At 36.0% G+C, this 262,500-nt stretch overlaps 11 protein-coding genes across 25 annotated transcripts in view; 3 read left to right on the plus strand and 8 right to left on the minus strand.

Annotated features, from left to right (window-relative positions):
* The window catches only part of LOC127874916 (two pore calcium channel protein 1-like), a 74,162-nt gene extending 45,194 nt beyond the window's left edge, over positions 1–28,968 (minus strand). The window contains exons 1-19 of one of the 2 annotated variants that reach the window (XM_052419602.1): positions 28,364–28,966; positions 27,455–27,537; positions 26,860–26,980; positions 26,399–26,527; positions 25,728–25,850; positions 24,371–24,489; positions 24,122–24,226; positions 23,639–23,765; positions 23,088–23,289; positions 22,330–22,474; positions 21,790–21,954; positions 21,554–21,618; positions 21,129–21,210; positions 20,747–20,816; positions 20,174–20,393; positions 19,616–19,706; positions 19,155–19,271; positions 17,584–17,792; positions 15,752–17,276 (exon numbers count right to left, since the gene is read on the minus strand). In XM_052419602.1, coding sequence (XP_052275562.1) covers positions 17,152–17,276; positions 17,584–17,792; positions 19,155–19,271; positions 19,616–19,706; positions 20,174–20,393; positions 20,747–20,816; positions 21,129–21,210; positions 21,554–21,618; positions 21,790–21,954; positions 22,330–22,474; positions 23,088–23,289; positions 23,639–23,765; positions 24,122–24,226; positions 24,371–24,489; positions 25,728–25,850; positions 26,399–26,527; positions 26,860–26,980; positions 27,455–27,537; positions 28,364–28,738 — 2,673 coding nt within the window. In that variant the 5' untranslated portion in view covers positions 28,739–28,966 and the 3' untranslated portion in view covers positions 15,752–17,151. Of the gene's footprint in view, positions 1–15,751; positions 17,277–17,583; positions 17,793–19,154; positions 19,272–19,615; positions 19,707–20,173; positions 20,394–20,746; positions 20,817–21,128; positions 21,211–21,553; positions 21,619–21,789; positions 21,955–22,329; positions 22,475–23,087; positions 23,290–23,638; positions 23,766–24,121; positions 24,227–24,370; positions 24,490–25,727; positions 25,851–26,398; positions 26,528–26,859; positions 26,981–27,454; positions 27,538–28,363 lie in introns of those variants that run through there. The other variant, XM_052419603.1, reaches the window with a different exon arrangement.
* A 3,291-nt stretch (positions 28,969–32,259) lies between these two features.
* Positions 32,260–185,281, plus strand: LOC127874917 (ral GTPase-activating protein subunit alpha-1-like). Of its 13 annotated transcripts, none has more exons than XR_008047174.1 (49): positions 32,260–32,471; positions 45,475–45,585; positions 46,140–46,189; positions 47,759–47,860; positions 48,599–48,758; positions 49,609–49,635; positions 59,206–59,253; positions 59,716–59,837; positions 60,274–60,412; positions 64,649–64,787; positions 68,352–68,640; positions 69,077–69,148; positions 77,246–77,380; positions 80,227–80,457; positions 82,190–82,263; positions 82,658–82,769; positions 83,750–83,872; positions 84,492–84,618; positions 85,751–85,876; positions 88,140–88,316; positions 88,835–88,942; positions 115,319–115,489; positions 118,034–118,210; positions 123,151–123,329; positions 124,284–124,382; positions 124,670–124,825; positions 125,467–125,598; positions 127,395–127,517; positions 129,456–129,514; positions 132,482–132,593; positions 133,632–133,742; positions 137,166–137,345; positions 138,176–138,436; positions 139,607–139,756; positions 140,602–140,655; positions 147,648–147,798; positions 148,168–148,328; positions 151,299–151,480; positions 152,843–152,860; positions 155,874–155,981; positions 157,238–157,309; positions 160,468–160,591; positions 161,463–161,618; positions 162,308–162,466; positions 163,160–163,287; positions 164,258–164,373; positions 165,293–165,436; positions 179,855–183,764; positions 184,095–185,281. XR_008047174.1 is itself a non-coding variant. In XM_052419611.1 (49 exons), exons 1-48 carry the CDS (start codon positions 32,345–32,347, stop codon positions 175,473–175,475), a joined length of 6,135 nt encoding a protein of 2,044 aa, XP_052275571.1. In that variant the 5' UTR covers positions 32,260–32,344; the 3' UTR covers positions 175,476–175,502; positions 179,855–179,998. The 13 variants fall into 13 exon arrangements, 11 of the variants coding, with proteins under 11 accessions (XP_052275571.1, XP_052275567.1, XP_052275573.1 ...); XR_008047173.1 differs by having other exon boundaries at positions 179,855–183,619; positions 183,785–185,281; XM_052419611.1 differs by lacking the exon at positions 184,095–185,281 and adding an exon at positions 175,423–175,502 and having other exon boundaries at positions 179,855–179,998.
* Positions 185,282–186,461: 1,180 nt separating this feature from the next.
* LOC127872355 (cytochrome P450 2U1-like) lies at positions 186,462–188,768 on the minus strand. Its single transcript, XM_052415686.1, has 2 exons — positions 187,690–188,768; positions 186,462–187,608 (listed from the first exon to the last, which is right to left on the minus strand). Exons 1-2 carry the CDS (start codon positions 188,562–188,564, stop codon positions 187,080–187,082), a joined length of 1,404 nt encoding a protein of 467 aa, XP_052271646.1. The 5' UTR covers positions 188,565–188,768; the 3' UTR covers positions 186,462–187,079.
* Positions 188,769–192,848: 4,080 nt separating this feature from the next.
* Positions 192,849–194,859, minus strand: LOC127874918 (cytochrome P450 2F3-like). The gene has a single exon (XM_052419615.1). The coding sequence runs from the start codon at positions 194,639–194,641 to the stop codon at positions 193,163–193,165; it is 1,479 nt and encodes a 492-aa protein (XP_052275575.1). The 5' UTR covers positions 194,642–194,859; the 3' UTR covers positions 192,849–193,162.
* Positions 194,860–196,377: 1,518 nt separating this feature from the next.
* LOC127874919 (dehydrogenase/reductase SDR family member 1-like) lies at positions 196,378–197,877 on the plus strand. Its single transcript, XM_052419616.1, has one exon. The coding sequence runs from the start codon at positions 196,554–196,556 to the stop codon at positions 197,574–197,576; it is 1,023 nt and encodes a 340-aa protein (XP_052275576.1). The 5' UTR covers positions 196,378–196,553; the 3' UTR covers positions 197,577–197,877.
* Positions 197,878–201,151: 3,274 nt separating this feature from the next.
* Positions 201,152–213,738, minus strand: LOC127872356 (alpha-mannosidase 2-like). Its single transcript, XM_052415688.1, has 3 exons — positions 212,329–213,738; positions 201,958–202,083; positions 201,152–201,199 (listed from the first exon to the last, which is right to left on the minus strand). Exons 1-3 carry the CDS (start codon positions 213,736–213,738, stop codon positions 201,152–201,154), a joined length of 1,584 nt encoding a protein of 527 aa, XP_052271648.1.
* Positions 213,739–215,256: 1,518 nt separating this feature from the next.
* Positions 215,257–217,335, minus strand: LOC127875149 (alpha-mannosidase 2x-like). The gene is made up of 2 exons (XM_052419987.1): positions 217,255–217,335; positions 215,257–216,678 (listed from the first exon to the last, which is right to left on the minus strand). Exon 2 carries the CDS (start codon positions 216,629–216,631, stop codon positions 215,612–215,614), a length of 1,020 nt encoding a protein of 339 aa, XP_052275947.1. The 5' UTR covers positions 216,632–216,678; positions 217,255–217,335; the 3' UTR covers positions 215,257–215,611.
* An 11,272-nt stretch (positions 217,336–228,607) lies between these two features.
* Positions 228,608–230,136, plus strand: LOC127874921 (dehydrogenase/reductase SDR family member 1-like). The gene has a single exon (XM_052419617.1). It carries the CDS (start codon positions 228,765–228,767, stop codon positions 229,743–229,745), a length of 981 nt encoding a protein of 326 aa, XP_052275577.1. The 5' UTR covers positions 228,608–228,764; the 3' UTR covers positions 229,746–230,136.
* A 4,748-nt stretch (positions 230,137–234,884) lies between these two features.
* Positions 234,885–240,280, minus strand: LOC127874922 (uncharacterized). Its single transcript, XM_052419618.1, has 2 exons — positions 239,428–240,280; positions 234,885–236,990 (listed from the first exon to the last, which is right to left on the minus strand). Exons 1-2 carry the CDS (start codon positions 240,053–240,055, stop codon positions 236,650–236,652), a joined length of 969 nt encoding a protein of 322 aa, XP_052275578.1. The 5' UTR covers positions 240,056–240,280; the 3' UTR covers positions 234,885–236,649.
* A 4,144-nt stretch (positions 240,281–244,424) lies between these two features.
* LOC127874924 (uncharacterized) lies at positions 244,425–248,497 on the minus strand. Its single transcript, XM_052419620.1, has 2 exons — positions 245,910–248,497; positions 244,425–245,545 (listed from the first exon to the last, which is right to left on the minus strand). Exons 1-2 carry the CDS (start codon positions 247,096–247,098, stop codon positions 245,229–245,231), a joined length of 1,506 nt encoding a protein of 501 aa, XP_052275580.1. The 5' UTR covers positions 247,099–248,497; the 3' UTR covers positions 244,425–245,228.
* A 5,807-nt stretch (positions 248,498–254,304) lies between these two features.
* On the minus strand, positions 254,305–257,267 carry LOC127874346 (uncharacterized). Of its 2 annotated transcripts, XM_052418599.1 has the most exons (3): positions 257,099–257,267; positions 256,472–256,660; positions 254,305–255,224 (listed from the first exon to the last, which is right to left on the minus strand). In XM_052418599.1, the coding sequence occupies exons 1-3, from the start codon at positions 257,163–257,165 to the stop codon at positions 254,902–254,904; spliced, it is 579 nt and encodes a 192-aa protein (XP_052274559.1). In that variant the 5' UTR covers positions 257,166–257,267; the 3' UTR covers positions 254,305–254,901. The 2 variants fall into 2 exon arrangements, with proteins under 2 accessions (XP_052274559.1, XP_052274558.1); XM_052418598.1 differs by having other exon boundaries at positions 256,472–257,267.
* Positions 257,268–262,500: the final 5,233 nt, after the last annotated feature.

Raw genomic sequence — 262,500 nt, forward strand, 5'->3', positions numbered from 1 at the left:
TGTGTCGCTTGCACTTACAATTAAAAGATCTAATTTGCACGTAACACGTCTTTTCCGGAATGGAACTTCATATTTTAGTATTGTGTGCGCTTGTTAAAAATTCATCGTGTAAGAGACTTACGTTTCTGCATAGAAGATTAAGGTCACTATAAGGGATCAAGTGTAGGATTTTTCGGACTGAAAAATGAAGTGTCACAAGTTTTCACCAATATGTAGCGTCATTTTGTGTGTGAGGCATGTGTCCATCGCTCAAGGTCAATGCAATTCTTAAAGCCAACGCTCATACTTCAGCTGTTAAGCATAAATCATATTTACATATGTGAATTATCAGGTAACATTATTCATATGTTGCTAAATATACAAGAATGAAGCTGATAAGAATTGTTCGATGGAACATTAATACCAATCATCTGATAATTTATTTGAATGTGACAAAAGGATGAAGTGACATGCACAAGTTTGTTTATAGATTTGAATATGAAGAATTTATATTATTTAGAAGACTGAATGGAGCTAAGAAGCCTTACAAGTGTAAGTGGCGTGTATAGAGTTCAACCTGCAGGGACGAATCAGGACATTGAAGTGTACTGTGACATCGCAACGGACGGAGGGGGTTGGACGGTATGAATTAGAGAAAATATTTTACCTGAACGCGTTTAATCAACACCTGACAGTCTGGGTCCGGTTTAATGAGAGCGACCATGGTCGGGTGACTATGGTTGTACCAGCGAATAATCGTCGTGCGACGATAGCCGTGTTTAATGGAGAGCGACGGTCGTCAATCGACCGCGTGTTGTTCGACATATTGTCGAGCGACCGCAGTCTACCCCTCACACCACGACTGCTCGTCGCTTGACGCTTTGTCGGCATTCAAAACCCGTGCAAAATGAACGCGGATAGTTTCGAGTTTGATCATGGTGGCCTCCATGCGACTTGTTCATCGAATACGAAGACATTTTCGAAGAGAGCGAGTTTTTAGAGATAGGTTGAATCCATTAGACATGTACAATGATGATGAACTTTTCCGTCGATTTCGCTTACCAAGGAGAGAGCTATTGGGGCTCATAGACACCTTTGCTGTAGATCTAGAATACGTTTCCGAAATTTATACAATATTGTATCATCAATATGCGTATTTTCCATTCAATACACGGATGTCTCGAGCAAGGGAAAGTAATACATATACAGTAGTTTAGAAGAAATGCACTTAATTGATTTACCTTAATAACAATGGGATAAATATGTTTTATGATGCTAAACGTCGCGTCATTTATTTTTCTCCCGGCTTATAAAGAGTAGTATTAATACAAGAGAGGAGTGCAAACTGTACACTGAAAGTTAAAGGTTAGTCCCACAGGAAGGCAATGCGTAAATAATACCGGGTTTATGTGCACCAATATCATTCAATAAACTGCGCATTAAGGGCAACTTTCTTTGGAACTTATCTTGGCCTATAATTCGCAAATTGTACACGTACGTTGAGATGAATTCAGTTGAAGGCACTGATTTTACATTCAACGTGTCCCGTTGACGCATTACTCTACATATGGTCCGTGCTCTGTAAAAAGGGGGTTTAATCAATGTGCGTAAAGTAGCGTCCACTATTAGCCTGTGTAGTCCGCACAGGCTAATCAGGGACGACACTGTGTGCCTAAAATAGACCTTTGTTAAGGAGGCACTTTTTTTAAACGAACAATATCATAAAATCGGAAAATATCGTCCCTATTTAGCCTGTGCGGACTGCATAGGCTAATCTGGGACGACAGTTTACGCACATGCATTTAACCCACTTTTCACAGAGTACGACTCATATATATGCTGAACTATATGGAATGACAACATACATGTATATTGATAGCATTCTTTTAAAATTGTAAAAATACAAAATGTTATAAAATACGGCAATACTTATACCATACGCACAAATGATTTATACATGCAGTAAAGTGTAAAGTAAAATGGTGTCGATACTTAGTTACATGTTCACAACTTTAATGTTACTCCACCAATAGCTTCATCACTTCGTGTTTATATATAAGAAACAGTACCAATTTAATTGTGTAATAACAATATTGAATGAGTCATATAACCTACATCAATATTAAATAATGAATAATGGCTTTTAGAAGAAAGAATTTGTGGTTACAACGAATAAAGGGAAAAACAGAAACAAATATCAACAAATAAAGGATAGGTATTTTCCCTCATGAATCATTACGTCATTTTTGTAGGTTAAGAAATAAAATGATATATTGATAAAGACATCAATAATAAAATGAAATCACAAAAATAATGCTACAAAACACTCAGATTACTAGATCAGTTTCGAGCCATCAATAACCAGACTAATATCTTAAATACAGACAAGATAAGTGTAAGTAAACTTTTTTGTAATACTGACAGATGCTTCAAATATTTATTTGATTAATCTCCTAGTACCGACAATACGAATTCATGACGTTTTTTTTTCAGATCAGATGTGAAATATATCCTGTATAAAAATACCGTTTACTTTAGACAAAACAGCATGGTATCAATAAAGCAAATCTCAGATATGTTGACAGTATTATAAAATATGCAGGAACGAACTCCCCGAAATACAATTTTCTCGGCACCATGTACCTAGATTTATTGAGAAGAGTCCCATACATATTATTCGAGTACGTGTATCAAGTTGAAGTGAAATTTACAATGGAATATGAATAATTAACAAAACGATCATTGCAGATAAAGTGTCATAAGTTCAATCCTATAAAAGTGAAATATCAACCTTATTTAGATAGATTCTCATTGATATGAATTTTGCAGACGATAATGCAATGTATCAAACCTTTAAGTGCAATAATTATTGGGCAGATTTAGAAGCCAGATATAAAAGAACATTTTAACAAAAATGTCTCAGAGGTATGTCCATAATTATTAGTGAATTCCAGAGCTGATTGCAAACCCGTTATTTGGTTTTAAAGACTTTCGTAGACATTCAGACTCCACAATGCAGTTTTTGCACGCGTTTTCCTCGATCTACGAGCATTATTCATTCGATCCTTCCTTCCGTCCGATTTGTCGAGCGCACCAATTCATATTGGTATATGGTGAATATTCATATAAATGTACGGTCTTTAGTACCAACATCTTGAAACTGCGTTGGCAAGTATGTTTGAGGTTCTGCAATTTTGACACGCGAAAGGACATTGTCCAGAGACGCGTGAACCATAGTAGTAGATTTTATTTCATTGCGTCAGATTTTGTATTTGAACTTTGAACACTTAATGAATATTATTACAAACACACCTTTGACGAAGAATCCGCAAGCGAATTCTGTTTAAACAAATAATATCATATTATTTTAACAAATTTAAGATTTACTTTTCATGATACGAGTTTTCGCACAATAAATAAAAAAATGTTGATGGCGGAAGTGATAATTTTCTAAAAATAGCGACTACAACGACCGCAGTGGACTGACCAAACAGTCATGCGACCACAGTCGCGGCAAATTTCTCCGTGAACGCGACAATTTGTCAGTTGGCGGCCGACAACCGTCGGTCGACCGCACAGTCGCGCGACTACCGTCGTGTTTTGTAGTTTTTTATTAAACCGGACCCTGACAGTCTGGGTCCGGTTTAATGAGAGCGACCATGGTCGGGTGACTATGTTTGTACCAGCGAATAATCGTCGAGCGACGATAACCGGGTTTAATGGAGAACGACGATCGTCAGTCGACCGCGCGTTGTTCGACATACTGTCGAGCGACCGCAGTCCACCCCTCACACCACTACTGGGTCAGGTTTAATGAAACACTACAAAACCCGACTGTAGTCTGTTGACTGTGTGGTCGACCGACGCTCGTCGGCCGCCAACTGACCACTCGCCGCGTTCAAGGAGCAAGTTGCCGCGACTGTGGTCGCACGACGTTGTAGTCAGTCGACTGCGGTCGTGGAAGTCGCTATTTTTAGGAAAATTACCACTTCCGCCATCAACATCCGACGGCGTAATAACACGCAAAAAAATGGAAGACGAAGACAGCAATATTTTGAGTCAGTGCCATTTGTGGTTCATAAAAGAGATATATATCCTTGTAGAGCTTGTTATCGAGACCAAGAACCTGCTGGAGGAAAAGCACGGGCCATTGATGACCGAGGAAAATTAGCGGAAAAAGAGGCAGGAGACTGTGGCAGCCATAAACGCGTGTTGATGGCATTGAGGACAGCAGACACATGTAAAAAAGCTACGGGAAATAAAGAGGAATGCATTAGACTGACCACTGATTGCCTTCAAGGTACCAGCAGGAAAACTCCCAGACAGTCTGAGACGGTGTCAATAACGCATTGACACCTGCAGGAAACTCCCATACAGTCTGCGACGGTGCCAGACAGTCTTCCAGACAGGCGGGGCACATACAGGAGACTCCCAGACAGTCTGCGACGGTGCCTAGACAGTTTCTCAGACCGGCTTGGCACCTGCAAGAGACTCCTAGAAAGTCTGCGACGGTGCCAAGACTATCTGGGCTCCTGCAGGAGACCCCGACACAGTCTTCGACGGTGCTAGGACCGTCTGGGCAGCTGCATGAGACGCCCAGACGGTGCCAGAAATCTCCAAGACCATCAAGGCACCTTCGGTAGTATCCCTGACAGTCTGCGACGGTGCGAAGACTTTCTGGGCACCAGAAGGATACTTAAAGATGGTTTGCGACGGTGCCAAAACCGTCTCGGCACCTGCAGGAGACTTTCAGACAGTCTTTGGTGGTGCCAGACAGTCTCTCAGACAGGTGGGGAGCTTAAAGCAGACCCCAAGACAGTCTTCGACGTTGCCAGACACAGTCTCTTAGACCGGGGGTGGGGGCACCTGCAGGAGACATCCAGACAGTTTGCGACGGTGTCAAGACAATCATAACACAAACAGGAGACTTCCAGGCTGTCTGCGATGGTGCCAGACAGTCTCCCATACATTTTGCGACGTGCCAAGACCGTCTGGGCAACGTCTGGAGACTCCCAGACAGTCTGTAACAGTGCCCGACAGTCTCTCACTCCGTCGAAGACTGTTTGGGAATCTCCTGCAGGCTCGGACGGTCTTTGCACCGTCGACGACTGTCTAAGAGTCTCCTGTAGGTGCCTGGACGGTCTGAGAGACTGTCTGACACCGTCTGGAAGTCACCTGCAGGTGCCCGGGCGGTCTTGGCACCGTCGCAGACTGTCTGAGATTGTGCTTGTGCCCCGACGGTCTTCTATATTGTCTGGCATCGTGTGCGAGTCTTCTGCCGGCGCCCAGATGGTCTTTCCAACGTCATAGACTGTCTGGGAGTCTCCTTCCGGTGACCCGACGGTCTGGATGACCGTCTGACACCGTCTGTGAGTCTCCTGCAGGTACCAAGACGGTCTTGGCATCTTTGCCGACTTCTTAGAGTCTCTTGCAGATACCCCGGAGGTCTGGGAGACTGTCTGGCACAGTCTGTGATTCTTTTGCAGGTGCCCAGATGGTCTTGGCCCCATCGTAGACTGTCTGGAAGTGTCCTGCAGATGCGCCGCCGGTCTTGGAGACTGGCACCGTCGCACACTGTCTGGAAGTCTCCTGCAGGTGCCTCACCGGTCCTTAAGACTCTCTGTCACCGTCGCAGACTGTCTGGTTGTCTTCTGCAAGTGCGATGGTCTTGGCAGCGTCGCAGTCTGTCTTGAAATCTCCTGCAGGTGCCCAGTTGGTCAGGGAGACCTTCTGAAACCGTCGAAAACTGTCTGGGATTGTCCTACAGGTGCCCAGACGATCTAAGTAACGTCGCAAATCGTCTGGTAGTGTTCTGGCACGTGTTTTGGGTGCCGACAAAGCGTCACGCGACGAGCAGTCGTGGTGTGAGGGGTGGACTGCGGTCGCTCGACAGTATGTCGAACAACGCGCGGTCGACTGACGATCTTCGCTCTCTATTAAACCCGGTTATCGTCGCACGACGATTATTCGCTGGTACAACCATTGTCGCCCGACCATGGTCGCTCTCATTAAACCGGACCCTGGGGCCGGTTTAATGAAAAACTACAACACCCGACGCGTTCAAGGAGCAAGTTGCCGTGACTGTGGTCGCACGACGGTGTGGTCAGTCATTTTGCACGTGTTTTGATTGCCGACAAAGCGTCAAGCGACGAGCGTCAAGCGACGAGCAGTCGTGGTGTGAGGGTGGACTGCGGTCGCTCGACAGTACGTGGAACAACGCGCGGTCGACTGACGATCGTCGCTCTCCATATAACCCGTTTATCGTTGCACGACGATTATTCGCTGGTACAACCATATTTACTCGACCATGGTCGCTCTCATTAAACCGGGCCCAGCTCGTCGCTGGACGCCTTGTCGGCACCCAAAATCCGTTCAAAATGAAGTTTTTACGTATTAATATCATAGGCAAACGCTTACCAACTGTGATCATAACGATGGTAGCTTATTCTGATATAAGGCGCACCAAACGGGTATTTCATTAAGACTGTGAAACTTTCAAGTGCGAGTTTCATCATGGCCCGAGCTATTTAGCAGGCTAGAGTCTCATTCGTAATCGGAATTAATCAGACAGATCGCTCGAACAACTAAAAACAGCCATGCATCACCAGCTACCGAATCAAGAAAGAGCTCTCAATCTGTCAATCCTCGCAGTGTCCGGGCCGTGTGAGGTTCCCCGTGTTGAGTCAAATTAAGCCACAGGTCATTCCTGGTGGTGCCCTTCCGTCAATTCCTTTAAGTTTCAGCTTTGCAACCATACTCCCCCCGGAAACCAGAAACTTCGGTTTCCCGGGGTCTTCCCGCGGGGTCATTTAAGCAACTACCGCGGATCGACAGTTGGCATCGTTTACGATCAGAACTACGACGATATCTGATCGTCTCCAAACCTCTGACTTTCGTTCTTGATTAATGAAAACATGCTTGGCAAATGCTTTCGCCGTCGTTCGTCTTGCGACGGTCCAATAATTGTACCTCTAGCGCCGCAATACGGATGCCCCCGTCAGTCCCTTTAAATCATTACCTCGCGCTACGAGAGCCAACATACAGAACCGATTTCCTATTCCATTATTCCATGAACAATTATACAGGCGACCAGGGCCTGCTCTAAGCACTCTCATTTCTTCAAAGTTAAACGTGCCGGCCGCCCATGACACTCGGTCAAGAGCACCAGGGGACGGTGACGCCGACCGGGAGGCCAGGGCGAGCGTTTACCGCCGCAAGACGGACCGCATGTCTGTGCCCGAGATCAAACTACGAGCATTTAAACTGCAGCAACTTTAATATTAGAGCTGGAATTACCGCGGCTGCTGGCACCAGACTTGACATCCAATCGATCCTCGCTCAAGGATCTAAAGTGTGCCGATTCCAATTGCGGGAATACGCGCGTCCAATTGCGAGAATACGCGCGGCCTGCCAGCCGACCTCTGACCGACCAGCTCACCACCCGTCTCGGGGAGCTGCTGCGCTGTGCGAGAGGCGGAATATTCACCGCAACCGCTGCGAGCGAGCCCCCACCCCCCCGTACTACATTCGACTGGTCGCCTCCCGGCTTCGGTTGAAAGACCGCGCCGAGCTGGCAGGACACGTCAAGGCTCTCCGTATCGAGGGCACGGAAGCCGCGTCAGACTGCGAGCGTCTCGGGACCGACTACTAGTTCGTCGACTAGTCCCCGTACGCGCCGCCGTGGGCAGGCCTGTGGTTTTCTTCCGCTGGCCGGTTGTGAATGCGGCCGGGACCACTGCGAGCCGCTTCAGAGGCCGTGATTCTTGCCTTTTCCAAGGGGTTCGCTCGGGCTAGTGGCCCCGCCGGGTTGGGGGTCCTACCAGGCCTGGCTCGCGCTTCCGTGCGAGCGCCCGATGTCCCTTCTTGTAAAAACCGGCCCGCGACGTTCGGTAACTGCCTACTGGGAGATCACTGCTAGTTGTAGGCACGTCGCGAGAGAAAACATTTCTTTCATTTTTTGTCACCCATATATATAGGAATGTTTTCGTTTCAACGGTACCGTCCCAAAGGGTATTGTACCTTGCCAGCGGTTCCGTAGCCCCTCTTGGGACACGAAATCGCATTCACCGGACGATTCTCGGCCGAAAGCAGGCCGAAAATGAATCCACCAGCTCGATCGATTTGGTCCGTCGTTCGCGCTCTCTGAGCCCAGGGAGCCCGTGGTTCAGGGGTATTTATGGTGAGTTGGGATTACTAACCCTAATACGGCTAAACGACACGGTTATTGTCTTAACAAGAGCATTGCAAAACGGGTGCCAACGCTCGGCTGTGGGCGCAGTTTTGAAAAAATGAAAGCTTGTCAGAATTATTTTTAGAGGTCGCAGTGACCTTTACCTTTGATCTAGTGACACCAAAATGGGTGTGGCGTGTAAAAATCATCAAGGTACATCTACATATGAAGTTTAAAAGTTGTAGGTGGAAGCATTTTGACTTTAGAGCAAAATGTCATGGTTTTAACACGACGCGGACGGCGGACGACGAGCTGGCTATGACAATACCTCGGGTTTTCTCCGAAAACAGCCGAGCTTAAAATAGAGACTACCACGACCGCAGTCGACTGACCACACCGTCGTGCGACCACAGTCGCGGAAACTTGCTCCTTCAATGCGACGAGTGGTCAGTTGGCGGATGACAAGCGTCGGTCGACCACACAGTCGCGCGACTACAGTCGGTTTTTGTAGTTTTTCATTAAACCGGACCCTGATTCGATCGGATTCGGCCGAGCGCGTATCGTAATACGACTGAACTGGTTAATGACCACAACCGCTGCTTCAATGTACTATGATATGTGCTCAGCGATACGGTCTAGGTAATTGCCGTCTTTATTGCGATCATAAGAGCTTGGAATACTCTGGAAGTTTAGGATCGATGTCTAATTCGTGTGTGCATGCAAATATTTGATAAGCTATATTCATTTGATATACAAACAAGTAAAGCTGATGAACAAAATAAAAATTCATCAAATTTTAACATTAACTTGAACATAAAAATACATCTAGCTAATTCAGCAAATGTATATATGATGAAAGAAAAATATTGATTTAAATATCATAATCATATTTTGATTACTTACAGATAAATTCTGAGAATGCATCAATATTCTTGTTTTGATTTCAAATCGCATACCTAGAACTGACGTTTATGATTATGTTTACACAATGTCTGAATCTATCATATCATCGTCAGGCAAAATTCGTTTTGCTTTCAATTTTAGTAATGCCGTATCAAACCTCGGATTATTGTGGTTGTCAGAACGTATCTTAGACAATCTTCAAGTAATAGTAGTAATAGAAGTAGTAGTGCATGAAGTGGTAGTAGTTTTTCGATTTAAATAAATTTTATACTTTTTTAAACTAAATATATATTCATGATAAACGTAATTATCTATTAACATGTGATTCGACGTCGTGTGAATGGGTCTGTAGATTTCTACCAAAACTTCTCCACATATGAGAATGGCTTCGGCCACGTTCACGGAGAACACTGGCTTGGTAAAATGTTATATAACCCACTGCCTTCCTTGAATCGATACTATTTATTAAGTGTTTTAAGGTGTTTCGGCTTTGATTATTTAGAAATAATACTAGCGTGCTATAGTGTGTTGTCAAGTCAACCAAGGAATATAGTTAACATGCGAAGGATTTATATCAACTCACACGCATTTGATACTATTTATATACACTCTCGGCTATGTGTTATCTGAAAATACGTTTTTGGCCGTATTGTGTTTTTCTATTCTAACAAAACTTTAAGTTTAATATTAAATCTAATGATGCTTTTTAGAAAAATAACTGAAGTATGATATTCTGATTCGTAAATATGAGTTGAAGGTTATTGGCATAACAAATCAACAATAAAGAAACAAATGGGTAAGACATTGTCAGTTGCAAATATTGTCAATATAGGTTTAAATAGGTCAAAATAACATAGGGTTCGTACTCAACTCATGGTAGAACAAATAATTTTATTACACGGAGCATACAAAGAACAGGACAAAAATACTTACATCATCCTGTTAATTCAAAATGTGTTTTGCATCATGAAATAGACAGAGGACAAGTTTCTGAAAAAATGATGGGGCGTGTTCTCAATCGTTCGTATTGTTGTGATTTAATGTAGTAACAAAAACACTATAGTATAATAACACAAAACAAATATAAAATAAATACAAAACTTTCGTGACACAGGATTCTTACCCGGTGCATTGCGGTACAAGCGAGGGCTGTACCTATACATCACTACGTCCGTTAACTTACTGTATCGCTTACTAGGAGCGCTCTCTTGTTTATTTATTTACAGAATATTTGTAGTTGTATTCACATTATCCCGAAACGCTCACGCTGACGGATATGTCCAATGTAATGCAAGTTCATTAAAGAATAAAACGTTTACATTTTTCGTAACATTTCGTGCAATGTTTTGCCCAGTGTCATCGGCATGGGGAGCGGACAACGACAACGAGCGAGTCATGGTATTGTAATGCGCATGGGGGTTTAGAGGGTTAGGGTAAGGGTTAGGGCTAGGGATAGGGGGCGGGTTTGGGTTAGGGTTAGCCTTAACCCATACCTTAACCCTTACCCAACCCCTAACTCTAACCTAACCATTACCCAGGGTTATCTCCCCTATACCATGCCTCGCTCGTTTTTATTGTCCTCTTCCCCATCGGGCATATCGTCGCTGTTTTTCGAAAACCGCATAAGTCAAATTTGGCGCAAAATGTTATTTGTTTTTATAAGAATGGCGGGTTCACGGGTCATTTTCTGCAAAAATACTGGATTTCATATCCAATTGGAAGGCATAGTTATGAGCACGTGAGAAAATCCTGAACACTCATTGGTGCACTAATTGTTTCTGCAAAACTGCGTAAGTCAATTTTTCCAACTTTTCAAAAAACATTTTTTAAATATTTTTTTAAGTTTTAAAATATATTAATTTAGATAGTCTTAATTAAAATGGGCATATTTTTTATTTATAAAAATATAAAAGCCTGTAGTTGTCATTTTAATTCTAAAAATTGACTTACGCAGTTTTCTCTTTAATATTTGGTTCCTTTTTTAGACTATCTAAATTATTATATTTTAAAAATGTTTTTTTTGCCTATTGAAAAGTTGTAAAAATTGACTTACGCGGTTTTCGAAGAACAGCGACGATATGTTGTCTGTCGATAAATTATACTCCTCAACGTTTCGCGAAACGCGTAAAGTCCCAGTATTAAAGATGCTGTAACACATTGCACATTTATTTTATCAATGAACCGGTTGCAACAACAACGCAGAAGACACATAGTCAGGCTTGCAGTCGAAAGATTTATCGAAGATCAACAAAACGTCATGAATAACACCCCACCTCGTGTTTAAAAAAAACTATTGCGCCATTTTGTTTGTATTTTCTTATGGTAATTTTGATTGCTCTTAAATCAGTCAGGCCTAAGAGAACTGCGTTTGCTTACATTTTATTTCAATTACAAATTGAAAAAACGTTAAACCATCTAAGGGACTTGTGCAAACATTGGTAATATGATAATTTCAAAATGCAGTCAAAAGTTAAGGTTTTGTTATATTCGGAAAAAAACTAAATCACATAATTTAATAAGAAATATGAAACACAAATCGCTTTGTTAAAGTACAATCATCAACTGAAATCGGCACAAGAAACGTTTGTTACGCCGCTCAATGAGCAATCCACCTATGGGTCGTTTACTTACATAGCCTTAAGAATACGCGTTTTACTTTAGAAAAACAGTGGTAGCGTTAAAAAAATTAGATAACTTTTTATAATTATTGTGTTTACAACATTTAAAAAAAAAACGAACATATATACATGATCTGTTTAGTGTAGGTTTGCATTCCCTGTAATGATCTAAATTTTGTATTTGCGTCCAATTGTCCTGTTGCATAATAAACTCAAGATGGTATAACCATTCAAAGTTAGCTGCGCCGAAAAAAATTAAATAGCTGTATGTTAAATATACTAAGTTATTGTCGTAACATTGAGTTAATTTTGTTTGGTGTATTTTATTTGTATTCTACTATATCGATGTAAAATTTGAGTTTTAATACTAAAAGGTTACTTTCTCAACAAAATTAGGTATATGTAAATATGTTTGTGTACTAGTAGCCACTTCCATATGTAATGCTTCATGATTTATACAACATGCATAATTAATCTATGTTAATCTGCATCAATATCTAATATTCGCCTATAACCTTTTCCGGAAACTATTTATCGTAGTTTGTGCATAAATTTTAAAAGCGAGTATAAACACTACGGTCGAAATGGTGAACTATACATGATCTGATATAGCGTCCTCTTATAATCACATACATAGTATAATTAAACCCTTAAAATAAATCAGAATACGTTCTACACTTCGCAATAGGTAAGACATATGCAAGCGATACATTTCGCAGGTTTAAAGTACATCTATGCCATGACCTCCCATGTGCAGACCGAACTACGGATCAACCTTATGGCGGCAGACGGATCCACGGCGTATGAAGTGTTTCCAAACTTCCGACTTTCTGCGGCACTTGACTACAGGCTGCATGTGGACCGGGGACGTGGTACTGCGGGTAAGTAATCTGGTAACAGAATGTGTATTTCGTTTGGTGCATATAGCGGATTCACTGGACAATGAATAAATTGGTAATATCGCAGGTAATATTTGCGTAAAAACACACTCGCAATAATCTCTTGAGGTGTAAGTTTAGCTTAATTTGCTGTCAATATTTATTTCTATAAGACAGGTAATGTAGGCAAACACAAGCTTGCACATTCAATTAGCGGTCGTCGGTATTTACCGGAAATTTTGATACAATACGATTCTATATTGTAATCGAAAGTGCCAAACAGTGGCACAACAAAGTTCGTGTTTGTACTATATTCAGAGAACGGCTATAGATGATGGTAATTGTTTACATATTGCGTTTAGTTTGTGCAATGTTGTGTAATGTGTTTAAGTCCTACTGCATGCGTATATATAAATATCATATATGTTTCAATCTTTCATAAAGATGTTCCAACTACTTTTTTGAGCGCCATGTGAATATAGTTATTTCGGAAATATAAACCATCGATATTTAGCTTTAATCTGATTACAGCCTCACCAAATCGTTCATGCGTGAAAAGTAACCAATGTATGTGTACATAATCCTATATAAATGGACATGCTTATAACGAAATGTGACATAATTACATCAATGGCGTCACACAATGTCTACATTCATCAGACGATTATAATGATTGATAAATCAGGTTATTTTTGTTGAGTCGGCTTGTAACGGGAGGCGGAAAACGACAACGGGCGAGGCATGGTATGGTATTGCGCAAGGGGGGATTAGAGGGTTAGGGTAAGGGTTTGGGTTAGTGTTAGGGGTCGGGTTAGGGTTTGGGTTAGCCTAAACCCAACCCTAACCTGACCCATAACCCTAACCCTTACCCTAACCCTTTTTTAGGGTTATCACCCCTGACCATGCCTCGCCCGTTGTAGTTTTCCGCCTCCCGCTTGTAACGTGTATGTCTTGTGTATTAAGCACAAATGTCAATGCCGCACATTTGGGGTCAGATATCAATTTTGAGCATATTAAAACTTGTCCGAGAGGTAACCTCTTCATTAATCGGACATTTTTTTAAACTCACTCGCCAGATTCATAGTGTTGAGGTGACACTGTGCGTGTAATCATGTATCCAGTTTTCACATGTTAACGTCATATTCATTTTTTTCAAATGACAATAAAGACATCAATCTCGGTATGTTGCAGACAGGTATTAATTCTTAAAACGTATTTATCTGTTTATTGGTAAGATTAATGAAATTAAAGGTGAACGCATAAGCACCGACTCATTCTAATGCGGGAAACGATGATACCGATATTTGAACTATGAAATACAGTTGTGTGTCACGGTACCGAACTTAAGAAGGATTGGTGATTATATGTGTGAGTGGCCCGGTCATCTCACTCGGTAAAGCATTCGCCTTGTAAGCGGGACGCAAAAAGGATTTCATGACCAGCCCCACCCACGTTTTGTGACCTGGCCGGGAATCAAACCTCACATTTATAGTCCATCATCGGGCATAACAGCGTGTTTTTTTCCCAATTGGGAAAAGTACCGGTACCAGCCCAATCGGGAAAATTGTGCACGAAAAACCCAGAAATCAGGAAAATTTACGTCGTTAAATCTCCATATTGCGAAATTGGTGTATTCAATTTTTTGCCTCCAAATACTTTAAAATTGATAACTAAATGTTGTCAAGTTGTAAATATTATATTGACTTGGGGTCAAGCCAAAGTGCTGCATAGGGAAACTAACTAAATGTTGTATTTTATTAAAAAAAAATTAGTTTTCTTCAAAAGGGATTTATTAACAGTAATTTGGTAAGTTGTAGGTTTTTCCTAATTGGGAAAGAGCTTTGTTCCTGTACTTTATAAAGAAGGTAAAAAAATCGCTGCATAAGTTAACGCTTGTCTTTAACTTGGTGAGTAGCTCCTCCTCTATCATTGCAGACAAGGGGTCTTGAAAGACATGCATAGACACTGCTTGCTCATAGGTTGTGGGGGCATCCACCCTCATGTCTGCCCTCTGGGATACAGCATGGAACACATTAAAATTCACACATGCAAAAAAATTAAATGTTTAAATATTTCAATATTTCTTGATATTAAAGCGGCTGTCAACCACGACGACGAAGAAAAGAAAAGTTGTAAAATACCGTATTTTTTACAATTATTAGTTTATGCCTCAATAAACGATTTACCTTTAAAGATTTATTTCATTCCCATTAAATCCATGTCAAAATTGTTTATTTACAGCGTGTTTAACCATGCAAAGCCAATAGTTCCATAAACACCCGCAAATTACATACACTATGCGCGTTGTTTACATTGAGTCTAGCGAGAGTACTCGATAGCAATAGGCATGAGGTCAACAAACTTCGGAAATTTAATTCACTGAACAAATTTATAGAAACTGAAAGATTAATTTAACTTTTTTTATAACTTCTATCTACAATTTTATAAGTTTCTGTTTTATAGGACAAAATTATCTGTTGTACTCTGAGTGCTATAAAGCAATTTTAAAGCATTCCTGATTTGCACAATTAATAGTTTTTACACAAATGCTGAGATGTAGAATTGATCTCCATGTATTAGGTTTGCATTGACCACTTACATGTAGTTGCATAAAACTAGTTATAATAAGATCACACCAACTTAATACTTAGTCATGCGATTGTATTTCTTTCAAATGATTGTAAGCCTGCCATAATGTAGGTAGTAATTTATCAGTTAATTAATTCTAAATTAGATACTTATATTGTACCATATTGCCATTCTTTTGTAAAATCATTATAAAACCTTTCCTATAAGAAATAATAATCGGATAAACGTTCTTCAGGTTTACATTTAAAAATTGACCACATACCACTGTGCTAGTTTCTACAGATCGTGATGAGAATGATTGAAAAGTCTACAAGAAGTGGAATTAAATTGTTAGATTTCCAACATTTGTCATTTGCAGTTTTATTTAAGCTAGAATTTGTTGGGGTTCAGTTGCACACAGATAATGGGTGGTGTCACTTAGTCATATCATATACTCGTACACTATATCAATGCAAACAATGTAAGATACCATTCCGTTCTTTAAATTATTCGCTCAACAAAAATAATGCAATATTATTTTGCTTGTCTTGGAACGAGCGGATAACACATTCCGGTTAAAAAACGATGCTCGACCATAATTGCAATTTGATGTGGAATAATTACACGACAAATAATCAAATAATAGTTTTATTATGTGAACAGTTACATAATAGTTTCAAAACTTTAATATATAATGTCTAACACGTATTATTTACACAGAAAAATGTACGCAGAATGGGAAAAGTAATGCAATCTTCAGATAACCTTCCCGTATAACATTAATCTTGATTCAAGTGAAGCTTCCCGTTCAAAGCCCGAAATGTGTGTTGCCGAAAATGATCCGAAACCTGTAAATACTGGTAGCACTTTATGTCCGTATCGCCCCAGGCATCGGTATTTTTTTCATGACTGTTATAAGATGAGGCCGCATGTATTCTTTTTTGTGCGTGCACATGGAATTTTAATCGGGGCACATGTGTATATCTTCTTCTTTTGCAAGGTAGTGCGTAAACAGAGCATCTATTTTCTTTGGTAAAACTATGTGGTCCAAATTAAAACACTGGTAATTGGCATTTGGTAATTGGCGTTATTGCTAACAATCAGTCAATTTTGAAATAGTTTTGCTCCGGTATGTAAAATGAATTAGCACATAATGGACACAATGAATACGTTGATAGCAACGTGTTCATCTAGTTAACTTAGTAAACATATGTAAAATACAGATAATCATTCTAAAATACTTTCATTTAAAATATAATCCATTTGTTACAGAAAATCTGAACAATTACACATCACATACATAATACAACAGATTGATTAACACTGTATAGAGACAATGCTTTTGTCACTGTTTAAATTGCACATCCCTTTCATACTTTGATATTTAAAATAAAAGTTTAATATGTATCTACAACAAGTTCAACACACATACACACATACAAATGTTCCACTTAAAATAAGCTATTGTAAATAGCAAAAAATCGATAAATGAACACTTAATAATTGTTCAAAATGTATGTACACGTATCAACAACAAGAACTAAACAAAGAGCAAAAGATTGGTATCATTAAACTTAACACACGTCTTTGTGAACGTTGATTTATTAACACTATATATAAAATAATAGTTAAACATGTATGTACCTGTTTTTAAAGCAAGTGTAAAAACAAACAACAAAACAAATGTCTCACTTAACTTAATTCATGCGTTGGTGAAAGTTTATAAGTGAGCATTACATGAAATAAAAGTTCGTTTTGTATGTATTTAAACTAAAACAACAATAAATTATTCAACTCAACCAACACATGGACTTGTTCACATTCAAGAACTACCAGCACATGTCATTTGAGTTTCATATGTGGGCTCTGATGATGGTTGAGCAAAAATGTTAAAAGTGCAAATCCATTAGCATTAACTCTCATATGCTTCGATTCTCTGTTCTTGTATCACTAAATAAATACTTACTGCAAAAATTGCCATCACAACTATATAGATGGGTATGGAAAATGAATGCATGGATTAACGTCACTAGATTTACGCGACCGCTTCTAAAGTCCACTTGCGTTGTCTCAAATTGTAGGAATTTTCATCACCGTCATCTTCTGGATTTATTTCCCCTTCGAACATTTGCTGAAGAAGCACTTCGACCGTTTTACGACCTTCAATAGACAGGTTAATGATGTTAACAAATGTATATTATTACTTCATTATCTTTTCATGATATATGACTCAACTATTACATCTCATATACTTCATACCAGTATTCGTAGTGAGTGAAAATTATGTGAAAACATTTCACATTCATAAACTACATTTCGTTTCTAATGTACATGTACAGCTATTAGGTTTACTAACAAAGTATGTACCCATTTCACCAGCCATACCCCCATCCACGCGCCGCAAATCAGATGTAATAAAACATAAACCGTTTTACAATTTTGAAATATGGACTAATTTTAATCATACTCTTTTTCTTGAGATGAAATCTAACACCCTTCTCGTTGGAAAGGTCCGGTATGCTATCGGTTTCACTACCAGACTCATCGTTCGCCTCGATGTCCGCAGTGCTGTTGCGTCGAGACATTTGCGGACTTTTGTCAACCTGCGCTTCGTTATTTACCAGCTCCAACTTGTCTACTTCCGGTGGGCCTATGTTGGCGCCGGTGTTTGCTTGCCTAAAATATATCGGTGAAAATGTAGACTAATTTTAGCCACTGAACATCAACTGCAGAAACTGAAGGAAAGTCAAAGGTAGGAAAACGCCGTTTCCTGTTCCATTATTAAATCAAAGTTCAATTTAATTCGACAGACATGACTGCATCCGTTTATCATAAATCATGAAGATGCAGTTATCTTACAGCTCACACTAATTGTTCATATTATCATGATAGCATTTTAGTAGAGTTTTTTTTAATATAAAATTAAAGCTAAGTGACACGCAAATCAACACATCGCACATGTGGACAAAGATATCACCATAGGTGTTTAGCGTGTGGCTATGATATTTATTAGTAAAAACATAATTATGAATGATAAATAATCGAATTATAACGAAAAATCTAATTTTCTGAAAAAAAATCACTATCAAATATATATAAAACAAGGTATTGAACTGACCCGAAAAGCTTTGAACAGCCATAACGTCATCAATTGTGCAGCGATTTTCACGAACTCGGTCTTATTCAACGCAGAAAATAATTTTTGTTCTGGAAATGTACATATCTTGCAAGATTGTTACAAATGATGGGTCAACTTTTAAGAAATAAGACGATACTAACCTGGCGTGACCTACTCGTTGGCGATCATACCCGATCTCAGACTGAATTCTTTACGGAGTAAAGGGCATTTTCACTGCAAAGTTTACGGACCTAGGTTCCACAATTCAATAAAACGTACGAAAAAACATTCTTACCGTTCTTGCCGTTATATTATGCATCAAAACTAACTGTCCAGCGCCGTTTGAACATTTGTTGACATACATTTCAACTGCATTCAAGCATTTTAAACACACGAGTGATTTCATTGGTCCAATGCGAAGGTGTATCTTTACTCCTGACGATTTCATTCGTTAATCGGGTCTGATCGACAACGAGTAGGTCACGCGAGTGGTGTATCGTGTTATTTCTTACAATTTAACTCAGCATTTGCTAAAATATAACAATATATGTACATTTCCAGAAATGAAATTCATTTCTGCGTTGAATAAGACCGTGAAAATCGCTGCACAATTGATGCAGTTATGGCTGTTCAAAGCGATGCATTCCGTTTTCGGGTCATTTTGAGTTGAATACTTTGTTATATATATTTGATAGTGAATTTGTTTTATCAGAAAAGTTGAGTTTTCGTTATAATTTGATTATTTATCATTCAAAATGATGTTTTCACTAATTAATATCATAGCCACACGCTAACCACTTGTGGATATCACGGTTACCGAATAAGGAAAGAACATTGACGACTCAATAGACACGAAGACATACACTAAAACGGATTCACACGTAAAGGTCTAAAAGAGAGAAATGTTAAAAATAACGTACTGCCCGATGCCAATGCCGAGTTCTTTTATCTTCGATTCAACGGCAGATTCGAATTTTCCCGATCTTTGCAGATTGTACTCCAATATGAACGCTTCCAGAATGAATGCGACGAAAATGCTATATAAGTATAATAATAAAATATGCATTTAATGTTTTGTGTACGTATATAACAAATACAAAAGTAGTGAAACATTTTAACAATACACTCAAGCCGATTAGCAGATTTAATTCATAGCTTAAATTATTATATGAATATTCAGATTGATGCCGAGCCCCATGGGGTAAATACTTAATACAACTAGTGGGGTTACTATTACTGATTAAGAATTCACATCGACGACGACAAATAGACTGAGCTATTACTCTATTACTGCATACATTCGCATTCATTTAATTATGATTTTGTTCGATACTATTGATTGACTTATTTGTAAAACCCTCGATATTATAGACTTACTTACTTGAGAACAATGATTACGCAGGACATGTGGAACGATAAGAAATACAGCCTTGCCCACTTGTTTGTCACAAATATAAATCCAGAAGAGATAACTAGACACCGTCAAGGAAACTAGGAAATGAATCACTTGAAGTGACGCAAGTCAATTCATGTTTAAAATTAAAAAGCATGTTTGGTTTGTTAGAAAAAAAATATCATTCTGTATTAAACAAAATATATTTTGAAACTCATGCAAGCATTACAGATACACGAATCTCACATCTGCACTGCAAGACTGAAATGAATTGTCTTAATTTGACACCTTAATATAAATCATATAACAACATTAACCTATGACTACAAATTGTTGTTTAAAACAACACAGAAAGTCTAATGAAAATGTCCTGATTTGTAGATTCTTCTTTATTGATTTGTTAACATAAATATTATTGCATTCATCAATCGTAATTGATCTTACCTAATGTGTTCTTATTTTCCATGTGAACACATATTTATGTAATAAATAATACAGGTTGAAGGTTAATCAATGCGGCAGCATCATTATATAGTAAAAGGATACCATGCCACTGATTGACTACGGTCAACTCAAACAAGACAACTATCGAATGGAGAATGTCATTGAAGTTGTTGTTGCAGTAATGGTTGTAATAGAAGGCGGTACCGTTGAGTTTCGGGTTGCCACAGAACATCTGGCTGGGATCAGACTCGTTATAGCCATAGAACTGGACAAGACCGTGGAATATCTCCATGCCGACGATCGCGAACATGTAGTATAGAACCTGCAAAAACACATGTTCTATTTATAGCATTATTTAAATACAATGTACATCTTACTTTGCTTTTTGTGGTAATTTACGAATGAAACATATAATTATAATTAAAGTGTATTATTTTATACATTTGATTGAAATACTAACATTATGATGTGGACTTATCGAGTTGTGTGCTTCAATCTTAAGACACGATCAAGAAATTGCATGAGAAAATAAGAAATAGTATAATTATCCCATCGTATCATTTTATCGACATGTACGTGTGAAAATAGATTCGTCTTTTTGCATGTATAATCATTATAATATGATAACACTTACAAATAGATGCCTCAACAAAACATTTGGACAAAATTACTTACGAAAATAACTCCGCCGTATGTGAGAATTGAAGGTCCTATGTTGTAAATTGTCACAATGATCAATTTGAATCTGAAATTAAAAATAAACAATTATTAAAATAGTTTAACATATTTTAATATTTTTCATCATGATTGGTCTATAAAAAAGAAGCGACACAGAACTATAGACATCTTTAACGGAATTCAAAGATATTCAGCACTAGTATCAAAACCGTATCTTTGGAAATGAACATATGCATTTATGGCAGCAATCGAATAGTAGTTTTTTTTATTCGAATTTTGGAAAAAAGTTGACGCGTTGGTGTTGCGACGTATTTCTTTTCCAATGCTGTATGACATTGTCAGTGAAAAAAGCAGATGAAGCAATATACAAGCTCGTTACCTCTTGATGCTGATTAATATTTTAACCAGCCTCATGACTCGAAGAACCAGCAACAAGTCAAGTGTACTCAACTCCTCGCCAACTAAATGTTAATAAAACAACATATATATATATGCATGAAAAGTCTCTTATTTATCATTACTATCGTAGTTATATACTGTATTTTAAAGTTTAAACAATGTTAAAAAACTAATAAATAAACGCAGAGCATAATATTTAAACACAAATGAAAACGTTTGGTAATTACTAATGATGATGTTAATCAACTTAATCTTAGTTCTGTGTCATTTCATACACAATCCTTTAAATGAAAGATAATTCATAGAAGCAGATGATTTTTTTTTATTTTATTTGTAACATTGTTGAACAAGAAATTAATGTAAAAAAGCCTGTTAAAATTTAGAAACTTGTAAACGTTTAATAACCTTCACCAACCACCGACTCGACACATGTGGCAATCACTGCTCCAAATATCACTAAGAAGTCGAATCTACAAACGTCAAATTTATATTTCTGTATAAATATTATAAACTTATAAATTTACTATTTGTACAGAATGAAACGAAACCGAGTAAAATAAACCATTTCTGTGTATATTGTTTAGTATACAGAATGATCGCAAGGTAATATTACATAAAATTGTATTTGAACATCAACTTACATGTTCCAAAGTCGGCGGAAGAACTCTTTTGGTCCGAACACATACAGTTTTAAAACAATTTCTATCATGAAGATGGCAAGGAAGAACCAATCAGCAACGTCTAAATCAAACCCAATAAACCAGGCGTTTACAAAAATTGCAACGTCGAAGAAAATGCGGAAGAATCTGTGAAAGAAAAATATAGCATCTTACACTTTTTCTAAACAATTCGGTCACACACATTGATCGAAAGAATTCCGTTTATCCGGTAATTTAATGCATTTGTAAAGTATCAGTTTGACAGGTCAGAAAAAGTTGTTAATAAAACATCTATACTGAACTAATAAAATACATAATAATATAAAGCAAAACTGATATCTTTTAACGAAAGATTCACATGCACCGTCATAAAAACTAACATATTTCCTATTGTAATGTCGATAATTTTGCCTGAACTCAATAATAACAGTCGACATGTGTGTCATACATTTGAACTATTGTCAATTTTATTATTATTATTATTATACATTGAATGTAACTTATTTCAAGTAAGTGACATACTTGTGTCGTACACATATTCTGATAAAGCGACTGATTTTCGAGTTGTATATGTCTGGTATCTTCTTTTCAAGAAATGTCTGTCGGTCCATTACCTCCGAAACTGGTACTTGCAAAAGGTTGATCAAGTTCAAGAAGTCAGACTTGCCTACAAAACAACGGCCATTGAACAATAAAAAATTCTCCATATAAACAATTTAACGCTAATATAATGTATTATAACATGACCTACGCTCCAGGAGTGAAATAACGTAATGCTCAATTTTGTTTATTACACGGGTGTTATTACACTAGTTATATAACTCTGAAATGACGTCATTTTTTTGACGAAATGACGTCATTATTCCAGCGAATTTCTTCAGTTAAACTCTTTTACAATGTGAACAAACAATGAAAATAGCATATTAAAATATAAAGAAAATTTGTTGGTCATGTTATAAATAGAATCTTAGATTCGTGGTCATTTTGTATTGAATTTATTAAACTCTTCATCTAAATAAAGATAAAAACTCGGCAAGCCTCGTTTTTATCTTTATTAAGATGACTCGTTTAATAAATTCAATACAAAACGACCACTCATGCAAGATACTATATTTATTAGTGTTTTTTATAACAAAGCGGAATTGAATTTTAACTTATGTACATGAATTTGTTGATGTATACAACGCAAATAATCAGGAATTTTCTCCAAAACATTTCCATTGACTTTTTTATTAAGTTGAGCTGATTCTTTCTACGATTTCTATAATCAACGTGTATACTTATGTAGCCAGTCCCATCCTTGTCTAATATCGTCATTAGTAGATCTATCTGCTGTATGCTTTTTGTGGGCAGCACTTTTGCCATGATTGTTTCCCAAATGTGCCTTGTAATAATGTCCTCGCCATTCCTTTGTATTTTCAGGATACTGAATGCCTGACGTAACTTTCTCCTCTTCCCGAACACAGAATCTCTGATCTCGTTCTAAAAATCATGGTAAGACTTAACTGTTTGGCAAGCTTGTTGCAAGCCAGTTACAATTGATATTTTTCACGTTCACACCTATTCAAGTGTGAAAATAAATTTATTTCATTCGTTTTTAGCAGGTAGAATCTTTGTTTTTCATTTAAATTACATAAAGTGACGGAACTCTCTAATGAACATTAAGTTGGAAATCTTATGCATATGAACATATTGTATTTTGCTTAAATAGCAAGAACGGTATTTAGAATTGCTTGTTAGAACACGATTACCACTTGGAAAATAGATAGTCTGGTGATTCGTACTCCGATTGAAAATACCCACAAAGAAAACTCCGCTAAAGTTCACTAACCTTCATGTTTTCCTTATAATTGTTATAAATGACGGCAAGCACTATGCTCATGAACACGTACAGACAGATGATCAGGTACGCCATGAAGAATAGGGCGAACCAGTTGCTCTCGTCATACGCTGGCATCCTGTATGAAGGATTAAAGTGTATGGTTAGATCATTTGGAAAAGGTATTGTAGCATTTCTTTTTGCTACAGGAGATTAAACAGATGAAAAGCTAAACGTAAGCTAATCATAGAATCACAAGCAAATAGTTAACATTTTATTAAGATTTGCAACGTCTGCAAAGGAGTGAACAATAAAAATAACCCCTTAGATGATAGCATATTTATAATTTGATAACTTCGAGCACATATTCAACAGTTGTTGTTTGTGTCATATATAGTGGAAAAGTACAAAGAACGAAAAGAAATAAGATACTACAGTATTGAAATTATAAACATAAAACATAAGAAGAACTCTAGAAAACCCGCTGAATCTTACATAACATCAGGATTGTTTGCCGTTGTGACCAGCACATAAAGATCCCATACGCTGTCGAAGTAGGTCTTGAAATACGGCTCACCATCAGGGTACTTGAGACTCTTCCTTCAAGGTTAAGGTCGTTATTAAGCTCAAATATAGTGTATGAAATCCAAAAATGCTTATTTGCCAAAGCACTACGCAAGGCCACATATTTGAATGTAAGTGTCATATTCACATACTGATTAATATTAAATATTTTTAACAAACCTTCGCCCAAACAGTTTCAGAGCCAGAAGCGCAAACAGCAGAACTCCCATTAGGAATAATATGAACACATTCATGATCTCGGGAACGGTCCGGCGAATGTTCCGGAAGGCTCGACGGATCTGCGAACAAGAAGAAAGAACTAGAAATATCATAAACACTGCATATGAATTGCGTCTAGTTTCTTTTTGGTGTTCAAGTCTAACCAAGAATTTGAAATTTATTGATCTATGTTAATAGCAATTAAAATGCTGGTAAAAATCCGGAAGAATAAGCGAAATACTATAAATCTTCAAAAATAACAATTCAATTCAATATTTTATTAGAGTCTCATTCGCAATACATATACAATTAAAATACATATAAAAGCACAGTTACATGTATGCGACCAATCATAATATGATTTATAAGAGACTATATAATTACATACTTATATACATTAACAATTATTGACTAACAAATGAATACCACATCGTTAAAACTTACTTCTATTAAAATAAGTTATTGTAGCTAAGACTATATGGTTTTATTAACACTTGTAATTATTGCTCATACATTAAAATACCATTTGTTTTTAGAAACCTAGACTAGTCTATAAACTATTTTACAAATGTACAGCATAAAACTTAAGTATATACAATTCATTTTGAATATAAAATATTCCTTCTTTCTTTGAGAATACTAAAGCAGGACATTTGCCGTAAATTTTAGGAATGCAGGATCGCGTTTTGCAAAGATGCTTGCAGAAAAATGAGCGTGAACCTGTCTTATCACGTAAAGAAAGTATGTGTGGTATCCACCGTTTTAAACTCTCCAAATAAATAGAATGTGTGCGTGTCCCCTTATATTAGCAAGAGCGAGTGTACTAAGAGTCTTCGCGAAAATGTTTTGAATTGAAGAAAACGTAGTGCATGTAATGAACTGTTTTCGTCCACGCGAGTGCACCTCATCACATGATCAGATATGCTGGTGTAGTTTGAAGTTAGAAGTTTTAGAAATGAGTTCTTGTGTGGATTAAACGGTTGAGGAAATGTGTTTTGTTAAATAATATCACTAACTTATTGATCATGTAAATGATATAATGATAGGTAAGACGTTGGTATAAAGATTCGCACCAACGAGTTTGCTTTGACGTTAGTTTGTAGTAAGTAAACGTACATAAATGCTAAAAATAAAGCATAAGTTATATTATACAAAAAAACTGAAACATTTAAACTCGCAGATAAATGTTGCAATTTAGACCAGTAGTATGACATAAATTCTGGATCCCGTACAAGTAACGCTGATATTTTTAGAGAACTAAATGGCATGGGACAACAAAAAATGTCAGCCATGTCAAATGCTTGTTAACGTTACACACCTGCCTGCCGTCAGAGAAGTTTATGATAAGCAGCGCTCTGAGGGGGCGGGACCATCGAACAGGGTTTGTGTCCGGGGCAGCGTTCACCCAGGCGATATAGCATATCATGTCGATAATAGTCAACTGAAAATACAAAGAGTAAGATAAAGATATAGCGAGTATGAAAAGACGCCTGCAAATTTATTTCACATACAAGAAGTTAGATGGAATAAATCGACTATAAATATAATCAATTAATTATTTAATTAATTCCTGTATACAAAATAAAAATTGGACATCGAATCATATACACTTAATTTAGCCTTAATTATTTTTTGTATTAAGCGCACAACTTTCCAACAAATAAAAATGAAAATTGTGTTTTCTCCAAATAATAACACTTAATTCAACCCTTAGATAAAATATTGTCGTTTTCCATATTCAACACGATTAATTATAAAGCCTATTTAAGTCTGTCTGCAATTGTTTTCAATCGTTTGAGTTCCAACTTATTATAGAAAGTAGCATAATGTGCCATAAATAATCAATCAACTGACCATATCACTGCTTATTTCCCTACTGTTTAATGCTTCTTCATCAAAAGCTAATGATGCAACGGACACAGAGGCTGGCGTTTGGGAGTAAAGAAGACATTTCCGGACCGTTTTAATACCGTGTTGTAAGTTACTCACTGCAATGATGGCGATGACCATGAGGTTCTTGGTGTCTCGCCAGAAAATATTTGGTTGACTGAAGTATGACAAGTGGATGACGCGAACAATGAAGAAAGCTATACAGAATGCCTCCATAATCATCGAACCCTGGAATAAATGAGTTGTTACACGAATCCATTGACCTTGAATATTTTCAATACACAACACAATAATCCAGAATTGTTATAATTATGATATTATGCATGCTTCACACGTGTTACCATATACATGGATGTTTTAAACAAGTGCGTTTAGTTCAAATGAAAAATGTATACAACCAAGGGTTATATACTTCACTGTGTATACTGGTTTATAGTCCGAATTATTTATCATCGCTGTCCGACTATTGCGTTCAATTGGTGCAAATAAAATTGTCACTTTTGGAACTTGCTTATAGACCCCATACCTGGCGTAACTTAAAGCAAAGGTTGATGCCTTACCCAATATGGGACAGCCCAATCCGGTCGAGTTGGCTTCTCAAACAGTGCAAGACTCATGTTCAGCAAGATGCAAATATAAAGGGCTAGCCTGAAGTACCACTGGTGGTACAAAATGTAGTACCTGAAAACGTGATTGGGCACTTATGAAACCAGCATATGCAGCGGTTAAAGAACAACGTTTCTTATACAAAATTCGGAATTCGACAGTTTAGTTATTTAAGTCTCTAAAATGATTTCATTATGGTGAGTTGTGTTTGACTGCACCATACATGCTGTTCAAACAAGAAATGAACTTTCTATTATGTACATGTATATAACTATTTTTAAATTAAAACATCATTTTAATAAAATAGTATTGTATAAAGAAAACGCTCTGTCGCCTGCAACTTTCACATTTCTCTTCTATTTGCATTTTCCTCGTTTCTCTTCCTTTTGCATTTTCCTGGATATCAAGTTTTTTTTATTTATGTCTGTTTTTCGAACATAACACGTGTTTTTGATTAGTAAGCAGGTACTTATATATCAAGTACATATATAATACAAAGTACTTGCATATTGTGTTGTTTAGTGATAAAACATGCATAGTCTGTCTGACCTAACATAATTCGGATCCGTCTTGTAAGTGAAATTTCTCCCGCTTTCTGCATCTTCAATAAGTGTTTGGGCCAGAATAAGTTTCTAAAATATATATAAATGCACATATATATAAAAAGCACATCAAAATAAACACCGAAATCGAACGATAACTTAAATGACAAGCAAATTCTGCACGACAAGATTCGCGAAGTTAAATATATCGGTAAGTCTTAATTGAAGAGCTTCTGGTGGCCTTATATGACTTAAAAATTAGTTGAGAATGAAAATTGTTGTATTTTGCTTATTCAATATACAAACATAAATGGGCATTTTTGTACGAACATTTTGGACGAATTAAATAAACGTTTACAATTACTACAAAAGTCTTCGTATTTATACCAAGCAATTACTCAGGTTAATAACACATGGAGTTAAGTACTTCATTTTGTATATGCCTATAAACAATCCGAAAAGATTATGTCATCATTATCTGATAAAATGACTATACATGTGCTTACAGAAACTACAGCTACACGATTTGTTATCAAACACCAACGGTATATTAGGCCAGAAATAACAACATGTAATTAAAATTGTATGAAACACTTTTTAGCAAAATAAAACACATCGAACGCATTTTAAACTTTGCACAGGCTACTCGATATAATTTAAATTGTTTTAATATTTTTATAATACGTGGGTCTTATTTTTTGCAGACGGCTAATAAACCTATTTATCTAAATATTTTTCTGAAAAGATGTCGCATGAGTTATTCCTCGTAGACATATGTTATTTATCTTAGCAGGATCAACGTGCCCGCAAGTAAGTATTTTTTTCTGGAATCACATAATCTAGTTAATAAAATATTAATTTGTAAAATAACACTAACTGTGCTTTACGTATTTTGGCGTTAGCCCTTATTAAATACCTCTTCTGTCAAATGTTTAAGATCTTCATCTCTGCTAGAATGTCTTCGTCTTCTTTCACTAGGTTCACCATTGGATGACTTTGTGGCTGAGGTAGGGGCATTCGACGGTTGTTGTTTCTCTGTTGGAATGCTAAGCGTCACGGTTTCCGGCTTACTAACGTTTTGATTTTCGCGTTTAACTCTTGGTGACACATTCGGTGGTGGTTTTATTAAGTGGGATTTTGCAACCGGTATTTCTGATGTTATCTCTATTGTCTGACTGTCTTGTCCCGTGTCGATCTTTTCTTTTGCAGCTTTATTTGGTATTATTTGATCATCTTCAACACCGTCAATTACAATAACAGGATTGTCTAGATGATTGCCAGATTCCGACATTTTAATATCCAATCCATACACAAAACATGGTTAGCAATCACAAATCCATATTGTTTTTTTAAATGTATTCCTAAAACTGACCACAATCATTGAATACATCAACAACCCAATTAACTCGTGAATAAAATCGCCTTTATCTTGTTAATACTGCACAAGGGGGCGTATCCATCTCACAAAGCGATTGTCTCAAGCGTTTATGAAGTGAACTTGTGAGCTCGTATCAACAACGGCCGCAGTGAATTTTCGAACTGTAATCTTTACCGGATAGACTGCGAACATTTACTTACTGTATATCGGTTGAAGGTGGTTTACTTCGATATTCACTGCGTATGCACTTAAACGCACATTTATTTCTATCAATTCATTTATTTGTTTCAGTACATATGCACGTATTTCGATTAGTATATGAAACATATACGCGATATGAAAACTTTTTACGAAAAAAAGTATAATGATGCTAAATCTTATCATATTAACGCTAATATAAAATGAAAAAGCAAAAGCTTATGATAGAACCTTTTTAGTACATAAGTTAATACTATGGAGGATAACCAGTTATGTTTTTTATGCGGACAAAAGTATTTATACAATTGTGTATTATTCGTAATGTATCGTTTGCAAATTTTTCGAACTAACCGGTTGTAATTGTGCATCCATCAGCGTTTAAACCTTTTTTTCTAGGCACAATGTAAATTGGAATGGCATTTTCGTACATACATCCATATTTACATACAAAAATAAACTCATCTTCACTATCTTATTTCATGTTATTATAACAATTACAGTAATGTTCGTTTCGATAAATCATACAGTTCGAATGCGGAAGAAAATATCGGCGGAAGAAAATAGTTCATAACTAAGAAACATAAGTTCTTTGTTTTTAGGTGGTACATCTAATCATAAAACATAAAACATATATTTAAATGCACGAAATTAATTGGACAAATTAATACTGTAGATTTATACCATTCCTGTTTACATGTTATAATTTCAATTAATCTAAGATAATAATTGAATGCTTCAAACTTGACAGACTGGTCAGAGCACAGATTATTAAATTTAGTGTCTACAAGATTTTATCATAAATCCCAGTTGAAACGGCCGTTGTGGCAATCCTGTTATTAACACTAGTTGATAAATGATCGGATTATTATAATATCATTTTGGTTTACCTTAAACCAATATGTTGACATATCGATGGAAAAAGATGGGTATCTGTCTGATTGTCCATAAAACGCTATTTATTGTTTTAAAGTCGTACAGATCTTTAACAGCACCTTTTCCAATGCTTAAGCTTTTGTATTGCGCTATACATGCATGGTTAAGTATATATTCCGAAAAATCATTAAACAATATCAATGGTATTTTTGGCAAACTGCATAACTATTATTGGTAATAAAAAATGTATTACCTTAACTAAAATAACATAAAAATATATTGGTTTAAAGTAAAATTCTCCTAATAATTAAAACCAGTTCCAATATAATGATCTAGTTAACAACGTTTACGACTTGTATTTGATGACCATCAGATGTCATTTTTCAGGTGGCTATATGGTCCACCTTGTTTGCGAAATACGATTATTAAAAGTCGTCAAATGGAATAAAACAAACCACGAAGCGAACATAGTTAGCCCGAACCAGGAGAATGACAGTTGGACGCTTTACACAAGACCGCCCGTTTCACCCTTTCCTACGGACTCCAAGTTTAACGCTGCTCAAAAAGAGGATATCAATGGTTTTTGCTTCAAAGACCGACCATTGTGTTTTAAGACGGAATGCTGAAGAACGAGGACAAACATTCAGTTCAAACATTTGTTTAAAATCTTTAAAAGTAGTTAGACACGTTTAGTAAACGGAAGCGGACAAATATTTATTTTAAAGACGCGTTCGAAGTCTGCAGATGTACACAAAGATCGACGTCTTAAGCAAAAGACTACGAGAACATTTAAACAACTAATTATTCGTCGCTTTGTATGCTAAATGACCATGATGGACTGCTACCGGTATGCAATTATGGTTATATTACCTTTAGAATCGTAAAGCGTAAATAGCTCATGTGTGTGGGTGAGTGGGTGTGTGTTTTGAAGTTCGTGATGTCCTTCCGCGCCCGATACTGCGCCATGCGAGGATCCCGAGTGTGTCCCATCACTCTAATCACATAATTAACTAACTCACGAAAGTTAAGACGAAGAGCTATTTGTGTTTTAATGAATGACGCCTGAGATTGGAGTAGCCTTGTGTTGTGTGTGGGTGAGTGGCAGCGTACATAAACCTCTGGTGCCAGGTATGGTGACGACTAACCAAACTCACATGCGCCGGAAACAGGGAAACAGGCATTGAATCTGGGTTGCCCATGTGTAAGGCGTGTCTACCAAACATTAGGATAACACGAAACAAGTGTTAATTTCCACGTGTGTATTTTGTGATTAATACTGGGTTAAGTGTAAGTTTGAACTTGCCATCAATTGGCTTAAACGACCATTGTTTCGCGTTGACCATTCCACGACAGTGTCTCCAGTTTTTAACATTATTTTATGTTTATGTTTTTGCTGCAATCATGCATCATATAAGCGAATGGTCACTTGCTTCAAAAATCAACTGGAGGTAACTTTTCAATTCTCTCCCGATGATGTCTCTGAAGTTCAAGTTCCCAACAATATTGTTGAAGTGTGTCCTCCGAACGGGTGTCGTGGCTTATGCGATGTTTGTTGATTCCGAAGATACAATGGATGTCATTTACCACGATTTTTCTCGAACGAATGAGCAAGTACCAATTTGTCTCCTCCGTACCTAGTTTTCAAGAATTGTATCAAAACGAACCATTTTATCACTTTAAAGAAAAAGTCTGTATATGCCAATCGAGTTCGGGTCTTATTAAATGGTATATGGTGTCGAGTTTTTGCTACTATGCTTTTGAGTCTGGCATATATAAGATTGATTTAGGATGCCTGATGTGATGAACAAATATTGGTTTTTTGTTAACCTATAGTCAATTAAGAACACACGAATGTTATACACCGGATATTTTGAATTTCAATATACAGTAAGAAAGAAAACGCATTGCTTTACAACCAATAAAACAAATGAAAACGCGCATGCCTGCATCGCTCGCCCGCCCGTCCGCCCGCCCATCCGTCCGCCCATCCGTCTGTCCGTCCATACGTCCGTCCCACCGTCTGTCAAACTCATTTAAGTTCATCAGCGTTGTGAAGCCAACAGTCAGTGTGTAAGGTAAACTTCATAATAATGCAGGAGTATGAAGCCTGGAAAGATAAAAACGCTCCCGGACTGTTTTTTTTTTATTGTACTTGAGAGGTTTTAACATTTATTCTGAAATTGTTTACTTTAAAAACACTTAAAAAACACAATATGTTATTTTTAGAATTCAGGATAAATGTGATATTTATTAAACATCTGCATTTGCTTTTTTTTTACACTTTTCACAAAAGTACCGGAATATACGGTTGTATGAATGTAGGAGCCGGGTTTTGACTGACGTACGTTATGCGCATGCCCAGGTAAACATCCGCCATGAAGAAAGAACCACTGTCAAATTGCAGACGAGATGTGATGAATTAAAAAGGTTTTATGCACATACGTCCCAATGTCGTCGGCATTGGCGAGGCTGAGAAAGTCTAATAAAGATGGGGACATTAAAAAAGCTGCACAAAAAGTCTCTGATCCAAAGAAAGATACCATTACCAGATTAAGACATCTAAGAACAGTGCTGGGTAAAGTCATAACATTGACTATTTAAATCAGTTCAAAATATAAACTTCATGTATAATGTAACAATGAAGCAATATTAGTGGATGTATTGAGCATAGATTCTTGTTCAAGCTGATAGAAATTCTGATTGTAATGTTTGTTTACATAAACAACTCCAGCAAAGATGCACATTCCCCATCAAACGAGTTATTGAAATACCCAAATATTAATAATCCATACATGCCTGACGTCTCGAGTTTGGCAGGACAGTCCCCTTTTGGGATGTTTGTCGATGTGACACAATTTGTCCCAACATTTGTAAAAAACAACATACGTTCTATAAGATCACACTAAAATATGCTATTCAAGCTCTGTCTTGCTGAAATGGGTACTGGAGGTTTTGGTAAATAACAAGTTTGGTAAATTGTATTTATATAGTAAATGCCTTGGAGGCTTCCGGTAAAATGGATTTTTATAGAGTCAGGGCATACATGCCATAAATTTTAAGGTCCAAAGCGGGACATTCCATTTAAAATTGTCGGGACATTTGACCAAAAAACAGGACACCTACAACGATCTATCATTCCACCTTTACTGTAGTCAGTATAGTACTAACAAAAACTCTTGATACTTTTATTCAAGACATAAAACATCTGATATGAAGCATGAAATCTTAAACATAACAATAACAGTTTTATTAAATAAGACAATAGCAAACAACGAAGATAATATTCATCTTTTTAGAGTACAAAATCTGGAACATTACGACAGCAATACTCATTATATTACTTTCAATGGCAAATATTAACGCAGGGGAGGTTATCCAGTACACTGAAAGTACGGGTTACAGTAAACTAGCTACCGAACAGTTACATCAGCTTAATGCGCGGCCGTACACATTTCCGAGGTAGGTTTTTGGTGGAAGCAAACCGTCTTTGTGTTCATTTTAACTGCCAACAACTTAATTGGAGTAGGGTCAAACTGTCATGCATAGCACCTCGTTGTTTTTATTACAATAACACCCAATTACACTAGACAGGATGGGTATCACTTATTGGACTATTTGTTGCGATTTTGGTATATTTCACATTCGGTTTATCCCGCTATTTTGGAACTAAACATTGAATGTAAAAGACTCATTAATGACGTAGAGTTAATTTTACAAAACAATTGTTTTGTAAACCGTTTCAAACAAAGACACAAAAAAACATTTTCAACATTTATTTCATTATAATACAACTATCGATAGCAATAAGCGACCACTATCTGAAGACCACCATGGTGTGAATGCCTGATAAAATCAATAATTAGCCGATAAATCGCTGATAAGGTGTCATAAACAACACTGGTACACACGAGAAGTAGAATCCGATTGTTAATTGGGGGCAATAAAGGGATTAGCGGTGGTAAGTGTAAGCGAAACGGAGCTTGAAGCGCGTAATTTTATTGGGAACCTATAGACCTTACATCGTTTTTTAACGAATGTCGGGACAAATCTTCTCATATAGGGACACCGGGACAAAGGGCCAAAAAGCGGGACTGTCCCGCCCAGATCGGGACGTCTGGCATGTATGAGTCAGGGATGTAAAATAACGGTCGCCCACTTCGCATTGGCGACTGTATTTAAGCCTCGGGCAAATGGAATCTCCAAAATACTCGCCCGATCGCCGGCAACCTCATAACTAGATCAGCCAGTGCTTTGATTAGGTAACAGGTGCTAATCTGGTTGTCATGTTAATAGACTGTGCGTTCATTTAATAATGATAGAAATGCTGCGCTTTATGCTTGAACTGTAACCAGTCTGCAGTGTACGTGAGGTAATGTTTATCAGGACACCGTTTATATTCCCGCATTATGAGGTCCTCAAAACAAATCGACATTTGTAACTTTTAAGGAGGGAATAATTGCATGTCTGATTGCCCCTGACAAGTAAAAGTTGGGTCCGGGCAAGTTATTTTTTAATCTAATTGTCTGCCCGGGCAAGTGCAAAAAAGAACAAAGAAAAATGAGTGTTTCTGTGGTTAAATAGTACAAAAAATCACTAATGATGTGCCCAATGCACGAATTTACTTGGGGATTGTTGTTTGCGGAAGTCCAAACTAACTACGCATGGTGCGCATGGATTTCCAAACTTATTTTCAGAAACACCGTCAATGGCTTGGGATTCCAAACATCGGCTTTCAAATGCTTCTGTGTTTACAGCGTTTTTTTTCACCTGTTTGGGAACAGGTCCTGTCCCCTAGAAATTGGGAATTTTTGAGTCGCGAAATCCTTCAAATTGGGAATTTTTGCGTCGTGAAATCCATCAAATTGGGAAATATCAAAAATCATACAAATACATCAACTGGAATCTATTTTATGTAGTAAACAATGCTTTTATACACTTATCAATGGCATTCTGGGATAGGGTAGATCATAAGTCTGTATAACAAATACCAGTTTATTAAAAAAAAACAATTGAACTGGTTTTCCAGATATCGGGAATTACCGTCTGACTCCATATGCCCATTAAATGAAGATAATGCATAACAAATCTTACGTCATGTTTCCCGATGTTGCTTGAAATTGAACATGCTTCAACGGTATCTGCTGATAGTTGCATGTTCGAACGTGAACAAACACATTCAAATAATTAAGTCACTGAAGTTGAGTGACTGAACATAGCAGATGTGTTTATATTTATAAGGGTTGGCTGCAGCAACTTTTCACCGCAATTTGTTACAACGTTCACCACAGCGAAACAGGAAGCCTTTGTTCTGGTCGTCTGGATCGAATTTAAGAGCGTTGGCAGTTATCGATTAAAAAGGTTAAGAAACACTATATTTGGCATTTGTATTAAGCGTCAAATTTGGGATTTTCGAATCGATACGAGGCCGTTTTTATATAAACTATTTGGGATAAGACCGTTTTCTAAATTGGGAAGGGTCCGTCGGCGATTTTGGGACCAGGTCCGGTCCCGATTGGGAACAGGGCCGTTTACCGGACCCGTTCAAAGAAGGAAAAAAAAACGCTGGTTTATCTTTTTCATTACTTTTCAGTTACAAATAACATTGTTGGTGTTTTCAGTCACGCAGAAAACTACTAAAATTATATACTATATAAAAATACAATAAATTGTATATATATATATATATATATATATATATATATATATATATATATATATATATATCAATTTCATATTTTGCGACATACAAATGTACATTTTCAACAATATTTTGCTTTACGTCAATTCACATTTTTGTTTAGGTTCAGATGTTGTGTACAGTACTGTTAGCAGACGAGAAATGTCTAGTTTATTTAGCTTTGACTTATAAGTAACTGTAAGTCAAACATTGGCACAAATCTACATTTAGACTTAAATTAGACTTTAATTGATGTAATCATTTTGTTTAATGTGCAAAAATAAAAAAGGTTTTGTGGTGTATCATTTTGATCTTTATTAAAAAATATGAGGTTTACAGTTAATGTGATATTTTATGTTTGGGCAAGTGGCTTTATGTTCAGGGCAAGTAGATTTTCTAAGTACTTACCCGGCAGGGCAGGTTGGTTTTTAGGTTAATGTTGAGCCCTGAATTGTAAGGATAATAAAGATAGTGATACACCAAAATCTGACCAAATAAACAAACGAAAGCTAGAACAAAAGAATTATGAGCAGTCAAAAAGAAAACATCAGGTATACGTTTCAAACTGGATAGTTTTATTGAAAATAAAGTTGACAATTTTGACTTAACGAATTTAATAGTTGGTCATTGTGTTGGATAATATGTAAGACATGAATGATTTAGGACAATGGGTGAATAAAAGGTGAACAACTAGGTTATTTTTGGTCATATTGTTTACTTACAGACAAAATTAGAATAGCTTGTCAAGTAAACAATTGTATTGTTTTTAACACAAATAGTAATTATACATATTTGCTATGAAAAATGCAGGGCGACCACAAAATCAGTAAGGGCGACCTGCTTTTATAAGCTGGTGGCCCTGCAGGGCAAGTTGCTTTTAGCAAAATTTTACACCCCTGAGAGGTATACCTACAATGAGGTTTTAATGACACCTATTATTGGCTTACAATAACATCATGAGGTGCATATGTTTGCAAACTGGGGATTAATTTTGAAAATATTAATTAATGCTATGCCTACTGTAAAGAATTAAAGGGGCATGAATGAGCTGCCACTAAACTTTTTAAAAGGAATACTTTTAGTTGATTGTAGGTACCAAACCAAACAATGTAGATTGAATTTAAAATGTAAAATTATTGAAAGTAAATTTACGATTTAAATAAATCAATCCTTTTTTTAGCTCACCTGAGCGATAGCTCGGGGTGAGCTATTGTGATCACTCAGCGTCCGGCGTCCGTCCGTCTGTCTGTCTGTAAACAATTTGTAAACATCTTCTTCTACTAAACCATTGAGCCAATTTCAACTAAATTTCATGTGGAGCATCCCTAGGTCATGGGACAAAAGAATTGTTTAAAAAAAATTGATCACATAACCAAGATGGCCGCCATGACCATATCTGGTAAAAACCTTAAAAAATCTCCTTGTCAGATACCGCTCATCAGATTTTCAAAAAATTTCACAGGGATGACCTTTGAAGGCTCCCCTGAAAAAGTTGTTCAAAGAAATTTGATTCGTCAAAAAATATAGCCGCAGGAGCTCGTTAAACTTTGCATGTTTATTCGTGTTTGCCTATTTTGTGAAAACTTTCAAAAATCTTCCACATTTTTTGTCCGATCCTTTCCAAATTTGCACAGTGTCTTTATATAAATGAGGACAAGAACCCTACAAAAAATGAGCATTATTGGTCCATGAAGTACAGAATTACCTCCCCTTGAATTGAGAAAATGGTGTTTATGCAATAAAGTCCACATTTTTCATCCAATTCTTTCCAAACTTGTAAGGATTTAGCATGGTTCAAACAAGGGAAACAACTACGGTTTATGCATGTTCTTTTTATTACAGATTTGCCTCCCTTTAATTCATTCAAAATCTCATTTTACAGCAGAGATTCCAAATCTGACCTGTAAATGAGCCCCATATTTACTGCCAGTGCTAGGTTACCTTTTCCCATTTGATCATTCTTAAGTATTGGTCTTGTAATGCTGCTTCTGCTACTGCTACTGCTACTACTACTACTACTACTACTATTACTACTACTACTACTTCTACTACTACCACTACTACAACTACTACTACTACTACTACTACTACTACTACTACTACTACTTCTACTACTACTACTAGTACTACTACTACTAGTACTACTACCACCACCACCACCACCACACCACCACCACCACCACTTCTACTACTCCTGCCACTACTACTACTACTTTTACCACTACTACTACTACCACTACTACTACCACTACTACTACTACTACTACTACTACTACTACTTCTACTACTACTACTACTACTACTACTACTACTACTACTTCTACTACTACTACTACTACTTCTACTACTACTACTACTACTACTACTACTACTACTACTACTACTACTACTACTACTACACCACCACCACCACCACCATTCACAGTGACAAAAAAACGTATTCACACAATGGCTGCTACTACAACTTATAGCCCATATAGGGGGGCATGCATGTTTTACAAACAGCCCTTGTTTCTATGGGATTTTAACCACAACTGTTTATGTTTATCTCCGACACATTTTTTAGGTCACCTGTCATGAAGTGACACAGGTGAGCTTATGTGATCGTGTGATGTCCGGCGTCCGTTGTGCGTGCCTGCGTGTGTCCGTGCGTCCGTCCGTCAACAATTTGTTTGTGTAGACAGTAGAGGTCACAGTTTGCATCCAATCTTGATGAAATTTTGTCAAAATGTTTATCTTGATGAAATCTGGTTTGGGATTGTATTTGGGTCATCTGGGGTCAAAAACAAGGTCACTAGGTCAAATAATACATGTAGAACAACCTTCTGTAGACAATAGAGGTCACAGTTTTCATCTAATCTTTATGAAATTTTGTCAGAATGTTTATCTTGATGAAATCTGGGTTGGGATTTTATTTGGGTCATCTGGGGTCAAAAACTAGGTCACTAGGTCAAATAATAGAAAAACCTTGTGTAGACATTAGAGATACAGTCTTCATCCAACCTTTATGAAATTTGGTCAGAATTCTTTATGAAATCTGGGTGGGATTGTATTTGGATCATATGGGGTAAAAATCTAGGTCAAATAAATAGAAAAACCTTGTGTTGACAATAGAGGTCACAGTTTTCATCCAATATTTATGAACTGTGGTCAGAATGTTTATCTTGATGAAATCTGGATTGGGATTGTATTTGGGTCATCTAGAGTCAGGAACTAGGTCACTAGGTCAAATCATAGAAAAACATTGTGTAGACAATAGAGGTCATAGTTTTCATCTGATCTTAATGAGTCAGGTGAGCTCTTGCAATGGGAGGCCACCCAGGGGTTTTTAGCCTTATATAACAGGGGCCTATTAAAGGCCCCTAATCCTAATTGAAAATTTCTTTAAAATCTTGCAGATTTCCCAAAAAATCCTAACTTACACCAGCTTTTTCATTTCCCAAAGCAGTAATTTTAGCTAGATTTCTTCCCAAATTAGCAATGTCTTCCCAAAATACAAAGGCTAGGGCCTTTTCCCAATGAAGCCAGGAAAACCCCTGCCACCTCTTGTAAGAGCCAAATTTTGAATTTCATAAATTCTGCTACTGTTTTTTATTATCAAAATTGTACATATTACAATACACCATCAGCGCCCGAGCGCAGAATACTGCGCTTGGCCGCTAAAAAAATTGTTGATTGCATCAAATTAAAGGTCAAATTCTGAGTGCCCTTTATATATAACAATGTTTTATTATTTCATTCTGGTTGAGAAAAACTAAAGAAAAAACAATGTATAACATATAATATGTGTTAATAATAAAATTAATTAATAAAGTTAATAAATAAAAAGAAATATAATGATACACTTGATGTTTATAATTTTGTTAAGTGCGCGTGCATCTGAACGTTGAGTTAAGCGAGAGATGCGAATTAAATAACACATAATTAAAAACTGATAAAAATGACTTCTAACATAAGGCCAGCAGACCCGAATGAATATACTTCATTTATTCCAATCAGGTAAATAACAAATACCATAATAAAACAGGGGAAGTCTACACTGTGTATAATAAGCAACCTGCTGTCACAGTGATGATCCCTATCTTATCAGCTCAATACACAGGCACCTGGCTACTGTAATGGAAAAATTGGATGTACGGTCAAAATAACATATACTTACCCAATTATTTTATTTATACCACAAATAAACATTCTTTGATGTCACCACCAGTTAAATTTTTTGTAAACATGGCCTGTTCGTAAAAAATCAGCCAACTGTATTAAAGCATTTTCACGATCTAAACATACATATTTCGATTATTTATAGAAAAATAAACTTGATAACATACCCCAATCTCAATATTTAGCAAATTAATAAGGCATATCAGGACCTAAATATAAACTTGTAATATATAAATTACCTCCCTTGATTTGAATATTAATAGGTTGCAAGCCTGGGTAATTAAAATGAACACTTTGCAAACATCTCCCAATTGATAACATCAACTCCGTACGTTTTAATCGGATAATTTAATTAGTGCCAAGCAACTCAATTAGTGTACACGCTTATCGACTAAAGGTGTGATAATCCCTATTTATACCAATTTACCGAAACCTCTGCGGCATTTACTATATAAATCCAATTTACCGAACTTTTTATTTACCGAAACCTCCATAACAAGCTTAAATTACCATCGCTAATCCCTTTATTGCCCCCTATTAACAAACCATATCTACTAGTCTAGCGATCCAGTGTTGTTTTTGACACTTTATCAGTGATTTATCGGCAAATTACTGATTTTATCGGGCATTCACACCATGGTGTTTTTAGCTCACTGTCACGAGGTGACATGGTGAGCTTATGTGACTGTGTGATGTCCGGTGTGCGTGCGTGTGTGCGTGCGTGCCTGTGTCTGTCAACAATTTGTTTTTGTAGACAGTTGAGGTCACAGTTTTCATCCAATCTTTATGAAATTTGGTCAGAATGTTAATCTTGATAAAATCTATGTTGGGATTGTATTTGGGTCATCCGGGGTAAAAAACTAGGTCACTAGGTCAAAAACTAGGTCACATAATAGGTCAAATAATAGAAAAACCTTGTGTAGACAATAGAGGTCGCAGTTTTCATCCAATCTTTATGAAATTTGGTCAGAATGTTTATCTTGATGAAATCTGGGTTGGGAGGATTGTATTGGGGTCATCTGGGGGTCAAAAACTAGGTCACTAGTTCAAAAACTAGGTCAAATAATAGAAAAACCTTGTGTAGACAGTAGAGGTCACAGTTTTCATCCAATCTTTATGAAATTTGGTCAGAATGTTTATCTTGATGAAATCTGGGTTGGGATTGAATTTGGGTCATCTGGGGTCAAAAACTAGTTCACTAGGTCAAAAACTAGGTCAAATAGTAGAAAAACATTGTGTAGATAGTAGAGGTCACAGTTTTCATCCAATTTTTGAAATTTGGTCCGAATGTTTATCTTGATATAATCTGGGTTGGGATTGTATTTGGGTCTCCTGGGGGTCAAAAACTAGGTCACTAGGTCAAAAACTAGGTCAAATAATAGAAAAACCTTGTGTAGACAATAGAGGTCGCAGTTTTCATCCAATCTTTATGAAATTTGGTCAGAATGTTTATCTTGATGAAATCTGGGTTAGGATTGTATTTGGGTCATCTGAGGTCAAAAACTCGGTCACTCGGTTAAATAATAGAAAAAACTGTCAACAACTTGTGTAGACAGTATAGAGGTCACAGTTTTCATTCAATCTTTATGAAATTTGGTCAGAATGTTTATCTTGATGAAATCTGGGTTGGGATTGTATTTGGGTCATCTGGGGTCAAAAACTAAATCACTAGGTAAAAAACTAGGTCACTAGGTCAAATAATAGAAAAACCTTGTATAGACAATAGAGGTCGCAGTTTTCATCCAATCTTAATGAAATTTGGTCAGAATGTTTATCTTGATGAAATCTGGGTTGGATTGGGATTGTATTTGGGTCATCTGGGGTCAAAAACTAGGTCACAAGGTCAAATAATAGAAAAACCTTGTGTAGACAATAGAGGTAAAAGTTTTCATCCAATCTTTATAAAATTTGACCAGAATGTTTATCTTGATGAAATCTGGGTTGGGATTGTATTTGGGTCACCTGGGGTCAAAAACTAGGTCACTAGGTCAAATTATGGAAAAACTTGTGTAGACAATAGAGGTCACAGTTAACATCTAATCTTATGAAATTTGGTCAGAATGTTTATCTTGATGAAATCTGGGTTAGGATTGTATTTGATTAGTCAGGTGAGCGATTCAGGGCCATCATGGCCCTCTTGTTTATGATAGGGGTCGCTTATTGCTAGCGAAAGATGCATCGTAGTGAATTAAAAGCAAACTGCTTTTGTAATTCATGGCCAAAATCGAGTCCAAAGATACTATTATGTGGTATTCTGTGTATTATACCACCTGAGGCTTAAAAACCTGTCAAAACACCAGTTTTGTATATCAAAAAAATTGAGCGCTAACCGATACATATTATCTAAATATACTTTTGTTTTTGACCATAGTTTGTACATATTGCATCAATCTAAATTTAGAGTAATTGATAATTGGTATAATAAAAACAGTGCGTGCACATCGCTTTGAACGATTATGCATGCCTCTGTCCTAAATTGAACTCAAATAGAGGCATGTCCCAATTTCACGTAATGGATTCATCCGCATATGTCTGTTTACTTGAGGAAAATGGAGAACGTGTGTGTTCATGAAATTCTTACACACATTTATTGTCAATATTTGCCAGAAATAATGAGGACTGACAAGTTTTTCACGCCTTTATTGACATTACACAACAGATTAACAACAATTAGCTGTGGAAGATCGATTAACTCCAAGCAATTAAAATCGGTTAAATGGACGGATAAAGCAATGAAGCTGTGATCGTCGCCATCTTTGTACCGGATTGCCGAATTTCGAATTTTAGATTTCCAGTTTGCGAAGTCCTTTTTTGCCAATTCTCAATAGGCAGAATATTCATTATTTCGGTTATTTAGAATGTATCCTAGTTTTTAGAATGCATATTTCCGAAATAAAATTGGGACTTTCTTCTGTATTATCTGGGACGTCCAAAATGTAAGGCTTGGAAGTCAGGACTTTCAACTTTTGAAAGCTAGTGGAAGTGCTGTCCATCTATAGTTAAATGTGTATTCTAAGAGTTAACAACAAAAACTGCATTTGAATTGACATTGTTTTGACGAAATACTGGCTAAACTTTGCTCCTTGTAGTAATCTGTATCAATTCATGTACAATGGTTTTCATGATATCTTTCCTTCTGATTGGTTACTAATGTTTGTCAATATGCACATGTGCTTGTTCTGGAAAAAGTATCTTAATGGAAAAACGAAACTCTTGCTCATGTTTTTCTTAAAATATTTTTACATTTTATTAAAAATTAGTGGCATATGAAACATTATTTTTATGTCCCCCACTATAGTAGTGGGGGACATATTGTTTTTGCCCTGTCTGTTGGTCTGTTGGTTGGTTGGTTGGTTTGCGCCAACTTTAACATTTGCAATAACTTTTGCAATATTGAAGATAGCAACTTGATATTTGGCATGCATATGTATCTCATGGAGCTGCACATTTTGAGTGGTGAAAAGTCAAGGTCAAGGTCATCCTTCAAGGTCAAAGGTCAAATATATGGGTCAAAATCGCTCATTAAATGTACACTTTAACAGTATTTCAATATTCAAGATAGCAACTTGATATTTGGCATGCATGTGTATCTCATGGAGCTGCACATTTTGAGTGGTGAAAGGTCAAGGTCATCCTTCAAGGTCAGATGTCAAATATATGTGGCCAAAATCGCTCATATTATGAGTACTTTTGCAATATTGAAGATAGCAACTTGATATTTGGCATGCATGTGTATCTCATGAAGCTGCACATTTTGAGTGGTGAAAGGTCAAGGTCAAGGTCGACCTTCAAGGTCAGAGGTCAAATATATGTGGCCCAAATGGCTAATTTTATGAATACTTTTGCAATATTGAAGATAGCAACTTGATATTTGGCATGCATGTGTAGCTCATGGAGCTGCACATTTTTAGTGGTGAAAGGTCAAGGTCAAGGTCATCCTTCGAGGTCAAATATATGGGTCAAAATTGCTCATGTAATGTCATTTCTGCAATATTGAAGCTAGCAATTTTATATTTGAAATGCATGTGTATCTCATGGAGCTGCACATTTTGAGTGGTGAAGGGTCAAGGTCAAGATCATCCTACAAGGTTAAACGTTATATAGGGGGACATTGTGTTTCACAAACGCATCTTGTTTTTTACTATTAATCCATAAAGAAACTTTCATAATTGTGTGTTATGTAATTTTAAAATCAAAGCATCACCCTGGAATAAACATGACCTTCTTTCCAATGAACACTGGAAATTAGGGCTGCAACGAATCCAAAAATTATGTTCGGATCCGAATCCAAATATGGTTTTTTACAGTTTTTCGGATCCGGATTCCTCAGATAAGAGAAAATGAGAATTTTCTGTCTTAATTAAAGATATCAATGTTTTATAAATTAACTACAAAACAATAAACATTGTTTAACAAAAAACATAACAAAGTTCTCGTTTAACATTGTAGCAATGTCAAAATAAAACAAAACCTTAACACTTATTCACTTTATAGTTTGCTCTTTAACATACACTTTTCACTGTTCATACAGTTAGATGTTTGTTTTCACAAAAATTAACATATCAATATTGTCCGGGTCCAGGCAAGCCCTACGAGCACTGACGAGGTCTCCTGCTGTGGCGAAGATTCTCTCACTGAGCACTGAGGTTCCTTGCATCACAAGATAGCATTTAAACTTAGTATATGACGAAAGATGCTTTCAAGACATTACATGATGCAGGAACACAATTTGACAGGTCGTGAAATATGCAAAATTTACCTGAATAACATTCCAGCCACACTGGATCCACTACCGTTGCTTTTAATACAACTCAGAAATAAGGATTGAAAACTTACTTATTGCCATTAGGAATTGAATTAATGTGTAAATCCTCCGTGATTTCAAATTAGTTTTGCTTTTGGGGCTCATAACGGAATGTCCAATGGCATTATTATACAATAAAAGCCGAAGGATCTCGAATGATCTGCTATTTGACTGTCACACGTCAATAAAAATCGACTTTTATACGTATCTTTATATTTTAAACAGAACCAGTATGTTTGAAAAACAAAATACTCGTGAAAACAGAGGTAGATTACATACAACTATGAAAATAAATATTCGGAACCGAAATTTCCAGGGGTGGATCCGTACCCGCGAATCTGAAGTTGGATCCGATATCATCGGATATTTCGGGTACCCGTTGCAGCCCTACCGGAAATCATGAGAACGATCGTCGTCATAGTCATGGATAACCATCAAATAAATTACAACTTGGAAAACACAATATCGTTTCAGCACTTCTTTAGGGTTTTTCGTTAAAGTCACTATACAATGAGCGGGCCGATACTATGAGAATGAGGGTTAAATTTCAAGGAAATATCAACTTTAAAGTGTTTTTTTTATGTGATACCAAATTTTAAACCAAAAGTAGAATATCCCAAGGTTCTGAGTCTGTGCCCTACAAAGATTGTATTGCCCATGCAGATGATGTGACATTGTACTTGCAGCATAGTAATCGTGAGTTCAAGGCGATTGACAAGAGCACTGAGTCTTTGTTGCTTAAATTTGTAAATGTCAACCACTGAGAGAAGTTCCTGGTACAAGCAAACATGGGAAAACTCTGAACAGTTAGTTAAGCTATCAATGCAAGAATGACTACAGTTATTGCAACAAATATATTTATAAAAATAGTTATGTGTTTTCAAAATTTCAGTTTATTCTAATTCTATTTAAGTTTGTTTTTTTGCTTTTTTTCAGAAAACTATGAAACAGCAGAAGCAAAAAAGTTCTTTGAGGATTCATACTCTCACATTTATTACATTTTCTTCGACAATTTTGTCACCATTGAAACAGATTTAAAGCAGCGAGGTAAGTTTTTTGGATACCTGTGTGATTATCTCTCTCAGTATTTTAAATACTTTTACTGCATTTATGTCTGTGTGAGCTTTGAATACTTATATGTTACAAATTATTATGTTTATTGTCCCCTACCGGTTTCACCGGAGGCGACTTATGGTTTGCGCTCTGTCTGTTAGTCTATCTGTCTGTTGCACTTTTCTGGATCCTGCGATAACTTTAAAAGTTCTGAATATTTTTTCATGAAACTTGCAACATGGATAGATGGCAATATGGACATTATGCACGTCATTTCATTTTGTTCCTACGTCAAAAATTGTGGTTGCTATGGCAACCAAAAAAAATATTCTGAAAAGGGTGGAATTTCTGACAATGGTGGAGCCGGTAGGGGACCATATTGCTTGACAATAGCCTTGTTTTATTTGTGGTTAATAAATAAATCGCATTTTAATTAATGTTTGATTGTTGATCAGTGTAAAAAAATGGGTTGTGTATGACGTTGAAAGCAATCTATTGTTATGCACTTCTTGTAATGTCCAGTCACTTTATTTTGTGCTTACTTTCAGCTAACAAAACTCACAGAGAAGAACTCGATCACATTTTACTGATATTTGAAGTAAGGAATATTAGTATATCTTAAGTCTATAAATATTTGTTAGGATGATATATATTGTTCATTTTGTCATATCTTTTTACATAAAAATGTTGTATATTACAATCCATCAAACCACATACTTAATAGCAAAAGTATATAGTGTAATTGTAACTGTTCTTGAAATTGTTCATTCCATTTCTTTTGATTCACAATTCAGTCAATGAAAACTGAACCCAGTCTTATACATCTTTTGAAGAGGTCATACTGGAGTTTCTGTGTTGGTAACTTGGTTTGTAAGCGTTTCTCACATGATATTCAAAAGAAGTGCATGTGTGTCACATTTGTTTCTTTAATAAAATTCAAATGGCCATAAGTTGCTTACTAAAGGATACAAGTTTGTCATTCTACGTTTTCAATTGATACACAATTTACATAAACTTAACAAACTTGAAAGGACTAATAGCCTTTGGTGATTTTTGCATCGAATGTTTGTCCTTCTCAAAAACTCATTAGGACATGCTTTGAAGCATTTTTATTATGCTCCCCCAAAATAATTTTTGGGGGGAGCATATAGTCGCCGCTTCGTCTGTCCGTCCGTGTGTCCGTCCGTCCGTGCACAATTTTTGTCCGGGCTATTTCTCAGCAAGTAATGACCTGCATTCAATGAAACTTTATGGGAAGCTTCACTACCAAGAGGACATGTGCATATTATCAGCAGGTTCTGGTCGGATGATTTTTCACAGAGTTATGGCCCTTTGAAATTTTCCATTAACTGTACATATAGTGCAATTCTTGTCCGGGCTATTTCTCAGCATCTAATGACCGGACTTCAATGAAACTTTATGGGAAGCTTTACTACCAACAGGACATGTGCCTATTATCAGCGGGTTCTAGTCAGATGATTTGTCACATAGTTATGACCCTTTGAAATTTTCCATTAACTGTACATATAGTGCAATTCTTGTCTGGGCTATTTCTCAGCAACTAATGACCGGAATTCAATGAAACTTTATGGGAAGCTTCACTACCAAAAGAAGTTGTGCATATCATCAGCCAGTTCTGGTCGGATGATTTTTCACAGACTTATGGCCCTTTGAAATTTTCCAGTAACTGTACATATAGTGCAATTCTTGTCTGGGATATTTTTCCCCAACTACTGACTGGAATTCAATGAAGCTTTATGGGTAGCTTAACTACCTTGAGGAGATGCGCATGTTATTTGTGGGTTCTGGTTAGATGATTTATTTAGAGAGTTATGCCCCTTTGAAATTTTTAAGTTGCTAAACCATCCATCGTATTATTTTGTCCAAAGTTATGCCCCTCAAGACGTTTCCTTTTATCTGAATATATAGTGCAATATTGTGACAAAAAAGCCTTTGGGGAGCATCACCGGTCTCTGACGGTTTCTTGTATAAGAGGTCAGGGCATAAGTGTAAACCTAAAAAAAACATAAAGTTTCAACTTAAGTCTTACTTTTTTAAATCTCAACATCTGTGTCACTTTTCTTTGTGGGGTGATTGATGGGCCTCAGTGACTGCGAAGGTTTTAATTAAAAAAAAAAATTCTTAATTCTTCTGCATTATATTTCAGAAAATTATAGTGTTTTTACCTGAAGTTATTCAAAGAAGATGGATGTTTCACAGTATTGGCAGGATAATGAAGAAACTATTACATCCAGGCAATGGATTGAGGGTAAAGCAAGGTTTTATTTTTTAAACAATTTGTTACATCTTTTCCATTTGTAAAATAGCTCTAAATAGTTAACTGTTTCAACTTAAATAACTATTAGATCCCAAAATCAATGAAATAAGTCTCCTGAAATGAAAAACAGTCCTGCCTTATAAACATATTAGCCAAGGTTTTGCAAAAGCTGGCTTTATGCATGTTTGTACAGTGTTGTCCCAGACAAAACCGGGCTTTATGCATGTTTGTACAGTGTTGTCCCAGACAAAACTGGGCTTTATGCATGTTTGTACATTGTCATCCCAGACAAAACCGGGCTTTATGCATGTTTGTACAGTGTTGTCCCAGACAAAACCGGGCTTAATGCATGTTTGTACAGTGTCGTTCCAGACAAAACCGGGCTTTATGCATGTTTGTACAGTGTCGTCTTAGACAAAACCGGGCTTTATGCATGTTTGTACAGTGTTGTCCCAGACAAAACCGGGCTTTATGCATGTTTGTACAGTGTCGTCTTAGACAAAACCGGGCGTTATGCATGTTTGTACAGTCTTCACAGGCTAATCTGGGATGACACTTTCTCCCTAAACAGGATTCTTGTTTAGAAAAGACTAACTATAAAAGGAAAAATTCCATGAAAGCAAAAGAGGCGCCACTGATTAGCTTGTGAGGACGACACTTTGCACATGCATTTAGCCCTGTTTTCTCAGAAGAAGGTTTATGTACATGTATACATATTTCCCTTCTCAGTTACGTCGAGATGGTATGCGGCTGTTTCTGATGTGGTATCAGATACTCCAAGAGCATGCAGGCGAGGAATGTCATGAGATATTCCTGCAGCTGATCCCCGGCCTAGGGGATGGGGAGCATCAGAACACGCTGTACGGACGCACCGCATCCACCCCAGATAGTAAGTGACAATTGAATCTCTACCAGGGCTTTCCAGGGATATAAATTGGCAGGAGCCAATAACAAGCAAATTGACCTTAAAATGTGTTCTTGGCCTGTACATTTTTTGTAAAAACTACTATGCTCTCTATACAAGATGTTATAATAGTACAAACATGGACAACTGTGGTAAAAATACTATTTTAAAACCTAGGATTACTTTGCCATTGCCCTATAACCCTGGGATTGCTTTGCAATTGCTTAAGAAGTCACTGGCTACAAATGAATACATTTGGCTAAATAATATCAATTTCTATTTTATTTCGAATTTTTTAGTGTACTATAAAATATTCTAAATAAATTAAACTGTGATTTTGTGAGGGTTATTTGGCAACAAAATATTTAGCCATACCCAGTTTGTGTGTGTTCCAAATACATGACTTGCCACAAGGTATAACGATTGCCAATTATGTTTGATCAAAGCCAGCTGATCATGTGTACACATGTAATGTCTTGACATTACAATACAATTGCACAGAATTTAAATTCTTGGGCTATAGTTAAAATGAACTTAAAGGTATTTAAAGGGTTAAGAGAATGCTGATAGTATTTGAGAAAAAATGCTGTTTGTTTGTTTGTTTGTTCACTTGGCATGGAACTTGTTTGCTTTACATAGAGACTGAATTAAAAACATTAATGACTATATTATGGCAGTTTAATACTGCTGTTGCATTCATGTAAAGGTTTTATCTTAATGAGAAACTTGCCTTAGTTAGTGCTGCCCTCTTAATTGGCCTATTGATAAGCATGTAAGCCTCTTTACTCACTGGACTACATGTTTCATTGAATTGCCTTGTGCTTCTTTCAAACAGTCCGTGAGTCTAATTCAAGCATTACAAGTAAGTTTTGTTTTGACCTGTTTGTAAAGCTGCATGTTGACTTGCTTTTTCCTTTGGATTGTATTCTCAATTCATATGAGTTTATGTACTTTATATATATTAGCATATTCAGTGTTACATGTAAATGTGTATGCAACCATCTCTGCTAACTGTGTGTAACAGTTAACATGTTGTACTACTGCTATTTCCTTATTTGTCAGACTTTTATTCTCAACATCTATAATTACAGTCTTGCTTAGTCAGTTATTTAAATGATGGTATCCTAGCGACCAGAAATGGTAAAAACTTATTCCCTTTTTTATGCCCCCGGTAGGGTGGCATATAGCAGTTGAACTGTCCGTCGGTCAGTGTGTCTGTCCGTCCGTCCAAACAAAAAACTTTAACATTGGCCATAACTTTTTAAATATTGAAGATAGCACCTTGATATTTGGCATGCATGTGTATCTCATGGAGCTGCACATTTTGAGTGGTAAAATTTCAAGGTGAACATCATCCTTCAAGGTCTAGGGTGCAAAAAACAAAGTCAAGGGAAGTAATAAGCTTTAAATGGACATAGTTATCTGACCTGCCCACGTGTACATTTTTGTTAAATAAATCAAAGCGGCGCAGTAGGCGGATATTTGGCATGCATGTGTATCTCATGGAGATGCACATTTTGAGTGGTGAAAGGTCAAAGTCATCCTTCAAGGTCAAATGTCAAATTTATGGTGTCTGTCCGTCCGAAAACTTTAACATTGGCCATAACTTTTTCAATATTGAAGATAGCAACTTGATATTTGGCATGCATGTGTATCTCATGGAGCTGAACATTTTGAGTGGTGAAAGCTGAAGGTCAAGGTCATCCTTCAAGGTCAAATGTCAAATATATGGCGTCTGTCTGTCCAACACTGGATGTCACACTGAAGTTTAGATACGTTTTTCCTAAGCTCTTCATTTTGTTCTCTCTGGACGGAAAATTTCTGTTTGACAAACTTGAGGTCTCTTGTTTTCTTTCGCACCAGTCTCTGGGCATCCCGGAGAAGTTGCAAATTTTTCTGGGCTGTTTCGTCATGCTTGTTTTATGCTTTTTAAAGAATAGTGTCCAACACGTTTTTGTAATGAATAAAATTTTTCACTTTGCTTGTCTGCAAGTTTTGTCAGTTTTTTCAGTTTTCGAGCTTGTTGAGTACACATGTGTTTTGTAACATTCCATGTTTTTGTTGTGTGGGTGTCCGAGTCTGTTTGAGTTGCGACACTATGAGTATGAGGCGTCTCCATAACATTTGTGTCACCAAATGTCTCATTTGTTCTTGCATGAACCTGTCCTGGTGTGGAGCATGTTTCTTCCTGTACCGCTGTCGATTTTTCATCATATTTATATTCTGTTTTCAGTGGGATGCTGGCATCAAACTTGCTTTAAACATTGGTTTTATTGATATCTCGGACGAGTTTGAAAATGGTCGGGATCGGTGAAAAAACATGGCCGCCAGTGGGTGGAGCATTTTTCTCTATATGTATATTGTGAAAACATGTGAACACAGTAGAAGTCACATTTTTGGCAAAATTTTCATGAAATTTGCTCAGAACATTTGTTTCCTTGATATGAGAGTTGAGTTCAAAAATGGTTCCGGTCAGTTGAATAACATTGCTGCTGGGAAAAGGGCAGTTTTCTCATTATGCCCCCCCCCCCCTTTCGAAGAAGAGGGGGTATATTGTTTTGCTCATGTCGGTCCGTCCGTCCACCAGATGGTTTCCGGATGATAACTCAAGAGCGCTTACGCCTAGAATCATGAAACTTCATAGGTACATTGATCATGACTGGCAAATGACCCCTATTGATTTTTAGGTCACTAGGGTAAAGGTCAAGGTCACGATGACCCGAAATAGTAAAATGGTTTCCGGATTATAATTCAAGAATGCTAACGCCTAGGATCATGAAACTTCAAAGGTACATTGATCATGACTCGCAGATGACCCCTATTGATTTTCAGGTCACTAGGTCAAAGGTCAAGGTCACAGTGACAAAAACGTATTCACACAATGGCTGCCACTACAACTGACAACCCATATGGGGTCATGCATGTTTTACAAACAGCCCTTGTTTATGTTTATTCTGATGCTATAATTTTGTGATTTTGTACCTTTTTTAAGCTTTTCTTGAAATGGATAAAAATTACGTCGCTTAAACTTAATAGAAACCATCATTAGTTAGTTCCAGCATGTGCTATAGGCAATACACAAGTCACTTGTCAACTAAGTGTATATCACTTAGTTTATCCCACACCCCTTTATCTGACAGTAAATTAAGCAATTGACAGGATGAAAATAACATCCTATTATGAAAAATGGCAAACAAAAATCTAAATATAAATGTAAACTCACACTTCATGCTGATCTGCCCTTCTCTCTTGCTATGCAATCACTAGAAACACAAACTTCTGCATTAGAAATTTAAGCCATTTATTCTGTTGCCAAGCATCTGTTCTCATCTAACAGTCCTGACGCTCTTGTACAAGGTCTTCAACATGGGCCCGGTGTGCAGACTAAGCTTAGTTTGAATTCCAGAGGTCTGTCTTCACAGCTGTGTTTTTGTAATTCTTCTTGCTCATTGTGTACATCATTGGTTTTTCCTTAAGTAAATCAGCAATGTCGACCACTGTTACTCTGAAAGGAAGAAAGATGTCTTCCTTTCTGGAATCTTTTTATGCCCCCGGATCGAATGATCAGGGGTATATTGTTTTTGGCCTGTCTGTCTGTCTGTCTGTCATTGTTTGTGTCCCAAAACTTTAACCTTGGTCATAACTTTTGCAATATTGATGATAGCAACTTGATATTTGGCATGCATGTGTATCTCATGGAGCTACACATTTTGAGTGGTGAAAGTTCAAGGTCAAGGTCATCCTGTGAGGTCAAACGTAAAAAAAAATCAAAATCAAAGCGGCGCATTAGGGGACATGGTGTTTCTGACAAACACATCTCTTGTTCTTTTTATCGTCAGTTTCTGTGGATGGTGCTGATGCTTGTACATGCTTATCTACTTTTGAAGCTGATGGAGATCTTGATCTGGACATCAAGCTTGTTTCTTCTTGTTTCTGATGTTCTTGATCGGCAGCAAATGGTGCTTGTAACGATTGTTGGGAACTGGAAAGCCCACTTGTATAGTATGTTTCATTGAGACTGGTATTTTAGGGTTTAATTTTGTTTACAAAATACAAGGTTACAACTTGAAAATTCAATTGCAGAATGATGGAATTACTATGTGTGTGTGTGTGTGCAGGTCTGAGTTTATGAGGCTCTTCCTCGCCTGAGGCTGCATTATATGAGGACCTAGAGTGTGGCCCAGCACTTTTACCTAATTAATTTACTTCACTCACAAAATATTGGAAAAAAAATGAATCATACTTGCAATTTCCAGCTATTTTTACTGAAAGATTCTAATATTATAGTGGTCAGGTGCTGTTGGAAGACGCCAGATAATCTGGAGAAGACCCCACTTGTCCAGTATATTGACTAACCTAACCAAACTCACATGCTGTCACAAACGGGTATTGAACCCGGGCTGCCTTGGTGAGAAGCACGTGTATCAATCACAGTGCTAACAGGACTGCTGAATGGATGAAATCACCTGCTTTTATATAATTTATTGTATGTCTGGGGCAAATAGTGTTTGATCTGAATCACTGCAGTTTTATCAGTTTCGTTGTCATGTGGGTCCAGGATGGTCTGTATAGGTGACTTGTTGGTCTGTGTTTATCAGGGGCTATCCACATTTCTGCCTTCTTGATGCGGGTTGGTCTCTGTTGATACCGTGTTGTCACCGGGTTGATGATCTTTGGAAGACTGTAAATGCTAAAAAAACACACAAAAAGTCCACGCCTTGTCCTTGAAATTGATCTGGGGATTATCCGGCACTCCCAAGGCCATCCCTGCTTATATTGGACTGGGGCCTTAGGTTTGCCTGTTGTACGAATGTATATCCCTTTAAGTCCTTGCATGTCTTACTGCATGTCGGCAAAACAGAAATAACTTAAAAACTAAGTTGGTTATGATAATAAAATTTGATATTCTTATATTAAATGATAACAAGGCAATCCATTATCTTTAAGATCTAAACTTTAAAAGGAGTAAAAAGGTTTACACCCCTACCAAGTTACTCCCAGGACGGCTAGATTTTAGCCATCGGCTTATCAGCAGAACTAATTAGTGTTAACTGTTCTGTGGTCATAAAGCACACTGCCATGTCAGGCTGACAACAGCCTGCTTGGTGATAATAAATAACCCAGGTGTTTATCTGGAAAATTCATGCTGATCTTTAAGTTGAGACATTATGGTATTTAATAGGTATAAACCACAGGAGACAACATCTCATTAATTCATTTAATTATATAATTTAAGCCAAGTTCAACACTCCACTTTTAAGCAAATATCATGCTGGATACTCATGTTGATAATTCCTGTAAAGTTGATTGTTTAAAAATTTGTTTTTTAATTTACTGCCCAGTAACATAGTTTATACCTGGTATGTATATTATGTGAACATTTGTTATGTGAATTACAAAGGTGAAGTATTTGGAGTAAAAATTAATGTTTTTTTCCATGAAATTTCCTTGCTAGAAAAGTTTGGGTTACAATCATGACAGAACTAAATATAACTTTGGGTTACAATCATGACAGTACTAAATATACATGTATATAGCAGCTTATCATTCTATAAAAATTATAAATTTCTATTGTAAATTGACAAGAATTCTATAAAATTTATGTGGCATACTACATGTATTTATGCTATTTCAACTTGTTTATATGAACATTAATAGATGCACATTGAAAAAATAAGGAATATTCAATGGTTTACTTCTGAATAATTTGATAATTATGTGTAATGGAAAATATCTGCATTATAATTTTATATAACATAATTATAATTATGCTCTGAGATTATTACATACTGTTCGCATACACTTGGAGACTTTTCTAACGCATCACTTAATCAGATCAATATAGCTCCCTTAAATTTGAACGGCTTGTGTTGAAATTTGGACCAAGAATAATTCAACACATATCTGATTATTCCTGAAAATTTAATTGAAATTGAAAAACAACAAAATATAAAACTGAACAAATTATATACGTCACTTCAAAAGTCAAATTCGCAAACTCGTACAACTTTAAATAAAAACAATGTGAAAAGTAAAACGCATAAACTTACACGTATTAATAACTGACCGACTTGCAACATGCCGATTGAGCCGTTTCGCTCCTGAATATTCATACGAGCCATATTGTTTTTCTTTAATTAATGTTATGTTTTTCATGTGTAAAAACTTACCTAGAATTATGAAATTGAAATTAAATTGGAATAACATGTATATCGCCTTTTACTACACTTGGTGATTTTTCGAACGCAACACTTTTAAATCTTACATATCTCAGTAATGAGTAAATATTATTTTTTTTAATTGCACATGGGATCATTTGACTGCAATATGTGCAAGCTAACGATAAAATCATTCATCCGTGACGATCGGACGCTTTAGCAAGTGGGAAAGGTAGCCTGTAAAATGCAAAGTGCGCGATTGCGCTCCTGAATATTCATACAAGCTATATTGTTTTGTAAATTAATTTTATGTTTTCCTTGTGTAAGAACCCACTTAAATTAATTCAATTGAAATAAAACTAGAATTAAATCGGCGATATGAGACGATTTGTCCCGACATTTGTTAAAAACAATATAAGGTCTAAAAGTTCCCAATAAAATTCGCTTTTCGAGCTCTTTCTGGCTAAAACTTATCATCGCTAATCCCTTTATTGCCCCCAATTAACAACCCACTTCTACTACTCGAGTGCACCAGTGTTGTTTTTGACACCTTATCAGCGATTTATTGGCAACTTATTGATTTAATCAGCATTCACACCATGGTGTTTTTATGATAGGGGTCGCTAATTGCTATCGAAAGATGTATCGTACAGAAATTAACACCACCTGCGTTTGTATTTAATGGCCCAATCAAGTCCAACGATACTTTTATCCTGTGTATTATACAACCTAAGGTTATAAATCCTGTCAAAACACTGATTTTGTACATCAAACAAAATGAATGATGACCAATATACATTGATGTTTCTCACAAATTACCTTTCGTTTTCGACTGATTTTCAGAAAATAGTTTTTACATATTGCATCAATCTAAATTTAGAGTCAATTTACGATTGGTTGAATAAGAACAGTGCCTGATGCACTCACATTTACATATGTTCAAGGGGATATCCCTGTACCAGTCAAATCGAGGCATACGGGGATACCCCTCATTTTAATTTATGGAGTGTGTTTACTTCCGGAAAATGGAGAACGTCTGTGTTCACGAAATTCTGAACACACATTTATCGTCAAGATTGGGCAGAAATTTAGAGTTTTTGTAAGTAATATACTGACTGTTGAGTATAGAGAAAAGGTGGAATAATTGATAGTTTTAAGTGTCCCGCTTTTTGGTAAAATGTCCCGACAATTTTTTATGGAAAGTCCCGATTTGGACCTGAAAAATTCTGGCATGTATGCAGTATCTTCTAGTTAGATATGGCCAATAAATCCCAACATGTTATCACTTCTAACAGTGATCAGCATTTCACACCACTTTGATAATGACCCTTGAACAGTTAAATAGATTAGCCCTATTCTTGTTGAATCTATTGAGAAAGGAGTAACGCAGTAAGACTGTTTAGTGATAGTAAAATAAGAAATTCGTTAAATACTGCAATTCTTAAATGTATACATTAGATACATGTATGATCATGAAACTTGTAGTTTAGATAAACAATGTGAAATTAATTTGCGACATATTTTCATGAATGACAATAGCAAAACATTGAATTTGATAATTATACTTTGCACATGAACAGATAAAGGGCTTATGTAGGAGATGCTCGGTCTTTAATTGAAAGACTCTTGATTTGCTTTCCTTACTTTTTTACAATGGTAATTATATCTTATAGTGTACATTTGTTGGAAATGCTGTGAAGAATGGGTTTTGTGATAAATATCAACCAAATTACTTTTTATTAGCGCTGTGAAGAATGGGTTTTGTGATAAATATCAACCAAATTACTTTTTATTAGCTCACCTGATTGCTCAGTTGAGCTTTTTTGACCGGTCTTCGTCCGTCTTCCGTCCGTCCGTCGTCCACATTTGGTTTGTAAACACTCTAGAGGCCACATTTCATGTAGGATCTTCATGAAACCTGGTCAGAAAATTTGTCCCAATGATATCTCGATCAATTTCCAAACTGGGTCATTCCGGGTCAAAAACTAGGTCACTAGGTCAAAAAAAAGAAAAACCTTGTAAACTCTGAAGAAGTCACATTTCATGCCCAATCTTCATGTAACTTTGTCAAAATGTTTGCCTTAATGATATGTTGGTCGAGTTCAAAAGTGGTTCCGGTCCGTTGAAAAACATGGCCGCCAGTGGGCGGGGCAGTTTTCCTTATTTGGCTATAGAGAAACCTTGTAAACACTAGAAGTCACAATTTTTGCCCAATCATCATGAAAGTGGGTCATAACATTGGTTTTATTGATATCTCGGACTAGTTCGAAAATGGTCCAAATCGGTGAAAAAACCTGGCCGCCAGTGGGCGGGGCATTTTTCTCTATAGGTATATAGTGAAAACATGTGAACACTCTAGAAGTCACATTTTTGACCCAATTTGCATGAAATTTGGTCAGAACATTTGTTTCCTTGATATGAGAGTTGAGTTTGAAAATGGTTCCGGTCAGTTGAATAACATGGCTGCCAGGGGGGGGGGTGCAGTTTTCCTTATTTGGCTATATAGAAACCTTGTAAACACTCTAGAAGTCACAATTTTTGCCCAATCATCATGAAAGTTGGTCAAAACATTGGTTTTATTGATATCTCAGACGAGTTCGAAAATGGTCCAGATCGGTGAAAAAACCTGGCCGCCAGTGGGCGGGGCATTTTTCTCTATATGTATATATAGTGAAACATGTGAACACTCTAGAAGTCACATTTTTGGCCCAATTTTCATGAAATTTGGTCAGAACATTTGTTTCCTTGATATGAAAGTTGAGTTCGAAAAAGGATCAGGTCAGTTGAATAACATGGCTGCCGGGGGGGGGGGGGGCAGTTTTCTTATATTTATATAATAAAAAAAGCTTGTGAACACTCTAGAAATCACATTTTTTGCCCAATCATCATGAAACTTGGTACAAAGATTGGTTTTATATCTATCGCATAATTAATGCCATAATTATTGCCCTTAGATTGTCCAAATTTTCATTATATTATACAAAATCCTTGTAAACACTCTAGAGGTCACAATTTTGTTTCAGATTTTATGATAATATTTATTTTTGTAAGCAAAGTTTGATGTTTGGTAAGTGGGGGTCAACTCAAAATAAAGGTCACCCAGGCTTGGCGAAATTGGAAAAAAACTGCCGGTCATCCGGACAGGCATTTCAGAAAATGTGCCTGTCCGGAGAAAATTTAGCCGGACCGAAAAAAAACAACAACACAACTATGTACATTAAGATAAACCCTTTTTTTCTCAGAAAAATCGGAAAAAAATGCATCGTACCGAAGTATGAGCGTCCTAGAAACTGGTCCATATTCCGTGTTTTGTTGAATTCTCAAATGCGCATAATTAAATTTGTATTCCGAAACACTCTTCCCAATTTAATTTTTACTCGACGTTATCACATTCTTCATATAAACTGCAAATGTACAGTGTGTTTTAATCCTTTCTCTCCAGAAAAGCGCGCGCAAATTATTCCCTACATGTACAACGTCACGTCAAACGCATGGAAAGCGTGCGTGTATTAAATTTCTGTTAAATGTTTCGTGGTAAATTTTAATAGAATGATATCGCGAAGAATGTGTGAGTGTTGTGAAAACACGCTTAGCGGTTTTACTGACCCTGTGTAGACTGCGATGTTTTAACAAAAGGGATTAAAATGTGCGAAAGCAGTTGCCGATTTTGCGAGTTTGAAGTAGGTGTTGTGTAACCAGTTGGATTTGCTAATTGTACGTAACAAACTTATTGCAAACATCAACACAATGAGCGATTTCATTTTCATGATGTAGACTGTAGTAAAGGGTTTGCTCTTCGAATTTTCAACTTTGAAAAAATATGATATGTTTGCATTCATTGCACATTTATTTTGCCGGTCACAAGGACCGACATTCTGGTTAAACCTGCCGGACCAAATGAAAATTTGCCGGTCAGGACCGACGGACCAGCAATTTCGCCAAGCCTGGGTCACCAGGTCAAATCTTACAAAAACAAAAACACTCCATAAGCCAGAGTTTTGGTTCAATAATGATGAAACTTGACCAGGATGTTTGTCTGGACAATATCTAGGTCAAGTTTGAAGTTTGGTAAAGATTGAATGAACCGACTCCTCTCAGGTGAGCGAACTAGGGCCATCTTGGTCCTCTTGTTTACTGAAAAGTTGTTTAAACTAATGTTGAATAAACCTGTGTTACAAACATGTATACAGCAGATATTACTTTTTATTAATGTTGATCCTTAATTTGTGGCCAAATGAAAAAATAATATGTTTTATTACTGATTATTGTTCCAGTCAGAGTTTCACAACAGGAATGTATTCTACGCATTCTGAAAGGTTTTGGTATGAAACAATCTTGTGTTCATCAGTGTTGAATGAGCAATGCTATAAGAGTTACCAGTATAAATTACGAGTATTTTATTAAGAATTGGACATTTTCTCTGTTTGCTATTTTTTTTTGTTCAGCTTTATTGTTTATTGTATTGTGATTTACATTGTTCTGATGCCTGAAATAAAGTACAGAAATATGTAAGCATTTGTGTAGTCTGCTATTAATCCATTTGTTTAATTGAGCTGTGTGATTAGACTTTCAACTTAAAACTGTTAAGCACTGTATCCAAACAACTATTATAGCTTGACATAGATGTATTTGTTAATTTTCAAAGCTGAAGACATACAAAGAGATATCCTTATGTGTAAATGTTGATTGAAGGAATATTGACTTTTACCATGTGTTTTTGCAGACTTCACTTTTTCTAGATTAAGTCATTATTTTTTAAAGATTTTTTAACTCTGTGTTTTCAGGTTATGGTGGTATTATTGCAGCAGGGGAGATAACTCCAATCCTTCCAGTGCCTGGGGAGAAACAGCCTGAGAACATTACCAAGTTCTTCTTTGAAGCATTTCTGCAGTTTATGGTGTCAGAAGTGAGTCAAAATGGGCGTAATGCTTTATTATGAATTAAGCATTGTCTTAAAATATCAAAATTTGTCCCAATAATGAACATATATCATGTTGAGTTACGAGTTGGTCTTCTTTATTGAAACTGAACTGCAATTATTAATAAAACATACGCTGAAGGGATGATTATATATTATTTTACCTGACTTTTTCATTCTTAAATCGCTTATACCCATCCTTGCATAAGTAATATTATTACACCTCTCTTTCGTTTCCCATTTTAAAATCCATTAAACTTAATTTTTGCAAAAGTCTTGCGCTTTATATGTGGAATTTTCTTTAAAATATGCCCAATTTGTTACTTGAGCATTGTGGTCTAGTTGTAATATGCACCATATATGTATCATAAAAGACAAGTTTTGGTCATTTTTTATGTGCTATATTGTATCATTGTTTTCACAGGTGAGCAAAATTGAGTGGAAAAACAAAAGCATGAGGGAGGCCAGTTTCTTATTCCTGTTCAACAAGTTCAAGCAGTCATATCTAATGTGGCTGATGCCAAACTTTGACAAGAACAGAACCATCTATAACCCTGACCTAGGTAACAAAGTATTAAAATTAAGTTGGAACTAGGTAGTAGTTTTTAGCTCTGAGTTCTGAGCACAGCGTGCTTATGGTGAGCTTTTGTGATTGCCTTTTGTCCGTTGTCCGTCATGTGGTATCAGCATTTGCCTTGTTAACTCTAGAGGCCACATTTATTGTCCAATCTTCATGAAATTTAGTCAGAAGGTTGGTCTCAATAATATCTTGGATGAGTTTGAAAATGGGTACATTTGCTTGAAAAACATGGCTGCCAAGGGACGGGGCATTTTTCCTTATATAGCTATATATGGCTATAGTAAAATCTTGTTAACACTCTAGAGGCCACATTTATTGTCTGATCTTCATGAAACTTGGTCAGAAGATTCATCCCAATAATATCTTGGAAGAGTTCGAAAATGATGCCAGTTGGTTTAAAAACATGGCCGCCAGGGGGCGGGGCATTTTTCCTAATATGGCTATAGATAAACCTTCTTAACACTCTAAATGCCACATTTATTTTCCGATCTTCATGAAACTTGCTCAGATGATTTGTTCCAATGATATCTTAGATATGTTCAAAAATGGTAACCTTTGCTTGAAATACATGGCTGCCAAGGGGCGGTGCATTTTTATACGCCCGTTTAAAAAAAAAAGGGACGTATTATAGTTTCACCTTGGCGGCGGGCGGGCGGCGTACACAGCAGTGTCTGCTCTCTAATTCAAATAGTTTTCATCTGTCCTTTACCAAACTTGGTCAGAAGTTTTAACTGGACAATATCTAGGTCAAATTTGTATATGGGTTATGCCGGGTCAAAAACTAGGTCACAGGGTCACTAAGTGCATTTCAAGTATTTAGCATGGTGTCCGCTCTCTAATTGAAGTTGTTTTTATGCAATCTTCACCAAACTTGATCAGAAGTTGTATCTGGACAATATCTAGGTCAAGTTTGAATATGGGTCATGCCGGGTCTAAAACTAGGTCACGGGGTCACTTAGTGCATTTCAAGCATTTAGCATGGTGTCCGCTCTGTAATAGAAGTAGTTTTCATCCGATAATCACCATACTTGGTCAGAAGTTGTATCTAGACAATATCTAGATCAAGTTCGAATATGGGTCATGCAGGGTCAAAAACTAGGTCACAGGGTCTCTAAGTGCATTTCAAGCATTTAACATGGTGTCCGCTCTATAACTGAAGTAGTTTTCATCCAATCTTCACCAAATTTAGTCAGAAGTTGTGTCTAGACAATATCTAGGTTAAGTTCAAATATGGGTCATGGCGGGTCAAAAACTAGATCACGATGTCACTTAGTGCATTTCAAGCATTTAGCATGGTGTCTGCTCTCTAATTGAAGTAGTTTTTGTCTGATCTTCACCAAATTTGGTCAGAAGTTGTGTCTAGATGATATGTAGGTCAAGTTCAAATATGGGTCATGGTAAAGTTATCAACTTGTCCAAAACCTTCAAACAGGCGTATCTTGTGACAGTTTGGCACTCTTGTTCATAATGGCTATAGTAAAATCTTGTTAACACTATAGAGGCCACATTTATTGTCCAATCTTCATGAAACATGGTCAGAAGATTCATCCCAATAATATATTGGACGAGTTTGAAAATGATGCTGGTTGGTTGAAAAACATGGCCGCCAGGGGGCGGGGCATTTTTCCTTATACAGCTATAGTAAAACCTTGTTAACACTCCAGAGCCACATTTATTTTTCCGATCTTCATGAAACTTGGTCAGAAGATTTGTCCCAATGATATCTTGGATGAGTTTGAAAATGGTAACCTTTGTTTGAAAAACATGGCTGCCAAGGGGCGGTGCATATTTCCTTATATTGCTATATATGGCTATAGTAAAATCTTGTTAACACTCTAGAGGCCACATTTATGAAACTTGGTCAAAAGATTCATCCCAATAATATCTTGGACGAGTTAAAAAATGATGCCCTTTTGGTTGAAAAACATGGCCGCCAGGGGGCGGGGCATTTTTCCTTATATGGCTATAGTAAAATCTTGTTAACACTCTAGAGGCCACATTTACCGTCTGATCTTCATGAAACTTGGTCAGAAGATTCATCCTAATAATATCTTAGACAGTATTAAAAATGATGCCGGTTAGTTGAAAAACATGGCTGCCAGGGGGCGGGGCATTTTTCCTTATATGGCTATAGTAAAACCTTGTTAACACTCTAGAGGCTACATTTAGTTTCCGATCTTCATGAAACTTGGTCAGAAGATTTGTCCCAATAGTATCTTGTTATCTCAGGTGAGCGACTTTGGGCCTTTCAGGCCCTCTTGTTTTAAATATTGAAAACAAATTTTGTGGCAAATGAACAAATGACATAATGTGCCTTTAATTACATAAAATAAAAAAAGCAATAATTATTATGCCCTCTTCAAAAAAGAGTGGTATCATGTTTTACTGGATGTCAGTCGGTCTGTTGGTAGACCAGATCGTTTCCTATGAATAACTCGCCAACAAATTTACCCATTGGCTTGATACCTCCCATGTGCATTGGCCTTGGTCAGTAGATGACACCATTGAAATTTAGGTCATTAGGTCAAAGGTTGTGGTCACTGTCACAATAAGTGTAAAAATTGTGTCCAATCAATAATTTGTCAACAAAGCGACCGATTGGCTTGATACTTCCCATGTACATCGGACAGTAGATGACCCCTATTGAAATTGGGGTCACTAGTTCAAAGCCCTGTTTGTGTGGTTATATGTCTACAGGGCCCTCAATCTATTAAATCTGCCGCCGAATTTCAGTGGCAGTCCCCTGCCTGAAAAGTATATTTTTTTCCCCAAAAAACTGTTTTTTTCCCCCTCAGAAAATGAAAAAAACAACAACAAAAATCGCTGATTTATTGTTGAAAATTGACTCCAATATATCACGGTTTGTTATATCGCGTTTTCAAATACGCAAATCGGCTATGGCTCCAACAAATCTGACAAGCATAATCCCCAAATAACATGTTTTAATCTGAGAATTTGCTGAGATAAAATCAGTTTCAAACTAGTATTTTACCCTATTTTTCACCCACTTTAATTTTCTGTTTAATCCCACAGGTATTGGGTGCGTGGCCACGTCACTTTAACACTATCAATATGTCATAAAACACATTTTTTCATTAAACAAAAATAAAAAAAAATCTGATATAATGTATATATATATTTATTTTAATATATCAGATTTGTTTTTTTGGGTTTTTTTGTATGAAAAAAATTGTTTTATGACATATTAATAGTGTTAAAGTGACTTGGCCAAGCGCCCAAGTGTTTTAATCCAACATTCATAATCCAGTTTTGACCAGATTGTTTGCTTTCATTGTACATCACTTTAACACCTGTGTACTGCGATAAACAATAACTTCACTTGCAAAACATCACAGGTCATTCAGAGTGTTACCATTCTCTCTTGAATTTGCTTTGAACGGCCGAAACACACCACACATGAAGGTGTAAACAATTATAACTGTAAATGTCACAAGTCAATACTGACATATCTCAACAATCTTTGCGCATATGATACAGTGTAAACAACTTGTTTTTGGATTACAAATTTTATTATACGCATTTGTAAATACTTACATGGAATAATGTTTCGTTTTAAAACAATGAATAACATGTGGAAATAACTCATATTTCAATAAGGTAGGTAAATAGCGTGTTTTGAGATTGCCAGACTTAGCTAATGCATACAAAGGCATGCATGAATAACCTGACAATTTTAAGCCCGCGACAGATATATCACGGTCATGATCTTTGGACACCTTCAACCGTGATATATTGGAGTTGCAGTGACAAACTTTGCATGCAACTGCACACAGCACTAGCTTGTTTTAAGACCAAAAAGGACATAATGGTGGACTTTTAAATAAGATTACTGTTATATAGATTGAGAAAAGTCCACCTTTCTGTCCTATAGACAGTCACATACATAGAAATATATGTTTATAACAGTTAAACACAGTTGTTGTTTCTTGTTATAAAAATTCCCCCATTTACAAAAAAATCCCCCTCCTAAGGGCTGCGGACCCCTTCCCCCAAAGTAGTGTGAGGGCGCTGGTCTATGACTTCAGAATTCTTGTTATAATGGATTTCCATTTCATTAAGTTGTAAGTACTTTTGTCAATTATTCTTACCAAAAAGTGAATCTGTGTTACAATTGCAGTAAACATAATTTTTTCTATGAATAAACTCAATACTGTGTATGTGTTACGTTTATCAGCATCTAATGTTTGAATCTTTCCAGGATTGCCTGGGTTACGGACGTCTGAACATACTCAGAACACTGATGAACCAGACAATGTGTCTGAATGTAGAGATATCTTCATCCGCTGGCTCACAACCTTCACTATATCATCCAGGAAGCCAGACCCAGATGCTAAATTGTAAGACATTGAAAATGAACTGCAAGGGCAATTACCAATAACATTTTATTTCTGGTAATCATGTTGTTAGATGTATCCTGAAATTTCTAATAAACAGTTCTATGTCTTCATTTTAAAATTAGCAACTTGTTATTGGAACAAAATGCTTTTACTGGAATGCAACTGGTTCATATTCTTAAATATTTAAATGCAAGTAAAACGTATGATAAAATAACATTTAAACACGATTATGCAAACATGTGGTACTTTGTTATGTTGTGAACCTGTTTTTGAGTTTCGAAAAATGACATTAAATTTTTATAACATAATGAAAGCAATTTTATTTCCATACCTCAAAAAAAGTGTTATCAAACAGATTAAATACTGTGAAATCATTTATTTTCACCAGCACGAAATTTCGTAATTTTTATAAAAATGACCTTTTCGTCAGCACTTAAATTCGCCAATTTCTGATTAAAAAAAAATAATTCTTCAGTCAATATCCGATTTGTTTGTCCGAAATATATCGCGGTTGCGAAAAATCGTAGTGGGGAAAGAGGGAGGACACTTGAGAGTCACTTGCAGGAGGTGGGGCCTGTTTGTCACATGTCAATATACTAGTCTTTTGTTATCAGGTGATCAGTAATTACCCCCATTATTATGATTAGCGGATTAGTGGGACCGAATAACGGTTAACGAGTGTTTGAAACCCGGGTTTGAAACAGTGAAGCCAGTTGCCAATTGGTCCTATTCATTTATTATCATGGCCAAACTAATAACAATTTTACCTTTATCGGCGCAAATTAGAGAAGGTGCGAAGATTATTGGTTAAAATTAGTGTTAGCAAACTGTTTGGTCAGTTTTCAATAAAGTATCAAGAGTTTTGCATCGTAAATATTTGATCACTTTAAGTACAATAATTTTCGGATGTGTAAAATTAATAGTGCATTATGGGACAGTGGTTTCATAGGGCAAAGTTCAGATTTAATTGTAACAACCAATGGACGAGTGAGTTTAAATTAGATTGAATGCAATAGGATACAAAGCAATGTTTTATTGCATCATACTCAGTCATTCGAAACACGTGCTTTCCGGGGATTTCCTGGAAATCGCACAAAAATAAAAGTGAATTTTTGAAAACAATTTCCGTACGTTTGGATGGAACTAATTGTCATGATAGCTAATTTCTCTTTACCTGTTACGTTTTCAATTGCTACAAGTAACAATTATTTGAAACATGTATCGTAAAACTTGTAAAAGATTTCAAGGATTAAAAAGATAGATAGCCCATAAAACGAAGCACAAGCTATTATTACACCTGTATTGTAGTTAAACGCAAACAACCAAACAAAACAAAATGTTCTGTATTTATTTGTAATCAATGCGGAGAATGTATACGGTAAGTATATACATCACCATCTTTTAATTTTGTTTATTATCCCCACGCTTTTTGAAAAAAAGGTGGGGATATTGTGGTGATCTCCGCCGTCCGTCCGTCCGTCTGTCCGTCCGTCTGTCCGTCCGTCTGTCCGTCCGTCCTGGCCACTATCTCCTCCTACACTAAAAGCACTAGAACCTTGAAATTTACACACATGGTAGCTATGAGCATATGTGCGACCCTGCACTATTTGGAATTTTGATCTGACCCCTGGGTCAAAAGTTATAGGGGTTGGGGTGGGGCCGCGTCAAAAATTATCACTCATTTTTTTAGGTTATTTTACATTTACTTCTTTATTTCTACACCGATTCACTTCAAATTGATACTGGACCTCACCTATGACAATACGGTCAATCTCAACCATGCATGGCCCCATTCCCAACCCTGGGGCGCCCCGCCCACATAGGCCACACCCACCAAAAATTTCCATTTACTATAATTTTTTCATTTCTACACGGATTCACTTCAAATTGATACTGAACTTTTGTTATGACATTAGGGTCAATCTCAACTATGCATGGCCCCAATCCCAACCCTGGGGCGCCCGCCCACATAGGCCACACCCACCAAAAAATTCCATTTACTATAATTTTTTCATTTCTACACGGATTCACTTCAAATTGATACTGAACTTCTCTTATGACATTAGGGTCAATCTCAACTATGCATGGCCCCATAACCAACCCTGGGGCCCCGCCCACATAGACCACACCCACCCAAAATTGCCTTTACTATAATTTCTTCATTTCTACACCGATTCACTTCAAATTGATATTGAACTTCTCTTATGACAATACAGTCAATCTCAACTATGCATGGCCCCATTACCAACCCTGGGGCGCCCCGCCCACATAGACCACACCCACCCAAAATTGCCTTTTACTATAATTTCTTCATTTCTACACCGATTCACTTCAAATTGATACTGAACCTCTCTTATGACAATACGGTCAATCTCAACTATGCATGGCCCCATTACCAACCCTGGGGCGCCCTGCCCACATATGTCACACCCACCCAAAATTGCCTTTTACTATAACTTCTTCATTTCTACACCAATTCACTTCTAATTGATGATGAACTTCTCTTATGACAATACGGTCAATCTCAGCTATGCATGGCCCCATTACCAACCCTGGGGCACACCTAGGTCAAACATTCGGCGTGGGGATACGCGTCGGCCTCTGCCGCGCCATTTCTAGTTGTCTTTGATCTGGATCTAATCCGGGGTGTGGAGGCTGTATAATCTTCTGCAACAACACTGAAAAACACAATACACACAATGGGTAATAAAGTTGTTAATAATTAGCACTTATCATTACAATTCTTACTTAACGAAGTCGACGCAGTCGATACAGCTGTACTGCTTTCGCGTTTTTAGAGCAATGTCACGTGTCAGTTAAGTACAATGTGTTATCTACACCCTTTTGTGTCAAAACCAGATTTATCTTGATTAGGTAACAGACGGAGTATGTATGCGTGGATTACGTTTGATTTTAGTGCCTCATGCCTTTGGTAATTCAGTCTTAATTTGTTCAATTGTGGGACATAATTGTTCGCTAGGATCTTGAATTCGTCAATCAGTTGACTGACGAAATATACGAAAATTAATGCCTGACGATATATAATGGTTTCACAGTATTCACTAAAACATCAAACTGTTATATTTTCGATTGTACAGTGTCCACCAATGTCCCAAAACCTTTACTGGTTTTCTCCGAACTATCCCTTGCAGAAATTCCAATTAACTTGCTTGTCAACTGCAATATGCAGTTGACCAGTCATTTTTACGGGCATTGAGGGACAGTTTTCTGGATTTTTTTCCCTAGATCTCATGCAATGTTACTGGCATTGACTTCGAGCAATCGCATTTTCATTAAGACTGCACGTAGTAATGCTTGATTGGTCATTGTCAGCTCGGATACTAGTCATAGTATGCGGGATAGTCTAAAATATAGTACAAAGTAACCCAGTTACGGAAAATTTACTAAAAAGTTCCTTGGAGTATGGCCCGTTGCTTTTAAGTGTATTTTCCATACTTGGGGTACATAGTAGTATCCGTTAGAGTACTATTTGTACTTTTAAGTAGTCCATGATATGACAATGACCAATTGAAAGCTATTAAAATTACTCCTTCTCCACTTAAGGGGTGTACATCTGTCCAGCTCAGCCCTGGCTGACGAGGGTGAAGGCGAGGGTAAGGGGACCAGTGAGGGGGCAGACGCAAGGGAGGGGGACGGAGAACCGGCCCCTGGGAGCAACACAAGCACCCTGTCTGGCCTGTCTAACAGCTCTCACCCTCTAATGGAGAGGGACTCCCCAAACAACAGCTTCAGCCAGGATGTTGTTCACAGCCCCTCTGAGTATGAGATTGTACGCCATGTCATGTACTCCACCAGGGCTAACGTTGATATTCTACATGAAATATTCCGACAGGTGAGTCAGGGATGGATTGTGTGACAAATTGAAGGATCACTACCCAAACATGTCTAAAAACTTGAATTTTGCAGAATTTTTTTTTAGTGGACAACTCACCCACCAAAGTTTATTAAAAGGAATTTAAAACGATTAAATAATAATGATTTGTTGATAATTTATTAAAATGGTATCTGTAGAGGCAATAGCTGGTGATTCCTCTCGAATTACTGGAGTATGAATACTTAATTAGTGCCAAGTCAATTACAAATTCAATTTGCATGAAGCGTTTTTGAACATCAAACGCTTTTCTTACAGGCTAAATAGTTTTAGTGACATTAAAATCTTCTTTTTTTAATGAGAACTGATGCCCTTTTTTATTGCATCTATTCATATTAAGTGATTATATTTTGCATTTACAACAGAATTATTGTTATGGCTGTGTTTTATTCTGCAGGCTCTGCTGTTCTCATTCAAGCATGGTATGGCCATACGTCGAGTGATTGCTGTGTACAAGGATTGGTTTCAGGTACGCCTTCACTTTGATAGCCTCTGAACAATCATATATAGATTGGTTCTCCTTTATTCAGCATTGCATGAAATAGAAGTGGGAAGGGACCTGTTCAATAAATAGGAAAATTAAGGGACAGTTGTTTATCTTCCTTTCACAGATAAAAAAAGCATTTTTTTTCATTGCATTTCTATTGTCGTGCTTGTAAAACAGATTTAGTTAGTCTGCCTCTACATATTGTTGAGGGAATTTTTGGAAAATCTCTTCTGTTGTTATTTACTGTTGTACTAAATTATTTATCATGCATTCATCTAATTTATTTGTTTATTGTTTTTATATCTAAATTGATTGAAATATCACTCAATGAACAAATCTCTTTAACCACTTTCACAATATTACCACTAAGAAAAGCATGGCTTCCTTGTATTTGGTTGTTGATAATGAAACTTTTTTCTGATCGGTTACTGGAAGATATAATGCTTAACAAATTATAATCCCCTCACTAAGTGGCAGGCATTAAGGCTTAATGTATTTAAATATAAGCATAACACTTGTGTTTTGAATACCTCTTTGACTACTAGGTTACTATGCGGTCTGACTTTAAGGTTTGACTGACCTTAATGGTTAGATGATGATAAATGAAGTAATTAGGGCTGCAACCATTTTAGGCACACTTATGTCCCTTTATGAGTTGTTTCACTTTGTAATTTACATTAATCTGAAGCTTGTGTTTTCAACTCCTTTTAAGCTCCACTGGCCAAAGGCCAGCGGGGCTTATGTAATGGTCTTGTGTCCGTTGTGTGTGCGTCCGTGCATTTTCTATAAACATCTTCTTCTCCTAAACTACTGGTCCAATTCTGATGAAATTTCTCAGGAATGTTCCTGTGGTGAACCTCTTTCAAATTTGTTCAAATTATGCCCCTGGGGTCAAATTTGACCCTGCCCCGGGGGGTCAAAAAATTGAAAATTTGCTTATATAAGGCCTATTTTGTGCAAACTTTAAAAATCTTCTTGTCCAAAACCATTAGGCCTAGGGCTACCAAATTTAGTATGTAGTGACATGTTATAGTCCTCTACCAAGTTTGTTCAAATTATGCCCCTGTGGTCAAATTTGACCCTGCCCCGGGGTATCAAAAAAATGAAAATTTGCTTATATAAGGCCTATTTTGTGCAAACTTAAAAAATCTTCTTGTCCATAACCATTGGGCCTAGGGCTCCCAAATTTGCTATGTAGTGACATCTTATAGTCCTCTACCAAGTTTGTTAAAATTATGCCCCTGGGGTTAAATTTTACTCTGCCCCGGGGGGTAAAAAAATTGAAAATTTGCTAATATAAGACCTATTTTGTGCAAACTTTAAAAATCTTCTTGTCCATAACCGTATGGTGAAGGGCTACCAAATTTGGTATGTAGTGACATATTATAATCCTCTACCAAGTTTGTTCAAACTATGCCCCTGGGGTCGAATTTGACCCTTCCCCGGGGGGTTAAAAAAAATGAAAATTTGCTTATATAAGGCCTATTTTGTGCAAACTTTAAAAATCTTCTTGTCCATAACCATTAGGCCTAGGGCTACCAAATTTGCTATGTAGTGAAATCTTATAGTCCTCTACCAAGTTTGTTCAAATTATGCCCCTGGGGTCAAATTTGAACCTGCCCCAGGGGGTTAAAAAATTGAAAATTTGCTTATATAAGGCTTATTTTGTGCAAACTTTTAAAATCTTCTTGTCCATAACCATTGGGCCTAGGGCTACCAAATTTGGTATGTAGTGACATCTTATAGTCCTCTACCAAGTTTGTTCAAATTATATCCCAGGGGGTCAAAAAATTCAAAATTTGCTTATATAAGGCCTATTTTTGAAAACTTAAAAAATCTTCTTGTCCATAACCATTGGGCCAAGGGCTACCAAATTTGTCATGCAGAAACATCTTATAGTCCTCTACCAAGTTTGTTCAAATTATGCCCCTGGGGTCAAATTTGACCCTGCCCCGGGGGGTCAAAAAATTGAAAATTTGCTTATAAAAGGCCTATTTTGTGCAAACTTTAAAAATCTTCTCGTCCATAACCATTGGGTCTAGGGCTACCAAATTTGGTATGTAGTGACATCTAATAGTCCTCTACCAAGTCTGTTCAAATTATGCCCCTGGGGTCAAATTTAACCCTGCCCTGGGGGGTCAAAAAATCGAAAATTTGCTTATATAAGGCCTATTTTGTGCAAACTATAAAAATCTTCTTGTCCATAACCATTGGGCCTATTTCTACCAAATTCGGTAGGTAGTGACATCTAATAGTTCTCTACATAGTTTGTTCAAATTATGCCCCTGGGAACAAATTTGACCTTGCCCCAGGGGTCACAAAAATGAACATATGCTTATATAAGGCCTATTTTGTGAAAACTTTCAAAATCTTCTTGTTCTTAATTATAGAGCCTAGGGCTACTAAATTTGGTATGTAGTGATATCTAATAGTCCTCTACCAAATGTGTTCAAATTATTCCCCTGGGCTCAAATTTGACCTGGCCCCGGGGGTCTCAAAACTGAACATATGACGTTTACCAGTGGAGATTACTGCGGCCGTTTGGCTGTGACCAACAACAGCATCAACATCTTGTAAACATGAGATAAAAACTGTCATTTAGTGCCATTTTAGGTCAGATGATGACTGCTTAAAAAGGCATTGAAGTAAGAACATGTGTTATGAATGTTTTTCTGATAAACTGAAAAAAGTCTGGTTTTATTTAAATATGTCGAAAGTGACCATATATCCGGATGAAAATATTTTAGATGACATGTTAAGTTCATGTCTTTTTTGTAGTGTTAAAACCAGTTTAATGATATATTATTGATTTTAAAAACACAACTTCCATGAACACAATTATTTCAACAAAAGTCAATATATGATACTGCACTGTAAACTCAAACTTTGTATCCAAGAGAAGGTGTTGAAATTAATGAAATGCAATGTTCTTAACTATCGTATATGCTGCTTTTTAATAAGTAATGATTCATTGTTCCATTTGTGAATAGTGACTCACGAATTGAGAATATGATTGTCAATTGCTCAACAATCCATATATATTTCTGACCATTTTATAATTTTCTTAATATAAGTTATGAATTGATCTTAGAAGTCAAATGTATTACTTAATTAAATACATTTATAAATATAAAGAAATAATCTTTAGATTATCATAATATTCTCAGGCCTGTTGGTCTTAGGGATGTGTGGGTTGATGAGCAATTTCTGCTTTTATCACAATTATTTCTATCCTACCTGATCATTTCCTTCATATTCCATTTTAATTTAATTGACGTCTGCAACCTCTTTCAAATTGGGAAAGTCCAAAATGTGTAGTTTGGTAAAGGGTTAAGACATTTTGATTCCTATGGGTCTTGTGAATCTGTTTCAAATCAAATGCGTAGATTTAATCTTCAGCATCTAAAAATATGTCAAATAGAAAGAACGACAATATCTTTTGGAGAGATAAATGTACCTATGTTATAAGCAAAGGACCTGTGCACCAATTCCTGGGCTTTTAAGTCTGTTTAGTTTACATGGTAGTAACTTTTTCCATATATAAAAATGCTCACCCTTCCAACTTTAAGCGCCCAGTGGGACGAGGGATAGAAAGAGAAAGTCACATGCTTGCGTACATTTCAACCCATGCGCATTGCACGTTTTTTTTGCAAAGAAAAAACAGTGGAGCGATACAGGGCCATCATGGTCCTCTTGTTACTTACTATGTGGATGGTGCTCAAACGTTCACAATTGAGGAACCTTACTGTGTGGATTATTCAGAAACGCATTTAGGCTGAAATGATTTTTGGCAGAGTTTCAACCCTTTTACTGTTTTTCCAATATGGAATATGTAGTTCCATAGATTTGTGTTTTCAATTCCTCTTTAAGTACTGGGTTTATCTTGCTCATACTTAGGCAGTTGAATGATAGTAATGTTTAAATGATAAAAAAGTAATAAATTTTGACTGCAACTAGTTCTGGCTGAATTACGGCCCTTTGACTTTTGATCTACCTAAGCAATGTTTATACATTAGATGAAGCCATGTTGTAGGCATAATTATGAATCTTTGTCCTTCTGTCCATTGTTTACAATACGAAATGATCATTGTACAGAAAAAGAGGTCTGAAACATGACATATTTATCATATTTAACAGGTAAAATATCAGTTTTATGTATGATTTTTAACTTAAAATACATGTTTTCAATTATATTGTTCGTTCAAAGGGTTCACCATTTAGGTTTGTTTTGGTACTTAAAGAGACATTTACAAGTTAACTATATTTGGTTGCAAAGAATACAAGTTAACTATATTTGGTTGTTAAGAAGCATTTAACATATTGAACATTATTTAAAATATTCCCTTAGAACTTGAGACACTGAGTCTGTGTTTGGCAGATGAGTGTTCGAGTTTTAATGGTTCAAGTTTTAATGTTACATGTTTTTATGGTTTGTTATAGTTTGATGATTGGGTAATGTACGACATACTACATACACTCTAGCAACTTGTTTTGTATGATCCGTGCTGTGTGAACATTCTGTGTATAAAATGCTTCTTTTATAAGCGCTTATGTCCATATTTATGGCTGAGTGGGAAACTTTTGTGTGTTTAGTGGATACAAAACAATTGACTCTTAAAACTTGATATCAACTGGTTAAATATGTTTCTTTTGGTCTATTTGGGGATTGTTTGTCACTGATTACCGGGTATATTGAACTGTGAGGTAACAATATGCAACTCATATTATGTAATTTTGCATGTAATACTGTTGTTGAATTATGATAAAATGAAATCCAGACATTGATTTGAAGATATACAAAATGTATCATTAGAAAAAAAGGTCTACTAAAAACATTTGTGTTTTACCTGACACTGAGAAAAAACCTCAGTCTATTGTTTTTACCTCTGCTTCAATTAATATCTCTTTCTCTTCACTTATTAAATTATGCAAATATTTTACACTAATCAATATTAATATTCAATGTGAATCTCCATGCTCACAATCACTTACATGTAACATCATAGAGATTTGTTTTGTTATACCCCCATTACCATTGGTAATGGGGGCTATATAGGAGCGACTTTGTCGGTCTGTCCCGAAATTTCATCCAATCTTCACCAAACTTGGTCAGAAGTTGTATCTAGATGATGTCTAGGTCAAGTTTGAATATGGGTCATGCCAGGTCAAAAACTAGGTCACAGGGTCACTTAGTGTGTTTTAGACTGAAAGTTTGTCCGGACCATAACTATGTCATTTATGGTAAGATTTTAAAATTATTTGGCAAATTTGTTCACCATCATTGGACAGTGTGTCGCTCGAAAGAATTACGTCAATATCTCCAAGGTCAAGGTCACACTTTAAGTTCAACAGTCATAAATGAGCTTGTCCCGGCCATAACTATGTCATTTATGGTAAGATTTTAAAATTATTTGGCAAATTTGTTCACCATCATTGGACAGTGTGTCGCTCGAAAGAATTACGTCAATATCTCCAAGGTCAAGGTCACACTTTAAGTTCAACAGTCATAAATGAGCTTGTCCCGGCCATAACTATGTCATTCATTGTAAGATTTTAAAATCATTTGGCACATTTGTTCACCACAATTGGACGGAGTGTTGCGCGAAACAATTACGTCCATATCTCCAAGGCCAAGGTTACACTTAAAGTTCAAAGGTCAAAAATGGCCATAAATGAGCTTGTCCGGGCCATAACTATGTCGTTCATTGTGAGAATTTAAAATCATTTGGCACATTTGTTCACCATCATTGGAAGGTGTGTCGCTCAAAAGAATTCCGTCGATATCTCCAAGATCAAGGTCACACTTTGAGTTGAAATTTCAAAAATGGCCATAAATGAGCTTGTCCGGGCCATAACTATGTCGTTCATTGTGAGATTTTAAAATCATTTGCCACATTTGTTCACCATCATTGGACGGTGTGTCACGCGAAAGAATTACGTCGATATCTTCAAGGTCAAGGTCACACTTTTAGTTTAAAGGTCAATAATGGCTTTAAATGATCTTGTCTGGGCCATAACTATGTCATTCATTGTGAGATTTTAAAATGACTCTGTACATTAATTTTGTTCACAGTCATTGGACGGTGTGTCATGTGAAAGAATCAAGAGGTCAAAATGGCTATAAATGATAATGGCATAATAATTCTTAAAAATTGCCATAAATTAGATTCTCTTGTCTTTTGAAGACAGCATGCAAAATAGTCTGTGTCAATGCGGCATGTGGGGGTATACATCACATCTTTGACAAAGCTCTAGTTATTAAATGTTATGAGAGTGATAATTTTCAGTGTTAACAGTTTTTTGGGCAGATATCAGTTTTTATTACAGGGCATTTTAAAAGTGATATGAACACAAACTGCATGGTATTGTAATGGCTGCATGTGTTTAAAAAAAATCAACATAGCTTTCTAATACAATATTAAATTGTTGTCTTTTTATGCCCCCGGATAGAAAGATCGGGGGCATATTGATTTGGCCTGTCTCTCTGTCTGTCTGTCATTCATTGTGTGTGTCCCAAAACTTTAACCTTGGTTAAAGTTTTACAATAACTTTTGCGTTATTGTCCTCTACCGGTTAAACCGGAGGGGACTTATGGTTTGCGCTCTGTAAGTCAGTCTCTCAGTCGGTCTGTCAGTCCATCACACGTTTCTGGATCCTGCGATAACTTTTAAAGTTCTTCATATTTTTTCATGAAACTGGAAAAATGGATAGATGGCAATATGGAGTTTGCAAGTCATTACATTTTGTTCCTATGTCAAGAATTCTGGTTGCTATGGCAACAAATAAAAATATAAAAATTAATGAAAAGGGTGGAGTTTCACCGGTAGTGGTCACTATTGCTTGGCAATCTCTTGTTGGAGATAGCAACTTGATATTTGGCATGCATGTGTATCTCATGGAGCTGCACATTTTGAGTGTTGAAAGGTCAAGGTCATCCTTCAAGGTCAAAGGTCAAATATATGGCTTCAAAGCGGCGCAATAGGGGGCATTGTGTCTCTGACAAACACATCTCTTGTTTATTACAATTATTGAGGTGCACCTTAATGTGTGAATGCAGAGATGTAGGTGATGGTTATGCAATTAAGTTTTGTCTTCATTAAATGTATTGCATTGCTTATGTTATTTTGTAAATTTGTATTTATTTAGGAATTTATTTTCCTTTAAACTGTAAATGATTGTTTCAAGGTGTGTCATTTAATTTAACACAGTTTCACAAATATTCTGTGACTCTGTCTTGAAATCAATGAGTCTCTGTACATATCTATACAGATTTATTGATAAAGCTTAAGACATTTTGTAATGCTTGATTCTCTTGCTATGGGCTGGTGTTTGAGTAGAACCACACACTAAACATGGGTAAATTAAGGCAAAAAATTCTTTGGAATGGGTTCTTGCACATGGTATTTCACAATCTGTATATAATTGTATCAAATGTGGTTATGTCATTCTTTATCTCTTTAATTGGCAGATGTCTGCATGTATAGCTTGCCATTATGGTATGCCTCCAACTCTGGAACAATCACTTATAGCATTAGCCTGACCATAAAGTACACTGATTACCATTTTCAGAGGGTGTGGAAATCCTATGCACTACTTGTTGTCCAACAGTGTTAATTTAACTTTTGAACAAGTGCAAACTTGCTGCCTACTTGTTCATGGACAAGTGCAAGTTTTGGGTGTGAAAATTATGTTAACATTAGAAAATAATTATCATATTATTAAAAACACTCTTTCATTTGAATAAGACCATGTACTCTATACAAGGACATTTGCAATGAACTTGTACATGAAAATGCGACAAGTTACTGTTGTTTGTGAACAAGCTCTCATTTGCAATAAACATGTCCCTGGACAAGTGGAAAAATTACTGCTACTTGCTTTTAACATGAACTTATTGACGGGCATGTGAATTCTTCTTTCCAAATAATACATTTTTAGAAATGGGCTTTTCCATGGAAAAGTGTTCAGTTTGGTTATTTCCACACCCCTGCTGATACCTTATATTTATATACATATATATAAAATCGCTTGATTGCATGAGCCACTGGTGTGCAGCCCTGTTTTGTTTGTTGTGCCCAGTGCGAGCCCGAGTCACTGCCTGTATTTATGTTGGATCCAAGTGAGACGCCTGGCCCCTACCCCCTGGGTCTGCCATCCGACCTGTCTCAGAGCCTCTCTGATATTCTCGAGGAGGAGGGCTCCATTGACTCGGTGGTGAGTTAACGCGTGCTTCTCAGGTAGCTCATAGTGCACACAAAGCCATGAGCCTCATTCTGGGAAAACAGGGCTTAATTCACATGTGTGACATGTTGTCTCAGATTTGCTTGTGCAGTATGCACAGGCTGATCAAGGATAATACTTTCCACCTACACTGGTTTTCCGTTTAGAAGAGACTTCCTTTTAATGAGAAATTCCATAAAAGCAGATCTTATTGGCTAACCGCTCAACGAGGCAGGGTTTTATTGTTGTGCACTTTTCTGTCAAGTGCCGGGTTGATCTTGATGATGCTTCAATGTTCGATCATGCAAATTGGTATACTTGTGAGAATGGGAAGAGGCATGCGCCTATTTTTTTTTAGGTCAATTTATAGGTTTAATGTCAAAGCCCATAAGCTTTTTGTAGGTATAAGGTTCGGCATCTTATATTGAGAACGCTTTGACCTTTGATCTTGCAAAGTGGTTTAGAGGTCACATGTGAGATCACGAGGTCTATATATAGGGTCAATGTTACTTGAGCTTGTATCAAAGAATGCCGGACAAAACCCCTCCCGGATCAAAACCCTCCCGTCAGTTTTATAGGGGCCGGACGAAAACCCTTCCATGAAAAAAACGGGGGAGGACAAAAACCCTCCCATGAAAAAACGGGACCGGACAAAAACCCTCCCGTGAAATCTGAGCCACGAATTCCAAGAATCAACGATTATTTATGAATTTTTAATCCGAAATCGGTCATTTCCAAATGTCATTTCCGACATTTGTATTTTGTTGTTGGTTATCCGAGATATTCATTTTTTTTTGTAATAGTGACTTCACTTCAGTAGGTAACATTACACTATATTTTGACTAATTAAAACATTTCCGAATTGAAATGTTGTTATTTTACACCCATTTGACGTCAATTATATATGTTTGAACTAAGATTTGTATTATTACTTAGTATGATAAGAACTACGATATTCATGATTACTTAGTATGAATAACAAGTAGGTTGTGTATATAAAATATCAAATTGTGCGCCGGCCAGTGCATTAAGAACATAAAAGTCGTGTTTCTATTTTATTCATCATCGCAAAAATAACAGAGGCGGACACAGGCTTCCCAAGACATTTTTTATTTCGTTTTATAACAAGTATCATGAAGTCTAGACAGTATAATGTTACATACATTGACAAATAAGCATAGTTATTTGATTAACAAAAACCAACATTGTAGACACTTGAGAATACAAACAAACACAATTGCATTTATCTTACACAGTTCACATACGCTCCTAAACGTGAATACGAATGCAGTGCCAAACTGCAGCCAAGAAGTCCTGTGCCGTCTTGTTTCCCGACGCTACCTCCTCACATAGGCGTTGCATCTTCTTCTGGTGAAGAAGGGTCCCCTTCTGGACTTGCTTTGCTACCGGCTCCCCGTGTTCGTACCGGTACACCTCTGCTTCGGCCATGGCGTTGTCCTTCTGCAGACATGTGATGACGTTCCACAATGATGGATTTGCGTGGCCGACGAGATGCTCGAACCCGTTGTTCCAACTTTCGCACGCGTTATTAGTGTTAAATTTCTTTTACGGGAGGGTTTTTGTCCGCCTCCGTTTTTTCATGGGAGGGGTTTTGTCCTCCCCCATTTTTTTCATGGGAGGGTTTTTGGCCGCCCATGTTTATTCATGGGAGGGTTTTCGTCCGCCCCCTATGAAACTGACGGGAGGGTTTTTATCCGGGAGGGGTTTTGTCCGTATTCCTGTATCAAATAATGCATTTCTGCATGATATATGTAGAATGCTTTCACTTTCTATCATCTAGATTGGTATGATGTATGCCATATAATAATTTCATTTTGATATAAAGACACCCAGTTAGGTAAAAAATGAATGTTACAGGGGCAACATGGCCATCAACCCAAAAATGTGTATGCATGCGCCTGAAAATATGGTTTCTGAATCCATTTTGCTGTACTGTGTTGAACAATTTGAATTGTCACTTCATCTGTTGCTAAATTCCATCTGTCATTTATGTATAAAATGAATTAATTGTAAGTGATTTTAAAAAGGATTTCATTAATGTTGATTTTGTACAATGGATTGCCAAATGTATTTTGTTTGTTGCATGCACTGTACAATTTAAGCATGATTAATTTAAATTATGGTATGTTAAACCTGTAGAAGTTTAAAGTTGTAATCTTGTTTTGATATGTTCATGTAGTGTTATCAAGCATGCCTTATTTGTGGTGAAAGGAGAACGGTATAAAAAACAAATTGTTTATATGCAACTTAAGCATATGCAGCTCATCATAAAAAAGCAATAGAGCAATCATAAATACTTAACAAAAAATAACAACACATTTTTAATGCAATTTTTTTTAATAAATGATTTTTATGAGAATGTGATATGAAGGTTTTTAAACAAATTTAAGGAAATGTTTAAAATCAGTTATTGATTGAGAAACAAATTGTGCATTTTGATATTATATACAAAATTTCAATTCTGGAAAATAGACGTATTTCATAAAGCTCAGTATTTTTGGCTCTTAAGTTTAAAGGCTTTAATATATAGAAAGTAACTACATGTATCATTTAGGATTCAGATCCCTAATTAATTGGTCATTGGCCTGTAAACAACATTACATGTAATGCAAACATTATTTCATTTTTAATATGATCTGAAAAAGTATTTTTTGAATTTAAATAAGAACTGAAGTCCAATTTTCGAATTGTTTATATTTCACTTTTACAACAATAATTGTGTTCTTTGCCTATATGTTTAGATTTAGAATTAAGAAAGAAAACTTGTTATCATTTTGGAATTATTGATACATGCCTTCCCATGTTTCTGTGTCCATCAGGAGTCTGCACCTATCTACAACCCGCTGCAAGCATCCCGCGACTCTGGTGACCTGAAGTCGTGGCTGCGCAACGCCTCGTACCTGGGTGCTGTTCAGGACCTGGCCGATGGAGGAGACTACTCTCAGTATGATGTGAGGGCTGGCCAGCAGAAACTTATCCAGCTTTGCTTTACCAACATGGCCAATGTCTTCCTGCTGCGGTCTGAGTCAGAGGCGCATCTCAATGAACAGGTGGGTTGGTCAGTAGAAATCTGGACCCTGGCTTGTTAAAATCATACAGCTAAGTTGAAGTATATTTTTAATTTTTGAAGAAGTTTAATTGCTAAGGATAAACCTCAATGAAATTAATTTGTCAGCTATTATGAGCCTCACTCTTGGAAATCTTTGCTTAATTCATGGCGTTAAGTGTCGTCCCATATTAGCCTGTGCAGTTCACAGAGGCTAATATGGGTTGACACTTTCTTCCTAAACTGTTATTTTGCTAACAAGGAATTTCTTTAAACCAAAAATACTATAAAAGCGGAAAGTGTCGTCCCTGATAAGCCTGTCCAGACTGTATAGGCTTATCTGGGATGACTCTTTACTCACATGGGTTAGTCCAGCTGTCCGGACTGTATAGGCTTATCTGGGATGACACTTTACTCACATGGGTTAGTCCAGCTGTCCAGACTGTATAGGCTTATCTGGGATGACACTTTACTCACATGGGTTAGTTCAGCTGTCCAGACTGTATAGGCTTATCTGGGATGACTCTTTACTCACATGGGTTAGTCCAGCTGTGCAGACTGTATAGGCTTATCTGGGATGACACTTTACTCACATGGGTTAGTCCAGCTGTCCAGACTGTATAGGCTTATCTGGGATGACACTTTACTCACATGGGTTAGTCCAGCTGTCCAGACTGTATAGGCTTATCTGGGATGACACTTTACTCACATGGGTTAGTCCAGCTGTCCAGACTGTGTAGGCTTATCTGGGATGACTCTTTACTCACATGGGTTAGTTCAGCTGTCCAGACTGTATAGGCTTATCTGGGATGACTCTTTACTCACATGGGTTAGTCCAGCTGTCCAGACTGTATAGGCTTATCTGGGATGACACTTTACTCACATGGGTTAGTCCAGCTGTCCAGACTGTATAGGCTTATCTGGGATGACACTTTACTCACATGGGTTAGTCCAGCTGTCCAGACTGTATAGGCTTATCTGGGATGACTCTTTACTCACATGGGTTAGTCCAGCTGTCCAGACTGTATAGGCTTATCTGGGATGACACTTTACTCACATGGGTTAGTCCAGTTTTCTCAGAGGGACACTCATTTTCTTTTCAATTGGTGACATTGTTTTTATTTTAGGAGAATATAATGATCACGAAAGTTGATTTGTTGTAAGCATTTCCTTCGTTTGTCAAAAGGAGCCTATATTTAAGAGAAGTAATCATGAACAATAGCTCTTCTATTTTCTTATTTGTTTTAGACATGTACACATTTAAATGGAAGTATAAGTATCCAATCGCTATTTTGGAAAAAAACAATAATGATGTAGAATTGCTGTTGTAGATTTCGTATGAATGGTGTTTTAAAAACATAATGAAAAAAAGAATGTTAGACAGTACTATCTTTGCATTAAAGTTGCGGAAGTTTTTTTAATAAAAATACAAATATATAAGAACAGATAGTCTTGCTTAAGAAAACTGCAGTAATATACAAAAATGTAAATGATTTTGCAGTTATAGATTGAAGTCAAATTTCAGTGGTTGAGTTTTTTTATCTGATTTTTGCTTGGGTTAATAATGAAATTCAATAACTGTAGTCTATTTAATGTTTTTTTAATGGTTTATTGGTTTTTAATGGTAATGACTTTAATTGTGCACACCGAATCCTATTAGTATTAAATAAGAGTTATAAATTGAAGCCCTTTGTGTGTTTTACCATGCTTTTATCACCATTTATTGACACTTCCAGGTCGACATATGTAAGAGGGTTCTCAATATCTACAGGCAGTTGGTGGTTAAGATCCCTATGGAGCAAAAAACATGGTAATATTGTGTTAAAGTAGGATACCCTGTGGCAAAATACTTTGCCTAATATATTTCTGAATCACCACAGGTATTGTGTATGGTTTTATGCAAACTGCTGTTAGACAAACAGAGAGTTTTCTTAAAGTTTCAAAATTGAATAAATATTTAAGATACTAAGCAGCATGTAATGTTTACTCACTCACTGGTCACACATGGCACATGACTAAAGTTTCAAGTGCAAAACATGTAGAAATGTTTATATGATGCTCTACTGGACTATGGCTGATCTACATGACAAGCAAATGTCGATGATGTTTGCTTGGTTTATAAACTTTTTTATTTATGTCCAAACACATTTTGATCATCCCAAGATATTTGATATTGACATGCTCTGGATACGACTGTTATGTAGGGAGCAGATCCTGCGAGTGTTGCTGTGTATCACCACAGGGGTGCAGGGGGAACAGGCCGGGGTCAGTCGTAATCGGGGACTGGGTATGCGCCTAGCACAGCCCATATTTCAGGTAGACACCTTTGTGATACTTGTTTTGAGTTTATTAATTTTACTTTTAACTTTTTTATCTAATGTGTAAAACGCATTGAGCTTATGTGGCTTCATCATATTGCTGCTTTAGAGCATTTTATTGTCTGATTTCAATTGAATTGTTTGGTGTAGAAATTATTTACAGCCTTACCTTTATTTGTGGGGAACTACGTAAACTTGTATTTACACTGCACTGGTCTAGTCTTTGTATCTGTATGTGGTGGGGCTGAGACACCTGGCTCCAGTCTTGCCAAAGTGTGCGATTACCCACCTAGAGTAACATGGCTTTGCCTCAGTGTCACTTGAAGACATGTAGACGCTGGCCGAGGGGTCATACAATTATCTTAAAACATAAACACTTTTGTGAATGTGATATATACAAATAATAAGTTGCTTATCTTAAGAAGAAAAAAGGAACTAAATAGTTGTCGCTTCAATGACCTATATTGGATCCATACTTTATATTTTATTTTTACTGCTCAATACATTCACCAAGTTTTAATGTTGCCTTTCTGTTTTAATGTTGCATTTTGCATGTTTAAACAATGTGGTGTCCCTCTTATAAATGTAACACTTTGTAATTTGGCCTGCATTCTGACCCATTGTTTCCGTCATGATTTCAAAGTTTTATTCTGTGAGCTATAACTGAAAAAGAAAAAGAGCCCTGGCTGTCTGGATACCTCAGTGGTTGGCACACACTCTTCACACCTAGTTCAATGCCGTACTAGGAAGTGCATGAATTTGGTTTGTGGTCACCATACCGGACAGGTGGGATTTCCTCTACAAAGTATGGCTTTCCCCCACATCACAAAACCGCATCAAAATGAAAAATCTTTCAGTTACAACATAACAGCTAGAAATTGCAGCTTTAATAAGTCTAGTAAGGCAATTAGTGGAAGGACCTCATAAACTTCTAAATACACTCACACAAAAGCCCATTGGTCTATTGTGTGGTTGCAGACCCTGATAGTGACCTGGATCAAGTCCAACCTGCAGCAGTACATCAGTGTGGAGCTCTGGGACCAGTTCCTACAGGTCATGTCTTCTCTCACATCATGGCCTGAACTCATTCACGAATGGGCTGTAAGTGCAGTAGTAGATCAGTTATCCACTGTTGATTATGCCCCTTCCCACTTCATTTAACTTAGTGGTGTATATATATGAGTTTGCAAATTCAGATCTGTAGGTTTGCCTGTGGCTCAAAAGACCACATTTAGTAAGTCCATAAGTTTGGTAACACTTTCACCATTCCTCTATATGATAGTGGGACAACTGAATTTGTAGCTTAAGTTTAATAACTTGCAAAATTGCTTAAAGACTTATGTTATTGTCCTGGAATTATCTAAAATTAGTATTTTTACCATGTCTAAGTGAGTTTATATACAGTAATCACCAAATAATATTACAATTTGAGGGGCTAGTATATTTTAGTCAGTTTGGTGATCCAATTGTAAGAGAAATCAGTTAGTGCAGACAAATTTTTGGATGTTTGATTTATTACTTACCAATACATTTCAATCATTAATTGACAATATATGTATCCTGATCCAATCCATCAATCCCATGAAGAATTCCCTGTAATAATATAGAAAAAAAATTGAATCTTTGAATAATGGTTGTTTGAGCTTTTGAATTTAGCACAATAGTCTAAGGGATTCAGAGTTTCATATCCAAATTGCATGTTGCTGTGTAATTCTTGCAGAAAACCATGATGACCCTGACTACTGTATTTGCCAAGCATGTATATAGCCTTGACCTTGGAAACTTGCCCCTAGAACGCCTCACAGAGCAGAAAGAGAAGAAACGACGGCAGGGCAAGCAGTGTTCAGGTGGGAGCAAATGAAAGTCATTGAATATATCATTGAGTCGATTTAACGGTTTGAAATTTGTGGTTTATAATTGCAGTTTATTGTTATAATGCTGAATGTTATCAATTAATGAATCAAGCTATTAAAGATATTTCCATGTTTCATGCATATTAAAGCCAGTATCTAGCACAGACAAATTTATTTGCTTTTAATTTTTGTTTTGAAGATCTGACTTTGTATGCCACTCTTTTTAAAAGGCATATTGCAGTCTTCTGTCAGTCCTTTCCAGATATTAATGGATTTTTAAATAACTTGCCACCCATTTCCACCATCATAAGAAATCATGTCTTTTTTAACACCTGTCGCCATACCTTAACAGTCAAGATTACACTCTGAGGTCAAATGTTAAAACTGGTCATTAAACATCTTCAAACCTTCTGTCTCAGCCATGATTTTGCCATGTATTGATGGATTTTGAAATAACTTTGCACAACTGAAAACCATCATAAGATGACATGTTGTGTGTAATATTGATCTCAATCTCAAAGGTAAAGGTCACACTTAGAGATCTAAAGTAAAATTATGCCATAAAAATGCTTGAAATTCCTTTCAGAGCCATAACTTTGCCATAGAATGATGTGTTAAAAAATAATTTGTTACAAATAAAACCCAGCATAAGGTGACATGTCGTGTGTATCCCTATCTTAAATTTAAAGTCTTGCACTTTGATTTGTAAGATTGTCATGGCATTGAAAAAATAAATTATTGTTTGACATGAGATGGCAGCATTTTGTGTATGAACCCTTACTCTACCTGTCCAAGGTTAAATTTGGCCTAAAAACAAGCATGTCCATAACTTTGTCATTCATCATGCAATTTTAAAACAAATTAACACAAATTAAGTGACTACATGGGTGTCTTGTGTATCACTGATCACAATTATCTTGAAGGTCGATGTTCAAATTTGGCAATGAAAAGCTTGTTTGTGACATAAGCAAAATTTTAAGATGAAAGTGGATTGTGGTGGCATCCCAATCCTATGGATACATGTCATGTTTTATTTAAACATTATAGAACTATCCCAAGTAATAAAGCTTGTACAGCTGTACAAGGAAATATATTTAACATAAAGGTTACATTTTTTATAATACAGAGAACAACAAGTCTAAAGTGGAAACCAGTTTCTCGAAGGTCTGGAGCAAATCTGGGGAAACAGAGCAGCTTGCAAGCGGCCAGGCCTCCACGTTTGAACGGTCGCAAACCAAGTACAAAAGTGATGGTATGTGGAACCAACAGCTGTTTTTGTGTACCGAATTTTACCATGTATAAGGCGTCCCCATGTATAACGCGCATATGATTTTTCAAGCTATAATGGAGAGAAAACAGAATTCAAGACCAAAAACTTGAAAATCTGACTGAAAATGGCTGCCATTTTTATTTTGTCCAATCAATTAATTGGGGTTTTGTCTTTTTTGCGCTGATGTGAACATTGGTAACAGCAATTCACTATAGACACTATAAATTTCCTATATAAGTTTTTTTTGAAATTTGAACATAAGCTTCAGTGATTACAGATGAATTTGACAGCTTAAATACTCGAAATTATCAGTTGTCATCGGATTCATTTCCTGGTAACTGCTTCTTTTAATAGTGTGATTGCTGGCTCCATCTTGGCCCCATAACATAAACATCTCTGTATTCATCTTGAGCCTGTAATTCTGTATATACTTTTACATGCACTGATTGTAAGAGCTGGGGAAGGGACCATTGTCTTCCTATATTAGAGAAAGTAGCATGTGAAAACTGAATAAGGGGATGCCTTTTTATGCCCCCGGTAGGGTGGCATATAGCAGTTGAACTGTCCGTCAGTCAGTCAGTCAGTCAGTATGTCAGTCTGTCCTTCCGTCCGAAAAAAAAACTTTAAAAAATTGGCTATAACTTTTGCAATATTGAAGATAGCAACTTGATATTTGGCATGCATGTGTATCTCATGGAGCTGCACATTTTGAGTGGTAAAATTTGAAGGTCAAGATAATCCTTCATGGTCTAGGGTCGAAAATACAATTCCAATGGAAGTAATAAGCTCTAATGGAGATAATTATCTGACCTGCCAAATTATATATTTTGTTTAAATAAATCAAAGCGGCGCAGTAGGGGGCATTGTGTTTCTGACAAACACATCGTGGTAAAAGGTCAAGGTCAAGGTCATCCTTCAAGGTCTAAGGCTGAAAATACAAATCCAAGGGAAGTAATAAGCTTTAAAGGGAGATAATTATTATATATAATAATATGAAACCATACAACTGAAGCATAATCAAAATGACTTTTTATGGTCAAGCCAAGCACACAATGATACTTTTGGGCATACAAGTATCTTCGGTACTTTAAGGTTACCTGTGAATCTACAGTCACGGTAGTGGCTTATAATTATTTGCTACTTAAAATAGCATTTGTTAGAGACAATTATTTTAAAGGGAATTAATTTATATAATTATTAATCTCAGATTATATATTTCCTTGCTAAGAATTTAAGTTCTTTTCACAGTTACTGTACAGATTTTGTATTTTGTTTATTTATAACTTAAATGATTGATTTGTGAAAGTTTTTTTAAATGATATAACTATCATTTCTTTCCTGTACTAATTTGTGAATGGTTGGTTTCATTAGTTACCTGTGGACTTGTGTATATAGATACATGAGAACTGTGGCTATGATCTCTTTGATATACCACAGGCCTTGGTAGTCAGTGATGTCTGACTTGGTCATTTTTGACTGTCTACAGACCTTCCCACCCCACGCGGTAGGGTGGCATATAGCAGTTGAACTGTCTGTCTGTCTGTCAGTCATCGGTCCGAAAACTTTACCATTGGCCATAACTTTTGCAATATTGAAGAAAGCAACTTGATATTTGGCATGCATGTGTATCTCATGAAGCTGCACATTTTGAGTGGTGAAAGGTCAAGGTCATTCTTCAATGTTAAAGGTCAAAAATCAAAATCCAAGGGAAGTAATAAGCTTTAAATGGAGATGATTTCCATACCTGCCAAATGATAAATAGAAATTTTATTTCAAAGCGGCGCAGTTGGGGGCATTGTGTTTCTGACGAACACATCTCTTGTTATGTGATGTTACTGATATGATAATGACATTTCTAAGGGAAAAAATAAATTTGGCAATTAAATCCATGATTTAAAAAACATTTTATGAGGAGATATAGCCTATATTTCGCTGCTGTTATATAATTAAAATGCTCTGGGAAAATGGTACTTAATGCACATGCGTAAAGTGCCATCCAAAATAAGCCTGTGCAATCCACACATGCTTATCAGGGACAACACTTTTGGCTTTTATTTTATTTTCCCTTTAAAGGAAGTCTCTTATAATAGAAAATCCAGTTAATGCGGAAAGTGCCATCCCTGATAAGCCTGTGCAGACTACACAGGTTAAGCTGGGATGAAACTTTAGGCACAAGTCTTTCCCAAGAGCATGGCTTAGATAAGCTCTGACGTGCCTGTGCTGTTATACACTACCCTGACTGCAGGTGCAGGAGGCAGCAGGTCCCGGCCCGACATCCCGGGCAAGCAGCGCTCCCTCAGTGGGACCCCTTCCCCCTGTCACTCCCGGTCAGCGTCCGCCTCCTCTGACCTCGCAAACCTAGTCCGTAGCAACAGTGAGGGAAACATCACTGACCCGGCACAGCTGGCTGAAAGAATCAAAGGTAGGCTACTCCTTTTTGCTCTGCATTGGTTGTGTTGCATTTTCAGAATTGTTATCTCCCTTTGATCGATTGTTTAATTTGTCATATGGTAGCACAATAATTTTAAAAGCATGACAATGTTTTTTTATGCATTCATCCTTTACTAACTTATTTACTAATTATTGCACAGATAAAGTTAGTGTGTTCAAAATAATTTTAATTGTAATGTATTTAAATAAATGATAGTTTTGAAGAGAATAACAAAGATTCCCATCTTTTTGTATGTTTTTTAAATTTCTAGTTACACATTTTTAATATTTTACAAAGTGGGAACTTCAGACTTAGAAATGTATACTTTTCATTTGTTTTGTATGTAGTATAGTAATAAGTTTTAAGAAATCTCTTGACCTTGCATTTCTATAGATTCTTTATAATACAAGCTTTTAAGAAATAACACTCAAAAAAAGGAAACACAATTACAGTAAATGAAAATAATTAATTTGTGTCACTATGTTATGTGTTATTGCTGTGCTGTACAGGGATAATGTCTCGCAGCACTGTCTCCCCCAGCTGTAAGTCTAATTCCGCACGCAGTCTAGCTACCGCTCTGCTAGCCACCATGGGGCCTGATATAAATAAAACCTCTGGTAGGTGCATCTGCCCGTATGCCCGCTTGCAGCCTTGGTGTTGTCTTGTAGAGGTGTAGTTTGCTTTAACATTTCTGTTGTTAGCCTGAGAACCTAGTTTTGCTGATGAATTTAACTGTCTTCTGTTGTAATTCCTGAGTTTGGGTGAATGCTCATTGGCTTTTTTATGTCCCCCACTATTGTAGTGGAGGACATATTGTTTTTGCCCTGTCTGTTGGTCTGTTGGTTGGTCTGTTGGTTGGTTTGCGCCAACTTTAACATTTGCAATAACTTTTGCAATATTGAAGATAGCAACTTGATATTTGGCATGCATATGTATCTCATGGAGCTGCACATTTTGAAAGGTCAAGGTCATCCTTCAAGGTCAAAGGTCAAATATATGGGTCAAAATCGCTCATTTAATGTACACTTTTGCAATATTTCAATATTCAAGATAACTTGATATTTGGTATGCATGTGTATCTCATGGAGCTGCACATTTTGAGTGGTGAAAGGTCAAGGTCAAGGTCATCCTTCAAGGTCAGAGGTCAAATATATGTGGCCAAAATCGCTCATTTGATGAGTACTTTTGCAATATTGAAGATAGCAACTTGATATTTGGCATGCGTGTGTATCTCATGGAGCTGCACATTTTGAGTGGTGAAAGGTCAAGGTCAAGGTCATCCTTCAAGGTCAAATATATGGGTCAAATTGCTCATGTAATGTCACTTCTGCAATATTGAAGCTAGCAATTTTATATTTGACATGCATGTGTATCTCTCAGAGCTGCACATTTTGAGTGGTTAAGGGTCATGGTCATGGTCATCCTCTAAGGTCAAACGTCATATACGGGGACATAGTGTTTCACAAACACATCTTGTTTCCCAATAATTTCTTTTTAACTGGAAAAGTAATGTTTACAAAAGGATGTCCTTCCCTTTCAAACTATAATCAGTGAGAGATATTTTTTTATTTTAAATTGAGAAATGTATTTTTTCTTCAATAAATATAAACAATATTAATATTATATTACATAAACTTTTTGATTAATATAAATTAAATAAATATTAATATAAATAGATATTTTGTACATAGGATTATTGGATTAACCTTACCATCTAATATACAACCAAGTTTTCTTTTAAGTATTATTTCTCCTTTAGTGTGATGATCAAGTTGTCTTTTAAAAATTTGTTTTCATATATTTAAGCATATGTATGATCTTTGCAATATCTGACCTTGTTCTAAATATTTGTTTAGCATGTTGATAATTGTATTTTACGTCATGATAAAAATTAGCACTTCCAGAAATGGTACCTCTGTTCTGAAGCCTTCCAGTGGTAGAAGTGGCTTTCTAAAACATCTTGAAATTGAATTCCATGGAGGCATTATGTTTTGCTCTTATCTGTCCGTAAGGATGTCCCAAGTTATGTTCTTACAACCCAAAGCTTGTGTTGTGAACTCTTATAATTACTGAGTATATCTCCCTCAGATTTTCAGAGGTGAATAAACAGGCAGAATTTAGATCTCTTTATCTGTTTTTCTTCAAACGAATAAATAGTCCAACATTTTTTTGGTTTCAAAATGTTTGTAAGTATTGCGTGGAGATGGCTCAACATTTTACATACCGGTAAAACAATTTTTCTTAGGAATTTCAACTGGTGCATAAAAGACAGATTTTTATGCTTCTTATGGCAATATGAAAAACATCAAAAATACCTTATTTGATAAGCATGTGTTCTTGTTCAATAATTCTTTACTGCATTTATGTAAACAGTTATGCTTCACGCAACGTAAAATTTTGTCACCGATTCCAGACATAATCAAAGGTCAAATTTATGGCTTCAAAGCGGCGCAATAGGGGGCATTGTGTTTCTGACAAACACATCTCTTGTTTCTTTTTAAATGCATGGCATTGTCATTATATTAAAGTTTAGTGCTTGCAATTTAAGATGAACAAAGTGTAATTGCAGCTTTGACAGATGTTAGTATGTGCTCTTCTGCTGATAAAATATCTTTGTCATGAAATAAAAGTGCAGCTATTAGAAGAAATCTTGTGAAGATGTGTAATTGAAAAATCTGCAGATACTAATAGAGAATTGAGTGTAAAATGATTGTATCTTTTTAAGTTTTGTATTACAAATACCTGGTACCATAATCACATGCTCAGAATGTAATTCATTTGTGGCATCACCTCTTGTGTTTCTCACATATTTCCCATGTCGTGAGTTGTGCTGCTTCTGTAGCCATTGATGTCTTGATTTATGTCAAACCTGTTAATTATTATGATGTAATCTCAGTTACTAACTTTTAATGTGGAAATCAAACTTTTGCAAGATGATATATAAAAAACAACAAAACAGTGTTATACTTTTATTTCAGCTGTTTTTATGCACCCTTTTTGAAGAAAAGGGGGTATATAGTTTTCGCACTGTCCGTCTGTCTGTCTGTAAGTCTGTTACTCTTTTCGCGTCTGCTCTCTAATTCAAATAGTTTTCGTCCGATCTTTATGAAACTTGGTCAGAAGTTGTATCTAGACAATATCTAGGTCAAGTTCGATTATGGGTTATGCCGTGTCAAAAACTAGGTCACGGGGTCGAAAAAACAAATCCTTCAAGGGTTAGGTCAAAAATACAAATCCAAGGGAAGTAATAAGCTTTAATGGGACATAATTATTCAATATTGAACATAGCAACTTGATATTTGGCATGCATGTGTATCTCATGGAGCTGCACATTTTGAGTGGTGAATCTACAGTCACGGTAGTGGCTTTTAATTATTTGCTACTAAAAAAAAGAGATTTGTTAGAGACAATTATTTTCAAGGGAAGTAATTTATATAATTATAAATCTCAGATTGTATATTTCCTTACCAAGAATTTAAGTTCTTTTCACAGTTACTGTACAGATTTTTTATTTTGATTATTATGCCCCCCTTTGAAGAAGAGGGGGTATATTGCTTTGCTCATGTCGGTAGGTCGGTACATCCACCAGGTGTCGGTACGTCCGTCCACCAGGTGGTTTCCGGATGATAACTCAAGAACGCTTGGGCCTAGGATCATGAAACTTCACAGGTACATTGATCATGACTCGCAGATGACCCCTATTGATTTTGAGGTCACTAGGTCAAAGGTCAAGGTCACGGTGACTCGAAATAGTAAATGGTTTTTGAATGATAATTCAAGAATGCATATGCGGCCAACAGGGCACACTCTGAACAATATTACTGAAGCAACTGGTCTGTAATCCTAGATCTATAACTATCAGTCCAATGAAACATCATCCTTTTAGTAAAATACAGTGGATCAGTAAAAATATTATCAGAATATGAGATTTTTTGTATATTTTGTGTATTAAATATTGTGTTAATGTTTAATTGTGTTGATTATTATAAATATAAGCAGAACAGGGGTGGTAATACACTACAGGGGAAACAAATGCAATAAGTTTAAATTTATTGTTACAGATTTGCCTCCCTTGTAATATAATTAAATTTTACCAAATGTAAGGCTAACAGCATTTTTGAATGCATACTACTACTACTACTACTACTACTGCTGCTGCTGCTGCTGCTGCTGCTGCTGCTGCTGCTACTACTACTACTACTACTTCTACTACTACTACTACTACTACTACTACTACTACTACTACTACTACTACTTCTACTGCTACTACTACTACTACTACTACTACTACTACTACTACTACTACTACTACTACTACTACTACTACTACTACTCAGTGCTCACTCTGGCCTTCAGAAAATAATAGCCATATTTTTTTTCCTTAAAAAAATAATAGCCAAAACATATGCGGACTTTTCCGCAAAACGGTACTGAAGGCAAAAAGAAAGAAAAAACCATGAATCTCATTTTATCTATGTTTTATTAAATGTATATCTATTGATTTAAGTTATAATATATATATATACTCAAAAACAAGCATAATATCAGTGTGTCATTTTCTTATAAAATATCATGGCTTTACAATAAAGAATACAATCAATGTTGTGGGTGTGACTTAACAAACCAGATCTCAGCTACAGTTACATACACATAAGAATTAAGGGCAGAGGCCCCAACCCACCCAGAGCACTAATTATACTATTTTTTATAGTTTTTCCAATTGCAATTTTTGGTGAATACTCGAAATATTATAAACCACACCTTCCGTATCACCGCATGTGTATTCGTCATTCTATTTTTGCTGTTATGAACTTCGAAAATAAATCATAATGGACGAAAAAAATACAGTATCCGAAAACGGTAATCCGAAAAATTGTACGCGTTTTGCACATGAAATATGCATTATATAAAATATTAATATGCATAATCTAAAATGTGCATATCGTTCGAGTACTTTATCTCTTAATATGGCGTTTGCCATCGGCCGCAATATTGTAGGCAGAGGCCAATATCAATTGTAAATGATTTATTCCAAAAATAACACTTTCGCAATGCCGATCATGTATACATCAATTAACGTCACAGCGCGTGAGTTAAAATACACCACCTTAGTGTGATTCCAAACACGTGTTTCGTTAAAATTAGCTGACCATGGCATATGCCGGGTTCCTTTGAATTGGGAAAACCAGGTTACCAGGTTAAAAATTGGAATCATTATGTTAAAGCAGACGACAAACAGCGGTAATTACGGGGATAATTAGTTGATGGCGATTAAATAATTATTTCATCAAGCAATGTTCAACGTTATCTAATTGCAGAAAAAACGGCGTGGAAAACAAAACCAGCCAACAATATTAGCGGCGATTTTCAATAATGACGATTAAATAATAATTGGCGAAAAATTAACAAAGATCTAACAGTTACCGATAATTGGTAAAGCACAGGGAGATTAAAGACGTTTTTTCCGAAATATATCACTGCTGTCGGACACTGATTGAGAAAAATGCTCTAGGCCACAATGTCGCAGAAGTTATTGACGCGTGTATGACAATACACAGGGTCGAGTGTGTACACAGGTAATCTCGTTATCGATTTTTCCTGCTTGATGGCCCGATTTGCAGGCGTTTCGCAATCGCCGGAAAACATTTAGTGGCAATTTGTTTTTTTATGTAGGCGGATAAAATAATCGCCATTTTTTCTAGACAATTTTTAGAAATAATAGCCAGTTGGATAAAATAATCGCCTTTGGCGATAATGTCTGGCAGCAGCTTGAGCACTGACTACTACTACTATTACTACTTCTACTACTACTCTACTACTACTACTACTACTACTACTACTACTACTACTACCACTTCTACTACTACTACTACTACTACTACTACTACTACTACTACTACCACTTCTGCTACTACTACTACTATTTTTATGCCCCCCTTCGAAGAAGAGGGGGTATACACTGCAACTCCAATATATCACGGTCCGTTATATCGCGTTGTCCAATATATCGCGAATCGGCTATGGCTCCCAAAAATCTGACGAGCATAATCCTTAAATAAAATGTTTTTATCTGAGAATTTGATGCATTAAAATCCGTTTCAAGCAAGTATTTTTCCCTTTTTTTCACCAAGTTTAATCCAACAGTCATAATCCAGTTTTGACCAGATTGTTTGCTTACATTGTACATCACATTAACACCTGTGTACTGCGATAAACAAAAGACCCATTTGTCAAACATGACAGGTCATTTCGGGTGTTACAATTCTCTATTGAATTTGCTTTGAACTGCCGAAACGCACCAGTGCACACATGAAGGTGTACACAATTATAACAGTAAATGTCACAAGTCAATACTGACCTATCTCAACAATCTGTGTGTGTTAGATACAGTATACAATATAGATCAGTTAGTCACAATGCTCTACTATTAAACCCCATGCTGTGCATGCTTTTCATGAGAAATGAATGACGTTATTTTGTACATGGGTCTAATTTGTGCATGCTTTCTTGAACAATAAAACTCGGCAATGTTTTTCGGATTAAAAATTTAATTATACGCATTTGAAAATACTCACATGGAATAATGTTTTGTGTTATACCAATTAATGACATATGGATATAACACAGACTTGAATAAGGTTGGTAAATAGCGTGTTTTGAGATTGCATAATGATGCTAATGTATACATATACATGCATACATAAACTGACAATTTATATCGCGCGCCGGATATATCACGGTCGCGATCTTTGGACCCCTTCAACCGCGATATATTGGAGTTGCAGTGTATTGCTTTGCACATGTCGGTCGGTCCACCAGGTGGTTTCCGGTTGATAACTCAAGAACGCTTGGGCCTAGGATCATGAAACTTCATAGGTACATTGATCATGACTCGCAGATGACCCCTAATGATGTTGAGGTCACTAGGTCAAAGGTCAAGGTCACAGGTGAAGGTCACAGGTACTGGAAATAGGCATTTTAAGGATTTAGCATGGTTCAAACAAGGGAAACAACTACGGTTTATGCATGTTCTTTTTATTACAGATTTGACTCCCTTTAATTCATTCAAAATCTCATTTTACAGCAGAGATTCCAAATCTGACCTGTAAATGAGCCCCATATTTACTGCCAGTGCTAGGTTACCTTTTCCCATTTGATCATTCTTAAGTATTGGTATTGTAATGCTGCTGTTGCTACTTCTGCTGCTACTACTACTACTACTACTTCTACTACTACTACTACTACTACAACTACTACTACTACTACTTCTACTACTACTACTACTACTACTACTACTACTACTACTACTACTACTACTACTACTTCTACTACTACTACTACTACTACTACTACTACTACTACTACTACTACTACTACTTCTACTACTACTACTACTACTACTACTACTACTACTACTACTACTACTACTACTACTACTACTACTACTACTATTACTGCTACTACTTCTACTACTACTACTACTACTACTACTACTACTACTACTACTACTACTACTACTACTCTACTACTACTACACCAGCACCACCACCTACTACACCACCACCACCACCACCACCACTTATTCTACCATGTCTACTATTACTACTACTACTGCTACTACTACTACTACTACTACTACTACTACTACTAGTACTACTACTACTACTACTACTACTACTACTACTACTACTACTTCTACTACTTCTACTACTACTACTACTACTACTTCTACTTCTACTACTACTACTACTACTACTACTACTACTACTACTACTACACCACCACCAACAACCACCACCACCACCGTTCACAGTGACAAAAAACGTATTCACACAATGGCTGCTACTACAACTTAAAGCCCATATAGGGGGGCATGCATGTTTTACAAACAGCGCTTGTTTATAACTCAAATGATTGATTTGTCAAAGTTTTTTTTTAATGATATAATTATCATTTCTTTCCTGTACTAATTTGTGAATGGTAGGGTTCATTACCTACCTGTGGACTTATGTCCATAGATACATGATGAACTCTGGCTATGATCTTTTTGATAAACCACAGGCCTTGGTTGTCAGTGATGTCTGTCTTGGTCATTTTTGACTGTCTACAGATCCCCTCCCCCCCCCCAGTTGGATTGGACAAAATCAAAGGGAAGTAATAAGTTTTAAAGGGAGATGATTTCTATACCTGCTAAATGATAAATAAAATTTTTATTTCAAAGCGGTGCAGTAGGGGGCATTGTGTTTCTGACAAACATATATCTTGTTATATGTAAAATTTATTAATGTTGTCATTTTGAATCTTAAAAAAAGAAAATCCACTACTTTTAACTAGAGAAGGAAACCTATTTAAAGGTATTAAAGTTAACAGTTGGTTTAATATGGTTGTAAGTCATTCAGTATTTTCTAAATGTCAAGCAAAACGGAAGAAAAACTGAATAATATTATAGCAGTATGGTCATTGATTCTTTAAAACAAGCATTTATCCCTTTATGTACAGACAACATAGTCTAAATTAACTGATTTTGAAGTATGGAAGTTTGCAAAATAAATTAATTTATATATTTTTTTATGTTATTTAATTTTATGGACGATTCTACAATAAATACTAAAATTGGATATCATTTGTAGCTGATTTCGCTTCATTTTGCACTAGCCTCATGTAGCTTTAATGAAATTTAATTACTGTATGTTTATCCATTTATTCTTTTATATAAAGTATATGATTTTTTTATGTTTTTGTGGATGTTTTTTATTAAGTGTATCTATATCTTAATTGAAAATTATAATATTCATGCTATAGATATTGAAAATTTAAGATTTATTATAAGTAAAGCTTAAATTCTCAAAACATATTTAGTTTGTGGTTATAAAGAGTGGATTGCATTAAAAAGTACACTTGTTCTTTCATTTGTCTGTATATCACTTCTGGACTGTTAACTAAACATGACATGTCAAAGTTAAGAATATTGGCAATTACAGCTTTTCTACGTTGTTACTTTGCAATTACTTAACTTTAAATTTTAAGCACCGTGCCACAACTGATAAGCTGAGACAGCGTGTTACCTGCAAGACCTGTGTGTCTAGCACAAAGGTCACATAACATGTAAAATGTCAGTATGATCATGATGCAGTTTTTTAGATCGTTATTTCATCACATCACCCAATTTAAAATAAGTTGCCAGAATGATCAATTTATGATATCAGGCACCTGCGTTCCTAATTCAAAGATTTAGGTCTTTTTTAGAGATCAAACATTATACACAAAAAAAGTAATTTTGTGTAAAAATGTTAGAGTAAGAGCTGTTTCGCTTTCAACCCAACAAATTTTGTTGTAATGATGTCTTAGCTGATTTCTTTATTGGTTATGTAAATATAACAAAAGCTACCCCAAACGCCTGCCTTTAGTTTCATCAGGTCTTAGTGGAGTGACCTAGGGCCTTTAAGGCTCTCTTGTTGTCTTAATGTTTAAATATATTGCAATAAAGCATTACAGTTGAAACAGTGCATAGTGTGGGGCAAAGCGCAAACTAATTCCGTGGTAAATGTGATATGCTTAGTGGAAACAACATATGTCATACTGGCATTCGTAGATGGTAACTTCTTGATGAAGATATGACAAGATTGATTGTGATTTTGGATGTCCTAGGTGGTTACGAATACATTGTAGTTAATGCAATGCCCATGCAAATGTTTTTTACTGTATCGGCACTATCCTTTCATAAACTTTAAGGCTTATAAAGAAACTATTATTTCTGATTGTTATACATGAGTATTTTGCAGAAAACAGAATGATTCCATTTAAACATTATGTGATACCCTTCGATCAACCATACGCATTGTCTAATTTTTGCATTTAACATATGTTAGATAAAATAATCTTGTTGTTCAAAAAAATATAATAAGGGTGTTGGTCATTTTAGATGTCCAAGCCAGTCTACCTTATATGCAAAGTAGTAAATGTAATAGCTTATTAGAGTCATTTTAAGTGTATCTTCTGGTACCTGTCTTACTTATTCATTATCCAATATATGCATTAGAATAATTCAAATGTATTCAAGTGTATAAATAAGATTGATCTCTTCTGATGAATATCTGATAGCCTTATTTCTGTGGAATATCTTGGTAATTAGAAACTGCAGAGCACTGCTGAGTGTTTTAATTAAGAGCTCATCATTTCTCCAGGTAACCCAGGTAAGTCTCCCGTGCTCATTGTTTGCCTGGTTTCATTACAGATTCTAAAAATTCAGAGAATCCTTCTTGCAAATTGAGCATGTTAGCAGATTTTTAAAAATATTTTTCTTGTAAAATCTTTTCAAAGAAAAGAATTTGCCGTTTAATATCAAGATTTTTTTTATACTTATTTTGGGAACAATTCTTACTGATATTTTGAAATATTCATATACTACTCACAAAGGTTTATTTAGTGTGTAACTTAAGAGTCTTAATGAGAAATAACATTTGCTTTATTTAGGTGCTGTGTTTTTTATTATATGGTTACCTCCACAAACATAATTTTTATGGACTTCATAATGACTTGAAAACTATTCATCTTTGAAACCATAATTCGCAGTGCTTTGATATTTAGTATTTATGCCCAGTAGAAATGTTGGTCAAATGGTGTCATATCTGTAATGAAACATTGTTTAGGGGTCCTTAAATAATTTCAGTTCATGGCCCTTGTAGGATGATGATTTGCCATCCCCAATCAATGGTCGACATGAATGATATAATTATCCTTGCATTGCAAAACATTAAAAAATCTTTGTCTCTTAAACACATGTAAATACATCAAATAGTGGTCTTACACATAGTTTTTATCAAAGGATGCCATGCAAAAAAAAGTTGTCACACTTAAAATGAATAAGAAATAACTTCTTTTGTTCTGTCATACTGAAAATCCAATAGGCTGTGTATTTGATATTTAAATCTTGTTTAGAGCTTGCCATTGAAGTTTAAAACTGGCCTATAAACACAGCGGTACATGGTTGATAAAACCTTAATTATATATATAAGCAAAGTACTAAAAAAAAATACACAGGTGAGCGAACTAAGGCCATCTTTGCTGCCTTGTCATTAGTGAGTGCTTAAGACTTGTAGTACAAAATATGTGCATGTTTACGCTGGCTCTCATTTGCTGTCAGGATGAATTCTTTATTTTCTAGGTATCACATGTTGCAGAGTAAAAGTTCTTTTTTTCATGTTCATATTGACAGAAGACAGGAAGCGATACATATTACTTGCGGAGCTGTTCAAAAGCATCTGTAATTGCTTCTAATGAATTTTCATTATCTTACGCAAACAACTGCAGCTTTCTGCAAAAACAATTTCATTTTTGCTGCATCTTGAATATCTTTTATCTTAGAATAATTACATCACTTCTGTTAAAGTAGTTAGGATACAGTGTATGCTTCTGATTGTTATCAATATTGATAAACAACGGTTATTGATAGCTTTCTTTGTGGTGTACTCACATGTAAATGCTAGATTTTTGCATTTTCTGTAGATTGCGGGCCATGGAAAAAAGCTTGTGTCACAATTGATCATTCTCTTGACTTACCTTTGAAGGCTTACAAGTTGAATTGATGTTGTATATTTGATATATTCCTGGAACTCTCGTCAATCTTTATGTCTGTAATAACAAGATTTGCTTAGGTCATTTTTTTCACGATATAATAGAACTTGCATTACAAATGTTGTCAAGATATATCAGATACTGAATGAAAATTGTTAATGTGGTAATAATAGTAATTAATATATTGATATAATTTACCCCCTACCTCTGATTCATGTAGGGCAGCTGTCATTTCGAACTGTACTGGCATTAATGCACTTACAGAGAGGGTAATCACGTGACAGACAAGATGGCGACATCCATGCCGAGGCAGGTATTTTTCGTCGTTTTATACCCTTAATTACTTGTATTATTATTTTGTATTCCGCTCACTTTCCAGCCATATTAGGAAGAAAGTTACTGGCTTTTATTTCACAGTAATATTCGCTCTATATCTCGACTTTACCCGGTGCGAAATTTCTTAGCGGGATGACCTAATTAAGGCTCCAATAAGAAAATTTGCGGGGAGTAAAGTCGAGATATAAAGCGAATTTAAATACGAAATAAACGCTTATCACCTTTTTACTGATATAGCTGGAAAGTGAGCGTCATTTAAAAAATAAACAGAAGTAATAAAGGGTATAAAACGGCGAAAAATAAATGTCTCCGTATGGACGTCGCCATCTTGACTTTCACGTGATTACCCCCTCTGACTTAGTGCTGGTAAACCAGCTAGTCCAGTGAAAATATGAGTTGTTAAACCACTGTTTTATGACTGAAATACTGTTGAAAACAACAAAGAATCAAACTTGGCAAACAAAAAACCTAACAGAGTGATGAAATTTTAAAGGAAAAGTGGTGACATCAGGGCCAATTTATTGAGCTGGTGAAAAATATATACCTGTTTATCCCACTTAATATCCTGTTTTGTGACAATTGATAATGACCTTTTTTTATAGCTTTAGCTTTTTCACATAATATGTTTTGAATGATGTATATGTGTAGAATGTAACAAGAAAGAATCTGTTACTTTATATTCCAGGAATTATACATAGTATTTCCATTCCTTATGGCTAATGCATGCTAGGCATAGTTGTTCACAGTCACAGGCGTACTTGCATCATTAGGTACCTTGCATTATGTCTCTTACTGTCAAATGAAATTTGCACAAAATTAAATGGGCAACTGTTGAAGTGACTGTATTGATTATGATTTGCAGCTGCTTTTGTAAGACAATGTGCTTGGGAATGGCTTATGTTCATGATGTTGAAACTTTTTGAGATCTAAAAGTGTTTTCATGTGTTCATTTATTAATTGAAGCTTAATTCACAGCTGCTGGTATATATGGCTTCACGTGTAACTAACATTATTGTTTTCTGTGTATGCGTCTGTTGTGTCTGAAAAATACTTACTAGATTTTGTTAACTGTTTTTAAAAGTGAGAGGAATTAAACACTGGATTGGTAAATAACCCTTTTCTTTTCATTATGTTGTTTTTTATTTGTATCTGAGATTTTTTCTACATAATTGTTTGCCTCAGTTGCATGTAACAAAAAATATTATTTGTTGTTGTATTGTATAATTTGAAAATATTGTATTTTGTATATGTTTTACATTCAAGTGAACAGCACAGAAGCATCTCTCTCTGGACTTGATAATGAATTATTTAAACATTACAATTGCAACCAATGATAAATAAATATTGTTAAGAAGTGTCACATTTTTTAAGTATCCAAATTACATGAACCATTACAGTTTTACATTGTATAATTATTATAATTCCAAGCTATTTTATAAATGGCATTTTCAATTGGCTCCAAAGTGGAATACTTGATTTGCCATGGATAGCAAAATGACAATATTGTATGGAGACATAGCATGTCTACAGATAATTACACTAGCATGTTTCCTTTGGGGAAGTCATGTTTGTGAAAATAGGGATGTAATTGCCTTTAGATTGATCAGGAACTGTCCGGATTTCATACACTGTTGGAACCCTAAGATGTGGCAGGTTCATTCTCGCTAAAATGTTGAGCAATTATATCTCTTGCTGCTATCTCTCAATGACAAAAAACTGTTTTCTGAAGATGGCAATTGGTATGATTAGGTGACACAAAATTATCTTGTACCATTCTATTCAGTATGGTTTTCTTATTACAGTTATAGGCTGATTTTTTTCAAAACCATGGTTTATGAGATTTATCCCTGGCCCAGAACTTAAGTGTGGATCAGTCATGAAATCCTTTCTACGACCATTGTTTCCATACTGTCCATTACTTGATTAAATACATGTATATGCACTTAGCACTTCTGTACTTTCCATACCTGGACAAGTGTGAGTACATGTAGGTAAACTGACTGTCCTGATATGACTGAAATACCACTGAAAACCACCTGGACAAGTGTGAGTACATGTAGGTAAACTGACTGTCCTGATATGACTGAAATACCACTGAAAACCTAACAAAGAAATTCAATGTTCATAGACATTTTAATACATATGCTTGTAGACATACAGTCATCATGGTGTACAAAACAGGCTTATCTCAGATAGAAGAGATATTGTTTCTATGTTAATGGACTGGTTTGACTTAAGACAACAGCCATGTATTGACTGTGGGGATTTGTAAGGTTTGTTTATTATGGTAACCATTGAAACAGATGTTCATTCACAGTTTTCATCTCATCGGAGTGCTAATGAGGAGCTTTTACCATACTGTGATGTTGATTGTGCATCAGTGTGGGTGTGTGGATGGATGAAAAAACTTATTCTTCAATATCTTCTCTTTATTGAACTGGCCAGATTTAAACAATACTTAATTTGAAGGATCCTTTTTTTGACCCTCTTTCAAAGTTATACACATTTTTCTGGTCCACTACATGTGTAGGTCAGGAGCGTTTTAATAGATTTTAAAACCGGAATCTTTCAAAATATATTCTAAAGAAAAAGGCTGAATTTGATAATAAATGTTTTCCAAACCAATTGTAATTGCCCCTTTGGGCAATATTGACTTAACCTGGGCGTCAATTGTTTTCTTCATATTTATAAAGTGAAAACTTAAAAAATGTTCTTCCCTGACAAAACTGTATTTTGGTCCTTTACAAAGTAAATGAAAATTATGCCTCTGGGGTCAAAATGGCCCCACCCTTGGGATTTTAGCTCACCTGAGCATAATGTGCTCATGGTGAGCTTTTGTGATCGCCTTTATATCAGCAGTTAAATTTATAGTTCACTTTTCATGAAACTTGGTCAGAACATTTGTTCTAATGATACTTTTGGCAGCACATGTATACGCAGCAGCTAGGTTTGTATCACAGGCGAGCGTCTTTGGGCCTTTAAGGCCCTCTTGTTTAATGACACTCATTTGTGTTAAATTTTACATGCAATGAAAGCGTATTTAGTTAAAGGATATTGTCATTGGTGATGTAAGCATATGACGACAAACTGTTACAACTTTTGGATTTAATAATATTATTAAGATAAGAAGTTGTAGAACATGACAACAATTATAGCTTATTCCTATCCAATTGCTATGATCACAGGTGGTTAGCGTGTGGCTATGATATTAATTAGTGAAAACATCATTTTGAATGATAAATAATCAAATTATACCGAAAAATCAACTTTTATGGAAAAAAAAAATCACTATCAAATATAAATATAAAACAAGGTTACCCAACTCAAGATCACCTGAAAACAGGGTGCATCACTTTGAACAGCCATAACTAATCATCAAGTGTGCAGCGATTTCCATGAACGCGGTCTTATTCTTATTCAAAATTTGACCGGGGGGGGGGGCTTCTTGCTTACTTCACATGTTTATAGTGAAAACTTAAAAAATCTTCTCTTGAAACCACAAGTATTGAACAGGTATTTGGCATGTAAAATGGCATGGTTGTTCTCTACCAAGTTGGTTAAAGTAATGACCCTACATGTGTTCAAAATTAACCCAATCAAGTGGTTACTTTTTTCATTGGATTTATATAGTGAAAATTTAAAATCTCAGAAAAAGCAAGGCCAAAAGGTATATGGTATGTAAAATCCTATTGTCCTCTATCAAGTTTGTTCAGATCATGTCTCTGGAATCAAAACTGGACCTTCCATGTGGGTATTTTGTATTCCTGATATGTATAAAATAAATACTTAACAAGTTTGGTATTTAAATTGTCATGTTGGATAATGGTTTTCTTCTAATTTTGTTCAAAACTTGTCCATTTGGGTTAAACTTTGCTCAGCCTTTAGCATTACTTGTTGCCGCTTTATGTATATATTGAAACTTGTTCCTCTCTGTCTTCTACTGGTTATAAGTCGGCTTCTTACAAACTAATTTTTGTCCAGAATAGATTATGTGTATTAATGTTTTTGGAACAATATTGCAGAGAACTGTTTGATGCACAATATATTTATGTTTTTGCCATTGTTAAGTTAAGGTCATATATGTCTCAGGAGAGCCATTTAGGGTTTTAAGGCTCTCTTGTTATGTGTTATCAACGAAATAATGCTTTTTTACATTGATATACATCCTTTGATATTATCATTTAAGCCATTTCATTATTGTAATGGTAGTTATAAAACAATAAAATAAATGTGAAAGTTACAAGTTTATTTCAAGTAGATGTTTTGCATTTCTTGGAATTCTTGCATTTTGTTCAAATCAAATTACTAACATATGGGAAGAATTGTCTTACCGTAAAAAGTTGTGTATAAGGCGCACTTTTTTACCCCAAAATTTCATTTTAAAAACTTGATGCGCGTTATGCACAACTACAGCCATGCCAAGACATTTCATGTACTTACAGAGCATTGAAATCAAATAAATTTGAAGAAGAGAATGAAAAACGAGGAAGCCATTTTTATTTAAATGTTATTGTTTACTTTCCCACAATATTATACCCTACTGTACTAGGGTTACACAATTTATTTGGGGGCACTTGTCGATTTACAATAGTATGTCGGCAAGGTATTTCCCGATATATTTAAGATTATTTTTCTTGCTTTTCAAATGTGTTAATAAAATTGATGCTGTGTTTGTTTACACGTTTTCATACGTCTTGTCAAGATTGAGGATGTGATTATTGAGCAATTTGCGTCACCTGTCAAGTTTTGTGTAGCTGGGCTATTATCAAAACTTGCGAACCGGCAAACGGCTTCACATCTCCATTGTTTGTTTATCGCCGGTAATGTCGTGATGGTGTTGAGAAGTTTGAGTCGTTAAAGTCTCCTGTCAATTTTAGACACTCGAAAAGAACGCATGATATCGGCATTGTAAATAAAACGCGCGGTTGTGAATTAGTCATGCATGAATAACCAGGTGACAATACCAATCAATAATGTCAGTTTCTTAGTTATAACTAATCCATCCGTTATGTGTAAATATGTACGATAAAATCGTGGACAGTTACTTCGGAGACATATGATGAAAACCTTGATGGTATCCTCGTGGAAAGTGTGCATTTCATGCATAATTCATTTAAATCCTAACATTTATTTTTACGCATAATATGATTTAAAAAAACACCAACTAGTTGTATCGTTATCGTCTTAAAAATAATTTATAATTGAAGCAGTAAAAGAATAAGTAAGATCGGCAATGTAAATATTACGATTTTCAGTTAGCCTGCGGTACGGAATTTTTCCCCCCATTTTTTTGCTTCAAAAACTTTTTTCCCGATTTTTTAGCTTTAAAAAGTAGATGCGCGTTATACATAAATGCGCGTTATACACAACGTTTTACGGTAGTTTAAAACTGACTTGAAAAGCACTTAACAACTATTAACTTAAAACTTTAAATGGTGTATTAAAATTAAGACTTAAACTCATATAATTAAGCATGTCTAAGCTAATACAAACATTATTTTCTCATAAAACATTTACCTAGACTTTTACTCTGAAGTTCAAGCGTTACTAAACCAGACAGTATAATGGTTCATCTTTATTACTATATAAATTTAAGATTGGAAAATTTCTTCAAATTAAAGGGGCATTTCTACAATGTATACTAATAATTGCATTGAATTAAATAAGAGTTATTTAGAGATAAATATTTAGGCATTGTTCAATATGATTTTATCAATATAGACTTACTTCAAAATCATACTTGATGTACATACAAAATATCGTATTACAATAACTGTCAGCCTTATACTGTATAAGTGATCCCTTAATATATGTACACTTTGTAATATTTGCACTGGGAATATACGAGATAAATTTCAGTTGCAACCATGATTTATTATGCTGCCGAGCTGTTTGCTTATTGATTGCCTGTTTATATATTACATGTCGTCAACAATTCAGTTTTATGTTCAAACTCAAACCGCGCTGTATATAAAACCCAGCCGTGCAGTCAAACCATCAGCGCCATTAAAGAAATTACATTACCAGATGCCTTATAAATTTAATCAATGTGGAGATTTTAGTCCATGTTCTTAAGGGTGCTCTAATTCACCAGTTTGGTATCCCCTGTTGTAGTTTTATGCCTCCAATACATAGGGAAATGTGGTGTTATTCGATTGTGTCCTATTTTTCCGTTTGGTTTTAGTCTAAGAAATGAGCCTCTGTTAGAGGTATTTTATGGGTTCTCTCATTCATTGGCTATAGACCAATTATGTGGTGGAAGCAGAAATTTGAAATGTTCTTAAATTTTCATTTTTTGGAGAATAATTTTATGTATCAATTTATTTCATGAAAATAAAATCTAAAGTGCCTTACATTTGGCAAAATGTAACTTGGACGTACCTGAAACCCCAGTTTAAACTTCTGCATCTTGATGACATTTTAGTACAAGCCAACGTTATTTCTTTTAGTTTACTGAACTATGGTTTTGTGCATGTATGTGTTTTAATGCCCCGGGTAGGGTGGAATATAGCAGTTGAACTGTCCACCAGTCGGTCGGTCCGTCCGAAAACTTTAACATTGCCCATAACTTTTGCAATATTGAAGATAGCAACTTGATATTTTGCATACATGTGTATCTCATGGAGCTGCATATTTTGAGTGGTGAAAGGTCGAGGTCATCCTTCAAGGTCAAAGGTCAAATATATGGCTTCAAAGCAGCGCAGTAGGGGGCTTTGTGTTTCTGACAAACACATCTCTTGTTTAATATAAGGAATCTTTTCAATCTGGCCAATTGCATTTAAGCGTAATACTTACTGTGTGAGGTGGTTTTCAAATGAAGGTTAAAATCAATAGTCTATTGAGACTCGCGGTTTTAAATTAATGTTTGTGTTGGTTTAAGTTTTTGATGCATCCAAAAATGGAAGTGTTTTCGTTAAAAATTGCATGGAAACTTTAGTTCAAATTGAGAAACTATACAGGTCTGTTCTTTTTATCAAAAAATATTTATGGTAATGATGCTTTTTTCTGTGCTGAAAAGTAACAATCAAATGTTGAGTGCTGCAATATGTGAAATGAAGGAAAACGTTCCACAGTTGATTGGATTCTAAGGCTGTAGGGCGACATAAGACGATATTGTTTTTGAGTCCTGTTAGTATATATATATATATATATATATATATATATATAGTGCTTCTTTTGATGTATGTTTTTAACGTTATACAGTCATAGGTATGAAATGAATTTTGTGTGGAAGAAACATGATTGTTGAACGTTCAAAAGAAGTATGTTCTTTGTGTATACATGCCTGCTCATCAATACAACAGTGATGGTGATATATATTAAAACAAAATACAATTTTGAAATAATATGCCCGTAATGAATTTATTTATAAGCCATATATTTGTTCAGTAAACTTTTGCTTTGCATTTGTTGGATTTTCTATTTCAATAAAGTTGCTAATTTATTATTTGTTAAAGAAGCTCATAATTCTATTTTGTTTTAATTGTTAGCAATGCTTCATAATATGCTAGGTTTTGTGGCATTGAAAGTACTTAATTAAGCCTCTAATTGTGAAGAAGCTAATTTTCTCCCAAAATCATTTCATGCTATTGCTGCCATGTAAATTCCTCAGAGTCACTTTGATTATTTCTAGGTCTAACAGTTCACTTAATCTTATCAGTGGAAAAAAATGAATGTGAATTATTCCTTGACAATTTGGCAGATTTAGAGGATACTTTGAGTTGGACTGCCAGTCAGTTTTAGGTTTCCTGGTAGATTTTATTGATTACAGTGGTGACACAAGTGAGGAAGCAAGCTCTCCTAATGAACTGGTATCTTTTATCAGCCTTAAAAGCATCTAGGACTTTAGTGTATGTTTTTACTCCTTTGTTAGCATAGGTGCTTGCACCTATGCTTAAGGTATATACCACATTTTGAAAATCCACATCGGTCGGTTAACCTTTCTGAAGCCTTACCTGATCAAAAATCAGGCGAAATATCTATTTAATTTAGCATATGGTAATTCTTACAATTTTTTGGGGGGAAACGTTTTTCTAACGTTTTCTTCCAAGAATATTACTGACACCGTTTTTAGTGAATTTTTCTAAGACCGTTTTATGTCAAAAAATCTTCTTATAACCTAGAACAAATTTCGTTCGTAAAACAATTCTGTTCTTGTTGATAGTGACCTCACACCTAATTTAGATCTATAGACGAGTTAACGCGTGACGTCACACGCACCTGCAAAGTTTAGACTCCGCCCACTGGTTGGCAAAAGAGGTGCAATTTATATAAGCGCATATAGAGAAGGTTGACGAAATCTTCGTTTTTAATGATAATCATGCACAATATCGAATATAATTTTACTAATTATGTCTGAATAAAACATTAGCATGCAAGGAAATGCATCTTTGGAACGATTTTATTATTATTTGTTTTTACTGACAACAAACTCGGGAGTGGAACACAATCTAAGAGCTCGGTATGTGGTTAAACAAAAATCTCTCTACTTGGCACTTCATCGCGACCATTTTTAGTTAAAAACTTCTCAGAAATTAAAATTCTTTTAGAATGAATTAAATTTAATGAACGAAAACAAATAAGGATAAAAACAAACAACGAATAGGTCAATTGTATGTACGCGACATAGGGTAACTGATTTGAACCTTTATGTGTCTGGAAAAACTTACCTTCTTACACATTCAATAAATTCTTTTATTTAATGTAATTGTTTTATTTTATTGTTCACACTAATTTTGGCACTCTTTGTTGCAGCATTTGTATCCCGGTGTATAATTGCACCTTTGTTATCACAAACCGATTATCTCGTTATGATCGGATACTGTCTAGACAATTACAAAGAAAACATGGTGTCATAAACCCAGGGACCTACACTTGGACCCTGCATAAACCACATGTTGCAGACGAGTGTCTGGTCAGTAAACATAAGTCACGATACCTCTATGTCATCTCTTGGCATATTGAGCAATCATTTAAGCCACATTTTAAAGCTAAAAATACTGATAAGTTAATTTTTTATGAAATATTTTAACAAAAATGAAGACATTTGTCGGAAATGTATTAACGGGAACGAGTGTATATATTTATTAGCCAGTTAAACTTAATAATACATTGTTTAATAACTATACATTTAAATATTGTGCAATTTTACTGCTATGCAATTAAGGTATTTAACGGGTACCGGCAAAAGTTAACTCCGCTATTATGTGTAAAGATTGTACATTACTGCAGGGTCCGAAACACGATCATGAACATAAGCAGTCACAAAAGGGGCCGTTAGATAAATTAAATATATGCATCTATCATAAAATGCTATATTTTTATCACTCCTTATTACTAATAGAGATTTCAATATACATGCAAAGACAGTTACATTTGGGTAATTAATATGCAGGGTTTTTCCGTTTGTATGGTAAATTGAATTTATATTCATTCAATGTAAACGAAACGTAAATTCATTCAATGTAAAAGAAAATTACCACAATATTTAAAAATAGTACTGTATTCCGCTTTTTTGGGCTTTTTTTATAATTGATTAAATGCACCTCTGACTCTATTGATCGCTGATGAAATAAAACACTATCCACACCACTTAAAATTATAATAAAATTAAAATATGTTTTATTAGTGTTTAAATATAATTTATTCAAGTCTTATTATCAGAAAGAATACGGCTAATTTATTGTTTTGTTTTGTGGAATTGTCAGTATTAAGTCTTCCGATTACGTTTACTCTATGCTAATAACTACTTCGTATTTTTATGAAGAGGAAATTTTATTTGTGAATATACATTTATTTGGTACTAAATATGCTATATTTGCACTTTTTTTATAAAGAGTTTTACTGTTTATTTCGTATTTATTATCAATTTATTGACTAAACAAAAGCCCTTTATACATGTTTTACGTTACTGTAACCAGTGTTTTTGCCAACCAGTCAGTGCGCATGCGCGGAAAATCCCGAATGTAAACAATAACAATTAACTCGTCTATATGGGATCCCAATTTCTATTTCCTTCGTTTACTGTTCTGTGAGAGGTCAAATGTTTACATAACTGAATTAATAAGGCCCTGGTTAAAGTATATGGAACATTTCATCGGTTAATTATAAATAGAAATTAAAACATATTCTCAGCAGGAAGTGGGGCATAAAGCACTTTTATTCTTTGAAAATGTGTAAAAAATGGCGGAGTACGATGAATGTTTTCTGATTTATGACATGGATTCTGACGTGCCTTTCTATGGATTTGATGAAGTAGAGTTTAAAAGTAAGAGATGTGTTAATTGAAGTTAAAATGTTTTACTTTGAGCCAGAAATTTACGTTACGAGTAGAGTTAACGGTTTAAATGTGGCATCGGATTTAATGGATTCGCGTGAATTCTGGACGAGTGCTGTGTCTGTAAAATATTAAATGGAAAGCTGTAAATGTATCAAGTCGGAAAAGAAAACGGATGGTTGCATAATGGTATGCGTGAAATAATGTAATTCTACGTATTTATTTTCATAGTTATGTCATTTTGTAACCATTCACATTCGTCACTATTTGGAATTCCCGTTTCTAAAAATAGAGCATTTTGTTAACAAGGGGGGCGACTCGTGATGTCAGCAATCGTTAAGGCTACAATATACTAAATAATCGAGTCATGAAGGGCTGTACTTTCTAAACAAATCATCATATTTTCCTCGAAGGCATGTTGTACACTTTGTTCTGGTTTTATCGTTTGGAGATATTGATAGGGGAAGCATAGGTGTTCACTACTTAATCCCTGAAATAGGATAAAGTTGGAGATTAAAGTAAAAAATGGCACTGCAAAAGGTTACAATCCACTAGAAAACGGCCGAAAAAGGCGCAAAAACAGTCGATTTTGATTTGAGTCGAATTTGTTTTTGGTTTGAACATGACAAATCTTTTTTATTGCTTAAATCGATTCAGCTAAGAATGCCCGTCAAGAAAAGGTATGGTTATGGGGGTCTCTTTGTGCAAAATGTTGTATTTATTTTCGCTCAAAGTTGTCGCTTTTACATCGAAACATATAAGGAAACTATTTAGTATATTTTGACCTAAACATTTACTTCAGCAGCATCTTCCCTGTATCTTGCAACTATGCTTTCAGCGCCATCGGCGCTCTCGTTTTTGTATTGGTTGGCATTGCCAAGTCAAGTCATTAGCTGAGATTGGAAAGTACAGTGTTTGCATGGTCTGTCTGTGGTGTTGATTTGGTGGGAGAAAGTTGGGAATTGCTGATTGATGTGATACATTCACATGAAAGTGTTGTTTTTTTCACATTAATGATGTATATGCCTTACTTTGTAAAAATGTAATGAATGTGACTGTGCTGATTTTACACATTAAATATAGTTATGTGCATTTACTTTTGAAGACAAAGGCTGTGCTTATTTTGGTTGATAATTTGTATTCTTGTGATTTTATGCTGAATTTGTGTATGTGCAATGACAATTTTCAGGAATAGGTGTTATTATTTTAAGTATTAGTCGTTGTATAGTTTTTCGAAGGACACATTGAACTGTTTGTATGTTGGTGGAAGATTAATTGAATTTATCTGGACAAAATAGGTTAAAAAAGTATTAATAATGCATGGTTAAAGAACAGCATGTGAGTATAAGATATTTTCCATACATAATTTAAATATGGTTTTGATATAAATATTCTTGTAACATTAATTGTTTGTAACACATTGCAGTTCACCAGCTTCTATACGCTGCTTTTTTATAATTAAGATGGCATGTGATTTAAAATGTAGGCTTACATTTTAAGCATGTGCAGGTCTTACTTTGTGGATTTGTTTGGCATTTATTACAAATTCATTTTGTATCTTTATAAAAAAAATAATGTTTTTCTGTACTTCAAAATGATAAGGCCATCCTTAAAAAATTGTTTGTTTGGCATATAGCCCGACCCAGGTAAATTTGGGTGGGTAGGTAGGTAGGGATTTTATTTTATTTTTTGTATTTTTTTCTTCTGAAATTGAACTCCGACATATACCAAACTGAAAGGTAATTATCAAATAAAGCTCCAAGTCTTCTGCCTCATGAAAGGAAATTGGTAAATATATTTCTGCACCGTCTGTATCACCGTATCACCGCATGTGTATTCGTAAGTCTATTTTTTTGTATAAAGAACATCAAAAATATAATATAATCGACAAAAAAAAAAAATATGCAAATACGAGAGTCCGAAAAAATTGTACGCATTTTGCACATGAAAATGTGCATATCCTTTGACTACAGAAAATGAAAACAAGTAACCTAGCAAATACGTAATTAATATACTATTTGGTTGACATATTACTTTCCAATAGCATTGTTTGTGAGTAAAAAACAAGAAAGGAATTATAACATTTTAATTTCAATCAAGAACAGAAAGGTGTAACATCTTCAACATGTAACTTATTATTTAATTATCTTCCTTTAATTCAGATCAATAGACGGTAGAAAGTTGTAAAGTGATCAGCTTAAAATAGTTTATTGAGTGTTACGCTTATTTTCATTTGCTTAATTTTTATACGACTTTTGCCATCGGCCATTATATTGCAGGCAGACGACAATGTCAACAGTGTATTCCATTATCTGCACATGAATTACCCAATATTACCCTATAGCGAACTCAATGTTGATTGGCCAGCTACCATATGCGCTTCAAAACGTTCATGGAAACAAAGAGAAAAAAATAGTTAAAAAAAAAAAAATCCGGATTAAAATGGCGGCTGTTTTCAATGAAATTTAACGAGATTTTAGCATATTCGCAAATTATTTTTTTCTTGAGCCAAATTCGCTATATTTTCGCAAATGGCGAACGACAGCGCGAGCCCTGTAATAGTGAGCATTTATTCCAATAATAACACGTTCGCAATGCTTGTGCTGTCGTTCGCCATTTGAGCCATCTGCGCCATTTGCAAAAATATTGAGAATTTGGCTCAAGAAAAATCTAAATTGCAAAAATTCGAAAATCTTGTAAAATTTCATTGAAAACATCTGCCATTTTAATCCGGACTGGTTTTCTATACTTGTCTCTTTGTTTCAATGAAAGTGTTCGCAATTCGAACAATAAACAAAACCCGGTCTGTACCCGATTAGACATCGCTTGACCTGACTTTATTTTTATTGAAGTGCACATGGTAGCTGGCCAATCAACATTTAGCTTGCTTTCACATGACATGACGTTGTCAAATGAAACTTGAGAAAGGGTGGAGCATTGGATAATATTGGATCATTTATGCGCAGATGTTATATAATTTGAATACACATTTAATATCTTAGTCTGCCTTCAAAATAGTGGCCGGTCGCTAGAGATAAACAAATGAAACAAAAACGTGACAATACCCGTCAATAAATATTTTTAAGCTGACCACTTTTCATCTTTCTTCCGAATATTTACCGATCAGAATTAAAGAGTGATAATTAAATAATTAGTTATATGGCGATGATATTACACATCTCTGCCGATTGCCGAATTAAATTGAACGGTGATAATTAATCAATTTGTTTTTTTCTCCCAAACTATCCTGAACGACAGCAGCGTATTTTAATTAAAGGTATACCAGAAAAAACAGGAGCGGTTTAATTGAATTTAAAGTCTAATTAATCGCATATGCATATGTCAAATAAATAGGTGACTCAAATAAATACTGGTACGCGTTTTGTTCATTGCTATTCTAGATATCCTTGAAAGAGCATTCAATTAAATGACGCAAATAACCGGAAAGGATAAAAAGTGGACAGGCAAAATTTAGCGGAAAGAAATTTCGGCGAGCAAAAAATTTTTTTTTGGGAAAGTGACAAAAAAAATTCAGTTGGGCTGATTTTAGTGGGTGTGTCGGGTTATGCCAAACAAAAGAATTTTTAAGGATGGCCTAATTGGTAGTGTTATTTAAATTTCATCAAGATCTAAATTTGATATTTTACTTAGTCTGACCAAAATGTTTTATCTCAACTCTTTGGTAATGGTGCAGGTAATAATAAAAAAATTAGCGCTATTATCAGCCAAATTTGCAGAAAATGGGAATTTTTTATCACATTTTGTCACATTATAAAAAGGGGATATGAAACCAATAACCCAAAAATGGGCCTGTCAAACTGAAATTGAGACATACCCAATATTTGAATGAGTTGTAATGGAAACGAAATAATTACCAAGCGACCAAATACAATTACTTCCCTTAGCAGTTACTTATCATTTTGAAACTTGAATAAAAGTGAAAGAAAACTAAAGATCCTTGTCAATATCTTATAATAAGTATAGTTATTTTATATAGTTCCATATGTGCATCAAATAAATCCTTTAATTTTTAATGTTAATGAAAAATTTCGATTGTTGAAAACCTCTTCTTGACATGCACATATAAATTTAATGTTGTTTTATAAAACAACTGACATAAAGATGATTCTTTTAGCCTATTGAATTATATATACAGATTTTAATACCTAGTTGTTTCATAACTATTATATAAAGTTGATTATGACTACTTTTGCTTTTACACATATGAAGATAAATTCCCTATCGTTTCATAACTGTTCTTAAGAATGAAGTGTTTTGCCATTACATAGCAAGGGTAAGGTATCAAACTGTTGTATTAGCTTAACATTTCAATAACAGATACACAGTTTCACTCTTAACTCTTGATATAAAAATTCCCATAACGATTACCTACACTTCCCATTACTCCCATAAACTGCCCTGTTATTTCCCCCCCCCCCCCTGCAGCAACATGATGATGGCTGTATTCAACCAGCATCAAACCAGAACAGCCTGGGAGTAACTCACAAGCTGTTCAGGTTTTATGCTATTTGCTGCTCATCTGTATCTTAGGGTTGGAAATGAAGCCTTGAAAATTTGAATCTAGTAAGGGCAATCTTTAAATTCATTTAATTTTCGAAGAGACTTCAAATGCAACAAAGTTTAATGGTTATACGCAACAGCATAAAACCAGAACAGCCTGCAAGTAACTCGCAGTCTGTTCAGGTTGTATACTAGTAATCGCTCATAATCAGTATCTTAGGGTTGGAAATCAAGCCTTTGTTACTCTAATCTAGCAAAGTATCTGAGTGGTAAAAGTATATTGCAGATGCAGCAGAAAATGCAGATGACCAGGAGCTTGCGTCTTTGACCTCCGTGCCCTCTGTGACCTCGCCAGTGGAGACGCCCAGCAGTGAGTCTGCATCATCTGCCCTCCAGGATGCCATGGACCACAGTGGCAGCGTCAGCTCAGAGAGATCAGACACAGACACCGTCAGGCGTATGTATCCATCGGAAACCGGGTTGTCACTATTGACTAGTTTAGAAAAACATTGGTTGATTTAAATTGTTTTTATGCCCCCGGATCGAATGATCAGGGGTATATTGTTTTTGGCCTGTCTGTCTGTCATTCTGGCCCAAAACTTTAACCTTGCATTAAAGTTGTACAATTACTTTTGCAATATTGAAGATAGCAACTTGATATTTGGCATGCATGTGTATCTCTTGAAGCTGCACATTTTGAGTGGTGAAAGGTCAAGGTCATCCTTGAAGGTGAAAAGTAAAAAAATACAATCCAAGGGAAGTAATAAGCATAAAAGGGAGATAATTTCTAAACCTGCCAAATGATATATTGAAATTTTATTTCAAAGTGGAGCAATAGGGGGCATTGTGTTTTTGACAAACACATCTCTTGTTTTTTCTGGGAACTTCATAATTGGGAATGGTTATATTACCATAATCGCCTTTATTTGTTTTTGTTTGCTATATATTTGGATATAGGTACATTTTGCAAAGGGCTTCCATATCAATAGCAATTGTTTGCTATTTGCTTGAACATGGCAGTTAAGAAATCATTTAATGTATATCTTGTTGATTGTTCAATGGTATTGTTTGCTGATAAACACTCTAATATGAAAAAGTTAATTTCCCAGAAGAATATGAAATTGTAATACAAAGCTTGCAAGATATATCAGTCATTTCCTTCAGCATCAAAGTTTACCCATGTGGGTAGACATGAATTTTTCCTGATTCTCTCTCAATCTGAAAGTAGTCTTTGATATTAATTCATGTGTTAATTTATGAATTAATATTTAGCTCGACTTTTCGAAGAAAAATGAGAGCTATACTACTCGCCCCGGCGTCGGCGTTGGTTAAAGATTGGTCAAATAACTTTAACACAATCAAAGATAATTAACTCAAACTTGGTATACTTCTTTATGGCAACAAGACAATTGTGTAGGTCAAGGTGCATAACTCTGTCAGCATTATTTTCAGAGTTATGCCCCTTTTTATACTTAGAAAATTGAAAATTTGGTTAAGTTTTGTGTTTAGGTCCACTTTATTCCTAAAGTATCAAAGCTATTGCTTCAATGCTTGCAACACTTAATAACTATCTTTAGGGGACTGTGCAGGCAAAGTTATGTAACTCTGACTGGCATTTTGAAAGAATTATGGCCCCTTTTATACTAAGAAAATTGAAAATTGGTTGAGTTTTGTGTTTTGGTCCATTTTACTCCTGAAGTATCATAGCTATTGCTTTCAGACCTGGAACACTCGCTAACCATCATAAGGGGACTGTACAGGACAAGTTGCATAACTCTGGTTGGCATTTTGATGGAATTATGGCCCTTTTTTGACTTAGTAACTTCGAATATTTTGTTAACTTTTGTGTTTAGATCCACTTTACTTCTAAAGTATCAAGGCTATTGCTTTCAAACTTTAAATACTTTCTTACTATCATGAGGGTACTGTACCTGGCAAGTTGAATTTGACCTTGACGTTTGAATGACCTTGAATCTCAATGTCCAATAAAAAAAAATTGCTTAAATTGCCATAACTACTTTATTTAGGATCACATTTGATTTATACTTTGACAAAACAACCCTTACCTGACATACCACAGTAGACTCCACCCAAACCATCCCCTACGCCCCATCCCAGAATCCCTCCCCCCCTCCCCCCCCCCAAAAAAATAAATAATTTATTTTTCGTTTTTTAGCTTGACTTTTGGAAGAAAAATGAGAGCTATACTACTTGCCTTGGTTATGCCATAAATTCCTCAGTCGGACGTAATTTTCTTGTCTGAAACAAAACTGCAATCTAAGGACCATTCTCAAGATTACATATTGCCAGGATTTCAACTAGAGCGAGTTGACTGCAAATTATAAAAAAATTATGGTTTGGCTGTTTACAAAAAAGAAGGTATTTCTTCAAATGTATGATGGCTTACATTATACTGTCAAGCACTTGAAAAGTCGAGCGCGCTGTCTTCTGACAGCTCTTGTTATAAAAGGTGGTTGACCAGTGAAAGGGATGTACACAAGTTTGCTGTCTTTTCTTTTGTTATCAGGTCAAGTCTGAGAAAGCAAGGCTAAATGTACATGTACTGTAATTCTTGATAATAGCTATGTGTTTCTATTTTTTTAGAAACAATCCGTGCTATTGCATTATATGAATTGCTTATGTTTAGTTATGTACAGTTAAAACTTTCCTCAGAGAAATTCACAATTTTGATAATGAATGTTTTCTCATGGGATTGACTAATCTATTTTGAAGTATTTTTTCAATGATATCATCACCAACAAAGTTTATTTTAGATGTTTATTAAGAATGTCAAATAAAAAACACTGCATTTTATACACCCAAACAATATGAAACGTATTAAAATAAGCTGGACTTCCTTTCAGGAAGCTAGTGTGAAGAGAGTCTGAACAGATATGCGCTTATTTAAAACTTCAATACATTTATAATGATAGCTACAAGTTGTAATCTAAGATAACCCGACAGTACCCCTCCCTAACTAATTTCAGATGTCATATTTCAGGATCTCGCTCCCCCTCGCCCACATCAGCTCAGTACCGTATCGGGACCCGCACCCCGTCCCCCACCCCTAGCAGCGAGCTGGGTGTAGATCTGCCCTGCACCCACAAGGACAGCCCTACCCCCGATAGGGACAGTCTCCATATAGAGATTGTTACCAGCAGTGTGGACCACAACAGAGGTAAAAATGGAGTTTGAATTGGCTGAGCCACTTTTGGGCCACTCTGTTTTATAAAGCTAAAGCTCAATTTTTATATGGGTCATTTTAAAAAAAAGTATGATTTTCAGGTCAGGAAAAATGACTAAAGTTGTGTGCTTGAATTCGTATTTTAATTAATGAATCTTAAATTCTAACAATTCAAAATCGTAAAACTGTTAAACATTTTACCTGAATAGCCTAGTTTGATTCTGGTAATCCGATAGTAAACATGTAGCTTGCAACAATAAATTGTCACTCCTGTTACCAATTGTTGTTGCAGCAGTCTTTCTAACATACCTGAGTATTACTCTTGTTACATGTACTAAATTGAATGAAAGGTACTGAAATACATTTCAGAATATCATTGTTAATTTTTTTTTAAATGTTTTCCAAATGTTACACTGTAACAGACACTTTTTACAAAAGTTAATGATTTGACAATAAAATGTTTGATATTAACTTTTGTACATTATCTGGATGTATGTTTCCAAATCTTAAAATAGACAAGGACATATATCCTATAAAACTCAACTGCTTGTAACAATTCAAATACATAGCTTTGACTTTTTTTGTAAATGTTGTTCTAGTAACAGGAGGGAAAATTGTTAACAGGAGTGACCGATTTGGTAACAGGAGTGAACGATTTGATAACAGGAGTGAACGATTTGATAACATGTTTGAACAATGTGAAGCTAACTACATGTACGTATTTAACATTTTGTAAAAAATCAACACATATACAGATAAATCAATTATACAATTAACCCTTAATTAACTCTTGTGTGTTTTTTCTTCAAAATATTATGTATGTTACAACTGAAACATTAGATGTAGAAACTAATGCAAACAATCACCTTTCAATTATCAAAGAATCTAGTTTCATTATAATATAGTATACACTGTGAGATAAAATCATTATATTAACTGTTTACATCAACAAAGTCAACGTGGATTGGGCATTCATCTTCCTTCATGTTACTTTTCAAATATTTGTAGTGACCTATCTGGTTGAAAATATTGAAATGGTGCCTTTTATAATAGCTGAACATTTCTTCGTTCTGCAAAGGGCTGCTACAGTGCCTGTTAGTATAGCTACAATTGTTAGTTGTATTTGTTTACTTTCACTCATAATGTGTCTCTCCTCTTTGGATGGTATCCACTCTGACCATTTCAATTTTGAATCTGGGTCTTCTATTTTCATGGGTATTTCTTTTTTGGAACATTTGTCGCACGATCTATACATGCAGCTCGATTTCAGTATTACAAGCGGTATGTTTTACCAAACTTTCAAGGTTACTTGTTCATATTACGGCCCTTTTCTCTAAGACCTCTGCCATCATCTTGACATTCTCACACTTCTTACACAAGCAGGTATCTCGGTCACTATCCTTTGGTTGTTTTACCCAAAAGGGACGCGCTCTTGTAAAGCTGGTCAAGCTTATTTTGATGTTTGTTTCTGACATCTATCTAACGTGTAAATTTTTTAACAAATCCAATAGTAACCTTTTCTGATGTTTGTATTTCTGCTGTGTAACTGTATTTTTGTAACCGCTGACTGTTCTAGACACATCATCTCTGTCATAGAAATCTTGTTACTTTTTCTCAACCTAAGTATCATAGACCCTTTCAATTTTCTATCCTGCTTTTGTTGCGGACCGAACTACTTCATGGCAATGGTTTTTTAGCTACTACTTTTAAAGTTTGCTTCCGCAACATATTTCACTAACTGTTTCTTTTGTGCAGTTTTCTGTCTGTATTTGCGCTTTATTTGGTCAATAAGACAGTTTATTCAACATCAAAGTTTGTTTTACCTCCTTTGATGACCGCGAAAAATTCTGCAGAATTTTTTTTTGTTCTAGATCTTGGTGTAATCTGGTGGCTTCCACTGAGTTTCTTTGATCTTTCTCTCACCCATCTCTTCCTGTACATTTCTACTTTCTTTTGAGCTGTATCCAGCTGCCTTTGCATATGACTCAATTCTACAATCTGCTTGTATTTCAGCTTTGACAATGATTTTCTGCGCTTATAGCCTGTATCTGTGGACGTTGACCCGACATTGTGGTGGTCTGTAGAACTGGCGGGTGTTTGTGAACATTCAGCATTAATTTCTGTTGATCGCTTTCTTGAAAGGTTTTGACGTTGCCTCCATTGCTTTCTTTGTAACCGCTTTCCACGCTCGTTTAAGTCACCTATCAATTTCCTCTTGCCAACAGCTTGATCTACAATATATTTTTCCTTTTCTTTCTGTAAATAAGCCTGGCGCCTTTCTTTATCCTCGTCCCGCCTTTGCCGATATCGTCTTTGCTTTTCTGCTGCTGATAGGGTCATATTTTCTGAAATGAGAAATTGATAGTGTTATTATTTTCATATATCATTACGATCAATAGAGCTGTAAAGGTTAATCAGCAATCAATAGAAGTGTAAAGGTTATATAACGATAAATAGATTTGTAAAGATCATGCAAATATCAGTGTAAAAGTCAAGGAACGATCAAAAGATATGCAAAGGTCAAGCAACGATCAATAGACGTATTAAGGTCATGTTACGATCAATATATGTGTAAATATCATGCAAGGACAGATAGAGGTGTAAAGGTCAATCAACAATCAATAGCAGTGTTAAGGTTATGTAACAATAAATAGATATGTAAAGATCATGCAATGATCAATATAAGTGTAAAAGTCAAGGATTGATCAATAGATATGTAAAGGTCAAGCAACGATCAATAGACGTGTTAAGGTCATGTAATTATCAATAGATATGTAAAGGTCAAACAACGATCAATAGATGTGTAAATATCATGCAACGACAGATAGAGGTTTAAAGGTCAAGCAAGGATTAATAGAAGTATAAAGTTCAAGTAGAGGTGTAAAGATAATGTAAGGATCAATAGAGTTGTAAAGGTCATGTAACGATCAATAGATACGTAAAGGTCATACACTGATCAATAGATATGTAAAAATCATGCAAGGATCAATAGAGGTTTAAAGGTCAGGCAAGGATCAATAGAGGCGTAAAGATCATGTAAAGATCGATTGAGGTGTAAAGATCATGTAAGGATCAATAGAGAATGAGGTGTAAAGGTCACATAAGGACCAATAGAGGTGTAAAGATCATGTAAGGATCAATAGAGTTGTAAAGGTCATGTAACGATCAATAGATACGTAAAGGTCATACACTGATCAATAGATATGTAAAAATCATGCAAGGATCAATAGAGGTTTAAAGGTCAGGCAAGGATCAATAGAGGCGTAAAGATCATGTAAAGATCGATTGAGGTGTAAAGATCATGTAAGGATCAATAGAGAATGAGGTGTAAAGGTCACATAAGGACCAATAGAGGTGTAAAGATCATGTAAGGATCAATAGAGGCAAAAAGATCATGTAAGGGTCAATAGAGGTTTAAAGGTCAAGCAAGGATCAATAGAAGTATAAAGGTCATGTAAGAATCAATGGAGGTGTAAAGATCATGTAAAGATCAATTGTTCATTTTTGAAAATCAACTATATTTTCTTATCTCTAAATGAAATATATAAGTGTGACCACTCATTTTCTTAGTAATATCATTGACCATGCATTCAACACGGTTTCGAACCAAAATTTGATTAAAAGTTGTTTTTGAACATTTTAGCAAGTATCGCAAAGTGTTTGAATAGTGAAGACGTACTTTACACTACAAAATAAGTACATGTTTCATTGTTAGTGTTACCAACTTCATTTTATTCAAAAACACAAGTCTTCACTCTTGTCTATAGATGTCACTCCTGTTACAAAGGTTGTCACTCCGGTTACCTTTAATATGGTAACAGGAGTGAAAGTAACAGGAGTGAAAATAATACAATATATAGTTTCTTAAGTAGATTCTTTGCATCAGCTTCATTTGACATTCATAAAATATAAATTAACAGAAATAAATGCATCATTTGCAGCTGTTTTTTTTTATACAGCTTATTCTTCTTTTCATAATTGCTGGTAACAGGAGTGATTATTTAAATAAAAGTTATAGTGGTACTTATGGTCTATGCAGCTTCTTTTTCAGAAGGTAGTAAACAACCTTCATTTGGCCGCCATTTTTTTTCAAAACAGGAAGTTGACACAATCCCAGAATGCATTGCAAGAGTCAGATTTCTTAGGCCATTTTCCCTTTATAATTTAACCTTTGATTCAAAGAAATGTTGTGTATGCACTTAACCCTTTCCCACTCAGTAGCCAAGTGAAAATGGCTATGTGCAAACAGCATAAAACCTGCGATTAACTCGCAGTCAGTCTGTTCAAGTTTTATGCTGTTTGCCGCTCATCAGTATCTAAGGGTTGGCTATAAAGCCTTTAACACTTGAATACAGGAAGAAGTGTCTTTTATTAAATATAACTTTCTTAGGAACTACAAATGCATTAAAATATGTATCTACACATAAATGGTAAAGGGGTAATCCTGATGAACTTCTTAGATACAGTTAGCCAAAGTCTGAGTTGGTATACCAACAAACCAGATAACAATATGCTTGAAATACTTACATAAAAGAAATACAAGGGAAAGATAATGCATGGCTTATTATTTCCTCTAGTCCATGATGATATTACAATTTATGAGGCATGCAAGCTGAGTTGTTTGAGAGCTGGACTATAAATTTAAGTATTGCGGGTTCGATTCCGAGCCTGGCCTCTTAACATGTTTGTTGACTGGTAATTATATTATTTTGACTGTAAATCTCCCCTACATCTGACTCTAGAAGAGGAGTTGTCAGTTACTAGCATAAGTTTGTGGTGGTCAAAGAGCTTACCTAGGAAAACTTTGACTAAGCTAAGTGACCACTGAGTAATGACTGAATTATTGTTGATTATAAGAAAGAGGAAGAGAAAAATACGAAGAAAGTTCATTATTTAGCATGTATTTAAGTAACCTTGTCTCTGCCCCTATGCAGGTTCCCTTGAGAAGTCTGTGCTGTCGGGGGGCACGTGTCAAGGCTGGCTGCCAGACGTTGCAGTGGTGATGTGGCGCCGCATGCTGGGGGCCCTGGGTGATGTGAACAAGATAGAGGACCCGGCCATACACGCCTCTGTCTTCGAGCATTTGTGTGAGCTACATGAGACTCTCTGTCGAGTGAGTGTTGATGATTTTACAAGTGTAGATTGTATGGATTGTAAATTGTGCCTAAAAATTGTTCTTCATATGGTTTTATAACTGTGTTTCTTAGTAAATTGTTTCACAAAATTGTGCCTGACATATTGGTATTATAGCTGTGCCATAAAGTGATAATCAAGGTTATTTGGGCCCCATGCTGGTATTATGTAGATTAAATATGAATTTAACTTTTCCCCCAAAAGAAGCAAGTGAAAATGGCTTTTGAAAACAGCATAAAACCAGAGTAACTTGCAGTCTGTTCAGGTGTTATGCTGTTTGCTGTACATCAGTATGTAAAGTTTGGAAATGAAGCCTTAAAACCTTGAATCTAGTAAAAAAGGTCTTTAATTAAATTTAACTTTCTAAGGGACTACAGAGGCGTCAAAATGCGTATCTAAGTTGTAAAGGGTTAAACAATCGCTCCTAGTCATTATGCTGATTATAAACCTTGTTTCAGAGTGATTATTTTGGGCTTTAAATGTATCTCATAGTAATTAATGTGTTGTTTAAATTACTGCGGAAAAAAAAGTTTTCTGCATTGATAAGACTGTAGGGAAATCAGTGGGAACCTTTAAACTACAGGAGTGTTGTTTTGCTTGGATTCTTTCCATACATAATAAGTATGTTGATACTGCAACAGTCACATCAGTGTGTACTTTGAAGTGCAGCAACAACAACAAAACCTTTGTCATTCAGGTACTACTTTGACGCATGTGCAGACCCTTAGAAAATCAAATTAAATTTAAGACCTTTCTTACTAGATGAAAGTTTTAAAGCCTTCATTTCCAATACTTCGATACTGATAAACAACAAACAGCATAAATGTTGAACATACTGCGAGTTACTCGCAGGCTGTTTTTCGTTTTATGATGTTTTCATTTATCCATATTCACTTTGCCTCTGAGCGTGAAATGGTATATGGTTGGCTTTCAGATGCGGGACAATCTGGGTGTAACAGTGGATAACCAGTCTACCCCCACCCCACCTGAGTTGATTCCACCTCAGACAATCTTCTCTTCATGGCTGTTTGAGGTAAATATATATTTTATAATTGAATATACAATATGGACACATTAGTGTTGTAAAAGCAGTTCTATTTGTTAAGGTTAATTGTAATATTGTTCAGTGAGTAAATCATGGCCCCTTTGGCTCTGACAACTTCATCTTAAAACATTTGGGACTAATTTAGGAGGAATTATATTTTATTTGAAAATACTCATATACAGAAAATAAAAATTAAGAAGTGTTGCCCAATTATTCTTAAAGCAATTTTTCTCATGATGTGATACATATTTGTTATTTCTGGACCTATGTTCCAGTGCCTTACATTGAGCAACAAGTACAAGAAGGGCAAGCTGCTGGCCTACCAGCTCCTGTGTCAGATGATGATCCGCGCACCCGACATGAGCCTCTCCCAGGACCTGCTTGCACACTTCTACTACATCCTTCACACAGGGCTTAACTCTCAGGACCAGGTAGAGGGCGCCGAGGTTTTAACAATAAGTCACATTCTGGAAAAACTGGGCTTATTTCGTATGGGTAAAGTGTCGTCCCAAATAAGCCTGCGCTGTCCTCATAGGCTTATAAGGAAGAACATTTTCTACCTAAACTGGCATTTCATTCAGAAGAGACTTCTTTAAAACGCAAAGTTACATAAAAGCGAAAGGTGTCGTCCCTTATTGGCCTGTGCAGACTTCGCAGGCTTACCTGGAGTGACACTTAATTGCTCATGCATTAAGCCCAGTTTTCCTAATCGCTCATGCATTAAGCCCAGTTTTCCTAATCGCTCATGCATTAAGCCCAGTTTTCCTAATCGCTCATGCATTAAGCCCAGTTTTCCTAATTGCTCATGCATTAAGTCCAGTTTTCTTAATCGCACATGCATTAAGCCCAGTTTTCTTAATCACTCATGCATTAAGCCCAGTTTTCTTAATCGCTCATGCATTAAGCCCAGTTTTCTTAATCGCTCATGCATTAAGCCCAGTTTTCTTAATCGCTCATGCATTAAGCCCAGTTTTCCAAGAGCAAGGCTTACAATGTTTTACATGGATTTCACTTCTTGTGTGAGAACAGTGAGCCAAATAGAACATTTATCAACATTTGACCTACTTTTCAGGATGTGCGCAACGTGCTTATAAAGTACAGTGGGCCAAAGTTGTTCTACACGCCATTGCCTGGCCATACCATGCTGTTGATAGATGTTGTCACTGCTACAGAATCTGTCATAAACTCACTAGATGTCAAAGAGGTAAAATTTGCATCTGTCAATTTTATTAGCTCCACTGGCCAAAGGCCAGCGTGCTTATGTCATGGTCCTGTGTCCGTCATCCGTGTGTGCGTGCGTGTGTTAACTTTTCCTTTAAACATCTTCTTCTCCTAAACTACTGGTCCGATTTGGATGAAATTTCTCAGGAATGTTCCTGGGGTGAACCTCTTTCAAATTCGTTCAAATTATGCCCCTGGGGTCAATTTGACCCTGCCCCGGGGATCACAAAATTGAAAATTTGCTTATATAAGGCCTATTTTGTGAAAACTTTCAAACATTTTCGTCCATAACCATTGGGCCTAGGGCTATCAAATTTGGTATGTAGAGACATTTAATAGTCCTCTACCAAATTTGTTCAAATTATGCCCCTGGGGTCAAATTTGACCCTGCCCCGGGGGTCACAAAATTGAACATATGCTTATATAGGGTCTATTTTGTGAAAACTTGTAAAATCTTCTTGTTGAAAACCATTCGGACAATGGCTACCAAATTTGGTATGCAGTAACATCTTATAGTCTTCTACCAAGTTTGTTCAAATTATGCCCTTTGGGTCAAATTTGACCCTGACCCACAGGTCACACAATTGAACATTATGTAAGCTTATATCTTGCTTATTTTGTGAAAACTTTTAAAGTATTCTTGTCCTTAACTCTAGGACCTAGGGCTACCACATTTTGTAAGTAGTGAGATATAGTAGTCCTCTACAAAGTTTGCTCAAATTATGCCCCTGGGGTTAAATTTGACCCAGCCCAGGGGGTCACAAAAGTGTACATGTGCTTTAATAGGGCCTATATTTAAGTATGTGCACATGCCGAGAATATTTGTTTCAGCCTTTTTTTCAGCAGTGGAGCGATACAGGGCCATCATGGCCCTCTTGTTTTAAAAACATTGTGAACAAAACACACACACAAATGTATTGATTTAAATATATTAATAAAGTAAATGGAAATAAGAGTAAAAAAAATATTATGTTTTACAATCAATTACCAGTATTCATTATTTATATATCAAAGTATACATGCGTGTACACTGCATACTTAATTTTGATCCTTACTCCCAAACATGTTTGGGAGTGGCTTTCCAATCAATTCTCAAAAATGCATACATGCTTCAAACATACTGTCTTTTTATATTTTACCTACAGCAATCTGCAAGTAATAAATCAATAACAATTCTGGCTTTGTCTATCTGTGTTTGAGTGTTGTAGAGCCTATGTCTTGAGGCTGAGTCTTTATGTGTTTGTGTGTTGTAGAGCCTACATCTAAAGGCTGAGTCTAAATGTGTTTGTGTGCTGTAGAGCCTACATCTAAAGGCTGAGTCTAAATGTGTTAGTGTGTTGTAGAGCCTATGTCTTGAGGCTGAGTCTATATGTGTTTGTGTGCTGTAGAGCCTACGTCTAAAGGCTGAGTCTAAATGTGTTTGTGTGTTGCAGAGCCTACGTTTAAAGGCTGAGTCTAAATGTGTTTGTGTGTTGTAAAGCCTATGTCTAGAGGCTGAATCTATATGTGTTTATGTGTTGTAGAGCCTATGTCTAGAGGCTGAGTCTATATGTGTTTGTGTGTTGTATAGCCTATATATTGAGGCTGAATATATCTGTGTTTGTGTGTTGTAAAGCCTATGTCTAGAGGCTGAATCTATATGTGTTTATGTGTTGTAGAGCCTATGTGTAGAGGCTGAATCTATATGTGTTTATGTGTTGTAGAGCCTACGTCTAGAGGCTGAATCTATATGTGTTTGTGTGTCTTGAGGCTGAGTCTATATGTGTTTTTTCGATGTAGAGCCCACGTCTAGAAGCAGTTTCAATCCTGGGTTCGCTGGTGTGTTTTGCCAACCACTACAAGGACATCCCAGCTCTGCATGCAGACATGGAGAGATCTACAGTCAAGGCTGACCTTGTTATGGTAATTTTAGTAATATTTTATTGATAAGCGTTTAACTTGATAATTCTGACATTTAAGTAACTTTCAGTTCATGAAAACAATAGTATACTGTAAACCAAATGTTTGCATTAATTCCATAAAGTTCAGAAAGAGAAAAACTGTTGTCATTATGAGCTCAAATATTAATCAAATAAAACTCTATAGTTTTAGCCTTTATACTCACACTATCATTCGTTTAATGTTCTTGTTAAGGTTTGCCTGCAACATTTCCATGTGTCTGTTTGTCCTACAGGTATTCATTTGAAACTTTACACATGTCTTGAGGGTCATTATGTAAGGTCACTGACCAAGGCCCATATTTAATTCTAAATGCCAAATCGATTTAAAGAGATTATTTATGGTTGTTATGAATACCAACTGATATAGTTGCTAATACTAATTATATTTACTGGTAACAGAGTCATACGGTTCTTAAGTAGTGTTTCATTTTAAATGCTAATTAGACAACTGATGAGTAGGTAATAATATGAATTATTTAACTCAAATGCTTATTTAGGGTCATATAAATAGGGATTTTCAGTGTTCTTGAAACATTTGTATTTAAAATTTAATATCAGCAATGAAATAAATAAACTTCAAACCTGAAGGCATTTAGAATAAGAGACATGGGTGTCTCTGTTGATATCTCCCTTGAAAATAAATGCCAAGGTAGAACAAATTCTAAATTGGTCATAATATTTAAAATATGTGGTTTTTAGCTCTACTGGCTGAAGGCCTGAAGAGCTTATGTCATGGCATGGTTTCCGTCGTTCGTCTGTGCGTGCTTTAGACTTTTTCTTGTTTACGCGATAAAGTCCACAGTTTTCATCTGATTCTTTTCAAACTTGTTCAGTGTCTTTACATTAATGAGGACTCGAACCCTATTGACATGGGTTACATCAGAGTTAAAAGTCCAGAATTATCTCCCCTTGAATTTGAGAAAATTGTGAAATAAGGCTTGTTTACGCAATTAAGTCCACAGTTTTCATCCAATTATTTCCCAACTTGCACAGTGTCTTTATCTAAATGATGAGTCAAACCCTATTGAAAATGAGCAATATTGGAGTTATAAGTCCAGAATTATCTCTCCTTGAATTTGAGAAAAAAATGAAAATTAAGTTTTTTTTATGTGATAAAGTCCATAATTTTCATCCAATTCTTGGCAAACTTGCACAGTGTCTTTGTATCAATGAGGACTCAAACACTTTTTTGAAAAGAGCAATATCCAGCAATAAGTCCAGATTGACTTCCCCTTGAATATGAGAAAATTTTGAAATCCCGCTTGTTTACGCAAATAATTACACAGTTTTCATCCAATTATTTCCAAATTTGCACAGTATCTTTATATCAATGAGGACTTGAACCCTATTGAATATGAGCAGTATCGGAGAAATACGTAGGTACACAATAATCTCCCCTCGAATTTGAGAAAATTCTCCTTGTTTGCGCGATTAAGTACACAGTTTCCATCTTATTCTTTCCAAACTTGCACAGTGTTTATAGCAGAAGAGCGATTCAGGCCCACATGGGCCTCTTGTGTTTCAGTTTTCCATTATGATCGAGATGGCATTTATTATTTATTTTATCATTAGTATGCCTTCTTTTTAAAACGGCATCATATAGCAGTCATACTGTATATCTGTGCTAAACATCCTGTATCAACAATAGTTTTGCTATAATACCAATCTCCCTACTTCAAAGTTAATGTTCATACTTAGCTGTCAAAGGTCAAATTTGTACCGTAAAAATCTGGTCTAAGCTATAACTATGAATTTATTGGTTGATTTTGAAATATCTGGCCACAAATGTCAACCATCACAGGACAACATCTTTCTTGTAAAGGGTGCATCCTGTTTAGAGGGGTTCCACAGTATACTTAGAACATGACAAAAACCTAACAAATGTACTGCTTTTTTTCAGGAGCGTGTTGTTAACCTGCTGTTGAAAGCTGGAAAACGGGAGCCAGCTGGTCTGGCAAGGTGGGAACCAGTCACTTCCTGTTGGCATCACAGACCATTTGCCATACATAGTTCAGTTATAAGCTACCATTTAGCTTGATTGATGTGTAGATTCATTGAGAGAGTCTATGATGATCTTTATCATAGGGATAACATTAAGAATTTATTTTGTAATCTGAAAATGATCCCATGCCACTGCTCTAGGCATCCAAGTCACAAAAGCCTATTGCAAAAGAAACATACGTTCAGGGTTCGACATTAACTTTTTTTACAGCCAGACCATCGGACCAGCTCCTTTAAAATGTACTAGCCCGAATATGATGTCTACTAGACCATAAATGACATAACAAATAAACACAATTGTGTCGTGTAACTGTTTAATCAATTATTTATCAGTAAATAATTAGTGAACACAAGAAAGTCATTTTGATGCAAAGAGTAAAAAATATAATAAAACTATTTAACAACATAAATTGTTTGTTATAATTTCACTGTTTATCACCAGTTAAATAAATGATGTCTGTACAGCAGGTGACATTTATTCAAGGTCATCAAATTCTGGTCTCCTTGACCGCTGTGCTCCATGCAACCACAGCTCCAAGGCCCTTTTTCCAGCATAATCTGTGTCAGTTTTACCGTCGGATTCTTCTTTATTAACTTATTTGTCGGATGAAAATCCAATCTTGAACAAGGCCATTCTTTAAATAACATTCTCTCGTCTGCTACGCCAAAATGTTTACATTGATGATACCGATTGTCAATAGAAGTCGTAAAAACATGATGTCAAGTTCTAAGACACTTCAGAAAATCATTAATATTCATGACAACTTGACCAATGGAAACAAGCAATTTCTGCGGGAAGCTCTCCTTCGCGTCTAAAAATAGCGATGAATCATGTGAATTCTCCGCGTTTATTTATATACGCTAGTTTTGTTCTGATGTAAATAACGGATACGAGAGTTATTTTACACATTAAGAGAAAAAGGTTTTCGGTTAGGTATAGTTATATGAATCAGTATAGATTTGTTATGTACGACCAGTCGGACAAGCTAGCCCACAGTTTTACTAGCCCGACCACCGATCTTACTAGACAATGTCTGTCGGACGTGCCTTAGTGTAGAACCCTGACGTTGTATAATATTTGGAACTCGTATTCAGCTCACCTGAGCAAAATGTGCTCATTGTGAGCTTTTGTGATCGCCTTTTGTCCGTCCTGCGGCGTCAACATTTGCATTGTTAATACTCTAGAGGCCACATATTTTGTCCAATCTTCATGAAATTGGGTCAGAAGATTTGTGCCAATTATATCTTGGACGAGTTCAAAAATGGTTCCGGTTGGTTGAAAAACATGGCTGCCATGGGGTGGGGCATTTTTCCTTATTTGGCTTTAGTAAAACCTTGATAACACTCTAGAGGCCACATTTATTGTCAGATCAATATAAAACTTTGTCAGAAGATTTGCCCCAATGATATCTTGGATGAGTTCAAAAAGGGTTCCTGTTGGTTGAAAAACATTGCCACCAGGGGGCGGTGTATTTTTATGCCCCCAGAACATAGGTTCTGGGGGCATATTAAAATCGCACCGTCCGTTAGTTAGTCAGTTAGTCAGTCAGTCAGTCAGTTAGTCCGTCCGGATTAGTTTCCGCTCAATAAGTCAAGCAATTGTCATCAGATCTTCACCAAACTTCATGAAAATGTGTAAGGCAATAACACCTAGGTCAAGTTCGATAATAGGCCAAATTGACCCAGACACTCTTGAGTTACGGCCCCTGAATCATCGTAAAATTTGTTTTTTCTTGTTTCCGCTCAATTACTCCAGCAATTGTCATCAGATCTTCACTAAACTTCATGAAAATGTGTAAGGCAATAACATCTAGGTCAAGTTTGATAATCGGCCGAATTCACCCAGACACTGCTGAGTTACAACCCTTGAATCACCATAAAATTGGGTTTTATCTGGTTTCAGCTCAATAACTTGAGCAATTGTCATAGGATGTTTGCCACACTTCATAAAAATGTGTAAGGCAATAACATCTAGGTTAAGATCGATAATCGGCCAAATTCCACCAGACACTCCTGAGTTACGGCCCTTGAATCATCAAAAAATTGTGTTTTTTCTCGTTTCCGCTCAATAACTCGAGCAAATTTCATAGGATCTCTGCCACACTTCATGAAAATGTGTAAGGTCATAAGATCTAGTTCAAGTTTGATAATCAGCTAAATTGACTAGGACACTCCTGAGTTACGGCCCTTGAATCATCGAAAAATTGAGTTTTTTTCCTTATGTTATGAAGTTGTGCATGTTGGATTGTTATTGTCCTATATCAAAACTGAACTTTTTTATGCCCCCGGTAGGGTGGCATATAGCAGTCGCACTGTCCGTCTGTCTGTCCGTCGCACTTTTGGGTTTAGGTTTCGAAAAATGCTCATAACTTCTATGTCGCTTCAGATTTAACCTTCATATTTGGTATGCATGTGTATATGGACAAGGCCTTTCCATACACACACAAATTTTGACCCCTTTGACCTTCAACTTGAACTTAGGGTCCGCGTTTAGGTTTCAAAATCTGCGTTTAGGTTTCGAAAAAGCGTTTTTTGGGGGCATATGTCTACCGATGGAGACAGCTCTTGTTCCTTGGCTATTGTAAAAACTTATTAAAACTCTATAAGTCACATGCATTGTCAATGAAATTTGGTCATTTGTTCTAATGATATCTTTGATAAGTTTGAAAATGGATCTAATCTTCTGAAAAACATGGCTTCCAGGGGGCACGGAATTTATCCTTATATTGCAATAGTAAAACCTTGTTTGCACTCTAAAAGTTACGTTTATATTTCACTCAAGTGAAACTTGGTCAGAATGTTTGTTTTGATGATATTTTGGGCTGCACAGAACTGGTCAGTTCCTTTGTATATCAGGTGAGCGACTTTGGACCATTCAGGCCCTGTTGTCGTGTACTTAACTAATCAAATTCCTTATCAATTCAGATGTATAGCCATCAACAGCCTGGGTATATTTCTGTATGAGGAGATATCGCACGGGACACGAAACCATGTCAAGTTTGCAGAGGCTGTCAATGTGTTGCTGGCAACATTAGGGGTAAGCCACTTATTATGTCCCTAATCCTTAAGAAACTGCATTTTTTAGCTCTGCTGATTTTGGAGAAACCCCGAGGTATTGTCATAGACAGCTTTTCCATGTAGTCCGCCGTCCGCGTCGTGATTAAACCTTAACAATTTGTTAACCTTTTGAACATTGCCTCTAACATCAAAGTGCTTCCACCTACAACTTTGAAACTTCATATGTACATGCACCTTGATGAGTTCTACACGCCACACCAATTTTTGGGTCACTAGGTCAAGGGTCAAGGTCACTTTTACCTCTAAATTTTTTTTATAGAAATAAATTCTGACAAGCATTCATTTTGTCAAAACTGCACCCGCAGCCGAGCATTGGCACCCATTATGCGGTGCTTTTGTTAATTATAGCTCCTGCAACAAGGTAGAGATGTGTACACGGAATTAAATTGTCCATTGGACGTTCAAAGTTGCAAACTTGTCCAAATAAATACTCCTTAATTTCTTACTGTTCAACTTCAGAAGATATTTTGTCATCATTACAAACTGTAGTTCAAGTTTAATTTTGAATTATTCTGGATAAATTATGAAATATTGATTGTTGAAACATTGTAAAGAACAGCTTAACTTTTATCATCTTCAACTCGCTGAAGTCAATTTCTGTATATTTTCCCGATATCTCAGTTTGAAAAAAAATCCCTGACTTTATTCCTTCTTAATTAATATAAATGAATACATTCATACTGAAATCCCATTTAACTTGTAAAGCCAAGAAGTTTGGTGTCCAGACATGTATTTTTACACATGTTTAATCTGGTTATCTTGAAATGTTAATCCCTATGTTAATACCTGTACTCATATTTGTTAAACTAAACAATCATGAAATATTAAATCTGATTATGCATTCCTGGAATCTTTAGAATAAGAAACTTCAATTGCATATAATGTAAATATTAACTTGATTTCACTACTCTTTTACTTTTGTTGCTAATGCATATTTGTTTGTGCCACTATTGAAAATAGTTACTGATCTTTTAATCCTGGTTGGCCTCTTTGTTAGTGTAAGGACCGCCAGGTGGCCAAGACAGCGACAGACATGCTGGCCCTGCTGGCAGACCATGTGGACAAGTTCCTGGAGTTCCATCCAGGCCTGCCCAAGAAAATTGTACAGGTGAGTGTCAGTACAAACATGCACACTGGCCGTTTTCCTACACCAAACTTGCTGTTACTCTGATTATTTGAAGGTTTATTTGTATGTCACTGAGGACTCCTAAAATCTGCGTTCATGCTAGTAAAATTGATCTATCATGTTTATATATTTTTAGCTCACCTGAGCACAACGTGCTCATGGTGAGCTTTTGGGATCGCCTTTTGTCTGTCGTGTGTCGTCAACATTTTGCCTTGTGAACACTCTAGAGGCCACATTTCTTGTCCGATCTTCATGAAACTTGGTCAGAACACATGTCCCAATGATACCTCGACCGAGTTCGAAACTGGGTCATGCTGAGTCAATAACTAGGTTAAAAAAAACAAAAAAACTTGTGAACACTGTAAAAGTCACATTTGATGCCCAATCTTCATGTAACTTTGTCAAAATGTTTTTCTTAATGATATGTTGGTTGAGTTCAAAAATGGTTCCGGTCTGTTGAAAAACATGGCCGCCCCGTGGGGCGGGGCAGTTTTGCTTATATGGCTATAGAGAAACCTTGTGAACACTCTAGAAGTCACAATTTTTTATGTATCCTCATGCAACTTGGTCAAAACTTTGGTTTTATTAATATTTCGGACGAGTTTGAAAATGGTCTAGATTGGTGAAAAAACATGGCAGCCAAGGGGCGGGGCAGTTTTCTCTATTTGTTTATAGTGAAAACATGTGAACACTCTAGAAGTCACATTTTTGGTCTAATCTTCATGACATTTGGTCAGAACATTTGCTTCCTGGATACAACGGTTGAGTTTGAAAATGCTTTGGATCGGTAAAAATACTTCGCCGCCGGGGGGGGGGGGGGGAGTCATTTTCCTTATATTTACATAGTAAAAAAAGCTTGTTAACACTCTAGGTGTCACATTTGTAGTCCAATGTTTATGAAACTTGGTCAGAATGTAAGATATCTCAGCTGAGTTTAAAATGGTTCTGGTCCTTTGAAAAACATGGCCACCAGGGGGCGGGGAAGTTTTCCTTATATGGTTATAGTAAAACCTTGTTAACACTCTAGAAACCACATTTATAGTCCAATCTTCATGGAACTTGGTCCGAAGATTTGTTCTAATGATAGCTCGGCTGAATTTGAATATGGTTCCAGTCCGTTGAAAAACATGGTTGACAGGGGGCGGGGCAGTTTTCCTTATATGGATATAGTAAAACCTTGTAAACGCTCTAGAAGTCTCATTTATAGTCCAATCTTCATGGAACTTGGTCAGAAGATTTGTTCTAATAATAGCTCAGCTGAGTTCGAAAATGGTTACAGTTTGTTGAAAAACATGGCCGCCAGGGATGTTGCAGTTTTCATAATATGACTATATTTAAACCATTTTTAACACTCTCGTTGTAATGAAGATGTTGGTGCACAATGATGATTATGATGATTATGATGATTATGATGATTATGATGATGATGATGATGATGATGATGATGATGATGATGATGATGATGATGATGATGATGATACTGATAATGGATTCAGACACATTAACTACAACCCAAATATTAAATTATAATTATTGTATTACTCAAATAAATTATTGCCACGACTTCAGATTGTTATCTTTATCTGGTGGTAAAACCAATAAAACTACAAGAATTGTTACATATGAATGTTATTTGTCCTTCCATTCCCTTATCCTACTCCCTCTTATACCTGTGCTTGCAGTCTTCCAGTGCAAAAGTGTTGATTGATGACTTTTTAAATAGCCATTTGTGTAACACTCCTTGGAAATTGGCCCCAATTAACTGGGCACTCCTAAGACCTTTGATTGATGTCAGATGAACTATATTCATAAGATTACAATTTGAAAGGTTTTAGACCTACAGTTTTTAGTCAGTCAGTATTTTGTGTGTGCTTATCAAAGATTTGTGATGTTAACAGGTTTTATTGTTGTTTCAATTGGAAATATCATTGCACGGTGAGTCTGAATTGTTCCAGTTGTTTAAAAACACTATAATGTCAAATATGTTAACAATTTGGTAGTAAAAAAACACAATATTATATCACATCTTTTAAGAAGCACAAACAACTATTTGGGTAAAAAGAAAAGTTGTTTTGGCAGTTGTTTTTGCAAAAATTATGTATTTATGCTACAGATTTTTTGTGCATTTAAATTACTAATAGTTGTTTTGATATGGTAATTTTTCCAATGTCTTGTGTGTGTTTACTTCTATATTTGCACACATTTGTAACTATGAGATAGGTCAAGTGATGTTTTGTACCTTAAAAGAAGACCAATTATGAACTTCTAGTACATATTCTCATACTCATTTACTTCTTTATAACCGACTTTGATATATGATAAAATTTAACATATTGTATTTAATTTGGCAAAATCTATATCATAAACACTAAATATATTGATAAAATACAGTTGTTTTCGGTATCTAAAGCTGTTCTTGTAAAACATGTTGTAACTAGTCATCCCCTATAACATCAAAAGATGCTGAGATGCTTATCTCATGATCTCAAAGCTGGACAACAATTTGTGAAAAAAGTACAGCATATTACTTTTATCCAAACCATAGCTTTGTTGCAACAGATCTATTAAAAAAAAAATTAAACACACACACAAAATTACTTATAACGCATATATGTATGTATCTGCCGAAGCAACAAACCCTTTCCTTTCACAAAACAACGTTAACAACCCTTGCTTAACATCAAAGTACTCAGGTGAGTGACCAAGGGCCACCATGGCCTTCTTGTTTTGATAATGCATCATTATGCATTTGAAGTCACCATCTTGCCATCTTATAACAATAATTGTGTGATAGTGTTTAACTCTTTACCTCTCAGTTACACATTTCAACTTGTTTGTAGTCTCATAAAAGGTTTATTTAAAGACCGGCTGTATTGCCAACTCTAATATACTGATAAACAGCAAACAGCATGAAACCTGAAGAGCCTATGAGTTGCATGCAGGCTGTTCTGGTTTTATGCTGGTTGCATATAGCCATTTTCACTGCTTCTAAATATGTTTTTGATAATGCAGATTATCAATTGAAAGTCATTATTTTCTTATATTATTATCTTATAATTTGGTGATAACTTTTTATGAGTGAAGCCTCCTTATAAAACAGGTTTAAATGTATGTGCTTAAGTGTCGTCCTAGATTAGTGTGTAGCCTGTGCAGTCCACACAGGCTTATCAGGGACAGCACTTTCTCTCTTAAGTGGATTTTTGTTTAGAAGAGACTTCCTTTTAACTAAAAATTATACAAAAGCAGAAAGATTCGTCCCAGATTAGCCAGTGCAGACTACAGTCTGCACAGGCTAATCTGGGATAACACTTTGTGCACATGGATTAAGCCCAGTTTTCCCAGAACAAGGCTCATTTAATGCAACCAACTGGAAACTCATACTAATTGTTCTCCATCCACCATAAGGTTCTCAGCAGTACGGTCTGTGTGCTGGTACCTGCAAATGGTCAGATCCAGTCAGAGGAGGAGAGGAGGCTCATGGTTGCCATGGTGATGTGTGTGGGTGACTGGTGCCTCAAGATACCCATGCACTGCCTGCTGGAGACATCGGAGTTTGACAAGGGCTGCCTCAATACTGTGTTCCAGGTACTTGGGGTGGGGGGATGCTTTGTTTGGTAATGTTGTATTTAGCAATTTTATTTTGCAGCCTGGTTTGATAATTGCAGAATTTTTTTCTTGATTTCGGGAAATGTTCATCTCATCTATTTTTAGGAATAATTATAACAATTATCAACAGATAAATTCAGTTTTATTAAATGCAATTTGTAAAAATATTTTGCAAGTTGGGCAAAAGAATGCCCTAATTGGTGAATATCAGTAAAAATTAGATATCTAAATGTACAGCAAGTGTGGAAATCCGCTGTAAGCCATTGAAAATTCAGCGTTATTTAGAAGAAAAAACTACCGATTTTACAAGTGGGAACTTTTTTCTTAGAAACGGGAAAACATATCCATACTTCCTGTTGGGAATTGAATGCTAACATTAATGAAAACTATTAGAAAATAACTGCAAATTTCTTCTGGAACATACCCCCCAAGCAGTATTTAAAGATCATGGTAGAAATGTTATTTTCTAACCCTGCTTTTGCTACAATGTATGTAACATATAGTATTTATATATTTTATTCACTTCCCTATTTCTAGATTTAAGAATAAGGATATGACGAAATGCTCTTTGGCCATGCTGCTAATGTAACGTAGCAAGAATGTTTGTTATTTTCAATATTTTGTAGTATTTCAAAGAAAAGAAGCGCCCTAATATTCCTGCAATTTAGAATGTTCATCCAGTAAGTGAATTATTTTAACATAAAAAATTATAAAAACAAAAACAAAAATATATAATATTCTTGGCTTACTATTAACTTGTAATAGCTAATATTCAGTGTGATTGAAAAATAATAAATGATTTGTTGCAGATGTTGAATGTGGTAGTAAGTGGTCATAGCAACACAACTCTAGAGACTGCCAGCAGGTGTGTGGGTGATCTCTGGAACGACCCTGAATATCAAAACCTGCGCAAGGCCTCACAACCGGGCGGGGTAGGAATGACGCCTTCCAACTCTTCTGGCAGCATAGTGGTCATAGACCGAGGCAAGAAAGGGACTGCATCGCCCTCATCAGCAGAGAATAGTCAGACTACAAACAGCAGTGATCCCGTGGTCCTGGTGGGGAGATTGGTATGTGGCATTGCCATTCAAGGATATGGATAAAGATATGGAATGAGCCTTTATCTGGGAAAACAGGACTTAGTTAGTTTAAACCTATTTATTTAAGCTCGATTGCATAGAAAGCCTAAGGCTTGTTTGAAACGCTATTGAATCCGTTTCCTGGGACTAGAACCAGTACTTGGTGTCTATGGGGGAGAACTAAAGAACGCTCTCACAGTGGGGATCAAACCCTTGACCTCCCGATCGCTTGGCGGACACCATATCCACTAAGCCACGGCTACCTTTTAGGACTTAATGCATGTGCATAGACATAAAAGGGGGAAGTGTTTTTCCTGATTAGTGTGGACTGCACAGGCTAATCTGGTACGACAATTTACACACATGCATTAAGCCCTGTTTTCCCAGAGCTAGGCTCAAATATATTGGATCTTGCATGAAATAGTCAGTAGTCAGTGCAATAAAGATAGGTATGTCTTGATAAAGAGTTATCATGATAATGGGTCACATTATTTATCTTGACTCTGTGACAGCATTGGTTTTCTTGTGCTGTACTATATACTTTGCATAAACTTGTTTTAACAACCTGGTGTTCTTTGTTTTCTCTAGGTTTATTCATGAACAAATGGTTATAGATGAAGCAATATGTTATAGAAACTATTTCGCAAGAGTGCTTTTAAACCTGTAAGCTAATAATGACACTCAGTGGTATGGATAGAACTGGTACATGTTGTATTGCATTAACCCTTTCCCTCTCAGAAGTAAAGCAAAAATATCTATGTGCAACCAGCATAAAACCAGAACTGCCTGCGAGTTACTTGCATTCTGTTCAGTTTTATGATGTTTGCTGCTCATCAGTAACTAAGGGTTAGAAATGTAGCCTTTAAAACTTCACTTTAGTTGGAAAAGTCATACATTTAATTTGATTTTCTTAGGTACTACAAAGTCATGAAAGTGCATATCCTAGTGGTTGAAGGTTAAAGGGACCGAAACTGGGCTTAATGCATGTGCATAATGTGTCATCCAAAATTAGCCTTGTGCAGTTTGGGAAGGCTAATCGGGGACAACACTCCGCTTTTATGGTATTTTTCTGTTAAAGGATGTCCCTTCTTAGCAAAATCCAATTTAGACAGAAAGTGTTGTCCCTCATTAGTCTGTGCAATAAATAATTTTTCCCAATAGATGATGAATCTGCTAGTGAACCACCTGAGCCACTTCCCGATGGGTGTTGGAGCCTCGCGGCTGGTGGGCTCTGTCTCTGAGTACCACGACATGCCGGACTTGAATGTCGATAACCTCAAAGTGGACCTGTTTGCTGCCCCTAATATACAGGTACACTGCATACTACTGAGGTGATTCAGAATGTTTTTTTACTTATTAGCTCAAATGTGTGCATCCAAAGCTCATGGTACATGGAGATTTTTTAGGATACCGTGTATTCCGTTGTAAATCCTTTGACATATTTAAACAAAACTAATCAGGAATGATCCGTGGGTGAACCTTTTTTAAAGCTGCTCAAATCATTGCATAAAATTACGTAGGTCAACAGAGCTCAAAATAGATTTTAAAAGGAAAACCTTAAAAAATCTTCTACGAAACCACAAGTATAATTGGTTAAAAATTAGGGGTTATTCACTGCGTTTATTCAAATCATGCTCCTGGGAACTAAAATGGTCATGCTCCAGGTAACACAGGATTCATATGGACTTTATAGCTTTAAAATAACTTTTAACAAATTTCTGTTGATAGAAAAAGCCCCGATGTGTCATTTATGGCATATAACATCATTTGATGGTCCTCGTGAATTTATATTGGGAACATTTAAATCTTCCAAGATATTCAAATCATGTTACCGTACTTGAATCAGAATTCTCCTCACCCAGTGTAACATGTTACGCCATTATGTCACTTCTCTCACATGGAATTTTACTAAAACCACTATTCACTTAAAAGGAATCAACTCTTATAATTAGTATCAACTATAATTACACTTCAAGGGTTCTTAATTGTAAAAGATTAGCATTTTCATATCTTATTCTAAGGTTCATTACAAAAAAACTTGTTATATTTTATTAAAACTCTCCTACTCATCTGCATGCACTGAAATCAATCTTTAAAATTTAAATTACTGTCATACCTGTTTGCTAGTTTTCATTGCTATCATTGATTTATTTCAGTTTTTCGTGCTTAATCAAAGAACCCTCATATCTTTCGTTGAACTACCTGCTTTGGTAAGTAAAACCTTTTTGTGTAAAAAACCCAATTTACATTTCCTGGTATTTAGTGAAACAATATTTTTTTATACATGGTTAGTAAATAATTGCCATCTGGAATGTGTGAGTAAATTGCTGTATTGTTTTGCACTTGTCAGTTTGTCAGTTGAAGAGATAAAACATTACATTTTTCCCAAAGACAATGAACAGATTATCACGTTGACATTATTTTTCATGCAAATTTGATTATAAGCTATTAGATATATTTATTGCCTGTAGTTGGGAGATGCCATACCTACCTATTTCAAATCACATCTTGTTTGATATTGTTTTACGACTGCATGATAGAACAGCACATTAGTTCAGTTAACTAGTTTAATGACGTTATTTCAATATAATTATTTTGCCTCCCAATAAACATCACTTAAATGAAATCGAATGTACACGTATGAAGTAGAGATGCGTCCCTTCTATATCGGACCGAACGGTGGACCCATAACGATCTTGGGAGAAGATTGGCTGGCCCCGGCACAGCGATGCGATTGGATGTCAGCCACCGGAGTTGAGGAGCCCGCCAGGAGCCGGTGGATATTAACTGGAAATAAAATAACTTGCCGGCAGTATCATAGAACAAACAATTTGTGAGGAGGTTGCCGGGCCCCAGCACCAATATGTGCTTGGATGTACATTGACTGGAAATATAGATTTTTCCGGCAGAATCATATAACCAAAAAACCTTAATCCGTATTTCCGTAAGATATGGTAATAAATCGAATCTGTGCATCGACCGACCAGTCACGATGTTTTTCAGGGTGCAGTGGGTGGGGTTTTTTGCAATCTAAACACCAGCATAGGCAATTTACAAAATGTGGAATGACGTCATATCACGTGGTACGGAAACTGCGTAATTCTATTGTACTAACGATCTCGACCGATGCAATCCGTACATAATCGTATCTATGGAAACAAGTAAACAAAAATCGGTTCCGCGAAAATAAATATTATTAATTTATATTCAGAAATTAATAAGTCTTATTTTACGACTGCACGATAGAACAACACATTAGTTCAGTTTACTAGTTTAATGACATTATTTCAATATAATTATTTTGCCTCTTAATAAACATCACACAAATGAAATCGAATGTACACGTATGAAGTATTCACTAACGATCAATATGCAAGTAAGAGAGTGGGATATAATGGCCGCAGCGTTAAACAGAAACAGCCAAAAATTATGCATACCAGAGGTGGATGAGTACACGTTAAATTACCGATGTGAAGTAACGCCGCTATAGTAGAAACACCGCCTACCCAAAATAAAAATGTTCTTGCTCATCAAGCGACCGGGCCAGGAAAATCAATTCACTTGATTGGGCTAGACCTAGCTCTACCAGTCGCTTGGTACACACCACTTTTTATACCAATGGTCACTTGACCATTAACACAATACCTTTTCACACTTTTTATACCAATGGTCACTTGACCATTAACACAATACCTTTACACACTTTGTATACCAATGGTCACTTGACCATTAACACAATACCTTTAGACACTCTTTACACCAATGGTCACTTGACCATTAACACAATACCTTTAGACACTCTTTACACCAATGGTCACTTGACCATTACTTTTAAATCAGACATTTAATGCCAATAATGGCTTAACCAGCGATTACACACTTTTTAACTCGGACATTGAATACGATTTGACACATACAAGTTTTTCCCCTACAGTATTGCTACTATTTTTTAAGCTTAACCTTTTTTATCTCCGCCAAAAAAAATTCAAGGGGGTTATAGTAATTGGTCCTGTCTGTCCGTCCGTCCGTCCGTCCGTCCGGCTGAAACTTTTTCCAGAGCATAACTCCAAATCTATTCAATGGATTTACTTTAAACTTAGAATATAAACAGATGGCTACTAGGAGAAGTGCAGTGACCAAGAACCACAACTCTATCTACCTTAGTTTTTTAATTATCTCCCCTTTTATATAATTTTAAAGTAAATTTTTGTCTGGAACATAAATCTATATCTATTGAAGGGATTTACTTGAAACTTTAAATATAAACAGATGGCAACTAAGAGAAGTGCAGTGACCAAGAATCCTAACTCTATCTACCTTAGTTTTTGAATTATCTCCCCTTGTATATAATTTAAAGTAATTTTTTGTCAGGAGCATAACTCTTAATCTACTGAAGCGATTTACTTGAAACTTGAAATATAAACAGATGGCAAGTAGGAAAAGTGCAGTGACTAAGAACCATAACTCTATCTACCTTAGTTTTTGAATGATATCCCCTTAATTATAACTTTCAAGGAAATTTTGTCCGGAGCATAACTCTAAATCTACTGAAGGGATTTACTTAAAACTTGAAATATAAACATATGGCAACTAGGAGAAGTGCAGTGACCAAGAACCATAACTCTATCTACCTTAGTTTTTGAATTATCTTCCCTTTTATATGATTTTGAAGTAAATTTTTGTCTGGAGCATAACTCTAAATCTACTGAAGGGATTTACTTGAAACTTGAAATATAAACAGATGGCAACTAGTAGAAGTGCAGTGACCACGAACCACTACTCTATCTACCTTAGTTTTTGAATTTTCTCCCCTTTTATATAATTTAAAGCAATTTTTGTCCGGAGCCTAAGTCTAAATCTACTGAAGGGATTTATTTGAAACTTGAAATATAAACAGATGGCAACTAGGAAAAGTGCAGTGACCAAGAAACACAACTCTATCTACCTTAGTTTTTGAATTATCTCCCCTTTTATATAATTTTAAAGTAAATTTTTGTCCAGAGCATAACTCTAAATCTACTGAAGGGATTTACTTGAAATTGAAATTTAAATAGATGGCAACTAGGAAAAGTGCAGTGACCAAGAACCACAACTCTATCTACCTTAGTTTTTTAATTATCTCCCCTTTTATATAATTTTAAAGTTAATTTTTGTCCGGAGCATAACTCTAAATCTACTGAAGGGATTTACTTGAAACTTGAAATATAAACAGATGGCAACTAGGAGAAGTGCAGTGACCAAGAACCACAACTCTGTCTACCTTAGTTTTTGAATTTTCTCCCCTTTTATATAATTTTAAAGCAATTTTTGTCCGGAGCCTAAGTCTAAATCTACTGAAGGGATTTACTTGAAACTTGAAATATAAACAGATGGCAACTAGGAAAAGTGCAGTGACCAAGAAACACAACTCTATCTACCTTAGTTTTTGAATTATCTCCCCTTTTATATAATTTTAAGGTAAATTTTTGTCCAGAGCATAACTCTAAATCTACTGAAGGGAATTACTTGAAATTGAAATTTAAACAGATGGCAACTAGGAAAAGTGCAGTGACCAAGAACCACAACTCTATCTACCTTAGTTTTTGAATTATCTCTCCTTTTATATAATTTTAAAGTAAATTTTTGTCCGGAGCATAACTCTAAATCTACTGAAGGGATTTACTTGAAACTTGAAATATAAACAGATGGCAACTAGGAGAAGTGCAGTGACCAAGAACCACAACTCTGTCTACCTTAGTTTTTGAATTATCTCCCCTTTTATTGAATTTTAAAGTTAATTTTTGTCTGGAGCATAACTCTTAATCTACTGAAGGGATTTACTTGAAATATAAACAGATGGCAGGTAGGAACAGTGCAGTGACTAAGAACCATAACTCTATCTACCTTAGTTTTTGAATTATCTCCCCTTTTATATAACTTTAAAGTTAATTTTGTCTGGAGCATAACTCTAAATCTACTGAAGGAATTTACTTGAAACTTAAAATATAAACATATGGCAACTATGAGAAGTGCAGTGACCAAGAACCATAACTCTATCTACCTTAGATTTTGAATTATCTCCCCTTTTATATAATTTTAAAGTAAATTTTTGTCCGGAGCATAACTCTTAATCTACTGAAGGGATTTACTTGAAACTTGAAATATAAACAGATGGCAACTAGGAGAAGTGCAGTGACCAAGAACCACAACTCTGTCTACCTTAGTTTTTGAATTATCTCCCCTTTTATTGAATTTTAAAGTTAATTTTTGGCTGGAGCATAACTCTTAATCTACTGAAGGGATTTACTTGAAATATAAACAGATGGCAGGTAGGAACAGTGCAGTGACTAAGAACCATAACTCTATCTACCTTAGTTTTTGAATAATCTCCCCTTTTATATAACTTTAAAGTAAATTTTGTCCGGAGCATAACTCTGAAACTACTAAAGGGATTCACCTGAATATTGAAATATAAACAGATGGCAACTAGGAGAAGTGCAGTGACCAAGAACCATAACTCTATCTACCTTTGTTTTTGAATGATCTCCCTTTTTATATAATTTTAAAGCAATTTTTTGTCCGGAGCATAACTCTTAATCTACTGAAGGGATTTACTTGAAACTTAAACAGATGGCAGGTAGGAAAAGTGCAGTGACTAAGAACCTCAACTTGATCTACCTTAGTTTTTGAATTATCTCCCCTTATATATACTTTTAAAGCAATTTTTTGGCCGGAGCATAACTCTTAATCTACTGAAGGGATTTACTTGAAACTTGAAACTAAAACAGATGGCAAGTAGGAGAAGTGCAGTGACTAAGAACCATAACTCGATCTACCTTAGTGTTTGAATTATATTCCTTTATTTAATTTCAAAGTAAATTTTTGTCTGGAGCATAATGAATTATCTCCCTTTATTTGTTTTTACAAATATTATTCTACTCTCTAAAACAAATGTTGTCATACAAGCAAACACATTTCGGCGGTGATTTTGCACAACTGTGACAAGCTCTTATAATTACTTGGATATATTACGCATGAAGCCCAGAGTCCATTCGAGCCAATGTGTTGAGTAATTGTCGCTCAGGTTAGCTTATAGAGATAAATTTTGTAGAATAAGTACGCATGCCCATCTAACCCTCCGGCAAACAGAATTTTCCGCCACTGTGACAGGAAGGCAAATGCATATAAACAAGACAATAAAACATTGGGTAATATATAACAATCATTCGTAATAGAAAACAATCAAGTATAATCGTAGAATAACATGACAGTACAACCATGATTTGTAGACATCACTTCTATTCTGTATTCTTAAATGGTGTTTTCAAGGCCAGGTTAAAACCAGAGATAAAACTTCATTGGAAAACCAATATAAAATTACTCTGGAAAACTGTACCCGAAAACAACCAATATTAACATGTAACTGTGGACATTGTGGAACTCAAACATAACTGGTCATTTTAACCAATTAAATAATGCGGTTCGAATTTCAAAAAGTAAAAGTGTACTGATAGAAGTCTAGCGTAGGACTGACCAAACAATGAAAACCACGTGCACATTCCGGCCTATGTCCGCCTGAGTGACTTTACTGACGTGAAAATGTATATTATGGACAGAATGCCATAATGAGCGATAGAGAACCGCCTGGAAACAGATATGGCAAGAATGAAATGAGAACACTGAGTGATAAAAAACCTAAAATGAACCCGCTGATGTTACACAGGTAGCGCAGAGTCCATTCCAGCAAATGTGTAAAGTGATTGTCACTAATGTTAGCTTGAAGAGATATAGGTTTTAGAATAAGTAGACCTTTACCCGAAAGCACCTGCTGATGTTACACAAGTAACGCAGAGTCCATTGAAACAAAAATGTGTGAAGTCATTGTCGCTAATGTTAGCTTAAAGAGACAAATGTTGTAGAAGAAGTAGGCATTTACCCGAAAGAAACCAGCTGATGTTACACAAGGAATGCAGAGCCCATTCGAGCAAATGTGTGGAGTCATTGTCGCTAAGGTTAGCTTTAAGAGACAAATGTTGTAGAATAAGAAGGCATTTACCCTTAAGGACTGGCTGATGTAACACAAGTAGCACAGAGTCCATTTGAGCAAATGTGTTAAGTCATTGTCGCTAAGGTTAGCGTTAAGAGATAATGTTATAGAATCAGTAGGCCTGCCCATGCGGCCCTGGCAACCAGAATTCTGCACCGCGACAGGAAAGCAAACACAATTAAAAATACAAACATGACAATAACGTAAGTAGGCATATATGAAATGAAAGATAAGAAAGACAACATATTGAATGTTTGTATACGTTAATCTCAACAAGTAGAAAGAATACTGTGCAAGTATATACACTTAACAGTTCATTGATCAGTTCAAGCAATGAAGAAGTTCCAAGGGCTGTGCCACACTGCCCGTCGAGATGCGTCCCTTCTATACCGGACCGAACAGTGGACCCATAACGGTCTTGGGAGAAGATTGGCTGGCCCCAGCACCGCGATGCAATTGGATGTCAGCCACAGGAGTTGGAGCCCCCCAGGAGCCAATGGATATTAACTGGAAATAAAATAACTTGCCGGCAGTATCATAGAACAAACAATTTGTGAGGAGGTTGCCGGGCCCCAGCGCCAATATGTGCTTGGATGTACATTGACTGGAAATATAGAACTTTCCGGCAGAATCATATAACCAAAATACCTTAATCCGTATTTCCATAAGATATGGTAATAAATCGAATCTGTGCATCCACCCACCAGTCACGATGTTGGTGGTACGGAAACTGCGTAATTCTATTGTACTAACGATCTCGACCGATGAAATCCGTACATAATCGTATCTATAGAAACAAGTAAACAACAATCGGTTCCGTGAAAATAAATATTATTAATTTATATTCAGAAATGAATAAGTCTTATACTTGAAAAGGACTAGTTTTCATGCTGACATGTAAACCAAATTAGCCTCATTCTGTGAAAACTGCATGTGCATAAAGTGTCATCCTAGATGAGCCTGTACAGTTCACACAGGCTAATCAGGGACAACACGTTACATCTCACTGGATTTTCAATACACATAGACCTCCTTTAACTGAAAAATTTCATAAAAGCCAAAAGTGTCATCAACGCAGTCTGCACAGGCAAATGGGATTACACCTAATACACATGCATAAAGCTCAGCTTTACAAGAACAAGGCTCTAATAATCATGATTCTCCCCCACACCATAGCTGGACCTGCCTGGGGGAGGGGTTACTGCAGGCCTTACCACCGCCCACACTGTGTGTAGGGTGGTACTGAGGGACCTGACTGGAAAGTACTGCTGGGAGAGCTCCGTCCTGTACGGTCCACCCTGGTGCCCCAAGGGATCGTACTTTGAAAGTATGTGGACTATATGAATGGTGTTTGTATGTTGTTATTTTGCATTGTTTGTTACCAATGACCCTAGTATTGGGGTAGTAATAAAACAGATGAGAAAGATTTTGCATGAATAACTTTTCATCATCACCTATCTTTTCACTTTCATGCACACATAGATCCACACACATAATATGAAAAGATACATTTTTCATATTTTAATAGAATCAAAGTTATAAAAGGATTTGTTTGTTTGTCGTCTTTTAAATAACCCACTTGATGCTCAAGTATCAGTTTTTGAAAGATATTTCAACAAGTGTATAGTTGTCAAATATTTAAAATAACTATACACCAATTAACCTTTAAAATTTTTACTGTTGTGCTTGGTTACAGATGCAAGAACCCTACACGGCCTCACGGTTGGCATGGATACAGAGCCCCTTGTTGCCCCTGACGACAGTGAAGTAACCATAACAACTACACCTAGACCTAGAGCCCTGTCTGATCTGCCAATGTTTGAGTCCACAGAGGCCTATCATGACAATCTGTTTGATGTAAGATTGTACGGCTAAATATGAGGCGCACTCTGCTAAGACAGGGCTTAATGCATTTACGTAGTGTCAGCACAGGCTAATCAGAGACGATACTCACTTCCTAGGCTGAGGCTGGATTTTCTCTCAGAACTGACTTCATCTAAACAAATAATTCTATAAAACCAAAAAATTGTGTTTATGATTAGTCTGTGCAGACTGTACAGGCTAATCTAGGATTACACTTTACACACGTGAAATAAGCCCTGTTTTCCCAAAGTGAGGCTCATATGATTAATTTGCAAGCTGAAAATCAATCAGGCATTGACCATAAAGGTGTTGTAGTAGCACTTAAGCACCAGGATGGTAATTCTTGTTCAAATTTTAAAGGGGATAGAACTGGCCGAATTTGTAGGGATTACTATTAAACACGTGAATTTGTTGCCTACAGACACAATTTTAATCACATATTGAGACAAAAGTAAATAAAACGTTATAAAATACCTCATATGGTATATTATTGTAACTATACCCCCACAAATGAAGTTTAGGGGGGTATATAGGAGTGAGCTTGTCTGTCTGTCGCTTTGTTGATCCGTATCAAGTGTACGCTCTCTAATTCAAGTTGTTTTCATCCGATCTTCACCAAACTTGGTCAGATGTTGTATCTAGATGATGTCTAGGCCAAGTTCGAACATGGGTCATGCCAGGTCAAAAATTTGGTCACAGGGTCACTTAGTGTGTTTTAAATATTCAGCTTGTTGTCCGCTTTCTAATTATACCCCCATTACTGGTAATGGGTGCTATATAGGAGTCACTTTGTCGGTCTGTCTGTCTGTCGGTCTGTCTGTCCCGAAAATTTCATCCGATCTTCGCCAAACTTGGTCAGAAGTTGTATCTAGATGATGTCTTGGTCAAGTTTGAATATGGGTCATGCCGGGTAAAAGACTAGGTCACAGGGTCACTTTTGTCCGGACCATAACTATGTCATTTATGGTTAGATTTTAAAATGACTTGGTACATTTGTTCACAATCATGGGATGGTGTGTCATGCGAAAGAATTACGTCGATACCTCCAAGGTCAAGGTCACACTTGAAGTTCAAAGGTAAAATGCTTGTCCGGGCCATAACTTTGTCGTTCATTGTGAGATTTTGAAATCATTTGTCACATTTGTTCACCATCGTTGGACATTATGTCGCGTGAAAGAATTACGTCGATATCTCAAAAGTCAAGGTCACACATTGAGTTCAAAGGTCAAAAATGGCCATAAATGAGCTTGTCTGGGCCATAACTATGTCGTTCATTGTGAGATTTTTAAAATCATTTGGCACATTTGTTCACCATCGTTGGACGGTGTGTCGCGTGAAAGAATTACGTTGATATCCCAAAGGTCAAGGTCACACTTTGAATTCAAAGGTCGAGAATGGCCATAAATGAGCTTGTCCGGGCCATAACTATGTTGTTCATTGTGAGATTTAAAAATCATTTGGCACATTTGTTCACCATCATTGGACCGTGTGTCGTGCGAAAGAATTACGTTGATATCTCCAAGGTCAAGGTCACACTTTGAGTTCAAAGGTCAAAAATGGCCATAAATGAGCTTGTCCGGGCCAATACTATGTCGTTCATTGTGAGAATTTAAAATCATTTGGCACATTTGTTCACCATCATTGAACGGTGTGTCCCGCCAAAGAATTACATCGATATCTCCAAGGTCAAGGTCACACTTGGAGTTCAAAGGTCCAAAATGGCCATAAATGAGCTTGTCTGGGCCATAACTATGTCGTTCATCGTGAGATTTTAAAATCATTTGGCACATTTGTTCACCATCGTTGGAGGGTGTGTCGCGCGAAAGAATTACGTAGATATCTCCAAGGTCAAGGTCACACTTTGAGTTCAAAGGTCAAAAATGGCCCTAAATGATTATGCCATAAAAATTATTAAAAATCGCTATAAATAAGCTTCTCTTGTTTTGTGAGGACAGCATGCAAAATAGTCTGTGTCAATGCAGCATGTGGGGGTATATGTCACGTCTGTGACAAAGCTCTAGTGCAAGTAGTTTTCATCTGATCTTCGCCACACTTGGTCAGAAGTTGTATCTAGATGATGTGTAGGTCAAGTTCGAACATGAGCCATGCCGGGTCAAAAACTAGGTCATGGGGTCACTTAGTGCGTTTTAAACATTGAGCATGGTGTCCACTGTTTTTTGTGAAGACAACATGCAGAATATTCTGTGTCAATGCAGCATGTGGGGGTATTCGTCACGTCTGTTACAAAGCTCTAGTTATATCCCATGCTACAAAGAAGAATTTGTGTGTGTGGGGGGGGGAGGGGGGCTATACTTTCAAAAGGTCAACGTAAAACATTCAAGGTTTCATGTTTTCCTCATTATAATATAAAGTGTTCATAGGAAAATATTAATATCCTTAGCTCAAATTGCTGGAGTTATGTCCCTCTCTTCAACTTATAGAGTCCATATAAGCCCTGGTCTGGAAAAACTGGGCTTAATGAGTGTGCATTAATTGCAGTCCACACAGGCAAATCAGGGACAACACTTTCCGCCTAAACTGGATTTTTGTGTAGAAGAGATTTCTTATGAATTAGAATTTCCATTAAAGCCGAAAGTATTTTCCCTATAAGCAAATGGGGACTGCACAGGCTAATCCAGGATGACACCAGATGCACATGCATCATGCCTTGTTTTCCCTGAACAAGGATCATATTACGAGGTATTGAATCATGCGGTATTTGTTTCCACTGTGACAGGCTCTACAATTGGTGATGTCTTTCCTCCTTTCAGTTTATTACCTCCCTTTCAAGGTCAGACTATTTTTTACAAATATTGATTAACTTTGCTGAATCTATGTACAAATGAAGAGATTATTTGAAAATGTTAAGGGTGGGGGATAGGGCATTTTCCTCTACTTAGGTTATTCTTAAATCACACCCCTGTCCATCTCAACACAAACCCAGTATTCCCCATTGTTCACCAGTTGCTGGGCTATGTTGGCCACACGAGCCCTGAGTGTCAGCTCTACCCAGGCATTCCTCTGAACATTGAGAGCCCAATACCAGAGGACCTGAATGAACATGCAGAAACCTTGATGAAGGACATGCTTCTACAGCAGAAGAATGCAGAGACACAGTACTTCAACAAGCACAAGAATGATGCCAAGTGAGTGATCATGATTTGGGTTTGCCACAGATAGCTTTAATTTGTTTATTTTATGCCCGAAGCATCTCTGTAAATATAAAAAAAAAAATTTACTTTGACTGAGTAATACAATTTTGCAGAAATTTTAACAAACACAAACAACAGAAGTTATTTATATTGTTTCTGTGTTCAAAGATTTATTGCTGTTAATGTATTTTTCAAATTCATTGCACATTTAGCAATATGTATACTGGTCAGCGAGTAGTTTTCTGACAAAAATATAGGGTTTTTTCTTTAATAACTTCATTAATAATATGAAAGGTTTTATGAAAAATTTACTGATACATCCTGTGTTTGTCATATACAAGTGAATGCAAACTAAACATTTTATGATGCATGCCTATGTACAAGGGCCGTATTTGGGGTCATTAAAGGGAGGTAATTTTCAACCTAACAGAAGTATTGACCGCTCATATATATGAATTGAGTAATTGGAAGAAATAAGAGTAAAAATGAAATTTTTATTAACATAAATGTTACAATAACATAATGTCGTCTTCTGCATCTGCAAATACAGTTATAATATGTTTTCCGATATCAGTGTAAACAAAGATCTATAAATAATTATGTTTATAAACTTATAGATCTTTGATCTAACAATAATATCCTTTTTACGGAGGAAAATCCAAACAGTGAATTTATAGTTTGAAATGAGATTTGCTTCTAATTCTTTGAAAATGTATGTTTACTAGGTATATTTTGCAAGCAATTCAGATATCTGTAAACATCAAAAAGCGTTGAGTTTAAATGTACGAAAGCAATAATTTCAATACTGTATGGGTGTTGATCACATCAGTGTCCAGTTAAGTAAAAGGCTGTAAGTAAAATAATTTAGAACTGCTCTATTGTAGTAGACAAACAAAAATTTAAAGCACATAGGTTGGGTTTTGTTTAGGGGATATCTTTTGTGCATGCCGTGCTATTAATATCCCCCACACGGATGTCACATTTCGTTGTGACGAAATTTGTAAACAATGCAATAGTTTAACTATAATACTTGCCTTTGAACAAATTGGCTGCTATCAACTTCAAGAAAACAAGGGTCTGTAAGTATGTGACAAAGAAAATTGTGTTTAAGGGTTAGAATACAATAAATAAATAGAATGTCCGGTAAATACTGCTGTCCTACAAATACTCGCTAACCAGTACAGCATGAAAACCTTGAATGAGAATGACAAAGTCCATGCATAGTTGTAGGTTATTTGTTTCCTGTCCAAAAATATATATGTGAGTTTGTAATTCGCAACTGGATTATGCAAATACTACTGCTGCTAAGACATAAAACTGAATGCGTATTTATGTGTGTCTTTATCGCTCTCATAGACGCATGGAGGATGATCAGTAAGTCTCATGTCTTTCTCATATTTCTCTGAATCTAACTCTCATAATAATCAATAATGTGAGGAGTGAGTGTGAAACTGTTATATTATTTAGACTCCAGGTAGAATTGTTTCATACTCAGTCCTAAACTTATCTTAAGTGTCATGTGTGAGTATACAATGGCAATATCTGAGTTGGGGATGAAACTGTATCAGACATAGAATTGTTATGAGATTACCACAGTTTCAACCTCAATTGTCAAAGTGTGTGGCTTAAAATGAGGGTGAAACTAAATATGACATAGAATTTCTATGCAGATTCTTTACCACAGTTTCACCCTCAATTATCAAAGTGTGTGGCAATAAAGTGAGGGTAAAACTGAATATGACATATAATTGTTATGCAGATTCTGTTCCGCAGTTTCACCCTCAATTATCAAAGCAAGTTGAAGCAGAGTTACCTGGGAGTGGTACATATGTACATGTTGGCAATTTGGACTTAGTGTGGAAAGCATGGAAAAACACCAGGGCCTTGTTGGACATTCAGTTTTCACATTTTATACAAGCTTGCTTTCACAAGACTTTCCGAGGTTGTTTTTTTAAACGTATATTTTAGAGAATGGCTTGAATTTTTTTCTGGATCCAATATAACACAATTGATAAATAAGTGGAGGAATAATCAGACATGTTTGTGACTCCGCTTCTGGTGACCATGTTTGAACAAGGCCCTTGGTAAACTCGTATTGTAAGAATCCTTGAATAAACTGTCTTTCTACTGGATTTACAAATCTCTTTGTAATGCTGTGTAAACGGACAACTTATTAAAATCAAGATATTCTGTCATATTTGCATGCAAATTTAATGAAGATATGAAAGAACTATTTATTTGTGTATATATGAATTGTATAATTTCATTAACTTGCATATGTAGCTTTTTCGTGATTTATGGGTAAAAATTAAAAGAGGGTTTATGGATACTGCTGTTGTCAAATTTATTATAGGTTAAAATACATGATTATTTTGATATTCTTTAGTTGTTAAATGAAAACATATTTAGCGTTTATAGAAAACTATTCTAAAATGTTTTGAAACACTCTCTGTCCCAAGGCTTATGGAAAGAACTGTTTCTTTAAATTTATCTCATATCTTTGAATACATCACAATAGCATATACCTGTCCAGTACAATATCTGTCGCAGTGCAAGCAGTATTTCGCACATGATTTGTTTTGGCTTTAATACTTCCTTAGACATTTCAAGTTTTATCTAGTGTAGTTTTTTATATCACAGTGACTTAACAAGTGTTAAACTTGAACTAAAACTTTGAAAAGAAAAAAGACAAGAAAAATGTTGTATATTAAGCAGCTATTTTCATTTTCTCCCTTAACATTTGTATGTTGAATTTAAACCATCAAAAATTTATAAAAAATTACTACTTTCTAATTATACCATTCTGAAAGATATTCAGTTGTATGATAATTAATCATGTTTAAGTCTTGAGCCTATACAGAATTCAGCTAGTCCTGATGATCAAAACAATTGTTATTGTCTGTCCCAAACCTCATTTTTAGCTCACCTGAGCACAACGTTCTCATGGTGAGCTTTTGTGATAGCATTTTGTCTGTTTTCCGTTGCCTGTTGTGTGTTGTAATTCGTCTTGTTAACACTCTAGAGGCAACATTTATCATCCAATCTTAAGAAACTTGTTCAGAATATTTATCCTTATGATATCTTAGAGTTCAAAAAGGTTCCAGTTGGTTAAAAAACATGGCAGCCATGGGGCAAGGCATTTTTCCTAATATGGCTATAGTAAAACCGTGTTAACACTGTAGTCACATGTATTGTCCAATTTTCAAAAAACTGGGTCAGAACATTTGTTGTAATGATATCTTGGATGAGTTTGCAAAATTGTTAAGGTATGTTAACAAGCATGGCCGCTTGGGGGCTGGGCATTTTTCCTTATATGGCTATAGTTAAACCTTATAAACACTCTTATGTCACATTTATAGCCCAATCTTGATGGAACTTTTTCAGAAAATTTGTGTTAATGATAGCTCAGCTGAGTTTCTAAATGATTATGGTACATCAAAAAATATGGTTGCCAGGGACGAGGCTTTTTTCCTTGTATGGCTTTTGTCACATTTGAGTCAACTCTTCATGAAACATGGTCAGAACATTTGTTCTTATAATATGTGGGCTGAGATCAAACATGTTTCCTGTCTGTTGAAAAACATGGCCCCAATTAAGGGGCTGGGCATTTTTCTTTATAGTATATAGTAAAACCTTGGAAACTCTCTTGTTGATATTTTAGCAAAGTTTGAAAATGGTTTCAGAAATATCTCAAAATTTTGTTAAAGCAGTTCAGTTCTAGCTCAGTTGAGCGAAGGTGGGCCTCTGTCCCTCTTCATTCGTTCCTAGTAAAACTGGTGTAATTTAATGCAGTGTAATACTGGCACCCACCAGCATATGTTTGAACTGTCAATATTCAAGTTTTATTAAGTGTAGTATTTGTCATTAGATATCTCTTTTGATATATTTTGTGTTATATGAATGTACAGAAAGAGTATTGCTTGGTTGAATATTCTTTCTATTTACTAATTCATTTCACTGCATTACTTGGAAACGTAGTTGCATTAGTGTTTTCTTTCAGCTTCTTCAAGTGTTTCTTGTACCAGGTGATAAGTGATATTGAATGCAAAATTCAGAATAATTGATGTCAGACTAAACATTTTAAATAAATAAAACTTAAATAATGGTCTTAAAATATATATACATTTCATTCTATTTGAAATCCCTTAATTTCTTTGAAAAAATTGGTCAAACACTAAATATCTAAGCAGTATGTACTAGTTTAAATATCTTATTGTTAAACAACTTGTTAAAATAATAAACTTAATGAATTCTATCACTATTTATAAATTAATTTAAGTTCTCCCTAAGGATCTTAATGTAGATGGCTGGGTTGTTCCCCTTGTGACTGCAAGATTACTTAAGCTGGTGCCCTTCAGTCACCATCCTACTCTTTCTTCCCCTGTAGCATGCTGGCGCGGCCACAGATGCCCTCAGAGAACCAGGAACCAATCTCCCCGTTCCAGATGTGCCGCATGCTCATTGACCAGATGGGTTTCCTGTCTTGGGAGAAAAGGTAAACACTAGCTCATATTTGAAGAGTATTCCTTGTCTAATAGGGTAGGGTAAAAGGGTCTGCTCCTAATTTCTGCAATGGTGACTTTTATGAAATCAAATTGAAAAACAGTCCTGTCTAAGAATGTGTGTAGTTCAAGTATGTAACAAGTGATGAGGTTTGAGGTCACTGGGGTCAACGTCAAGGTCACCAAGGCTAGTAATAGATTTTTCTGTCATGCTTTTGTTACAGTTTCTCATAGCGTATTCAATACTTTACCGATCTCTTTCATATTTGGCATGTAGGTACCTTGTATGAACCTCTACATTTTGATGAGGTTTGAGGTCACTGGAGTCATGGTCAAGGTCACTGAGGCTAATAATAAGTTTTCTGTCAAGCTTTTGTTACTTTACTGATCTCTTTCATATTTGGCATGTAGGTACCTTGCATGGACCTCTACCTTTTGATGAGGTTTGAGGTCACTGGGCTCAAGGTCACAAAGGCTAATAATAGATTTTCCGTCACGCTTTTCTTACAGTTTCTCATAGGGCCTTCAATACTTTACTGATCTCTTACATATTTGCCATGTAGGTACCTTGTATGGACCTCTACCTTTTGATGAGGTTTGAGGTCACTGGGCTCAAGGTCACCAAGGCTATTAATTTATTTTCCGTCACGCTTTTGTAACAGATTCTCATAGGACCTTCAATACTTTACCGATCTCTTTCATATTTGGCATGTAGGTACCTTGCATGGGCCTCTACCTTTTGATGAGGTTTGAGGTCACTGGGGTCAAGGTCACCGAGGCTAATAAAAGATTATTTTTTTTGGTTATTAACACATAGATTGACAAATCGTATCATCGGGGAGCATCCAGTTTCACTGATATTCCTGTTGCTGTTTGCTGCTCAGCAGTATCTTAGGGTTGAAAATGAAGCCTTTAAAACTTGAATCTAGTAAGAAAGGTCTTTAATTAATGATAACTTTCTAAGCAACTACAAACACGTCAAAATACCTATCTAAGTTGAAAAGGGTTAAATATTTATCTCATTCCGTTACTAAGACACTCTTTGTTTCTCGGCGTTAAAAAATGTTGTGATAAAGCAGTATCTAATTGTCTGTTCAGTTAGATTGATTGACATCCGACGAGTAGTCAATTATATCTAAGGGTTCATGGAATGAAAGCAATTATTAAAATGAATGTTAATATGATAATCATGTTCTCCACTAATAATAAGACATAATGAATTGTCTGGTGGTTGATGTTTTGTTTGAAGGTGCCATTTTGATTTGCTGAAGCAGTCGGACAAGCTCCGGAGGGAAATTAAGCACATGGATGCCCAGAGATGGTATGTGTAACTGTAATAACTTGGACCGAAGTTGTGTGTGAAGAATTAAAAAAGTTACATAGAAAGTGCATCTGAAGCAATCATTAATGTTTTAGACCTATAATGACCTTTGTGTTATTTTGCATTATTTTATCAATTTACTGTCTTTTTAATGTTTTCTTAGTATGTATGTGTCAGTAAACACATTTCTGTTTAAATCAGAATAATATAACATTCTCATACACAGGAGGCATGGTTTATAGGTTGAATGTTGGTTTTACTACATGAGGTCTCGGGGTCTGATAAGCAGGCAAAGTTTGCCTTCCAACTTCTTTTTTATGCCCACGAATCAGATGATTGGGGGTATATTGTTTTTGGCCTGTCTGTCTGTCTGTCATTGTATGTGTGTGTCTGTCTGTCCCAAAACTTTAACCTTGGTCATAACTTTCGCAATATTGAAGCTAGCAACTTGATATTTGGCATGCATGTGTATATCATGGAGCTGCACATTTCGAGTGGTGAAAGGTCAAGGTCATCCTTCAAGGTCAAAGGTCATTTTTTAGCTCGGCTGTTTTCGGAGAAAACCTGAGGGTATTGTCATAGCCAGCTCGCTGTCCGGCGTCTGCCATCTGCCGTCCGCGTCATGCTAAAACCTTAACATTGGCTCTAAAATCAACGTGCTTCCACCTACAACTTTCAAACTTCATATGTACCTGCTTCTTGATGAGTTATACATGCCACACCCATTTTTGGGTAATTAGGTCAAAGGTCAAGGTCACTGTGATTTCATATATAAAACTTTAACATCTAAAAAGCTCTAAAACCTTACTCTTCTTTTGACAAGCTTTCATTTATTCAAAACTGCACCCACAGCCAAGCGTTGGCAACCGCTATGAGGTGCAATTGTTTCTTAAATAGCTGCTGTGTAGCTTCAAAGGCAGTAGGGAGCATTGTGTTTCACAAACACAGCTCTTGTTTTTCATGCCCCCGGATCGAAAGATTGGGGTATATTGTTTTTGACCTGTCTGTCATTGTATGTGTCTGTGTGTGTGTGTGTCCCAAAATTTTAACCTTGGTCATAACTTTTGCAATATTGAAGATAGCAACTTGATATTTGGCATGCATGTGTATCTCATGGAGCTGCACATTTTGAGTGGTGAAAGGTCAAGGTCATCCTTCAAGGTCATAGGTAAAAAAAAACAAATCCAAGGGAAGTAATAAGCTTTAAAGGGAGATAATTATCTTTACCTGCCAAATGATAAAAAATAAATCAAAGTGGCGCAGTGGGGTACTTGAACAGATATTGTTTATTACGATATGAGTTAATAATTATCTATCCTTCATTTTCTTATATTTTAACATATGTTTGCACAGATGAAATATTCTTATTGGGGACTTGCTAATGCTGAATATCATAGCCTAAGTGAGCAATATGCCTGAGCAATGTGAACATTTAGGGTCCAAATGCTGTCGTGTACATACAGTACAGCCAAAGCGGCACAAACATAATCCGCGGCTACGCCACGGCCAGATTATTAGTCCGCGGCGGCCGAATCGTGTGTTCACGCGGCGTATCGCCGTGGCACTCGGCATCGATCCGCGCAACGACGCCGAGTCTGTATTAACCACGCGTACTTTCGCGGAGTAAATCCGCCGCATACGTACGCGGCGGATCGAGTGAAAAGATATCCACCTACATGTACATACATGTATGTGTAGCGTAGAATTAATTACGCGCAACTGTTTATGTTACGTTCGATTATCATTATTAAATTTGTAATCCGAAACACACTTCCGAATTTTAATGCTAACGCGTCCTTTGGCAAATTCTAGCGTCAAATAAACAGTGCTAAAATATCCTTTGTTTCATAAAAAGCGCGCGAAAATTATGCAGACATGTAGAACGTCGTTTGGAAAGTTTGGGTGTATTTTGTGTTGTATAAATACATGAACATCACGTCAGGCGTAAATCGCGTGTTCAGTGGAGAAAAAAAAACGCCCCGATTAGACGTTATTTCATCATCTCTATAAATAGTAACAAATGCCAAAATGTATTTGATACTTAAGGAAATATCGAGAATGTTTGTGTATCGTAAATATTAACCAGCATTTGCTTTAAAACTGGAATATACGGGATTATCGGGTAATTATTCGCGATATTAACTGTATAATATGAACAAAATAAAACGTGTTTATATACGCATATTCAAACAATAGTTATAATAAGCTGATAATTAACAAAACTACAAATACGTCGTCACCGTCTTGATTATTGATGTGGCTTCAAACTGCTAATTTTCTCAGCTAAAATATAATAGCGGAATCAACATGCAATTAATTTATAAATCCACCATATGCTGGAGCCTTGACCACTTGTATGTGCGAAAACATAATGACGTGACCTTGTTTATGTGTGAAATACATACGCTACGGGCGGGAAACAAACTTAATAATTGGCCAGACACATTAACCATGCTTACATGTATATGCTAATACAATCCGCGCACAATAAATTTATTATGATTTTAATTATTATTATAATTGTTCTTTCAAAATTTGTTAACTACATGTAACTAATAATTAAAAAAAAAAAAATCATGATCGCATCGACTCGGCATCATGTCGCGGACCGCGGCATGCCTCGGCGGACAGATGCGAAGTTTCGCGGCGAAATGCGACATGCCGCCGCATACTGACGCGGCTTCAACGACTGACGCGGCATCGACTCGTTTCGCCTTGCCGCCGCGGATCGCGAAATACGTTTGTTCCGCTTTGGCTGTACTGTATGATTTACTATGTCTTATTCATCCTTGTTAGCAGTTTATGATAGTTCACAATGAAATGAATGAGATATGTTTCATACATTTATGTAACTTCTGCATCTAAAATTCACAAATGCAACTGTTAAGGCATAGTTGGTCTTTATATTTTCTGTATTCCACGTATTACACATTACTTGTATCATAAATATTAAACGGAATTCATAATTCATTGCATTATGGGTGAAATATAGGAATACACAATTTGTTTCCATAACCTGTACATTTCAAATATTAATCTTCTCTATTTAACAGATCATTTAATAGTGATGCAGAAGAATGATTGAAAGCAAACAACTATTTTAAACAACATCAGGCAGATTTTAACTTTCTCATACTAAATGACTCTTTATTTATTAGTCGTGAAACCCACAAGTTTGCAGTCATCTATGTGGCAGAGGGGCAAGAAGACAAAAACTCTGTGCTTTCAAACGCTGGTGGCAGTTCAAAGTTTGAGCACTTTGTGGCAGGGCTGGGCTGGGAGGTAAGCAAGTTGGTCATCTACGACCTTGACTGTTAATTTTAGCCTGATTGCTTTGACAGCTTTGGGCTTATAGGGAGATTTAAATGAGTATACGGTCCAGGAAGAACCAGTTCTTGGATAGATCTATTCTGATGTCACCATCTGAGTAGGGATGTTCCCTGGGTACTCTTCGGTGCAAAGCTGACAGCACATCCAATATACCATTTTAACATGTTTGCAATGTTTCACACAAAAATGATTGTAATGGTGGATTTTAGTCTGTTACAATTACTGTCTGAAAATGGAAATCAAATTACAAGTAATACACTTTCTTATTGTTCAGTTTACTCATTTGGAATTGGTTTGTATATTCAAGGTTCCTAGTCACGGGACCTACATGTAACTCACATTATCGAACATTGTAATAGTTCAGCAGGTGGTGGTATAATGATGTCACTCTGTTTGGTCCGCCTGTTGGTCCATGCACAAAGTGTGTGGTATGAACTACTTGATCTTTTCTTGATTGAATTTAAACTTTAATTATGGCTTCACCGTGAAGGAAACATGTGCAAGACAATTCATTTTAGGAACCCCTCACATTCTGGAGTTATTAACCCTTTAACATGGCTTACAAAGCAGTTCTCTTTGGGACACAGTAGTTTGTAAAAGTATCCCCACTGAATTTGCTTCATTAAGGTTGCTATAGTGGATGTGGTGTCTTCCTAGCAAATTGGAGTAGACGGAATCAATCCCTGCATTCTTTAGATAGCTTCAAACATGCCAAGTACTGGTTCTAGCAAGGAAACGGACTATAGTGTGTATCATTTAGGCTTTCAATGCAATCTAGCTTAGATAAATAAGCATTAAACTATCCCTACCTTATTTACTACAGGTTGATCTGGAGGTGCACAAGGGGTTCCTGGGGGGCCTGCAGCAGAACAAGACTACAGGGGACACAGCCCCCTACTATGCCACGCCCACCTGCGAGATTGTGTACCACGTCTCTACACGTATACCCGAGGGGAGCGAGGAGTCCAGGCATATCAAGGTGATTTCATATGGACCTCACACATTGTGAATATCTCAGAGTTGTTTAGTAATTTAAATTAAGTCCTCAGTGTTAATTTCACATGTTTTTGTTCGGGTTACATGCAGTTCTTGTTCTCATTGGCGTAATGTATTTAGCTTGTTTACCTAATAATTTATTGCTCTTGTAGCTGAGACTGGAATGTTCGTATGTTTTGACTTGAATGGTTATGAACTTAAGACCTTTCTTACTAGATTCAAGTTTTAAAGGCTTCATTTTCAACCCTTAGAAACTGATGAGCAGCCAACAGCATAAAACCTGAATGAACTGCGAGTCACTCGCAGGCTGTTCTGGTTTTATGCTGTTTGCACATACCGTTTTTCACTTTGATTTTGAGTGGGAGAGGGTTAATTGCACAATCCATCTGTTTCAATAAACATGAGAATACAAAGTCAATAAAATCTTATCATAAGTGCTATTGATTTCACCATTTTGCATTTAATAAACATAAACACAGATTTTCTTTCAAAATCTCATTAAAGTCATTTGATTTTACTTTCCTTGCACATAGAAACACAACGACAATAAAAATGGTAATGTAAAATAATTATAACATCTCTGTATTATATACTATGATCATGATAATATCTCATTGTAAGATCTAGAAAATATGCCTTATACAATATTGAAAACATGACAATCTCTCCCAGATGCGACACCTTGGGAATGACGAGGTGCACATTGTGTGGTCAGAGCACACGAGGGACTACAGGCGGGGCATCATACCCACCGACTTTGGGGATGTTCTCATCATCATCTACCCACTGCCATCAGGCCTCTTCAGGATCCACATTGACAGAAAGCCAGAGGTGAGTCCGTGATTTTTTTCATCATTTTTTTAATTTTTGGACTGGGGCTGGGGCCATTTTGATTGGGAAAAATAGTGTCTTTACTAAAATGGGAAATCTGCATGTTGTTCATTTGGCTTACAAGTTCTACAGAATTGCAAATAAAAAAGTCTTAAACATGAATCCTGCTTAAGTTCAACTCATAGAGTTGAATTATGATATGAATTGAATAATAAAGTCTTGAAAAAAAGGGAAAAATATAATGTTTTTGAGATTGGGAATGTGGCCGAATTTTGTCCCCTAATAAACCAACACAAACACTCTGAGAATGGTAAACAGTCTGTTGGAGAGTTTATTCCTTAAGTGATTGTTCACTGCATCATCATTATATCAAGAACATGTACAGGTAATCAACTTACTGTATATTGCATATTATAAGCTGTATTTGAGCTCTGGTTAAGTGTACTGTGTTACATGTTATGTAACACATCTTAAATGCATTTTCATACTTTTCCTTTTGGGAAGATTTTTTTGCTGACACAAGTTTTGTTTCTGAAGCTTTTTCTTGTATTTAATATTTTATTACCCAAGGAGCATAGAATTATCGTTGTAATGTGTCCATGTGAAAGGTTCATGTTTTAATTGCCAATTGTAATAAATTAAGGCATTCTGTTCTTATGTGATAAAACATACATGAAATGGTTCTACTTGCAGGTGCCACTGTTTGGCCCCTTGTTTAACGGTGCAATAGTAGATCATCGCGTTCTGCCAGGACTGGTGCGTGCTACAGCTGTCAATGCCAGTCGAGTCATTCGCTCACAGAAACCATTCTATCACTCCTTGTATCCTTTACAAAACTACTTCTCAAATCGTTTCTCTACATGATCAATTCTGCCCCATGTATGCCCTGATTTATATGGACTTAAATAGGAAATACCTTTTCAAATTTCTTCTTTGAAACCACAAGTCCATGACCTTTGATACTTAGTATGAAACATTAGATATCTGTCCGGTACAAAGTTTGCGCAAATTATGCCCCTGAGGCCAAAATGGCCATTACCCAGTCATCACATGATTAACATAGATCTATATAATATATCTTTACAAATCTTTTTGTCAGAAACTTCACATGAAATGGATGTCATGAATGATGTGCAAAATGTCAAATAGTCCCATACAAAAATATTCAAATCATATCCTTGTGTCAAAACTGATCGCACACAAGGGTCAAATAGTATACTTTTAAAAATATATATATATATTGGCCCTCTTGAAAGTTTGACAAATGTTGTTTGTGTTGTTTTCATTTCAAGAATTTCAAATATTTCTTTATCTTGCAGGGACCAAAATTTGCACAAAAGTGGCAAGCCTTGTAGTTGTTTCATGTAAAGTGCTTGTATAACATTTAGTTGGTCTTAAGCAATATATATGTGAATTGGTTTTGTTTGGTTTAAGACAGATCTTCATTATGAAAAAAAACTAAAACAACTCCATCCTCAAAAAGTGTTGGACATAATGCATGTTTGTCAAGGGCCCGCCCGGATTATCGTCTGCAGTCTGCACAGGCTAATCAGGGATGACACTTTTCGATTTTATGGTAGTTTTCATTGTAAGTCTATTCTTATCCCAAATCCAGTTTTGGCAGAAAGTGTCGTCCCTGATTAGCCTGTGCAGACTGCACCGGCTAATCTTGGACAACACTTTACACTCATGCATTAAGCCCCATTTTCCCAGATTGTGGCTCATATATGACATTTGGTTTGCTGTTGGTAAGTCTTCTTTGTTGATGCTACTACCTTAACGAAGGTGCAGTTTTGAGGAGAGGGCCCAGTGTCTGGACTCCATCATGAAGAACCATGTGGACAAAACCATCTTTGAGAATTTTGCTGCAGATGTCTTTGCACCCGTTCTACCTCCTAATTCTACAAGTATGTTATCCTTTGTTTTTATACAAAATGCGACAGTGTATAGGAAACAAAGCCAGTGTATTACACTTTTCTGTCAACTCAACAGAAAAAAGCATGAGGTGATAACAATTGTGTAATGTGTGTTATGTTCAATTAATTCAGCAAATTTTACTGTTTCGTTCTGGTACTAAAACGGATATGTTTTGAATAATCCTATTTAAAATGTGACTTATGTGCATACAAATATGAATTCACAGTTAAAACATTTAATCTTCACATGAATGCTGTGCACTCTTTTAAGTTATTTAACATGGAATTTTATGGATTCATGAAATCAGGCTCATTTGTTGGATCTGACATTTATTGATTTCTTTTTGTTACGTCTGATTTAAGATTTTGGATGTGAACATTTTTTTTAACATTTAATTTTGTTGTTATGAACCATAAGTAGTTTATGAATGTTGAATAATATTGTTTACACAGTCAAAAGTTCGAACATGTGCCACTTTAATGGTTAATGGTTGCATTGGCTGTTTATCTCATAAATGCAAGCTTTGCTGATGTGAACAATTCATAATCCTGAGAACTTTCAGCTTCACTGATAATTATTATGCATTCTGAAACCAGATAAGTTGGCATTAAGAAAACACACGAAGTATCATGGAAAAAAGAAATCACATTAGCATGGTTAACAGCAAAATGACATCATTCTGCTGCAGGTATTTGCTTTATTCCACAGGCTGTAAATTGGTCAGCTTATGGGGATGAACCCAGTGTCCATTTCACACCATGATATCCACTATGCCACCGTGACTTTCTTACTCTCAGTTTTACTTCAGCTTATGGGGATGAACCCAGTGACCTTTTCACACCATGGTATCCACTATGCGACCGTGACTTTCTTACTCTCAGTTTTACTTCAGTTTATGCGTACATTCAGTTGTAGAATCTCCGTCTGACTCATCGCTTGCCATGGCCCCTTCACTCTCCCAGAGCGAGATCAGCCAATCAAACGCCACCACCACCAAGTCAAACAGCACCCTGGACTCACAGGTGTCCCCAACTCCCTCACGCCAGAGCAGAGGTATGGCCTTCTAATAATTATGCCACAGAAATATAGTGGTTTAGTCAATTTTTAGTACTTATGGTATAGTTTTTAGCTCGGCTGTTTTCAGAGAAAACCCGAGGTATTCTCATAGCCAGCTAGCGTGTCCGTCGTCGTGTCCTCAGCTTTGTGCGAAAACCTTTACATTTTGTCAAGGTTTTGAACATTTCCTCTAAAATCAAAGTGCTTCAACCTACAACTTTGAAACTTTGTATGTAGCTGCACCTTGACTAGCTCTACATGCCACACCCATTTTTGCGTCACTAGGTCAAAGGTCAAGGTCAATGTGACTTCTTAATATATAAAAAAAAATCTGGCAAGCGTTCATTTATTCAAAACTGCACCCACAGCCGAGCATGGCACCCGTTATGCGGTGCTCTTGTTAAGGTTTACATCTGCTGGAGTAAATGTATTGCCATTGTGTAATTTGCCAGGAATATAGTGAAAAGCTCTATTTATTTATGTATAATTATGTATATTATTTGTTCAAGAGCAAACATCGCGTTTCAAAGATGTTGTTTTCAGGAATAGTTTGGAAAGTCTCAGTTATTATGGTCTTAGATTTAGATGTTATGATGAAAACAACATGCTGAGATATTGCATCTCATCAAGTTGTTTGAAATGTTTTGTAGAGATTCCCTCATGGTAGTATATGATCAGAAACAATATGACAGAAGTTAAGTTTATCTGAGTTTTATAGAAGAGCAAGATATATTGCATGCTGTGTGCAGAGAAGTGAAATGTTGCTTAAGTTTCCTTTATAATGAATGTACCAATAAATAAATAACAAAAAAAAAGAGTATTTACTGTAGTATATTAAATGGTTATGAAATGTAGTCTAGACCTTTTAAAGATACATTTATTTTGTGGGCAGAGCAGAGTTTTGGTGTCTTATATATCTTAAAGAGTTAAGGAGATGCTTTCCACAGGTCATTTAACGATCCCTCGCCGGGGCCCTTGAATTTCGAAATCAGAGTCCCCGGGTCGCTTGAAATTTTCCGATCAGTGTTTTTTTCAGTAAAAGAAAGTCGAGATTGTCAAAAAATCAAGGTTTCTCTATCAGTGTATCAATATTCCCTGTTTTAAAATAGCACTCGGTACCTACCTTCACAAGTAATCGCCATAAACACCACATCGGGTAATGGATAATCCACTGATAAGAGAATAGCATGACGCGCATATCGATTATTCTAGCCACATTACACAGTCATTTAAATGCTGACAAGGATGTATCAGGTAACTTTCCAGTCGTCAAACTGTGATGTTCATCGTCCAATCGGTTACGCGAATGCTTATGAGGGAAGGGGTTAACAGCGACAATTATTTTTTATTGACATTGGGCACGAAGTAAGTGTTTATAGCAGCTTGATTAGCAAGAAGTTGTACCATTTACGTAATATAAAAGCGGTAACTAGTACACTTCAGTACATTAAAGACGGTTTCGGGCATCATAATCACACCTTTTTACTGTAAACAAGTGTTACCTATGACTCATAATTAATACGAGAAATTAATTGCAAGTGGTAAACAATTAATTACTTATAGCGAGTAAGTTGTGCGAATAACTCCCAGTTACAATTATGTGATAACAATTTAGTTATAAATTTATAGTAAGTATACAGTAATAGAGTCGGATTGAAACGGATGTATTGGGGAATTGTTTGAGTCAGGATTTAACTATCTGTGTGGGAAAGTTTTAAAACAATTAATCAATATAAAAAATTATATCATATATATTTTTTAATGACTGACGGATTTCTTGAAGAGTTATAGCGCATCAAATGATGTCTTTTGACGCTGTTTTTCTTTGAGTTATAACGCACCACAGAACGTGAATTGACACGTTAAATTTAAAAAAATCAACGTAGGGAGGGGACACCACTCCCGAACCACCCCTATCAGCCCCGGGGCGCCTGACAAAAGCACTGGAATTTGGCAAAAACTGATGTTATTTTTTTATTTCAAGGTTACTAGAAAGCATATGTCACATTTTCTATCCATAGTCCACAATCAGATGGCAATTAGTGTTGGTCATTGTGCAAGTAGATTTTGTGTTAAGTAGACTTCAGGGATAAGAGGTACTTAAGATAACATCAATATAAGGGTTCTGTGGTTCTGTGTTATTTATCACAAGGCATTATCAAGTTTTTATCATAAAACATCGTTTTTTGACAAAAATACTTTGATAGTTTGTTGGTAATATGTTTGCTATTTTAACTTAGTCTACCGTATTTGTTGGTTTTATAAGAGAACTGACATGTATTATTTTTTAAATGATATTTTATTGATAAACATTTATTTATCTTGCTAAAAGTATTAGCACTTAACACTTGCAATTTGAATATTATTTGCCTTATGTGTTTTTAACCAGGTTTTCCGAAGGAAAAAACTGGTTATTAGATTAGCAAATATCGGGGGCTGGCGGACGGAACAAGCTTGTCGAGCCATAACTTTGTCGTTCATTTTGAGGTTTTAAAATCATTTGGCACATTTGTTCACCATCATTAGACGGTGTGCCTCGCAAAAGAATTACATCAATATCTCTAAGGTCAAGGTCACACTTTGAGTTTAAAGATCAAAAATGGCCATAAATGAACTTGTCGGGGCCATAAATATGTCATTCATTGTGAGATTTTAAAATTATTTGGCACATTTGTTCACCATCATTGGACAGTGTGTCGCGCGAAAGAATTACTTCAATTTATCCAAGGTCAAGGTAGCCACAACTAAAAATTGATTGAAATTGAAACAATGGGGGTAACTATGAACAATCAGTAACAATGCACATTTTGAGTTGTCTCCCTTTATCAGATTTTTTTTTTTCAAATTGAAATCAAGGTCGCCACGAGTAAAAATAGATTGAATTTGACACAATGGGGGTAAAAATGCACATTTTGAATTGTCTCCCTTTATCAGACTTTTTTTTTCAAATTGAAAACCTGGTTTTTGACAATAATATTTTGTCCCTTGTTTACTTCTTGTATTGTTTTGATTGAACAAAAATCAACATATATTAGCTGAGGATGTACTGTGTTATGTGATACTTTGGCCTTTCCATTACTTCTTGTGAACAGCCCAGCTTGGTTGTCTGAGGCAGACAACATCTCTTGGATCTGCAAAAGCACATAGTTTTCTGGTCTGTAAGATTTTATAGGCTAAATGTCAATGTACTTAAACTCCAAAGTAAACAAAAATCAATACGGTATTAAGGTAGCTAAGCTGTTTTAAGCTTAATATAACAAATAAAAGAGCTTAAGATGTTAAATTGGTAAACTGGGAAAACGGCCCTTCATATCCATTGAATTGCACAGATGGCCATGTATGATACATGTTTCATTATGCTACAATGGTTTTGAGTTTAGGGTCAGCAGTTTCAAGTTTACGAGTGCGAGGCCCATGTTTTAGTTTTCATATAGTTGTCATAAACAGATAGCATTCTCAGCTAATTTATGTTGTGGCTTTTATTGATGAGTAGTGAAGTTATTTGTGAGTTTTCATCATTCTATATTAACTTTCATCCTTTTGTAAGTGTTGCTGGAAACATACCATTGTAGTTGAACACTTTATTTTTGTTTGCATACATTTGTTTCATTTAGAAATTACTTGAAATAATTATTGGTAGGTATTTATGTTATCTGTATTATTATTTGTGCTCCATAGTTATGCTTAGGACTTTATAAGCTAAGGAAATGTATGCAGCAAAATAAGTATAATCACATTTAGTTTTGTTCTGAAACAATAAGTGTTTGTCTTGTAAAAGGTTTGATGCATATTTAAAAAAAATTTGAACCATTAAGGGTTATATGAATGCATTTGAAATATCTATGAGCTATGTATTGTTGTAATAATTCTCACTGATCTGGCTGATAATGCAGTTAAGAATGGCTTTTAATAAAGGAGTTGCATTTATTTGTACAATATATATATTTATTCTATATCCAATAAATTTATCCAATCGGCATTCTTCATATGTACCACGTGACCGTCCAATATATTCCGGTATTGGATCCAAAAAGTCTGTATTTTTTCCATATTGGACAGTTGAGTACAAGTGCACTAAGCAATTGTTTTATAACGATAAAAGCCGTTACCGAGAAAAAGTATCCGAATGTACTATAATCGATTCACACAGGCGATATTTTGCTTGTATGTCTCTTTTTAATACTTTCCTATTGAAAATATGAGAGGAAATAAAAAAACGAATCGAGAATGTGATATTTAATTTATTTTTATTGTTAGAAATTAAAAAAAAAATGCAAAAGCAAGTGATATTGTTATTGCTAGAAATTGAAAACAAATATGCAACAGCAAAACAAAAAATCAATTTTATTAACCTCAATGACAACTTTAATCCAATGCTAGGCTTATAACAACTAAGTTACAATGATATGCATTTCCATTTTCCATTTTCTGTTCTTCCATCCATTTATCGAAATGTATTTTAAACCACATTATTTGTTGATAGCGTTTGTACACATGCTCACCATTCTGTCCCAAAGGCCAAAACACAATTTACGAATTCGTAATCCTGTCGAAGCGAGTTGTTTTATTCCTATCGAAGTAAACAATAATGCATGACAAACACACAATCCGAAATACGTTTTGCCTTTTGGATTCGTTCAATGCTATCAAAATGGTATAATTTGCTACTAGATTTATTAAACACTACTACCTCCATATTGTTGTCCTAAAATGCAAAGTCTTGCTTATACTAGTATGTTTCGTCAGAGAAATGACGTCACACGAGATACGTCATAAAGTACGTAATCAATGAATGAAAATAAAAATACGGAAAGCTGGTTTGGTAATGAGGATATAGAATAAAAAGTTTATTAGACGTTTAAACTGTACAATACGTGATATATTTGGACTCGCACACAGCTTGAAGTCATATTGGACTCGCCTAACGGCTCGTCCAATATGACTTCAAACTGTGTGCTCGTCCAAATATATCTCGGTATTGTACAGTGAAACGTCTAATAACCTATAATTATTTATTTGTACAGCTTACTGTTTTAAAGAATGGCAATGTAACTAAACTATGATGCATTGTCTTTTTATTTTTCTAAAGTCAACTATTGCAATTGTAAGGCCCTCATTGTCCAGCAGTGTGCAAACAACGCAATGTTTGCGGGTGACGACTAGAGTCTGAGATTTGACGGTGCATTTCCATAATACCAAGTTACATTTTTATCTCCCGCCATAGGCCGAGGGATATTGTTTTGGCATTGTCCGTGTCCGTCCGTCCTTCCGTCCGTCTGTCCATCCGTCGGTCCGGAGCAATATCTTGGAAGTGCTTTGGCGGATATCATTGTAACTTGGTATGAGTATATATATGGATAATAGGATGATGCACGCCAAATGGCATTGTACACCATCTGATAATAACAGAGTTATGGCTCTTTGTATCTTGAAAAAATGCTTTTTGTGTGTCCAGAGCCATATCTTGGAAGTGCTGTGGTGGATTTCATTGAAACTTGGTATCAGTGTCCAGAAGCATATTAGCGGGGGATATCAATTCAACGAATTTGCTTGTTTACCTAGTGCTTATTATGCTGAATATGTTTTCAAAACTTCAAAAAATGCAATTTGTTCATTAAAAAATATTTTTATTACTTTTAAGCTGCATTTAATCTTTTTTAATGGAAGCAGATTATTAATGACCCTGCACTTCAAAGAAACGAGGGTAACCTGTTTTCACCTGTCAGTCAATACATTGGTTTTGTTCAGCTCTTGATCATTTTCTGCTTTGAAATATCTAGAGAATGCTGTATCCTTAAATTATGCGAACTGTTTGTATATTAACTTAGGTAGAAAGGCATGTGCCTATCAATTGTTGGTCAAGATCACACCCGCTTTTAAAGTATATTGTATCCATACAATACCATGAAAATGCTGTGACCAATGATCATTCAAATATGTATATTGTTAACTTGGGTGTAATATAGGCAAGCATCTATATTATTTTCGCTCATAAGGTCAGCATTATTTTGTTACCTACAATTCAAAGTAAAGCTGTTACATGGAAGGAAAAGAAGCTTTTTTATTTGGCCACCAAGTTCAATATCAAGTAAAAAAGAGCTTGTATCCAAAAATTGGTTTCTGCTTGATAGCTGGAGAACTTTTTGACCTGTGATCATCTAAATTTCTATGGTTGTTACATGGGATGAGAGAATGATTTCTATTGACTTTGAAGTCAAAGGTCAAGGCCAGATGGGCTTGTAATACTTAATCTGTATTCACAGAATATCCTAAGAATGTGTTGACCTAAGATCATGAAAATAAGTTAAGTGATAACTTGTGTGGAAAGTGAGATGCCTTTTAAATTTGAGGTCATCCCGTCAAAGGTCATGGTCACAGGGGCTTGTAACATGAAATTGGTTTCCACCAATGAAATAAATAACTCTTTAACCTTTTATTTGGAAGGATAGAATATGCCTATTGATTTTGAGGAAGAAGGGTAAAAATATCAAGGTAACGTGTGTTTGAAAGATTTTTTGACAAAATATCTAGAGAATTTGTAAGATCATAAAAATGTTCAAAAAAATTCAGAGTCTCAACAAAGGATGACGAGGACTTGACAAAGAAAGACCACTAATGATTTTCAAATCAAGAGATCAAAAGTCAAGGGACACTTTGCTGCAATTTAAGAGGGGGGGGGGGGGGGGTCATGCATGTTTGAAGCATCTAAATGTTTGCCTGAGTGATCAATTTAGAAACTTGTCTCATTTTTAGTGTCAATACACAGCTCTCCACCAGGGGGATTTTTTTGGACGCCAGGATTACGGCGTTTGCAAAGCTTAACTGGGATCGAGATGTCCCATGGGACCCATGATATTGACCCTCCTACGTTTTAGTAAGAGCAGAGCTGCTTTCAATGAGGTGCATGCATTATGGGCATGTTAGAAAGAATAGTCAGAATTGCTGCATCTTTATGATTCAATATAATGTTGTAGGTTCTCTGTTGTTCTGATTTAAGTTTGCTTTTTATTGCCCCTCTTCTCTTCTTCCAAGAAAAGGGGTATATTGTTTTTGGCCTGTCTGTCATTCTGTCCCAAATCTTTAACCTTGGTTAAAGTTTGATAACTTTTGCAATATTGAAGATAGCGCCTTCATATTTGGCATGCATGTGTATCTCAAACAGCTGCACAATTTGAGTTGTGAAAAGTCAAAGTCAAGGTCATCCTTCAAGGTCAAAGGTCAAATATCATTGTGTTTTTCTTTCATAAAACTTTACCCTTCGTTAAAGTTTGGTACGATGCTGTCCGGTAATCTTGCGCATTTAAGGGTCAATTGGTTTAAAAACGTTCTTTTATAAATTGACAGCATAATAACCTTTTAAATCCATAAATTATTAAAAATGTGAAATTCCGTCTTTCATTACTAAAGAAAACCATTTGTCGTCTGCAAGATTCGCAAATGCGAAGTGCGCAAGATTACCGGACGCGCAAGATTACCGGACTTAACTGTAATAACTTTTTGAATATTGAAGAAAGCAACTTGATATTTGGCATGCATGTGTATCTCATGAAGCTGCACATTTTGAGTGGTGAAAGGTCAAGGTCATTCGTCATGGTCAAAAGTAAAAAAATACAATCCAAGGGAAGTAATAAGCTTTAAAAGGGAGATAATTTCTGAACCTGCCAAATGATATATTGAAATTTAATTTCATGGCGGCGCAATAGGGGCCATTGTGTTTCTTGTTTTAACAAGCTTAGGTCTTATTTTTGTAAACATTGTTGTTTAGTTAGTAGAATTAAGCTACAAGGATTGAATTGCGATAATAAGAAAGTACATGTATTGCGACTGTTGTGTCATACCACATGCTTTAGTAATGCTGATATGTTAGAAAGGCGTGTCATGTTTAGGGATTGAACATGATGTCAAGAATGGTCTATGATTTCATTTTTATACGCCCGTATAAAATACGGGACGTATTATGTGAAACCCCTTGGCGGGCGGGCGGGCGGCGGGCGGAAGGCATCACTTTGTCCGGACTCTAATTCAAATTGTATTCATCCGATCTTCACCAAACTTGGTCAGCAGTTGCATCTAGTTGATATCTAGGCCAAGTTCGAATATGGGTCATGCCGGGTCAAAAACTAGGTCATAGGGTCAATAAGTGCATTTTCAAAGGGGCCACTTTGTCCAGACTCTATTTCAAATTGTATTCATCCGATCTTCACCAAACTTGGTCAGCAGTTGCATCTAGTTGATATATAGGCCAAGTTCGAATATGGGTCATGCCGGGTCAAAAACTAGGTCATAGGGTCAATTAGTGCATTTTCAACGGCGCCACTTTGTCCGGACTCTAATTCAAATTGTATTCATCCGATCTTCACCAAACTTGGTCAGTAGTTGCATCTAGTTGATATCTAGGTCAAGTCCGAATATGGGTCATGCTGGGTCAAAAACTAGGTCAAAGGGTCAATTAGTGCATTTTACTTTGTCCGGACTCTAATTCAAATTGTATAAATCTTATCTTCACCAAACTTGGTCAGTAGTTGCATCTAGTTGATATCTAGGCCAAGTTCGAATATGGGTCATGCCAGGTAAAAAACTAGGTCATAGGGTCAATTAGTCCATTTTCAACAGCGCCACTTTGTCCGGACTCTTATTCAAATTGTATTCATCCGATCTTTACCAAACTTGGTCAGTAGTTGCATCTAGTTGATATCTAGGTCAAGTTCGAATATGGGTCATGTCGGGTCAAGAACTAGGTCATAGGGTCAATTAGTGCATTTTCAACGGCGCCACTTTGTCCGGACTCTAATTCAAATTGTATTCATCCGAAACTTTTAAACAACTTTTTATCCTGCGTCAAAGTGGTATGGGGGTATAAGTCACATTCAGTGACAAAGCTCTAGTTCAAGTTGAATTCACCAAACTTGGTCAGAGGTAGTATATAGATTATATATCAGTCAGGTCTGATTGGAGACATGCAACCGATTAACACATGCAATATTTTTATCCAGTTTTATTTTGCGATATTTTCATCGGGTTTATTTTTTTCGCGATTTTTGAAACGAGTTATTTTTAACAACATGTTTATTGGTAAGTTTCATTTTTCCTTCAATCTAATCATGATTTCCACAGGTACATGAGTTTTTCACTGTGCATGGGTACTATAGAAAGGCAACTGTTTATCATTGTCATCAACCTAAAATCAATTTTTATACGCCCGTTTTAAAAAAACGGGACGTATTATAGTTTCACCTTGGCAGCGGGCGGGCAGGTGGGCGGTGTCCACAGCAGTTTCCGCTCTCTAATTCAAATAGTTTTCATCCGATCTTCACCAAATTTGGTCAGAAGTTGTGTCTAGACAATATCTACATGTAGGTCAAGTTCAAATATGGGTCATGCCAGGTTAAAAACTAGGTCACGAGGTCACTTAGTGCATTTCAAGCATTAAGCATGATGTCCGCTTTCTTATTTTAGTAGTTTTCATCAAATCTTCACCAACTTTGGTCAGAAGTGGTGTCTAGATGATTATGAAGGTCAAGTTAAAATATGGGTCATGGTAAAGTTATCAAGTTGTCCAAAGCCTTAAAACGGGCGTATCTTGTGACAGTTTGGCACTCTTGTTGTACTTTGGCTTTTACCTTTCTTAATTGTCATTTAGTGATTATCATGCAATTGTTAAATAACTTGCCACAAATGACCACCATTTGGCTCTCAAACGAGGTATGTGTTTCGTGCTCTGTTGTAACAGGGTCTTGATCATAAGTCTTATTCTTTCACATAAATCAATCACCTCAGTTCATAAAATGATAGGATATGTCATTGAACTCAATAACAGTTGTTTATGAACAATGTACTGATTTGAGGTAAATGATAATTTAATCTGTCTTTCTTCTGTTATCAAAACTTTTCTCAAAACTTTTCTCAGTACATGTGGATATTGGAGCAAAGTTTCAAATTTTAAAACCAAGTATTGCATAATCTTTCACATCTAAATGTTTCAGTGTCTGGCATGAGAAAAGTAGAATCATTCTATAGCTTCTTCTTGCCTAACTGAAATGTATGGAGCATCATTTGCATCCTGGTATAGTTTGATTTAATGCAGTTGATTCATTTTGTTTGTCATTGATGTTTTTCCAAAGTTATTGAACATCAAGTGTAACCTAAGAAATCTAGAATGCATAATTTAAGCTGCCAAAAATTGTGGGGTTTTAACATTCATTCACACTACTTTATGTGATACAAGTTTGTTCTTGTTGTGTTTTTTTTGGGGGGGGGGGGGGTGAAACTAAAAAATCTAATGCATTCCGGTTACACTGACTGCAAGATATTGTGTTCAATGTTTTAAATGTTGATCATTGTGTTAAATTTGTTCTGTATGTTTTCCCCCTTTAGTGTTCACGGACCTGTTTAAGATTGGTTGAATGGTAGGTAGATGGGGGTTTGGGCTGTTTATCGTATTGTAAAGTTGTTGTAATGCTGTTGTTAAACCATATTTTTTAATCCTAGCAACCATAATAATACTGCATTTTTGTGTTATTTATATTTATTGTACATATATGTATTTTTAGCTTGACAAATAAAACAAATTTAGCTTTTGTACTGAAAATGTATTCATAGATTTCTTTTGTCTAGGGATTGCGCATGGGATGGGTGTGATCAAGGTCAAGGTCACTGTTACTAAATATAGCCAAAATGGTTTGTGGCTCAAAATCTTGGGAACAAATTGAGCTATAGAGATGCAGGCATATGTACATGTTACAAAACTTCAATTGCGTTTACAAAAGAGGTACATATGGTCAAGGTCAATTGTCAAGGACATTTTAAAGTCAATAGTTTCTGCTCACAGTCGAAGCTTACGTGTCTCATATAGGTTATTTTTCATATTAGAAAAACACTAAATTTCTTGAAAGCTAAAATAAATTAGAAACTCTTGAGAGAAACAAGAAAAGTAGAGTGGGCTGTCCTTGGACAGTTTTTTTTAATGTATTGAAATTTTACTTCAATTATTAATCTATTAATTTGCAAACCTTTGGCACTCATAAATATTTTATGTTTCAGAAGATAATTAGTTTATTGTCAGCAAATGGCAATACATAATTTATGAGTATGTCTCATTAAAATATAATGCTTAAAATTGTATGGTGCAAAAATGTAACATTTACATTTATTGCAATACAAATTAATAACATATAAATTAAAATAGCTTTGTATGCCCCTTTAATAAATGTCTATTAGTTATTTATTTGCATGTCTAGGGAATTAGACACATATAGAGGAGATTGGTGCATTTTGACTTATTTTCATATGAATTTCCCTCAAGGTTTAAGATATTTTTTTAAGAAATATTGGTGTATTATGGCCATAAATGTGGGTTTTATGTTGAACATAAATTTAATATTCCCCAACAAAGTGGTTGGCATATAAAGCAAAGAACTGTTTATATGTCCCAACTGTAAATCACGACTTTATTTAACCTAACTTGCTTCTAATACAAACCATATTATTTGGTTCCCGATCTTATAGATTATACTGGGGCCAATCCCATGGGGAGAAATTAGTTTCCATTAAGTTATGATTCAGCAAACAAAGTAAAAGAAGGAAACCACAATGCCATGCACATACTAAAAAAGCAGAATTGTATGGATTTAATCAAGATTGTTGTTCCCTTCGATGTTGTAAAAAAACATAATAAAATATTATTAACTACTACTGGCAAAATAAAAATCTCAATCCATTTAAAATGTGCAGCACCCCATAATTTAGTATTAGTTCAATTATAATTGTTGTTCAAAGTATGAAGGTATATAATATCATGTCCTTATTTAAGGTGATTCTATGACATGGTTAGCATGCCACTATTTACCCTAGAGCCATTTGGCTAAGGGTCATTTTTAAGCAATATGTAATTTATTATGTATTTGTAGCTTTATTGTGTAGCTGGTACCGGCATGGAAATTGCATCTTTTGTTATGATTTTTCTGTTCAGTTATGGAATGTTGCATTTTTGATATATAATGCATGATACTTTTGTTTCTTTGGGATTACTTTTAATTCAAAAATACATACAGATAATCTCAAGGATTTAATACATACTCTAATTAAAGATTAGAAATACATCAATATAAAGGCAGTGTGGGTTATTTTGTTCATTAACGCATGAACTAAGTTTGGTTCACAAATGATATAAAAGCACTTTGTTTATTCAAAAGATACAATCACCCACAGTTGGCAATGCTAAAATAAATGATGAAAACATTTTAGTCATTGTTTACAGTCAGTTACCCTGTTTATCTACCTGAAATAATTTTTGTTAACCATAAAACACAATGCATAAAGTAAAAAAAATAGATTTGCCTAGTGTCTTCCAATACAAAACTCCTTTAAAGACTTTTAATAAGGCAATATATATTTGACTACCTGTTGATCATTTTTAGCTCATCTATTTTTTGAAAAAAAAATGATGAGCTATTGTCATCACCTTGGCGTCTGTGTCGGCGTCAGCGTCCGGTTAAGTTTTGTGTTTAGGTCCACTTTTCTCATAAAGTATCAAAGCTATTGCATTCAAACTTGGTACACCTACTGACTATAATGAGGGGACTGGGCAGGCAAAGTTAGATAACTCTGGCATGCATTTTGACAGAATTACGTGCCCTTTTTATACTTAGAAAATTGAAAATTTGGTTAAGTTTTGTGTTTAGGTCCACTTTATTCCCAAAGTATCAAAGCTATTGCTTTCATTCTTGCAACACTTACTAACTATCATAAGGGGACTGTGCAGGCAAAGTTATGTAACTCTGACTGGCATTTTGACAGAATTATGGGTCCTTTATACTTAGAGAATTCTAAGAAAATTGAAAATTTGGTTAAGTTTGTGTTTTGGTCCACTTTTACTCCTAAAGTATCATAGATATTGCTTTCATTCGCAAACTATCATAAGGGGACAGTACAGGACAAGTTGCATAACTCTGGTTGTCATGTTGACGTAATTATGGCCCTTTTTAACCAGGTTTTCCGAAGGAAAAAACTGGTTATTAGATTGGCGAATGCGGGCGGGCTGGCTGGCTGGCGGGCTGGCGGAATAAGCTTGTCCGGGCCATAACTGTGTCGTTCATTGTCAGATTTTAAAATCATTTGGCACATTTGTTCACCATCATTGGACGGTGTGTCGCGCGAAATAATTACGTCGATATCTCCAAGGTCAAGGTCCCACTTTGAGTTCAAAGGTCAAAAATGGCCATAAATGGGCTTGTCCGAGCCATAACTATGTCGTTCATCGTCAGATTTTAAAATCATTTGGCACATTTGTTCACCATCATTGGACGGTGTGTCGCGCGAAATAATTACGTCAATATCTCCAAGGTCAAGGTCACACTTTGAGTTCAAAGGTCAAAAATGGCCATAAATGAGCTTGTCCTGGCCATAACTATGTCATTCATTGTGAGATTTTAAAATCATTTGGCACATTTGTTCACCATCATGGGACGGTGTGTCCCACGAAAGAATCACGTTAATATCTCCAATGTCAAGGTCGCCACGACTAAAAATAGATTTAAAAAAAAAAAAAAATTACAAAGGGGGTTAATTTTTTTTGGTCATTTCAAAAGTTCAGTTTGAGTTTTCTCCCTTTATCAGATTTTTTTTTCACAATGAAAACCTGGTTTTGTGACAATTTTGTCCCTTGTTTGACTTTGTAACTTTGAATATATGGTTAAATTTTGTGTTTAGATCCACTTTACTTCTAAAGTATAAAGGCTATTGCTTTCAAACTTCAAATACTTTCATGCTACCATGAGAATACTGTACCTGGCAAGTTGAATTTTACCTTGACCTTTTTATGACCTTGACTCTCAAGGTCAAATTATTAAATTTTGCTAAAATTGCCATAACTTCTATTTATGATCAGATTTGATTGATACTTTGACAAAACAACTCTTACCTGACATACCACTATAGACTCCACCAAAACCATCCCCCACGCCCCACCCCAGAATCCCCCTCCCCCCCAAAAGAACCACACCCTCACACTATACCCCCCCTCCCCCCCAAAGAACAAAATATTATTTTTTTTAAAAATGGTTAAAAAACACAAATATTCATTTTTATTTATTTATTTTTTTGCATTTCTTTTGCATTTTTAGAAGATAATGTAATAAATGACCTGCCCCCCCCCCCCCCCCACACACACACACTATACACCCCTCTTCACCCCACCCCTCCCTCCTTTGTGATTGAAGTATTGAGATAGGTCCCTTCACCTTTAAAAAGAAAAATAGATGAGCGGTCTGAACCCGCAAGGCGGTGCTCATGTTTTCCTCTTTCAATGCAATTTCATATTTTTCATGTGTTCCCCTTATTAAACCAAGTTTTTCCTTGTTTGCCCTCTCTTTAAGCCAATATCATTCTTTTCATCTCATTCCCACATCTACCTTGCAGGGAGCCTGGCCTTGGACGTTCCTGACAAGGGTTCGCACGGTGAAGGGAACCCATTCATGAGAACAGCACGTCGGTTATCACAGAAGAGACGCAAGAATTCTACTAGTCGGTTGCCGCAGGCCTCAACTCCTCCTTCCAGTCCCAATCTTTCTTGACACATACTATTTGCTAGAGTATTTGAGCCATGCTTTTTGAATAGGGGGTTTAATGCATGCACAGGCAGACTGGACAGGCTAATCTGGGACGACACTTTACGCACATACATTTCTAAGAAGAGACTTTGTTTAAACGAAAAATATCATAAAAGCGTAGTGTTGTCCCTGATTATATACATGTAGCTTGGGCGGACAGCAGTGGCTAATCTGTGATGACACTTTACGCATATGCATTTAACCCCTTTTTCACAGAGCACAGCTCATTTAGTTTTAATTTCTTTAGTTGTTTATTTTGTTGTTGGTCATTTTATTCCAGCTAATTTATATTCATCTGATCAGCAGTTTTAAGAGAAAAATTAGAGCAATTAAGTAAAATGAACAAAACGCAGTGTAAATGCTCTATGGGCAAATATGGATTGAATATACCTTGTTGTACTCTGGACTTTGGAATTTTCAGGTTATATATATAAATTACTCATATACAGTATTAATATTATTTATTGACTATAATACATTGAAGTGTTATTCATAGTGAAAACCGATGTATTCTTAAGTTCTTCTTTATTCAAAATTTAATCCTTAATTGTTAATGAGGATGGTACTTTTTGATGCCTGTGACTGACTAATAAATTAATTTGTAAATAGACAAATTATTATCTAGTTTGTACATACTTAGAATGATATTATACTAGGATGTTGGATTATTCAATATTTTATATTGGCTTCTTGAACTAATATTCATGAAGTTTATTGTGCTTGTTTGAATTTGTTATATGGCTTTCATTGTTTATGAAGTGCTTTGGTAATGTTCTTCAAAACGTTGTACTGATAAGAGATTTTCATTATTTCTGGAACAAATCATTTTGATGTGTCAGTGTTTTCGCTCGTTGAGTTCAGAATGTTTTGTTGCATATCAATCCTATCTAGTTGTGTATACCTTGAGCAGTTGTAAGATTATTAGCAGTATTTTCGTTTGAGGCAATGTTGTGTTTGTCTTAAGGTAGCTCCACTGTAATGATTTCCGGCGATTTCTTTAAAGATCAAAGAGCCTTTTTACCTGTTTACTTATGGATATCTTATTTAAGCAGGTACCAATGTGAAGTTGTTGTGGCTGAATGGTTAAGGCGATAAACTTGAAATCTTTTGTGATCTTCTCACGCAGGTTCGAAACCTGCAGACAACGCATACTTTTTGGGACGTGTTTTATTTACTTTTTAACGTAATTTGATTTAAAATAGCATATAAGTTATGTTTATTGTTAAAAATGTAGCAATTTTATGCACATTCTTCAATTTTTAAAAGGAAAACAACGTTAATTATGGCCATATTGGGTGATTTACTGCTAAAAATACGAATCATGCATGTTGCATTTTTATTTTTATTTCAAAAAGTTAATGGTAAAACTGTCTATTTCTTGGTATTTTTGCTGTATATAGTGTATCTATAAAGACTAAGTTGAAAATATTACTTAAATGATACTATTTTGAATTTTAGGACTCTTTGTTTTTAACCAACCCAATTTCTACTTGGCTGAAACCACTTACATTTCATGGCGCTCTTCCATAGATAACAAGTTATGAAAAATAAATGTCTGTAAAAGAATACTCATTTCATCTTGTTTAGACTTTAGACACCTTTACTGCATCTGTACACACCAATTGCATGCCCATATTTGGAAATCTGGATGAATTATGGAACTTTCATATACCCCAGGGGTGCAAATAAACTGGACAAAAGCCGAGCTTGGGGGTGGTTTTTAAAAAATCAGTATATTCTTTTTAAAGCATGGAAAGCCTACCTAAAAAATTTGCATGTAGTGCAGTAAAATGAAGCTGATTACGAAAATAATACATTAGATTATATTTGGAAAGGTGCTCATTACAGTGGTGCTACCTTAATATTGGAAAGCAAATATCAATAACGTTTTATTCATGCTTTTAAATCTGCTATTTTGAAAACACTGATTTAATGAAACTCGATATATAAAGCCGTCTTTGAAACTAGTTTCTCATTTGTACAAATGTTTATAGCAGATGGAATATTTGACTGGCAAAAATGACTTAGTTTGTTTTGTGTTAAATAGCTTAGATAAATCTTAAAGATGCTTAAACAATCATTTTATACAGGAACACATATAAATAATGTTTTTGTACAACTTACTTTGTTACTATTGTTACTGTTGTTTATCTTGGCAGATGCTTACATCGGCTCTCACATATATGTTAATCATGAGTTTCTAACTAAATACATTTCACCACAAAACTGCATTTGTAAATGCCATTGATCTTCATACTTGTGACACAAAATGAATTTGTGCGATATAATGTTGGCTGTAGATAGCTTTGTAGGATGGTTAGGTGACATGTTTTACTGGACAGTGCAATATTATTTATAGTGGTTCTTTAACTGTGTTTAAACAGTCATAAACCCTTGCATATCTAGTACAATCAGGGCTTGGGATCGATTGAATGCTTGTTGTCCCCAACTGGTGAAACCGGACGGGACTTATGGTTTGCGCTCTGTGTGTCCGTCGGTATGTCAGTCAGTCAGTTTGTCACACTTTTCTGGATCCTGCGATAACTTTAAAAGTTCTTAATATTTTGTCATGAAACTTGAAACATGGATAGATGGCAATATGGAGATTATGCATGTCATTTCATTTTTTTCCTGCGTCAAAAATTCTGGTTGCTATGGCAACAAATATATATATTAAAAAATCTGACAATTGTGGAGTTTCACCGGTAGAGGACCATATTGCTTGACAATAGTCTTGTTTTACTTGTAATAACTATCCCTCACTTTGAAATATCATTTGAATGGAAAAATACTATCGATGAACAACATGATATGCAATTGTGAGCATGCATTTCGGTATATTATATGTATATATAAATCTTGATCATTACACAACATTCTTAATTGAACCAGATACAGGCACAACATTCTTAATTTAATCAGAAACAGGCCAAGTGTGTGAACCATTTACACGGTTTTAAGAATCAAGTATTGTTACTGAAAAATGGGAGCATTTGTTAATAGTTTTAGGCCAAAATGAATGATACTTATTGTCATCAAAATAAGAAATTTAATTGCAAAAGCCCCAAATCTTATATTATAATTTTAGACAAAGAAAATGCTTCATATCTTCTTGTTTACATAAAATGATCCTTAACAACCGCTGTAAGAAAATTAACCACTTGACTGGAAGGCTCGTGCTAATTATGTTACAATTAAACATTGAAACAATACACTGATCTGTTTTTGTTTTGTTGATACAGATAGTATTCTTAACTTAAATCAGCATTTTTGCATGTAGAGAAATAAAATTAATGTTATCATCATTTTCATGTTGAAACAAGTTTTTATGCCCCCTTTCAAAGATAAGGGGGCATATAGTGATCCGACTGTCCGTCTGTCTGTCTGTCTTTTCGTTACGCTTTGCATTAGATAAAAAAATGCTCATAACTTCTATGTGCCTTAAGATATAACCTTTATATTTGGTATGCATGTGTATATGGACAAGGCCTTTCCATACGCACACACATTTTTACCCCTGTGACCTTGACCTTGAACTTAGGGTCTGCGTTTAGGTTTCGAAATCTGCGTTTAGGTTTCGAAAAATGCTCATAACTTCTATGTCTCTTGAGATATAACCTTCATATTTGGTATGCGTGTGTATATGGACAAGGCCTTTCCCTACGTACAAAATTTTCTACCCCTGTGACCTTGACCTTGAACTTAGGGTCCGCGTTTAGGTTTCGAAATCTGCGTTAAGGTTTCGAAAAATGCTCATAACTTCTATGTCCCTTGAGATATAACCTTCATATTTGGTATGCATGTGTATATGGACAAGGCCTTTCCATATGCACAAAAATTTTGACCCCTGTGACCTTGACCTTGAAGTAAGGGGCCGCGTTTAGGTTTCGAAATCTGCGTTTAGGTTTCAAAAAATGCTCATAACTTTTATGTCCCTTGAGATATAATCTTCATATTTGGTATGCATGTGTATATGGACAAGGCCTTTCCATACGCACACAAATTTTGACCCCTGTGACCTTGACCTTGAACTTAGGGTCCGTGTTTAGGTTTCGAAATCTGCGTTTAGGTTTCGAAAAATACTCATAACTTCTATGTCCCTTGAGATATAACCTTCATATATGGTATGCATGTGTATATGGACAAGGCCTTTCCATACGCAAACAAATTTTGACCCCTGTGACCTTGACCTTAGGGTACGCATTTAGGTTTCGAAATCTGCGTTTAGGTTTCGAATTAAAGCTCATAACTTCTATCAAGTGTTTATAGGGGGCATAAGTCATCCTATGGTGACAGCTCTTGTTTTTATCCTAGTGCCATTCTACAGTTTTCTTGATCACATTAAATTGTTAAGTCTACTTTTGCTTCCAGAAGTTCTGAGAATACATTCTAATCATTGTCAAGTGTTGCTATTTAACATTGTATTGTTAATACTGAACTTTAATGATAACATTTACCATTTAATTCTGCAAGGTTTGATATCCTCAGCATTTTCTGCTTGGTTAGCTGTTGGTCAAATTCAACTCTTCTGCATCATTTGTTTGGTGTCACTAATTGATTACGACCATATTTTATTATGAGCAAATCATTTCAAATGGATTTATATAACATATAAGATTTTTTTCAAATCAGATTTTATCCAAACTTGTGTGATATAAAAATATGACCATAAAATCTTTGAATTTGAGCAAAATCAAAATGCATATGAGTAAGACTCCCTTTTTTTACACAACAATAAAATTGCAAATACATATGTGTGCAGTATTGAAAATTATTTGTTATCCAATCCTGACCAAAACAAGACAGGATTTGTATGAAATTAAGACTTAGAATTAAAATTAACATGTTCATTAAGCTGGATGAGCTGGTCGTTGCTTATGCCCAAAACCCTGGACCACCATGGACCTTTTGTTGAGTTGTTTTTCATTCGAATAGTAACATTACAGGTAAACAAAAACTACTAGATAACTAAGACACATGAACATGATTTTCAATATTGTTTTAATTTTAATTGTTATTTAATAGTCAACACTCCTAGAGACAATTGGCTTTTGTGAGGATTAACTGCAACTACATGTAGTCTACAAGTTTGTTTAACTTTTCATATTGTATTCACCCAGTCTGAATGAATTGAACTGAACAATTGTTATTCTATTGAAACTTTTGTTGAGTACATAATATTTAATATATCAGGAACACATGTTAGTGACTTTTCAAATAAATTCTATCAAAAGTACTAGCTTCTTTATTGATATTAATTAAACTTATTTGCTTATGAGACTTTTATTTACTTTTGTTTTACTATTGTTGTCTTAGAAATGCCAGGCTATTTAGGAACAGAGAAGCTTTGAAATTGGCTTAGCCAATTTTTACACGATTTTTCTACATGAGAGCTAGTCAAATAAACAAGGTAATTATTAAGTGATTTTGTTTGATAAGGGCTTAATGTCTGAACACGACACGCAACACAAGAAGATAACCTGTTCCGTAAACTCTGTTTCTATATAGCAGTAACACCAATAAAATAGGATCATTTAAATGTCATTCACTGGCTGTGTTTCATTTTCGATCAAAGATGCCTGTTTAAAATGATAGATATTCTACATATGTTCTCATTTGATCTATCACATTCCATAATTATTTAAACCATTACATAAATTTTTAAGGAAAATTATTGTTATGTTAAATCTATAGTTTTTTCCTGTTAAACAATTTTATATAAGCTTGCTTGTTATCCCCCGCCACAGGCGGAGGGATATAGAATTGGCGTTATACGTCGGTCCGTCTGTCTGTCACAAAACTTTTTAGGGCTCTATCTCATAAACTATATAAAATATCAACATAAAATTTTCAGCTGTATAGATATTGATGAGAAGTGCCATGTACAAGAACCATAACCCTATACCTCTGTAATAAGAGTTATTGCCCTTTGTGGGTTTTTTTCATAAAAAAAATGCATGATGGAACTTTTCAGGGCCAGATACAAACCACATTTGAACATGAAACTTCCTGGGTGTGTAAAAATCAATGGGAAGATGTGCCATGTACAAGAACAATAACTGTTAACTAAGAGTTATTGACCTTCGTTGATTGTGTATGATGTAACTTATCAAGGCTATCTCAGATACGCTACACAATTTTAAAATGAAACTTCATGGGTGTGTAGATATGGATTGCAATTCATAAAAATAATTACACTACACTTAATTTTTACCTTACACTTAATAATTATACTGTATATCAAGGGATGTGCACCGATCCATAAACAAAGTTTTCCAGTATTTGTGTGGGGATATAAATTGAACGAATTGGATTCCTATTGTTTCACTAGGCATTTAGGTTAAAACCATTATCGGAATATGCTGTTCTATTACTGCCATAGTAAATTAATCACAGAGTAAGGGGCGTAACAGCCCTATATGTATCAGTGCTTTATTTCATCCATTTTATGCATAAAACGTATTGATTAAAACCATAAGGAAATTCAAAACAATTTATTGTCGGTAACTATGGACTAGTACACCGGCAAAGAGTTGCATTCGCACATGTGTATAGATAGCTTTTGTCAAAACATCGTAGTCTACACTGCAGTCAGAAGATCTGCTAAGCGTGTTTTGCAACAAATTCTAAATGTTCTCCGCGCTATAAAGTTTGTATACAAAAATCGCAACACCAACGCTTCCCATGCTGATGGCGTGACGTTGTATAAATGTAGCATAATTTTAGCGCTCTTTTATTAGGGCAAATGATCGACAAATAATACAAGAGCACTATTTATTTGAACTTGCATTTGTTAACGTCGGGTTAAGATTGAAATTATTAAACGTGTTTCGGATAAAACATCTTACTGTGCTCATTTGAAAATTCAACAAAATACGGAATACGGACCAACACCATTTTCATTCCATAGACATGCCAAAGACCTATCAATATACAGGTCTTTGGACATGCCAAATGTTGCCGGACTATTCCAATATGGTTCGTATCAAATAACAGCACCTTTGAATTGACTGTGCTTCACTCAAAGTTTAGTTCTAATTCCTCTTCGCAATATCTACATTATAGTCCTCGGGTCTGTACGTTATTCCGAAAACACCATTAAGTGTTGGCCTTTTGCAACCAGCAGGTAATCTGAACTCCACGTTTTGTACAATCCTTGTCACATACAGGAACAGTTCGATGCGTGCGATGGATTCCCCTATACACGACCTTTGACCCATAGAAAACGGGATCACTTGCTCCGATGCTTGCAAAACACGTCCGGATTCATCGAGGAAACGCTCTGGCCTGAATGCGAAAGGATCTGGAAACACTGATGGATCGTGGTGCACGGAGGTTACATTTGCGATGATAGTTGTGCCGTTGGGTATATAGAAACCTCTAAATGACGCGTCCTCCTTCACAAAATGAGGCACGGCCAAAGGCACGTTGCTTCCAATCCGCAAAGTTTCCAGTATCACAGCTTCCACGTATGGAACATCGGAACGGTCACTTATCGCAGGTAACTCTTTACCGATCTTTCGCGTGATCTCGGCGTGTAATTTGGCCTGGACTTCAGGGTAGAGAGCTTAAAGCAGTATCATCCAGTTCAGTGTGGTAGCCGACGTTTCGCTTCCCGCCGCCATGAGGTCGTGATGACATTACCAAATCTCGTCACGTGCCACGGGGCTGTCCTCAGACAGGAAGATATCTAACAAGCAATCCCGGGATCGTTGTAGAGCAACCGCCTCTCTCTGCTTAAAAACTTCATCAAAATACTCGGTCAATAATGCTGATTTTTCCTTTATATATTGAAATCGAAGCAGGTCACCAGGAAGTTTGTCCAACCATGGGAAACAATAATGCCGCAATTGAGTCTTTAGAAAGCGCTGAAACCCTAAGTCAAGTTCGTCAAGATACCACTGAAATCGTTTATCATCGCGTTCGGGTCGTTTACCGTGAAGGATGTTAAACATCACACTGGCAAAGCTAAGTGACATTGTTTTTCTTGGACAAAACGGTTTCTCGATGTGTGTAATATCGTCAATTAGCAAGTCTAGTTCCTCGTGTACAATTTTCTCCAAGACGGCGCCATTCCTGATAAAACATATATCGCGGAAAGCGTTCATAATGTACACACGTTTTGCTTTCCACTCAGGACCATTACCGAATACCAGATCCGTGATTATTGAACGGGCTGTGAAGTCATTCTCGGGTCGAAATGAAAAATAGCGACCTTGCTTTAAGAACGCGTCCTTTATAGCTTCGTATCCGTTCAGTACAACGGTAAGTTCCGAACCAAAATACAGTGCAAATACGTCGCCGTATTTACAGCGAAGATCTCGGAATACTTTGAGTGTGTCCGGTCCCGCTAGCGACCCCAGGTTACCGATGATCGGCCAGCGACCAGGGCCAGGAGGTATGCCAGGATGTCTCCGTGTTGACCAGTAGATCAGTAGAAATGTCACAATGAAAACAAGTACGCTTGTACCGTCCAGTAGCACAAAAAGTGAATTACATATAATTGATAAAGCGAACATTTCAGATGCTATTTTGAATCCAATGAAAAACTCTTTAAGTCGTTATTTAGAACCACATTCATCGACATGAAAAACTTGTGTCAATGTTATCGGTGTTATTCCGCGTCGTTTTCAGTTTCAAGTGTATACCAAATCGATTGCACTGCGAAATAATGTAGAATATGAACTCTCTATCGTTGTATGCTGTTCCACATTATGCACTCGCTGTATGTATACGATGTCTAGTACCGATCAAGATCGGCCACGCATGAAAACTTGCACGCTTGAAAGATTGCGACTGCTTTTATCTTGTTTGAACTGACAAAAGAGGCGCATAAATTTGAGAGCTTGATGGTCGGATGGGTATTTAGTAATGCATTCTTTATTAATTCCAAATGATAGAAAAACGGCATTTTGACTGATTTAATATACAAATTTAAACATACAAATAGTATTTGAATACACGTACGTTTCTCACAAAAGCACAATATGCTTTATGAATAAAAAAATGCACATTTAAACGTAAATTCGAGGACGATCGATAGTGCTCCCGTAATAAGTCAAGAACGAAGTGAAGTTTGCTTTTTATAGGATACCCCTCTACGTCGATGAAACCAAACGTGCAGCATATAAACCGAACGGCAGACCAAGATGGAATCTGCAGTTACGCTGTTGAAGCATATTTGTATTTCTTTCTCGCTTATGACAAGTTTGCTAATACAGTGTTTCTATGTAACGTTTTTTTACTGTTTTATATTGCATAGGTTTCTTGGTAAAGATCAACTCTGTCTTGGAGTGATGTGTTTATTTATTGATAAATCAGAACATTTTAAACATAATTTATAGATAAAAGTCCAAATTAAAATTTGATTTAAAAAACTGATGCAACAAAAGATATCTTATTTAACGTTTTTTTGGGAGTTATAAGTGTATACTTAGTTATTATTAATAACAAAGTGCATTTGCTTAGATAATACTATCATTGATGCTCCATTCGATCCTTTTCGCTTAATTTACTTTTAACAAACGAAAATTAGCCAAAGAAAAAGTCATACATAGATTTGTTCAATACAGATTTGGATGATTTCTGCATGTCGTTACATATTTTTTCTAAAGTGGAATTGTTAGAAAAGGTTAACGACAACAAGAAAGTTGAGCCAACCTTTCTTACCCTTCTCTCTTGTCAATATAGAAAGCCTGAATGCGTTACCGAAATTTGCCAGTTTTCTATACATAACACAAGGACTTCAATTATCAATCGAAAAGTATTGTGCTAAGAATTATATCTAAAAGAAACAAAGAGATTTTTAAAGACACGCCTCATGCAAATATGGGTCGTATGCCATATGCGGCCAGCGTAGCTATAGCCCAGTATGTCATCTTGCAGTCAGGTAAGGAGATACCAATCGACCCAAGACACATTGCGTGATGTTATAGTGGACATCGCAACTCCTGACCAAGCTGCGCAATTGCGCAGAGTGGGCTTGAGCTACGATGTCCGAAGCGCAATAAGACCCATTTTGGCATGACGCAGCTCTGAAAATGTTAATCGACTGTGTCGAAAGAACATTGTGTGTTAATCAAATAATAACATATCAAATAATCCGATGGTGAACAAAAAACCCTCAAAATTAGCAAAGCGAGGACACATAATGATGTTATCTCCCGTGGTATAATTTTACTTACGAACACTACTGTGTGGTTTGAATATACGTGCACTTTAAAAACACTCATTACATGAGGTGGATATGTGACTAACAGGTGTTAAAAAACATAAGAACAATAATTAAATCTCTGTTTTCCATTCGAGTATTAAAAACGTCATTGTTCCAATTTATTTCTAAGTCAGGATAAACGCCGAATATATGTTTTACATATATTTCTTGTCTTAACTAAGTCCCTTATCTAAATAGGTAGGTTGCCGACTCGGTATTGATGCAGGACCGGGATACAATCAGAGAAGACGAAAGAGAGCTTGGAGTTGTTGTAAAACGTTTGAATGCTCGTGCAATGAAGGTTACATGTCGGTGGGTTTTTTCACTTATAGGGGAATGGTGGAGGGGCCCGTCCAAAGAGGAAAAAATGCGTCGTTTTTTAGGAAAATGGGAAAATTAAAAATTCACTTGTTCATATGTAATGATATTTATTATATTAATACACATGTTTGTATGAATATAATAATCACAGCTGAATGTATTTGTCTTTTTTCTGAAAATTAAAATATATATCAATGATTTTTTCAACATTAGTTTCAGACAGTTCAGCCTTCATGCACAGTCTCAGTTTTCTTAGCCATTTTGAGTCTAATTGGGATCTTTTAAATCGATAAAATGGCAAGTTTGAGCATTTTTTATCAATAAAATGGACCAAATTGGAATGATTTTATCAACAAATATTGACACAATATAGATACATCAGACCTTTTCCTGGTCATTTTGGGAGAAAAATGCAATTTATGTGAAAAGTCCATTGATTTGGGAAAAACTATTTAATATAACTCTTTATAATAATTCAAAATAATATAAATTATAGTTATATACTTCGTTAGTTGTTTATGAAATAAATTTGAGACATATTAATCATGATTATGAGACAGTTCTTTCTAAAAAAAAAATAATAATAAAAAAAAATTAACTTCTGGAGGGGATTTTTTTTACAAAATGGGGGAAAAATATACTCTTTTTTAGGGGAATGGGGCCGAATATCAGCCCCGAAATTGCCATAGAAAAAACACTGCATATTGTCGCCACTTCATCGAGCTAGACTTGAGATATTACGATCAGGGCATCAATTAATTGTCATAACATAAATACAAATCTAGAACTTTTTATTACAATCAGATAGGTTGTGTTTAAACAAATGATCGACGTAATGTACTCACTCATACACAAATGCAAATTAACTGTAATAATGCACACATGCACGAATCAATTCCATTGAATTAAGGCCACAACAAATTGATCAGATGTTTGTCGGACAAAACATCGTGAAATACAAATATATTAAACAAATTTGCACACGCATGGTTCATTGTCCATCGCAACCGATCTTAAAGCGATAAAATATACGATTTTGTCAAATATTTATGAATTTATATAAACTGTGTAAAAAACGTATTATATATATATATATATATATATATATATATATATATATATATATATATATATATATATATATATATATATATATATATATATATATATATATATATATATATATATATTTCAATATAAATTAAAATCAAAGTTAAGAAGAACATGTGTCGAAAAATGCGAAATAAGCCAGATATTCAATTCTGAAATTGAAAACGGCTGTACAGCCGAATTCGCCAGCATGTATACCATACATGTACGATGTGCATCTAAACTTCCGAGGGGTGTTCCAGAAGTTCGTGGATTTTCGCTATAACTTTCATTTGGTAACATAAATGGACAAAAAATAGCATGTTAAGAATATTTCGTCCTTTCCAAATAAACTCTCCAAATATCATGGAAATACATAAAACAATAAATATATACACCGACGCACTTGTAATGTTTCTGTTCAACGTCAATGACGTTATGAAGTTAACAACTGTCAAATCTTTTCCACATAATCACTTCCAACGCGAATGCACTTTATGTGTCGGGAAATCCACTTGTCAAAAGTGTCTCGATACCAGTCAGCGTCAAAACACGACACGATTGGCTTTGCTGCAACTGTAAGTTCCTGTTTACTTTCAAAGCGAATACCGCGCAACTGTGATTTAACTTCCGGGAAGACACGGAAGTCCATAGGGGCCAAATCCGGGCTTTAAGGAGGACTTAGGCGCTGTAACGTGAAATTTGCCGTAAATTCTGTTTATCAACGACATTTAAACCAAATTTAAATTCGCGTAACGCTCATACTTATAATAAAATACACGCGTGCGCCGCATGCCGTTACTGAGGTCTCTATGGCAACGCGTTTCAAACGCGCTTTATGGAATTCGTGCTTTTTTAGCTTATATATAAAGTCCGTGATAATTGGTTTGTATAATATGTAAATTTCATTGACTTTTACAAGCAAACTAATAAGTTATTATAGCGAAAATCCACGAACTTCTGAAACACCCCTCGTAGTTTAACGGTTTATAATACAAAGACGAATGCTTCGGTTATTGTAGGAAAATATGTACGTCACTATCGGCTCGGGGCGCTTATTTGTCTTTTCTGCATTTTATGAAATTCGACTTTTATGTATAATTTTTCTTGCCTATTTTGTGTTATTGTAACATATTTTATCAATATATTACAATTAAACACATATAAAAAATCGTATATACCCGCTTTCAATATATTTATTGTTTTGTTCATGATGAGTAAACATACATATATTAAGACGTTCTTTTCAATTATTGGTAGAATTAAGATGTCAGACAAGATTCTTTCTAACACGAAAATGTTATTTACTCTTCAATTGTTCGTTCTGATACAACCTGAACAGTATAAAATATGAATAAACCAATTTAATGGGATAATTTACATTTCATTGGCAAATGAGACATTCTTCCAATATGGTTCATATCTAAATATGGCACTTTTTCATTGAATTGAAATCAACAGTTTATTTTTTGCATACATCTATGTGTAGACCTTCTAATTTCTCTTCTTAATATCAACATCATAGTCCTCAGGTCTGTACGTCAGTCCGAACACACCATTACTTGTTGGCCTTTTGCAACCAGCAGGTAATTTAAACTCCACGTTTTGCACGATCCTTGTAACATACAAGAACAGCTCGATGCGAGCTATGGATTCCCCTATACACGACCTCTGACCCATAGAAAAAGGGATCACTTGCTCCGATGGTTGCAAAACGAGCCCGGATTCGTCAAGGAAACGCTCTGGCCTGAATGCGTATGGATCAGAAAACACCGAGGGATCGTGGTGCACGGAGGATAAAATGGCGATAACAGTTGTGCCTTTGGGTATTAAGAAACCTCTAAATGACACGTCCTCCTTAACAAAATGGGGCACGCCCAAAGGCACGATGCTTCCAATCCGCAAAGTTTCAAGTATCACTGCTTCCACGTAAGGAATTTTGGAACGGTCACTAATCGCGGGTAACTCTTTACCGATCTTTCGCGTGATCTCGGCGTATAATTTTGCCTGGACATCTGGATAAAGAGCTAGAAGGAGAATCATCCAGTTCATGGTGGTAGCCGATGTTTCACTGCCAGCCCCCATGAGGTCATGATGACATTTCCAAATCTCGTCACGTGCCACAGGGGAGTCCTCGGACAAGAAGAAATCTAACAAGCAGTCCCGAGATCCTGGTAGGGAAGCCGCTTCCCTCTCCTTAAATATTTCTTCAAAGAACTCGCTCACTGATACCGATACATCCTTTGCATATTGTAATCGAAGAAGGTCACCCGGAAGTTTGTCCAACCATGGAAAACAATAATGCCGCACTTGACTTCTAAGAAAGACTTCAAACCCTTGGTCAAGCGTGTCCATATACCACTGAAAGCGTTTTTCACCACGTTCGGGACGTTTACCATGGAGAATGTTAAAGATCACACTGGCAAAACTCATCGACATTGTTTTCCTTGGACAAAATGCTTTCGCGTTTTTTGTAATTATTTCAATAAGAAAGTCTAATTCATCGTGTACAATTTGCTCCAAAACGACACCATTTCGAGTGAAGCATAAATCACGGAAAGCGTTCATAATGCAAACACGCTTGGCCTTACACTCCGGACCATTGCCAAATATCAGATTGGAGATCACTGACCGCCTAACGAAGTCATTCTCGGGTCGAAATGAAAATTGGCGACCTTGCTTTAAGAATGCATCTTTAATCGCTTCGTATCCATTCAGTATAACGGTTAGTTCCGAACCAAAATACAGTGCAAATACGTCGCCGTATTTAAGGCGAAGATCGCGGAACACCTTGAGTTTGTCCGGTCCCGCTAGCGACCCCAGGTTACCGATGATCGGCCAGCGACCAGGACCTGGAGGGATGCCAGGATGTCTCCGAGTTGACCAGTAGATCAGTAGAAATGTCACAATGAAAACAAGTACGCCTGTACTGTCCTGCAGCGGAAATATATTTAATATCGATGCGGCAAACATGTCCGATATTGTAAATCCAATCAAAACAACTTTTTTTTTATTTAGAACCACTTTTAAACATCTTGTTTCGTGCTTGCGGCCCAAGAGCGTTGTTATACGTTTTTTTATATCGCACTTAAAGGTAAAGCAATCGTTTATATGCTATCCGCGCTATAGAATTTACACAGCATAGCAATGATTACCTTCTATACCGATGTACTGAATACCGATAACTTCTTCATGTGAAAGGCTATGTGTATAACCTTGAACACAGGCGCGGTACCAACGACAAAGGTTAAGAGAGGGGTGGCAAATCAAAAACACGCAGTCATTTATAAAGTATCGTTTTTAAGTAGCGTTTCTTGATTAATGGTTAGTGTTATCGTACGGTATTGTTTTTGAAAATGTGTACCACACAGAACAAGAATTGTACTAAATATCTTAAACAGCAAAGTTATATACATTCTATGACAATTCACTACACACATGGACTTACAAAATTAATTTAGGTATCACACGATTTGTTTTTTATGAACAATTGGTGTTACGGGAGGCACATATATCAATAAGTGTATTTTTTTTAGAGAATTGATCATTGCAATGTAAATTGTAAATAATGTATTAATCACTTTTGACCAAATTGTACCAAAGCTTACAAGAAGCACATTGTACAGTGTATTCAGATTATAAAAGAGACTCAAAACCTAAAAAATACTTAAACAAATACCTAATTTTTTACTGATAAATGAATGTTTTCAATGATTCATTTCATGTGAACATTACAGTTTAACAAAACATCGTATTTCGATTATTTTTATATTGCATTGCATTATAGGCCGTGGGGCGAAATGACTTGTAAACTCACGTTTTATGAATATAATTATAAGCGATCTGTAATTTTGAAATGGAAATTAATCAAATGTCTCATTTAGGACTGCGAAATGTTAATAAGCACAATCACCTACGGTCAATCAAAAAGTATAGCGTATTTGATAAAACTTGGGGTCCGACAATGGTAATTGGTTTATTCGTTATTTTATTTAACCCGATTCGAGTACAAACGGTTGTAATATTATTTTTCTAGGTTACAGACTAAGTTACATATTAAAAGAGTGGAAAACTACGTAGGCTAAAACGTGTATATGGAAAGTAGCTACTTTATAAATTATTCATTAGATATAATTTTCAAGTGCAATGACTACTCATTTGATTCTTTATTATTCACGATAGTTTTACCAGAGATATTCCCCAAATATAGGTATGTAAGTATAAATTGTCAGTATTTTGTTATATATATGCATGCTGTTTATATATACCATTAGAGTTACTAGCAGCACTGTGGTCGACGCTAGTGATCTTGCTCTTTTGTTCATAAGGACAATGTATTGTGCCACAAATGTATCACATATAAACTAAATAAACGTAAGAAGTATCAAAGAGGTGTATGCAATTCCTGTTCAACATATACGCTGAAATGGGGTTGCGCATTACGTGCACTTATATCGCTACGCCACTGTTTGTTGGAGGACTTTGTGGACGTACTTAATCACACATCTCATACCTTTGTCTACCTTACTTATTTATAACGGTTTCTGGTTGGCGATGTCAAACATGTTCAGTGATACAGGTAAGTATATAAAATCTGAGCATAATCATGATAATAACATATGGAAAAAACAGTAGATCTATATATTAACTTAAAAGTTCGCATCCACCGGTTTTCTATAAATAACAGGCGCACGTTTTCTAAAAATAGCATGCACTGATTTCAATGGTGCGTGCACAAAACCAGGTTGAAATAAACTTGAAATCACACACAAACTATGCATGTTTAAGTTCCTGGTGTGTTGGTAGTAAGGTTATGATTTATGTCGCCTTTTTACGACGAGACTAGTATTAGTGGCATACAACTAGGGAAAGCGTTTGACTGTATATGAAAAGAGGAAAAGGGGATATATATATACACAATTTTAAGTGCACGGATTTTAAAAGTAAAATGGCACCTTTGGCAGGGAAAGTGTGCATTGTGACTGGCGCTACACGCGGCATTGGGAAAGGGATCGCTCTTCAACTCGCAGAGAAGGGGGCCAAGGTGTATATTACCGGAAGAACGTTGGATCCCCCGAAAGCTTCGAAAGTGGGTGGGTCTCTCCGTGACACAGCGCAAGAAATCGAGACTCGGGGAGGCACGTGCATTCCCATCCAGTGTGATCATTCCAAGGACGACGACATCAAGAGACTGTTTGAGACGGTGAAACGCGAAAATGACGGTCAGCTCGACATTCTTGTGAACAATGCCTATTCAGCCGTAGACGCATTATTCGCGTCGATGGGGACAACTTTCTGGGAACAGTCGCCGTCAATGTGGGACGTCGTGAACAATGTTGGGCTTCGGAACCACTACATCTGCTCCGTGTACGCCGCACAAATAATGACTGAACGAAAACAGGGACTTATAGTAAACATATCATCTGTTGGTGGTCTGAGTTACTTATTTAATGTCCCATACGGCGTGGGTAAGGAAGCGTGCGACAGGATGGCCGCCGACTGTGGTTTCGAGCTCCGTAAGCATAACGTTGCGTACGTTAGTCTGTGGCCGGGTTATGTTGCGACAGAGGTGGTACTCAGTAAATTTGATCCAGCAGAGCAATCACCGAGCAAGCGGAGAATGCATGATATGTTTGCGAAAGGAGAAACCACTGAATTCTCAGGTCAGTGCATCGCAGCGTTGGCATCTGAACCGGATATCATGCAAATGTCTGGCAAGATTATGTTGACCTATGACCTGGGCTTGAGGTACGGCCTGAAAGATAAAGAGGGTCATCAGCCTACGGACATGTGCTCGGTGAAGATGGCGTTGCTTAGCAGCGGGCGCACGTGGTTGGCCTCTATGGTACCATCGTTTGTCAGGTTTCCGAAGTGGATGATGGCTTTGGGAGGAAACAAGTTTTATTAGTCTCTCGGAGCTGTAACTTGTACAGGAATACTTATAATAATAGTTGGAGGAATGAAATTCGGTATGAGACATACTCTGGTTCTGCACATACATGTACTTTCAGCGAACTCATTAAAACAACTACGGTAGAGCATGATAGACTTGGATTACTCTCTGTGTGTATTCCTGTATTAAATGATATTATGAACATGTGTATTTTTGTACAAGTATGAATTAGTTTTGCTTTGTTACGCACAAAAGTATTATTTTTCATGATCTGTATTAGTTTCATTGTTTTATAAAAGCGGATTGATTCGTTTCAGTTTTGTGCTTTGTTCTTGTCAACTCCATTCTTCAATAATTTTACCTGAAATCTTTATAAAATGATATTAAAAAAATTATCAATTATAGGATTGACCGCTTTGAAACGCATGTAGTACAATACTTTAAAACAAAACTCTAAAAAGATATATCTTAAAAAATGGCATTTTGATCATAAAAGCTAGATAAATAATTCTTCTTTCTTTCGAAGAGGTTTGGAAGTGTAGGCTGGTTGGGTGGGGAATAAACCAGGAGGGTCATTACCACTAACTTGGACTAAGGGAGGTAATTATGGAGGTGGAGTCTACAATGGTTGTTTCCCAAGGACCAGAGGGAGTGCACGGTAGATGAAGAATAGTATGAAAACAATTGAAGGAAATTACATCAGTGTGATATAAAATTGGTAAAAAGGCCAATTAATACCTCAATGCAGGCAAAAACCCACAAACTGTTCTTATCCAACCAATATTATTTAAATATAGGGGATAACAAGAGAGAAAATAGTACAAAAGTACCTTATCTGCTATATAGAATAGCAATTTAATACAAAATTAAGGGAATTTGCTTTATAAAATAGCAATTTGACACAAAATAGGGAAATTTGCTTTATAAAATAGCAATTTTAACAAGAATTAAGGGAATACAAGGTACAAAATTTGCTATGATGGGAAAATAGCAGTACTAAGAAAATTTACAATAATTCCAAAGAATTGGTATTACCCTGGATAGGGTTAAATAAGGGTTTTGCAAGGTATAAGGCCCTGCACCGTGCACTCCAGTCCGACATGGCTATTTGAGTTTAAAGGAGAAGGGGGGGGGGGGGTCAGAGGGGAAGGGAGGGGGTGCAATGCATCCAACGTACCCAGGTTACTGGACAACCTCGTCCTTTCTTTTAAATAAAGCTGTTATAAATATGAATATATTAAGAAACTGAAAAATGTAAATGGTGGACTAACGTCATACTCTTATAAAAATGTTTTAAAATAAGGAATACCAGGTCAATACCATTTGCCTGATTTAGAAAGGGCAAGGATGAACAATAATCTCGTTAAAAACTAAAACAAAATTGTGTCAATATGACACAAATCCAACACAATTACAATGACTACGCTAGATTTGTGCAAAAATAACACGAATCAAAACAAATCAGTCACATGACTGAATAATAGGGTGGGTGTTGGTTGCTCTCTCTCCCCTAATGACCTAGATCTTGTCAGTTATCTGACAGTCCAGAAGGTATTTGGCGCGGGCAGAGAAGACAGGGCCCCTAGCTGCTCCCTTGGGGTCTAGCACGTTGGAAAGGTTTAAAACTAGTCCATGGGAGTGCAATTCAGCTTCGAAGTGGTCCCTCTGCACCTTATGGTTTTGGCAGTGCAGCAGCATGTGGGGCGCAGTGAGGGGTTCCTACACCTAGGACATGCAGGGTCTACACCGAGGACATACTTTCCCGCGCAACCGGGTAATATGGTGGTTCCCATCCTCAGGCGCGTGATGGCTCTTTCAAGCACAATGCTTGCTGAGTATCTGTCAGGCGGCCTGAGGGTTTTCGCGGGTCTGGTAAAAGTATGTCGACGGAAGCCAAATTGTCGGTCCGGAGATTCCACTGACCCACGACAAATTTCTTTGTCAGGGAGTAGATCTCAGTAGGTGCCAGGGATTCCCCAGCATCTACGGCTCCCCTCAAGAGGCCGTCCTTAGCCCCCATGTCGGCCTGCTCGTTCCCACTGATGTTGACATGTGCTGTGACCTTTAAAGATTTATCTAGGCACTGTTGATGACGTTCCAAAATGCTAGTTAAAATATCAGGCCTAGATCTGCTATTTCTGTTTTTTATAGACTCAAGAGATGACATTGAGTCTGATAAAATAGCAGTTTTAGTAGGTTTATTGACCAATATCCAGCACAAAGAGTATTTAATTGCCAAAAGTTCTGCTGTAAAAATAGAGAGATTGTTGCTGAGCCTGTGCGTTTTGGTAATATTTTTTGAAGGAATTACAAAAGAGTTGGCTACCAAACCAGAGTTAGGGTATTTGGAGCCGTCAGTGTGGATTTTTAGATGCTAAGCATACATATTATCTATAAGGGAGAGAGTTTCTGACTTGATGAGGTGTGGCAAGTCAGTTTTCGTTATTTTATTAGAGAGTGATAGGTCAACATCAATGGGTCCAAGCGTCCAGGGGGGGGGGGGGGGGGGCCTTGGAGGGCCTCAGGCCTGCTACAGGTACCTTGTCGAGGCCGGCATCCTCAACACGGGTCGTAATACTCGCACCAAATGGTAGGGCGACATGCTTACGCTTAAGTATTTTCCCCTTGATGAAGGTGCCAGTCCCGACAAGTTTGTTAACAGGGTTTGAACCATGCGGAGACTTAGCCCTGGCCCAGAAATTTAGGGACTGCTGATTTCGACGCAAGTCTATGGGTAGAATACCGGTCTCCTCTTCAAGCAGTGCACCTGGTGTGCAGCTCAGGGCCCTCAGAGCTATCCTAAGTGCCTTATGTTGAATGGCATCAACCATTTTAAGGGCGTTTGGCTTTGCACATGCATAGATCTGGGCTCCATAATCTCGCTTTGGACGTATAAGAGACTGGTAGAGAGTTAAGAGGCTATTTTTATCTGATCCGAAACCTGTGCCTCTTAACATTCTTATTAAATTTAGGTCCCTTTCGCACCTTTCTGCCAAATATTTGAAGTGGTGAGTAAAAGTTAACTGTTTATCTAGGTACATACCTAGAAATTTCACCACTTTTTCAAAGATAATTTTGGTGCCGCCTAAATTTAAGTCAAAAGAGTGCTGAATTTGGTCGCCAAATAGAACTCCTCCTGTTTTGGTTGGAGAAATTTTGAATCCCCATTCAATTGCCCATTTCCATATGGAGTCTTAGCCTGCTTGAGCCCTCTTTTGCAGGCGTAACATGTTAGACCTCTTTAACCAAGTGCCTGAGTCATCGGCAAACTGGGAGATAACCATTCCTGAGTCTTTTACAGCATCAGGTAGACCGTTTACGATGATGGAGAACAGAGTCGGGGATAATACGGACCATGGGGGTTCCGCAGTCAGTTAGGCTACCTCTGATAACTCCCCATCGATCCTGACCTGGATTTTACGGCCCTCTAGGAAAGCTCTGAGGTAGTGAAAACAGTATCCAGTGATTCCATAGTCAGCTAGCTTTTTTAATATGCCAAAGGTCCATGTTAATTCAAAGGCGGCCTGAAGGTAAAAAAAAATTGCTAATACTGATTGCCCTTGATTTTTTGCAGAAAGAATGTCATGTTGTTATCTAGCTAGCTGATCTAGAGTGGATCGCCCCTTCCCAAAGCCAGACTGGAAGGGGTTTAGTATGTTATATGATTCCAATAAGTGTTCTAATCTATTTTTGACCATTATTTCTAGTAATTTATCTGCGTGTGATGTTAAACTTATTGGACGATATGAGTTTGGATCATTTTTGTCCTTACCAGGTTTAGGAATTGGAATCACTGTGGCCTGCTTCCACTCGGGTGGTACCGTGCCTGTCCTATACACCTGATTGAATACATGTAGGTTAAGCCATATTTTGAGAGTTATGGCTGGCATATTTTTAAACATTAAATATGCTATTTTGTCAGGCCCCGTGGCAGTGTTGCTCCTGGTGTTTATGGCACTAAATACTTCTGTTATAGTAAAAGGTAAATTGAGAGGCATGCTGTTGTCCCCAGGCTCATTTAAACTGTTTTGGTGCTCAGTCTCAAACCGCTTTTGATAGTTCAAAGTTTCAAGAGGAAGGTTTGGGTCACTGGAGACAGATTGGAAATGCTGTACCAAAAATTGAGCATTGTCCCTTGGGGTAGTGGCAAATTCGCCTTTGTATTTAATTAGCGGTACAGGGGTGAATGATTTTCCTTTAATTCTGTGAATTTTTTGCCAAAAATCCCTAGTATTTTTCTTATTTATAATTGCTGAATCCCAGAATTCTTTCCAATTTTGAGTTTTTGCGTCCAAAAAACCTGCTTTGCCTGATTTTCGAGGGACCTATAATTAAGAAGATTATGCTCAGCGGGGTTCTTTTTAAGAGTTTTTAATGCTTTTTTACGGTCCTGTACCGCCTTGGAGCACGCCTCATTCCACCACGGGACCCTAATTCTGGCCTTAACCTTGCCGGAGGAGATGCTACATTCCGCTATGGACAGTATCTTACTAGTTAAGGTGTTACAAAACAGATTAGTGTCCTGAGAGTGAACATCTGCAAGGGAGAGATCTGAGCAGAGGTCCCTAAACTGAGCCCAGTTAGCTTTTTCCAATAAAAACTTTTGCTCTCCTGAGCATTGAACCTCAGTTCCCTGTGCAATATAGTTGAGCAGGGTAACCTGTTGTGGGAGGTGATCAGATCCCATGGTATCATTAACGGTTGCCCATGCAGACGCACTTGCTATCCTGGCATTAACAACTTTTCAATAGGCAAAAAAACATTTTAAAATATAATAATTTAGATAGTCTAAAAAAGGAACCAAACATTAAAGAAAAAACTGCGTAAGTCCATTTTTAGAATTAAAATGACAACTACAGGCTTTTATATTTTCATAAATAAAATGTATGCCCATTTTAATTAAGACTTTCTAAATTATTATCTTTTAAAACTTAAAAAAAATATTTAAAAAATGTTTTTTGAAAAGTTGGAAAAATTGACTTACGCAGTTTTTGCAGAAACAATAAGTGCACCAATGAGTGTTCAGGATTTTCTCCGTGCTCATATCTATGCCTTCCAATTGGATATGAAATCCAGTATTTTCGCAGAAAATGACCCGTGAACACGCCGTTCTTATAAAAACAAATAACATTTTGCGCCAAATTTGACTTACGCGGTTTTCGAAGAACAGCGACGTCTTGCTCTTCCAACCATTCTATTACCGCCCGACCTTCTGCGTCTGAATTGATGGAACCCCAAGCAGGGTGATGTGCATTAAAGTCACCTGTGAATATTACATCATAGGTTCCTTTAATGGTCCTTAATTCCTTAAAGAGGCCGTTCAGAGTTTCAAGATCACATCCTCTTGAATATAAATTGACCAGGATAAGATGCCTCCGTGCTCATATCTATGCCTTCCAATTGGATATGAAATCCAGTATTTTCGCAGAAAATGACCCGTGAACACGCCGTTCTTATAAAAACAAATAACATTTTGCGCCAAATTTGACTTACGCGGTTTTCGAAGAACAGCGACGTCTTGCTCTTCCAACCATTCTATTACCGCCCGACCTTCTGCGTCTGAATTGATGGAACCCCAAGCAGGGTGATGTGCATTTAAGTCACCTGTGAATATTACATCATAGGTTCCTTTAATGGTCCTTAATTCCTTAAAGAGGCCGTTCAGAGTTTCATGATCACATCCTCTTGAATATAAATTGACCAGGATAAGATGCCGGTTCTTGTAAATAACCAATTTAATTGCTAATGCCTCAATAGCAGTGCTACCATCAGATTTAAATTGGTTGTTCACTCCCATGTGTTCATAATTAATAGAGTTTTTAATATATATGGCAAGGCCACCAGCAATATTTTGGTTTAAAATACCAAAAATTTTAAATTCACAGTTGTACCCAAGTATATGTTTTACTGAACTATTGGACAATTTTGTTTCCTGTAAGCATAAAATATGGGTATTAGGATTATTGTCAATAAGGATTCCTATCTCCTATTGAGGAGATTTAATTCCTTATTTATGACCAGCACAGGCCCCTTTAAGTTTCGCGGGGGTCCTGGCAGGTTGGACGGGTTTCTTGTTAACAGAGGAGGGACCGCTGGCCGGAGGGGGGCATCCTGGATCTGCTATTATTGGAGGGTCCCCAGTTCCAGAATGGATTTTATTAGATAGGGATTTGTCGGGGGGGGGGGATGGCCTTTGTTAGAGATTCTCTGCCATTGTTTAACCGAGAATCAATTTATTGTAAATGTAGGAAATAACACGACACCCAGTGGGCCTATTTCGGTCCTTTAATATCTCAGCTATCAGATCCGTCAGCTCGCTGAGATGTATGTTCCTACATGTGTGACCTGTTGCTGGCGGATCCTTAATTTTTATAAATGATTTCCCGGCAAACGAGTTACGTCTGCTGGTGTTAACGGCAGTGGAGCTCATTGGTGATGTCTGGGTGTCGACCATTCTGGGACGGTTAGGGGGGACACTAACTCGGGGCTCCTCCTCTATTTCGCAGACACCAGAGATTGAAAGATTTTCCAATATACTGGAGTGCACCGACACTAGGGAGTCGTGCCCCGTCACATCGAATATCGAGTTGTCCGATAGTGTAGTGCCACTACAAACAGTGTCACTAGCCACAGGAGGTCGTCTCTGTGTAGGTGAATCCCCCTGGATAGGCGATAAAAGGGAGGTGGTGCATATTTCCGGTGTGTGATTGGATACCGGTTCCACAAAAGTAACTTTGGGGGGGGGGGGGGGTCCCTTTTAATGGATTGAGGGGGGTACTCTTACCCACTAACAACTCAACTATAGGACATGTCTTCCCGGTTTGGGGCGAGATACTACCGATAGAGGCATGTTTGGGTGATTACGTGGAACCGGTTGTGGTGGTTGTGTTCCGGGCGCCCGCGCTGTGGCTCACAGTGTCAGGTGCGAGTAGCCTGCTCTCCGCCTCGGACTAGGTGACCCCATAAAAGTTAGCAAAGGTGGCTATAGAAACAGCCTTCTTATAGGAGGGGCACCCCTGGTAGGATGCGGAGTGCTGGCCGCCTCAGTTGGCGCACAAACGAATCTTGTTGGTGCACCTTCTTTGGCAGTTAGAGCCGGCGCAGCGGCGGCAGGAGGTGATATTGTGGCATTAACCCCTACTGGCTATATGACCAAAGCCCTGGCAATTAAAGCAACGGGCATGTGTGGTCGGGCAGGGACGAATGTCGAGGGCTATGCTGGTACCCTTTACAAAGATTTTATTAGGGACTGGAATGGAGGTTAAAAAGAGATCTTAACCAGTCTCGGAAAACCAGGTGGAGCAGAGCGAAAAGGTACAACCCTTTCCAATTTAGTGATGAGAAGATCAGAAGCAGGTATCGCAGGGTTAAAAGAGAGAAATGACTGAAATTCTATCAAATCCTGGCTTTCCGGGATCCCTGCAATGAGACCGTGAACCGTTCTCATGTTTGACGGACCGCGACTTTGCCTAGGAAAAAGGTACCCCTGGAAAGAAGAGTGGCAAGCGCTTGTGCGGACTTGAGCTGCAAGAGAACGCAGCCAGACGCCAAGGGCACCGTCCGCTCAACAAGTCCGGATAGTTCTCCTGTCAAACACGAGGCCAGTTGAAAAATGGTAAAAAGAGACATGATAGGGCCTACACTTCCAACTGACTGGAGGAGGCACTTAAAGGGCATGGTGTTGTGGGACAGGTGGTGTCTATCCAACCCTGAAAGCGCCTCCCCCAGTAAAGGAGTCAGATTTTGACTCTGCCCCTTGGATGGTTTGTTATTAGAGGACATTAGAGACATTGGGGTGGATTGAAGAAAGTTGGTAACAAAAAAGAAATAATACTGATAAAGATGGTAATCAAAGGTAAAGTGTGCAGTGTGTCAACCAATATAGTGTCAATTATCACAGTAATTTTAATAATCCCAGTACAAAGTACAGCATTTAATGTGAGCACCGCACCGGTAAACAACCCAATAAAGTATATATATATATACGTTAATGGAGATAGTTAATTAGGTCATTTGGAAATTTATTTGTTACTGTATAATGAAAGAGCCAAAAAATAATAATTTCCGACTACCAAATGACGTCCGAAATACTGTAAGTTTTAGATAATTACGAAAAAAGAAAAAAGGATCAATGGACGGGCAAGGAACAATAATGTAGCGGTGGCTGGATGGTGTTTAAGTGGAAGGTCTTCTTTTCTTTACATCAGTTTTCAATTTTCTTTATTTCTACGGCGATATTAGCTCTGTTTATAAACAACCCTCTACAAGGTTGCAACCGGAAGCTCTAAATGAATGTCAAGGTCGTCCGCTGTATAATTTTTCTATTTTAAAACGGATTGACCTACTTGTAATTTTTAATAAGAAATTTCGGCCAATCAGCGCCATCATTATATAAGCCTATTAACCAATACAAACGCCGCTTTTTAACAGCGTTAGGCTCAGCCAATATGCAGTTTATAATGAGTATTGCATTTAAACCCCATCTAATTTAATTATAAGTAAAGCTATTTTTTAAATTACTAGATTTTTATAAAAGCACCGCACCAACACTGCAAAGTTTTCTATTTTCATAAATGGTAAAGCCCAGTAAAATCGGGCTGTCCATTTTATGGCCGTTTTCGACCTTTTTATGCAGAGTTTTATGTTAAGCAGTGTGCTCGGGCAATGGTTTATTAACCGAAGTCTCGAGGGTAAACAACCCCATTAGTCAGTCATTTAGACACAACTTTGGTGAAGATCGGATGAAAACGACTTCAATTAGAGAGCGGACACCATGCTAAATCATTGAAATGCACTAAGTGACCCCGTGACCTAGTTTTTGACCCAGCATGACCCATATCCGAACTTGACCTAGATATTGTCTCGATACAACTCCTGACCAAATTTGGTGAAGATCGGATGAAAACTACTTCAATTAGAGTGCGGACACCATGCTAAATGCTTGCAGCGCGTTAAGTGACCTCGTGACCTAGTTTTTGACCCAGCATGACCCAAACTTAAACTTGACCTAGATATCATTTAGACGCAACTTAGGACCAAATTTGGTGAAGATCGGATGAAAACTACTTCAATTAGAGAGCGGACACCATGCTAAATCCTTGAAATGCACTAAGTGACCCCGTGACCTAGTTTTTGACCCGACATGACCCATATTCTAACTTGACCTATATATTGTCTAGATACAACTTCTGACCAAGTTTGGTGAAGATCGGATGAAAACTATTTTAATTAGAGAGCGGACACTGCAGTGGACGCCGCCGCCCGCCCACTCGCCCGCCCGCCCGCCAAGGCTGAAACTTTAATACGTCCCGTTTTTTCAAAACGGGCGTATAAAAATGGAGAGAGGGTTGGAAATTCAATAACACACACTCCGTTGCCATTTATAAAGTGGCCTTTATTTAAATAGCGTTTCCTGATTTTTTTCTAGTAATGTGAAACGGCATCAGTATGGTAAATGTCTACTATGCAGAACAATTATTCTACTTAATGTTGTAACCATGCACACGCTACAGAATTTGAAAAATTACACCACATAGTTAGAGACTTAGTGTTAATTGAGGCATCACTCGCTGTATTTTTCGGCGTAGCTGTTCAACGCCACTTATGACATTACCTGACCTGTGTAAGTGTCCAATAAAATTTCCCGCGGCTAGACACGAATAAATACACTTTATTTATTCCATTGGCTGATTTGAGCATACCACCAGAACATTGGAAACATGACCGCGTCTTTGTAACACTGTTTTACTGCGTGTTCAGCATGAAACAATTTTATCTATAATGAAAAGGCTTGATAGATAGAACAGTTTTACACTTAACTCTTGACATCAATACAGTTTGTGCGTGCACCTTTTATTTTCAGAGGATTGCCAGCGCCAGAGCGTTTGTACTGAACGGCTGTGTTTTCATATTTAGTAATTACTTCCATATTCCTGTCTGTGTACTAGTACATGTATATTTAAGTTCATAAAAGTATCGTTTTCCCTATCCTGATATTCGTTTTGGCCATACCATATTAAATTCTTTTCGAGCATTTAACATGTAAAAGTATAAAGTTTTGAACAAGCCGTCGTTCCAGCAATGGAAGCGTGGCCTCACTTTAATGCATTGCATTCCAACCCGCAAGGTATCATGGTCAGTTCGCGGCCAGTGAAATAATCATTATATAGTATAGACGCTATCACGTGAACTAGGTGAACTGGAATTTTCTTTAGACCAGAAATATGTTAAATGAAGATATTTAGCGATATAATTATGGTATGTCAATAATAGATTCTTCATGTATTTTCAACAATACCATGCTAAATATTATTTTTGTTTAATTTAACAAGAATTATTCCACCATATTGACTAATGTATTACGCATGAGCTCGATGATTCTCGATACTATTAAAGGGGCCTTTTCACAGATTTTGGCATTTTTTAACTTATTCATTAAATGCTTTATATCGATAAATGTAAACATTGGATCGTAACAGCTCCAGTAAAAAATCAAGAATAAAATTTAAAAAAGGAAAAGAACTTTGCCCGGTCCAGGTTTCGAACCAGTGACCCCTGGAGTCCTGCCATAGTCCTGAAGTAAAAACGCCTTAGCCTACTGAGCTATTCCGCCGAGTACATATACTTGACGTATTTTATACCTTATATAAGCAATCTTCGTAGTTTCACAAAATTTAACGACAAAAACAGAACTCTCCAAATTATTCAATCGTTTCGCGTTGCAACGCTTTATAATTTTTATGTTTTAAAATCGTCAAAAGATGCATATTATGGTTATATTAGACCATGGTAAATGTTCAGTATTACTGTTTCCTCACAAATATCATAACTAAAACGAAAATTTGCGAATCTGAAACAACTTTTTTCAATTTTGTCAATTTACCAAAGCGTGAAAAGATCCCTTTAATAATCAAATCAAATAGCAATGCCCGACAAACCACTAAAACAGGTTTGTTCGAATAACGCGCGTATAAATATTTAAAATATGTACGGATACTTCGCGTGTGGCCGGTTTACTCATATGTTTTAATTTCACTTCCATTCTTCTTTTGGTTTTCTATTTTGTATCGATAGGCTTATGACCAGCAATATGTAATAATTTACAATAAGCCGCAATAACTGCACGTAACATCCCGTACTGCGTGTTATGCAGCTAAGAACTGCGCAGAAAAAAAGATCTCATTCATTGAACTGTTTACCTTTCACCAATTACAACCACAATCAACGCCGTATATCTTTTTTTTTTAAAGATATTTCTTGTTTGTTTGTTGTTTTACAATTGGTATAGCGGGAAGCATAACTTTAAAACAGTAAACAGATTGAAAGCTGTTAAGAAGCACACTGTAAAGTGTATTTATCAAGGGTCCATAAACTTTCCAAAGACCTACGCATTTATATTTGACATATATGCATGCATGTTCGCAATTATTCACTTCAAATGGAAACAATAAAGTTGAACGAAAAATCATATTTGGTTTTGTACAAACACAATATGTCTATATGTGACGTCGTTGGCAGAAACCCGTGCAAATGAGGTCGCCGTTTGTATAGTTGACGAGCAGGTATTTTATTATATGTTCTTTTCATTTATTAAACATTTGTTTCAATATGAAACACATACATGTAAACATACACAAAGGTATATACGTGTATACCATTTGAGCCGCGTTCTGAGAAAACTGGGCTTAATGCATGTGCGTAAAGTGTCGTCCCAGATTAGCCTATGCAGTCCGCACATGCTAATCTGGGACGACACTTTCCGCTTTTATGGTATTTTTAGTTTCAAGGAAGTCCCTCCTTACCGAAAATCACGTTGAAGCATAAAGTGTCGTACCTGATAAGCCTGTGCGGACTGCACAGGCTAATCTGGGACGACACTTTACGCATATGCATTAAGCCCAGTTTTCTCAGAACAAGGCTCATTTTCTTGCCGGGAGCAAACGCATATAATATCAAATATTACATATTTTACCTGTTCATTCGACTCAAAATATTGAATCAAATAGTCATGGCTTTGGGCAATATTTTGAAACCTCAATTAAAGTAACGTTGTTTCAGATTAAAATCATGGATTATATTTGCTGAACCGTTATATTAATAACATCTGTCATCATATTTTAAGGCCTTTTGATAGATTTTCGCATGTATTGAAGTTTGTCTTTGCTTTATAGTTATAGATGTAAACATTGGATCTAAAAAGCTCCAGTAAAAAACAAGAATAATATTAAAGAAGAAAAAGTAAACCTCAACTGGTCCCTGATGTAAAAGGCAGTAGCTTAGACCACTAGGCAATCCGCTCTCATTCAATGAGTGCTGAATTTTATACTATATATATAAGCAATGTTCGTGGTATCACAAAATATAACGATAACATCAAAACTCTCCAAATTATTGAATCGTTTCGCGTTGCAACGCTTTATAATTTTCAGGTTTTTAAATCGTTAAAAGATGCATATAATGGAATTTTTAGAGCATGGTAAATGTTCAGTATTACTTTTTCCTCACATATATCATAAGTACACTCGACAATTTGCGATTCTGAAACAATTTGTTTTAATTTTGTCAATTAACCGAAACTTTAAAAGGTCCCTTTAATTATTGTCATGAGTTGCATGCCCCAAGGCATCATTCTTATATATATGATATTTTATTTATCGGACTTTGTCGAGGAAGAAAACAGAGTGGACAAAAAGTATGTCAAGCCACACCTAGATAAAAAGGATAAAAACTTACTAACATGTTTAGTACATAACTTTAATAAATAACGAGCTGGCAACTGGGTTAACCAGGAAAGTGTGAGTGGAAACTGTGAGCTTTCATTTGGGTTAACCAGGAAAGTGTGAGTACAAACTGTGAGCTGGCAACTGGGTTATCCAGGAAAGTGTAGGTTGAAACTATGAGCTGGCAACTGTGATAACCAGGAAAGTGTGAGTTGAAACTGTGCGCTGGCAACTGGGATAACCAGGAAAGTGTGAGTTGAAACTGTGAGCTGGCAACTGGGTTAACCAGGAATGTGTGAGTTGAAACTGTGAGCTGGCAACTGGGTTATCCAGGAAAGTTTGACAGGAAAGTGTGAGTTGAAACTGTGAGCTGGCAACTGGGTTAACCAGGAAAGTGTTATTTGGTTAACCGACAACTTTGATATGACTAAAATAGTTTTATTAACGGCGAGCAATCCATAAAAAGTAAGTAAACATTGATACAATATATATTGTGTTTACGTTAGCATACATTTATGACATTGTGTTTGTTGGAAAACCTTATGAGATTAAAATAATTTTCTGAGGTTATACGGAACGTGACAGGCATACTTTGAAACGCATTTCCGATACATGATTATTTTTTAACAATCCAATTATTGCCTATAATTTCAAATACGACTTAATGAATAAAGGAATACAACATGACTTCATTGCGAGAATAATATACGCTTTAAAGCCAGATCCTTGAGTAGAACTGCATAAATCTGTTTTTTCCCAAGTGTTCTCGAAGAGACTAACTCCAGCCATATTCGTTTGCGAAAGTTTTATTATTATTATTCGTTTGCTTAATTTGAGTTGGAACCACTTCGTGAATTATTTGTTTATACGTGTTCATCTACCACATGCTTAGTTCTATGCACAATGTATAAATATTCGACTCAAGTATACACAATAAAATGTGACAAACATAATACACTTTAAGGATTAAAATTATACAAAATATGGAGTTTGAAATAAATATATCTGAGATTCTAAAATGTAAAAGAAATGTGTTATTCAAATTATAATCGATAATTCTAAATTATAATATATAGAACCGCAATTGATGTTAATTAATCCTTGCTGCGAAAATGGAATGTCTTCATGTCCATCGCACGCATCCACACTTGTTCATGCGATCGTAGCTTCCGCTTTTCCTTCAAATGGGAAAGGAACATTTCCCGGACGTCATAATTCGGACGAGCGTTGAGAGGAGTGAATATAGCGTCCGGTATTATTTGCGCGTCTTTATTCACCGGGCAAAATGATTCTGTCATATTATCATAGCAACCGTATGCACGTCTGAAGACGGTCACGGACAATCCATCATACACGTTATCGTGAGAATACGCAAGATTTTTAACGTTTGCTAAAACAAAGTCACATGACATTTCACGACGCAGAAATGACCTCGCTTTCTTGGCTAAATAACCATTTTCCTGAGATGAGAATACATGAATAGGGTGTTGCAAAAGGTCATTTAAAAATATGCTATTTATAGTGGGTAGTGTCGTTTCCATTAAAACATGTCGTTCAAATATGCTGCTTGGTAAAATTTCCACGAAAATTTTTGTCGAAGTTGGCTTATTGTCTTTCACCGGCTCGGGATGACCCATTTCAGGCCTCATTGCAACTCTGTCCAGCATCAGATCAATTTCTCCGGAAGAACTACTCACTGCTCCGTGCGGCTGCGCGGAATGAATGACTAAACGTGCGTGATCATCTTCCAAAATGGCCATTGAAGACATCGGATAAATATTCCCATCAAAGGGTAAACCTTTTCTAAACTTTCGTCCCATCATTTGTAGCCCTGCAGAATCAACAAAGAATAATTCGCTTTTTATGTCAGTCTTGACCCTTAAGGCCAAATTTCCCACCTTTCCCGTTGCTTTAGAAAGGTCACTTAAAATATCAACTTTAAGAGCTTGACCCGGAGCCGAATGCACTAAGGTCAATGTCATAGTGTATGAAAAGAAACCTCTCGTTACCTCTATGCCACACGTGTATGAATCCCATATGGATTTTACCTTCATGTCATGAGTGGTTACCGGATCATTGTTCCCGTTGGTGATTGAAGCGTACGCACCACCAGAATCCTGGAACCAGCGCCAATCGATCTCCATGCGTGCGCAAAACTGCGTCCCGTGGTAGCACAGTCGCTCTGGCGTCCCAGTTACTAATGAGAATGTCACGTTCATGAGCGAGTTTTCACATGCCATCCGTCGGTTATCTGTGTCGTGCGATATTATATTGTTTCGTTTCGAATACTCTACAACTCCTACTTTCACACCGTTTTCTATTTTGTCTGGTCTCTTGTTGCTTTGCTTTACCTTTAAAATAACTACTCCTACCGGTGGAAAATCCACAACGAAGTTTATTCTGAATGCCCTGCTTTCTATCTGATGAATGTCAAACTTGACATCATTGTTATCGTAGTCAATGATTGTTATATTGGGTACAGGAACCAGCAGACTGACCAGCTCGCGTCTAGACTGCGTCAATGAGTTTACGAGTAGTAGCTGGGTCCCGTCTTGATACATCGGCAATAAAACGTGTCTTGTAGGCTGATTCTCAGTAGGCCTCGCTAACAGCGGAACGAGTTTGGCTTCTTTTGATTTGGAGCTATCACCACTCAGCAGCAGCTGCACAGCGGTAGCAAGCACGCGCTGCGATGACGTAAACGCTGCTGTCAGCAAGAGTTCATAGTCGCGTACCACGTACTCTTTAGACGTTCCTGTAATGGCATCGTGGTGCTGAAAAATGCCGAGATTTTTTCGCGCGAGCATAAGATCCCTCAAAATCTGCTGCCTAACGGCACCATCAACGTGACCGCTGATGGCGATGGCGGCGAAAAGCTCGGCGCTCCGGAGACTCTCAAGAACCTCTCTGCCCAGACGCTTGTCGAACTGGCGCGTGGTGAAGTACCCGGTCCAGTATTCATTGTTTTCCGTGTACGAGTAGAAGTCTCCGGAAACCACCGGGTAGTTAAGGCCATATTTTTCGGTATGCCGATCGACTTCCAGAAAGAAATCTTTCAGCGTACCAAACCGCATCTGTACGTTAAATTCCTTGTGCTCGTTGACGTATTTCATGAATATCTTCAAGTTCCGGTACTGCTTCACCCATTCATGCTCCGTGTCATACTGGAAGTCGCCACCATGCGGGAGCATCATGACGTTGTACTTGTAGTTTGCGTTCTTTAGACGGAACTGTTTCACGATGGACTGTGCCAGTGTATCCAGTTGGATTCGACCAACCCCGGGGAGATCGGGATCAGGAAGATCCGGTTGCTCTCTGAAGTCCAGTTTCCTGCAGATGGGTCTGTCGGGACCGCAGCTGTCGGATATGCTAAACCACTCGTACGTATCAACCTGTGCAATGGGCGAATACAGAATGATAGGATAACAGATGATAAATGGAAGAAATCTAGTGTACATTGATATAGCATGGGACAATAACAGTAATTTAAGTATCCACATGCCATGAAAGAATGTAGCATGAGAGAATAGCAATGAAAATGTGTAGGCATCCTCATTTACAATGGACAAAATTAACAAAGGAGAATAACAATTCGATTTATAAGCCCATAGATCCAAATTTCCGAGCTTTCGTTGATACAAGTGTTCTTTTAATGCCCCTCCACGGTGTATAACCATATCGGTCCCCCTCTCGGATGAAACTCTATATCGGTAGGCCTCTTAGATGCGGTACAGGTCATTCTCGGACAAAAATATGGTTATGTGTGGACGGTCATCCACCAAACAACTATTGATTGTTCAAAAGGGACAAGGGTCATTAAAAGTATTGTACGGAACATTAGAACCATTCTGCTTTGTAGTTATATGTTTATTTTATTTGCTGCGTTAGTGATAACTCATAAATAAGCTACACAGTCGAGAGATGTCCCTCTATTGAATATGAGCTATATTATTTTGAAATGTGATTGTGCCTTTATAATGCGAACATCTGATCGCTTTGATTAAATAAGTCGTATAAAGCAATTGTAGAAGTTTCGACGGGTTCGGAAAACAATTCCAGAGTTAAGGCCCCTTCATTGATTAAAATTGAGAAATATGTCCGTCCCAATATGTTTCTCAGTAAATTTTGTTTTAATGTTAAAAAATGCACTAAATGTATACTCTCATATGGAAATCGTGCGCTTCCAACTTTTGTAGGGATGAACTCTAGAGTTCTGGCCCATTAACCCATTTATGTTTAGTGGAATCTCCCATCCTTCTAAATTGGATCAATTTATTTCCAAAATTAGGGATGTCTAGTATATTTATTTCTATATCTAGAATATTTCTTACATAAATTCTTTTAAGCAAACAGCGCAGACCCAGATGAGACGCCACATCATGTGGCGTCTCATCTTGGTCTACGCTGTTTGCCAAGGCCTTGTATCTAGACCTAGGCATAGATGGGTTAATAAATTGAATGAATCTGAGTAATATTCTCTGTATTACTATTAAGCTGTTGTATGGAATATCATATAATTTAAAATAAATGTGTATTATCGTTCCCCGGTGGTTTTTATTCAAGATTTACTAGAATGACTCAGACATTTCAGAGCTATGGGCCTTTAATTGATACTTTAAAGTGAGTGCGCAAGATTTTGTCAAATATTTATGAATTAATATAAAATGTGTAAAACAAAAAACTAGTATACATTTATTTCAATATAAATTAAAATATGTTTTGTCTCAGATTAGCCTGTGCAGTCCGATTAATCAGGGACGACACTTTCCGCTTTTATGACATTTTTCGTTTAAATGAAGTCTCTTTTTAACAAAAATCCAATTTAGGCGGAAAGTGTCGTCCCTGGTTAGCCTCTGCGGACTGCACAGGCTAATCTGGGACGACACTTTACGCACATGCACAAAGCCCAGTTTTCTCAGAACGCGACTCATATAATAAGAGAAAAGGTAAACAACGATGATTTCACAGGTGTATTGAATAACACAATGCAACAGTATGAAAGATTAAACAATTTACACATATGTCGTTGTGGTTACCAGCAGAAAGCGTCCATCTATGTTTCAACAACTTTTATTTGATGACAATCCAGCAAGTATGTCCAAAACAGCTAAAAGTTGCACAAATATGACGCCAATATCGAAATGTGCAAATCGAAGGACCAAACAAAAACCTGTGTGCAATTTATGTGGGGATTTTTATATGAGTACAAAAGTAATGTTAAAATGAATGGCATATGGATAAAATTGAATTATTTAGATAAAGTAAGATTTTGAAATGCAATTAAACAAGTTTTTTTCTCATTTTTTGTGTTTTTATTTATTTTCAAGCGAATTAATGTGAGTGAAACAAAATACTCGGAGCGCATGCGTGACATGTTATCACGAGAGTCTCGTTCTTAATGTAAACACAATTATAGTAAATAAGTCTCCACCGGTAATAGGTCACCGTACGATACACGTATTTCGCAACGCTTAATTGTTCGAGAGAATATAAAACGAAGATCCAAAGTAAACATACGTGTGCAAAGATGTCATCGAGTCCCTGGCTGTCCCATGCCTGCCGCCAAATGAAGTTCAGCCGATGCTGTGCCCCGAACATCTCCTTGACACCGCGGTTGATTCGCTTTATGAGAACGTGCTTGATTCCAGCGAGCTTGTTGAGATACGGCATGGTGCTTGAGTACCCAAACTGGTCGAAACTCAACGAGGACTCTGGTACGATCTTCAAGTTCTTCTTCACCCAGTAGTGCCCCTCAATCATCTGATCAACAAGCGCAAAGTAATGCGGAGATGCCTCGTCCGGGGCCACCCACATACCTGAAGTAATTTCCAAGCGCCCGCTGTCCACGAGCTCCTTGAAGCGGCGGCGGGTCGCCTCCGTCTGGTTGAGCCACCAGGTGTTCAGGAAGCTACTTTCTACCCAAATAAACGTCATGTCCGGATACTCGTGAAGCATCTTGACAATCAGCGATAGGATGTGCGTCGTCTGGTCGTCGAAGTACTCTCTGTAGGTCTTCAGCCAGCCGGGGTCGTTATGTGAGTGGGGGATCACGATCACCTGAAGTGGTTCCGTGCCAGGGACAGACTTTGTTTTGTCTGCATGAGCCATCGATGGCGACGTGTTGTCAGGCAATTGATATCCGTGAGTCGACGATTGAAACGCGTCCAAAACGCTGTTCATTGTGAAAGTTGCCGTAATTCGCCATGACTTCGCCGAGGAAACGCAGACGCTTGCTTCGAACGAAATCTTCGGTGACGCGGTAGGCGCTTTATACCAGAAACGGAAGAGAACAAATATAACTAGGCCGATGAAAATCCGCTTTAGCAGATATGAATTCTTCTTAATTCGCATCGTTGCGCGTCTTATGTCTGTCTTGTCTGGCTCCAATCGGCTTTGACCTGAAATCATTATGAATTCATAGACCGAATAATCACTGTGTTACCTCATGGTATCACACCGACTCATCAAATCGATATACTACATAAATTATAAAATGTTTAAAACTTGTTAAACAAATGTGTTATTACCTGTAAATTCAAACGTCATGAGAAAAATATTAATTCCATGATTTGCATCGCCATGTTTAAGAATTAAGAACGTTCAAACAGTTAATGTTACATGTAAGTCCGCTGTGATTAAGTTTTATTGAACCAATTATATTAAATGTTAAGGGAATCAAATGTAAAGGAAACGATAATATAAAAAAACATGCTCAAGGCACTGTTTTTCGTTCACTAAAGTGTGAACATTAGGCCAAACATAAAGTTTGGTTTTGTTGTTGTTTGAGGTAATGAACTTCGTTCGAAATTTCAAAATAAACTTTTTGTATTAATAATTTTTCTTGGTGTTACCTTAACACATCTTATAAAAATTGTTTCAGCTTTTAATGTTGATCATACATCAATATCGGGTATTATTGATGTTTTCTACTTATTACGATCATTAAATGCACATCAAATAACGAATTATCTTACCTCGTTAAGTATGATCTTAGATCCGACGGACTTGCTATAAGCTAACTACATGGACGTTATTTCATTTGTACTTGTTATACCTGGTGAGCAAAAATGCATTCATGTGTATCAGATTGAAACCAGAGCGAGCTTTTCTGCGTAAAAAAGCAGAATTTATATATGTGTCAATTGTAAAAATGTGAAAATTGGGCTTAATGCATGTGCGTAAAGTGTCGTCCCAGATAAGCCTTTGCAGTCCGCACAGGCTAATCAGGGACGACACTTTCCGCTTTTATGGTATTTTTAGTTTCAAGGAAGTCCCTCCTTGCCGAAAATCAAGTTTAGGCGGAAAGTGTCGTCCCTGATTAGCCTGTGCGGACTGCACAGGCTAATCTGGGATGACACTTTACGCTTATGCATTAAGCCCAATTTTCTCAGAACAAGACACATATAGATATATAATTTGAGCAGAGTAAGGGGCCCTTATACCAATTATTCAACAACATAACGCGAAAAAGCGTACGTCTGCATTAAATGGTTTATTGTCATTAATGCGAGAGCAGTTCTTGATGCCATTTTGATGCAAATATGATTCCCTACCGCTCCAAACATTAGGTAATAAAACAGAGCAATACCATTCAATTTTGAATAAGAATTACGCTAAGCAATATTTCACTCAATCATTACTAATTGCATATGCGCAAACATAAATTAGCAACCACCCACGAAACCATAAGACAGTGTACTATAAGTTTGGCGCGACGCATGATGCCCCGGTGTTTTATAGCAATGGGTAACTGTGTTGAATTAACTCAGTTTTAATACATTTTAAAAGTACATAGTTTTAATACATTTTAAAAGTACATAGATGAGAATTATCAATTTACTGATGTTTTATTAGTGTACAAATGAAAAACATGTATGGGCATAAAAGTCCCTTATAAGTCTTTTGTAGAATGGTCATATAGAATGCAATGCATCTATTCATTTTTTAAATCTTAAAATACATTTTTAAAATACATTGTATACACTGGGACTATAACAATACAGTAAACTTGCTTGCTAGAACATTTGAATGAAATTGAAGAAAAGTAACTCTTTAGGGCTTACAAATGGTTGGCAATATGTTACTTCCCTTCAATCCTATGTACGGCTAGCAATTATACTCGTAGTCGTATAGACGCATTGTGTCACACCGGTCTTTACTGACCTGTGTGAATGCGCGCTAAGCATTGTGGGAAACGGACTTTTTTCCATCATGGCGTTGGTAAACATAATAAACACGGAAGTGAAAAATGGTAATTAATTATTATCAAAAACAGGCCCCATCAAACCGGGCCAGCTGTAATATATAGTTGGATGCAGTTTGTGCTTCAAAAGGAGCCACTTTTCATGTCAGTCTATTGTTTGTAAGAATCACTAAACACGTAACTTAGACTAACTAAACATGTTGCAAGACTGTATCTTCGAAATAGTTAATAAATCTAAATCATAAATAAATATTTATAATTAAAAACCTGCTGAAATTTGAGAACGTAAACGATTTAAAATAAACGCTGTGAACATTGCAAGGAATCTTACATGTAGGCCTAATGTGTGAGAGGATTAGTCAGGGATAAAATAAAATGGAGTTCGAAGGATCTAACATTTTGAGGAAGACGTCATGGTATCTTGGACATTTGGCACTTTCATATATTTATTTAGTAGATACTGAAAATGCTGAATGTGCTAATTGCAACATCAAAGGCAAGCAGGTGAGATTTTTACAGCTTTTTTTTCTTGACATAATATTGTATGTTTTCCATTTAATTTATATGCCAGTGTTTTTTTTCACCATTTTGGGAATGGTTTCCGGTCACTTCCCCCCCCCCCCAGACGTTTCCTCCCCAAGACGTTTCCCCGCAAAGACAATTCCTCCCCAGACGTTTCCCCCCCATTTTAGTTTTAGTGCAGATGTCCCCCCCCCCCCAATAAATTTATAATTGTTCGGTTGAAGTACAATCTTTGTTTATTATCAAAATTATTATTTTGTTTATGAAGTCTTTAATTAACTTTTAATATCTATGAAGCAGCTTGTATGGTTTTTTGGTTTTAGAATTGTTTTTTGGAGGGTTTAACTGTGTAATGATTGCATGTAAATCATTAGTAAGTGCATGTTGGTGTACTAGTGGAATACATGGAATATCCTCAAAATCTTACTGAGTATCTTATACATGTTGCTCAACACAAATGCAACCAAGAATAATGTGTAATCAAGACCCGTTTTGAATACACAATTAACACCTTATTTCAGTTTGAGTGAACCTGGGCAGGGTTGTGCAAATGCAGTATTTGTTGTTTTTTATCCAATTAAATATGGTCAATTGGTGAAATGAAAATGGTAAAATCAAATTAAAATTAATTTCGACACTGCACATTTCCTTGTAACAGATAAATATGATAAATAAATATTTACTTTGTAACTGTCAACATTTTTTTCATGCATTCATATGTTTATTATCAAATTATTGGATGTCACTGATATTTTATTTTTTACTAATAACTCATTTAGACTAAATAAAACAGAATTGAACTTTCCGTGCACATTATTTCATTATTAATAATATAATTTATTAGCAAATGTAATTATACAGTGCTCCAGCCAGCTTTTCAAAATAGAGGGGAGCTTCCCCAAAAAGGGCAAATTTCACGCGTAATTTTGGGAAATAGGGCATTTGGTTATAAATATACATAGTTATATACTTTGCTTATACTATAATTATACTTATGAATTGTAAACATTAGTGCACTGGATGTTTTCACCAATTGTATGCTGTTCCTCATTTTGTGTAATGAAATTATAATAAATATATTACTATCTACATTGGCGCTAAGGAAAACAACTTCGTAGCCAATTTCATAACCGACTTGGGTTAGCATCCGACTACACGCATTAGAGATATGTAGAATTTTGTAGATATCATATTTCTTTCCGGTGTGTGTGTGGGGGGGGGGGGAGGGATTTTGATGTTTATTATCACCTATCATCATTGAACTGCATGTTAATCTTTCAGGTTCCAGTTTAAGCATCAGTGGCCTTGTAGAAGAAATGAAGAAAACATTTATTTCACTGGGTCAAATAAATGTTGTGACTGTCACCACTTAATTTGTTACTTTGAATAACTGTGAGCCAAAGTTTTTCCACAATAATAATATTAATTAAAACAATAATCTATATTGACAAATTTAAAGTCTGAACAATGTGTTTTGTGTTTCTTATATCAATAAGTTTTTATTAAATAAAAACTTATTGATATAAGAAATACAAAACACAATTACCTGTTTTTATTAAATGAATTTGTGGAATTTAAGGAAAAATTAATAACTAATGAATTAAAAAAAAGGTAAATTTAAAGCAATTTATTAATAATAATTAAAACAGTGATAAACTACATAAAAATGTTTTTGTATGATAATGTACTAATCTCATCTTATGAATGACTATCCCCCTTCAAAGATGTCACCTAATCTCATCAATGATGATTAATGGGCCTGTATATTGCACCATAAGTACCCCTTTATACAATAGCTGTTATCTTGTTATATACACTTACTAATCCAATTAACGCTTGTATATTGCACCATAAGTGCCTGATATATTGTTCAATGGTAGGTGTGTGTTGTTACTTAATATTAGTGAAAACATAACTTTCCTATTATTTGCCTGGTTCTGAAAATATTTTCATCGATGAGTTTCCTTTAATTTTTAAAGAATATTTTTGAGAGGTAACACCTGAGTACTACAAATCAATGTAAAATGTTCATACTAGCTGTATTGGGACATTATAATTTAAATGTTACAAAACAATTTTATTTACTTGTCTCAAAATAAATATCCCAATATGATATTTATTTAGTCAAAATAATTTGTGTTTCAGTTAAAACTTGGATATAGTTATTATTCTTCATTAAAAATCACAACTATTCCACTTTAAATGACCATCAAAGCTGTGTTTTTACTCAATTTTTCAAGGATCTCAATAAATGAAAGAAACAATACAGGTACTTATAAAAACAATTCTAATTAGATCTATTTAATTGGTAAAATTTGTTTGAGGCTTCCCTAAAAACAACCATAATAAATCATTTCACTGATCTATTGATATATCTATTTAATAGGCAGAATGACAAACAGAACTAGTGTGGTTTCTAGGGTCATAAATCTGGTCCCTAAGCCTTAATTGGTAATAATATGCATGCAGTGTTATGTCTCTGAAAGTGACAATGAAGCAAATCTGCCCTTAGGCTATTTCATTTCACTCACTCAAAAGGAGATAACTTGCTATTAATTTAATAGTTACTTCTAACTTGTCTCCTTTCTGTATTAAGAGGGTTTTCATATTTTAAAGTTCAATTGGTCTTCAAAAGAATAAGCAATAAAAGTTCTTGATTTTGCCAACAAATAATGTTTACCAATTGTGGGTCTACTCTACTTTCTTTTAATAATTATTTCTAATTATGTTTTTTTAAATTTTTATATCAATGGAAAATGAAATATTTTTTCACTATTTTGTTTAAAAAGTACTTTAAGAAATCCAGGCAAGAATACATGACAAGTAAGGGTTGTGTCAAGAAGGTGCCATTTAAGGCCCTATTATCAGTTTTGGATGCCCTAACCTGTATAGGTGAGAAGACTGTGAGAAGACTGGGGACGTGGGGCATGAGGAACAACTAATACACAGTTATTGACAGGTTCGTGTTGAATCAAGCACAGAATTTTCTGAGCATTCATGATTCATTAGAATTGAAAAAAAATTCAATCAACCAGAAAAATCCAGTTGACCAACTTTGACTTATTTGCATGAACAGGTATAAAATAGTGGGTATTAATAGCTTAAGACATTATTGGCAACATGTCTGTTTAATTTATATTATCAATATTGTTAATTAAGCATGGAATATTAATCAAAATTGGGGGTAAAGTTCAATCGACCAGTATTGACCAGTAATGACAAATTTGGGAGTATTGACCGGGGCGGTTTTAACCAGTAAAAACCGCCGGTTAAAACCGGGGGCGGTCGATTGGTGCCAACCCTGGGTGTACTAAAGGAATACTAGAGGAATACATGGGATATTCTCAAAATCTTACACATGTTGTTTTTAATATAATTAAATAGGATCAATTGATGAATTAATTCAGTTTATGTAAACTTGGGCTGGGTTGTGGAACTATAGTTATTTGTTGTCATACAATTAAATAGGGTACTATGTAACTGTCAAAAAAACATATGCATTCACACGCATATAATTCAATTATTGGATGTCACTGATAATTTCAATTTTACTAGTAGGTAATTAAGACTAATTAAAACAGAATGGGACTTTCCTCGCAAAGTATTTCATTATTAATAATATAATACTATAATTAGCTAATGTAATCAAAACATATTGATATTTTAATAATTTAACTCAATGATATTAATAATATTAAAATTTTCCCCAAAAAACTAGGGCAGGAAGATAGGAAGGATTTTTTTTGGAAAATCAACAGTGTTGTCAGTGTAAAATATTTGCAAAGCTTCTTCTGAGTTTGAACTTCAGTTTTGCATTTTGTGACCTGCAACATATTCTATGCTACTTTATTTCACTATGGTAAGTCATTAAAGTGTTATTTATTTTTCAACTATATAATGTGCTAATCTCATATAATGAATTACTACCCCATTTAAAAATGACACCTAATCTAAATTCATTAATACAATAGTTATAATTGTTTTATTGTAATTTGTAACATAATATTCCACTAAAAATGACCATCATAGAACATCAATGCCGTGCTTTTACTAAATTTTCAATGATTTCAATTATTTAAAGAAATAAATTTATCAGGCACTTATAAAAAATATATAATAAGGGTGTCAAAATTTAACAAACTGAACAAGTCAATTTGAACTTCTCTTGCAATGCAAATGGAGCCACTTGAAATATCAAATTGTTCCCATACTAGTCGGCAATATAACTATGACATTGTGTCTTTTCAAAACATGCATCAGACACACCTTCTGAAACTTTTTAAGCGGTTTTGAAAACGCTATTTCATTGCAAACTTTCGTCAATAAAGGATACATGTTGTTATACAACCGAAAGTGAAAGTTCTGTTTTTAAAAAAATGAATAAAGAGCGAAATAGTTGAAAACTAACGAAAATTATAATTGATACTAACATAAGACCGTAAGACTGAACAAAATAATACTTAACTTTTAAATCATAACATGAATGTTTACTTATAAAGCAAATTCTTCATTCATCCGCGGACTTCTTTGTGTCGTAGTCATAAATGCCTCCAAATGGAGGTGCGTGATGCGTCTTAGTATAGAGGTGACAATAACGTAGTGACGTCACCATCTATGTATAGAATGCGTATAGACGAGTAAACGCGTGACGTCACGCGCACCTGTTTAGACTCTGCCCACTGGTTGGCAAAAAGAGATGGCATTCATATAAGCGCATAGAGACGGTGAGCATAATCATCGATTTTATTGATAATCATGCACTATATCAAATATAATTTTATAACTTATATCTGAATTATTAGCAAGCTAGGCAATGCATTTTAGGAACGATTATATTGTTGTTATTATTTGCTTTTACTAAAAACGAACTCTGGAGAAGAACACAATGTACGAGCTCGGTATGTGGTTACCACAACGATCTCTCTGCTAAGCACATCATTTTAGATTAAACAATTCTCAGAAATGTAAATTCTTTAAAAATAAATTTAATTTAATGAAAGAACACAATTAAGGATGAAAACAAACAATAAATAGATCGATTTTATGTACGCAACATATAGTTCTGATTTGAAACTTAATATGTCTGTAAAAACTTACAATGTAACACATTAAATAAATTCTCTCGATAAATGTAATGGTTTTTATTTAATTGTTCACACCAATTTTGACACTGTTTGTCTCATCATTTTTAACCCGGTGTTAACTGCATCTTTGTTCATCACAAACCGATTATCTCGTTATGATCGGATACAGTACAGACAGTTACAAAGTAAACATGGTGTCATAAACCCAGGGACATATACTTGGGGTGCCTGCATAAACCACATGTGGCAGATGATTTTACGGTCATTAAACACAATTTATGATACCTCTATGTCTTCTCTTGGCATATTGAGCAGTCATTAAAGCCAAATTTTAAAGCCAAAATACGTAACAGTTGCTTTAATAAAATATGTTAACATATTTAAAAAAATGAAGATATTAGTCCGAAATTGATTAGCAGGATTAAGTGTATATAAATTAGCCAGTTTAATCATAATATACAGTGTTTAATAACTGACGTGTTTCCGGTCGTGAGACGTGGTACCGAAAAATCGTAAGCAAAGAAAAATTATTTTTATTAGCACATTTAATCAACATGAACAGGCAGCAGACAGGTTATTCGAATGGTATAAGCACAGGTTCACGATTTGCACCACTAAATAGCGAAAATTCCCAAGAAGAAATGCATAAATCGAGAAATGACAAGCGTAAACGTCAGGAGTCAGCGGGTGGGGTGTCGACCTCCAGACAGGCGACGTTGACGACCTCATGAGTATCGCACGTCGACTTGCCAGAACCAATTTCAGCCTCCTGAGAGACTATCCAAAAGAAATAAGCGACGCCAGGAAGCAGCTATGGCCCAATTTTAAGGAAGCTAGGTCAAAGCATGGCCCCCGTAACGTCCAGATGCTTTTCCCAGCAGCACTCCGAGTGAACGGACGAATCGCCGAAGATTTATTTCCAGAGTGGTACCCTATCCTCAAAGGGTCAAGAATATCAAACATACATGAGCGCATCCATAACTCGGTAGCGTCCAGTGTAGAAATGCTCCGCCAGTCAGTAAAACATACCGCTCCACAGCCTACACGACCCGCCCAAAAGAATCCTCAAACACATGGTAACAAATCACCCATACAACTCGCAGACGAAAGGTTCAGACAACAGCCAGTAGATCTGACCATTAAAATGCAGAATCCAACCGCTCCGCCGAGACCAAGATCAGCACCAACCTCGCCTCGCGAAAAGGGACCATCCAAACCCAAGCAAACGCTGCCATCACATGTGACTTTAACGGACAATGATGGAAACATGTCTGATGAGGAGGTGATTATGGCGACCCATCAAACGCCCCACCAGTGAACAGTATAAGGCGCTAGGAAAACACCGGGACAGTCAATCCGCGTATTGCAAAAGCCCGTCTTGACAATGTTTTTATCGTCCAGTGTCACTGACAATATATTTGTTAACACAATACAAATTGTTACAAATAACAAACATTCTTATACTATTTGTGAAAACATTTCTGATCGTGCATTTGTTAAAACTAATAATAACAGGAAAGATGATCAATATCAAAATACGTTTAAATGAAACTCTGTAAGTAAATCCAGTTTTCATTCCATTTGTGATAATGCCATCCATTCTCCAATCGCGTTCGATGATTATTTAATCCTCGCACAATGCACCCCCGCCGCCGACACATACATAAACGTTGAGTCACGCCCAAAGAACACTCACAATCCCAGTCAGGTATCCAGTAAGGGACACATTTTAACAGATACACCTTGCTCCTCAATCACCACATATATATGCGATTCATGCTTTGACTATCCATCCTCTTCCAAAACACGCCATTGTCGCCACACTCAACCACAGGTGGTTAGCGTGTGGCTATGATATTAATTAGTGAAAACATCATTTTGAATGATAAATAATCATATTATAACGAAAAATTAACTTTTCTGAAAAAAAAATATTTCACTATCAAATATAAATATATATATATTTGATAGTGAAATATTTTTTTTCAGAAAAGTTAATTTTTCGTTATAATATGATTATTTATCATTCAAAATGATGTTTTCACTAATTAATATCATAGCCACACGCTAACCACCTGTGCACTCAACCGATACAGCCCACACTAGTCGCACAAACGGGTTGGATACTCCAAAAAGCCAAGAATCCTTATGTTAGCGTCGACACAATCCCTAATCTAAAGGATTGCCAGCCAAATGCATTTACTGCCGCCACCTTGCCCGGATCAGATGGCGATGATGTACACCGTGCACTCCCAAATTCCCGCTCCTCGGACAATACCCCCAACGCCTCTCCATGCAATACGTCCGTTCCTGAAAGTATAAGAAAAAACACGACAAGTCCAATATTAAAATCAAACCCGTCAGTAACTATTAAAATTGGAACGCTGAATGTATGTGGACTAAAGAAAAGGTGTATTTACCCAGATTTCTGTGAATATATTAATCAGTTTGACATATTTTGCTGCACAGAATGCAAAATAGACGAGCATGATATAATTAAAATTGATGATTTTGAGTTTTTAGCCCAACCACGAAAAATGAAATTCCATATCAGGGGGTCTGGGTATTTTTGTCAAAGAAATTTTATTCAAATTTGTGGAAATTATGAAAACTGACTCCGATTATATCCTTTGGGCAATCCTTAAAAAGGGTTGCATTTCAATCGAACACGACGTCCTACTTGGAATAGTGTACATTTCACCCGAATCATCAAGATTCTTTAACCTAGATGAATAATAATAATAATAATAATAACAGTTATAATAATACTTATACTAATCCAAAAAAAATATTTCGGAGAAACACAAAATACGTCTGTTTTCACGAGTTAATTTTTTTTGGAGACGAGAAAATAGAACTTGTGTTTTCCCGACTTCTTTTTTGGGAGCGGTGATGTCAACTTAGTGCAACCGTAAACATGTGAAATATCACTCTGGACCCAACCGGCTTTTTATTAGATAAAGTAGCCTTTACGGAGAGTCCGGAGATGGACGAAGTGTTACGATTTGTGATTTATCTCAGTGCAGAATACAATCTGAACGCATCGGACAGTGGGTTACACCACACCGTCATGTCTTGATTTCACATCTTGTAACTACTTGTTATTTCAGATCTCTGCCAAATACACTGACTATTTACTTGTAACTGAATTTAAATGATTTACTTTGACTGTGATATTCAAAATGTGATATATCAATGCATTGTGATCCAAAACCTGTGACAATTGTTTTCCAATTGTTAAATGTTGTAAATAGACTGTATTGTATGATCTGTACTTGTATGACAAATATATATACATATGCATGAATAAATCAATATTTAGAAAAGTGTGACTGACACTGTTTCCAGACATATTACAGTAAAATTACTTCATGTCAGTAATGGCAGTAATGGCAGTCAGGGATGGAAAATATCTTTTTACAATTGTTGCCTGCACTGTCGACCATATTTAGTGTTTTTGTTTCCCATCTAAAGAGTACCGAACCAAAACCATGGGCATGCCTGTGATATGTATCTTAAAGTTTCTTAAAAGATAAATAATATAAATTTTAACAACATCACTGCTAAGTTTTAACATTTCCAATACAGTATGTCTTATTTTGAGAGGCCATTCTGAATTGAGTTAATTTCCAAGGGCAAATTTATGCCTTAATATATTAATATTAAAAAACTGAACATTGTTACACTGTACCTAATTTTAATGGAACTGGATTGTTTAAGGCTTTGAAAAGCTAGTTTCCTGGCCGGGATTATAACAACATCTGGAATTAAAATGCCTAGAATGAAATATAAACAATATCTGCCAGAAGTACTGTATGGTTGCCATCATCAAATGTACAGAAAGAATCGTTTTTCAAATTCAATCAAGCCCCACTCATTCCATTCCATGAAACCTTTCAGATGTCTCAATACTGATAATAGCCCCACTGAGGGCCGTATGGCTATGGTCCATATACAGTTTGTGACTGCCTGGCTGGTCACTATAATGCCATTGGGACCAACGTGGAGTTTACTATTTCTTATATTACACCGAAGAGTTTTCTCTGTACCACTGTACAGTGTTGTACGAATGTTTATGGTATAGAACATAAACATATTGATTAAATCTCAAAGTTTGTCGCCTGCAGCCGAACATGAGCAATGTTGCAATGAATATAATTTAAGAAAGAGTGATTCTTTTAAGTTTGAATAATGTTGTTGTTTTCACTTCAATAAACAACTTATTGGCTTTCTTAACATTTTATTAAAATTTGAATATTTTGCATGCAATAATATCTTATTTTAAACAATAACATTAATAAATATTCTATTATATTACTCCTTAAAGATATTGGTCCTTATATATCTATATTATTTGTTGATTTAGTGCAAATTTATTGGTGTGTAACCCGAACTATATTTTCGGTGTATATCTTCCGCCTAGAGGCGTTAGACATATCCTTCCACCAAATACACCCGAGAGAAGATCGCCGTTATGGCGGAATTGTCCGAGGGTTCCCGATTGTGCAGAATAATCTCTAAAGTAAACACACACCATGCATGTTTAATCTCGCGTTGTGTTTGACTTGAGGTCATATTTGATATCGCCAGTTTGTAAAGAGTGAACTTGCATAGCAGTGTTGGAAAGGGTAAAAGGTGATATATACACACATTTGTGTGAACGGATTCAATAAAAATGGCTCCTTTGGCAGGTAAAGTGTGTATTGTGACCGGCGCTACACGCGGTATTGGGAAAGGGATCGCTCTTCAACTCGCAGAGAAGGGGGCCAAGGTGTATATTACCGGAAGAACGCTGGATCCCCCGAAAGCTTCGAAAGTGGGTGGGTCTCTCCGTGACACAGCGCAAGAAATCGAGGCTCGTGGAGGCACGTGCATTCCCATCCAGTGTGATCATTCCAAGGACGACGACATCAAGAGACTGTTTGAGACGGTGAAGCGCGAAAATGACGGTCAGCTCGACATTCTTGTCAACAACGCCTATTCAGCCGTAAACGCAATATTTACGTCACTGGGGACGCCTTTTTGGGAACAGCCAACGTCAGTTTGGGACGTCGTGAACAACGTTGGGCTTCGTAACCACTACATCTGCTCCGTGTACGCCGCACAAATAATGACTGAACGAAAACAGGGGCTTATAGTAAACATATCATCAGGGGGTGGTTTGAGGTATTTATTTAATGCCGCTTACGGAATAGGCAAGGAAGCGTGCGACAGGATGGCCGCCGATTGTGGTTTCGAACTCCGTAAGCATAACGTTGCGTTCGTTAGTCTCTGGCCGGGTCCTGTTGGAACAGAGGAAGTACTCAGTAAATTCGACAGTGACGGTAACGTCACCAATCCAGCGGACCGTTCAATGAGCAAGCAAAGAATGCGAGAGGTGTTCGAAAAAGGGGAAACCCCCGAATTCGCAGGCCAGTGCATCGCATCGTTGGCATCTGAGCCGGATATCATGAAAATGTCGGGGAAGATTCTGTTAACATATGACCTGGGCGTGAAGTATGGCCTGAAAGATGAAGAAGGCCATCAGCCTATGGACATGTGTTCGGTAAAGACGGCATTGTTAAGCAGCGGGCGTACGTGGTTGGCCTCTATGGTACCCTATTTTGTTAGGTTTCCGAAGTGGGTGGTGGCTTTAAGTGGAAACAAGTTTTATTAGTCACTGGACGCTTTCACTTGTACAGCATGACGTGAGAATTGTTGCGGAGGTTACATTGGATATGAGGCGTTGTCTGCACATACATGTATTCAAATCGAACAAATAAAGGAAAACTACCGAACAGAGTCGTAGACTTCGATTGATCTCTGTGTTAATTCATTGATTAAATGATGTTGTGAAAAATTTACATTTTTGTTAATGTCTAATTAGTTTTACGTTAACCTAGCACCCTTTATTAAGCAGTATTACGAGAGATTGTGAGTATTGTTCACTAACGTTGTAAGCTGTGTTGATGGACATAATGTAGAGTTATGCAAATATAGTTCCAAAATGTTGTTTTCATGATCTATATTAGTTGTATTGTTTAATAAAAATGGTTGAAGTCGTTTCATTCTGCGCGTTGTTCTTTTTGTTTCAAGCAACCATTTCATCGCAGTTACCGGTATTCCATCAAAGACAATAACATTGATGGATGAAGACTTATTGAATACACATTTTCCCGTTCTTAAATAAATGGTTCCCTTATCCTTGACTAATTTTATTAATTACTTATTAATGGCTTTAAATGCCCTGTAAAGCATGTAGCGTTATGCAAATATAGTTCCAAAATGTTGTTTTCGTGATCTATATTACATGTAGTTGTATTGTTTAAAAAAAAATGGTTGAAGTCGTTTCATTCTGCGCGTTGTTCATAATGCACAGGCAGAATTTTTTTGTTCGAACAATGACTTTGACATTGAAAATTGTACTTTTCCAGAATTAGACCAACCAATAACGGTAAATGAGGTATTAAATGCATGTAAACACTTGAAGCGTAATAATGCGTCTGGTGGTGACTGTATTTTAAACGAATACTTTATTGAGTGCATTGATATCTTATCCAGTCATTTGTGTGATGTTTTTAATAGTATTTTAACCTCGGGCTATTTTCCTGAAAAGTGGACAGAGGGTATAATTATACCATTGCATAAAAAAGGCCCCGAGGACGATGTGAATAATTATAGAGGAATAACCCTTGTTAGCTGTTTTTCTAAGCTATTTACAACTATTTTAAACAAACGCATTGAATTATTTTGCAAAAATAATGCTAAAATTTCGGATGCACAATTCGGATTTAGAAAAGGTTGTTCAACCGATGATGCCATATATATTCTTATGTCAGTTGTACAACATTTTTTAAATGTAAATAAGCGTCTGTATGTTGTTTACGTTGATATGCTTAAATGTTTTGACAGCATATATCACAATGCATTATGGCTAAAAATGTACAAATCCGGTATACAAGACAACATATTACGAATAATTAAAGATATGTATGAAAATGTCAAATCATGTGTAAAAGCATGCTCGACATACTCTGAATACTTTAGCTACGCCGTTGGTCTACGGCAAGGGGAGGTAATGTCTCCTATTCTATTTACTGTTGTTTGCAGACGATATGGCGATTTTGGGTAAATCACCCGAAGAAATACAATCTCATTTAGACAACCTTTACCTTTATTGTAACTCATGGGGACTTAATGTTAATACTAGCAAAACAAAAATAATGGTTTTTCGGAAAAGGGGTAGAATTCGCCGAGATGAGACTTGGACATATAATGGGGAAACTATAGAAGTCGTTGGTAATTTTAACTATTTGTGTACTGTTATTAATTATACTGGTAGTTTTATATTAAACCAGGAGCAGTTAGTAGGTAAAGCCCTTAAGGCTATGAATACTTTGCTTTATAAATGCAAACAGAATGATCTAAAACCTAGAATATTGTGTCAATTGTTTGATGCCTTTGTTGGCTCTATTTTAAATTATGCATCAGAGATATGGGGTTTTAATAAATTCAAAGATATTGAACGCATCCATTAAAAATTTTGTAAAAGGTTATTAAATGTTAAAAGCAATACATGTAATGCAACGGTATATGGTGAATTAGGTAGACACCCACAGTATGTAAATAGATATGTTCGTATTGTAAAATATTGGTAAAGCATGCAGGAAAGTACACGTACAGCCAAACTCATATTAAAACCGTGAAATGATATTACTGAAGAAATAATAAAAGCTAGATAAATATGGTTCTTTTCTTTCGAAAATACGTTTAAAACATGAAAATATGCACTTTTCTTAAACAAAAAACCTGTTCATGGAGTAACATTGATCCATGAGGAAGTGCGACCTGCATCATTACACTATGTTGTGTTTCAAATGAAATCTACCACAGTAACTTGTTGACAATGTAGAAAATAAAAGCTTTAAAAAAGATAAACAAGTTGATGTTAATTAATTTTTGTTGGTTTAAAACGATTTTCACGAAAATCAATAAAATCAAAGAGTAATGTCAAATGTCGGGGAGTTTTTTTCTGAACAAATCTCAATCGTATATTATCTACATACATAAACACGAGTACAAACGTACGTAGCTCACACTCTTTTCGGAGACCCTACTTTGATAACGTTAACGTCCGAAGAAGGCCAGTATTTGTTTAAACAAAAATGGAGATACGGGGTTGTCACTCGATTTATCAATCCCCACAAAACTTGAACGCTCCATATATCAAAGATTGGTTCATCCACTGGAAAAGTACCCGTGAATGACGGTGGTGGTCGATCGACATCGGCCCATGTTTTTTTATTGCACGCCTAGGGTTGAAATCTTTATTTAAAATTACAAATGAAATTTGACATTTAATACGTTTTTCAGCAGACCTACAGACATTTTGTTGAGATCTGGCAGTACAATCAAATATTAAGGGTCCGATATTGACAGTTCAACAATATTACCGAAAACTCTTTGAACAGCCGAAACCGATGAGTATGCTCGTATAAGATGCAGAAGCAAAAACTGTGTCGTATGAACACATGTACAAAAACAATAGTGGGGTTTTCGCACAGGTGTACATCCATTTTGCTTTACTGAACAACAAGTAAACCTTTTTTTGTATTATAATTTAACATTTTTGAAGTCAAGGCAGAATCTTTTCATTTGGTTTAGTTAATTTATTTTAAACAATTTAACAAATCATTCGGGAATACTGTCGATGCAGCGCGGAGGCGCAGGCTGGTCTTTAGCTACCCAGGTCGCATATAAAATAAGACCCAGTTTCGCATGACGCGGCTAGAGTCGTTTTTCGATCGGACTGAAAAGTTCAACAATAAAGAGAACATGTCCACTATCGGCCTAACGGGACTTTGTTTTCAATAAGGCACGGGTAATCTTCCTTCAGTCGTATATGTTATTCCTTTTATCGGCGTAGCTGTCTAACCAAGGTTGTCATCAATCTTGACCTTTATCAACAGTCTATGAACTGCACTAGATATTTCCTGCTGTATATCCAAATTCACCGAAGTCATTACTATATTGGTTTCGAATTTTAATACAGAGTCTTCACAACGAAATGCGGAAATATGGGCCATTATTGTGGATAAACTTCACCGCCTGCTGAAGACAAAGGGGTTGCTACTTATATTTAGTGCTCATTCCATCCCCACCCCATTATACTCTTCATCATTTTCTTCATCGTCATCGTTGTCAAACCTTGTAATTAATATTCTATTTCCTACGTTTTCCATTATTTTACTCGTGCGTTGTTATCTCGTGATAAATATTGATATGTTAAGAATACGCTTTGTTTGATGCTGACTCTATTTGAACAAAGTATCAATAGATAAAAAATAATTGAGTCCACTGAAAATCGTAAATTTATAGCGACGTATTAAATCACGATCATATATTTTTATGTTGACGACAATACTGACTATGACGACGAGGACGATGAGGATTATGACGACAATTGACTGGTGACTCAGATATGTTTTTAGGTAACTAAAACGTCGCATGGTGAGATGCCCAGTAACAAATAAATGTGGCAGTTCACCTGGTAAACATGTTATGCCAGAAACTGTATGAAATATCTCATTGTATCTTCATTTAGCCTTATTATATATCGGTGCTCAATTTAGCCTTGCATTCTTTTGCAGGGGATATAACTGTGACTAACAAAGCACTGGGTTTGTCTGCTAGAGTTGTCTATAACACTTCATCCAAGTCAATTCTACGTATAATTGAATGTATATGGCTCCGCGTCGGAAAGGTTCTACTGAAATATTTTCTATTTGCAAAAGCTACTTATACTTATTTGTCTCAAAAGTTATTATTTATGTTTAATCAAAATTAATTTTATTTTCACTTGCACCAGTGGGTTAAATATAGCATGTTTGAAAGCACTTTAAGAACTCGGCTCGTAAAGTAAGTAAACAATATACTTGTTTAAGATTATCAAAGCCAGCTTTTTCGATCGGCTTCTGTGCACCTTGGCATGTTTTTCGTAAGCATTTATATTGCGAACACTTACAAAATGAGACCGCGTTATTGGACAATCTTCTTGAAACTTGATCAGAACATTACATTGTGTCTAAAGAATATCTCTGTTGAGTTTTTTTTTATATCATAGTCACATGGGGCAAACACTTTGTTAGAACGTCGATTTTAATTATATTCGAATCGATTATAAAAGCACGAGAACACTTAAGAAATCAATCTATCCAGCTAAATTATTGTGACATTCACTGAGCAGATAATTGTGTTCTATGGATCTCTCTTCCGGGTCCGAGACTGTCAAGGAACGGGACCTTTTCTCTTATGCGACTTTATTAAAACCTATTGAAAATTGTGTCCAATTATCTCGGATTTTATTCAAATCATTTATTGAATTGATAATAATTCTCTTGAAATAGTGAAGCATATATTGGTCGATTAAATTTTTATATGATATAAAAATATATTCCGTATATTAGAATTGCATTTGATTCTTTCAAAACTGCTAATCAGGAGTCACCTTTAATACTCAATTTTAAAACTTGCGTCCCAATGATGTACTGGCCTAGATAAAATATGTGGCATAAGGATAAACAACTAGATCGTGTATAACAGTTATTACACAAAACACAACGGAGCTGATCAGATCAGTTAAAATGCTTTTTATTTTTAAGTGAGTTGTCAATGGTCTTTAGCCTTCATGTTCACGTATATTTTATGCAAATATTTTAGTTCAACACTTGTATGTATATAAGTCTTTGTATACCTCGATAATTCAAAGCTGAGATTTTACGCTAACATTCTGATTAATAAATAACAAACATCAGTGTCAATGTTGTAGGTGTTATCACTTACACACTCACAAACAAACAAATAAACGAACATACATACTGACGGATGGACGGAAGGACGGACGGACAGATAGCAAGGGGGCCCTCAATAAATAAAGTACGTCACGTTCCAGTAGGGGGGAGGGGTGTAAGAAAGTGTCACAGTTTGTGACATGGGGGGGGGGGGGGGGGGGTCCGGCCAGGTGTGATGTCACACATTAATTTATTTCTAATGTATTATTTGTTTTTAAATATAATTTAAAATCTTTAAAAATAACGTTAAATTATTTTATGAGACATTTGAGTTAGTTTTATTTCCAAATAGCATGAAATAAGTATCTCCTGGATGCGTGGTTAACGATTCCTCTCGCTAGGAGCGCTGTGGTTCACGATTCCTCCCGCTAGGAGCGCTGTGGTTCACGATTCCTCCCGCTAGGAGCACTAGTATGCTGTTGCGAAGCATTGTTTCACATAATTATAGCCTTGCTTTCGTCATTACGGAAGTATTATAATTCCTATGTTGTGCGCTGCATAAATATGTATCATATGTAAAAATATTGCATAATCTAACGGTTATATTAAACTTGATCTAACCTATTGTAAATAAAAAGCAGCAGATAAACTATGTATATTACATTATTGTCAAGTCGAATTTTTGTAATGTTTGTTTTCAAATTCAAACGAGATTGAGGTACTGCATCAATGAATAACTTAAACAACTGTTGACAATTAACTATTCTACTATTCAAGTCATTTTAATATTGTGAATTTAAGTTCTTTTAAGTGGAAATTTTATATTTCGATACAGTTTAAAAATGACATGTGTTTAAGCTTAAATTTTAATTACGTGTTTATAAAAAAAAAATGGTTCGAAAGTGTGACATACTTTAGGGGGTTGGGGTACAAGATATGTGACAGTTAGACATGGGGGAGGGAGGGGGTAAACATGGTAAAAAATAGCGTGACGTACTTTATGGACCGCCCCAAGAGAGACATACGGACAAATACATGAAACAGAAGTCATTGTACAATAACATCACATATACAATAATAACACCATAAATGTAATTTCTGATCTAAATTCTGTATAGGACGTATATTCTAAATACGACAGTTAAACGCTCGATAAATCCGGTAGGGCAATGCTGCATTCATTTACATCTCTGGTTACATAAGCAAACTAGGTATATTCTGTAGTTATATCTAAAGTTTCAACTTTTTAAATATTCGTTTAAAGTATTATATATTGAAGTTATGATTGAACGATATTATCTCTGCAAATTATAATAATGATTCACATATAGTTGTGCTATTGAAAGAACAGTTGATACTGAACGTATCATACCTTATTACACTTTGTTTGAAATAATGTAAATGTCTTCTTTGTATAGAAGTGTCATGACTTCTTCGTACAGATGTTTGAGTAATGCTGAAAAACATGTGTGTACATGTTCATTTCAAATTCCTAAACAATATATTTGGTACTTTTCGAGTGATTGCACGAGTTATTGTGATTTTATTGCTTAACAATTACACGACTTTTGACCGTTAATGAAGATGTCCAAGCAGTTGTTTTGTTATAACATGTCAGCATAACCTCTTAGAAGCAGCCTCTGGTTAAAAATAAAAGGTGGTGTCTATTCGCCGCATTGTCGTTTGGTGACATGTTTCATCACAATATCTTCAGTTTGATACCGGACGAACCGTAAAGCTTTAGTCCCTTCAGCTGGAAACCTTACGGGACCTTTTTGTTTAAAAACCAAATTAGCAACATAGTTTTCCATATTCATTAGGGAGAGTTATTTTGGCACTTGCGGAGTGTATTGTCAGGGATTTTAAAATGTCCTTTGCCGGTGTGTTGTCTGCACTCGACACATTCACCACCCCGTCACCGTAACGACATTTCCGTCCTACCTCAAAGTAGAAGATGCCGTCTCGTTGGCCGAAACGACGTAACCATGGTAACGGGAACACCATGATAGGCGACTTGGTAACTTTATGGAGAACTGTGATGCCCGCTTCGTTGATGACCAGCACTCGATGTCCTACTATTCCGCTTTTATTGGCCACTAGTGTATCCTGGACAGTGACGTCGAAACGATCACCTGAATAAATTGTTGAATAAATAATCAAATAAATAACATAGTAAATGATCATGTTTTGTCACAATTATAACAAACGACATACAAATACGTATTCATAAGTATCTATAATCATTTATTGTGATGAACATGACAAAAATACACACAGGGCGTATGTTTCTTTACTAACTTTCTTGTTATAACACATGTCACCAAAAAGAGACATTATCTAAATAAGATAAATATAACAAATATTAATTGTAAGCAGCATTATCCATAAATAACGAACTTTGCAGACTTCGACACTCTTATATGTTTGCACGCATGCACATAAGTTTGCGGAGTATTGGAATTACATGTATGTACATGTAGTGTAAAAGCGTACAGGGTGCGGCTTAATGAACCGGAAATAAAAACATGACCCGTTTTTACAAATTGCCAAGTGTTCCGGAAATTCAGATTTAGCGACAAAGTACACTCTAAATCAGGTATATAACATTTACTCTTTATTTGGTGTTTTATATAAGCAAAACAGGAACGTTGTACACTAAGCAGCACTGATGTCTGATGTGCATTCACCTTCTATCGATCTTTTTGCTTTACATCGAAGCTATATTTTGTTTTTTATACGATGCAATGCAACTTAAATTGGGCAAATGAAAAGATAAGTAATATTTGTAAGTGCATGCTTGATCGAACAAAACCTAAACCAGTTCACACACTTCTTAACGAATTATTTGTGAAATACGATATCAAGATAAATGTGATTATGGTGTGTGCATAACCAGTAACAAACACGATTTTATTGGATTATGACGGTATGTATTTAAAACACGCCAATTGATTTATTGATTGATTTTTTTCTGGACGTTCTCTTGCAGTGAAAAGAGAGAAAGTAATTTAAGCGGTTCATCTTCTTTCACTCATTTATGTGTATTGGAACGTAGTTTACTAGAAACATAAATGCATATGGTAAACGAAATTTCTTAACAAGATGGACTATATGTTACTTGTACTATTTTCGCGTCTTTGGCACGGAAGAGAGGTCAAAATACTAACATTTTATCCTTATGTATTAATGAAACCATTGCAATTTAAAACAATCTTCCATGTAATTCCCCGTTAAGCATACAAAGAAGGTTTAAAGCTTTAACCTTTTTAATCTTTAAATGACCAACGGTAAATTATATTAAACGTATTTACATCCAAACTATTCAAAAATATTATGCATTTTAATTGTATATGGAATAGACCAAATTGTTCCGTTTAAGAACATACCTAAATGAAGAACTTTTTGCAAATGGCAAGCAAAGTTTGGTGATTTGTTTTAAAAACGAGTAATAAATATAACGTAGATCTTCATTCTTGTGTCAAGGGACTTAGTCGCAGATTGTCAAAACTGTGAATTTTCCAACGTTTTGTTCACAGATTCAGACAATAAATGAACATTGTACATCAAGCAAACAAAACCACCACTTAAATAGACTCATACCGGAAATACTTAGTTTAAGAATGAGTATCATTTGGAAGGCTAAACAAAATTATAACGATTTGATATTTTTAATGCGTATGTGTTTTTTTTTAATAATTTATTTGTACAACACGAGGGTCACGTTTATTAAATGTAAAATTGATTCATCGGTTGGTTAAACAGTTTGGACGACATATGCCATAGCCTTAACATCCCAAGGACACTGGTTCGACCAACCAAAGCGACACATATATTTTCTTGTTTTCTGTCAATAACTCTATTATGCTCACTATATTTGAGCTTCAACTTGCCTCTGTTATAAATCAGCATTTTTTTCCAATGTGATCCGATATGTGAACAAGTCCCTTAAAGGGAATTCGGGCGGAAATATGCTAGTGAATATTGGCAATATAGTTTAGTGCATATTGGACAACATAGTTTACTTAGTATCGCTACGTGTAAATAGCAAACTAACATTAAAAGTTGGCCATTTAACAGTAAGAGAATGTGAAACAACATACAGTTAGAGTTTATAGGTCAATGCACGGGAAGTGAATTTAGATAATAATTTACAGTTAGATCCTTCATACGATTAGTGAACATGGATGACCATACAGAAAATGAATATGGCACAAGATACAGTTACCAGTAAATATAATGGGCGAATACATAGGAAGTGAATATGGGTAAACATACATTATGTGAATGAATACGGGTTTTTAACACACAGTAAATAAATATTGGCCAAAATACAGGAAGCGACACTTACCGGAAGTGAATGTGAGCCGCCACACAGTCATTGTCTCAAACTTAGTTATTTGAACTCGATTGTAAAGATAATCATTGGCTTATAGAGACACACTCAAGCCCGTTTTTTAGAAATAACCAGTACTTAATGGTTTTGGTAACATTCTGAGAACGCTTCAAAAAAAGGGATCTAACCCGGGACCTTTCGGTCGAAACCACAGTAACTCTATATTTAGGACCTACCGGTAATGGTAAATATTGGTTCCATCGTCATCTCATCAACCTGGTCATAATCGTGTAATTTATCGTCGTCCTCGACAATTGCCTCTTTCTTGTCGACCGGTCTCTTGCCCGCTGCGTTTGCCGTGTCGACCGGTCTCTTGCCCGCTGCGTTTGTCTTGTCAACCGGTCTCTTGGCCGCTGCGTTTGTCATGTCAACCGGTCGTTTGCCCATGATACCTGTCTGCCTCGCCTTCCCAGCGGTCGGTCGGATATAACCATCAGCTTCTGGTACATTAACGTATCCTGTTTGTGCCTTATAGTCTGTTGGATTTTGACTAGACAACTGCACGTTCAGCTTAGCGAGTGCTTCGTTATCCGCATAATCATACAGTTTACTTTCAGACTCAGTGTCCGTATTCCGCTTGTCAGGTAAGGCTTTGTTAGCATTCGATGTATTGGCCGCAGTTAATTTCGTTATTTTATGATTAGCTAAAAGCCTGAAATTGTCATGAAGTGACCCGCACGAAGTACACATATGCTGCATGCATTGTTCACAATATAGAATATTTGTTAATGATACTCCATAGCAAATCTCACACTGGTAACTCAGTTTCACGTATTTTCCACCGGGGTTTACGTTAGAACTCATTGTTAGATGATCCCTCTAAGAAAGAAACAAAGAGCTTTGCTGCAACGTTATTTACAAATTGCCTTTATCAAGCAGATGATATAACAGTATTGAGAAATTGTCATACCCCGTGCCTATCTATAGCTTATACCTATCTGCTAATACGTCAAACCGTGTTGTGTTGCACTTCCTTGATCATCTGATAAGCTAAACTGGGGTATAAATCAATATCAGACTTCGCATAATCAATAAATGTAAAATATTTTTTATTAAGTGTCTTTTACTTTACATAATCATAACATATAAATATAGTTTCTTTTACACAATAATAACACGTAAATATAGTTTTTACAGTGTTAAACTAAAACTGTGTTGGCAGGTTAAACCTCATGTGTCTGAGCATAAATCACGAAACTCAGTTGGTTTCGGGTATCACACGTGAGAAACCAGATAATAAGGTAGTGAACATGAATATACGTGTTCTGCAATCAACTAAAATGTAGGAAGCCAAATAGCACAATTTATGGCTGAAACGTAAATTGTTTCAAACTATTAGTTTATCTACACTTAAACAAAACATGTTTGCATTTTAATCACCCCACAGGGCAATATTTGTAAACGTGCTTTATGGTTAAATATGTTTTTAAATTGTTCTAAATCAAACAAATAAAAAAATACGCATGGTAATAGCAGCTAATTATGCGATGATTTCTTTCTATTAAGACAAGTATTTGATTGTTCAAAGGTCCGGTCCATTTTTATGGCATAATTTTAAATAAAACGTCTTTCCCAGTTTATTTTCAGGTGTCAATTTGGTAGAGACACGCAGTATCTAAATGTGATACCTATATTGAAGTAACATTTTAGTTAGGCATTATACACGATTTGTTAACAACCTCTTTAATATATACATTTAGATCTGTATAATGCAGTGTAATGACATATGATCATAGTCATAAATGAGTTAATGTGTTATACGACTTTATTAAAGAGAGCAGTTAATTGTTAATTCACTTGCCAGACTGATTTTTTGTAATTATCCGTTATGTAGATTACTTGCATGTTTTAAGTTGTTTCGCATACACTTATCGTGAATGACATTTTACGGCTTTATTTGTTTACCCCCGATATGGGTACACCGCTTTGTAACTCAAGGAAGTATTGAAGCTAGGTGATAATATTTGTAGGAATAATATCTAGGCCAAGTTCGATAAACAGCCATATATCCTCAATGACTTATTATTTATTGCCTTTGCATTATAAAACATGATCGAATTTATTTGACAGAGGATAACAGGATATTGTAATTCATCGTATTTAAATGTTAAGGGTTGTTCGTTGTCATAATGTTGGTTATAAATAAATAATTATGTGTTCATCAATCATGAGAACTCCATAAGTTTGTATATACTTTTATTGCGTGTTACAGGTTCGAGGGCTACATGTTAAGTGAAGCAAACATACGTTATTACAATCAGTATCAAATATATCAAGGGAAGTAAATACTACATAGTAGATATATAACATCAGCAAATGGATCAAGAGTTAATCATCTTAATATCATGGCATTCGTATAGATGTTTCAATTATGCTGTAAAACATGTTTGTACAGACACACAATACAAACATTACTGTTCGATACCTTTATTGAAGTATTATTTAGTAATAAAATATTCCTTATTGGTTCACAATCTCGTTATTGTATACTTTTATATATGTATTGCAGTGTAATGGCATATGATCATTTCAAAAATGTGTTTATGTGTTATATTACTTAATTGTATAAAGCAGTTTATCGTTTGTTTACAGTATGATTGATAAGGGAAATATTAATTGGTCTGTCCGTCCGTCCGTCCGTCTGTCTGTCTGTCAGTTCGTCCGTCCGGTAGTCAGTCGGTCATTCCGTCAGTCCGTCCGTCTGTCACAAAACTGTGCATGCTCAGAAACTATATACGTTATCAACATGAAACTTCATTGGTTTATAGATAAAACTTTGTGGAAGTGCCACGCACATTTACCATGACCATACACTTTCTTCAATAATAGTTATTGCCCATTGCTTTTGTATGATGTTAACTTTTTTTTCAGGGCTATATCACAGATACCATACAAGACTTCAACATGAAACTTCGTGGGTGTATTGATATTAAAGAGGAGAAGTGCAATTCACAAGAACCATAACCCTACACATTCATAAATAAGAGTTATTGCCCTTTGTTGTTTTTGTATTTGGTAACTTTTCAGGTCTATATATCAGATATGTTACAAGATTTCAATATGAAACTGCTTGGGTATATATATATATATATATATATATATATATATATATATATATATATATATATATATATATATATATATATATATATATATATATATATAAACAAAAACGACAGCGACGACAGTTGACCGCGTACACAACATTAGATGATTTGCAATCAACATTGTTTCTCACGCTGTACTCACGCTTTCTGCAGTCATTAAACCTTTAACACTGCACTTCCGGTTTGTCAGTAGCGACATTCTTAACTTCAAGTATTAAACTGTTTTTAGAATGTGTGTTGTCTTTTTTAAGGACGCTCAATTTCTTTTTCTTTGTTCTTTGTTCTTAAAAGTTCAATTTGTGTTTCAAGTGAAAATTGTTCCAGTTCTTTCTGTAGCTTTTCGAATTGATGTTTAGTAATTGAGGAAGACATCTTATTTGAGTATTCCTCTTTAAGTTGATAACCTCACGCAAAACCCGGTCACAAACAGCAATACCCTCCGACATTAAGTGGAGTGATGTTCTATGCAGGACTTTAGCAACGCGACCATTTTCCTCTTCATTTGTGTGAAGATCCATCTTCCACTTCAATGTAAATCCTTTTGGAACTATCTCACCATTGACGCATTCTTTCAAAAAATGTCTATGACTCTCATACCGGCATATCCATTAGTAGCCTTCAGAAGGGATTGCAACCTGCAAGACATCCTAGTACACAAGAAACACAATAGGATGTTCTTCCGGAAGCCCAACATGAGCGGGCCGTGTGGGGCGCAGAGGTGCGCCATTTGCCCGTACATGATGACGGCGGACTACTTCACAGATCCCAGCGGCAGAAAGTACAGCGTGAGAAACAATGTTGATTGCAAATCATCTAATGTTGTGTACGCGATCAACTGTCGTCGCTGTCGCAAGTACGTGTATGTGGGAGAGACCGGCGGAACTCTGTACCAGCGACATCTGTTGAGTCTGTCGCGTATTCGCACACAGCACAGTGACCCGGTAGCTGAACATTTCTACACAGACGGACACTCCATGGACGATTTTCAAATAATGGGACTTGAAAAACTAAACGGGTCGGCCGAGTATCGCAAGACCATTGAGCAATTATGGAAGGCAAAACTAAGGACATACCGACCATATGGCATCAACGTGCAAGAATAAACAGACATGAAAGGGCGCGAAAACAACGTTGACGCCGGAAATGCACGACGTCATATCCGTACATATTTGAAACCTCTTGAAATAAAAAATGGCCGCTGATGAAGACCGTGAGGTCGAAAGCTTCGGCAAAAAATAGATACAGCGTTTTTGTTTAAATACAACAAGGCTAATAGAGATATATATATATATCGATCAGGATAATTGCAGTGCATAGACACAATTACCATACACTTAACCATCCATAAACAAACTTTATTTTGCGGGGGATATCAATTCAATGAATTTACGTAGTCACGCATACACTAATTGTTTAAGTATCCTTATGGCATTTTACGACTTTATTTGTTTATGCCCGATATGGGTACACTGCTCTGTAACTCAAGAAAGTATTGATACTAGGTGATAATATTTGTAGGCATACTATCTATGCTAAGATTGATAGTAGGCCAGAAAGCTTTAAGGACGTATGATTTATTACCTTTAAATTAAAAACATGCTCGACATTATTTGTTGATATTAGGATAAGTATACATATTGTAAGGGTTCGTAAAACACCACACAACGCAACCAAAAGCTATATCTATTGTGAATAAAGTAGTTTCTTACTTACATATGTGTCACATATGTTTCTCCAAATGTAGTTTAGTTTAAACCTAGTTAATTTACATCGATTACATTGAAAGCCTAAGGCTTATTTAAACACTCCAGAGTACTTTTCCTTTGTAGAAGCAGTACTTGCTGTCTCTTGAGAAAAAATAAAGACTGGGTGTCAAAAACGTGAACTCTCGATCGCTAGGCGGACACCATATCCGCTACGCCATGGCGAACTTGGATCAAAAATTAATCTATGTACATTTTATTTCAAAATTTAATTCAACTAAGAGAACTTTCTTACATTATAATGCTTTCGACAAACATTACAACCTAAACCTAAAATGCGTCAAACAAAAAACAAAGCATCGACACGAAATACAATGGTTTATTTGTTAATAAAGCTTTAACAGTTTCCCATCTGCGCATGCTGTACTACGAGATCAAGCGATACATTTTATGGACACAAAATAAATAACGGAAACCAAGACACTCGCTGTGTATTCAACGAAACAAAACAATAACATTATCAAAACCACCCATGCTGTTCGGCGACTCTTTACATTACTATAACAATATCAGCTACTTCATACTTGAATAGGACCGTTGGTTTCCTAGACAAACGTTAAGTCCGCCGATGCCCACCGTTAATATAGTAACAGCTATCAAGTTACTTGTTATACATGTATATATACAGGAAATGTTATATTTTTGTAAGTTTAATTTTAATCTTTTGGTAAGTTTAATTTATAGGTCATATAAGTATGTTACAGAAAATCAGTTCAGTCGAACATTTAAAACACTAGATACATTCTAGTCAATACATGATTAAATAGTTAAACAATATATTGAACATGTCCATTGCAAAATAACCGTGGAATGGGTTGTCACTTAGTCATAAGAACGACAAAGATTAATTAAAAACAATGCCATTGCAAATTGAATCACGAATTGAACGCGTGCATTCGTCACATCATATCATTTTTTAGATACGTCAGGCTTAGGAAAAGAGTTAAACAATATATTGAACATGTCTATTGCAAAATAACCGTAGAATGGGTTGTCACTTAGTCATAAGAACGACAAAGATTAATTAAAAACAATGCCATTGCAAATTGAATAACGAATTGAACGCGTACATTCGTCACATCGTATAATTTTTTAGATACGTCAGGCTTAGGAAAAGGAACATTTATGTTTGCAATAACCACGAACTAATCCTAATATTTCCTCAATGACGTAGGGATGATTTCGAATTCGAATGATTCCTTTTCCAAATGCGCTTTTCTTTCCCAATTTAACGCTTAAGTTATCACCATGACAACTAACTTTTCGTATCCAAGGTAAAAGGAATGTCGCTATACACAATTTTGTATCTTTGTCCAGTATTCTTATCTGTCCTTCTTCCAGCACCAACATCCGTTCTCCCACTATTTTGCTTTTTGATGCGAGAGGAGTGTTCTCAATTTGGACATGAAAGTGATCACCTGAAACTGAAAAAGTTTTTGCGATGTATTGAAAAATGGTTAATGGATAAAATAGTGTGTTACGTCAAGTATTCAAATGTAAACGAAGGTATGATAATCGGATAGTGTTCAAGGGCTTACTTATAACTTTACCACTGCTCTCTCATATGACGTTAAATAAGTACACGTTTTGTTGCAATGCATTTAATGCGAGCACACATATTTTGTTTTATTATATAAAACAATCACAATAAAAATTACATTCCTCCAAGATTTGCATATCTGAATGTTCCATAATATCACATTCATGAAATGCATTTACTCTTAACTGAAACAATATTTACGGCATGTTTTTTGCATAAATATATTCGTTAGTTTCTTTGTACATTACCCGTTTGTAATTTACGTGGTTCTTCTGGAGTTCGTGCCTCGCCTCTTTTGTTCTGGTGCATACGTCTAGGTGATATTCCAATATCCGTTAGGTCGGGCGGTCGAATTCCCAGAGTGCTTTTCGTGGTGACTGATTCAGTTTTCGCACCATTGGTTACGTTAACATGACCATTTGCATGGTTAAAATGTGTGGTTTCGTTTAATAATGGTTCCGACAACTGTCTGCGACGATTTATTCCTGCATCTGATTTACTTAAACTTGTACTTGGCTTGTCAACATAATCATAGATATTACTTAACTTAGAAGATCCGGTATTTGGAAGTTCAGGCAATTTTCTTATTAACCTACAGATGGGGTGATTTGGATCATTAACATAAGTGTGAAAATTTGTCACATTAACGTCTCCACAACTACCATGTTTCCTTGACAAGTCAAGCAAGTCCCCTCTGACATCAGCACATGCGGAAACAGTGCCATTGACATTTAAAGATTTCATTTGTTCTTCTTTTGCAAGGTCACTTACTTCATTAAAAGAAGAGTAAATATAGACCACATCACTTGTATCCTCATATGAGTCTCTGCATACTTTGGGCGGAGGCATATCCGTTCGACCGCAAGCAGATATATCTGGCGCACTGCTAAAGAAAGGACGCTTTAACGCGTCAAGATTTTTTGGCATGAAACTAAGAGACGGTGATTTTTTTACGTCGTTATAATCGAGAACGCTGTGATGAGTATCGACAAACAAAGGTTTCCAGCAACCATCCGTCCAGTCGGCCTGATTGAAGTTGTCTGGAGCTGCTCGTTCAGTGCTTTTGAGAACAATATTGGCTGTAACGTCGACACATTTGACAACTGTTTTCTCCGACCTGTTCGCAACATCATCATAGCCAGTGTAAATACTCGCTTCTTTGTCCGTGTGAACGACAACAGGCGTACTGTTATCCGAAGTTTTGTGGTTATTCGATGCTAAGATATTTACGTAATCATGCTTAACCGTATCCTCACATCTTACCGCTTGAATGTTAATGTTATGGCCTTTTAAGAGTCTAAAATTATTATGAAGCGGCACGCAATTCTTGCACAGCGGCTGGGAGCATTCCACACAGTAAAAAGTCTCATCACTATATGTGCCACATATATCGCACATATTTAAACTTTCGACTTTTTTAGTCCTGATATCATCCATCAGCCTTAGTTATTCAAGAAACGACGTTGACTACTTAAATTTCATGTATAAATTGTATTAATAGTAGAACCGCTCCTTTTAATGCGAATTGTTTGAACGCACATGAATGTTCGACTGTGCGAAATAACATCGTGTTGCACTTGACCCTATAAAGGGGCAATTTCTAAACTGATACATCCGTCTGACTTAAAAAGATACGAAACTCATGCTATTGAATAAGATTATTCACATCCGATACGTACTTCCGTGTATATTGCACTTTATGTTTTTCGATGTTTCTACTTCACATACTAAGAAAGATGAGACAGAAAATACAATTTAAGTAAAAGATAACACTTAATTTTGGGAAAGGAAAGTAAAAAAAAGTAACGCATTCGTGATGCAAGTTATCCGGACAGTTTATATACCTTTCTTTCTGTCACTGTGCGTAAAGTAATTACGGAATCTATATGATTACAGAATAAATTCGCTTTCCGGAGCCTAACTTGAAATTAAAAGAGTTTTCGCCTTGAGATTTGATAAGCATGAAGTTTTAATTATGAGGATGTGAATTGCATGTAAAATACAACTATTGGTTTCATATTTGAGAGTTATAGCCCTTTGATAATTTTTCATTTTAGTATCCAGATCTCATGACGAGATATGTAGTGCACAAGGACCATATCTGTAGCTTCCATAAATTGAAAATTATTGTCATGTGTTAATCTTTTACATACACATTTTAATGGGGCAAACTATACGAGGTACTTGAACTTCTCAAAACTGAACAGAAAATTTCCTCTAGCGACAAGCGGATCGGGTTGGGTGGGGGTATTGTGGGCAAGACAATGACAATTCTAGTTATAATTGGTATCCAAAGGAGTCCTCTCTCATCGTGTAAAAAGTGATCACACAAGATTTCATGTAAAAATAGTACAACTGGTCATTCATTGTTAACAATACTTTACTGAGGAAAAATCGGAATCGATTATTAATAATTTATTTCCTGTAATGGAACTTTTATATAACTTATGAGCGAATTACACTTTCAAATAATGCTCGTCTTCTTCTTTCTATGAGTATGACTTAAAAGCATGTCTTAATATTTGTATCCAATAGATATTCACATAACAAATGTAACAATTCAGCATGAACCATAATTAAATAATACGATTTTATGCGTACGTGTTTGTTCTAACGTATCCCATAACCTACAAATTAGAATATGTTAACAATTAACGCACTATATGACATTGCTTTGTTTAGCTCTGCGCATTTTTTATACAGCATTGTGCATGGTTTCAATGTCCTTCATACTGAGTAATGAGACAGCTGCGCAGCTGTAAACGATATACAATTATGTTCCTCTTCTACTTTCGATAAATATCACTTAAAGGCATTTTATAGCATTTGTATTTAAAGAAAATGAAAACACAAGGAAGCATAATAATGTACTGAAATGTATGGATTGTAACACAATCACTCTAATCGTACAGATGAATGTATGCCATAAGCAAAGATGTCAGTCTTTTTTCTTAAAGAGATAGAGTACTTTCAGAAGCAATGGTCGTCCTGTCTTACAGTGTATGTACAGCTTTCATGTCTATACGAAACATAAGAGCATGCTCAGTAACTTGATTCAAACAATCGAAAGTATAGTATTTCAAATCTGTATACAATTTATACGCAGACAATGCTAAATAAAAAAGTGATGTAGAACAAGTATATATTACTATTTTGATTTAGCACACAGCGTTAGCTTAAAGCTTGATTATTTAGTACAAAACATAAATGGATAAGCTTCATAACAGTGTAACAGTAAAACAGAAAAAAAGAAAAACAGATTCAAACTAAAATTGTATTGTATTTTTCTGGATTCTTCATTATTTCATTGCTTGCCCATAGGTATTACATAAATGCCAAGTAAACAAATATTTACAAGAAAATGTTGATTTAGCATAACGTTTTGTATTGCGACACTTACACGGTATGCAATTTAACAAATGTAGACTGATCTAAATACATATGACCTGGCACGATTTGTCATTTTATACCGTACTTTGCTGAGTAAGATAGTTGAAAATTAAGGATAAAACATATTATACCATATCTATAAGATCGTTCGATTCGCTATTACGCTATGGCGATATATTATTTATCGCTGTATTTTCATTGATTGTACATTTAACATGAACTCTGTAGCGTCTTTATTTACCGTTTAACAATATTGAGTCATATTGTCATCTGATGCAGAAGTTTTTGTAAAGGAATACAAAAATGCGGACAAAGGCTTTTAAACACATTTTTGCTTTGTGATTATAAAGATTCGTGTACAACAGCTCTGGTGCAAAAGGAGATTGTATAAAGGATAGATCTAACCAACTCATGTTTTAAAGTCAACTTTTAAATTAGAAAATGGCTTCTTTAGGTGAGAAACTCTCGTCAAAATCCGAAAGACGTTTGTATAAGGCAAGTGACAATTTGTGTAAATAAGACAAGATTCACTTTAAACAACACAATACATACAAACAGATAAATGTATGGGAACCGCATCTGAATGCTAAGTGTGGGAGAGATGAATTAGGCTTCACGTGTTCTTTAAGTTTTCTTCGTATAACAGTGTTTGTGAATTAATTCACGTATCTGTATTATTGCTTGTGGGTTGCTCTGTATGAATATTTTTCCTTTTCCAAAAACACGGGCTTTACCAACGTCAAAATATATTTTATTCCCATTATGACCATAGCAGCTAATCCACTCCAACGGAAAGGTCATTCTATACGCTTTAGTGTCTTTATCTAAGAAGATTATCTTGCCTGGTGACACTACCATTACACGTTCTCCGACGAGTTTGTTTTTCGTTGCCAGAGGTGTGGGCAGTACCGAGACGTCAAAAAGACTCTCTGTAAAATGATAACAGAATGATTATGCAACGATAATCTTAATATTACGCTTTTCTGTTTTTGGCATCATTTTGCTGATATTATTTACTTATGAATATCTTATAGTCTTATAGCAATATATATTTTTGCAATTTGATGCACATCATGTTCATTGACTTATTATACAGACAATTATAAAACACAATGGTTGTGTACTAATCCCATTTGTTCATTTACAAATATATTAAGAGGTATATTAATGTTGATACTCGTAAACATTCTAAATGACTGTATCTAGCATTTGTCTTTGATTTGTACTTTTGATTTAAACATGTTGCCGGTCGTTCCTTAAATGTACAATTCGATGAATGCATTAAATAAACGCATTTCATTTTTTTATCAGTATGAATGTTTATTTATCAATAACCTTGTAAAGAAATGCAAGAAATGTCCTTGATGTCTGAATAAATATTTGACAAAGTATCTTATTTTGCACTTCTTCTTGAAGCTTGGTTTATTCGTGAATGTTCGTGAAATGACATCTCTGATTTTTAAAATCGGAATTCGCTTTTCGCATTCTGTAATCACCGCATGATCTTTTATTTCTTAGTTGATCAACCGACTGACCGAAAGCTAACATCTTCCCCCCTGATAATATATGCTTTCTTCTTGATTTTCAGCTCTGTCTGCAGACTCGGAAAGCAATATTAACCCTACGTACGGTGCATCCGGTCTGTCCTTAGCTAGGGCAGAGTACAGTTGGTTGCTATAAGGAACAGAGTCTGGTGTACTAAACCATTTGTTCTATACTATCTGTTCGGTATTTGGGCTCGAAATGCCGTGTCTTGCAGAAAACAGGGCAACTTGATCAATGCGGACGTTTCGTTTCTATTTATAACCACTTCTTTATCTCTCGCACACGATTCAGTTTTTTCGATTATTGTCTGTACGTCACTGGCTTTATTGCTTACTTCATTTTTCATGCAAGTAAACGTTTTCATAGTATGTTCTTTAAGAAGTTGAAACCTATTATGCACATGAACGCAATGTCTGCACATCCATTGGAAACATTTATTGCAGTATAATATGTCATGGCAAAAGATGTCGCAAATATCACACTGTTTGACTGAATTCAAAGTTTTACATTCGTTACTATCCATAGCTGATTATTAGAACACACGATTATTAGATCTTGGATGTAACTATCATCTCATGTTAAAACTGCTATGATCATTGTTTTAAATAGAAAGATGAGGAAACTTTATAACAAAAAAACCTTTTTGTTTTCACTTCCGGAGAAGTGCCCTTTGATCAAACTGTCGAATACAATAACATTTGTTTAACACTTAATTTGGTCCGAAAGGAAATTATTTAACAGAATCACATCTGGCAGACAAATGCTAAATACTCTGTTATTTAGATACACAATCCGTATGTTGTTATAGTTAAACATGAATGTCCGCCTTTTTAAATTGGTAAAGAAGGTAAACGTAATCTATTATTTTGAGGGTTGCAGTAATTAGTGAATTGTATTGTTAAATGGAAACACAAAACAAGTCTGTTTAATATCAACGATATGAAATGGTACTGATGGTCAAAACATATCCTAGTGAAACGTATAATCACACTCGTTACTTACGCGGGTCGGGTTACCTCCCAGTATTTCATTAGCGCCTTCTAGATTTTGTTAATACACAAACCTACGTGATGGAGAGTAAGTTGTTTCATTTTTTGTTGTTCCCTATCCCTTTTTTCAGTAAGGAATAAGGACCAGTTCCTCATTCCTTATAACAGCAGAACATATTTGATACAGGGTTGTCAAGAAAGTAATGCATTCAATTCTTAAGTTAATCAAAACAAAATTACTTGAATACATGTATATGTACTTTTAAAATCAAGTTACAAATTCATGTTTCAGAACTGCATCAGACATATAAATAAAACCCGTACATTAAAGATAGCCATTAATAACGAATATAAAGCTTCGCTATGCTTGAATGATCCGAACTTAACAATACGAAAATATTGCCTCCAAATAAGCAATTGGTGTCCAGTAAGTTTCTTATTCGGAAGCCTGTATTCCGGACGCACATTTTCGGATATTTTATTTTTTAGATGATGTATATGTGATTAAAGCTTGATAACGTTATATGAAATTGTCTGTAACATTTCAACTGTATGTTTATAAATACTTAATATTAATGAAATCATGGTATATGTAAGTTGGAAATTACAAATACGTATTGCAATACATTTTGACCTAGTTTTATTTAATGATTACCAAGTTCCTTCTCGACTTGAATAAGGAATAAGGAACTGGTTCCATATTCCTCATTCATATCGGATACGAAACCGGCATTTTCGTACTAAAAATAATGAAAATGAACCAAATGATCAAAAAAATAAGTGAAAAGCATATAAAATGTATGTTGGCTATCACACACATTAATTGCAGTACATCTCTGCTTAGTTTTATTTAATAATAATCAAGTACCTTATTCGGGTTCAATATGGGAAAAGAGACAGGTTCCTTATTCCTTATTCAAATCGAATAAGGAACTGGCATTCTCTATCTTAAAATAAATTGATATGCACAACATAGACCGATAAATCAATGAAAATCATTCTAAATGTAGGTTGGGTATAAACATATGTTTGTAGTACATATCTACTAAGCTTTATTTAATGATAAACAAGTTTCTTATTCGGTTTGAATATATGTACATTGTTGTTTTTCCTTTTCTAAATCGAATAAGAAACTGCAATTTTCCTAAAACCACAATTAATTAAAATCAACCAAACAGAACAATAGATCAATGAAAATCATTGTTTATGTAAGTTGGGTATCAACAATATTTATTGCAGTACATTGTCTACTTATAATATTTTTAATGTCGTTATAACTCTGTTCCTGTTTTGCGACTTGGTAAGAAAAAAGTTACAAGCTGCAGTAACTTAAGTTAAATAGAACTGGTAACCACCGGGACCAGTTCCATTTTGTCGGTTCTCAAGACCTTTAATCGTGTGCCAATGTTGAAGGTCGCCGGATGTACCGTTAGCATCAAGGACCGAGAAGACGCGTTTTCGAAGATAGAACGTATATTTTAATATAAACACTCAATTGCATATTGTATACGCGTTTACTTTTAATTGAAAAAAATACAGAGGCATCTCGAAGAAACCTTTCAGACTACTAGAGGAACCTAAGCCGCCGCTTTCGGTGCAGTCACGCCTTTATGGTGACGTTATTGACGTCCCATTGACGACAACGCGGTCCGAAATATTGGCATTCGGTTCGAATGAAGAGTGCAACAGTTACGCTACGAACGGCACAGAACTGCTAACCATCGAAACCATCGCTGTTTTGTAGATACTGGTACCAAGGTCAATAATCGTGTGCCGATTTTGTTGGTCGCCCGATGTACCATTGGTCTGCATGAGCGAGCAAACGCGTAGTCGCACTTGAAAAAAATCAATGAATAAAACACACTATTCAGCTAGTATGCGCGTAGGTGTTTGAATTATAAGATAAAAATAAAATATTGAGGCATCTAGATGAAACTTTCCAGTCTAATAGAGGCACCTGGACCGCTTCTTCTGGTGAAGTCTTGCTTTTTTGGTGACGTATTGAAATCACGTTGAATCCATAATCATATCCCTTCGTAACCCATATTCGAACTTGACATATATATTGTCTAGATACAACTTCTGACCAAGTTTGGTGAAGATCAGATTAAAACTATTTGAATTACAAAGCGGACAATGCTGTGGACACCGCCGCCAGCCGCCGCCAGCCGCCGCCCGCCGCCGCCGCCGCCGCCGCCGCCGCCGCCGCCCGCCGCCGCCCGCCGCCGCCCGCCAAGGGTGATCGTATAATACGTCCCGTTTTGAAAACCGGCGCATACAAATGAGTCTACACCAGGTTGCATGAATAGATGGTCAAATATTTTTAACAACATTGAAACAAAGGAATGGCGATATATTTTTGGTATGCCTTTTCATATCACTTGGGATACGAATTTGCAGTGATTTCAGAATTCAAATGACCATGAACCAAGATTAGACATTGTATTTATAAAGCCTCATGTTGACATAAACATCGGCATAAAACATGGTTCACCATAGATGATTTGTGGTCATTTCAAGACGAACATTGTCGACCATGTTTTAACTTGTCAAACATGTTTCGACTGAATTAATTTTACATGGGTATTGGGTACTCTGGAATTCAAAACGTTGGTCATCCGTAAATAATACAATCGAAAACGAATCATAAACTATGTGTAATCGCGTATAAGTTGATTATACATGTATTGTAAAATGAAATAAATAACAAAGCATATGCATATATTACAATGCCGCGTTTTATTTTATAGGATATATCGGTAATCACAGTTTTGACACTTTTCAAGTTATTGTTTGTGCAATTGTTACTTTTCAGAAAATTTCATACATAAATGCATAGTCAATAGTTATCTTCCGTGCACATGCCAGAGTTCATTAAAGGTGTATACATGGGTGTATATTAGACTACATACACAGTTCCATAGCTTAGTTGATTGCATAATACCTTCACAAATAGAAACACATTCTTAAGGTATTTTAGAAGATCGTTACACTGAGACAGGACATGTCCCGTACCTTCCTGAAATTAACATAGTACAATGTACATTGGCGATATCTCAGCACTCGCCCTCACTTTATTCATATTGTTAATGCGGAGCAAGTGTAGATTATTCGCATAAAATGGTCACGGATATCCAATTAAAAGCATAGGTCGGTTTAATACATTTTTCTCTGTAAAGTCAATAATTCCTCATTGTTTAATCCCTTGTTTGTCATAATCATTTATTTCTTATGAATGAACGAGACAACAATCTCAACCATTCTGTATTCACATTCCTTGTTTTCATTCTGTATAAAAGTCTTAAACCAGCACATCTTAATATACTGCACTTAAATAGCGAGGGTTCTGCTGGCAGCAATATGAAAACAACTTTTCATAAATGTGTTCCGCCTGTTGACATTTGATGTAGACTTTACCTTCACCAAATACAAATGTCCGGCCAATCTCAAAGTACAGCACATTAGCACGTTGGATTCCAAATCTTCGAATGCAAGGTCGGGGAATAGTTAGTAAGGTGAGTTCGGTATCATTTTCTTTAAACAAAATCACCTTATTCTCGATCACCAAGATCCGTTCGCCCACTATACCGCTTTTGGCTGCCAATGTTGATTCTTCCACAATCACATTAAAGCGATCAACTGCAAGAGAATTTGCTTATTAATGTAATTTTGTTTAGGCGACTGAGCTAAGAAATTTAATTTGGTGTGTGATAAGAATGTTTTAGTAAAGTGTCTTAACGTGTATTAAAAAGGAAAGCTAAAATTAAACGAATGTGTGACAACGATTTCATATTTTGTATTTTAGATCGGCATACCCACATTTAATGACTGTTTTGAAAATGTGACAGGCATTATATTTGTTATACATATACCAATGTGGTTGATCACTCATTTTGGACCCTGACATGAAATGATTTGTCTCAGACCATGCGTACATAAATACCATGACGGTATATTGCGGTATGTGATTCACGATGTCTTAAACAATTTTGTGAGAACACTATGGCAATAAACATTCTTACAGGTGGTCGCAAAGCCAAGACAAACTTATTCACAAATCCATGTTGCTATCGTAACTGCTTAGAGGTTTTAGTGGTTTAAGATAATAATACAATGTTACTGACAATAAATACAAAAATATATATTTGATAAGTGCTGGCTTAATATATATCGAAAATGCATAATATATTTCTCCCTCTACTTACTTATTCAAGTAACTTAACATATCCAGAATATAATTGTCAAACATATTGCTCTTCAGACTCATTAAAAACAGCTTGTTTAACTTGCAAAATCTTTAAGGTGATCTCTTGTATCACGAAACATATAATTATTTGATCTTCTTTAGCGCAGTTATAAGACTCATTTAATATGAGATAATCGAGAATGTGTTCCTTATTGATTTGACATGAAAAACAGCTTTAACTCTTACAACAGTCGCATTCTTTGATACGTTTATAAATCTATACAATTTGTCTGACAAATTACAGTTTAATAGCATACAAAACAATCTACGCAATGTAAGTGTTAATAAAATACTACATCTTAATCTATTTTGACATTTTATATTCGCTATGTTTATATTAAGCTTTTATACAATGTTATATTTAATTGTATTTCCAAAAGAGTAGAACCAACAGTATTCTGGATGAAAGAAACTACTGAAAATGTAACGTATTTACCAACAACAAGGTTGGGTTTTGAAAGATGGAATATTATAGCCAGACCGATCTTATATGCTAATATGGGTTGATCGAAACGACTACAATTAATTGCCACGATCAATAAGTTCACTATGGAAAGTGCGGAATAATAGTTCACATCAAGCATGCCTGAATCCAATTTACCAAACGTTCTTGTAAAAAACCTGAAGGAAGTTTAGTTACCTTTATTCGGAGCAGTTGAAACTACCTCCATGTCAACTTCTTCGTATACGGTCGATACCACCTCGTCGTAGACAGATACAACTCCCATATCGATCGTGTTTTTGTGTGTAGTAATGGTATGTGTTGGATTCTCTCTGCGGAAAGAGCCTTTGACGATGTCGTTGAAATCATCATGTTCATAAACACCATCTGTTTGAGGACAAGAGACATTGACACACGATGACAGCGCCTTTACTCGCACACCCGCGTCTACTTCGCATTTTCTAACACAGGCTTTTGCTTTAAGATTTAAATCTTTATTTGTATAGGTTTTATCTTTTACGGAAAACGGAATATTTTTACATGATGACAACGTCTGCACTTGCATGCTTGCGCGTACATCAGCGTAGTCATACACACTGCTTTCCGTGAAACTCTTTGCAGAACAATGCTTGGGACTTTTGGTTGTTATTGTATTGTATTCACCAAGATTTGGGTCGCAGAAATTTGACATGCTATGGCTTTTTAATATTTTGAATTTGTTATGAATATGAACACACGTACAACACAAACTTTGTTCGCATTTTTTGCAAAAGATTATGTCAGTTAACGATTTTTTTTCACATATATCGCACTCATAAAACTCACCATCCCTTAAAACTGGTTTAGAATCCATTTTGCTAAAAGTATTCGTCAGGAAACGTTTCGATTTCATTTAAAACATACAATTTTAAATATTTTCCATTTTAACTTAACGATTTAAATTAATGATTCTTCGTTATTTATGACAATTTTAAAAATAAATGCTTCAGAGTACTAGAACAGTAATGGGGATTTATTCACGCTCCCGGAATTGTAGACAATACTACATTCACTGGATGTGGTGTGAAACCGGATAAAGTTTCATCACAGAATATGACACGCATTTGATTGAAGACGGTCCAAAATTCAAAGTTTAGAATTATTTTAAAGAATAATGTTTATACATGTGTAGCATAACATATGCATTTACTGATCCCGTCAAGAAAATTGAATGGCAAAAACCGCCGAGTACTGGTTTTGACTAATAAAAGGGACATATATAAGTGCTCAAAAACGAAAACGTCTTTAGATCTTGATAAAAACAAATAATGGTGTATACTGGCTGATACAAATCGCAATATTTAAAAAGATCATGAAATCTGAGATAATAAAAAATCCTTGTATGATATGGGGCTTATTATTTGACAGGTTTAGTATTTACATTATTAATGTAATTATAACATATATCTGGCTATAAATTCAAACAGAATTGTGTAGTTAAAAAAAGTCTGCAGTCATTCCTAAAAACGAGATCATTACCAACTGTGTTTTTTCTTAATCTTTTGCTAATTGTTTTTATATCAAATTTCGCATTTTTCATATTATAATATTTATGCGAACTGTATTAAAACATTTATGCTTCAGTGAAGTGCATTTAAATAAAATATATGTAATTAACATTGGAGCAGTAACGCATTTTATCGTTTATATAGTCCCTTTACCTAGCCGCGTAAACTTTATGCTGAACGAAATATGTACCTTTAACAAATTCAATTGTTTGCTTGAATAGTTTACATACGTGTAGAGAAATATTTATATAGCGTTTATAACATTGTTAAACTTATCATACAACGTCCGACTACAATTGCTCAGCCTTTAAGAATGTTTAATCTTGTACGAATTATTGCTTGCACTACTACATAGTACATTTTCTGAGTATTGGTCATGGTATCACAATTTTGTTATGTATTGCTCTTTCGCGTCGCCCTGGAGGGCGGCGATTAGTGTGTAATGCATTTTTTTTTCGCTTATGGGAGGAGAAGTTATTTAACGGATCAATGTATATCTTTTTGTTTTAAGAATATCTTGCATTGTGGTGATTTTTTTTGTAAATTAGTGAAAATAAAGACTGCATTTGTGGCTATTACATTTATTACAACATTTAATGCCAATATTGCAAAGTTAATTGTTTTAATTAATAACTGATCCACAACTGATCACAGTGGAAAGATCACAGGGACTGGGCAAATACGCGAAACTTTCTGGTTTTGTATAAAAACAAATAATGTTTTGTATAAAAACAAAACATAATCAAAATATATTTATTTTGTGGTTTTTCTAATTTGCTTATTTAGTGGAGAATCAATGTAGTACGATATTTGACGACCTATCGCGCAAGCAAGTTTATTGGAAGGCGTAGTGGTACGAAAACGTACAATGTATTTGTTTATTAATAGACATGTAATAACGATCGCTATACACAACTTCACCAAATAGCAGTACATAAGTGAACGTCAGCCGGAATAGTTCAGTTGGAAGAGCGTTAGACTGAAGTTGTTTACGCAACAGTCATCTAAAGGCCCCCCGGTTAAATCCCGAGTTCCGGCAAGAAAGGGACAGTTCGGCGGCTGACAATTTTTTCAGTCAGGTTAATAAATATAATAAAGCTTTATTTTATGAAGGCATTTTTAAATCGATTTTACTACAATTGGATATGTTTATTAAAATTACTGGATGCAACGTGTCGACAATGTTAATTAAAATTTCTTACATCACTTAAATATCTTATAAAAAATACACGTGTTTTTATATTAACAAATAAATGCAAACAACACATATATTATCCATGTATTTTTATGGTTGTCTATCATAGGCCTATCCCTACCACATATAGAGCGCGAAACTTGACACGTATTATTGATTGTAACAATTAGTTGCGATAAATGAAGCAGTCGCTTATTAAAGAGGAGCTGTGTCCCAGCAACCCGTTTCACTAGAGTCAAGCACTCCTCGGAGTTTTTTTTAAGAACCACATATAGAGCGCGAAGCGAGACACGTATTACTATCCAGGTGGTATGGGCCCTTTATCATTATCCGACCATAACGTCCATAGTTATCTTCCTTAGAATTTGAGAAATTTTGAAATCGTTGTTCGAAGTCCAAAATTTTCTTACGATTATTCCCAAACTTCCACAGATTTTTTTTATCAATGAGGACCCAACCCAAACTCTATATGAGCAATAGCGGACCATAAGTCCAGAATTATGTCTCTTTGAATATAAAAATAAAAGTGAAAAACTGCTTGGTTAGGTGATTATGTCAACATTTTTCATCAGATTCTTTCCAAACTTACAGTGTCTTCATATCAATGAGCATTTTTACCTCATTTCAAACATCGGGACAATAAGTCCAGAATTTTTTTCTATTAAACTTGACAAAATAAACAATTTTCACTTGTTTAAAAGATTTCCCAACTTTCGTCTGAATCTTTCCAAACTTGTTAAGAGTTTTCATATCAGTATTACTAGAACCATATTGAAAATGATGAATATCGGAGCAATAAATCTATTATGATCGTTTACTGAATTTCAAAGTATTGTGACATGCAGCTTCTTCTTTATACAATTTACAGTTTTCATTATTTTTTTTAAAAACTTTTACAGTGTTTTCATATAAATAAGTACTCAACTCCTATCGTAAATGAGCAACGTAAGAATAAGTTCAGAATCATCTCCTTTTGAAGTTGAGAAACAAATGAAATTACGCTTTTTTTAAAAACCTACACAGTTCTGTTCCATTAATGAAAACTGCACACGGATACTAGTAAAAAAAGGAAACCAATGTAAATAAAATAAACTATGAAATATTTGGGGGTTACAACACAAAATCATAGATAATGGTTATTTGGGGGTTATAACACAACATCATAAATAATGGTTATTTGGGGGTTATAACACAGAATCATAGATAATGGTTTTACCATTATCTTTTTCTATTTTGTTTTAAATAATCGGACAATATATAAATATTTACAGTAGAAAAAAAATCGTTCCAAGTAACTTCATTGAGTGTCTTTTACACTGAAATTCCCGACGCCCTTTCATGCTTTGCATCAATACTTATCTTGTATTGTATATTTGACGCGTTTAATTAATTTACAGAAAATGTACACCGAAACAAAAATCAATTTATGCTGATTCGTATCAGTTCCCATGAGGGAAAAATTGGTCCATTTCACTCAACACTATTTTGTTTGTGCAAATAAATTTTAATAGTTCATCGGCTGGTTTATTTTGTCTTGTAATATGTTCGTACGAATGCTATTGCTTGAAGATTGAGAAATACCAGAATCTCTTCAATGCATAAAACTTACCTTCTTTTGTGTGTCTTCAGGATTTAGAATGAAATTATTTGTTGTTATACTTTTTACTAAATTTTTTTGATGTAAAGCGTGCTTTAAATAGTATGTAAAATACAAAAAAACTATATACAAATTTAAACCGTTCGGATTTTTTTTATCTTAGCCGCTCTATTAAGTTATTGACAAATATTCCATTTTCATATAATATGCTTGGTTAGACGTATACTTTTGGGAAAATGTAAATTTTAAGCAAATATGGCGCTACACATGTCACTCGTTCATTTTCAATTGTGTACATGTAAAATTCTTTTAAAACTTATGTGTACACTAATTTACATCAGAATGCGTTTGAATAGTATGGCATTAACAACAATATAGCTCTGTGTCACGTGAACCCGGGTATTGACTGTAGAACGTTAAAACGGCATTACGTCCAAACATATGTCTTTAAATAAATGGTAAAGTTATTTCACATTATACGCGATTTCAATACTATGACGTTAAATGAAATCGACAGAAAATGTTCATTTATGTTTAACGATAGCATATTGACCTTTTCGATTAGTTTTCTTTCTCGCTTACAGTTGTCAACTCTATTATGGTTTTGATCTTGATGGGGATTCATTCTCCTTTTGATAGAAATGTAACTTTGTCTTTGTAAATGTCCATTTTTTCTCGATATCTCTGATTCTGTTAACGAAAGAGAAATATATATGTGTATCCAGCATTCATACCTTTAATATGAGTTTGATAATTGGTCCAATATATTTTGCCTTTCTTATTTTAGAAATATTTGTATGAGCATTGTCAAACTCAAGAACATGGAATTTACAACATTTCTTTTTTTTTTTGCATGTGTATATTTAATGTCGTTTAGGTCTTATGATTTTTATATAAGTAGTTTTCAGTTGGTTATAACAATTGTCATTGGCGACACCACATAATGTGGCCATATTTTGTTGAAATGAGCTGGTGTGTTATGCTCATACTTCAGATGAATATATGTAAATCTCCAAGGTCAATATAGCACTTAGCGGTAAACATTAAAAGTTCGCTTGTCTCCTTTATAAGTTTACAAGGGTTTTATAACTAATTGGAACTTATATAGATAGCACCAATAGCATATAAAGTTGGTAAATGCATTTAATGTCAAAATAGTATTTAAATGGCATAGATAAAAATCAGCTTATTGGCATTTTTTAACATTTAGTGGCAACTGCAGTCAAAAGATAAGTTGTCTGTATAAATCAGAAGTAGCAATTTGATTTCGTTGTTATTGGTTACGTGTTACTCATAAAGAGGATTAAAGGCTTTACAGGATAATTTGCTTCAGTTAGTTATCATCGTTTGAATCAGATTCCTTGTTTGTGCCAATACCACTATCAGTTGTAAATTCGGTGTCGTGAAAAATCTATAAGTTCCATTAACGTTCTTATTTTGAAACCGCTATCCACAATGCGATAAAACTCACCATATTGACTTATTTAAGTTAGATTGATTGTCTCTTCGAAAATAAAAATATGGTAATTTGAGATTTTGGAAAGTAATGGTGGTGCCTTTTGAGTAATGTTGATATTTTTGTTAGTCTGTTTAATAACACACTTTCTTTAAACGTTCATGTTAAAAACATTTTAAGTAGTCTGATATCAATAAGTTTGATTATCAAGATAATGTGATTAAAACTTTAATAAAATGCAATTTGGCCTTTGTAACGAGATTTTCGTTATGGCGCCCACTAAAAAGATATGTGCTTATAGCAGCAAACTACAACACAGCTATTGGATTAAACAAGAGCGTTTTGCTATGAAGGAATATAAACATAAACAGAAAGCTTTTTGCTTGCTACCTGGTCGCTTGAAAATTATATTGGTATAATTGTAATGCAATC

Source organism: Dreissena polymorpha, chromosome 3, assembly GCF_020536995.1.
Source record: "Dreissena polymorpha isolate Duluth1 chromosome 3, UMN_Dpol_1.0, whole genome shotgun sequence".
In the NCBI taxonomy this organism is placed as follows: domain Eukaryota; kingdom Metazoa; phylum Mollusca; class Bivalvia; order Myida; family Dreissenidae; genus Dreissena; species Dreissena polymorpha.

Excerpts from the sequence above, each read along its gene's own strand:
- LOC127874917 (XM_052419604.1), top strand. The coding sequence starts at position 32,345 with ATGTCGTCGGCATTGGCGAGGCTGAGAAAGTCTAATAAAGATGGGGAC. Across the intron at positions 49,636-59,205 it reads GTCTAATTCAAGCATTACAA|TCAGAGTTTCACAACAGGAA; the intron begins GTAAGTTTTGTT and ends TTATTGTTCCAG. Across the intron at positions 148,329-151,298 it reads ATCATGACAATCTGTTTGAT|TTGCTGGGCTATGTTGGCCA; the intron begins GTAAGATTGTAC and ends ATTGTTCACCAG.
- LOC127872355 (XM_052415686.1), bottom strand. The coding sequence starts at position 188,564 with ATGTTCGCTTTATCAATTATATGTAATTCACTTTTTGTGCTACTGGAC. Across the intron at positions 187,609-187,689 it reads GTGGCACGTGACGAGATTTG|CTACCCTGAAGTCCAGGCCA; the intron begins GTAATGTCATCA and ends GCTTTAAGCTCT.
- LOC127874918 (XM_052419615.1), bottom strand. The coding sequence starts at position 194,641 with ATGTTTGCCGCATCGATATTAAATATATTTCCGCTGCAGGACAGTACA.
- LOC127874919 (XM_052419616.1), top strand. The coding sequence starts at position 196,554 with ATGAAAAGAGGAAAAGGGGATATATATATACACAATTTTAAGTGCACG.
- LOC127872356 (XM_052415688.1), bottom strand. The coding sequence starts at position 213,738 with ATGTACACTAGATTTCTTCCATTTATCATCTGTTATCCTATCATTCTG. Across the intron at positions 202,084-212,328 it reads TAACCACTCATGACATGAAG|GACACTAATCTGTTTTGTAA; the intron begins GTAAAATCCATA and ends GTTCACTCTCAG. Across the intron at positions 201,200-201,957 it reads ATGAGGCGTGCTCCAAGGCG|TCTGGCTTTGGGAAGGGGCG; the intron begins GTACAGGACCGT and ends AACCCCTTCCAG.
- LOC127875149 (XM_052419987.1), bottom strand. The coding sequence starts at position 216,631 with ATGCGAATTAAGAAGAATTCATATCTGCTAAAGCGGATTTTCATCGGC.
- LOC127874921 (XM_052419617.1), top strand. The coding sequence starts at position 228,765 with ATGGCTCCTTTGGCAGGTAAAGTGTGTATTGTGACCGGCGCTACACGC.
- LOC127874922 (XM_052419618.1), bottom strand. The coding sequence starts at position 240,055 with ATGAGTTCTAACGTAAACCCCGGTGGAAAATACGTGAAACTGAGTTAC. Across the intron at positions 236,991-239,427 it reads ACCAATATTTACCATTACCG|GTGATCGTTTCGACGTCACT; the intron begins GTAGGTCCTAAA and ends CAATTTATTCAG.
- LOC127874924 (XM_052419620.1), bottom strand. The coding sequence starts at position 247,098 with ATGGATGATATCAGGACTAAAAAAGTCGAAAGTTTAAATATGTGCGAT. Across the intron at positions 245,546-245,909 it reads ACCACGTAAATTACAAACGG|TTTCAGGTGATCACTTTCAT; the intron begins GTAATGTACAAA and ends AAACTTTTTCAG.
- LOC127874346 (XM_052418598.1), bottom strand. The coding sequence starts at position 257,165 with ATGAAATCGAAACGTTTCCTGACGAATACTTTTAGCAAAATGGATTCT. Across the intron at positions 255,225-256,471 it reads TTCAACTGCTCCGAATAAAG|TTGATCGCTTTAATGTGATT; the intron begins GTAACTAAACTT and ends ATTCTCTTGCAG.